Here is a 222,056-nt window from a genome sequence, read left to right on the forward strand (position 1 = left end):
AGTAGTTTTTGTTATACTTCAAGGTGATCAACAAAAGCGAATTATTTATAAACGTTATATTTTAAACTAAATTATATCGTGCCTCATGACTCTACTTTTCGGCACACAGAGTACCTAATACCATTTAACACAAATACAAAACGTCCGTATCTTTACGCGATACGGTAGTGTGAGTTTGATGTGGGAGTAGGATGACCAACTTACACTTACACGAATTACAATTATTTTTTACACTCATATTGTTTATGCGTAAATTTCTGATATGCATGTTGCTAAAAGATATATGAAAACCGAGATTAGAATTTAAAAAAAATAATAGTTCTCAGAATAACATAATATACAATTTTTAGTAAAAGTATATAAATTTAATAAATATAATGTTCTTATCTATAACTATGCTAAAAAGACTTATAAAGAGGAAATATTTGTGTGTATATTTGTAAACTGTGGAACCACTGAACCGATTTTAATAATACCTTCATTATTAAAAACTATTTGACCAGGAAGTAAAACAGGCCATACCTACTTTATTTAAGGAATAATAATAATAAGATTATAATCGCAGCGTTTGCCTATAAATAAATACTATTTTATGCATCTATTATTTACAAGACCTGTTCAATTATTTATTGTAATAAAATGTATGCTTTAAAAGTGCTTAGCTTGTAAGGAAATATTTGTTAGCACATCTTATATATATATTTCTATTGTGCGTGTGTATGTCACTGGACTCCTCCTAAACGACTGGACCGATTTGAATGAATTTTTTGGTACGCGTCTGGGTGGCACCCTGGATGGTTTAGATTCACAAATCAACGCGACAGCTGGCGCTGGGGTCCGTTTCATTCATTTAAATATTAAACTAACGTGATTTTGTATCAATACATTCGAGATGGAGTTTATACACAATCCCAATATTATTCACCATCATATAAATCCATTACCAGACCACTACAGGGCACAGGTCTCCTCCCACACTGTGAAGTGGTTAAGGCCGTAATCCACCACGCTGGCACAGTACCGATTGGTGGACTCCACACACCTTTTGAGAACATTATGGAGAACTCACATAACTTAGAAAAGTTACGAGGTGCATGCTTGAGTTTGAAATTACCCATTCGAAAGTGAAGTCGAAGTCCTACCCATAGGGCTATCACCGCTTGTCGTATCACCGTAGATTTATCGAGAATAGACAATTTTACTCTCGATAAATCTTAAGAATCTACATTCCTCGGAGAAAGTTGGAACAGTTTCAACGAGGAGGTCAATATGAGAATACAGCTAAGCAGCGATTGGACTCAATTCACCGAATTTCGTTGCCACAATGCCTGAAGAATATTCGTTGATCAATACCTAATGGCCTAATAATGCAGGTACATAATAATAGAGGTAAAAGCACTGAAACTCCCTAATGGCCTAAAATGTGACGGGGAACTTGTGCTTATTTATTTTGTTAAAATGAATACATCTTATTACATCTGATAAAGAAATTCTTAATGATGGAAGTGAACTACCATACATTAATGAGTGACTTATTCTACATCATCAGTTATCACCAGATGAGATTGTAGTCAACCTTGTAGTGGAATAAAAAGAGGTTTCGCCTTTACTCTCTTTATTTTTTGACGTGACAACGTCTTATAATTCGATGGAGCCGGCTGCACGCACGAAAAAACATGACGTATGCGGCGTTACCTCGCTCTGAGGCGTTCCATTCAAGGCTTGAAGTGCAAGCGAGAGTGCGGAACGAGCGACAAAGAGGCACAGTCGGCCTCCGCGTACAACATCTGTCTCTCTCCTACTTGAGTGAGCGATGCGTCCGCGTGGACAGCTTCTATACAATAATACATTTACATGTTTTAGGCAAGGATGAAGTGCAGTGAAAAGTGAAAGTGATGTCAATTGTTTATAGCAACGATAATATCTATCAAACAAATAAAATTAAAATTTTCTTTTGAAAAATGCAACCATTCCATCAGTATTTTCTTACGACGTTATCACGTTCAACTATCGTCAGTAAGCCGACTTTACAGACAACCAATTTTTTTTATACATATTTGTGAGTCCTTTAAACGTTGCGGAAAAGGGTCGTTATTTTAGAGGGTCAGATTTTTATAAGTAAGGCTTTTTAAGAAAAAAAAAAAAACGAGAGCGACTTGTTTACTCTCGGCTTTGACGGTAGGAAAAAAAATTATTGTTCCAGGGAATAAATATTGAAATGCAATTGCATGCAGAATCCCGCCTATACTAAGTAAGTGATTACTGTGATAATTATGTACTACCATCGACCTACCACGAGCATGGGGTCCTTAGGTCTCCGTGTTTCAAGTACGTTGGTGACCCTACGCAGAGGAGAGTGGAGGACAAATGCGCTGGCTGTACATAGCAGCGAGCTGCGAGCCGCGGATTCCGCATTCAGCCGTGGACGGTCTTTGAGCGCGCGTGTACCGGCCGCGACCAGCGCCACTCGCGACTCACAACCTACACCAACACTGACGCCATTGAACCGCCTACGAATAAATCATCATCATCCAATATGATAGGTAAGTGCTTTATGTGAATCTACCGTGTGTGTAAATAGAATGATTAGTTAAGTTTATTTTTTATAAATTAAAATTAGAGATGGTGTATTTTATGAAAACTGTGATCACTGACAATTTAAAATTTTTCGCACTAGCGACTTTTTAAATGACATTTTGTTCATGTACCTAGGTATCTGCTTCAATTTTGTACTCGTTATAATCATACAATGTTTATAGGTTAAAAAACTGTTATGTTAATTTCTTAACCAAAACTAGATTATAACGTCATTTTTAATGTTAAAAGTGAAATAAAATGTAATATTTCTGTACATACAACGGGCGAGGATATAACGAAAGTGGGGGCAGGGTGAGCGGGCGAGCGGGGGGTGCGGTAAAGTGCGGATACGGGGTCGCTGGCCCAAACACGTGGAGGCCCACCGCGGCACTATCTGTTCGAAACCGCGGTGGGGCCTCCACGTGCTGTCGGAGGACATTCACTTTGCCTCGTTCCGCGCTCCCCCCTTCCTATCCGCACCCCTATGTGGTCGTTGTATGTGCATCCTGATATTCCTGATCGCCGCATACCATCCACAACAGACATTGTACTGTGGTCGGTCGTCGCGATACGTTGGCTTCCGGGACCTACCACTACCACTAATTATTACGATAAGCCTGTTAATAAAGAAACATGAACAAATTGTTGACAACGTTTGAACTCGGCTCTTCTTATCCCACAGGTGACGAGGAACGCGAACACCAGTGCAAGGAGTGTGGGTTGAGGCTCTCAACTCGAAGCGCGTTGACTGCTCACACGCGCTCGCACCGGGTTGCTGCCGACGCTCATCGTTGTGACGTTTGTCACAAGACGTTCGCGGTTCCGGCGCGCCTGGTGCGTCACTACCGGACACACACGGGCGAGAGGCCCTTCGAGTGCGAATACTGCCACAAGATGTTCAGTGTAAAGGAGAACTTGCAGGTGCATCGGCGAATCCACACCAAAGAGCGACCGTACCGATGCGGAGTTTGCGGAGCTGCCTTCGAGCATTCCGGTAAATTGCACCGCCACGCTAGAATACATACGGGGGAGAGGCCGCACGCGTGCCCGCATTGCCAAAAGACGTTCATACAGTCGGGACAATTAGTTATTCATCTCCGGACGCACACGGGAGAAAAACCCTACCGATGCCCGGTTCCCGGCTGCGGAAAGGGTTTCACTTGCTCGAAGCAATTAAAAGTGCACTCACGCACGCATACCGGCGAACGACCCTACACCTGCGAAATATGCCTTCGAGATTTTGGGTACAACCACGTACTGAAACTGCACAGATTCCAACATTTCGGTGAGCGCTGTTATCGTTGCACGGTGTGCGACGGTACCTTCAACACTAAGAAGCAAATGGAGGCTCACATATATAAGGAGCATGGAGCGGAGACGCCTAGGGCTCCACCGACCCCGGCGCAGTACACAGTGCCGTTGGTGGTGAACGGAAACGTCATGTGTGACATCGTTGAGGCAGCTCTGCAGCAGTTACCGCCCACGCCCCCAAGCTCTCCGCCGTCGCCCCCCTGCCCAGCACCTTGCACCGCACCTTATCTCCCACCAAATCCTGTTCAGACCATATTGGCACCTGTCACGCTTCCTTCTCTAACGCCGTCCCCATCGCCACCAGCGATAAACACCTCCATAACGATGATGACTCTCGCACCTTCCTCCCTACCTCCGCGAAAACGCAAACTCATTCCTCATATAGAATCAGTTCCAGCAGAACCAACTGTTCGTCACACATCTGTTATACAGTTCGCCCCTGCCGCCGCAGATTCCTCGTAGCAGTTAGTTAGTTTATAATTAAATTTGTTTGGTAAGGCTTTATTGTAATCGAAGGCTCTAAGATGACTGTCAGAGTCTTTAGCGATATAGTTTAGTGAAGCGTAGAATGATAAAGTGCTAATTCTGGTGTACCTATTAACTTAAAACGAAATTGACTGGTCTAATAGTAGTAGACTTTTCGCAATACCCCGTGTACTAAAAATATCTATATTATTAAAACTGTCAATTTAGTTTACTTTAGATTTTTTGTTCAACTGAATTAGCACTTGTGACTTAAGTTGGCATAAAACATGAGCTAGGTTTGAGGTTTATTTGTATACTGCTGCAATGATGTTTTGTTTTATTCTTGAAAAAAAGACTAATTAGATGTTTAATGTATTTGTGCTGTCAATATTAATAGAAATAAGTTTTGTATTTATCTACTATGAGTGTAATAATTATCTCATTAAAAAAATGTAAACTATACATTCAACTGCAGTTTTTATTAATTGCCTTATTTTATTCCCTCGCAAACAGTTAATCATTTAAAACTAAAGTAAACATTGCTTGAAAAATTGTGCTTTTTACTTCTTCGTAAAACTTGTCTATTCAGTTCTAATTGGCCTTCTGGCTCCAGTCCAGTAATCTTTTTGATAAGGAGGCATAACCTTTTTGCGAGAAATTTTTGTGTGACGCAGAGAGACATACAAGACAAGTCGCAAGTAGGACATAAATAGATACCTACCTATCTAGGTACGTATATAAGCACTACGTTGTCTGTTACTTTTAATGTATTTTGTTTCCATAAAATTTTTTATCCCATATGCTACAGGAACGCAATAGTTTATCGCGATACAAATAATCTTTAATTATATATCATAGTACTAGTTTTATATAGGTACAACGTATAAATAAAAACCGAAATAATACTTCAGAGGCTTTAGAGTCCTACTTAAATTTATAGGCCCTAACCATTGCCAGGTCGGTCGTCAAATTCCACAAAACAGAATTTTTAAAATGAATTTACCTAGTATGTACCTAGTTATTTTTAAAATCGAAATCCAATTATTTCATAAAGGAATACACAACTTAAAATATGGATTAAAAACAAAAACAAAAGCAGACCAAGTCGCAGGCAGCAGCTAGTTTTGATAAATAGCTCCTACCTAAGACTGAAACTATTTATAGATGGAAGGTATAGGTACGCCTTTCGGCGTTTTCCGCACCTGTATAAGAATTGGCGTAGTTATTAAACAAAAGCATTCTCAAGTGCTACATTCTCGTCCCATCCGTAACTGCAAGCGCTATTTTATAATATTGTAACGTTTTATACAATGTACCTATGATTATTCTAATTTTTGTTCGTCTATTTATTGGAGGCAGCGAATTGGTGGTACCTATATTGCGTTTGAAAAGAGTATGGATATATTTTGAGACTATGTTAGAAAGAACCCTGTTTCTATGAACCACACAATATCTTTAAATTACTTACTTAATAATATAGGTATGACAACCCGAAAGAGAATATAACCACTAAATTTCAGCCAACGCTGTTATGTTCCTTAAAAAAATATTAGGTATATACCTAGGTAGGTACCTACTTGCGAATAAAAGTAATAGACTTTGAATTCAAGTTGTTGCCACACACATTCTTCGTTATGAAGTCGAACACGCTAATTTTCAGCTAATTTCTTTTTATTTTACATTAAACTATTAGAAATTAACCTCTTTATTCGGATGTTTCAAACAATAACCTTGATTCCGAGCTCGGAAGTAGGACCCCTTTGTCTAAGATTTATAGTCTCTTGAATTGCATGTGTACAAATCTTATACTTTAGGGTGTAGGAGGTAAAATAGGTAGAACTACTTAGGTACCTACTAAAGTTTATTTGGATGACTTTCCTTATCTATGCATGCGGCCATTGATATGCTTGGTTTATTGGGATGCGTCGGAGCTCGATCAAACCTTTCGTAGGTAACTACCTACTTATTTTACCTCCGTTGAGAGGTAATAAGTCTGAGCCTTGCACTATAGACGTAACTTCATTTACTTTGTCTAAGATTTATAGTCTCTTGAATTGCATGTGTACAAATCTTATACTTTAGGGTGTAGGAGGTAAAATAGGTAGAACTACTTAGGTACCTACTAAAGTTTATTTGGATGACTTTCCTTATCTATGCATGCGGCCATTGATATGCTTGGTTTATTGGGATGCGTCGGAGCTCGATCAAACCTTTCGTAGGTAACTACCTACTTATTTTACCTCCGTTGAGAGGTAATAAGTCTGAGCCTTGCACTATAGACGTAACTTCATTTACTTCATTTACTTCGTCTTGTCCACGTCGCGTAGATCACGAAACAAAAACAAGAATTCTCTATATATCTCTAAGTAAATTTGACCATTTAATTTTTTTATTTTTTTTCCAAATTCTAATTTCTAAATCACTGACATCGACCAAGAAGAACATAATCACTCCGACCAAAGACGTCCAACCTCCACCTTTTTGAAGTCGGTTAAAAAACTAATTCTATACCGTTTATAGCGGAAGTCTTATATGCTTATATACATACATATATATATATATATATATATATATAGATATATATAGATATATATATATATATGTATGTATATATACTCGTATATATATACATATATATATAAACTAATACCAGTCCATCGTATTCAGTGCATTCTCCCAAAAAAAGAAGAATTTATTAAAATATTTTTATTCTTCTGACTATAGAACTATGACTACACTGACCCCTATTATAATATAGATAGACTGACCTCTATTATATATTGGGCCGCTAAAATGTATAATTTTATTGACGGCCGACTGGCGCAGTCGGCAGCGACCCTGCTTTCCGAGTCCGAGGCCGTAGGTTCGATTCCCATATAGGCAATAGGATCGCTTTTTCATACCAATGTTAAATAAACTTGTTATTTTCTCAATTTGTGTGCAATAAACCTATCATCTATCTATGTATGAAGATGTACGTTATGAAGTGACACACATTCGCAACCAAAAATAGTATAACCTCAGTAAGACGATTATAAAAACCTGACGACTGAGATGACGGAGCTTCTTAGTTGTTTATATAAGTTTTGTACATTCCATATTCATTCATCTTCATCGGCCCCTAGTTCGCTACGCAAAATGGAGCAACATTATAAAAAACTCTCAGGCATGAAGGTTTCCTCACGATATTTTCCCCAAAATTAAAAGAAAGTTATAATTTCATTACTAAAAACGTATATAGAAAAGTTAGATTAGGACTCGGCCCTCCAAAAGTGAAGCTTAAGTCCTATCCACTACCAGCGGCTATCACCGCTTACAACAATATTCATTAGTCATTGAATATTTATAGGCATCAACGCCTGTGTGTTTTAAAACCTAGAGCCCAAACCTGAAAAAGCAGTTATTATTTTTTTTTACATTGACAGCTGAAAAGCTCTAAATGGCTGTACGATGATACACCATTGCCTTTTCTCCATTGGATGGAAAAGAAAAAAAAATGACAGCTCTTGACAGTTGACAATTGACATTGAAGTTTGTTTGGACGCCGGCTTAATGGCGTCTTTCCTGTGATTGTGTTGATCCCGTTCCCGCTTTCCGCCAAATTGAAATTTATTTCGCTAATTATAAAGCAAATCATAATATCAAAATGGTAAGATTTATTTTTTTCATATATTTGAAGATGTTCTAAACCAAAGTTACTTTATATTTTTCGAACCAAAGTCAAAACTAAAACAATTTCCATAAAGTTTGATGTCCTAACCAAAATAATGTTTTTTCAGACGATCGGAAAAAATAATAAGATGCAACAGCATCTAAACTATCGCGTAAGGGTGATTTTACAAGATTCTCGTACTTTCATCGGGACCTTCAAAGCATTTGATAAACATATGAATTTAATTTTGGGAGATTGCGAGGAATTCAGAAAGATCAAGTCTAAAAACAGTAAGACTGTCGACAGAGAAGAGAAAAGAACTCTCGGTTTTGTATTGCTGCGTGGTGAGAATATTGTTTCTCTCACAATTGAGGGGCCACCACCACCGGAAGAAGGCTTGCCCCGTGTGCCACTACCTGGGGCAATGGGCGGTCCGGGTGCCGGTAGATCAGCCGGCCGCGGGTCCGGTATGGGAGGTGCTCCTCCAGGTCTGCAAGGACCCGCTAGAGGCGTCGGAGGACCTTCGCATCAACATATGGCGCCTGGCAGAGGACAATTATCAGCACCACCACAAATGCGCGGTGGCCCTATGATGGGAGGACCACCCCCAGGAATGATGGGCGCACCTCCTGGAATGGGGAGAGGAGGCCCTGGTGGGCGTGGACCACCAGGTATGCGCCGATACTAGTGTTAGTGACAGTGATACATTCTAATAATGTACAATGTGTATATGTAAAAGTAAACCTTCAAATTGGCTTTGAAGCCAGAAGTTGTGTACATCAGCTTCCAGCAATTGTGAATTTACAATAATTATTGTCAGCTGTTTCAGACAGAAGTACCTATACCTAAGAACCATTTTGAAAAATGATTACAGTTAAGTAAATTAATACCAGTAGTTTTTATATTATTTGCTTAAGTATTACATAGTGATGATTTAAATAGAAATTAACTACAAAAAATTTATATGCAGATCTTTGGAAGGTCAATAAAGACATGGCATGGCAAAACTATACACTATGTTAAGGTTATCTTGAAAATAGTAACAGAGATGTCTTTATAACATGCATTGGAAAAATATGACTAAATATTTACAAAGTATGGAAATCATATGTCTATAATTCATTTGTATGAATGGTGCAGCAACAAGTGCTGTGGTTTGAAGAGAGGTTCTGAGTTTGATCCCTGGCAGAGCAATTTGGGAATTTATATATATTTTTTTTCTGGTCTTGGACAAAGACCTGAGCTTAGAAACTGATTAAGGGTATGGGTTTATTATAACTGCCCAGTTAGACCATTACCATCTTGCCTGAATCATCACTCACCACCAGGTGGGATTTCAGTAAAGGGCTTCTATATGTAGAAATGCTTACTAGGCTATAGAAAAGGATAGCACTACTGTTTGAATTTAATTTAGTATTATTTAGTGTACAACATAATTGGTGTTACTTGTAATTCTGCTCGATGTTTTATCTTTGGTGCTACAATGCCTGCTTTAACTCTCTATACATAGCTCCCTACGACACCTCTCCACCACTTTAACTTCAATATTGTTTCTGAACTTTTTGGTTGTAGGTAATAGTGGATATAGAACTCGCTACTACATGCTACACTGATTACATTCAGTGTTATCATTGTTGTAGCCATGTGCATCAAAAACTTATCCTGGTGTACCATATTATGGACCATAAGAAGCATGTCCCTATGTTTAATTCATTAGACAATACCAATTGATTTGTACACAAGTCTGTAAAAAAAAAAAAATTGACTGGTCTTATAATTGTGATTTCCTATTCTGTAAGAAACTAGTGCACATTCTTTGGCAAACAAATCTCTTGAACTAAAATGACAGGAATGACAGGGTACATTGTGAAAGGATATCAGTACTTTTGGACATGTCTATTTAATCTAGTTAAACAGAATTGGCATCCTTGTGGGAGAAAGTAGATGCATGAATTTGTTGTCATCGACTAAGAAAACTATCAACCGTTTAGGTTGGTGTATTTTATCAGCTTCTGTAGCTATTTCTATTAATTATCCATAGTTACTTAGAGACAGCATATCCAGACACATCTATAGTGAAACATTGTACATCTTTCAGTATAGATATAGCAAGTGTGAAAAAATTTTCTGCTTACTAAAACTAACAAAAACAATGTATCTGCCAATAAAATTTATTTACTATTTTAATTTTACTTAAGTTAATAAAAAATAGTATTACAGTTGACTACAATGGTAACATTTCCAGTTCATAATATGATCGCTCATAGTGTACATTTCTCCATCTCTTCTTCTGTACTTGGGCCTGTGTTGTTTATTAGCCAAAACCACAGTTTGCAGTGTACATAGTAACAGAAATTTACGAATTTAATAGCATAATAATATTATATACACACAAAAAAATCGGCTAATACAATATAAATAGCAATTCTGTTTTAGACACATAAAAAGGTCTCAAAATAGGTACATATTTAAATAATCTCACTAACTTAACTTGCATGATGAGACTTATTTTTACCTGTGTATGGACTGGACAGACAAAAATGGCACCAACAATAGTGCTATTTACTGTTCTTTGTATAAAAGGACAGCATTGTTTTAAGGCTGTGCTAATTTAGTTTTTTTTAATTTGTGTGAAATGGACCTGCACTATTATCAGTTCATTTGTGTCAATGACCTAGACTAGAATGAAAGCAAAAATGAGTATGTTTGTGAACTCTGGATGTTTATAGTTTTATGGTGTGCAATGATGTGCTTTATGAACTTAGATATATATTTAATGAGGGGACATCTTCCATTGCCAGGGTGGGTAATCAGTCCTCTGTAAGGACTATTCCACCCTATTCCCCATATTATAAACTTAGTTATTAATAAAATAATCTAATGGCAGTAGCCGCAGGAGGGATGGCAACGTTTTCCATCCACACCGCATCTACATCCACCGCTTGTGTCCCCTTTTCCGCCTGGGCCCCACCGACGCCCCCTGGTTACCCAGCATATCTCCGTTTTACAAGCAGAACATTTGATCCAGTCACAACCCCATTTCTTAGTAATAATAGCACTGCATTCAGGACACTCGAGAGCCTCGCCTCGAGATATAAGCGATTTTAGTAAAGCCTGAGTGCCCTCATCGTTTTGATTTGACTCTGCATCCGACACAGCGTTGCGCAATTTTACTTGATATTGTTCACAGGTTTCGCCTTCGTGGACAGCCTAAAAAGCAAAAAAAATACTGAAGGGGTAACTGGTGGTGTCAACATTATTGTACGAAAATCTCTTAACTAAACTATATATCAAAAGTATCCTATATATCCTATTTCAAAAGATTTGCACTACTGTTAGTAATGTAATTTTAGTTCAGAGATTTGCATACAACAAAATGAACACCATCAGAGAGTTATTCTCTATTATTACAATCTAATCTTGACACTTATCCACAATAATGTTTGGTGTATAGTTTGACTGTCTTCATATGAGGAGGTAGCATATTCTGCGCAAGATTTCTGGTCTCCCTTTAATTTAAGGAATATGTATATGTTTATTGAAATTTTTTTTTGAATGCAAATTGAGAGTGAAATTCCAAGGTTGCTTTTTTTCCTTCGCATATAGCTAAGGTAGCTTAAGACAGAATTATTTTAATTGCACTCTTTAGTAGGTAGAACTAATAAATTTAGTGTTTTGTCTTTTTCTATGAACAGAAAGCGAAATGGTATTATCACTTATATTTTAGTTTAATTTTTCTAATGTGAAAAAGAAATGAAATACCTGGCATGGTACACAATTTGTGTATTTGCAGACTGGACATGGGAATCTTCGAGCTCCAGGCTCACAAAAAGCCCAGCCCTTACAATCATGCGTGCGACAGTGAAATGTGTTTCTAGTCCCGCTCTCCGCAGCGGCCAAGCCTCGTGCCAACCAGCGCTCATACTCTTCAGTAGTGAGGATGGCACGTATTTCCCGTTCTTGCAACGCCCCAGGGCACTGGATGGCGGGGCAAGCTACAACCGGCTCTTCACAGTGCCGGATCACATCGACAAGACATTCTCTACAAAACGTGTGTATGCATTCACGCAACACGACACCAGCACCCACAGCGCATTTCTCGATACAAACACCACATTCGAATTGTTCAGCATTTGGCACGAAAGCTTGCTGTTCCAATTTAATTAATTCTGTGTAAAATTCCCCTGATGTAGTGTTATTTATTTCGTTCAACTCCACTTTAGTGTCTTTGAGCGGTGAGTTGTCCTTATTTGTTTCTAAAAATAAAGAAATTGCTTTCAATTCAACCTCTACATAATATATTATACTAATAAATAAAATAAGAGTATGTCTGTGGTTTGGAAATAAGTGCCTTATTTTAACTTAACACATTCTCAATATTTTTAGTAGCTATAGGCACGAAAAATGTTTGTCCAGGCTAATCTTTAGGATGGCTGAACCGTTTTGGTGAGAATGTTATAGGCAGGTAAAGTTATAACTCAATTTATTCCGAAAAAATATCCCTAAAAGAGTGAAATGGTGGTTGTATGATTATATGAGTTGAGTTACATGTTAAAAAGAGTTTTAAAAAACTGACCGTGTAGGAGATGTGGAACATCGAACCGAAGTAAGTATAACTTATAAAAATATCTACTACAAAAATAAAAAACATGTTAGTTAAATAAATTCGTGACATCCTGTACAGTACGGATAAGGGATAATTTTATCCTGGGTTCTTTCAGCATTTAACAATGTAGTTCCTACTTTTTGGAGACAGGTATAGGTAACTGAGCTGTGAGCTCTTTTATTTCGTTGGAAATCAGAATTTTAACGCCTGCGAATGCTGGATGACAAGGCATCCAAAATGCTTAGGTATATAATATAATGTTTAGTGTGAACGTGGACAAATAAAAAGAATCTTATAGGATACCATGTGGCACACTTACCAGATTCAACCAAACATAAATAAAATGGCGCTTTAAGATCGGGTCCAGCCAAAGCAACCAGTGGTGTATTATCATCAATGCAAAGAGTTCTTCCAACAATCCAACGTTGCAAGGGAATTGCTAAACCCAACGAAGTTTCAACTTGCCGTTTAAGTTTTCCCATTCTCGCTTTTCTTGAAATATACAATGGTATCGGACCTCTCGCTGCTTCTATGTCCTCAATCCATACTTCTATTCTGAAATTAAATAATGTTTTTTATTTAAAAATTATTATTTCGCTATTTACTTTTTGAATTACTCAGTTGATAAAACCGCAGGAAAATCACACGAATCTAATAGACGCGAAGACTACCATTTAAAACTCGGCAGGGCTTGAGAGCTCGTGTGCAGTGCAAAATCGGGTACAGCCACTCTTCACACTTTTTTTCTCAAGCTTTATAGTACAGTAGGCATGAAAAAAATTTTGTGCTGTTTGCTTATTTAGAAAGATAAGTTAAGGATATAGAAGATGTTTTAGTTTATATAATATTACTCACGGAATTTCGTCATTTGCGATTTGGCTAGATGTTGACGTGCTAGCCTCGGACGAGATATTTATTTCTTTACGGACTGTACTTGTAGGCTTTTGGTTTACTTGTTTCTCTTTATCTTTTATAACTTTTTCTTGCACCTCCAATGAATCAACTCTTATATTTGACGCAGAATTTTGATGCACGTTATTTTCTTCACTTGCGATGTCATCTTCTAAGATTTCCGTCTTGTTTAAGATAGCCTCTGCAATGATTTGTGAAGAAAACGATAAGACAGAGCATGCCAATTTAAGTTTAGCTAGTTTAGCAGCAGCGTCCGCTGCTAATTGTTCATCTCCTTTTGATATTGCTTGTTCCAGTTGGTTGATCAAATTCCTACGCCTATCATGGTGGTCTAAAATTTTTACACGAGGTGTTTTCTCTGTTGAAGCGTCTGATTTTTGAATAGCTTCATGCAAAAGTTTTGTATTCGATGTACTTGGAGACTGCACGTTTATTGTTGTAGACACTGTATTAGTCTGTTGTATTTTTGGTTGATTCACTGAGGTTTTCTCTTTTTTGTTACTTTCCATTTTTGTAGCTGGCGTTATTAAAACATTGCCTAAATTGCAGTCGGCAACTTTATCATTCGTTGCTTTATATTTAGGAGAATACAGCGGATTCAGTAACGATGATATTTTTAAAGGCGTGTTCCTGGTGTTGTTCGAAGTTATAGCATGTTCTGTATCATTAATATTCGCTACTTTTGACGAAAATACATTACCTAACTGAATTCTTTCAATATTATCTTTGGTCCCGGAAGCAGCAGTATCACATTTTTTAAATTGCAATACAGTTGTCTGATTACTATTTCTTTGATCAGATATTTTTGAAGCATTTATATATTCATCCTTTTTTGGAAGTTCCGCTTCTTTTTCGAAAATGGTGCAATTAATCGCCAGTGGTATTAAATTTACAGTAGATATTTCTTTGCTATCTTTAAAAGTTTGCTTTGCTACTCCATTAAAACCACTTGATGTATCCTCTTTTTTTTCATGTATATTTTTATCATTCTTAGGTGTAGACGAATCGCATTTGTTAATATTTCCTAAGTCAGGAATTGCGTTGGTTACTTTCAAATTAGCGTTTAAAAACTCCCCCGGTTTCTTATTATTTACCGCTGAATTAATTTTAGGATTGTTTGATTTTAAAAGCTTTTTACCTTCGAGCGATTCCTTTATTGATTGTACTTGAACTTGCGATGTGGATATGTTATGAGACGTATTACCAGAGGCAATGAAATACGGCGGGTATGCAACTTTACTGGTATCACTTATAGGAAAATCTTTTGATGATGAAGGTTGTGACGTGAGAAAGGATTCTTTGGCTTTATTTTTGAAGTCCAAAAGCCCGCGTTTGTCTTCAAGAGTATTAGTATTTATAAAACTACCTTTAACTTTATCATCGATAGTGGAACCTATCCGAAGAGTTGGCGTTTCTGTTGGTTTAACGATAGCAACTCTATCATCGCCGGGATATTTTTTATTGTGTTTTGGCCTTTTAGGTAAAGAATCTTTCATTTCTTTAAGCATTTCTCTCAGTTTCTTCTTATCATCATTTCCGTTCTCTCGATTTGACTTAAGACCATTTTCGTCTGTTTGTGTACATGTATTCGATGCATTGTTAGGGACGCTTTTCCTATTTTTGTTGTTGTTCGAGCTCTCTTGAATTACACAATATATACAACATGTAACAACAGGTTTATATTTTCTCAAACAAGTGGTGCAAATCCAAGTTTCCTCAGTGGATCTGGAGCCATTGCCCATGAAACTGTCACTTTGTTCAGAAGCTCGTAATGCCTTATTCGCCTCTATTATTTCGGCTGCTTGCTTATCCAACTCACTGATGCTCGGTAGATATTTAATTCGGCTTGAATCTATAGCGGAATTCCTTTTCTTACTCTCGAAAATTTGTTTAAGAAAGCTCTTATCTGTTCGCAACTTAATTTCTTTTATTTCAAGTTTTGAATGTTTTTCAGTTTTATTTGCTGTTGTTATTGTTATATCTTTGCTACGCGCGTTTTTACTAATTTCAGCTGTCGAGTTCATTTGCATTATATTACTAATTTGCACGTTTTCTTTGTTTTCTTCAGATACTTTGGCCGGCGGTTTTGGTGCAGGTCTCTTTCTTTTATAGGTTCTAGGTAAAGTAGCAGAAATAACGACTGTAGGTGGTAATGGAGCACGACGTTTTCCAGGGACGTATGCAGATCGGCGAGTACTCTCACTCGTTGCGCGTCGCCCCCTGTCTTGCCTTAAAACAGTATCTTTCTGTATCCTACGTGCTGCTGGCAGACTGAAAGCGTCGTATCCCAATCCTTCCTCCCTGAAAAGTCCGTATTTTCGACGTAAAGTAATGTCACGGTCGTGTTGTCTTCGCAAGTTACGCTCGTGCAATCTTTGTTTATAAGTATCTGTTAAAGGACACGAAGGGAGCACAAGAGGCGTGTTGGTGTTTTTATAGTTAAGCGGCGCTAAGAAGTCGAAACTGGCGACAGTGCGGTCTGATCCTACACTAGAGACGCTCTCGCTTGAAGAAGATCGGTCTGTACGTCGCAACCATGAAAAGAGCGTCCAAATCCCTGCAGAGAGTGGGCGAGGGCGCGGCGCCTCTCCCTGCACGTCGCCGTTCATTACCCCTGAAAGACCGAGAAGAAATAACATTACAAACCCAAATTTTCTTTCTATAAAATTGAATCGATATAACCAGTTTTAGTAAAATACCTACTCATATCTTCATATTGTTTTTATTCGAGTATCCTTTGTTTAGATTTATAAATAGGTCAACACAAACATGTCCCTCGCGACAATCTGACAAAGCTAAAGCATCTTCTAAAATGAAGTGTCGTAAGTATGTATTGTACGTTAGGAATATAATCCTTTATTAATATTATTCCAATCGTAGCGGCTGAGTAGAGAATCACACCAACTAACATACTCTAGTAAGACAAATATTTATAACACTTACGGACTGTCGTAACGATGAGTAAACTGCAAGGGTCGCAATCCACAACTAGTTCACGTCAAACCGTACACCATAGTGGCCGAAAGCTGTTATTTTCAATCACTTGATCGTAACATAAAGCTCCATTTTTTTAATTCTGTAGTAAATCTAAGTAAATTGTATAGTTTCAGGCATGTATTGTCAACTCGCGCGCCGTACATTCGAGGTCGCGCGCGTCTCGAGTGGAGCGGCACGCCGAACACTGGCCGCCCATCTAAATTTAGCAGAACTTTGCGATACGGTTTTTGCTATTTCTATTCATTCTCGCGCCTGACCTCACTTAAATTAGGATACCTACCTCTTAAACAGCGCCATCGTTTACAAATCTAGTAGTAATCACTTCATCTATTGACTTTATTCGAAATATTTAGGCTAATGCCATAAGTATTATTGACAATTAACTCAACAATGTCGGCATTGTCTCGTCGTTGACCTGTCCTTCTAGGTCGTCTGTTACCAATTGCACAAAATGATGACTTCCTTTACCCAGCCATATACACACGTATAGCTATATAAGGTAATTACAATAAGTGCAATCTATGGTGGCTGGATGGAAGTAGGTGAAAGATATATTTTTCGGGTTGCAAAACACACGTAGGTAGGTAAATGTCTCTGAGAGTCAACTTTAGGCTACACAAGTCTAAGGCTGCCAGTCCACCGTAGCGGAGCGAGCCAGCGGAGCCGAGAGACAGAGAAATATTAACCAATGGAATTGCACAAAATCTACGCTCCTCTTAAGGTTGTGAGATAGTTTAAAAATTCATATAAAACCAGTAAGCGGAGCGGGGAAACGGGGCGGAGCTCGAAATCACTCGTCGCAACACAGTAAAAACACAGCAACTCCGCTCCGTATTACTCTCTCACTTCGCTCCGCAGCCTCGCTCCACTCCGGTGGACAAACACAGTACGCAACTCCACTCCGTATTAGTCAGTTTTTCGGCTCCGCTGCTTCACTCCGCTCCGGTGGACTGGCAGCCTAAATGTGGTATCAGTAGATAGGTACCTACAGAAGTTTTATGTAAACAACGAAAACTATATTTAAAACAATATAACATTTATTTCTATGTACAAAATCGGACACAATTTCCTGTGTCAATATTGTTCGACATAACTAAACTTAATGCACGTAAGCAAATCTCAGTGGTAATTCATTTTAATTAGATATCTATGTACCTACACAAACAACTTAGGTCATTTTAAATATTGTAAACAAGCTAAAAACTGCAACCAATGACTTTCTAAACATACCTACGATCTTAGTCTGCGACAAATTACATTTACCGAATAAGTTGAAGTATTCCATAAAGTGCATATCACTCGAGTTATTAATGCTTTATCAATGTCCCACAGCTAGACACAAGCCAGGTTGTGCAATAAGCATTTAAACGCTTTTTTCCGATGTTTTTTTTGCCGAAGCCGAATGCCTTTCGGTTGAGCTATGTATGACCAGGAGGGCAGCAGCCACTCGTGCCGACAGCTCTGCCTGGTTGAGCTCGTGCGCCCACGGGACCCGCCCCCAGTGCGCCAACTGGATCAAACAAATAATCCTTTATGGCAACGAAATCACGCGCGCACGGTTTCGCAACAATAGTTCTTAAGGTAGGATGAGCTACTGAGAATCGTGAGGCCTGACATGATTTAAAATATTATTTATATTAGGAAAAACAGTTTCTTATTCCTTAGTTAATACCTTCTGATTAGGTATAGATTAAATTTTATATCAAGTTAGTTTTTTTAGGTCGTGGAATAAATAATTACAAAATAGATACCTCATATCCCAAAAACCAGTATCGCTCCTGTGTTTCTTTCATTTTTGTGTTTCTTACCCTAAGCTCTTACCTATGTACGAAAGACATAGAGATAGACATTTCATAATGGCGTCAGACATAGGTCTCTTTTTAACTCGAAATATTAAATTTTTAATATCGAAGATGTACCTAATGGATGCATCAAATTATAACTCCCTTAATTATTTTTAAGGTGGTGGTGAAGTAAGTACAAGTAACATTTATTTCACTGGCCGTTTCTATTTCATCGTCCTTTAAAGGGGGAGAGTTAAAACATTCCAATGTCCGAACAAATATACAAAGTTACTTGGAAAGTAGAATGTTTCATTTATGTAACTATCTACAGGTACTACCCAGCCATTGTATTCAGAGCAATGAATAAGAGTTCAAAAGGTCTGATTCAACACTATAACCTCCGGTTTAAAACTTATTACCATCCAGTTTTATAATTACGATTACGGAGGTGCAATCTGGTTATCGTACAAACTAGAGCTGACCTAATTCCGGCCGCGCTCTTGTTGCGCGCACATGTTATTACGATTTCTTTTTTGATTGTGAACAGCTAACCTTATTATGGAATTCAAATCTTAACTGCATGAGAAAATCATTATAAGGAAAATGCATTTTTAGGTGACAAACACAAACACACGTTTTTACCTGACCGATTTCAGCCACGGTGAATAATCTTCGAAGATATTTTCGGACTACGCGGGAGATATCAGAGTACACAAGTTTGTACGGAAACTATTGCTAACACAGGTTCACCCTCATGACCGGCAAGATATCAGGCGCAGGATAGACAGCTTCGTACGTTCACCAGCAATTTCCAAAGTCCATGCTGATACGAAGAATTTCTAATACTAATAAACTTAAGTTGTGCAGTAAACGTCTAAATTTATGGTGACCTTCGATTCTAAAGTAGCGATTTTTTAAAAATCTAACAGCAAAAAACAGACGAAGCAGATGGCCAAACTGTTGCTTAGTGCAAAACTATCGTCTATAAACAGAGCTACATTGCCATGCAAGGAACACGACCTGCAAGTTGCCAACCTGTGTCCATTAACCTGAGGCGTAGTAGTAGTAGTTAAAATTAGGTAGTAGTAGCACAGAGGAAGCTGCTGCCCGCTCTCCGCTTTATTCCCTTAGTGGCCTCGTACGACACCCGCGGGGAGAGGAGGGGTGGTGACAACTGTGTTATGATCTGTCGTCACCACACAGCACGGCCGTTAAGATTCATATTACACGGAGTACCATGCCCTTCAGAACCGAACACACCATCAACAATGCTACTTGGCGGCAGAAATAAGCATGGCCGTGGTGCTTCCCGGACGAGCTCTGTCACAAAAAGCTCACACCAGCTCAAAAGCATTGCCTTACATTTTTTGTATTCATCCATTTTATATCTTACTGTTTTAAAGCCTATCTAGTCAAACTATGCCACTGGCTCCTATAACATTCACGTCTTTGTAGGTATGGTCGTTACTAGCCATGGCGGAAGCCTCCCACCAGTGATGAGACAGCTACCGGGCCCAGATACTATCAAAATGAAAACGTGATAAAGAAGTGATGTGACATACTTGGTACTCCTCCTCTAATCTAGCCAACAGGACAGCATCCTTTGCTTCCAAGTATCTGTCCACACAGGCCAACATAAGTATGGGAGACTTTAGGGCTTCCGCACCAAAGCACATAGCTAAAACAGAAAAATAGTAATTACTCAATCATTATTTAATGTGTGTATATGGGATTATACACTGGTAAGATTCAATGAATTTTGTGTATAGAAAGGCTTTAATAAAATAAAAAGAACACTTATTTTTGCTTTTTGCATTAAAAAAAATTGTGGTATATTAATTGTGATTTTTAAACATACAATATTATGTATCTAAAAAATATATATCACTTATTCACAATTTTAAATTACTCTTATCCAGGGCATATCTAAATAGCTTAATGAAAATATAACATTTTATTGGTAAAATAATAATAATAAATATACTACGACAATACACACATCGCCATCTAGCCCCAAAGTAAGCGTAGCTTGTGTTATGGGTACTAAGATGACTGATGAATATTTTTATGAATAATTTACATAAATACTTAGAATATACTTATAAACACCCAGACACTGAAAAACATTAATGCTCATCACACAAACATTTTCCAGTAGTGGGCATCAAACCCACCTTGGACACAAAAAGCAAACTGCGCCAATAAACTGTCTTAATAGTTTATCTTACCACAATAAAGTCGTTCAGACATATATACTAACCATTTAAAGCAGGGAAATCAAAGGACAAGAAATGCCTTGCCAAAACTGCTCTGGTCTCTGTAGTGATTGGTGGGGGCTCCAAATTGTTAGACACTTCCTGTTCAACTCCAAACCTCTTACAAAACCATTCCAACACAGGATCCCATTTTTTCTCTTGAAGTGCTCTTAACTCTTCTTCCTACATAGAAAAGTTATTTCATTATTCAATTATTGTAAGAGATAATAATAAATATACTACAACAATACACACATCACCATCTAGCGCTAAAGTAAGCATAGCTTGTGTTATGGGTACTAAGATGACTGATGAATACTTTATTAGAATATTTTTGTTTTATTTATAATATTTTATCTCAGTGGAGTTTCAGGATATCAAGTCACCTATTGTCAGAACTGATTGTCAGAAATAAAATAAAATGAATTATATACATATATATTAATATATAATATACACCCAGACACTGAAAAAACATTCATGTCCATCACACAAACATTTTCTAGTTCTTGGACTCTGAAAAAGCTGGGTTGCTAGCAGCCCTCTGTTTCAATCAGCCTTTAAATAAAGATGGGTTTGGCATTCTAGCTGAAGGTGTCAATTGAACAACGTATTTTGTGCATTGCACAGTTGAACAGTAAAGCCATACATATTATAAACTATGCAATTGCTTTTCTAAACATCCAATTGTTTCACATACACAACTATGTGTATGTGAAACAATTGGATGTTTTTGTCTATTTTGAATCTACAGGTTCGTAATGCTTATAAATCAATAAATTATCTCTGAATTCAAGTTTCCAAGCAAATAAGATATTTGTTAAAAATTGTTATGGTTAAACTACTATTTTGAAATTCAGCATAATTATAGGTGTATCTTGGAGACAAGATACTTTATATCTTGTCTCCAAGATAACTTGATAACTTGTCTTGACAAAAAATAATTCTAACCTCAGAATAAAATAGCAAGGTGTCTGTTGCTATGAAATCAAGTAAGTAGCTTGCTATGTCATGCAAGTTGATTTTTCCTGGATTGTCTATTGCTGTATTACATAATGCTGTCTGTAACAAAAATAATCAATCATTATCATCACACTTCTCAGATAAAGGCCATCAGATAGGGATTTTTATTTTGATTAACATGATGGTGCTGAACTACTATCTAAGATGGAAACACATTATAACTTAGATTTAGTTGGACAGTTGAATCCATACTCCATACTAAGTTGATTCAATTAATATTTCAAAGACAGCATTTGCATTTGCTTTGGTTATTAAGCCTCACCTAAACAAACAAACATCTGTACTAACTAATAAGTGTGTTTGCACAAACACACGTATACTCTTATCTTTGGAACACCAGTCAATTTAGTTAGTGGAATTTTAGGAAGGGAAGGAAAGGAATTTTTTATCTTAGAAAATAGTACATATCTCCAGCGAAGGTGGTAAAGGGAGCTAGCATAGCTTTGCCCTGAATATTACTAAACAACAAATGCCAGAAATTTTGCTACATGTTTACCTACCAAATGCATTGTAGGCTGTGTTATATATTCACTTTGGGCGTCCCATTCAGCAGCTATTGCCCGCGCTAATGGCTCTGTGTTGACCGTTAGTACACTACCGTTCGGAGTCTTCAGTCGACGATGATCTAAGGTAACCTCCCATTTCTTTTCATTTTGCACAATGTCAGTCCGCCGGTAGAATCGTTTATGCGTAGCTGAAACCGTTATACTTGTGTCTGTTACTCAGCCCATTAAAGAATAAATATAAGAATATGAATTTCTCACCATATCGCTGCAATCTAAGCCAATTTGGACATTGATTTGGGAGGTTAAATTTTGAAAGAGAGTTAAACATTTTTCTGTTCAAATTCATAGTTACTGTCGCAATATATTAATTCATGTAGTAGGGCATGTAATAAATTATTTGAATTATTTAGTAATACTATGTTCAAAACTACGGAGGGTAGAGGTAAGGAGAGTCATCTTATATGGGAGAAAAGTTGAAAAAGTGTCCAGTTGTTGCGCTAAATAACAGTTCAAAAATCCTCCACAATGGCGCTGGTGGATGCACAGGGTATGGTATGAATGTAGCAATCGTAGATGAATTGAAGTATGCCGAGTTAAAAAATTTAATGTCATTATCGACTAAAGTAGTTCATTATTGAGAATTTCAACAACTTACGTTGTACAAAATATTGTGGTAAATATAACCTTACTTCCTTGTATCTCCATACTTCCTTGTTTATTTTTCAAGCCTACTCTAACAATATTTATATTTGGCGCTTCTTTTAAGAGTTACCCTGATGCAAATGTGGCGCCATCCTAATTTAATACATTTTGACGACACTTTTTCATATACACAGATGACTCTCCTTACCTCTACCCTCCATATTCAAAACAAACTTGAAAATAGATTACAAAAACATCTAGAGGAATGTCATTGTCAATTTAACGTCACCGAAAAAAAAGTTTATTACGGCTTTTGATTCTAGCTCTTTTTAAAGTATCTTTGTGAACCACAGACGAATTACCTTTTTGATCTCAAAAACAAGCTATGACACATCTATGACTTCATATTTGTTTATGGTACATTTATATCTTGCTTGTTTTTGTGTGCTATTCGTAGATACCTTAGTAAATATCGAATAACTTCTGTTACTGTGTTTAATTTATGTTAAAATACCGTTTTTCAGTGATATTTGTGTGCTTTTGATTGTTTTCAACGATGTCTTCTATGGATTCTGACTTCTAGCAGTAAAATAAAGTGTTTCTGTGCCCTTTCTAGGACGACCAGTGAAGTGACGCGCCATTGTTGTGCTTAAGCCAAATACAAGCTAAAAATAAACTCTAAGCTTTTACAGCAATTTATAAACACACCTTCTTTTTCTTATTTGTGATGTACCCGCATCCCACCAGCGCGGAAGAAGAACAGAGGACAAACTTGATACCGAGTGTGAAGCTTCTTCATTCAAAAAGGAAAGGGATATTTATACACCCCTCTGCTATGTACAGAAGTAGTGCACCGTGCTCGAATATATGCGCAACGTTAACAACAAACAATTTGAGAGGCTAAATATTTTCGTTAAAAGTTTGTAAAAATGAAACTCTTAGAAAGCGGAAACCTTGAGGCGCTGAGCAGTGCCTTGTCCATCCTGAATGGAGACAGCGCTGTTCAAGGCCGAATAGAGAGCTACAGCTGCAAAATGGCAGGTGGAGAAAAAGCTTTCTACAAGCGCTTCACGGCTGATGGAGAAACCACTCACAATCTTCAGGCTTTATCACCTCCAGAAGGTGTTTTGTATAGGTAAGATTAAACACCATTTGCTGCATCTTCTTCTTGCCACACTAGTCTTGAAGAAGGCTTATGGGAGGCAGGTGGTCCATTGCATAAAAACCATTTTCTGTTATAACTTATTAGTATTCTTGGAAACTACCATTGTTGCCAGTATTGTAAAAATTATGTCTGTCTGTTTCACAGCATATTTGATGGTAATCCATCAACCCATTTTTAGTTTGAGTACACTTAGAAAAATATAAGATTATAATTTTTTTTTTTTACAAAAATAAGACAATCAAGTCTAAGAGAAATGTAGAATTAGCACAGTACTGTGATATTGTATCATATTATAAATTCAAATTCAAATTCAAAATTTCTTTATTCATGTAAGCCTATCACAGGTACTTATGAAGCGTTCATACAAATTTGTTTACATAATTGTAAGGGGATGGTGATAACTTCGTTCACCAACTTAAATCTAAAGCTACGAGGGTTCCAAACGCGCCCTGGTCTAAGAAGAGTCAACAACAAACTTAGCCGGGTAATTTTTTTTTTTTGTTACCATCTTCCTGTAAATTTATATTAAGCTATGAAGCTAGAGCAATTCACACCCAAGCTTTTTTATTGTTTAAGTAATCCTTAATATTATAATAGGATTTTTTTTTATGTATTTTAATATTCATATTCAATGGGTTGGTTAGTTTTTTTTTTCTTACACTGTGTTCGTGCAATAGATCAATGTAATCTATTGCTTTGAGATAGTTAAAAAAACAAGTAAGTGGTGAAAAACCTGCCAAATGCTAGTTGATCATAAAAAGCTTTTAGTGTCCTGTCTGGTACAATCTGCGGCAGGAGCAATATGGCAATTATTATTTCTCTCTCTCTTAGTTATCTCTGGGAAGGTCTGGTGGTAGACTGCTTGCTTAAACTTAAAAATTTAGTAATAATTGTCATTCAGACAACAATTTTTAATATTGTAATACATTTAAATACATAAATTGTTTTCAGCCGAAGTCTGTCGGGTGATGAGGAGGGAGTACTCTGTGATACAATATCTCGAAAAACTTTATTCTATTTGATTGCCACACTGAATGCTGCCTTTCCAGATTATGACTTTTCAATGGCTAAGGTAATTATCCTCTATCAAAAAATATAAAATGATATTAGTAATTAAGTTTACAAATAATTGATAAAATTTGTTCAATACTTTATCACTATAGGTTGTATTGTGATATATAAATAAATCATGAAACCAATGCTACTGGACATAATAAAAAAATAAATAATTGTTAGATATTGTAAATTGAAATTGCTCATTTGCATTGAGGATGACAAAACTAATCATGACTTTTAGACAAATTATAAACCTTGGTACAGAATAAAAATCTAGTTTTCGCTACAATAAAAACATTTCTCGACATTTACCGCATAACTATACATTTATTTGAAAAACCCCTTTGAAGCCCTGCATATGGGCCACTGGCCACAGCCACAATGCTGCCACACGCAAATTTTCTCCCATGAGCAGCAGAGACGATTTGTAAAGTGTGGCGGCCACCGGCTTCAACCGTTTGCGGCAAATCCACATGTATAAAATCTACAGAAAATATGCTGGTGGTGCAGAAACTGGTTGTGGTCACTTACTTCAATGTTTAACTATATCTGATTTGATAGAAAATGAAGTAGTATTTCAAAATCAGGGTTTTTTCCTTTTTACAGCTTCCGCCGTGTGCTTAAACGGTTTAAAGGTTAAAGTTTCAGTTTAGATAAAATTTGTCTATGACAAAGTTGTTCTTCTTTAAAAGTAAAAAAAAAGTCTTAATGTTGACTTATACGTTTATAAAGCCGCTAGGTAGAAGGGGCTAGTTAAAAATAAGGCTAATACATTTACATTTAATTGTATACAGTTTGAAGAAAGATTAAAAGATAAAAAGTTAGGGTGTTCATTTATTCATCCTTTTTAAATTTTTACATTAACTGTTTTACTGAATTTTACATTCTCATTTAATTTATACAGAGCAGTGAGTTCAGTGCAGAACCATCTCTGAGTTGGGTGCAAGGTGCTGTGGATGCAGCGCTGTCTGCTGTGGGAGGGATGCGTTGGCGACAACTCAGACCAGCTTTATGGGCTGCCATTGATGAGGAGGTACTCCTACCAGAGTGCCGTATATACAGCTATAACCCTGATTTGGCCAGCGATCCATTTGGGGAGCCTGGCTGTCTGTGGACATTTAATTATTTCTTTTACAACAAGAAGCTGAAACGAATTGTTTTCTTCACATGTAGAGCAATGAGGTAAGTTGAATATTTCTATTGAAATGATAATGATTAGCTATTTAAAAGCTACAAAATCATCATATAAAAAAAATTGTTCCAATTAGAAAGGCAAAAATTTTAAGGTAAACAGAAATAAAGTTTGAAAATTGTAAATTTTTTTACCTTTAACTTTGTTAAAACCTAACTACATACTAAAAATAAAAATAGTAATATTTGATATAAAGTAAACATAATATGTATTGACACAATATCCCACCAATTCATACCAATTCAGAACTGGATAGTTTTTCTTACAATAAAAAAAAATCATAATCAAGTTCAATAACTTTGTAGTAAAAAAATAATGTACAATCCATCCATACATAGTAATATTATCTTTAAATAGGTAAATTTATTTACTTGTATTTTTACTTGTTTGTTAACTACTATATTCAACTCTAATACTGCGCCGATCTTTGCAAAGAGATTGAGGCTCCATTGAATGCTTTCATTCCGAAAAAGTACTGGAATGGTTCCCACAGAGTAAAAAAAAACAGTAGGCCTAGTTTATAAGCACTTTTGAAACGTCAAGTAGCATACTCCACCGAGAAAAGCGGAATTTTCTATCTGGTGAGAGATGAGAGCATTGCTTCCAATCATTATATCATTATTATTATTATTATTATTAGTACGTCTCGTATAAAGGGCGCAAGCGTCTTTTATACAAGTTAGTGGGTCTTGTATACAGATCGCTAGTGATTTCATGCAAGTTTAGTATGTCTCTTATACAGGTCGAAAGTGTCTATTATGTAAGTTAAGTACGTCTCGTATACAGGTCTTTTTTGCAAGTTTAGAGCGTCTCATCTACAGATCGCTAGTATTTATTATGCAAGTTAAGTACGTTTCGTATACAGGTCGCAAGTGTCTTTTTTGTAAGTTTAGTACGTATGGTGTACATGTCGCAATTGTCTTTTATGCAACTTTAGTACGTCTCTTATAAAGATGGCAAGTGTCTTTCATGCAAGTTAAGTAAGTCTCGTATACAGGACGCTAGTGTCTTTTATGCAAGTTTAGTACGTCTCATCTACAGATCGCTAGTATCTTTTATGCAAGTTTAGTGCGTCTCATCTACAGATCGCTAGTATCTTTTTTACAAGTTTAGTATGTCTCGTATACAGGTCGAAAGTGTCTTTTATGCAAGTTAAGTACGTGTGGTATATAGGTCGCAAGTGTCTTTTATGCAAGTTTAGTGCGTCTCGTATAAAGATCGCAAGTGGCTTATTAATGCATGTTTAGTACATCTCGTATGCAGAAGGCATGTGTCGTTTATGCAAGTTTAGTGCGTGTGGTATATGGGTTGCAAGTTAAGTAAAGGTATTAATTAGGTCGTAAGTTTTTAATAAATATCTTCTATGCAAGTTAAGTAAGTCTCGTATACAGGTCGCAAGTGTCTTTTATGCAAGTTTAGTGCGTTTCGTATGTAGGTGGGAAGTGTATTTTATTCTAGTTAAGTACGTGTGGTATAAAGGTTGCAAGTTTCTCTTATGGAAGTTTAGTACATCTCATATACAAAAGTCATGTGTCTTTTACACAAGTTTAGTACATGTGGTATATAGGTCGCAAGTATATTTTATGCAAGTTAAGTATGTTAGTCTCGTACAAATATGAAATACTTGTTTTGTGCCTAGCTATAAATAACAAGGTTCATAAGTTAAGTTGATTTGATTTAAATCACTCATTCATTCTAGACGTAGGAATAAGGTAAATATACTAAAATATTGGCTACTTGTTTTATGTAATAGTCTTTTAATTTATTGCAGCCCTGTTTGTGCTGATTCTGGAGTTGATTTCGCTATGGACGAAGATGAGGAGTATAACTAAAGATTTTTATTCATTTTTCTTTATTCGGATTATAATTTAATTCATATTTTCTTGTAATGCTAATAATAGATTTTAGATACAACTCATAACTCAAGAAAATAAATTAACAAAAAACTAAAAAAAAAAGTCTAAGATAGAAGATCAATTAAAAAATGATTAAGATGTTATTGGAAGAAGTGAAGGTCAGTTTAGATTATATTTGTTTTATATCTGCTGACCCACATGAAATTACAATTATTTGTTATGGAGTTTGTGTAGGTTCTAATTATAATAAGCACTTGTGTTATTGTTTTTGTAATAGATATAAGAAAACCATAATTGAACTGTTCTCACTTAACTCACATAATTATTATTAAGATAATACACACTACACTCAGAATTCAACTAAATATCTGTATGAGTAATATTATTTTCAATATAATATTGTATTAAAAATATGAAAATGCAAAAGAATTAATTTGCAGAAGAATTTATTAATGTGATAAATAATGTTTCCTCTTTATTTTCTTTTGACTGACCTAAAATAAAAAATCCAGTTTTTATTTTTGATTATTTATTTATATTTCTTGTGTATAAGAATAACGAGAAGCTCAATATATTTGTCACAAAATTAAAATCTATTTTTTTTATTTTTTCATTGCAAAAACGAGATATGTTATTTCATTTCTCTACGATTTAGGTCGGAAGATCACTAATTTGGGAATTTTCATATTGTAAACTGTTAATAATCATAAAAATGCATTGGTATTATTTGTTCCGCCTTAAACATTTTTGTTCAATAACCGATATCATTGCTTTGTATTTAGTATTATTTTTGACGTCTTGACGTTAAGCTGCCTATATTTTTAGTTTATTTTTGTAATTGACGAACCAATTCGATGGCCAACCTAATGGTACGAGTAAAACCATTGCCTACAAACAAGCAACTAACTATTCGCAGCGCATGCAAAGTGTCGCCTTGTCCACAAACCTCAGGTGTAGGTATTAAGATTTATGTGTCTATAATTACACCGGCAAGCAATGCTATTTGGCGGAAAAAAACGTTACGGTAGTACTTTTCCGGACGAGCTGTCACAAAAAGGTCTTATATTACTGAACGTATCTTACTCGTTTTTTTTTCTTTTTTGAAAACGGAAACGTAAGCTTCTTTTGCAGAACAGGAAAGTCCGAGACACAGTTTTGGCAAAATGTCAAAAAGTCTTCTTTTTCAGAACGGCAGTATAATTAAAATAACTTTTAACAATTATATGTATATTTTTTCTTGTATATTATAACACTTTGCGAACAAACTTTATATTGAAGGATCTCTGCACAATTTTTTAATATCTTAAATATTAAGTGACATCTACGACAAACGTCAACAATATTAAATTAATACTGTTGTAAGGGAAGGTAGTAACGCCCTTGGTATTTATCCCTGTTATTTATAAATTGACGATACTCGAAACCAAATTGAAACAAACTGTCTTCTGAAAATGGCTTGTGTTTTATGTTAAAGCAATTAATATTTACAGAAGGTGCAAAATAATAATTCCCGCCCTGCTACAATGCGCTACATTGGCTATTTTAAAAGCAGATATTTACCACAAACTCACCTAATGGCCTGCAGAGTTATTCTGTAGCTCAGTTGACATCAACTTTAGCTTGCCACTGTGGAAAGTTTCCACCGAATAACGCAGATACCATTATTATACATTACATACCTAATTGTATCTGCCAACCAAATTGAAACAAACTCGTTGGAAACATAGGTTAAGAATTCAAATTATGGATTTGTATTGAATCTAAGGTTATTTGGTGTCAAGTTTCCAGAGTAGTGAATTTGGTGTCAACTTTTGATGGAAAGATTAGCTGTAGCCCAAGAGAGAACGCGTTTGCCTAGAGGCACATAGATAGACTCAGTATAGTCTTTGAGCTGGGAACAATAAAAAATATAGATAGAACCAGAAGTATGCAACGATCATTAGGTTGAGAAATGATAATTTTTATTAAATTATCAATTTGAGTGAGAGTACCAAAGATACAGCCAATAAAATCTTATAAGAAAATGGCATGGTATTTGCATGTTTCACAATCTACTGACAGCTTAACGTAACTCTCGCGTTACATTACTCGACTTGAAAACTTATATAATTGCTATCACTACATATATATCGTAAAATTGTATTCGATACGTTTAAAATACCTTAAAGTGAAGGTTTTTATATTTCACTACAATTATTATTGATACTACGTTAATTAGCAAATTATTTGTGTTTCGTAAATAAGTAAGTATATATAAATCGTAAATAGATAAGTATAACTCTTATTGACTACTGTCTGTTAGTTATTTACTAATAACTGGTGGTTGTATGAAATTGTTGTCATTATATAAAATCCGTTTCTAGCGGAACCTTTATCTATATTAATTGTCCTAGCTTTAATGGATAATTCAATAAAGTTTTCTTCATTTACAGATGTTTTTTTTATTTTTTAACTTTACACTGGCATCTATAGTTAATTAACTCTCACTGACGGTGGGCGTGTGTGATGTTTGTTAATTTATGGGTAATCGCTGTTTATAATATTGTTGGATATAATATTTTCTTTTTATTCCTTTAGAAGTTAGCCTTTGACTGCGTCTAATCCTACCTGGTGGCAAGGATGGTATTTAAGATTGTCTTCATGGTAAAAAATACTTTTTAAGTATTAATATTACTTGCCTAATAATAACGATTGAAAACTAATTTGATATTTTCAATATAAAATTCGTTATTGATGCTCATCATAAAAGTCAGCCTATCATTCCTTCGCATGGAATATGGATCGCGATTTCCTCACTAAATGGCATTTTTTTTCAAACGGAGAGTTAGCTCGATACATACAAACGGTTATTCATAATATCAATTACAGATAGATAGCAATGCAACTTTTTAATCGACCAAGATGTGTGGAATTAATTCATATAAAGTCGATGGTAGTTTTAATGAACGTCCTAAGAATTTTTATATCTACGGTTTTACCTGACCTGATACCTCAAAATTATGGGAATAATTGATTTTCTATTAGCAGCACCAAATACGTACACCAGCGAGTAACGTTGACTAACTCAGTAAATGGATGGGTGACCACTTTTGTGGGAAAATGGGCATCCATCGGTCCAACTTTCTATAACAACTAATAAGTAGTAATCGTGAAACTAAGAATTGAACTCTTTTAAATTCCTAGATAACTTGTATTTTTGAGACTACAACCATTTTTTATTAAGATATTGTATATATTGCTACCGTTCGCCGTCCAGATAGTCACGAAATTTGGCCAAAAATAAACTCTTCCTTCTCGTCGAGCGACCAACTCGTTCCACAATGAGAAGGAATCTAAACTGATGCCTTCCCAATAAAAGCGTATTTAAATCGGTCTAGGTAAGACAGTTAAATTTAAAAATCTACAAAAACTTCAACACACCTAAGAGCAGTATTTAAGTATGACGTAGGTACCATTTAGTCGGCGCAAGCGGTTAAATCACCTGGCTTGCTCTAGAAATAACTTTCATTCAGGCTGAAATCTTATTACTGAAATAGAATATAACCTATGTTACTTATTGATAAAATAGCTTTCTAATAGTGAACGAATGACCAAAAATAAAATAGTGTTTCCTCTCTATAATATAGGTAGGTACCTACCTGAAGATAAATTTTGTTAGATAAATCTATAAATTACATTTTATTAAATAGGAAGATTCATTCCACCAAAAGTGTATCATTCGCGCACGCTCGTAGAATGCTAAAACAAAAAATGTATTGAAAAGTAGTAACATATTAAATCCATAGTTGAAAACCACTATTAAATACATTATAAAGCTAAAGTGCGCACTAATCTAAGGATCAACCCCACAGTCCGATGTTTATTTTTCCTTTAGGGGCTTTTAATATTTTTAGTTTTTGTTGTTAGCGTATATAGTATTAAGAAAGTGGATCGGGCTCGCAAATAAAATGCCTTTTTTTTTTTTTTTTTTTTCAGAAAAATATAATAATTAAACAATCAAAATATAATCTTTATCGAACTATACAACAGTATAAAGGGATTCTTAAAAAGAACTTACATTAAGTAAATAACCAAAAAATTTTCAAAATCTATTTACATTACGCGCACCATTTATATACAATTCTACAAATCGCAAACTCGCACATACTATGTCAACATGATATTAGAAAACAAAGTTTTTCATTCAATATTGCTTCAAGAAACTGCAACTGTCGAAAGTAACCAAAATATTGGCTCGATTTGTCTAGCATATGATCTCTTTAACAACTTTTGTATGATAACAGCAATTTTGGCTATTATTCCACGAATAAAATATTAAATACATTATTAACTATTGTATAAATAACCAGGACATTAAATTTTTGTTTAAAAATAACAGTATGTGAACACGCTCATAAATTGAAGGCGGTCGGTTCTCTTCGCGTCGTGGTTTTTGTACACACTGTACCAAAAAATATATAATTTTTAAATTTTTATTGCATCAAATCATGTAGTTCGATTAGATATTGTTGTTCCAACATCTTTTCTGTAAAATAGAACGCAAAAAAGTAAGATAGTTATGATCAAATAAAAAAATATAGGACAGTTTTTATGGAAAAATAATCGCTGCAATTTTCTTAGCAAATTTTTCTCGAAGGATTTAATAGGATTTTATTTTGGGAACATTAAAATTAGAGATATATGCCAGATAATTAAAAACTAATTTTGTCCTTTGAGACAAGGCAACTTCCACTTACTTTTGTATTTTAATTGTGTAACTGGGAACCATAATATATAATTTTTTATTCTTATTTGACGAAGATGAAATGTAAAAATTGTGAACTGAATTTAAACATCATATTATTATCTCTCAATGTTACAATATAACATAAATAACACTATTATTTGGTTTCATAGTTGATTTTCTTCATTATTTAAGGTCAAATTGAATTACAATCAAAAAAGTTACTTTCTCTAGACAGTTACATACTTAGATTTCATAAAAATCTATTTGAAATTAACTTTTCGTGTCATGTTATGTATTGTAGGTACTATTAAAGCATATTCCATTCACATCTAGTGGCATTGGAAATTTATATAAGATATTCATCGATGCGAAGTTTTCACAGCATTTACTCACGGCCCTGAAAATACTTGCTCAAGAACAAACTATAGACATTGTTTTGAGGTGACCAGACACATTAGTATTATCACTAAAAACATTTTAAGCAACTTCCGGGTGAAATTTGACAGGTACAAAGGTGAAAGCCAATACTAATGGTGAAATTACCAAAACATTGTCATGAAATTGAGCAGCTTATTAACAGGACCTACCTAAGAGCACAATAGGGTATTTGACTTATATTTTCATCAACTCCAATCCACCTAAACGTTGATTTAGGGTCACGTGTCTAATGACGTCACAAGGTAATAAAAATATATTAAAAATAGTTAACTGAAGTAATGTCCGATGATATCTAATTTTAAGGGTTAATTTATGAGGAATAATGGCTTAAAAACTTTTTGAATATTTCAGGAATATTCTCATAAGACGGTTTCGAGAATCCTTTTGGTTATATGTACTTTGTCATGAGCGAATATGAAATTCAAGTTTCTAGACATTTACTATCTACCAACTGGTGACGTCATAAGAGATTCAACCAATCACAGAGCGTTTGGGATTACCTGAGCTGGGCCCGGAAAAAAATATTTTATAAAACATAAAATAAAATTATACTTAATTTTCTAGTTTAATTTAACGAAATAATATTTAAAAATAATTATCTTTAAAGATTACACCACCAGCACAAGTGATATGTTTTACGCAGTGAAATACCCTATTGCTGACTCAACTATATTATGTACAGATTAGATTCTAATTGTACGAGTACTTATAACATAAAGTTTAAACGCACCTAGCAAACAGAGCAAATAAGCGAGATGGTCGAAAGACGGGCGTATATTTTATTCATCTGTTTTCTGTTTTACTATACCGAGTTAACTGTAGCTACATGTGTTTACTTCAAGAAATCACTTGTTTTTCGCTTTTGCAATCCTAAATTGGATAACCCCAAATTTTGGTGCAAGAAAATAAAAATATTTCAATTGTCTATAAAAGAAAACTGAGAGCAGTGTAAAGTTAATAATATTTTTATCTAATAAATTACTAATTTGGAACTTGTAAACGAGAAAGTTTATCAAGTTCTTGGCCCAATGAGGGATGGGAGATTCGGAGAGGCTATTTCACCTGACATTATGTCATAAGCATAACTTCCACTACCTATAATAAACTACTATTCTGAGATGAAAACATTCCACCTTTAAGGGCTAATACATTCAAATAAGTATGGTTTCGGATTAAAAGTGAAATGAATACTTAAGAACTAAAGGCAGTTAATATGATAATTGACCTAGTAAACTCACGTCAAAACTTTTACCTCCCATTTATGAACCCAAAATCAAGCTTATTTAAATCATTAGATGGATTTATCTTATCACTTACCTATCATCAACCGTGCCTAATCTCAATATAGATCACCGAGAAATTTGACACTTGGTTTTAATGCAGCTGTGAGTCGGACTTGGGACAAATAAAAAAACACATCTGCACCTTTCCACAGCGTCACCAAAAAGAATCAAGCTTGATTTTTTTTTTACTGAAAATGACAGTTTGACGTAAGATAATATGACGTGATAGTATAAGATTTTTAATGTTTTAACGCTATTGAGAAAATAACCCAAAACTGAGTATGAAGTCCCTTATGCATTTAATTATCTCACTAACACACCCGTTTGACGATTTGTCCACAACGGACCACCGAAATCCTTTCGTTGCCGCTAGTAAACGCGTGTGCGTTAAAAAAATACTATATATTATTGTTATCATAACGGTTTAGTTTTATAACTTAATGAAAGTATGCGTAATGTCGGAATAAAATTACAGTTTTATCACACTTGAACGACAGCACCTTTTATATGTCTACTAATATTCCGTCGTTACGCCACGTTAATAAAAAAAAGCCCCGAGTTACGACATATTACTATTTGCTCTGATGCTAAAATTAAAATATTTTATGTATAAAATTACAAATAGTAAATAAAATAAATATCCATAAGTACTGTATAAAAAATGTCCACCATTCACCATAATCTGCGCTATATAATTTGTTATTTCAAGAAATACACTATTTTATTTAATCTTAGATTTATACAGTTTGGTTTTAACTTGTTTCACTTGTATCACGGTTTCCATAGACTTATAATATTCCTGCATATAACGATGACGGTTTCATTGTTTGTTCGTAAGAGAGTAGCTAATAAGTTTTTGCTATATTTTTGTGTGGCTCAAAAAGTATTCTCTTTTCCCAATCTCTACGGTATGCACGTAACGTGTTAAGAAAGTCTTAAATGCGTTAGTCAAAAATTTTAGGTTTAATAAGACGATTTCGACCTTTCAAACGTAATGACATATCATTATTTGTCAATTCGTGTGACAAAACGTATATATTTCTGCACGAACTTGTAAAATCTTTGTTTTGACATTCTTATATGCTATAGGTTGTATAGAATGTCGAGTACACGGTTGTCACTTTTTTGTTTTTATTGACCTTTGTACAGCATAAAATTCTTTGCAAAACTAACGAGATCACACAATGTTAGTATAATTATTTTAAGATAATTAATAAAACATTAATTTCTAGCATATGAAACAAAGTATTTGTTAAAAACAGATTTTGGCTAAATTTGACCCTGAAAGACTGTGTACATTACAGTTTATTAAACATAAAGGAAGAATGTAAGAATAAAGATTTATGATTTAAGGTCGTATCTTTAGTATCTTTCATTTAGACGTTGAATTCCTTTCTGCCTAAACTATAAAGAGTTTTAAATAGTGCTTTGCTATGAACGCAAAAATGGGAATTACCGAAGTTAACAATTCCTGTCCAGATTTTTCCCTTTGTGGAAAATAGAATGGATATGTATGGTTTCTCATAATAAGCACCACCAAAAGATAGTTAGAGATAAGAACTTTGACTGTAAATGTTGAGAGCTGCAGAAAATTTGTACTTATCTATCTTGTCAATAACAAATTTCGGTGCTACATAACTTCTGTCTAAATAAATTTTACAAGATTTCCGAGTAAAGACGGTTGATGAACTAGGGTTTCTAATCTAATCCACTTTCTAAAATAGCCGAAGAGTTTTGAAACCTCATTCTTCAAGAACTACTCTAGAAGAAGAAAAGTGATGTATAGCAGATTGTTCAACATGGGGTTATGCAAACTCTTATTTTTTAGTAACGGAGGATTTTGGAGTCCCTTCCGAAAGTAGCGGGGGTGTAGCATTTAGAATTCGAAGTGGGAGCTTGGGGTACAGGAGCTCCCAAGATTAGCACAACCCTTGCGTTGAATACTATACTAATCACCCCGTAATTAATAATTTGGGAATAAGTTTTGGAGGGGTTTTTTGATAATTCTATACACAATGGTTCAGGCTTGTCCAGTGAAATTAATTTATGATTAGCATTCATCAAAGCGAGATATTAAAATACGAATCACGCGAGAGAGGCAACGCCATCATTGGCAAAAGAGAGATAGCAATATAAGACAGAAGAATTGTCATTTCTTTGCACAAATCACTTCATAACGTAATGGTAATGGATTTTGAGTACAACATTACAACTTTTTACATCAAAACAGTGGGCTGACTTCCATGGCATAAAGGAGTATTATTTAAAATGTCGGCTAACTTGCCTAGTGTTCTAAAACATTCTAAATTAACGCTTCGACAAAATTAACATAATACTTCTTTAAGCTATAGTAGGCGAAATAGGAAGTAGGAAGAAATAGGTCTTGTTATACAGTATTGGTGTTAAAAATATATGATCAGACATTTAATCAGTGAATCAGTATTCAGTATACAACTCTCAGATGGTTAGGTTTTTTGTGGTTTCAAAAGAATTCGCCCAGACGAAATCACTTTCCCCTTCGAGTCGGAGCAATCTTTACGCCTTAGGGTGGGTTCTTACAGGGCACTGTACGAACTAATCTACTTATCTCTCTAAGCTACCCGCTTATCAATATGACAACTCTATCTGCGTAGACGTGAGACCGCGTGAGAAAAGTTTCGTCTTCAACTAGGTAGTTTATCGCACAAGAAATGTCAAATTTTACTTCGATAACCCGAGATCAAAGGAGACAAAACTCTTGGCGTTAAAAATTCACCTAAGCTAAAAAGAGGCGAGCACAGGTTGTCGACCAGGGTGGGTATGAGGCAGATAATCAGAATGCTTTTGTACATCTATGAAGTGTAACCACACCACTGTTACGGTCAGACGTGTTCCTCAAAAAGATGACACCGTTTATTTTAACTACCTTAATTTTAGATAATATATATATGCGGGTCATAATATATAAAATAATGAATTCTGAAACATAAACACTGAAATATACACGGTACAGTAGACTAACTGTGCGAAGCTACTCTCGTTTAATTCCGCGACCACATAAAGTTTGAATCAGACTGTATAAAAGATACATTTTTATCAGTTAGCTCGGAGAACCCATGGACGTTAAGAGTCCCAAGGTGCTGGATTGGCGACCCCGCACCCGTTAAACCCAGCTTTGGTCGGGTCCTAACGAGCTTGATAGACGACATCAAACGACGCATTGGGTGCCAGCACCCGGGACTGTGTATTTTAGAACTCGCTACAAAATACCCAGACTATGGCCAGAAAGCCGATTCACCATCTCATTTGACACCAAAATTAGCTAGCCACTTTGCCAATATACCATCATATAACCTGTTAAATTCATATATTAAAACCTAAGGTCAAACTTAGTTTATTTCATTACAATATTAAAATGGTTTGGGGGTTATTTGATGGTAAATTTCTACAGTAGCTAGTCAAATTCGTTAACTGAGCTACTGAGGCAGCAGTGGACGTCTACCCGTTGAGGTGATGATATAATGCCTACCCAGCAGGGCTAGCGTAGGCAGGTGATAAAAATTATATCCCTTGACAGGGATATAATTAACGTGTCCATCTGCTAAAGTACTGGAACGTTGAAAACGAGAAGTTTACCCTCATTTCTTATTACAAATAAATTATTTAGATGTTACTTCCACTTGTGCGGTAATGCTCTGAAATTTGATAAAGTTTTATCCTTTTCCCGGGGAGATAATTGTCTCCTGCCCATGTTAGCCGTGCAGGTGGGTATTGCGCACGCCGCTGTAGCTAGTGTGCGCTTAGCTGCGCTTGTCGGCGGGCGTGTGCGGCGTGTGCGGCGTGTGCGGCGTGTGCGGCGTGTGCGGCGCGTGCGGTGCGTGTGGCCCGGGCGGCGGATGCGCGGCGTCGTCTGCGGGCGCGGGCGTGGCGGGCGGGGCGTTTGCGGGCGCAGGGGGCGGGGTCCGCAACTTGGCGCGCGGCCGCCACGCGTCCAGCAACGCCTCCACGCGCTCGTCGGTCGGCCCCCACCGCGCGAACCCCGCGGCGTTCTGCAGCCATACGACCACGGTGCCACCGCCCCAGCGGAAGTACACCTCGTTCCTGCAACACACACGAAACCGCAATTAGCGTTGATATACAAAACCACCGGCCTTTATTGTTAATTAAATAAAAAAGCCTTTTATTTCCTGTAACTTACATTTACATACCTAAGATAGCTTTACGTTAGTATTTTATTTTTAAATTTATTTATTTATACACTTTATTTGTACACCACAAATAGGAAAAAAAAAACAATGGACACAACAAAAATAAATTTAAAAAGTAGGATACAAAGGGCGGCCTTATCGCTTAATAGCGATCTCTTCCAGGCAACGTTAGTATTAGGAAAACCAAGGGAAACCGATTGGTGGGGTGTATTATTATTATATACATACTTACGAACAATTACAAACTAATACTTATCAAGATTACACAAATAAAATACTAATAATAATAAATATATTTTAGTTTTCATTTACGGAATATATATGAAATTAAGCTTAATTTTCTACACTCCGAGAAAAGCAGGAGAATCTTTATGGTATTTATTTATTAGGTTCACCAACAGATTATACACTGAAACAAGCTTAGGAACTACAAAATTGAGAAACATAAAGTTGTAGTATAAACCAAATTACTGGCAAACCGGCATGCGTATCTAAAAAAAAGTGCGGGTTCGCAATTTTACAATGATATTATTGTTGTAACGAAGGAAACACTGTATAATGTAGTTGAAAACAGAAACAAAAACATAACATAACTTAAATTAAAACAAAACAAATATACGTGGATAATCAAATAGCTGTACTAATACATTGTTGCAGATTTTTTTTGTATTTCTGAAGAGAACATGAGTGGATGTCGGCACGAGTAGCTTGGAATAGCTTATTGTGCTCCCGGTAGGTCCTAGCCAGGCTACTGTGAGCGCCTAAGTTCGTTCTATACAGCTTGCCAACAAACAGTTCGAAGTTACAGAGGTGTAGTTGGAATGAATAATTGTTAAGATAACAGTTATTGTGTCTTAACAATTATTCATTATAAAGTCAACATCTCCTGAGGATTCTCAGGTTTCGGAGTGAAACATACGTAGAGGGTACATTGCCGAACATCTGTTCGGTGTGGAGTATAAGGATTGAAGAAATTATAAATTACAACATACAGATTCTCCTTTTCATAATATATCATGGAATGTCGAAAAGTAACGCTTGCTTCTGTCCTGCTTCTATCCAATATTCATTACGTTTAATGAATGACAGCTTTGTACCTATACGAAGCGCCAAATGACATACGAGTGTTTCTGGAACTAGTATTATTAGGTAACCTAGCAGAGATCGCTACTTTGCGATAATGTAGCCTTTTGTATCCTATTACTTTAAGTTGATTTCTTTTGATGTTGTTAACATTTTGTGGTGAGCAAAAAAGAGTATAAAAAAATTTAAGAAATTATAGTGTTTTTAGTCATTCAAAGAGGAAGCATGGGTCAGATGTCCATCGGGAAGGTTAGAGTGATATTTGTAATATAAAATCACCACTTTAAGATAAACATTTTACGAAGGGAAATTAAAAAAAAATTAAAACTTTTTACTTTGAACTTTAATTTTTAACTGGGACAAAAAGGCTGCTCAAGAAGTGAAATTTAGAAATCTCTTCATACATTAGTTAATCTACAAAAATATAGAAAAGCTCACTTTGGAAGGACATGTTGGAAACCGTGCCTGTACTCATGTTCGAATGCTGGTATCACAACCTGTAAAATAATATTATTAATTAAAAAATCATTTAACAACTTTAACGCCGCCGCAACAAATCGTATTAGTATAAAAATCTAAGTTGACTACTTGACTAAAGCGGTTTTAGTCAGTAATAATATATCGTATTTTATATGTTTTCGATACCTTGACATCGATGTGTTAAAATAATATTATACCGCCCAAATAATATATCAATTTATTTTTTAATATTATATTAAAAAAATATATAATACTAGCGGACCCCAGCGCCATCTGACGGGCTGATTTGTAAATCTAAACCATCCAGAGTGCCCACCCAAACGTATACCAAAAAATTCATTCAAATCGGTCCAGTCGTCCAGGAGGAGTTCAGTGACATACACAAGCACACAAGAAATATATATATATAAAGATTATATTCTGATATTGTCTTCTGTTTTTTATAATTTTGTGTTCTACTGTTGTTTTGTAGAAGAAAAAAAAATCTGAATTTAAGGATACATATGGGATGTACGCGAGCCTACGATCTACTATAGGCTCTTACTTCGTATTATGTGAGCGTTTAACAAACCATTTAAATTTCAAGATATTGTAACTGCAGTTAACATAACTTAACTGTGCTACTTCACCGGATAACCTTTACCGATTGATTAACTCACTTTTTGCTCAGAAGCAAGTTATATTTTAATTGCTTAAAACGCACATAGCTAAGAATAAATAGAGGTGTGTAGTGTTAGAGGACTCGAACTCGGCCCCCAAAAGTGAAGTCGTAATACTACCCCCCTTTGGGCTATCACCGCGTCAATAATTACAACAAAAAAAAAGACTATCCACACAGAATTAAGAACACACACAACCCTCATTTAGCCGTGATTGCAGGCAGTGCATTCTGTCCAAAAACAGTGAAAACGCCCCGCGCTCATTAGAGGTAAAATAATTACTATCAACTGCTAAATGGCATGAAGTGTCTGTTAGAGAAACTCTACTAAAGTGGAGTGGTTTTTGATGCTTAAATATCAGTCGTGTATACGGTTTCTGTGTGTTCTTAATTCTGTGACTATCTTATTTATTACAACTTGATACATTTTTTAGTCAGCAGCATTGTATTTCTCGCAGGGTATAGTAAGCGTTTAGAACATTACAGATAAAATAATCACTATCGACTGCTAAATGGCATGAAGTGCCTGTTAGAAAAACACTACTAAAGTGGAGTGGTTTTTTATGCTTCAATATTAGTCGTGTTTACGGTTTCTGTGTATTCTTCATTCTGTGATTATCTTATACATATAAAAGTATTATGACTTGATACATTTTTAAGTCGGCAGCATTGTATTACTCGCTGGGACTAAGGGTGATAAACGAGTGCTTGCTAGCGTCGCTACCTGTTTCCGCTTGAAGTGGCTGGCCTGCAGCTTGTGAAGCGCGTGCGCGTGGCGGTCGGCCCACTCGGGCAGCACCACGACGAAGCTGAGAGGCTCGGCGGAGTCCTGTAGCAAGCGCTCCATGTGCCGGAGCGCCGCCTCCAGGAGCTCCTCGCAGTATGGCGGGTGCGCCACCAGCGACCCCGCCACCGGCCGCAACTCCAGGAACGGCCTGGCGCATACACACGTTACCAATGCCCATTTTCACTAACTTCCATCAAGGCAATACCTGAATGAATAACGCCCAATCAAAGAACATTCCTACGCCTGCATTTACCATTCACCAATTTCACTATGCAACTCATATAACCTAACACGTTCTAATGGTTCTTGCCACACAATGAGGTATATTGTATTTGACGGCCGATTGGCGCAGTTTGCAGCGACCCTGCTTTCTGAGTCCAAGGCCGTAGGTTCGATTCCCACTGATGGAAAATGTTTGTGTTATGAGCATGAATGTTTTTCAGTGTCTGGGTGTTTATATGTATATTGCTGTTTATTTATGTATATTATTCATAAAAATATTCGTCAGTCATCTTAGTACCTATAACACAAGCTACGCTTACTTTGGGGCTAGGTGGCGTGTGTATTGTCGTAGTATTATTTATTTTATTCTCATATTTTTCATTTTCATCATTTCATTACGGTGAACAAAAATCACCAACTGTTAGGTGATATCTATTGGTCAAAGGTGAATGTATCAGTATGCCTAGGAATAGCCTAATATTTACGCGCGACTTATTAAGGCATTGCATTGGACGTCGTTAGTGAAAACGGGCATAAGACGTGTAAGGAAAAAATAAAAAAAGGAAGTGTAGATTTATAATGAAAAAAATAAGTTTTTGGAATGCTATGCTATGCAGGAAAAACCTCCACTGTAAAATACTACCATTGGTAGTTTGAACATACCTATAAGCATATTGTTCGATTCCCACAACTGAAAAATGTTTGCGTGATATTAAATGTTTCGCAGTGTCTGGGTGTTTATATATTATTCTTAAAAATATTCGGCAGTCATCCGTACCCATAACATAGCTTACGTTGGGGCTAGATAACGATGTGTTTATTGTCGTAGTATATTTATTAAGGCGACTGTATGTCGACCTCACCGGCACAGTCGTGAGCACTGTCACCGTGTCTTATATCTACGGCAGGGGTAATTGTGGAATTTATAATTTCTGGTTTTTTTCTGGTCTGGTGTAATCTATTTTTAAAAGCGCGGGTTAAACATTCCATTCGACAGCCATTTAGACGATCTCATTGGTGCGGGGGTGAGCGCTGTTGTTTTAAGTGGGATGTGTCGGGTTTAATGCCCGGCGGGGTTATTTTGGAATTTATAATATAATTTTTTTCTCAGATCTGGTCTACAAAGACAAGCCGCCAAGCGATTTTTGCGTATCTGTATGATGTCGCGTTGAAATTGATTAGCGGTGTAGATTTAATGTAACTGCCATACCCCTAAACTAACCATTAGGCGAGATTGTAGTAAATAATAAAGTTATGAATAAAACACCTGTGTGTTTTTCCGATAGGCAGTCAAGTTTGCCGCCTTTTTCTCCCCCGGCCCGATGAGTTCCGCTGGTGGGAGGTCAAGCTAACTTAGACAAAACATCTGCCTGGTTCCACAGGCTAATCTTGTGAAGTCTCTTGTGGTATTGCAACAGTGAAGTTAATTGCACTAACAGTACCAATATATTTATGACTTGAACGCGCCTCTAAGTCATAAGATCGGCGTGAAATTCATGCGATATATTTGTCGTCATGTCAACATAATAATTATGTTTAGAAATTTTCAACTAAGTAATTTCGCTAAATCGTTAATTATAGATCTTTTTGTGGGAAATAAATATTTATACTTTTTACTGTGAAGTCAGCGCAGTCAAATATTTTTGATAAAAAAAAAATCTGCCGAGTAGTTTTGTTCAGCTAAAGCTTAGCTTTGCTATGCTATGCTATGCTGCTTAGCTTAACTTAGCATTGAATTTCCTTAAAGTGTCTTATCTAGCTATAGTGCAGTTGCGTCCAGCCAGTGACGTTTCTAGGGTCTTGAATTTGTGAAAGCCCAGTTACCTACCGGACTAATTTGACATGACGAGTCAAATTAGTCCCGTATTTAACCGGGCCTCCCAACCTCTAAAAGTTACCGTTCTTGTTGTGCCAAATGACAAACAGTATCAACTTATCCTTGAAAAACATTATGGTCAACACGCGAATTACGATTACAAAATTTCGATTGATAATTGGTAGAATAAAGAAGTTTCTATGCGCTGTTTGCCTAAAATAAAAATATAACAATAAAAGCCGGCCAATCGGCCGTCGATATTAAATCAATGCCACTGAGTCTACCTGCCAGAGTACGTAGTGCTATGCAATACTCTTTGTTTGTTGTACATTATTGAGCAAACATTTTGTTCGTTTCCTCATTGCTATCAAGTATGAATTATTTTATGAATTGCATTTCGAAATAAGTAGTTAAAAAAATGTAAGAGATATTTATTGTATTTTTCGGCTTCTATGGTAGTACCGCCACTGCGTCCAGAGTGGTGTTTACTGAAAGAATTTATTGGAACCACTCAAATTCAAATTCAAATTAAAAATTGTTTTATTCATTGAGACCTTATTACAGGCACTTTTAGTCAGGATTTTCTTTTTTTATCACCATCTCACAGTCTAGTTAATGTTGAGCGATGCAGTTAGAGCAATTCATACCCAAGCTTTTTTATCATACATGTAATCAATCCTTAATATTATAATAGGCACTATATAGCTCACCCTCGGGATCCAAAGTAGGAGTCTGTGTCTGCGAAGGCCGAGCAGTACTGGCGGAAGTAGCAGTCGAGCGGGCTCGCGAAGCACTCGAAGGTGACGCCGAAGCATCTGTGCAGGCACTCGAGCACGGGCACGGGCAGCGCCATCTGCGCCAGGTGCGCGTCCGGCGCCTGCGCCTGCGCGTGCGCAGTGCCCACCCACGCCGCGTAGCGCCGCAGCACGCACCACACGCGCGAGAGGAACTGCTCGAACTTCTTGTCGTCGAAGCAGCTGTACCGGTACAGGTGTTCCTGGACATCGATAGCCTATAACAGTCTACTGCCGGACTAAAAACCTCTCCCAAGGACAGGGTTTGACCATTATCAGACGGGTTGGTGATCAGTGGGCCGATTCTGTATCACACGATGTCGCGTAGAAACTGATTAAAGAATTAAACCGATGCGGTTTAGCATAACTGACATACCAGGTCAGATCGCAGACAAGGGCTAAAATTTAGTGTAATAAAAAAAATCCTAACTAATATCATTAATGCTAAAGTGTGTTTGTTTGTCCTTCTTCTCAATCTTTCATAATTATTGTCATAGAGTTAGGTGAAAGGACGGAGAGTATTTGTGTATGAGCTACCGCGTAATGCAATTCGGCGGAACTGCGGTGCGTTTTAAAATCCGCATAAGAAGAAACCCGTTCAAAAATCTGATCCGCGCATTGAGGTAGAAATTCCGCATGTTTTGCCATACGTCTCGCAACCTTCGTAGAAATGGCACGACCGGCGAAAACATGGACAACGCCACGAGAGTACGCATTTGCATTTATCTGCAGAAACGCGGAACAAGTCTGTACCAAATCACAGAATCGGCAAGTTTTTTTTCCTCTGCACTTCATCTGTGATCTAGGCCTCGCAGATTTCGTTAACTTTGTTTTTGTTAAATAGTTGTGGTGATATTTAGTTTTCATTGTAAGATTCTTCAAAGGGTCGAATCTAGTAATTTAAGTTTTAATAAAGTTCTATTCACCCATACATCTGATATGTGAGTATCTAAATTCAGTTTAATCGAACAGTCCGTTTTTAATAACGTTATTTATAAAGTTTACATAATCTAGATACAGTAGTGGACCTAGGACAGTACCCTGAGCCGTACCAACTGCTATTTCGGCGTTATCACTGAGCGCATTTCTAGCTTACACAAAGTATATTTCGTTCTAAAGGTAATTCTGCACAACTTCAGTATTGGGTCTCTAACTCTTGAATCATCAAATTATTAAATCTGTGTGGTGGCGCAGTGTATCGAACGCCTTCGTGAAGTCTAGAAATACAACAAAATTATATTTATTATCAAACTTCACATATATAAAACTTCGAGAGTAACTGTGCAGTGATTTTATTTGTTTTTAGTCTGAATTGGGTTTTTGTTTGAATTTTATTTTCAGTTTTTGTTGTAAGTTATATGTGCGTCTACCAGTTTGGCTGGAAGTTAAATACTTACTTGGCCCTTTTTGTTTATTGGCCTGAATATACCAGTTTTTAATTTGTATGGTATTTAAAAAGCCTGTCGGGTTTCCAGACGCGAATAGAATTTACTTACTAATTTCTGCAAATAGGTGGCATTGAGGATCTGGGTGTCTCCCAAATAGCGTAACAGGGCCTGGTCGCGGTCGAGGAAGTGCTCAACCAGCGGAGAGCGTGGTGCGGGCAACGCAAACTGCACCGGGTAGCACCACACTTTGCGCAGAGCCGCCTGCTGTAGTGGCGCCAGAAGCTCCTACAGTAAATTTAAATCACTTAGCCATACCAACCATCATCTCCAAATATCTTTATACCCTTCAACAAATATAAATGGGGCGGCCTCGTGATATTGAACTATATATGGGGTATTCCATGCCAAATCGACCACTTTTGAACCTTACTTTAGATTTCGCAGAATTTTTTGATCTTTTTCTACTCGATGAAAGACGTTTTTCAGAATTTTTCAATTTTTTTTATCCAACCCAAAAAAAGTTAAGAAACTTTCAAAAAAATGGCTGTTTTATTTTCAAATAGCCATAACTCTTTCAAAAGTTGACCTTTCGGGACGTTTTTTTTTTTCAAAATTTTTGTTTTTAATTGAATTTTTTGAAAAAATAAATAAAAAAAATTTAACATGATCGCTTCTATTAAATAATCGCGTTTTTTGTATAAAATCGTTATTTTTTCGAAGTTCGTCGTTCTAAATAGTTTTTTTTTTCTCAAAAAAAACTTCAATCAATTCTACAATTATCCCCGTGTATCCCAGAGGGCCAATTTTTGTTTCTATTTTTTTTATTACGTTGAAAAAAAATTTTCAACATTTTAAAAATGCAGATTTTTTTTTTTTCATAAATATTATTTATATAACATAATAAATGTAATTATATGATTTTAAGGTATTATATTCTCCATATATTGTCCGAATTTACCATTATAATGACTAGGATTAATGATTGATGCAGTTAAAATTTAATGACTCAAAAATAATGCAACAAATTATTTATTGATTTCATCTTTGGCGTTTAAATATTTTACAAATTCTGCATTTATTCGAGTTCGAAATTTTTTTAACGCACAAACAACCATTTTTTAGAAACAAAAAAAAATTCTGCATTTTTACTACTAAATAAAAAAATAGAAAAAAAAATCGGCCTGTAATCCTAACTGTATATTATTATTAAACATTTTTTATTTATTTTATCTTCTGTATGTTTTGTATTTCACAGAATTACATAATATAGAATCTTATCATTGGATCTGACAGACTACAAGGTACTCTTTGGAATAAAATTCTGAACTAAGATGGTCTTTAAGCAGAACTCCATAATCTGACAAATTTAATAGTTCTTCACTACCATGCAAAACATTTGTCAAATTACCAAGGGTGCACTCTACTTCCTTTCTGACTGGACTTGTATATAATCAGTTGCAGCTTAGGATTATCCTGTAAAATATTATAAGTGGTAGTAACTGCAAATCTACCAGCATTAGATCAACATGGCGAATGTAAGCTTTCAGAAACAACTTTCACTCCTAGGAGAGTCCTTATTTAGGTCTCTGAGCACAGATCCACGACTTTCAGTAGTTCTTAAATATGTGAAAGAAATTATATAATTCTCATAGGAATTTGAAGTAAACCTAAAAATTTTGTATGTGTTTCTTATTTGAATCTAGTAAGACAAATATGTTATTTACCTGTATCCCATTCTCTTTTAGTAGTATGCTATGTTTTTCTCTTATCTTGCGAGCATATTCTGCTGATAAATGATAGATCTTAAGACAGATTCCTTCAACTGAAGCTTTTGCTGTTTCTGCCAAATGAGGCTGACACTGTCTCTATAGAAAAAAAAATACACACTGTTATTTCTTAAATTTATACTGTTCTTCCAAAGCCAAAAACAAATTACATTGAAGGATATAAGCTGCCAATTAAATTGTGCTTATTTTTTTTTTGTACTTTATTTGAGAGTACCATTATTTTCTTTTATAACTTAGTAAAAGTACCCTTTTTTTATAACTTAGTAAAAGTACTACTTTTACTAAGTTATAAAAAAAGGCAATATAAGTTAAATAATATTAATATAAATTAAATAAATAAATATTCTCAGATTTACTCTCAAATGTGCCAGTCTATCTTGGAAATCATCATAAGTAGCTCCCACTGTACGCCGCAACCATTGAAATGTGTCCTCAGCATTCCACTTCACTACTTTACGGCTTTCTGGTGAGGCATTCCTTGATTCTATCATTTTCTTAGCTGCTTCAGCATATCTGGACAACTGCTTTCTGGCATCTCCAGTGAATTTTGGATGGGTTAATTTTATTGGTATATCATTCATTATTTCTTCATACATTGAGTGAGATATCTCTGGAAAGCAGTGGCTGGGGAGAAGTGGATCAGAACCTCCTTGGTCATTCACTTTTCTTTCCATTAACCATCTATTGAAAGAATCTTTGGGGGCATCTATACTTTCTCTGGTGTGGCACAGCTCCTGATAACACTGCCTTAACTTATTGGCTAGAGTAAATCGAAATCCCTCAATTTCAGGATGGGGATGAGGGCAAATAGTTGGGGGACGTTCATATATCACAACATTTGTGGGTACTTCAATGTCCCATGGACCTGCAAGGACAAACTTTTTAGGTGGGGGACCATTATCTTCCGATGGCCGTCGCTTAGTGGCACTGGGAGTTACATTGCCGGCATTTGGGGGCCCTGTGTGGCATATTCCAAGTGGATCTGTTATGGGATCGAAATCCCTTTTAACAGCAGGCAGTTCCCACATTGACTCGCCGGAAATTTTGTTCCAAAAATACGGTCTGTTTTCTCGCCTGGACCAGTATTTCCGCCACCCTTGTTGCAGCAGATCAGGGTGCAATTCGGAGGAGAGATGAGGAGCGAGAGGAGCTGGGGCGCCCGGTGTCTGCGGGGTCTCGCCACTGCCGCCGGGCGACGACTGGATTTCCGGAGACGAATCGCTGAGGGTTGGTGCCGTCTCCCACGATGAGGATCCAGCGACAACTTTATCCCGAACATCATTCATATCGAAGAACTATTTACGGCCTAAAACTTTTCAATTTGATCACGAATTAACTTATAAGGAAGCTTGTAAACGAAAATTTTCCTATTTAAGCTTAGCTTACAAGTTTTCTATAAGCACAATTAATTTGTTGTTAATCATGATATTGTTACCGCCAAGAAATTTTCTAAGGCAGAATTCTATAATGTCACAGAAACACATGACGAATATTGTCAAGGAACATATTTAAAAAGGATTATCGATGGGAAGTAATAACAAAACCATCAAAATAACACAAAAATACTTAAACAATCGTATGATTTACGAAATAAATAGGCTGGCGTAGCTCCCCAAGCACCGCCATCCACAGATATACTAAAACATACTCAGACCAAAAACTTACAACTAAACAAAGATAAGATTTTTGTTTATAATCAGTATGTAAAACTTTGTAATCTAGTATTTTGAGCCTGCAAAGACAAAAGAGAATATAATCGCTACGTTAAATAAAAATTAAATAATACAAATCCATCCCGTATTTACGTCAAATAAGCCTATAGATATCTCAAAGCCATGAAATAGAAAATGAATCCTTCAAGTAACTAGGTCTCAATAAAGTATTTTTGTTAATAATTAATTGATCCATTTATAATACATTAAATAAAAATTTAATAATTCAAATTCTTCTCGTTAAATTTTCAAGTAAGCCTATAGATACCTCAAAGCCATGAAATAGAAAAAGAAGCCTAGGTCTCGATTAGGTATTTTAGTTAATAATTAATTGATTTCAATTAATAATGAATCATTATCAAAGTCCATTCAGACCTCTGAATCCATTCCATAACTTAAGTTTACCCTCAAACCAATTTTATGACGTTCGGATGTCTTGTGCCGACTACTTTCATGATATCTGTGGTCTAGGGGGTTTTATAAGGACTAGAACCTAGAGCCGTTAAAAAGAACCTTGGTTTAAAAAAAAAATGAAATAATAGTTTCAGGTCTGTGGTGTCTACTGCCGTGTTTTCTATATATTTGCTATTTTCATCATTTTCAATTTGAATTGGGTATAGTGAGTTTAGATGAGATGGTACCTAGAGCAGCTGAATAGGTACAGATATACAGCAGTTATAAAGAAGAAGCCTAGTTATCAACTAGGAATTTGTACAAAGTAAAGAAATCTGTATTTCATCTGAAATTGCTTTGTGTATTATACAAAACTGCCAACAATTGGTTTTGTTTTGAAGTAATGGTTTAAATGTTCTCTTCAGTAAAAGCCTTTTCCACAACTCAGGCTTTTCAACAAAAACAATATGGAGTATACATAAAGTTTAAATTTTTTCAATCACTTTGAGATAATGAAATAATGAGCAAAGAAATACCAATTGAAATTGATATCGTTAATCAGATAAACCATGATAGTAACTATTTCCAAACCAAAATAGATTGTCTAAATGCTTCTGATATCAATTATGCGCATTTTTATGCTACCTATATGTTACACAACATACCCTGTATCATTAAAAATGTTTCTAATGATTGGAAATGTTCGAAAGAGTGGGTTTTAGATGGTCAAATAAATTATGAATATTTTACACAAGAGTATGGAGACTTAGATGCACCTGTTGCTGATTGCAACCAAATAAACTTTAATGCTCAATGCAAATGTAGTATGAAAGTTAAAGATTACATGAGTTACCTCAAAAACCCACACAAAGAAAAATTGTTGTATCTAAAAGATTGGCATCTGAGAAGACTAACAAATGGTTTGTTTTATGAGGTTCCAATTTTATTTGCATCAGATTGGCTAAATGAATATGCTTTGGATATGCAAGAGGATGATTTAATGTTTGTTTATATTGGACCCAAAGATACATGGTATGTTCTCAATATGTGACAATGCTGCTAATGTTTGATTTTAAAAATTGAAACACCTACTATTTTACTAATATTTATTTCTAACACCATGTTTCGTACCGTTTTTAAATATAAATATTATAAATAGATTTCCCATAAATAACTTTACTTGCACATTCATTAAGCTAACTTAATTTATTCTTTCAGGACACCTTTTCATGCTGATGTTTATTCATCATACAGCTGGTCAGTTAACATTTTTGGCAGGAAGAAATGGATAATTCTTCCCCCAGGGGAAGAAGCAAAAATAAAGGATTCATTTGGAAATCTGCCACTTCTGTTTGATCCAAACATACATAAAAATGTAAAACACTTTGAAATCATCCAAGAAACAGGGGATGGCATTTTTGTTCCGTCCGGATGGCATCATCAAGTTTTTAACATACTGGACACTATTTCTATAAATCATAATTTTATTAATGCTTGTAATGTGGAGTTTGTGTGGAGAGCACTTGAAGATAATTTAGTTTCGGTTGAAAAAGAAATTCAGGAATTTAAAGACACTCCTGAATTTATAACTCAGTGCCAATTAATACTAAAATCGTTATTTGGTATGGATTTTGAAGAATTTATTAAATTCATTATCCATATAGCTCAAAAAAGAATAAATTATTTTAATAAAAAAACCACATGTAAACTCTTTAACACTTACATTTTACAAAACAATCACATTACTTTTGATCTTAAAAAAATATTAAAAATTATCAGTTTTATAGAAAACCACCCTTTAGTATCAAAAATTATTTCATTACATGAAACAGTTCCTCAAATCATACATATAAAAAAATCTATCAATAAAGCATTAAAATAGTTTATGAATAGTTTATACTATATGTTTATGAATATATCACAATATTTATATATATAACCATAACCATAAAAACCATATAAAATATTACAGTATTAAGTACTTTAACAGATTACAAATTTGATTTTGCTTTGGTATTTACAACATTTTTCTTAATTAAGTCACAAATTTCAGATTTACTATAACCTAACTCCTGTAATATTTTAACTGTATGATATCCTAATTCTGGTGCCTCCTGTTTACCACTTGATATTCCAGGAGTGGAAGAAAGCCTAGGTGCAGGTTCAGGCACTATCAAATTGTCATGGTCTTTATAAAAAGACTTGCGTGAAGAATTACAGGCATGACCATAAACTGATCTAAGGTCAAGAACAGGTGTGACACAAGCATCCAAGTTCTCAAAAATGTCAGACCACTCCTGCTGGGTTTTAGTCAAAAATATTTCTTTGAATTTATTTTTACATTCAGTATCAAATTGAGAATATGTCTCTTCACATAACTCTAATCCTTTCAAGAAGTTAGAGTAAAACTGAGGTTCAAGAGCTCCAACGGCCATAAATTTACTGTCCTTAGTTTTATAAGTGGCATAAGATGGAAGTCCACCATCCAAAGTATTTGTGCCAGGTTGACCACTCCATATAGGCAAATTTTGTGACTTAAATAACCATGTTCCTAAATAAGCTGCACCTTCTGTCATACTTGCATCAATAATTTGCCCTTTGCCAGATTTCATCCTTTCAAACAAAGCTAACAAAATGCCAAGCGTGCATAAAAGACTGCCACCTGCAAAATCTGCAACCAAGTTGATTGGCGGAGTGGGTGGCTGTTGGTTTTTACTAAGCATAGAAAGTATACCTGACAACGCAATGTAATTAATATCATGACCTGCTTTATCTTTGTAGTCACCATTTTGCCCATAACCTGTCAATCTTGCATATATAAGTCTTGAGTTCAGGGCCATAAGGGGTTCAGGACCAAGACCCAATTTTTCTAACACACCTGGTCTGAAAGTATCTATAAGGACATCTGATTCAGCAGATAACTTTTTAAATATCTCAACACCATCCTTACATTTTAAATTTATTGAAAGTGTTCGTTTTCCATTTGACAACACATCTACAGGTGAAGATTCTATCTGTAAAAATAATTGGATTAAGAATTTACAATACTAGTGTTTTAAGTTTTTATTACATGGATTATAAATACCTTTTGGACTACAGTAACTGACGCGCCGAAATCTGCTAATATCGCTCCACAGAATGGGCCTGGAGCTAATCCCATCATTTCTAAAACTTTTATACCTCTTAAAGCCATTGAAACTCAAATTAGAGTATCTTTGTCTTCAAAATGTTTTGGTTTAGTGTTAACTTAAGTTACAACACTGGTGCTGATTGTCTAAAAGTTAACTGTTTCAAACATAATGTAGCTCATAATGTTTAATTAGGAAGTTGGAAGTTAATTGCAAGATTGTATTTAAAGTTAAGTTTTTGAAAACACTGCAGGTTGGAAAGAAAGGTGAAAGAGTGACGAAAGTACTTGAGTGTCATAAGATTAATTGTGTAAGATTAATTATGTAATCTTATCATACTATTTATTTAAAAATTTCATGTTATTCTAGTGAACAAATTTATTCAGCTTATAAGCACTATGTAGGTATAGCTCCCTCAGACTTTGAACCAAGGTTTGAAGTTTGAACCTATATAGGAGTCTAGGATCAAAAAGTGTGTGTTGCCAGTGACAGATAGTCAATCAAATATGATATGACAGCCCAAAAAGCATTTTTACGAGAAATTTAATGAGAAATAAGAATGTAACACAGACAGCACAATGACCACTAAAAAAAAAACTTAAGGTTTTCATATTCAAGTCTAGAAACGGAGAAACCCACATTTTCCATTTTCAAAAGTTGAAAATACTATTGAAAGTTGAAAATACCATTCCAAAAACCACATAGGTAGGCAGTTTATCGGCAGCACTGAATACCCCAGTACTGCTAATCATTACATGCGTCTAGTTAAAATGAACGAGCTACACTAAGTAATAATTTCTCTGGTTACATAAAGATACTTCATTTATTTTGTGGTTCATGTAGATGCTGTGTGGTTAGGAGTCTGTGGTTTAAACGACTGACGCTTCCAATTTTTCTAATTTCGCCTGCATCTGAAAAAATTGATTTCTCTTCTTACTGTTCAGTGAATTGTGATGCCAATGTTATTTAGAACATAATTACAAATGAGAAAGTCAACTTAGTTGTTTAGTAATATTATAAAAAATGTCGGTTGCATTCGCCCCTCGGGGCAACCGGCCTCCATTGAGTCCAGCACAAATACAAAAGATGTTGGACGAGAATGCACATTTGATACAAACAATACAGGAATACCAAGCTAAAGGCCAGCTTATGGAGTGTCATCAGTACCAGCAGGTGTTACACAGAAATTTAGTATACCTGGCTTCTGTCGCTGACGCTAATCAAAATATTCAGTTGCTGCTCCCAGTAAGTTTAAATGAAGTCTCTTTACGAAAGGATTTACAAATCGAAATATTTTCTCGAACTGAAAATTGAAGATGTTCCTACTGCACACACAGCACACATTGAAAAAGTTCCTTAAAAATAATTTGTATGAGAAATCTAACAATACCTTTAGACCTAATTAATGAGTCTTTGTAAAACAAGTAGGATAAATTTTAATTGCGTATTTTATTTTGAATTATATACTAGCCCTTAAACTAATTTAGCTTTCTTGACATGTAATTGAAAAGGTTTGGAAGAGACTTAATTATTTATTCTTTTTGAAGAACAAACAAAGAAAAAGAAGCGGATATGTAAGATAAATTCATAAACCATCATTATGATATAAGCTGATTGAAATCTTCTGGGATTTCTGAATTTCATTATCATGTTTCACCTGTGTGCAGTTGCTTCTTGTGACTTTTTTGTGACTTGCTTAATGTTGTAAAGCCATGAATACAAGCCCACTAATCCTTATTGGTGTTTCTTAATGGAGGTCTGTATCCAGCAGTGGTACATGAACACAATGAGAATGATTGTGACACTCCACTCTTACTAGCTAGAAGTTGACATCTTTTGACAAGTCAGAATCTTTCACCTGCTTAGATGAGAACACTTGGCTGTTGGATAACATTATGATACTTTTCTTCTTCTTCTCTCTCTGGGCTTGTCTCCGTACTGTGTTGGCCGGAACCTCCCTTTGTACGTAATTATGATACTTATGATGCCTTTGTAAAATTATGAATATATATAAATTCCTCTTACTCACTAAGGTTGGCTGGATGATATCTCTTATAGAGTTAAGCTTTCCTTTGTTTACTTCATATACTATGTATCTCTCTCTGTATTATCTTTGGTATTTATCAATACCTTACCCAGAGTATACAAGCACTATGTCAGACCATGTTTCTGTTTATTTGTATCCTGGTATCCTTTGGGTCCCTACTAAAAATCAGCATTGCAGTATACCTTAGCAGGTATCTACTACCATGTTACTGCAACACAGACTACCCATTCACAACTACTATGCAATATACTTTTTAGTTGTTATTTTTTTATATGTATGTTGTAAAAATTTATTGTAGTCATTAAAGCTTATTATTGTTGTTATCACAATTTCTGGTATACAAATAAAATTAAATATATTTCTATAAAAATTGTTTCAGCCTCCACATCAATTGGCTGCAGGCAACGTGCAACAACTGAACCCACCTACCACTGGAGCTGAAGGCCCAGGCTCACCACAGCAACCATACCGTCCACCTACAGGAGTGTCGACTACTCCCACAAGGCCCACACAGTCATATGGGCAAAGACCTTACCCACAAAATCAATACCAAGGACAGTACCAAGGAGCACCTGGTGTTTATCCACCACAAAGTGGTTATGGCCCTCCAGGACAAGGATATGGTCCCCCAAATCCTTCCCAACAACCACAAGGATATCCTCCAAATTCTACATATGGACCACCTATCACTACAGCTCCCAGTAACTATCCGCCGGCTACACACCCAGGACCTGGAGGATACCCACCCTCCTCAAATCAGCAACCTTATGCTCCCCCGCCGGGTAGCCCTGCTGCTGCAGGTTCACCTTACCCAGTCCGTGGCTCTAGTCAACCAGCATATACTGGAAATTCTGGATATCCGCCTACACAATCTGGTCCAAACTATCCTAATGTAGGTGTCAGCTCATACAATTCAACAACATCTCAACCACAACCTTATCAATCTCAACCTTTCCCAAACACTACACCTACATCTGCATATAGCTCCACACCAGTGTCTCAGCCAAACCGGTCCCCACAACCTCCACCTAGCGGTTATACTTCCCAAAATCCAAGCTCAGGATATGGGTCTCCATCTGCACAATCACCAACATATAACTCTAGTTCTCACGGAAACAATGTTCCACCATCCAGCGGGACATCTGGGGCTCCACCTCAAAATGCACCCCCTGGACAGCAATATCCTCCTGCTGGACAACCATCTCCTTATCCACCAGCAACTCAGCCACCTTATTCCAATCCTTCATCCCAGCCAGGAAGTCCGGCCCCTTCAGTGTCAACTGCACCCCCTCCTCAGTCATCCTATCCACAAAATCCACAGAATTATCCTCCTGCTGGAGGAGCATATCCACCTCATGCTTACCAACAAGGCTATCCACCTGCTCAATATCCGCCTTCGCCTTACCCTTATGCTAGGGCGCCCGCACCGGGAGCTCCGCCACCAGGTGCTCCGCAACCTTACCCTGGTTACGGTTTTCAACCTCCCAACCAACAGTAAACAAAACATAAGGCTTATTTTTTGCTTTAATCAAAGTAGCCCTAAGTTAATTAATTCAGCAATGATAATGAATTTTATTTAACTACTAATTAAGAAACTGTTTGAAGTGAAATCTTCAGTCAGTGTAAGTTTCTTTTTAATAGTACAAGCTAGGACAACTATCCTCAAAGATCTTACAATGAATGATCAAGTTCATATGGTAGGCTGATGCCTAAGCAACTTGCCATGGACTGTGAATAAACCTTAAGTTCGGGATAAGCAGGCGAGAGAATGAAAAAAACCTTAGAAGTTTAACCTTTTTTCACGTGTACATGCGGATATACGCAGCTTTTTATTTTTATTAGTAGGTAATTAATTATAATTATGTTTGTATTGTATATAATGATAATGTTAACTTGAAACTTAAATCAAATGTAATACAAATAAATAGCTTTTTTTGTTATAAGTAATATTATGAACAAATATTATACCAGTTTTGGTATTAATGAGATTAAAGAATAGATAAAATTATTTTTAAGTCCATGGGATTTGCAGTTTTAAGTATTTAGTATTTGACATTAAATGAATTTCGAAATAACTGGGTTTTATTTTCGTAAATTAAACAATGCACACCTATTTCAGCATTACCACCTAAAACCGAAAAATGTCTTGGTACTAATGTATGAGGAAAAAAAATTTTGCCACTTTTTGTCTAGTCTACAAACATACATAAAGTACGTAGAAAATCTTTCTTTGATAAAAAACAAAAAAGTTGCTTTAAATGGTTTTAGCCATGTTGGTCAATACACAAGTACACTCTCTTTCTCCCTCACTCTATTAGTCTGATGGGATTGCAGCTCCAACACAACCGGAATAGATAAGGCCACAGCTTAAACTGCTTTCCGAGGCACGGGGGTTAATCACCGCCAATTTCCAAACTCTGGGCTGGTCCTAAGAATTTTGATGAGAGAAACCCAACATTCGTTAGTCCAATCTGGAAACCCAGGACCTGGTTACCTACAGTCGACATGACATCTAACCATTAGAACAAGGAGGCAGTTTAAATAAAATTACTAGTTCCGAATGTCTTCTTTATATTTACCTTTATTAACGATTCGTACATCTATAATACACAGTTTATCTTAAATAATCAAATGTATTGCAACTAAGACTCTTCAAAAGTTATTGTAGGTCCTTCAAACCTATGTATCGATTCATCATAATATTCCAAAGGTAAATCTTCAACAAACGGTTGTGTGGGGAAAGGAGGAGGGGTTTTCAATTTCCTTAATGGTAAAATTGTATCAAATAAATAACACATAGCACCAGTTTCCCCAGGTATTCCAACTCCCAACATCCAAAGAATATTATGCTTTGTATTCATGCGAAGAATTTGTACTCCTCTTAATGTTTTCCACCTAAAAATGAAATAAATCCTAGTATAGGTATAACAATATTGTTAAGGATTTAGTATTCTTAGCTAATATAACAAATTGCTAATTCTTTACAATACAAATCACTGAACTGAACATATCTATGCAGTGCTATCCTATTCTTTACACTATTTTTTTTCTATCTTGTCTTAATATGTAAAAAAAAAATACTTTTCAGTGTACCTAAGTTGTTTAAAAAAAGTAGTTACTGCTAAAATAAATAAATTAAACGTTAAAGTTTTGGTTTGTCACAACAGTGTTTTGTAAAAGATTAAACAATTATTCAGATGAGCATCTTCCATCAATTAAGATAGGTACTTATTTGTTAAGTATTTTTTAGTTTTACAATTTACCTGTTGCCCATGTGACCTGGCATCTTAGTGCCAGGCCATACTCTGGCTTTCTGACCACCGGCACCAATATTTCCTGGTCGTCTGTGAGTTTTAGTTACACCATGAGAAGCTGGCATTCCCTTAAAACCCCAACGTTTCATTACTCCTTGAAATCCACGATCAATTCTGAAATAATCAATATGTAATTTTTATAGTGTCTTAATGGAAGCAGTTGTAACCTAGTGGTTAAGACTTCTAGCTTGTGGTAGAGTCCTATCCCAGTGCAGTGTGAGCCAGCAATAATAAAATATACAGCAGTTGTTGCAACTGCTAAGAAACTACAAGGTTGCTTGTAAAACTTTAAATAAAAGTAAAATTGCTAATTTTATCGTAGAATTTTAAAAAGTTTATCCATACTAACGTTTTGGCTCTGACATCAACATAGTCACCAACTCTAAAATGTGTAGCAAACAGTGGTGTTCCTGTGGGCATTTTGGCATGTGGTGAAATCATGAAGCGAAAAAGATGTCTTTTTGGTAACATGCCCACACTGCTGAATAACCCACAATAGTCTTTTGTAACTGTGCTGGGGTCAATAGTCTCTGAACCAATTAAAAGACAACCAAGTTTCCGTTTTTCTCTCCAATTAAGTTTGGTAGTTTTCATTGGCTTAAATTCTTCAGGTGGTGTATATTTAATTACATGATTGTCCACTACCTATAAAAGAAAATGTTAATCAGTATGAAGTTAACCAAAAATTGAAAATTCATTTATTTCAAGTAGGCCTAGTTTATAAGCACTTTTGAAACGTCAAGTCAGTCTGTTTCTAGTGACTCTACTACCGGTTCGGAAGGCAGATTTCACCGAGAAGTGCCGAAAAGCAACTCAGCACATTGATGTTTTTCAACATCATGTTACAGTTTACAATCTTTTAAATTTTCGAGTTCTTGTGAGAGACGAGAGCGTAGTCTGCTTACATGCAGCTTTGTCGCTAAGTAATTCATCAATCCTATAGTAACCACGATTTATTAAATTTGTTTTAACACATTGTTTAAACTTATGCATTGGTAGGTCCAATATTATTTCCAAGGTAATTTACCTTTAAATTACCTTGGAAATAATATTTTAAAGCATTTACTCAATCTTACAAATGACTTCAGCACCTTTTGCAAACGATATGCAGATGTCACTAACTTATGTCCATTTGTAGTAAGGCGGTTTATTTCCACTTTTCGTTTATAAAGAGTTACGATTTGTCTTTCTAAATTCTTTATTGCTATAAATATATTGTGATGCTGCCGTAAGTACACCTATTACTAAGTTTTTTACGGAGTGATTTAAGTTTATATATTGACCGTACAGCTCTTATCTGCAATATGAATATAGTTTCAATATCAGCAGCTTTGCCCCAAAATAAGATCAAGTAAGACAAACTATGAAAGTAAGCAACAAGCCTAGCTGTTTGTACGTCAGTAATCTGGCTAAATTTTCTGACGGCATAGGCAGCCCAGCTTAGTTTTACCTGCAAGTGTATCTACATGGGTACCCCACTGAAGATTCAATCAAGCCCAGAAAAACTGTGGGATCTTAAATTTTTAGGTATTCTCCATGTATTATTATATTTTTATTAACTTTCTTTACATCTGCTAGAATAAATTCCACACAACTAGTTCTTTTTGCATTTAAAAGTATTGTCAGTAAACCAGTGGTACACATGCAACATAGCACAGTTTACATGGTCAGTTATAATTTATATTATACACCAAAATAGAAAGGGACCCAGAATTGTGCCTTGTGGGACACCCATTGACAAAGATGACCCCTACAATTTAATATCATTTATGCATACCCTTTGGGTTTCATCACTAAGATAAGAGGCAACCAAATTAAGTGCATAGTTATTGATATCATATTACGCTAGTTTAAGAAGCAAGGTTATTTTTATCATGACAATCAAATGCTTTGGATAGAACACCAAAAACACCAATGGCATTCTAACGTTCCCAGGCATCATAAACATGTTTTAAACATTTAGTACCTGCATCCATAGTTCAGGCACTAAACTTAACGTTGTACCTTTAGTGAAACCTCACTGCTCCAGATGTGGTAAGTTATTTACTAGTTCATTTAATATAACTTTTAAAAGATGTTATGACAATAATGACGTCTTGTTGATTCACTCTTAGTTATTGGTTTATACTTGACAATTTGTTCATTTTAATATATATTATTCAAAACAGTTATTTGTTGGCCACAATGATCTCATTAATCGGAGCGGTGATAGTCCAGTGGGTAGGAGCTCGACTTCACTGTTGGGGGCGGAGTTTGAATCCCAGCATGCACCTACAACTTCTCTTAATTATGTGCATGTTAAGTAATAACAATATCACTTGCTTTGATGGTAAACATTGTACAGAGACCTGCACTGCAAAACCTTTTGTTATAGAATGAAATAAATCAATGAGCACTTGCTTCTGTCTAATAAAGTGATCATGTACCTGTAATAATGTTGTCTGGAATTTTTTGCCATCTTTGGACCATAGTGGATAGTTTCCTATTTTACGTGCTATCAGACCTGCCCGTCGGGTGGTTGGATCCCATTCCGCCACTTCTTGCGCTTCAACTTTTGCTAAGGGGGATTCCATAGCAATTTGCAAATTTAGTTTATCTTGTCTTACTTCCTCTATAAAATCTCTGTTTTCTTGTGTGAGCATATCTTCACTCATCTGTAAAGAAGAGTTTAAGTTTTATTTTTGCAATATTTACTTGTTTGTAATAATTAAGTGTTATAACAATATTAAATTACATACAACTCTCTCTTTAGGTGCATACCAATACGGTGGACGAAACTTAGGTTGAAAATGGCACGATCTTGCTGTCACGCAGGAAACCCTAAAAGAAATATAAGTTTATTGAGTATGAATAATATAATAGGGATGATATTCCAGTGACGACGGCCGACTGGCGCAGTGGGCAGCGACCCTTCTTTCTCAGTCCAAGGCCGTGGGTTCGATTCCCACTACTGGAAAATGTTTGTGTGATGAGTTGTTTTTCAGTGGCTGGAGGTTTATATGTGTATTCTAAGTATTTATGTATATTATTTATAAAACTATTCATCAGTCATCTCAGTACCCATAACACAAGCTTTACGCTTACTTTGGGGCTAGATGGCGATGTGTGTCGTAGTAAATTTAGTTATAAAATATATTTTTTTGTATGTTGGGGGAAATGGAGTGGTTATATAGGGTTACGTACAAAACCTGTAAAACATAATGGATCTCGGGCTAATGGATATGGGCTGCACTTTCATATTCAACGAAATAACCTGGGTTAGGGTTAGGAAAAACAAACCTCATTTTGTTTAGAGCGGAACATATTAACTTCAAATTAGAATTCGACATTATTTCTGTATTAATTTATCTTCTTCGGTAAAGTAATAACTAACTAAATGTAAATAATGAATTTAGAGTTCCCGATTTACGAATTTCATTTTAAATTTAGGTAATCTGTCACTTGTCAGTTGCCTCAGTTGGGTCGGAAGGCTTGTAAAAATATATCGACTTATCGATATTATTCGTTCGTTAAATCGATATTTTTTTGTGACCTTTATATACAATAGCAAATTAGTCCCCACTAGTCTTAGCCTTAAGTTTAAGCAATTAAGAATCCATTGACTCTCGAGTGAAGCAATGCCTAATTCACTTAGACTGCACTTGGTCGGGAAAAAAACTAAGGTAAGGTATCAGTTGTTAGTCTAAGCGTCTACTTTCACTGATATATATATTTTAAATGTCGATCGTTCTGCCCTTCATCCTAACTGTCACTTGTAAGTGGATAATCTGTGGTCGGTGCTACTGCCTGCTGCTTTTTATTTGTAAACAAACAACAACTGCTAACTGCAGACATTACTAAAGAATTTATTGATTAAGATTGCAAGAAATTCGAACCCAGCTGCGGTTAAAATCGATAAAACAAAAATACGATGTCTTATTTATATATCTTAACATTCCTGTTTATTATCATATTCCACAAGTGTATAGGTTATGAAATAAAAGTTTTCGGTCCTGGATTACAGCCTGAAAAGATTGTAATGCCGGCTCGATATTTTTTCGTTAATTTTACGGCAGTTAATGAAAACTCGTAAGATAATTATAATATCTTTGGAATATGTAACTTAAAATATTAAATTTAAATAATTACCTACTTCTACTAATATTTGCATTCATCATAATATACGTAATGTATACTTTGCAGAGATGTTGATGATCAAGTAACTAACATGTTGCAGATATTCGCGTGATTTAGCATTAAATTTTGCAGTAGAAATTAATGGAAAATCTTTTAAAAGAGATCATTGTAGACTATGGATAAACACATTAGATAGAAAAGATGGGACTTTCATTGTTCGATATAAATTATACGAAACGTGTGACGAATTATCAATAAGCATTTATTATAAAAACAAGCACATTCAAGATTCTCCTTTTACATATAAAGGTATAAAAAAAATGCTATATACATCCATTCTACTCCAATGTTAGTTAACAAGCTTATGTTGCACTCATCCTGTTTTATTATTTACAGGTCTTATCCAGGCAGATCAATGTGACTGTCCAGAGAAAGATTTACAATCTTGGTTAAAACAGTATCAATGCCCATTATCCTATAGTCAAATTGAAAATGATCTCAAGCCATTTGAACAGATAAATATGAAAGATCAAATATCTAAAATTATCGAGAAGTACCATAGACCCGAGAGCACAAGTTTTTGTCATTATGTTATTAAAGATAACCAGATTTATAGAGATTGTTATGGCAAGCATATTGGGTTTAATATGTTTGCAGATAATGTTTTGTTATCATTAACTAGAAAGGTTGTAATGCCTGATATGGAAATGGTGATAAATCTGGGAGACTGGCCCTTGCTCTTTAAGGGAACTGATCCTCTACCTATTTTCTCCTGGTGTGGTAGCAGTGAAACAATAGACATTGTCATGCCCACTTATGATATTACTGAATCTGCACTAGAAAATATGGGAAGGTAAGTTAAAAATGTTTATTTAACCATCTTTAAAAAAAAAGAGGTTATCAAATTCACATGCAAGCATGCATTATTACTAGAAATAAAGAATATTCACATTTGATAATTTTTTGGGGTTCCATACCCTTTTTTTATATTATATATGTTAGTCCATGTATTTCTCCAAATCTGTCAATAGGATTGTGATCATTCCTGGTTTATTGGCTAACTAAATGTAGTTCAACTTGAAAATTGGTTCAGTAGTTTCCTGTAAAATTTAGTACCTCATTTCTAGCAGCAGAACTTGTTAGTGTTAATATATAGTTATAATAGACTATAGTTTGATGTATGTTCTTTGGATAATTTTCTTCTTTTCATTTCATTTATTTTCCCCAAAAAATTCTACAATAAGGATGTATTAAAATAAACTACTATAATATACTGTGCAAAAATGAAGTAGCTTTGTAAAATTCATCATGCACAGCTTTTCTGTGGTAAATCTAATAATTACAGGCAATATCACATAATAATATTTAGTATAGTGAGTGAAATGTATAAATCCAGGTTGCCAATGTAAATAAATTGAAAACAAAACAAAAAAAAAATAAAACAGCTTGAAGATCAATTCAACAAAATGATTTTAAACACATGATATTTTGTTTTAGAGTTACGTTAGACACCCTGTCAGTACAAGGCAATATAGAGCGCAGGTGGGAAGAAAGAGAGCCTCGAGCATTCTGGCGTGGTCGCGACTCCCGGGCAGAGAGGCTTAAACTTATTGACATAGCTCGCGCTCATCCAGACCTTTTTAATGCTTCTCTTACAAACTTCTTCTTTTTCCGCGAAAAAGAATCGCAATATGGACCAAAGTTACCACATATATCTTTTTTTAAATTCTTTGATGTAAGTCTGAATTTTAAAAATCAAAATAACAGGGGTGCCAAATTCTGTTGTATATAAATCTCTAGACTAAATAATTTCACATGATATATCTGTATGGAAAAGATGGCACTTAATCTATCAATTAAGTTTTAGAGATTTGTATACAACAGAAGTTGCACCACTGTCTTAGTAAACATAACTCTCATGAACTTCGACTAGTGCATTATATCTTTCCTATCTATCATATGGCAAAATTTTATTAACTGATTGGTTCAATTTCGAATCTTGTCCGAAATTCTCGATCCGAAGTTTCACTACAATAATGGAGATATATTTTTATGTTTATTAAAATTGTTTGTTTTTAGTATAAATATCAAATAAATGTCGATGGAACAGTTGCAGCATACAGACTACCATATCTCTTGGCTGGAGGAGGATTAGTGTTAAAACAGGATTCACCATACTATGAACATTTCTATGAACAACTACAGCCCTACGAACACTATGTACCAGTCAAGAGAGATCTTTCAGACTTGACTGATCAACTCCTCTGGGCGATAAAACACGATGATAAGGCAAAAAACATTGCAAAAAATGCAAGGCAATTTGCTAATGATAATTTATTACCACAACATATAATCTGCTATCATGCTGTTTTGTTTTCAGTAAGTTACCTTAATATATATTTTTTTTATGGTTAATTCCATTATCAATATTACTGATTCCAAATGACTTGTGCAAATGACGACAGGCCGCATCGCTGCACATGAAAGTCTCTATATAACTTTCATGAGTACACTTTTGGACACTCAGTGGACACCATAAGTGGGAACTACTTATTATTATTTGAGGATTTTGCAAAGCATAATCATTATTATGTCGACAAAAAGAAGTCCACTGTGGGACATAGGTTTCAGTATTTTGTAGGGAATACAGATTTCACGGTGTTCGGAGTCTCCCTCAGACTTGTTTGATGTTTTCTGTCTACTACTGTACTGTTTTCGTAATTCTAGCAACTTGGGACTCCAGAATCCATTGAGGTCAGATATATATCATGCCTTGGGACTTTAGCTATTGTATTACACACAATAATTCCATTGAATACCTTTTGGGTTTCAGGAGTGGAGTAAAAAAATATCTGGGAAAGTAAGTGTGAAGGAAGGAATGACGCACGTTCCGCAAGATAAATTTGCGTGCCACTGTGGCAACAACGACAATGCTAGTCACGAGGAGCTATAAATAAAGTAATAAAACTATACATCTCAACTATATATTCTCATTGTATAATTTGTATGTAGTAATGTAAGTAGGTAACGTTTTTTTGTGTTCAGTAGATATACTTTTTTAACAATATTAACTGTTGTAATATTTTAGAGTAGATTTGTTTCATACATACTATGTAATGTAGTATATACTAGAATTAAGGATATTTTTATTGGGAACAATTAGTTATACTACAATTAATCTAATTTTTTTACGTTATTATTTATAGTACACAGAAAAATGCTTCATTTTATTTACAGAATAATTTAACATTATATAGATATTATAAGTTATTTAAAAGGAATTATAAATAAATTAATACATTAATTCAATATGTTTTCATTTTATTTCACCAGTAAAAATTATTATAAAACGTTTATCGCTAATAATCTGTCTATTAGGAATGCTATTATTAGGTAGGTCCAATAAACGTGACCTATCCTAGAAACCTAGTACAGGTCACGTTACTATGATGACTGAAGAAAATTTTTATGAATGATAAACATAAATACTTATAATATACAAATAAACTCCCACAACCTGAAAAACATTCATGTTTATCACACAAACATTTGCCAGTTGTGGGAATCGAATCCACAGCCTTGGACTCGGAAAGCAGGGTCGCTGCCCACTGCGCCAATAAGCCGTCGGTTTGTTTACATTCTTTAGGTGGTTCTGGTGTGGTGCTATCGGTACATGGCTAGATCGGGACTACGGTAGAAGCACATATAGGCGTCGGCCAATAGTCGCTTGGCGGGCGCCGGAAGGTGGCGATCGAGTGGCGCTGAGTCGTGCAATGCCCGTCCGCCCTCTTCGCTAAGCCAGGCGCCGAGTTCTGCGATCTCAACGATCTCCGGAATGTTATAACCGTTGCGCTCCCCTGCAATAATACACAGTAGTAGAGATTCTTGTGACAGAGCTCGTTCGGGAAAGTTAAGTTTAACACCATAGAATTAAGAACATACAGAATCCTCTTTCAAAAATTCAAAATTCAAAATTCATTTATTTCAAGTAGGCCTAATACAAGCACTTTTGAAACGTCAAGTCTGTCCGTGTGTAGTGACTCTACCACCGGTTCGGAAGGCAGATTCTACCGAGAAGAAGCCGGCAAGAAACTCAGCAGTTGCTCTTTTCCAACATCAATAATTTACATTTTATATTTTAACATTCATTTTTCTATCTTGTGAGAGATGAAAGCGGAGCCGGATGCTTCCAAGCAACCTTGTCATTAAGAAACTCATCAATTGTATAATAACCTCGCTGTAATAAATGTGTTTTAACACATTCTTTAAACTTATGCATTGGTAGGTCCAAAATTACCTTAGGAATCATATTATAAAAGCGTATACTCAATCCCACAAATGACTTCTGCACCTTTCGCAGACGATATGCAGATGTCACTAATTTATGACCATTTCTTGTAAGTCGACTGTTTATATCCACTTTTTGTTTATAAAGACTAATATGTTGTCTTACAAATACTATATTGTTATAAATGTATTGTGAGGCTACCGTAAGTATACCAATTTCTTTAAATTTTTCACGGAGGGATTCACGTGATTTAAGTTTATATATTGACCGTACAGCTCTTTTCTGCAATATGAATATAGTTTCAATATCAGCAGCTTTGCCCCATTTCAGCCATTATTGTATGTATTGTGTCCAAAACCGGTGAAAACGCCCCGCGCTCGTCATACTATTCCCCCTCGGAGTGTTGCTAGGTCACAATTTTTTCACAAAAAGTAATGAAAAGATTGCGCACATTATATATAAGACAAGTTAATTGGTGGTGATATTGATAATAATAAGATTTATTGACCACAATTCTTGAAGCAACATACAGATAATTATAAAAGAACAGAGAAAAAGGAAAAAAAAACTAAGTAACTTAGTTAGTTAACAATGAATAATTGTTAAGTTGACTTATTATTATTTTTACTTTTTGTAGAGGGCCGAAGCCGAAGAATTGTTTGGTAAGGAATATAAGGATTGAAGAAATTATGAATTACACCATACAGCTTCTCCTGCTTTTCGCGGAGTATAGCAAATTAAGCTTAATTTTCATAATATATAATGAATTTCCGCAAAGAAACGCCTGCTTCTATCAAAAATATTTGTAAATATAAATATATATACTTTTGTATATACTCATATATATATGAATAAATACTTATATTATAAAATAAACTTATACACAATATTATATATATATATATATGGGGTATTCCATGCCAAATCGACCACTTTTGAACCTTTAGACCCCTTTAGATTTCGCTGAATTTTTTTTATCTTTTTCTACTCGATGAAAGACGTTTTTCAGAATGTTTTAATTTTTTTTTATCTAACCTAAAAAAAGTTATGAAGCTTTCAAAAAAATGGCTCTTTTATTTTCAAATAGCCATAAAAATTGACCTTTCGGGAAGTTATTTTTTTCTAAATTTTTGTTTTAAATTGAATTTTTTGAAAAATAAATGAAAAAAATTTAACATGATCGCTTTTATGAAATAATCGCGTTTTTTGTATGAAATCGTTATTTTTTCGAAGTTCGGCATTATAATTTTTTATTTTTCTCAAAAAAAACTTCAATCAATTCTACAATTATCCCCGTGTATCCCAGAGACGGCCGATATTTTTTCTATTTTTTTTTATTTAGTTGAAAAAACAACAACATTTTCAACATTTTGTTGAAAATTATTGTCCGAATTTAGCATTATAATAACTAGGATTAATGATTGATGCAGTTAACATTTAATGATTCAAAAATAATGCAACAAATAATTTATTAATTTCTTCTTTAGCGTTTAAATATTTTACAAATTCTGAATTCAGTCGAGTTAGAAAAGTTTTTAACGCACAAACAACCATTTTTAAGAAAAAAAAAAATTCTGTATTTCTGTATAAAATGGTGAAATTTTTTTTTCAACTAAATAAAAAAAATAGAAAAAAAAATCGCCCTCTCTTAGATACACGGGGATAATTGTAGAATTGATTGAAGTTTTTTATGAATAAAAAAAAATAAATTTATAACGACGAACTTCGAAAAAATAAGGATTTTATACAAAAAACGCTATTATTTCATAGAAGCGATAACTTTTTTTTGGTTGGATAAAAAACCTTTTTTTGGGTTGGATAAAAAAATTTTAAAAAATTAAAAAAAAAAACAGCGAAGTCTAAAGGGGGCAGGTTCAAAAGTGGTCGATTTGGCATGGAATACCCCATAAACATACTGAAAATAATTAAAATAAAAATTTTCTGTAGGGATTATATTTAAGCTTATATTTAAGAAGATTATGCTGAACTATTACCCTTTCTGTCGGCCATGGAGTCGAAGAAGCACCACGGTGCGTCTTGGCCGGCGCCTGTCTTGACGAACGCGACGTAGTGGCTGGTCTCAATGCAGAGCACAGCGAATAGCTCCATGTAGACGCGCGGCACTGGGCACGATTCCAGTATGTTTGCGTATTCCTCGCAGATTGATAGCGGGGTCGCCTAGAATTATATAAAAAAAAATCTTTTTTAATTCTACTTGGTTGGTCCTTGACAAAAATACAACCTGTTGCTATGTATAAAATGTTAACGGGCTAACCTGTAAGGGGTATGGCAGTGCCCATTGTTTCAATAAAAACACTTAAAGCTGCGATTCTATCTAAATTTATATAAATGCGAAAGTATGTTTATTTTTATCAATGTTTCGTGGTGTGTACAGACGTTTTAGATTTTATTTAGTTTTGCATAGTTTATTTTAGCTTGTAGTATATCGTAAATTATTTATTGTGGTTAATAAAAATGTTTATTATTATTATTATTTTATGTTCATCACACAATCAGTTTCCAGTTGTGGGACCGGCGCCCACGGCTTGAGACACGGAAAGCAGTCGTTGTCCACTTCGCCATTCGGCTGTCGCCATTTAAGAATCCCGAGAACCTATAAAATGTGATTACACTAGTCACCTTGTGGTGCGGCCTGGAGGAGTGAGCGAGGCGCAGGCACGCCGCACACAGAGCGCCCGCGTCCAGCGCACCCGCCACTGCGCACGCGCCGCACTCCCAACGCGCAAGCCCGCCGCACACCGTACACTGCCGCGGCACTGCAACCACAATGCACTGCAGCTGTGTGTCGCGTCACGCTCAAGAGCGTTACACGAGCATGGGTAGGATACAATTGTCTCCCCGGGGACAGGATAAAAATTTAACTTCTCCCACAGTCCACACTTTGTCAACTCTCGGAGCATTGGCGCACGAGTGGAAATAATATCAAAATAATAAATGTGTATTTATAAACGGTGGTAAACTTCTCCTATTACATGTTCCCGTACTTGAACAGGTAGACACGTTAATTATTATTATTTCTCTTACTCTTTATTTGTACACCACCATATCGCTTAGTAGCGATCTCTGCAAGGCAACCTTACCAAAATATAAAATACATAAATACGAATAACTAAATACTACATAAACTATTATACACAAATACATCTTATCATATAATAAATATTTAAAAAAAACTTAATAATATATTATTTACCGTATAATAAAGACTTAGATAAGGGTAAATAAATACTATTAAACATTGCCTTCAGTTGGCAATATAATAACACTTGGCGGCTTTTTTAAATAACGCCACTGACTTTGAATTACGTATGTTCTCAGCGCATCCCTATCCCTTGTCAGGGGATATAATCGGGGGATATAAAGTCAAAGTCAAAGTCAAATATTTCTTTATTCAAATAGGCACATAGTTAAGTATAATTTTTGTCTCCCGCCTGTGCTAGCCCTACAGTAGGGAGAGTTATATCTACACATTATGTCTTCAATCTCTATAGCACAATTACGAGTGACGTGTAGAGATAATTATCTCGTGGTGCGAATGCACTCTACATGCCTTATAACATAGTACAAGATTTGCTCGGTCGCAATCTAGGAACCCTTGAAGAGTATCAAACTCTGTATCGTCAAACTAAAATGGACCTAATACCGCTTTTTTTAGAGTTGCAAATCCTGTAATTTGGATTTTTGTCTATTCTCTCTTCTGATAGTTGGAATTAGAAAACAATATTTATTAGAAAATTTATGCGGATACAGTTTTATATTAGTCCACTGCTTCCGTAAGTTACATGCATCGGACTACGTCAAGGAAATATGATCAATCAATAAAATACTCATAGTCGATGACTATGAACTGGAAGGCTGGTTTTGAGAAGGCATAAGTAATATATAGATACACTTACAGCCTTCAATGAGATCAGTAACATCTAACAACGGAGATGGTTGCACACGCTGGTACAGTTTGTATTGTTTCCCGAAACGAGGCATCTGAATTATAAACGCAGCTGGTACCTGAAATATTGAAAAAATGTCAACTTGAATCTCTTTATTGCTAAAATTGTAATTAGAAAAAAATTTATCATTATCGGCCTACTACAGGGCAAGGGTCTCCTCCTACAAACCACCCTGGACAGTGGAGATTGGTGGACATAAAAAAATATATACATATATATCTAAAGGTTAATTAATATTACCTCGCTAAGTTTGACCCCCGATGTAGCGAAAGACTGTTCCAAAAGTTGCTGAACACTAGGCAAAGTGACGTGCTCATCTTTCTCCACAAAGAGTTGATAACAATATGCTTCTTGGCCCGAGGATAGTTTCAGGAATGGTTCCGCCCGTAGCAGTTGTGCTACTAAACCATTCAAGAATTCTTCTGGATCCTGGGAAATAAACATGATGCAAGAATTAAATTTAAAATTAATAAAATTAGACATAAGGCTACATCAACATAACCAATGTTCTGACTTCTGACCAACTTTGTTGTTGTATACTTTCTCATTTATGATTTTCACTAACGACGGACAATGTAATGCCTAAGTAAAGAAGATTCCTAGCCATACATTTACCTTTCACCAATCGATTTTCACTAGGCAACTCCTATTACCTAAGTTGTCCATGGTTGCTGAATCGGTGTCGTAACTTTAGACGGCGCCTAACGTCGTTAGACATCATATAAGAGCTCGAGAAAAGTTTTTTTCTCTAGAAATCACTAGGCAAAAAATTATGGCGATTCCTAGATTTAGTGAAATCGGCTATTAGTTTGTCTTCCAATAAAGTACATCGGTTAGGTAGTTAGGTAAGTTACGGTCTCGCCCTAATTTAGCAATAAATAGCGATCAACTTGATTATTGGCATAGAGTAAGTTAAAATAACGAACATTACCATAGCTTACTTTTTATTCCCGAGGACCAAATAGCCCACGGGATTTGAAAAAAACCGTAATAAACGCAGGCAACAGCACTGTTGTATTGGTATCGCGATAAATAAAAGATACATAGGTCATAAAAGTTACATATGTAACAAAGTTACAGATCGAACACAAACGGCCAATCAACCCGGTAAGCGCTTACAAAAGGAAACCACCGACTAATCCAATCCCAGGACGATATTGAATGGATCTTTGAGCAGCGAGCGCATATTCATTTGTTTCACAATATGGCGATCATTGAATAGGGATGCGTAAAGCAAGCACTTATTGATTTTAGTTATCTAAAACGTAAAAGATGTACAGGTATTTTTATAGCTAACTCACCTTTTCCTCAGAAGTGAGGCCAGGTACATCAGAGAGGCGTTCGAGAAGCGTTCTTAGTTTCATGACGCGATCTGCGCGCACGTAGCCGTGTTTGCGAAGCGGATTTACCACCTCTTCGCGGAGTACACGTTGTACTTCTGTGTAGTGAGGAGAGTCCTGTATGACAAAAAAACAACTTAACATTAATGGAGAAATATTTTAATTTTAATTTGGTATTTATGTTCATTTTTAAATTAGATTTAAACAGTAGGTGCTACTATATATTTACAAAATTTGCTGTGTTTCTTATGAACGCATCTTAGAACTATAGCTCCCTATTTCTTCGGCGTTAATTCATTTATTTCAAGTAAGTTTCTCTATAAGCTTTTTTGAAACGTCGAATCTGTTAACATAGCCAGTCCTCAAGTTATATACTATAATATCATCTTCAGGACAAGGTTTGTACCACCTTCATACTCTTATGCGTCGAGTGTATTTGCGGACAACAGAGATGGTGGCTTCTTCGAAATAATAAGAGAAAAATATCGCCTTTGGATAGAAGCAGGCTTTTCGGCAGGAAATACTTATTCCATGATATACTTATTATGAATAATTAATTAGCTATAGACCGCAAAAAGCAGGAAAATATGTATGATAAATTTATAATTTCTTCAATCTTTATACTCCACACCAAACAGATCAATAGAAAATTTCGGCGTACACCATACTCGAGTTATAAGTTATAATATCATCTTCATGACAAGGCTTGGACCACCTTCATATTGTTATGCGTCGACTGCATTTGCGGACAAACGAGTTGCTTCTTGGATTCTTCAAAATAATAAGAGAAAAATATCGCTTAAGGATAGAAGCAGGCGTTACTTTGCGGAATTGATGAACGCCGTTTAACAGACTCTCTTTATAAAAGGAAGTCTGTTAAAAACAAATAGTCACCTCAGGTTCCGGCGGTCGGTAGAGCAGCGCGTCGAACACGCTGGTGAAGGTGAACATAGCGAAGAGCGTGGCGTCCAGGTAGCACGAGTTGTGGTGGCCCTGGATGCCGCGGCTCTTGCCCGCCAGCGAGCCCAGCGCGCTCAGCGGTGGTACCACGCCGCGCACCACGGGGCAGTCCGGCTGTAACAACTTGCAGTTATAGCACAGAGTAAGGATAGTAAGAAGAATGCAACCCGCATCAAAACCGATCCATACAGAAAAAAACAAACATCCGAATCCCATAACCTTTTTGAAACTATCGGTTAATCCGGAGATAGAACCCTGCACCTTAAAATCACAGCGCTCACCGCTGCACCAGGGATGTCGCCACTGTCTGTATTGGATTATAATATATATATTCCTTTAAATAAATGCCCTACGACAATACACACATCGCCATCTAGCCCCAAAGTAAGCGTAGCTTGTGTTATGGGTGCTAAGAAGACTGATGAATATTTTTATGTATAAAATACATTAATACTCATAATGGACATGTAAAGGAAATCTCTTTCATAAGTGACATTAAAAAATATATGTAAGAGTTCGCTTTAACTAGAAATTATTTTGTTTAAAGACCTGGAAGTAAAGAAGTAGAGAAGCTTAAAATGTCGTTTTATTATAATTATTATAATTTATAATATTCCCTTCAATGGGTAATCGAAATAAAGAGGAAATTGCGTCTCTGTGAAAATACAAGAAACAACATTCAACGCCTTCAGGTATTTAAATAAAATGATTTCTCGTTAAAGCAAACTCTTAGGGCATAAACTGCGTTAAGCGTGTGCACGCACGTGAGCACGTCGCGGGCCACGCTTCTGGTGCACGCACGTGAGCACGTTCGCGTGCTTATGCGCGGGCATCGGCGCGTGCATCCGCGTACGCAGTTTTCTCAGTACAATTTTGACGTTGGAGGTGTACAGTCGAATAAGTAATAATGGATAAATTAATGTTGTATTATTTATCAAGACGACGGCGACGACGAATTGCCAAAAAAAGACGCCAGCCAGTAAGCCCGTTCGTTTAATCTAGGTTACTGTGCGGGGAATTCGTGGTGAAGTTTGGTATATTAAGAAAAAATGAAAGGTTTTTTTTCAAATATTTTAAAGTTTCATTACAAGTCTATGATGAATTATATTCAAAACTGGAGCCCTATTTGAAGACTAACAATCTACGATTGAAATCTACGTCAATCGTATCACCAATGGAACGATTTGCAATGACATTGCGGTAAGTAAAGACATTTCGATATTAATAATCATCTTTATTCATGTAAAAAAACAGTCATTATTTAACAAAAGTTTAGAACACTCATATTTTTTGCCAATTTATGTAAGTCACATTACTGTTTAGCCACATCAAGCAAGAAAGAAGAAGAAGTTCTTATTGTTTCGGCAGTGACACCTGAATATGGCTTAAAATGTTTTTCTTGATGTGGTTCACGGACCGAAACACATAACCGCACACTTATTAATCATCATATTAATCACAGTTTCTTATATTTATTAATTATATTTTGTTATTTCTAAATTACACAGTTTTATCTTTTTCGTTTTTTTTTATCTATACCTACTTATTCACTTATTTTTTTATATACTTAATCACAACAGTCATCACAGTGTCTTGCATAAACGCTACGTTACAATTAGTCATTGATTATTCATTTGAAATACACTAATAAAATCACAGGTTCAAGTTTAAAATAAAAAAACACAATAACAGTTAAAACAGTACAATAAGTCTAAATGTCTTAATTATAATAATATACCTACCTTACAAAGTATTAATTATAATGACGCATATTGATTGCAAGTTTTTACATATGAATATTTCCCTTATTAATTATTCCCTTCTATTACTAGATCGGGTACTAATATTATTTTAAATTCTTATTTATCATCACAATCATAATCACAGTTTACTACATAAAAGATTAAATTTAAGAAGAGGACATATGAAGGAGCAATGTTATGAGTAGGTTCAAAAAAAAGGTCCATTAAGTAAAAAAGGGGTCTATTGATACACTTTTTTATTTGACCCCAAAATAGGGTTTAAGATAAAAGTGTCCGAATCGACCCCGTTTCTTTCCTTATGAACATGACACCTCAAGGCTTGTAAACTTTTGGCGAATGCCCTTGTATATCATAATAATTGCACATGAGACCAGAAAAATATAAATATAAAATTGCGCTTTTTACTAACTTAAATAGTTCTTCATGTTCTTCTCTTTCTTTTGTTCTTAATAATTAAACAGTCTTAATCAAATCTTCAAAGTCTTTCTTGTTACCTATTTATTCATTGTTCGTATCTGATCTTACATTTAAGGATTCTAAATCATTCGTTACCGTATTTTGCGTTAATGAAAGGTCATCAATGGTAATAATCATTTCTTTTTCAATATCAATTAAAGCTTGTAATACTTTCGTACGAAATAATAATTTTTTAAAGCAACTCAATTTTTTTACAGTTGGTAATAATGACTTAAAAAAATTCAAGTCTTCGTCCATATTATCTGCAGTGTTATTCTTCACGTAATTTAACAACTCTAATTCGAAATCAGTTGGCGATTCGCACTTACGTTTCTTGGAAGATCGTGTTTCTTTGGTAACGCTGGAGCTGGTGCTAGGTACATTAATCAAATCTTCTTCAATAATCGTATTATTTTGTGAAGTTCTCGGTGACGCGTTTTGCTCTACTGACTGATTAAAATTGTCTGCCGATTCTTCTCCTTGAGTATTCGAGTTTGAATCTAAAAATGACAGCATGTTATAGTAAACGTATGTTTTATTTGCCCTGGAACCGGAGCCTGATTTAAGTTTTTTTTTAGTAGACCTCACTCTTATATAAGTGTCTCTTGCAGTTTTCCATCTTTGCTGCAGCTTTTTCACTGAAACAATAACACAGGTATTTTATTTTATTACAGATATTTAGTTAGTGGACATACCTTCGTCGATATTCATCTGGCGTATCAGACAGGACTAACCACGGTCAGAAAAATAGTAACAGAAGTTTGTCAAATTATAATTGAAAGGTTAAAGGAAGAATGTATACCAAAATTTTCCCGTGCGCTATGGGTAGAGACTGAAAAAGGTTTTTTAACGCAAGCCCAGTTTCCTAACTGCATAGGTGCAATAGACGGAAAACATATACGCATTATAAGACCTCCACATAGTGGTTCCCTCTATTACAACTATAAGCATTACTATTCTATTGTACTGCTTGCAATGTGTAACGCCAACTATGAGTTTACCTATATAAACGTGGGAGTGCAGGGTAAAGAATCTGACTCCGCAATTTTCACACAAAGCCGATTGTACGAACAAATCAACAATGACTTAATAGATATTCCTCCTGCCAAAGCATTGCCCGTAATACACAATGATAAACCAACCAACATTGCTGCAACCGCAGCTTTGCCCTATATTATTGTAGGAGATGAAGCATTTGGGTTATCTAGCCATGTCATGCGGCCATATGCTCGAGCTCTCGATTTAAACTACAAAAAAAAAATATTCAATTATAGGTTAACGAGAGCGCGACGTTATATTGAGTGTACATTTGGTATCATGGCTAATAAATTTCGCATACTCCATCGTCCATTGAACGTTGGAAAAGACAAAGCAATTTGTTTTCTTAAAACAATTTGTATTTTGCATAATTTTATAAGATCAAGAAGTCAAATTAATGACTTTCATGATATTGTCATTATACCAGACCATATACGTTCAGTTCGGGGGTTAATTGGAAATACCCACAGAGATTCGTATACATTACGCGATAGCTTCGCAGATTATTTCGTTGCAGACGGACAGCTGTCATGGCAAGATCGCAGTATTTATTGAAGGCTTTTTTATAATTTATGTACATTCAATAATTGAATTTTCACGGTTTTTTACCACACATTTTTTATTAACATAGCAGGCATATTTTGACAGCAGCATAGCAGACATTTTATACCTAATGATTTTATTTGTTAAATTCATCGGATGTAACCAGTTGCGCCGCCATGACAGTCGAAAATTATAAGAAATTCAGTATTCTTACATTAAATAGGTAAAATGTTATGTAATTACGCATAAAATGAAACTTTTTTTCTTTCATTACACATCCAGTGATGTGTAGTTTGTACAGTGTCTAAAAACACAAGTAGGCATCTTTTTTACTAAAATATTATTGGTACTCAAACACATGTAGACGCGACACCGATTGGAGCGTGACTAACTGCATGGTAGGCAATTACCTTCCATTGCTCTTGCCTTTGAAAGCGGGCGTATAACTAATCTAGTTATATAAAATCATAGGATGTAACCAAATAACTTAGATTGTTGTAAACTAAAGTTGAGAGATGTCAAAGAAAAACCTACAAAACTACAAAACGCACGCTTATTTTACAAAGTTACTAGCCCAATTCTAAAACCAATATAATAAATATTTTAGTTGATAATTGTTTTATTTATTTACCTACCGATCCACTGTTTCTGCCCTAAAATGATTTTGAACCCTAAATACACCGATAGTGTGAAGTAGTGTGAAGCTCGCAGTCGTGAACATACTGGTTGTCTCGTGACGCGCAAAATGGCGGCGACCGCGTGGCCGAAAGAAAGAACTTTGGAATTTATCGAGCAATAATTATATAAAACCATACCAATATTATGGGACATTGTTCACACGAATTTCACAATGTTCAGAAATACGCAGTATCTCTGCACTAGTTTTGAATATAAGCATGATTTTATATTTACATAGGTAAATTATTGTAAATATTCCGAGTTTTAATTTTATAGTTGGATTAATTGTTGAAAACATTTAATTGACACAAATACAATTGAAATAACTAATTATATATAACTAATTGCATAGATTATTAAAAATAAAAATTAGGCGCAAAGAATAGTTTACCTAACCTACGTTATTATAAAATAAAAAAAGAGTGTAGGTACTTACCTTGTATGTTTTTTTCTGCTTCACTCCAGTCATCAAAATTTTCAAACAGTACTTTACAAATGTCTAGCCATGCTTTTGATTTAGCGTCCCGGTCTTTAAATATTTCGCTTGATTGGTCCCATATGGCAGGACGACACTGAACTTCAACAATTACCCTTTCTGTATCAAAATTTGTCATTTTTTGTTATGGGCCGGGCACGCGCGTGCGGTCGGTTCGAGATAGCGCTGTCAACTGAACAAGCACGCGCGTGCACCCGCTAGCGGGCTTCGCGCGTGGACCCGTCCAACGTGATGCGTGATCACGTCGCGTGCATGCGTGCCCCATTGCACGGAAGTATCACGCGACGGGCTCACGAGCGTGTGCACGCGCATGGGCACGCGCGGGTCGTTTTTGTATGGACACGCGAGAGGCACGCTTAACGCAGTTTATACCCTTATACTTAATACAACGTGTAAAGGAATTACGAATTAATCTTGAAGGATGCATAAGTATATTTCATAAGGAACCTGTAATAATATTAAATAAAAGAAGGATATTTATTTTTCCATACAAACTAATTCAAAACATTCGTATATTATTGAAGATAAAAGACCGACACACGCATAGTACCTAAGCTCCGCGACGTGTGCCTAATAAAGTGGCAGGAGTCACAGGATCTTAACTTTGCATGTGATGTTAGCTGTATCTGATTTCTTTCAGTAAAAACTATGGCAGTGGTTTACTCAAAAACTATAAGGTTTTCGGTTTCACAGGTAAATCTCAGAGACGGTAAATAATGTACCTCTAAAGCTTGTGAAGCATTATTTCGGTTTTCATTTATATGTTGTATATATTTTTAAATGTCACTCATGACTGTATATATCACTGGTGACTTTAAAAAAGGTTTGTTATATTTCAACTACCCATTGAAAGAATAGTATAATCATTATAATATAGATACATATTAAAAAGGTGGCTGGAAGCGGCTGGATGAGAAAGGCGGAGGACCGTGTGTGGTGGCGCGCTCTTGGAAAGGCCTTTGTTCAGTAGTGGACGCTTGTGGGCTGTTGATGATAGTACCTGGTCGTATTGTTCGTTGTTATGGGGCTCGGGCGGCGGTGTGTCCCGGAAACGCGCATCGCGGCGGCATAGCGGCAGCGGCACGAAAAGCGCGCGTCCCGGCCCGCACGAGAACAGCCGCTGTCCGCGGTGGCTACCGTCCCCCAGCCCACATACGCTCTGCTCGAGCTCAACGCCTGCTGTTGCTATGTCTATTGTACACCAAACAAAAAAGAGCAGAGCATAAACATAGATACAGAGCTACGAGTATAAGCATAGAGCTTATTTTCTATAGTCCTTCGAAGTACGTGAAACCTCTAACTTCTTTAAAGTTCTATTTGTATAAAGTTTTGATTGGCATTGCTATATTCTACTATTTAACTTGTTCGTGTATCTTCTGTATAAGCTTTAATTTTTCTAACCAATAAAAATAAGTTTTAGTTGTAGCGGAGCTTTTGAGACAGAGCTCGTCCGGGGAAGTACTAACGCCTTGCAGTCTGTTCTCCTCTTTATTTTTCCTAATCCTACGATTGCCTAGCAGAGATGGTTTTTTTTTTATTCCACTACAAGTTAGCCCATGACTGCAGTCACACCTGGTGGTAAGTGATTATGTAGTCTAAGATGGTAGCGGGCTAACCTGTTAAGGACTACGGTACTAAATCGCTTAGCGGTACGTCTTTGTCGGTAGGGTGGTAACTAGTCACGGCCAAAGCCTCCGACTAGACCAGACCAGAGAAAATTTAGAAATTATAACTTCCCAGTTTGCCCCTGCCGGAAATCGAACCCGGGGCTTCCCACTTAAATTCACAGCGCTCAACGGTGAGCGCCAGGGAGGTCGTCAAAATCAATTAAGTGAAAAGGCCGACTTTTGTAATCTACTTCTTTCTTTATTTTTCTTGTATATATTCTTGATGTGGTTTGCTAATAATTACTGCATTCTAGTCTGAAGGATTTGCGGGCGTAAAATACAGGCTTAACACACAGGATAGCAATTTGTAGGACTTCTGGAACAAGCATGAACTGCTGAAATGTTTCTGCTAGCTGGGCCATTTGCTCCATCCATCAATTATGACAGCCCCGGACGAGTAGAACGTAGTCAGAATACCATGAACAAATACAAAGCTATTTTCTTTACTTTTTACACATCGCAAAGATCTGGAATTCCCATTAAGCTTCCGTTTTCCCCATAGGCCGCATCACCACGTATCATCGGGTGTGATTGCAGTCCAGCGTTATATTTAAAAGAAAAGAATCCCATGGTTAACGCTGATCTTATCTACTGGACTCTATCTCATCTATGGACGCCCATAACTGTAAATCTGAGACCAATATATAAATGAATTGCGTTGCTGAGGTAAAAATGGGGTGCAATGGACGCCGGAGTTCCGAGGTGCGGGAGTTTAATAGTAAAATTACAATATAAATTGCCTCTTATCAACTGAGGTAAAAATGGCGTGCAATGGATACAGGAGTCCCGAGGTGCGGGAGTTTAATAGTAAAATTACACTATAAATTGCCTCTTAATAAAAAGTTGGATTATTTCTGCTTTGGTAATTTACTGATAATTCTTAGAACATCTGCCAGAGTTGACGACCAGTTGTTTTAACCAGTTTTTACAATTGTGTGACGCTTAACGAAATTATGTGTACAATAATATCTGTGGTTTCAATTTAGAAGACACGGGTGCGATCCCCCGCAATCAATTTTGGAATGTATAATTTCTCAATTTTCTCTGGTCTGGTCTGGCGGGAGACTTCTGCCAGTTACCAACCTACCATGACGTGCCGATAAGCTATTTAGCATGTTGGTACGACGTCAAAACCCTAAAAGGTTAGTCCGTTACTAGTTAACTTGTAAATAAATAAAAAAAACAATATGCTAACTTACCCTCAATCAGACCTATCCACCTTACAACGCCATAGTAATTCTGGTCAACGTCTGTGGCGACTTCTACGAGTGATCCCACGCCGATATCGTCTTGGAGACTTTGTGGCGACTGGTTCCCCTTTGCGTGCACCGCTCGCGGCGATCCCAGAGACGGCGAGTCGTAAAACTCCTCTTGAACCTCACCACTGCACACATCTGTGACCAATATAAGAGTTAAAGTTTATTACGTTTGATGTTACCTTTTTATTACTAAACTACATACTCTGCTCATATTGTAGTACACATAGTGGTATTTCATCGATAGACAGTTCGCGTAGATAATAAGCGTGAGACATGTCGATGGAAACTACGCTATAGCGGCCGATCACCTCCCGCTACCGTACGCCTAAAATTAGAAAATAGGAAACCTAAAATAGGACGCATATGCAGTCTGTGTTCTACATTGAATTTGTTTGTGCGTGCTTATTAAAATGTGACTGTATTTAGATCATTAGTGATAGTGATAAAACATGAACGACGAAAGTGATAACTGTACAAATAGAAATATGGTAAACAATAAATTTTTACTACTACTATTGCACTGTTTATATTTTTGTATGGGTGACATTTAGAAGTCAACATAGAGGGCATGAAGTCCATAGCAAAAATATGAATGCTTATCAGGTTTGCCTTGCTTGAGATTCTAGTGCACCGAGTTTTAAGTGTTGGAACAATGTTAACATTTGAAAATAATCTTATTCCTACCAATCTGCACTGGACCAGTTTTGTGGGTCTAAGCTAAGAAGGTGTATGTCTGTGTACATCAGTGGGGCATTATATAGGCTGATATAATTATGATGAACATTATAAAATATATTATTTGCCATGTAATAAAATCTCATTTTAATATTAAGTACCTACCTTCGAAAGAGATACCGAATCTGCAATGTATCCTGCCAGATGGTTCTATCTGTCACTAAAAGACTGTTTTAAAGGCATATAAAAAGTTTGCTATCAGCGGTATGACGACACTGGTTTACAGTAGTATCCAAAACTGTTTGGCCACCTTGAAGTGAGCTTGTGCTTAGTTTAGTTCAGAAATATGATAAGCTTATGACATCTGAACTGTGAAAGTTTTGTCATAATCTGTGTAGTAGCTTTTGCATGATGAGTGCAACCAAAATTAACAAAATATTGCACTATCATAATTTTACTATTAATTATTATTGCGATATTATACATACCTACCAAGAGGCCAGTTTCAATTTTTTTAGGTTCATGAACCATTTTAGCACTGTTAACAAATTCTTCAGAGTTGATATTTGAGCCTGATGAAGTAGGTTTATTTCTCCGTCTTTCCAAATGGTTAATGAGATTTATAGACTTGATCCGTTCATGGTTAGACCGCTGCATAGTTCGTTTTGGACTGTGCGGCTGTGACCCATACTCAGGATGTTCAGGTTCCTTTGGTGCTGGTGGCCAACTTCCTCCAATTAAATTAAATAAGTCGAGCTATAGAGAAACAACCAATTGTTTAATCTTGATTTAAAATTCAAATTGTTGATACCTTGAATTTTATCCATACTAATATAATAAATACAAAAGTGAGTCTGTTTGTTTGTATATTTGTTTCCTTTTCAGTTCAATCATTGCACCGCACCTATCTTGATGAAATTTGGGAAATTCATAAAAACATAGCTTGTATTCTAACTATTTTAGCTCAGAAACAATCCCTCAAGATTAAACAAATGCTGCAGATTCCTCAGAGTTATTGTCTTAGTGGACAACAGATAGTTTTAGACAATGTGTATGTAGTTATGTGTATACTCTAAAGTATATAATATGAAAAATTACACACATAAATAAAATATCAAAAGTAATGGCAAAGCCCCATAACCTCCACCTTCCTATTAGCACAATGTAAAAAATATGGAAAATATAGATAAATTCACCTTAATGTAAGTTTTAAAAAAATATGTTGATAATAAACCAGATGAGACCACTTAGTACAAAGTTAAGTGTTTCAAAATTAGGATATTTAAAATGTTATAAAAACATAAATGTAAGTAACTAAAGTAAGTTAACTTATTACATAATTTCACTTCTTCTACCATAAATTTAATGAAAAAACAGTACCATAATTGAGAGATAAATCATGATTATTATAATGAAGCCTATCATATTATATAACCACACTCAAATACACACAATCACAAATTTATTAAAAGCAATCCTTAGAGTCACTAAACATTTAATAAATACATACATTTAAAGAACAATATCCATTTTGTTAAATGTAGGCATGCATGGAGGGATACTTTTGTATGTAGTCACATTTAAAATTACACAAACTTTCTCAAAAAGCGGGACTGCTTTTTAGTGGAGAGCAGAGGTTCAGATTCCAATATAAAATTTTCAAATTAGTTTAGGTCTATTCTGGGCAATAAATGGTTACCAACTGGCCAGCAAAGATTTTCCACCAATTGACTGCACCATTTCTAAGTAATGTGTGTAATGTTTGCTATGTTAAAAGCATACAAAATAACAAGGAGTATGAGAGATTGCTCCAAAGTAAAATTAATCATAGAAAACCAAAATGTACTCTTCAAAGTAGTACTTTCTGCAGTTGATACACTTTTGGAAATGAGAATGAGAATATGCATTTGTGGAATCACTTATACAGTTTCGCATGTAATTACATGAGCATGCTTTTAAATATAATTTTTAGAATATGAGTATTGCAATTAACCATTCCTGTGTGGTTAGTAAACGGTTATGGAAACATATCTATATATCTCATAAACCTGTTCATCTCTGCTGCTCGTGTTCTGATACTCCTGGTCCTGGTGAATGTCATCATTCATCGTAATACGTATTGCTTCTGCGATAATTATACGTATGGAAATATTCTAAAAACTACTGGTACCTTATTTCATTTCATTGTGTTGAAGATGTTTTGTTTTTGTTAATGCACAATAATCTTTGGAAGCCTGAATTGTGGTAATTAACTCACAAAACACTATCTTCTATTGCAAAGAAAACACTTATTTGATAAGAGTAATCAATAATATTTTTTCAAGATTTCATAAATTGCAAATCTTTTACAGTAGCTAGAAATTAACCAGTTTATTTTTAGTGCTTGTTTATAGAAACTTCCTGGGGTTTTATTTCTGAGTATATAATTTATTGACAATAAACACAACAGTCAACGCAAAACAAAGTGCCAGATGGCAAATACCTTATTGTATTTTGTGTTTATGCTATCTTTGGTCCTCTGCCATTCATGGTTATGCTTCTGAGTCCAGTCACAACTTTACAAGAAATTGAAAAACATTTTACGTGTCTGACATTCATCATTGGTTCATGTTCAATTCTTCGCTCAATAGAGGAAACCCACTCGTCCGTTCATTTTAAGTTGACGCGTGAACTGGATGGTAAATCTGGATGTAATTCATTCAAAAATGAATTATTTTTTTATTTATGCTGCTAATTATATTCACCTCCAGCAATAAAAAAGGTGCAACGGCTTAAATAGCAATAGTTAGTACTAGTTAGTAGTAGTTTTAGTTAGTTATTTACTATCACTGTGATATTTACAGCCCACCTATTATTGTTAATAATAAAAGTTGAATACTCGACCTACAGAATTAATTTTTATTTTTGACCAAAGAGTGTTGTGTACTCTGAGTCTGTGATAAGCGGTAATTGACCTTCGTTCTACGACCTTCACCCCAAATTTCACCTTGTTTAGGTTTTAAATGTTTTTAGTTGAAACACAATTCTTGATTCGTTCTATTAATTGTGTTTGGTTAAGTAAAGAAATTATTTCATTTCTGAATGCTGAATGAAAATTAAACATGAAATAAATAAAGTGTCTTTTCTCTTTTTATGCATTGAATGAGGTAATAACAAATTGTAATTTTACTCTAAAAAAACCTGTTGCACTGCGTTTGTGATGGACTACAGCCTAAATCCTCACTCTGAGGGGTGACCTGTGCCCTATAGTGGACTGGAAATGGGTTTAAAATAATGAATTTCTACTCTTTCTAGGCTTTTCCTGATAATATGATCCGTCAAGGAAGTATTGATGACATCAATGCACAGCAGTTCCTAAAAATCTCTAATTATGAGGATACAGTGAGACAGCTGGACATATACTATGCTATAGGTTTGATATTGTTTGTAAATTAAAACAGCATATAATATTTTAGTAATGACTATAAATCATCTTATCTTATCATGGTCTTTGGTTTTTTGCCAAGTAATTCATAGTATCAGCCGGAGTTTAACCTAACATATCCACTGACTGTGTAAGCTCTGAATCCTCCCTATCCCTTGATGAGTTAATCAAGATGTCAGTCCCAGTAATTATAACAATTAACATGTGATGAAACACATTCAAAGTTTTCTAACCCACATTGATGAAGTGTCACTGGTTTAAAAAGGGAGAAGCAGTGATAGCGAGTTGGGTTCCTACCCACTTGACAAGCTTGTAAGCTTCACTTTCCGGAGACCGAGTTTGAATCCCACCACCCACCATGCTTGCAATTGGGGCCTGTTAGCCTGATGGTAGTTATGTATATAAGTGGCTAGCTAAAATTTTGTTTCCATAGGCCATGCTTGTAATTTAAACATAATATAATGAACTTTGGGGATAGGTATATATGCTTTTATAATATGATACCAAGGGTAATATATGATCTATCTTCAATCAAACATGGCCTATAGAAACAACATTTTAGTTACTTATATATTTAACTATCTTCAGGCTAAAAGGTAGACCATGTAATCAATTGTGGCTACTACACAATTGATGAATTCCTTAACAACAAGATTTGGAAGCAGGCCACTTCACTCTCTTCTCTCACATGATCTAAAGATTGTTAAACTACAAAATGATGTTGAACTATAAAATGATGTTGGAAATGTAGAATCTGCCTTTTAAACCTTAAAATAAATGAATTTTTTTATTGACTAAATTGGTTTTAAAAATAAACTGTGAGAAACACATCTCTTTGAAGTTGCTACTGTTGCTGATTGGAACAAAATTAAAAAGGATAAACTAAAATTAGCAATGTGTCATCATTTCACCCTGAATCAATAGTGATGGATTTGTTTGCTTCCAGTTAAGAGACAACTACTAAGATTTCAAAGTCCAATAACTGGATTATTCCCAGTGTTGTCTTCTGATCTGCACATTGGCAGTGTAAGAGACAGTGTATATTGTGCAGCAGCAGTATGGGGCTTATATCAAGCATACAGGTAAACAAAGCAGTGAGCTAGATCAAATCTAGGCTACAAAACTATTTGACTTAGCTCCTATTTTAAGAAACAGATCTTTATTCAACAAAGTGCTTTGCAAGTTGCACAAGTGCTTACTTGACCTATGAAAATAAAAGGTAATTTTTGGTGGATCTAATACAAATCCTTTACCTACACAGCTTGTCATATCGAAAAGCAGCCTTAATTCTTACTACTCTCTGCTGCCAGAAGCAATAAACTAATGAACCATATTTTCTTTTAAATAAATTTGATAATTTGGTACTTATTAATCTAGGTAAGCTTTAGAATATACCAAATTCAAATTCATTTTCTGGTAATATTAGTATAGTTTATTAGGTAAATGGTATTAATTTTTTTTGACATTATGAGACAGGTAACCAAAAATACTATTGCTATTTATATACTAATATAAAAATGTTGATCTTTTCAGGCGTATTGATGACGACAGAGGCAAGTCGCACGAACTTGGTCAGAGCACTGTAAAATGCATGCGCGGTATACTCGAATGCTGGATAAAGCAAGCATCCACAGTGGAGGCCTTCAAAACCCGACAAAGTGCAGCGCATGCTCTACATGTCAAATTTCACCTCACTACAGGCGAGCCTGTGTTGAGTGATGAACAGTACCACCACTTGCAGATAGATGTGATATCACTGTACCTGTTGTTCTTAGTTCAAATGATAACATCTGGGCTTCAAATTATCTACACACAGGTAGTAACTATTTATTATTTGTTGCCCGCGACTTCGTCTGCGTTTGATTTTGTTTTTTCATGTGGCATTAAATATAGTTGCAGTTCTAAAAAAAATTAAAGTATTCAGTATCGCTAAGCCTTAAATGAGGGGTTTGCTGCTGTCCGCTGAGGAGTTCTGTTCTCTATCTCCAACCACAGTTTTGGCAAAATTAAACACATATTATAACCTCTATAGTACAAAAATAATTATTTAAATCGGTTATAATTTGTCTGAGTTATGGTGTTAAATCTGCAAGCACTTTAATCCCCTCTCCCAAAGGAACCGAGCTTAATGTCGGGATCAAATGTATCCTATATTACTTCTAACACTTCCAAGAATATGTGTACAAAGTTTCATGAGAATCGATTAAGTAGTTTTTGCGTGAAAGCGTAACAAACAAACTTACATTGACATTTATAATATTAGTACGGATTATCTGTATAAAAACGGTTTTGAACATTAAAAACACAGTGGAATTAATTATGCTGTAATAAATTTAGCTCTGACCCCTAATAACTAAAATGCAGTTTTTGTAACATGTTTCTTCATTTTTCCAATAGATAAAGTATAGATCGAAATATTAACGGAAACAAGTTAAAAAACAGCCACTATTCTTTTATTATTTATTAAAAGAATTAAGGGCTTACATATGGGTCCCAGAATTTGGTATATTTTGATATACCATAGTTATGCAATTTAATTTTCAGGATGAAGTTGCGTTTGTACAAAATTTAGTGTACTATGTAGAAAGAGCATACCGGACCCCCGACTATGGAATGTGGGAGAGAGGCTCCAAGTACAATGATGGAAAACCAGAGATCCATGCCTCATCCATAGGTAATTTTTTGAAATAAAAAAATATATATACTACGACAATACACACATCGCCATCTAGCCCTAAAGTAAGCGTAGCTTGGTTTATGAGTACTAAGATGACTGATGAATATTTTTATTAATAATATACGTAAATACTTACAATATACATATAAACACCCAGACACTGAAAAACATTCATGTTCATCACACAAACATTTTCCAGTCGTGGGAATTGAACCCACGGCCTTGGACTCAGAAAGCAGGGTCGCTGCCCACTGCGCCAGTCGGCCGTCGAAAAACTATTTCATTAATAAACAAAAATGTATTTTCAAATATATTTGCCATGCATGCAAATGCACTAAGACTGCCTTTGCTTACCAAAGCTTTTAAAATTTAACTTAGTTGTCAAATCATCATTATTTATTTATTTTTATTACATGTTTGTGTGATGAACATGAATGTTTTTCAGTGTCTGGATGTTTATTTGTATTTTATTAATATTCATGTATATTAATCATAAAAATATTTATCAGTCATCTTAGTACCCATAAGACAAGCTACGCTAACTTTGGGGCTAGGTGGCGTTGTGTGGTTTTTCGTAGTATATTTATTTATTTATTTTGTGTAATAAAATGTAATACAGGTATATTTTGTGTAAAAGTAATAATTATAATTTTTAGGTATGGCCAAGGCGGCCTTAGAAGCCATTAATGGGTGCAATCTGTTTGGCGATAAGGGTGCGTCGTGGAGCGTTGTGTATGTCGATATCGATGCGCACAACCGAAACAGGAGCATCTTCGAGACGATGCTGCCTCGGGAGTCTAGTTCTAAGGTATTTATTATGTTCTAGCTCCTTTGGTCTCTTTAGATACTATGTATTATAGTAAACAAGTACAATAAGTAAAAGGAATTATGGAGAGAGTATCCAGCAATAAATAAAGCTGTATATATATGTTTTTTGTATACAAAATATTATATTCCCAAAATATTATGACTAAAATAAAACACCTTTAAAGTTTTATATTTTTTAAATACTAAAGGTAAATTATACCAAATAACTTGTTATAACAGTTCCAAGGTTAATAATCATTGTAAATGACAAAATATGTCTAGTACTCGAAATATTCCCTATGCTCTATTTATTAAATTATTATAATTTCAAGTTTATCATGTATTTTAGTTCCCAGAAGTAAATAAGGAAAATTAAAAAGACAACTCTAGTGGTCATGATTTGTAATTACCTTTTCCACTTATCTACTACATAATAAATGGAAAACTAAAAGACAAATGAATAAAAGATGACACTGAACATTCTATAGTGATACTCTGCCAATATTGAAGTAAAGGTCATTTAATATTCTCAGAGTAACTCAACAATTCACGGAACAATGCTGTCCTCCCGTTATGGAATAGATCCCATGCATGTTGCTGTGTGAGAGAATTATTGTTTTAATTCTTTAAGGGACATTAATGTGTTTTTCTGTGTCCATAGTAAACTGTGACCGAATTTCACCTTAAATGTAAATAAAGCTAATGTTATTTATGATTGTCAAAGTGTATTTTTTATGGAAACTGTAATGAGTAAAGTTAATTTATATATTACCATAAATACTCCTTCAAATAGCATCCGATTTCCAAACAGCCTTGTTTAACAAGTGGCTTGGGAGTCATATATAGTTTTTTTTCCACTACAAGTTAGCCCTAGACTGCACTCCTACTATGGCAGCGGGCTAACATGTTTGGGGTATGCAGTGGCGTGCATAGAGGGTATGCACAGGGTATGCAGATGATATAAAATTTAAAAAAATCTCCAGTAAGAGTTATAAACAACTTAAGGATAGGCATTGTAAGAGTTATAAAAAGCCTACCCTTAAGCATTTATAACTATAGTCGTAAAAATGTAATAGGCCCGTTTTTACATTTGTGCAAGACCATAGAATGTAACTTGGAACGAAACTGAAAGAAACAATAAAATAAAAATCAATTACATACAGTGTTTTAAAAAATACGTAAATTTTTTTGGGACGTTAAATAATATGAAAGAATATATCGCGAGTATTCTTTTTGCGCTTACTTTATAGTAGCATGCAATTTATAATTCTTGCGAAACGTTCCGAAAACAGTTACGTTCTGTCTTTTTTTAGAGCTGTAACCATTTTTTACTGAATATCAAAATTAAATATTGTGTAGTTATCTTTACTGCAAAGAATCAGCTTGGTGTACAATGAATAGCTCAAAATGGGTTCTAAATAATGAGTCTGAGTTGATGTATCTGACCAAGCGGCACATGACTGAAGCGTCCCCGCGCGCGCTGCGCAGTTTTTCGTTCCTCATCTTGTAAAGTTGACTGTGCGCTCGTTTAAGTTTGATATATATTGTTTACTATTACGTTAACTGACGTTATGGCTCTTCTATTTTGGACATTAATTTAAACATAGTGATTTGACTCGATTTTTGTGTTTGTTGTTATATAGTACTAACTCTGTTTCAACATGTTGAAAAGTGGACGTATAATCAACAGCCAGTCATGCGTATTGGTTGTGAAGTTAAAGGAATACTTTGAACGAACGAACACTTTACAATACATAATAATATCAATCAAGTACTGATACAAACTTGAATTGATTTATCGTGAGTATCGAGTCCCGAGTCTTATGGTTCCATAACTAGTTACGTCACGATGACAAATGTCAAAACGGGCCTATTACATTTTTATGACTATAGTACGGATGATTTTCTTCATTTTATATCATCTGCATACCCTGGGCATACCCTCTATGCACGCCACTAGGGGTATGGCACCACAATCGCAATTTGGAAATTATTTATTCCCAATAAGTCCCCGCCGGGGATTGGAACCGGGGCCTCCACTAATAAGAACACAACGCTTACCACTGGGCCAGGAAGATCGTAAAAATGGTATGATATGGTATAGTTAACTTCTATTTATATCTCTTACAGGGAGTGGACGCTGCACTTTTACCTACTATATCGTTCCCGGCGTTTGCTACACACGAAGAGCTACTCGTTCAGTTAACCAAGAATAACATCCTTAATCGATTGCAAGGAAAATATGGGTTTAAACGATTTAGTCGAGATGGCTACAAATGTGTTTTAGAAGATACTAATAGAAGGTACTTTCTAATTCTTTTAATTAATTATTTCATCTCTTACTAGATGTGCACTGCGGCATCGCCCGCTTAAATTTGGGATTTTGAGATTTTTTCACAAAAATGTTTTTATCTTACGTATTTTTTTTTCAATGAAAAGTATACCTACTATGTTATTTATAATACCTCCAAGAATATGTATAAAAAGTTTCATGAAGATCGGTTGAGTAGTTTTCGCGTGAAAGCGTAACAAACAAACTTGCATTCATATTTATAATATTAGTAGGCATAAGCGGTGATAACCTAGTGGGTACAGCTTTCCTTTCGTAGAGATAGAGTCCGAGCCCCGGCACGCAGCTCTGACTTTTCGGAGCTATTTGCGTTTTTAATTTAAGATTTTAAATATCACTGGCTGTAAACGGTGAAGGAAGACATGAGGAAACCTGCATGCCTGAGACATCTTCATAACATTGTCAAGGGCCTGTGAAATCTACCAATCCGCACCTGGCCAGCGTGGTAGACAGAATTGAGTTCTTTTTAATGGAATAATAAATATAAGAAAAAAAATTAAAAATAAATAAATATACTACGACAAAACACACATCACCATCCAGCCTCAACAAAGTAAGCGTAGCTTGTGTTATGGATACTAAAATGATTAATGAATATTTTTATAAATAAGATGTATACATAAATACTTATAGTATACACCGAGACACTGAAAACGTTTCATGTTCATCACACAAATATTTTCCAGTTGGGGGAATCAAACCCACGGCCTTGGACTCAGAAAGCGGGGTTGAAAGCTGCTGCCCAGTGCGCCAATCGGTCGTCAATATGCTTCTTTTGATTAATTATTTTTACAGGGTTTTTGCACCCTTCAACAGTATTTCGTAATTCCGTTACAAGTTGTATAACAGCTCAGAACCTTCTCTATCATGTCAGCTTTAAAGGGAAAAATCGCATTAAAATCGGTTGGGAGATTTCAGTAGTCTTGGGAAGTATTAACGCCATGCTAATTTCTGCTGCCAAGCAGTATTGTTTTTTTATCTGAAGGTCCTGGTTGCCAGTGTAATTACAGGCAAATGAAGTTTTCCACCTACACCTCAGGTACAGGCATAGATCGACACTTAGTTGGAAATATTCCACGCATGCCCTCCGAAGTATTGCCCTGTTTATAGACGATGGCTTTCCACGTAAAATCAAGTGTTATTATGAAAAATAATGCCACCGACTGACACACAGATACACACGTTAAACTTATTACTGCTTATTGCTAGCAGCAATAAGGCCGCTTATACATGCCTACAGTTTTTGTATTCTTTTATTTTGTTTACTATTTATTTTATGTATATTTTGATGTTTGTGTGCAATAAAGTATTTTCTTACTTATTCTCTGCCTAGTGCATAAAGGAGTGGAAGAAGATTCCATTCCTTTATGCACTAGGGGTTAAAAAGAACTGTAAAAAAAAAAAAAAGGTATAACTAATAGGTATTACAATGAAGGAGAGTTGAAAGAGTTCGACGGCATGGAGTCGGAGTGGCCGCTGTTCTACGTGATGATGATCATCGATGGCGTTTTCCGAACGCTGCCCGACCAAGTTGAGGAGTACCAGAAACTGCTCAAATCTCGGATCTATATGGACGAATATGGCGGTAAATCGAACTAATGTAATTCTTTTCTTAGCCGTTACAGTCTTGACAGACTGACCGTGGTCTTGACCTAAGTGTTGGGACTCGATTTAAAATCCGTCGCCACTCTTCCCTAAAGGTTGCTTGTCTCTTTTTCCTAATTTTTTTGTTGGAACGTCGATGTCAATCTTCACTTGATGTTGTCCATCTCGACGGTGATCCACCGCGTGCTCTAGTAACTTATATTTTCCGGCTCAATAGGATTAATTTAATCGGTACCCGGCATTAACTATGCCTTAGTACAAGTGGAATAGTTTTTGCATATCAAGCTCTGTATCGTCAGAGTACAATAGACCTAATTGTACTAGATTTAGAGTCGCAAATCGTATGCTCCTGATTTTTGTTTTACAAAGGTGCTGTCAAAAGTTCGAGCTTAAAAATTGTAGTCGAATTGGAGCTTTAATACAATTAGAATAAGATTAAATTTACTTCGATGTCCAAGTATTTCCACACTCGAAAATGACTCCTCGATTGCGAACGAGAAAATCTATTATGCTACTTTTGTGGATTAAAGCAAAAATAACATGATTAGGTTACTTTATTCAAATACCACCGCTTTCGAAAGCGGCGATAGCCCAGTGGGTAGGACTTCGTCTTTTGGGACTGAATTCGAACCCCATCACGCAACTCGGGACCCCAACGTCCACCGGTTCTCCGAGCTATGCGCCCCGCAAATTGCCGCTTCAGCTTTGCGACTGGCTGATCTATGTCGGTTACCCTAGTTCTTCGACGGATCGCCTCATTTCTGATTTGATCACATGGAGTTACTCCCAACATGGCTCTCATTATCGCCCGCTGTGTGGCTCTGAGCCTTCTTATGGGGCCCATAGTGAGCAACACAATTTGTACTAATACAATTATAATATTTCAGACCCGGTAATCCCTTGGTACTACTACGTACCGCGCGAAGGAATCGAGGCTGAACGGGCAGAACCTTATTCTGTACGCAGAATACCAGCCAGTGAGTATTTCTGAGGTTATCTCCTAATGTACAGGGTTAAATAAAATATACCAGGAAGCTCTCGGACTTGTAGTTCCTATTATTAAAACTAAAAACTTTTGTTCTAAGACTTTTAAAAATTCGGTATTAATTTAAATAAATAATAAATCATGTTATTTCTCTAAAGTGACATTACACTGTGCGAACCAAACCGCAGCGAGCGTGCGAGTCGTCGTTAGCGCGCCGTTGCCGATGTCACATTACAGAGTAGTAACAAGTAGAGTATCTATGTAAAATATAAAATATCGAATATTTCACATATTCAATCAAGTTACAAAAAAAAGTAGCAAAAAAATTTGTTACTTTTAATGCAAACAACTATAGGCCGAGAGTTTTCTGGTATTTTTTATTAATAAACGCGGCATAGTGATAGAATAATTACGTAGTTTTTTCACGCTCTGACATTTAAAAAGTTGCTGTTAGTCGAAGTATGACAAATAATTCCGACGTTATGCCACGTTTATTAATAAGGGTCATGAGTATCCAAAGATAAAGAGCACATATTTGTATGGGTGTTTTGAAGCCTTGGCCCTGACGTATGTTTTGGTATCATTAGGGTGTGATTATCTTAAATAATTTGTTGGTAATTATGAATTCATGTGAATGTAAAAGCACTGGCTAATTTTATTAATGAATGACTGAAATAAAAGTTCTTATAATTTTAAATAAGTTTCATCATATCATACAGGGCACGAGGCTCCTCCCACAATGAGAAGGGAATGGTAAATAAGGGGAAAATAAGTTTACAAGACATAATTCACTTTAAAAGTTCTCATTTAAATGACAATCAACCTAAAACATAACAGTTCGATCCTAGACTCATCTTGTATTGAATGAAGATTTTATTTGTGTTTAGTTGAAATAATTCAAAATTCTTGAAAATGACAACGATGTACACTAAAACTCCCCAGTTAGGTTAACCATGTCTGATATTGAAAGGAACTGTTTCGGTATAATATTATTTATAAAGACCAAGCGATCAAAATTACCGCGAGAAAAGAGCAGCTTCGCTTTAAGACACTAAATCGATTGTAAAAAGTATAATATGATTGCAGACCATCAAGGAGAAGGCGATAATAAAGGTAACACTAGTGGTTTTGAGAATGAACTGTCTGCTGTGCTAACTTTCTGTGCCTTTCCTAGCATTTAACTCTATTGTTTATGCGAAATAAACTAAAATTTCTAAGCTACAGCATTTCATATTTTCATTTTTGACTGTCTTCTTCTATAAAGCAAAGCCAGCTAGACAAGATAAATAATGTACATCAACTTTTTCATCATCCTGAGTCTATTGTTTTATTCTATTAAATTCCACTACTGGGAAAAGGCCTTTCAAGGAGGTGTGAAGTTGTTCTAATTCGTTAGTAATTTTGTTAACTTTTACTTAACCTTGAATAAATAATGGAAACCAACGGCTTAACGCATTCTCTACAGCACAAGACCAATTTCTTAATTCTGGTATAATACTGAGAATTTCCTCGATGACGATTCCAATACTAAATCGACTGTTGTCGAGAATGTCAACAACAGTCGATGTAGTATGTCGGTCGAATGTCGGTTTAATGAGGTTGAATCAAACTTATTTTCTTGTCTCGCTGGCATTGCTGTATTTTTATTTCTTCCTAGTAATTAATCTAGCTGTCTCTGCGTATAAAGTAAAATATAATCTATTTTGCTTAGCTATTTGCATCCTAAGTTAGTACATCTTAAAGCTTCAGGTGATGGTAGTTAAATAATATTTTTCATGGAAGTGTTAAATTCAATATTTTTTTTTGACAAACGCAGCGTATTCGGCAATAATTATACTTAAATATTCCAAGTTTCACTGTTAACAGTGTCCTAATGAAGAGAGCAGCCTCGCGATGAAATTTCTCACTGATGTCGATGTGTAGTTTTGACGCTCACAATTCCTCCTCACAATATTTATAAACGGCTAAACAATCTATAAATATTGGCTTGGTGCCCCCGAATGCGTCCGCGTTTGTTTCGGTATATAAAATTTTTGCAGGAACCGTTTTTTTCCCGGGTTGACTGTTAATGTACTATGGTGGAAACCAAGATGCAAGGCATTTCTCGATCTCTAATGGAAGGCTCAAGTGTCGTAGGGCGCGCTGAAGTTTGTGCAATTTAACCCCACAAAGACACCAATTTGGGCATTCACGGCAGTAGCTGCCTCGAATAATCTCCTGTTCCACTTTTCTCTCCACTTTCCACTCCAGTACTACTTTTAATAGCTTTGTGATGGAGTCAACATCTCGAACAAAGTGCAATTTCGCACTCAGTTGCAAGGAAAATTCGAAACAACCAGTAGTTTTTAACAAAGCTAAAAAACACTATGGTGCTCCAACACTTATACAGAATTAAATAAAAAATATCAGAAAGCTCTCGGCCTGTTGTTCACATTAAAACTTTAATATCTCTTACGCAGGAATAAAACACCATGCACTTTATTTTCGAGCGCCCGCCGCGTGGCGGGATCGCCGGTATGACATATTTTATGTAACAGATTTTGTTCTACTACTTTTTGTTAACTCGATAGTTTGTGAAATGTTTAATATTCAACAATTTATATAGATAGTGTACCTATTAGTTACTACCTACTCCGTAATGAAAATTGCAGCTTTTTTGTGCGCATAGTCTAATGTCACCTTACAAAAATAACATGTTTTTTTTCTATTTTGTATATAATAAATTATATTTATTACTGAATTTTAAAAGTCATAGGGCAAAAGTTGTTAGTTTCAATGATAGTATTTATAAGGCCGACATTTTTTTTGTATTTTATTTAACCCTGTATAGCAAAAGACCCTCATGGAGTGTTTGTCACATCATGGGCTGGTACTCCTCCTGTTTGACAGGTTACAAAACAGGCAATTCAGTGGTTAGCTCTATTTTTGTGTTCTATAGAGTTTATACACCTTTTGCGAAGAGGATTTGTGTGCTTGCTGCTTGGTGTGGAACTAGTAATTTTGTAGACATTAATTTATATTTTTTCTGTTATTAACGGATTAATAAAAGTCATATCAACCTATGACTGGCTCATCACAGGACACAGGCCTCCTTCCACAATGAGAAAGGTTAAGACCGTAGTCCACCACGCTGGCCTAGTGCGGATTGGTGCACTTCACACGCCTTTGAGAACATTATGGAGAACTTTCAGGCCAGCAGGTTTCCTCACGATGTTTTCTTCACCGGTTCAGCAAGTTATTGCTAACATAGAAAAATTTAAAGGTGCGTGCCGAAGTTGGATAGAGATGTCCAATTCCTAACCACTAGCCGCCCTGGCTTAGCACGGGTTTAAAGTAGATACCACTGTAGAGCAGTTTAGAGCGATTAATACTACTTATTATGATTATGATGTATTCGACAAATTAACTATCCACTTAAATCACTCTATCTAATGCTGAAACTGCATTATAATCTGTTGTTTAGTTTAAAAGATCTAAGCGTACAAACAGCTAGAGCTACTTTTTTCATCAATACTTATATTATAAACGCGTACGTGTGTTTGTTTGTTTTTCATTACTTCACGCCCTAATTAAGCATTCAATAGACCAGAATTTTGGAATAGAGTTAGTTGTAATGATGGAGAGTGACGTAGGCTACTTCTGATCCTGGAGAAACATCAAATTCCTAAGATTAGTTTTCAGGTACATTCATATGTTTACATCGAATGTCTTCCTTCCGTCCTGTCCTTATTTATTTATTTATAATGGACAACCAACAGTAGATACTATAATGTATTATTATATTGTATGTATAATAAAAACTAGCTCTTTTTTTTGGAATGACACATTCACACATTTCACAGCATGCATTAAAATGTAAAAAGTCATTCCTATAAATTATTTACAGTTAATTATTAGTCTGTTAATATAAACCTATAAAATTATAAATATTTAAAGCTAAGTTACAATTAATAGTTTAACTTAATCAATCATTAGGAAACAAAACAAAAATGAATTAAATCGGATTAAAATAATTAATATTGATGTCTTCAAAATAATAAATAAAATTAAAATTAAACTTAACTAACTAAAATTTAAATCAGATTAATCAGTAGAAAAAATATCTATAACTTTTCGTCTAAATTCAACATAACTGTCATGAAAAATGTCTAAAAGTCATTATGCTTAATCACACACTTATTATAGCTACACTTACAAGCTTACAAAGCAACCGAATAAACTCGTCACCGTCGGTACCATCGCGATGCGCTGCCAGTAGTATGTAAAGATACAGTAAGCTGTCTGACGCAGACACAGGCGGGCTGTTCCTCTGGGCGCAGTCGCTTTTCGTGCTGGCGCAGTTACTGACGGGCGGACTACTGCATGTTAACGAGTTGGACCCCATCCGGCGATATCTGCCTTCGTACAACAGGCCAAGACGCGCCGGACGGTACTCCGCCTTCCAGGTGGGTTTATTTTTTATTCCGCTACAAGTTGGCCCCTGATTGCCTAGCCTTGCCTGACTTGCTAGCCTGTTAGCCTGTTAGGGGTATGGCGGCAGTATTAAGCCCATACCTCGAATCGGTAACCTATAATAATAATAATCTTATTCATAATCTTTTTGAGATTAGATCAACTAAGTATATCTCCTATCTTAATTCAGATATTGGAATTCGGACTCATTTCGGATTTTACGGTTATTTCTGGATGGTTCATAAAATCTGAATTTATGTACGATATCTTTTACAGTGCTATATCGCTTGGCGGCTCTTTCTTTCGATAGGTTGTAAACTTGCCTCGACCTAAGCGTACCACTAGATTAACTAAAATATTCTCACATTGTCCCTCTCCAGCCTTCCATTCCAAAATTCGATTGTTAAAAGTGGGCTGGTGCCAATTCAACGCTCGAAAATACCTAAAGGTTAGCTCAAACTAAGACGCAACGCGACGTGACGTGTATTATAATACCTACAGAATTTTTCACTAGATTAAAATGCAAAAAAAAATAGTAAGAGCGCGAAAGAGATCAAGATACGTGTCTAAGCATGGTTATGTCGCCCTACTGACCTTACTGATGTGAGATTACTGGATTGGAATAATAACATACTGCTATAGTGTTCATCCAGCATTTTTCAAATTCGATAGTGTGAACAGCGGCCAGGGGGCCTAGTAGATTTTCTACGCATGTCTACTTCTTCGATCGCGTGAAAGTAAACTGCGATTTGTATGGAATCCAAAGAGCCATCTATTTACAATACTGAGAAACACTAGATGGGGCTCTTTTGCCATTTCGGCACCATGATGCCAGTCTAGCGTTCGAATTAACTTACTGGAATACTGCGTACGTAAAGTAATTATTTTCTGATATCAATGATTCATTAGCATTTCTCTCAGGCTTTATTTTATATTATAAAACTCTTTTCTGTTTCAATGCAGGCCAAACCTACATATGTAAGTATAATATCAGTTAGAGGCGAAGCGTATAGTATGTACTATAATTGTAATATTGGCATATCGACATACTATAAGAAAACTCTTTTAATAACCCCTTCGTGAATACTACGAATAATTTTCGAGGCGTGCCATGTGATCTCAATGCATTTTCGTTATTTTTAATTTAAGTCTCGGTTGACCTACGCTTAAGGCCGTACTGTAGAACTGTTGCTGAAATACCTGCTCTTAACTCGATGTTGGTTTATTAATACGGGCCAACGTTTCCGAGTATCAAAACATTATAGGATTACAGTAAAACAGCCCTAATGCAGTGCATATTAAAGTCGTGTATTCTATACAATAATTTTTTAGACAACAATTCGTAAGAGCTATTGAAGAGTGGACGGACTTAAAGATTTTAAACTAAGATTTTCGTGGTTAATCAACATTTCTTGAGTCCCGTCGTGACCACGATCCATGCAACTGGGTCGAAATATCGACTATTCCAAAATATTATCGTGGTATGTACCCGTTGAACTATACTTAAGAAGTGGACGGACTCTTATATATATAAAGTATTGCACTAGATAGCATTAATCGTTACAACATATAAAAAGTTGAAGGCGTGTTAATAAAACAATAATATACAGGGTATAGCAACTGACCTCGTCGTGCAAGTGGTTCTGATCGCCGAGTCGATGCGTTTGCAAGCCATGATGGGCACATACGGGATCCAGACGCAGACTCCTCACGAAGTTGAGCCTGTGCAGGTCAGTTAAAGTAAACCCATAATAATGAATAAATAAATAAATATACCACGACAATACACACATCGCCGTCTAGCCCCAAAGTAAGCGTAGCTTGTGTTATGGGCACTAAGACCACTGATAAATATTTTTTATGAATAATACACATAAATACTTATAATATACATATAAACATTAAACACCCAGACACTAAAAAAATTCATGTTCATCACACAAACATTTTCCAGTAGTGGGAATCGAACCCACGGCCTTGGACTCAGAAAGCAGGGTCGCTGCCTACTGGACCAGTCGGCCGTCAAACCAAAAAAGCTTGAAAAATCTAAGTATTTCTATAGCAGATAATGATAAGGGACACCTTATTATTCTCTGCTGTAGAATTTAGGCTGAGAGTTTTCAAGTTGCTATATAAAAGCTCATGAAATCAAGAACAGTTGCAGTCATCGGTTTTAATTCACCGTTAGCAAACAAAGTTTAATATACACATTTCTATGCCTACAGTTTAAATTCAAATTCAAATTCAATTCAAATCTTGAGCGCGTTTCGTTTTGAATTCAGAAAGATAAGACAACGACGGCCTCTGTAGACTAAACTTACGGATACATACGCCTTAAGAAGTCGATTCTGTACACCTGTACCTGTAAATTAAAATAAAACACACTACAATAAAACAGAACTACGAAGTCATGTCATTTAACTAAGCTGTACTTAATGTTTTTTTCGATTATCTTCAATTCATAGCGACTCTTCCTTAAAACCTTTTATTCTTTACTAGTAGCAGAGTCGGACATTTTATTGTTCGAAGCCAATTTTTTAAGATAGTATTTTCTTGTTCTATTTCTGTAGATATGCAGTTCCACGCAACTAGTCCATGTGTACAGAGAGTTAGGCGTGTGCGGGAAGCTGAAACTGACTGGAAGACCCATAAGACCTGTCGGTTCGCTTGGTACAAGTAAGGTACAAAATATTATAGCCCAGCATTACTTCCACGTGAAAATTAATAAAGAAAATTAGTAAGGGTCATGCTACTTGGCAAATTCAAGGTTTCGAAATGAATTCCTGTACTTAGAAAGAAAAGAAAGAAAATATCTACTAATATTCTTTGTATTTGCAGATCTATAGAGTGTGTGGTATGACGGTGTTGTGCTATCCGTTGATATTCGAGGTATCGGAATTTTACCTGTATCGAGATATGGCTTTGCTAATCGACGATATTAAGACAGAATTGCAATTTGTTGGAAAGTAAGTAGTAAAAGTTGGTCTTACCTATTACAACTTCAGAAAATCTAATAGCCTGAAACACACTCACATCACATGAGTGTGACACACTCAAACCTTTGTATGGGATAAACACAATATTAATACACGTTAACATTCACTTTTTATATGCCTCAATAATCAGCCTATTCGGCTTATATTTTTGCAAATGATTGCGTTGTTTCTAATCCACTGTAGAAACCTTCTTCTTAAAATAGCCTAGCCTTATATACTGTTAAGGTGTGAAATCACGGATTTGTACCGACTGAAAAATTTAAACTCGTTATTTTCTCAGAAGTAACATTATTATTGACCAATATATTTACCGTAATTTTCTTTACATTGCTGCTTTATTATTTATACCGATAGTTAGTTTATCCCTTTGCGATAGAACTCTGGGGATCTACATTCGATAAATTGTAAGAAACAAACATTTTTTAAACTATTCAGGCTGGAAAAAAGGATTAAAAAAACATTGTAATAATTGACGGAACAAGCAGATGGCATCCTGATCAACCAAATTTCTGGACAACCTTAAAACAGAGCAACACGTTCAACAAAGTACCACTCTGTGTCCATCAACCTGAGTCGTAGGTTAAGACTCATGACTGTAAAACAACGCCCTACAGACTGACTGACACAGCAAGAGTTTTTCTGCTTCGTGGCAGAAATAAGCATGGCGGTAGGGTACTTTCCCAGACGAGTTCTATCACGAAAAGGTCTACAACTTCTAAAAATTTATGTGTTCTGATCAACTTTTACAAATAAAATATTGGCTCGCAGATATTGGCGTCTGTCTGGTCGCCCAACAGTTTGTTTGTTGGTCCGTGAGGAGCACATGCGTGACCCGCACTTCAAGCAGATGCTGGACCTATTCGCCATGCTCAAGAAGGGCCATTGCGACGGCGTCAAAGTACGCCTCGGTAGACTGCAGAATTTGATATCCAGCTCTTGTATTGGTGAGCCTTTAAGATTTTTTTTTTTCAAGGATATCGCACTACCAGGCCATGGCGGAGCCCGGATTTTGGCTTGCAATAGGCTTAACTAATTTTTTTTTTTAAATTTTTTTTAATGTTGCGACCCTTAAAACATCCTCTCACCTCAAAACATAAATCTAACAAAGTCAAATATTTCTATATTCAAATAGATGGCACTTTTGTGGCATACATTACATGTAAAATATGACATAGCAGTGAGTTAATGGCGATAACAAAATGTCTACGCTCAAAACTAAAGCTATGAGGGTTCCAAATGCGCCTTGGTCTAAGAAGAAGCTCACAAAAAACTTAGCCGGTTGTTTTTTTGGTTATCGCCATCTCACATTTAAAACTATTAAAGAAGCAACCTGGTTAGAGCAATAATTTACACCCAAGCATTTTCATCGTTGACGTAGTTTAGGTTTAATACAAACTTTGAACTTTTTAAGAGACATCTCCAAGATATCAACTGGTAGTTATTGTAAAATTGTATACAATTTCCCTTAAATGAATTACTTATTTTATGTAGTCTAGTATATAAACTTAACAGTATAACTAGGTTTCAACTTTAATCTACATCTATGCTAATAATAAACCTTTCAGCTTTAAATTAAATAGAGTTCTTCTGTTAGCTTGGAGTATTTGCTCTGAATTTGGAAGATAGAAAACCTAAAATGATATAGGTGACTATTAACATTGGTGACCGTTATAAGAAATAAAGTCTGTCTATTAAAAAGTTCTGTGATAGCGCATAGGTTGCGTTCTGGGCACACTCCAGATTTACAATAAGGGATTCGAAATTAAACCTTAATGATATAGGTGTGTTTCATACTATCTTGTTATCCCCAAGGTCTGGCCAAGCCTATGATATATCATCTTTATCGAATAGGGACGATAGGGCTGAGATATGTTTGTAGAATGAGCCCCCCTTATTGATTAAATTAGAATAAAAAATAAAATAATGTCTAAAGAATCCTCGAGCGAAACTGACTAGCACGGTGGGCGACGTTGTAGATTATAGAATAGAAGATCAAAAAAATTTGCATTTTTAGGTAGTGTGGAAAAAAATTACTTATCAGAAGTTGTCTGCAGGCCAAGTGATGAGAACCGTTAGAAAACTATGAATAGGTTTCTAAAAATTTTTATGATCAGTTAAAGTTTATAGTACGTTTTACCCTATTATTTACAACTAAGTGTTGATATCTGTAGCTAAAACGATCTTGTCCCATCCCATCAACGACATTCAACGTACTACTACATGCTTGAAACCATTTTTTTTAGAGCATCTTGACTTTATGAGTCAAGGCGATTTCCCATCGGAAATGTTCACGCAGTTCAAGCAACTGCAGCACGACTACATCGGCTACCAGTCGCTTACTGACGTCCCTCGAACCCTCACCTATAAAGAAGAGGCCCTCGACTACGAGGCGTATAAACACCGATCTACACCCGATGTTGTTTCCACTTTACGCACCACTACTAACATATTCGCGCAGTGTCAACTGTGGGGGATACTGATGCAGCGAGAAGGACCCATGTATGAGGTAATTTCTTTTTTCTTATACGTCATTATACATGCTGGTTTGCGTAATGGTAAGTATGTTTAACTTCGGATTGCGAGTTCCTGGGTCGGGTCAAATTTTGTATGGAATTTTTCAGGTAACGTTTTTTTACCTGAAAGTTAGAAAAATTGCGGATTCTAACCCAGTCCCTCGGACAGAACGTTAAATTGTCGATGACGATTTATTACGCCGCTTGTATGCAGCGAATACGTACGAATCGTTTTATATTGTCTAACCATCTCCTGGGGGATCTAGGGGTCTACCAATACTGCGCTTTCCAATGAGGGCTTGCCACTCCAGCATCTCAGGATTCCAACGTCCATCGGTTCATAAATAAAATTTATCATACCTTCAGTACAGTAGCAGAGAAGGAGGAAAAGGCTCCTGCTACGGAGACATTTTATCAACAGTGAAAGGACAAAATGTTTATCTTTCCCACAGTTTATCTAGGAACTCTCCGAGCAAGGCCGCTGTTGGAAATAACATATATTTAATGTCAAACGGGGGTAATCTCCTTTTTCCTGATACTATGGCAGTTGGAGAAGTAGTTGTCACAGCATAAACTTTTTGTCCCTCGTCTATGCTACCCGTGCAGAATAGATGCCTAAGTGGGCAAAATTCAAATCCTTTGACCAAGCTTAGTAAATCAAGGTTATTGTGGGCATTGTATTTAAATAATTACCTGCTAGATAAACGGGACGAGTGCTCTGGACGCTCTAAAGGGTCTGTACGGCAGTGCCGGCGTGCTACGGCATTGGCGCGCTGTCCGCTACTGCTCGTCGCTTCTGAGCCACACCGTGGATTCTATAAGCCCTTTCATCACCACAGTACTCGTCAGCGGCAAACAGGTATAAATTCAAAAATGTTTTATTCATGTAGACCTTATCACAGGCACTTTTGGAGCGTTCATACATTTAACATTTAAAACCAATTGAATGATGATGCTAACTGCATTCGTTAACTCAAAACTAAAGCTAGGAGGGTTCAAATCGCGTGTTTACCTCATATTGGTCTAAGAAGAGCGTAAAAAACTTAGTCAGGTATACAGGTATACAGTTTATTACCCCTAATAAGAGTTGTGATGATGGGTACTGTCCGATTCTACTATGCGATTCATACGCAGATTATTCGGTATGAGCCTATCAGCAGATCGGAACAGTTGACTTCAATGAATCTGACTGTAACTTGGCAACAATACTTGAGTTAACGCAAACACTCACTGCGGTGGCTCAATGAGTTAATTAAATTTGCGCAAGGACACTGGGCCTTCTGGCGGCGTTGACTTGAACGCGCTGGCTCGAAATGGACGGCGCAGCGATGTTAAATTTCAGGTGCGGTGCGATGCAAGAACACAGCGCTACATAGTAGTAACTTAACTGTCACTCGCTCCGAACGCTACCAACTAAGTGTTATCGGCGCCGACCCTTAAAAATCAGTTGACGTATCCTTAAGTGTGTCACCTCAATTGAAATTGTTCGGCGGAATTTGTATTCATTATCGACATCGCTAGGTAATTCTGGACACATGTCTCCTCTTGAAAAACAAAGGTATTTAGAGCTTAAAAATTTATTTATTTCAAGTAGGCTTATTCAATAGGCACTTTTGATACGTCAAGTCTGTCTGTTTGTGGTCTACCACCGGTTCGGAAGACAGATTACAAGTGATATGATGATATTGACGAATTCTGCCACCAATTTCTTCCACTTCACCTTTATGGTATATGGCATTTCCAGCTGACTGTCGGCGTGATCGGACGCAAAGAGACGGTGTTCGATAAGCCCATGACTCCCGGGGAGATCCAATCTGTGATGTACTCAACCATACAGCCATACGACATCATTGGCGCTGTGCTGCAACAGGTACGTTTTTGCGTTCTCAGATGACTATTCGACACGTACAAAGCTTTTTGCATCTCCGTTTCTTGTACACATTCTTCCTTGAAGATTCCTTATATTTTTTGTGATAGCGCTCGTCCGATGAAGTACTACCACTGTGATCATTACCGCCGACGAAGTTCGGAGCCAAGCCCAGAAGAATGAAGAAGCTATCAATTTTAAATAGTTTTTTAATCTATTCTGACCGAAATAATAATAATAGTTTCTCACTCTTACATAATAAAGTGCGTAACCAAAGTACTTATTTTACATAATATGTTGGTTTCAGGAGATAGTTCTCTATTGTGGCCGTCTAATCGGAACCAATCCAGATATGTTCCGCGGTATTCTCAAAATCCGCGTTGGTTGGGTGCTCGAGGCCATCCGTATATATTTAGATCTTTTCCCGCAAGAGAAGCGAGCTGACGCCACATTAGAGAGCTTGTCCCCATACAAGCTCCGCACTTTGCTACAGAGAGTGCTTACTGTATCCGACTGGGCTGAGGAAAAAGGGTATGTTTTATTATATTCTGTTAATATTTCCTAATTAAACTGAAGTCAAATACTTAGTTAACAAAGTCCGGCTCGAAGGACCAACATTTACGGTCTATTCCCATATAATAAATAATACAAATGCTGGAGGTATGGTATATTATTGTGAATTGATTATGCATAATATTGAGCCAATGAATGAATATAAGAAAAGTAAGTTAGTGATGCTAATGCAAGTACAACCTACATCCAAGACTTGCTCAAACGGGCGCGTCTTGCACGCAGATTTCATCAATGTTTTTTATTTAAATCCGCATGAATAGTCTCTGTATGCATAAACTATCCGTGTGTCAAATTTCGTTATGATCGATTCAGTGGCTAAGCTGAACAGAGGAAAAAAACAAATAGACACACTGATATAGACCTCAAATCGTGAGCCGCGATCGGTTCAGGTGGCCGTATGCTAAATTTGGTGCCAATCAGCCGCGTACGACCTAGTATGTTTATGAAGCATGTTAACTTATCAATAAGCAATTGAGAATAATGTTCCTTCTTCTTTCTTAGATTAACACCCTTAGAGCGACGTAGATTAGAGGGCTGCCTGTGTCGTGTGCCAAAACATTTTTATATGCAAGTTTGGGACATTCTTTTGCGAACGCCTAAAGGAATCGTTGTAGAGGTAAGTTAACTTGTATCTAGACATTTAATACATTATTTTATCACTACTTAAATAAATTTGACATTATCTATATAAATTGATTACATATGTAAAGTACTTTATAGAAGTTGAGCTTCTATTTTATAGGGTCACGCAATCCCCGCGCAACCAACGCTAGTGAACATGTCGCGCTCGGAGTTATCGTTCGCCCTACTAGTTGAAGAGGCACTAGTGCGTGTTCCTTCTGCTGAGAGACGTCAACTGTGTGTCGAGCTTTTGTGCGTACTGGCCACTATACTGCGCCGCAACCCGGAGCTTTATCTACAGCAGCCGTTGCACCTTGACAGACTTTTGGACGACGCGGAGCTCACGTATGCTAAGGTTGGTGTTACCTTAACTAACCTAAGTAGGTTGGAAACTAGTGAGCATATTGTATTCGTAGTAACATACGCCCTACCAGGTAAAGAGACTAATGCGTGTTTCTTCTGCTGAGAGGTGTCAACTTTGAGTTTAGCTTCTGAACTTTTTTCTGAATTCTGTGGCTATGCGTAATGGTCACCTTTGCGCCGGGGCCTTGACCTTGTCTACACCAGCCGTCGCACCTCGAACAACTGTTGGACTCACTTATGCTAAGGTAAGTTAAAAGGAGCACGAGTGTGCGCTCCTTCTTATAACACTGGTCTGCTTTTGGCGACTTATGATGACGTCCGTATACCTAGATGCGGTTCTATCAACGCTACGTTTACCGGTGAGTGGTCTCTATTCCAGCACCTTGGACACGTCCATTATTGGTTCGTCAAACTAAATTCTTCGCCTATTGCCAGTTCGGTTTCGACCATTTGAGGATGTCCGTTACTCTGGTTCTGCTGCGGATCTCCTAATTTAGGATTTAATTAAGTAGAAATACTTTGAGTGTGTCTCTCATCGACCGCTGAGTGACTTTTATAAGGTCTACCTCATTTCGGAGCCATAATTCGTTACTGGCTTCGCTAATTAAAGACTTTGTCTTCGTTATGCACAAAATATGAAATGGAGTTTCCCGAACTCTTGCTTGGAGTTGGATTCGGCAGTTTACTTTTTTCAAAAAAGATATATTTACCTACCTAATTGGATTGTGTGTCCTTGTTATACCTACATACTCATATACAATATCGAGTGAATTCCTCAATGATTTTTTCTAGCTCCTATCCTAAATTATTGGGGTTGGCACAACATGTCTACTTTAAACTAAAAAGACAGACCAGACCTCTCTCGGTTTTATCATAGATAATATTTACAAGCGTTCGCCGTGGCTGCGTGGATTAAGCGAAAAGGCCCCGAATCTGAATCTGTGCTCCTTTTTATCGCAGAGTCTATCAGTATTTTTGAGCATCTGCGTAGTATAATTCCGGTTCCTTTCGCATCAGACTCATTTTAAGAAGAATGGAATTAAATCTTATTCGCTGTGGTAATTTGTTAACAATAAATTTCCATTTGAAATTCTTGATGCTGTTTTGGTTCTTATACTGCGTGTAAATGAAATGCTCTGAAAAATTACGGACGCTAAACGTTTTGATATAGGACAGTGGCGTGGCAGAGGCCGGTGCGCTGAGTGCGGCGATGCCGGGCGTATCGCTGGGGTACCTGGCGCGAGCGGTGGTCAACAGCGTGCTCCAAACTGCGGCCGCGCCGCATTCGGAACGTGCGGCGCATTCACACGACGCATGCCTAGTCGGTTAGACTGAAGTCTATATACATACCAGTCCATTCACTATAACTTGTCTTCTGTATAAAATCGGGGACAAGTAATTAGTCAATGGACTGTAGTCTTCATTCACCCAACTTCTTATACGCGTGGATATATTTTAGGGATGAATAAAAAGTTATATTATCCGAATGGCGTTCAAATCCGTAGCTAAGCTAAAGAGCATGGTATGCCGCAAATAATAAAGTTAAAGTTTAGTACTAAAGACAACATTATACGCTCGTGGAGTGAATATTGCGACCAGGTGCTTAGTCTGGGTACATTAGCGCGGTAATACTTATTGGAAGCTGCGAAGTATACATGGGTTTTGTTTTTCATAGTTTTTTTTACAAATTGATATTAATAATACAAGAGGTATTATCAATCTGCCAATTAAAAAAATCATCTGGCAAAATCATGGAACAATTGAATCCTATATAATTTTATATTAGTTTATAAGAGTATTTTATTATGACTAAATCATTGATTACGTATGCATAATTGTGTATATCGATCTAGTAGGGAAGCAATGTTGTAATCGTTGTTAAAGAACTTTTAATTAAACACTATGAAAGAAAAAAAGACAGATTTTAGATATTATCGCTATAATCGCCCATCGCCATCCATGTCAATGAATCTGTACTGATATTTTTTGTAAATTAAAAGAATAATTTTATAAAAGATTTACTATATTATATTGTTATGACTACAGTTCTCTGTAAGTTCCAATTTCTTCTTACCTGTCTTAAAATGTAATGAATGTATTAATAACTATTTATTAGAAAACTTCTAAAAATATTTAAAAAATAATAGAAAGATACATAGATAAATTGGTTCTTTCCTGTTTTTAACACATACATTGCACTATAAAGTATTGGAAAGATTACATTTTAAGACATGTAAAACGAAATGAATTTTAAGTACACATACCTAAATCAATGACATGTATTATTTTTTTATAAAATATTTATAATACTAGGTACCTGCATACCTATGTTTATATTTAACCATCATTAGATAAGTAGTAAGGAGAGATATAAAATAAATAACCTATTATTATTTGTAAATTATAATTGAAAGGCTGTTTCTCTATTGTAAGATCACAGAATTATTTCAAATTATACAGATGTTGTAACAAAAATCAAATGTTTTATTTTAATATTTATGCATTGGTACGAATTATACAATAACATTTATTATTATAGTAATAAGTGCATTTTATTCCGTTTCACGAAATTTGATATATCGCAAACAACTCAAATCATTACCACATACAATTTGTTCACACTGAAACACTCAATTCACTACTTAAATAAATAACTGGCTGTCAGTACCACTGACTATAGTCCATTATATACCTTATTATTTGGTGACTGTTCTAATATTTTCTTCAATGCTGGAACAAAAATAGATTGTTTAACATATTGATAGTAGCTGCATAGTTTATAGTAATGAAATTCTTTGTTAATGCATAAATTGGCTCTTGTCATGAGTGAGTGTATCAGTCCCGGTTATTATCAGGGTCTAAGTTAAAAATTCACTTACCTTTGAGATAGGTAACCAGTGACCAGCAGTGGGATGCTTACAGGCAAAGCATGATAGCAATGAGGACAGTCCATTTTTACAATCTGCTCATAAAATTAATATTCAATTTAAAAGTGAAAGCTTTTTACCTTCTTTTTCATCATCACTGAACTCTTTCTTTGGGAACTCAATGTCAAAAGTTACATAGAGATTTCCATGCAGATTGTTGTTCTCAAAGTTGGGCATGCCTTCACCCTTCTTGCGAACTCTGGCTCCCGCCCACGTCACCTTGTCGCGAGATACTGTTACCTTGTGCCCATCGAGATGCACTAACTCCAGTGTGAAACCAATCAACGCATCCTGTGGAATGATCAAAGAATTGTAGGTCAAACTTGAATAAAGAATAAGTTCACATATAGCATGACGTGACGTACGTAACTTTGAAGCTTGATTTTTCAGCTTTTATTATCATTTTAAGATGATTCTTGATAGCAGTGTGAGCAGCTGATAAAAATAATAATAGTAAAAATCACACATTATTGTTTTGGTACACACTTCTAAAGTTGTAAGTCTGAACTGTGTGAATACAAAAGACAGTTCAAATTATTTAAAAAATCTTACACAACTCTGGATTATTCTTATTAAGTGTTAAACTAACTAAAAAATTTACTTATACAAAAATTAATTTAAAAATATTCAAATCAAGAAACCTGTAATGAGATTGTAACATTTGTGTATAAATCATCTCCTTTTCGAGTGTATTGAGGGTGCCTCTCAGTTTTGAACACAAACACCAAGTCACCAGGGTCTCCGTCCATGTGGGGTTCACCTTCACCTCTTAATCTAAATTTGTGATTATCTGGAGCACCAACTTCAACCTTAAATTTAGTAAAAATGTATATTAATGTAAATAATCTTTAAAATATGCATTATTAAATATCTTATCAACACAGTTAACAGTTTATGGATACTTGAAAAAATGAATATTATATACAGAAAATTACAATAAACAAAAATAACATAGTCAATCATATATTAAATATACATAGATAAAATTTTTATTATTTTATTAATAAAGGATTCAAAGCTTCCGTATTATCATTATATCAACACTTATTATGACAATCATAATAGATTTAGATATCCATGATATTTGATATGTTCTGCCAGAGGGTATTTCTATCAGATCCCACTGACCCAAGTATATTGGTTATGATGATTAATCAGATTAAGTAAAAAATATAGTTTAAGACTAGCTATATGTCTTTATAATCTAACTGGTCTTTCACTAGTATGCTCACTGAAATTTTTTCATAAAGGTTGTGAAACATGTAGAATAAGTATTGAAAAACCTCACAAACAGATCATAATTTATTTATTATTAGTAAGTAAGAATAAAAGTAAGAATTACATTTCATTAAATATTTAAAATTATTTAATTAATGTTAAATTAATTAGGGCTTTCAATTGCATTGATATACTTCACACTATGGCAAAAGACTCACTAGTCTAGTAGTTGGAAATCCCCCTAAAAGATTCTAAGCATAATCTTAAATTAGCTAAATATCTATTTTAATAAATGTTTGTGTTACATACCTCTATCTCAAGCAGCCTCTCTTCATTGACTAGTTTTACATTAGGACACTCATCACACACAGTTTGTTGCATCATTTGAAAGCGACCTGGGCCAAGGTTCCGGGTTACCATCTCTTGTCTGCAGTTACACTTACGTGTGCCAGGTGCAGGTTTGATGACAGGTTTGTTGCGTGTCATCTAATAAAAAAAATCATAACTTTCAATTTATTATAAATCTCATTGCAATAAATGCTTTAGACATCAACTTTACTAATGCTAACTTTTATTTTTGTGAATGAATAATTTAAGAGTGGAATGAAATATAAAATGTCTTAATTCCACATGATGTGGTTATCAGATTCCCACTCTTAGCACAATCCTGATGAGCCAGATGAATATTTATGTAAAAAGAAGATTACTATTAGAAAATAATACAGAACATTTAAAATATTTAGTGACTTTTATCGTAAGTTCATTGCTAATAATAAGTATTTCAGAATAATATGTGAGTTAATTGAACTTACTTCAATAAAGTTTCCATTGTATAATTCTTCTAACGAAACAACAACTTCCATAACGATATCCGCCCCTCGCGGGGTCTCGTGGTGCTGCGGCTCACCGCCGAATTGGAAGCCAAAGTCACCAAAGAAGCTCGCGAAAGGATCATTATTATTCATCATGCCATCTTTCTTCAGGCAATCTTCGCCGCACCTGTCGTAAAGTTCTCTCTTCTCGGAATCCGCCAAAGCTTCGTACGCTGCTCCGAGGTCTTGGAACTTCTGAGATGCATCGGGATCGCCTTGATTCTTATCAGGATGCAATTCCTTTGCTAACTTTCTGTAAGCTTTTTTGATTTCATTGGTGGTAGCTGAACGTGACACACCAAGAATTTGGTAATAATCGCGACCGGCAAGAACTAATAGCACTAAAGAAAATACTAACATTAAACACAAACTCGCCGAGTAGGTTATCATTTTGAATTATTTGTCTTAGGAACTATTTATTAAACTAAAACAAAAGTTTCATGCTTTCCGTAACAAATCTGCAATACACGCGATACATTTTCGATTTCGTCGTTTGACATAATACGTGTTTTGACAAGCCTAAAAAGACAATTCGTCCTACTTTCATTGGTTATAATTTTGTTAAGTTTCGTAAGGTCGCATTTCAAATTTAAATATAAAATATTTTAGTCTTTATTTTCCGAACATTAAGATATATATTTGAAATAACAATTTTGTTTAAAAAACGACCAATCACGTGTAGCCTCGTACTAGGCCATATTGCCATTACTAAAATATATTTTAACATTTATTCATTTTGTATACATCCACTATAGAGAAGAGGATGTAAACTATCTATATGGAGTGCGACACAGTTTTTCTATCTAATCTGTGTTTCTAATGTTATGTTATTTCCGAACTGTGACACCGACAAAGAGTATCTACAATCTTTTGGAATTTGCTTCTGTCAGATACAAATTCTGTAATCTCACGCAAGTTTGAATTAATTCTAAAGTTTATTTGATACCTACCGAATTTACTAAATACTAAATAAATTCCGCCATGGCTTCCGTTCTTGCACCCGAGATACCCGCACCTGGGTTTTCTTTCGAAAATTGCCAACGGTATGTACTGTACCAAACCAGATTCTTTCGTGATAATCCTTTGTATATCGCATTTTACTAACTCTGTATTGTTTTTAGCAACGCTTTTCTTGATCAAAAAGGCTTCCCCGCACCCAAAGCGACAAAGACCGGTACCACCATCGTGGGTATAATTTATGCTGATGGAGTCATACTGGGCGCTGATACACGGGCCACCGAAAACACCGTGGTGTCTGATAAAAACTGCCAGAAGATACATTATTTGGCGGGCAATATGTACTGTTGCGGGGCAGGAACAGCTGCTGATACAGAAATGACTACTCAAACGGTTGCATCTCAGTTGGAACTTCAACGTCTGCATACAGGTCAGACATACAAATCTTGAATAAACAACACATACTAACAACCTCTGGCATATTATAAAGGTGAATGATATCAATATTTAATCATCTCACTAGCTGGCACATGCCAGCAACTGTTGGTGTGTAGTTTCTGATATCATGTGGGTTTACAAAATTTTTCCCACTGTGCTTTATTGACTGTGTGGATGAACTTGTGATGTTTCTTTTACCCTTATTTAATGCTCAAAGATGAGTGGAATTCTGAAATCTGCAAAAACTACTTCATTTTTAATAAAATCCATCATACACCTGGAAAATATCTTGATAACTTGAATCGTGAATTTTATGGTAGTATTTCCAAAAACTGAAACACATGCTACAAATTTTAAACCAAAGGGGTTTATAATGATCATCATCATCATTATAAACCTGTATTGAGTCAATTTTGGGCAGATCATAGAGATTGCATGTATGTATTTTAAAACATTTGTACCACCAGCAGTCGAATCTCCTCTTCTTTTTTTCCTAATTCAAAGGTTGCCTGGCAGAGATCTCTATTAAGTGTTAAGGCCGCCCCCTGTTTTCTACTTCTCTCTTTATGTTTCTGTTTTTATTATATTTTGTATATGTTGATGTTGTGGTATATAAATAAAGAGTTTAATAATAATAATAATAAAGAGGTCTGGACAGTTTGGGAAACAAACTTGATATTATACAGAGTAATCTGAAACAGGATCACCATTGAGATACAAAGCTTGATATTGTATAATTAAACATATGGAATAAAGATACAGTAATTAGATCAGGCAATATAAAAAAAAAAAAAAATGTTAAATGACCCATGTTAACTGTGGAATGTAGCATGCTTATTAGTATAATTATCCACAAAAACAGTGTTGCAAATCAATTGCAAAAGGAAATAATCTCTTCACCTTTTTAATACTAGTCTACATCTTTTTATTTGGAATATTATATGGAAACATGTTTATAGCTTAATTAAGGTGCAAGTTTGGTAATATCAGACAAGAGCATTGTTACATGATATGTATCATTTTAATTGGTTGAAACTCGTCCCGTATTGGCAATTTGCAAAAAAGTATCTAACAAATGTTTTGCATCATTGCTCAATGCAACAAGCAACCCATTGTGTAGAAATTGTTGGCTAGTGAAAAAATAACTTCAACAATAAATAAATTTAAATAAATAACAATATAATAATTACAGGTCGCACAGTGCCAGTAGAAACGGCTGCAACATTATTGAAGCGCATGTTATTCCGGTACCAAGGTCATATTGGTGCTGCTCTAGTACTGGGCGGTGTGGATCGTTCTGGACCCCATATTTACTGCATTTACCCTCATGGATCAGTTGATAAACTACCTTATGCAACAATGGGTTTGTAAATTGATTTAGTTTGCTTGTAATAATGCATACAGTAACATTTCATTAGCCTCTTTAGCATGTGGCATCATGATAAGCTGAATTTGAAGAGATTGTCTTTGATCTACCTGTTAAGAATAACTACCAACAGACAGACTTGACAGGATCTCAGTTTTGATCTCAAATATTTAGGCAAATTTTTTGATTGAGGTGAATGATGTTTTAGGATGTTGACAGGTTGTTTTCAATTTCAATACAAAAAAATATCGACAAACATACATGCTTGGGAACGAAAACAATGCTTACATAAAAAAACTCTAAACATGTTTTCCATTTTTAGGTTCTGGTTCTCTTGCTGCAATGGCAGTTTTTGAAGCACGTTGGAAACCAGATATGAGTGAGGAAGAGGGCAAGAAACTTGTGCGTGATGCCATAGCTGCTGGTATCTTCAATGACCTGGGATCTGGTTCCAATGTGGATTTATGTGTTATCCGTACCACTGGCCCAGCCCAGTATCTTAGGACATATGAAGAAGCTAATGTTAAGGTAAGTGTTATATTATTAATAATCTGTAGGTGTAATATACATATAGGTGTTATTGTACACTAACCTTAACCAATAGGTTAAGGTTAGTGTACAATAACTACTACACCTTATACTAGTATAACTATACACTGGGTGATGCAGTATAGGACTATCATAAATAGTTTATACAAGCAAGTGGTAACTACACTAGACAGGTACAGGTTTGTGCACGTACAACATTAAAAGTTATGATGGTTTAAAGCTTTTACTTATCTCTCTTAGATGTAATTCAGTGGTTAATGTTAAAATGCAAGTCATTGTTGTTGCAATCTATCAGCGTAAGTTGTAAGAACATTGTTCTATTAATTTCATTATCTCTACCAACTGTGTTGCTCGATATCGTTTATTCCTACCAACTGTGTAGCGCGTCATTGTTTGCTGGCTTAAGAGAAAAGCTGTCAATACAAAATTTCTCATATTCGGTTTACCTGCCTAACCATCAATAGTAGTGTTATTTAATAATCATAGAGGCATGCATTCATAGAGGTATATCTAACGCATCTCTAGAATGAAAGACTACACTTGCATTTTTATATACAACGTGCAAATGAAAACTGAAGTAAATCTGAAGCCTCCAAGGCTTTAGAGGTACATTATTTACTGACTTGTCTGCCTTATCTGAGACACCAAAATGCCAATATGTTATATGTTTTTGCTGAAAGAATCGATCGAGTCGCTGTATCACTTTGACGCCTTAAAATGACTCCTGTCACTTTAAGAACGCGTTGCGTAGCGTAGTTACTATGCACGTGTCGGTCTTATATCTTCAACAGGGTTGTCATAAGTAAACTTAAACTTAAGAAAGATACATTTTCTTCGTTTGATTTAGTATTTTTACAGGGTGAAATATACTTATGCACCCACCCACAGTATTTCGTAATACCGTTACACGTTAGATAGACTGCAGATTAGAATACAGTTGTCACCAACCCCCGTCATCCCGCGGCCGTCGTATGAAGATACTAAGGCAATATGTCATATAACGGGAACAGTCCTCTATGCTTCTACTGGGTGATTATGGGCAAACGCTTCTGTTAGAAGAGGCCCTTTGTCCAGCAGTGGACTGTTATATGCTGTCGATAATGATGTTAAATTAGCACAGATTAAAAAAATGGTGCTTCTTTTTTACAGGGCAAGAAACAAGGCTCATACAGATATCCCTTAGGAACCACTGCAGTGTTGAGACAGCGTATCATTCCACTGGAAGTTGAGGCGGTGTCAGTGAGACAGGTGCAGCCAATGGATGAATAAGAGTCCACCTTAAGCCGCTGATGTTTTGTTCCACTATGTATTAATAAAAAGTTTTATTAAATGAATGAACACTTTTTGCTATAAAATTGTTTCTTTGAACATGATATTGGAATATTTGTTATAATATGAAAAGAGTCTGTTACTCTACTTCCTTCTACCTCTTTGTCCTACTAACGGAACGTTTGCTTTGAAAAATTTTCGTTTGAAAAATTAAACAAAATAATTTAATTGGTATACAAAATAACGTACGAAATGTATAAATTTTTAATCATCATCCATGGACGGAATCAATATTCAGTCAATAAAATACAACATTATAAAAAAACTTATTTCAAACATAAAAAATAGTATTTATAAATGTATCTGTAAGTATTTATTTCGTTGATGTTGTTGTTTTATTATCGTTGTACTCAAAACAAACATGACTTTAGAAAATATTTTAGCAAAGCACTGGTGGAATCCCGAAGCTATATTTTCTGTACACAGTGTACAGTTTAAAACTTTAGAGCTTTATAATATAACGATAAGCTAGTGGATACTAATAATAGTTTTTAATACTCTCCGAAATATATCTTGAAGTATACCGATTTGCTAAGTGTGAGTGTGATCTGTATTCAGCAGTGCCGAGTACCTCGGTCGATAATCCAAAGTTTTGTTTTTTGTCTAATTTATTTTGCGCACAACTGGTAAATTGAAATACAACATACACATATATAACATTTTACTCTTACATACTATACTTACTAAAAATTGTGACATAAGAACTTTAAGAGATTTAAAATAAATTAAAATGTAACAATTGTGATAGATTATGGCAGTAGCACCGTTTTAAAATTAAACAGTTTTAAATATACATTTAATTATAATAATATGTAAAGCTATACTGTGATATTGCCTTATAAGTTTAAGCTCTCTATATTTACCTAATTTATAACGAAAATCTACCTAAAGGTACTCGTCGACTGGCCCGTATGTAAATTACTAGCTCAACAATGCCTAACTGCATAGCCTAGTATTGAAAGGTCAAGTACGTCAATATATCCTATAGGGTTAGGGGGTAGGTAAAGTTGTACTGGAGTCCCTAGGGAAGGATTATTATGATTTGAATAAGGAACATCGCGCACGGCGTATCCTAATATATCTGTATATTCTAATATTGCTTTAACGCTTAATCCCTGACAATCAACAATCAGAGCCTATGAAGCCGAACCATAGAGTAAATATTGAAACAAAATGCCTCCAAACTTGATTGTATTGCCTCGCGAGGTGTGAAAAGTGGAGTACTTATTCAACTTAGGGGAAAAGCTGCCTTCGTTTTGGGCGTCTTTAAAATCCTCGCTTTACTAAGGATTCTGATACAACACCCTTGCTACGCTCAGGAGTTACTCTAAAATCCTTCGTTTTCTTATAACGTTAAACATTTCTTTACCCCCTCGTTGAACGATCTACTATTACATACAATTTGTACAACTGTAAAATTTCAAGACATACTTCAATATATGTTTGTCCTGACTCTTAGGTTGCATGGCAGATATCTTTAAAAGCAGATAAAACAGATTTTTCCTCTACTTTTATCTATATGTTCCTGTTCTTTTATTTTCTTAACTTGTAGATGTGTGTAAATAGTGAGCATGTTTTAATACATAACATTATTTTTTGACTTGACATCTGTAATATTGATGAAATATAATATGAGATTGATGAATATCTCATGCGTCCAATGCGGGTCAGTCAACGCCAACCTTAACATAGGTATTTCATAATTTCCGCTGGTTTAAAAAAACTATTTTTAACAAACAACCATGCTATATAAAGAACCAATTTTGTTTGTACTGATTTAGTTTGTTTGTAGGTGTTTGTGCAAAAAAAATCTACTCGTCAAATAAAGAAGACCATCTTCTCTTTTAATTAACGTTTAAACTATTGGTCCCTCACATAAAATTATACTTTACACCACATATTCTATAATGTAAAAGTCAGCAATAGAGCGGTGAAATGTGTGCGTAGTTAAATATCTTCTCATCAAATAAAGAAGACTTTGTCTATATTGGATAGAAGCAGGCGTTACTTTGCGGAAAACCATGATATATTATGAAAATTAAGCTTAATTTGCTACAGTCCGCGAAAAGCAGGAGAATTTGTATGGTGTAATTTATAATTTCTTTAATCCTTATACTCCACACCAAACAGATCTTCGGCAATGTAGCCTCTACTCACGTTTCACTCCGAAACCGGAGCATTCTTAGATGTTGAATTAACCATGAATAATTGTTAAGATTAAGTCTTACTTAACGTTAAAACTATTGGTCCCTCACAAAAAAAATTACTTTACACCACATATCCTATCTATATGAAACAACCGAGTCAAAAACAGCGATAGAGCCGTGAAATGTGAGTATTATCTATGTTTCATTTAAAACAAGTCAATAAAAGAATTACCAAAACAGTCTTATTATATTACTGTAGTTGAAAATTTACTTTTTCTTGTGCAGTATAAAGTCCCAAGTATCTTTCCATCTCAGATTGAGAAGGTCAGTTTCCGTCAAATCTGTATTCCCATAGCTCAGTACACTGAACTTTTGGAATGTGATTATTACATACGCTAACCAAATGGCGATGCACAGTATAAAAATATTAGTAAACGACCGTTTACTTTCATGAACACAAATAGTGAAGTAGATATGATCTATAACAAAGGCCAGGAGTAGGATTTTGAAGATATAAGCAGGTAGATAGTGGTGAAGAAAAAGTGTTCTATCCATAAAGAAATAAGGGAGATAATGTAGCCAGTAACCTAAAAAGAGTACGCAGCCTGCGTCGTAGAACTTTTGTGAGGCGCGTGGCGTTAGGTCGAAGTAAGCTCTTCTCTGGCGGATTGCGTATAGACCGAGTAAGCCTCCGTAGAGCAGCACGGATAAAGTGCCCGCGTACCATGTTATCATATTACCAATGAGATGCACTTGAGCCTGAAATTAAAATCTATAATATACAAAAAAAAATCAAGTTGCCACTTCGAACTAACATTATTTGCTTCCGCGTATATTACCACCATCATCGTCATCTTACCATCGTATGAAGAAACCAAAAAAAAAAAAAGTATATCCTTAACATAAGAGGAACATAAAAAAGGCGTGTAATTATCACATCATCACCTTTACTGTTTTCCTTGTATTTTTCCTATTGTGTTGTGTTGCAATAAAGTTTTTCTATTCTATTCTATTCTATCCTCGAATGGACCTCCACATAGGTTTTTACAGGGAGATCCGAATACCACGGTCTTGTATCGCTTGCGTCCAGCGGCTACCTGCGACTTTACCGGGGGGGATGTCAGGGAGAGGCTAGTCACAGTCAGTCAGTATTTTAAATTGGCAACCTCACCTACCCGTGTTCTGCTGTCTAACCGACGAGGCTCTGGTGGCCCGTGAGTGATGGTATAACCTGTTTGAATTGGTTAGCCTAGACGAATAGCTCAGACCGTTGTCGGACAGCAGCGACATAGATGCGATCAGACTACCCAGCGTGGTCAATATTAGGCATTTAATGGGATATTCGCTCCCAAAGGTGCACTCATTTATGGGATTGAATTTATTGGTAATTTTGCACACGTTTAAACAATATGATAACAACTTTTGACTGATGAAAATTAAAAACTGATCTATTACTTTCAAAGAGAAAAAAAAACAAAATCCAAATCGGTTTAAACGCCTGTCTGTGGCATCGTATTTCCAGTACACACACATTAACATAGACACGTCAAACTTACAACACCATGTCATTTTAGCGTGGGGGGGGGGGGGGGGGTTTAAAAACAATTATGATATGCGAAAACTTACATTGGAGTTGGGAGAGAGCCAGTAAGCAATGGATCGTACTAGCAGCGGCCACTCGACCGGCTCGCTCGCGAACATGTGGCCCTGCGGCGCGTCGGCCGCGTGGGTAACCATCTTGTACTGCAACTCCATGAACTTATCCCAGAACGACAGCTGTGTCGCCGCGGTGGGTATCATCTCTGCGCTTACGAGTTCACGCTCGCGTTCCTTCCTATCTTCCGCTGGTACAAGTAAAATGGCCTATTATTACACTATTCATGATTTAAAAAGCAGACACTTCATGCGTCTGAAGGCCCCGCAAGAGTAATAATTATATATTACGACAATACACACACCGCCATCTAGCCCCAAAGTAAGCGTAGCTTGTGATATGGGTACTAAGACGACTGATCAATATTTTTATGAATAATATACATAAATACTTAGAATATACATATAAACACCCAGACACTGAACAACATTAATGCTCATCACACAAACATTTTTCAGTTGTGGGAATCGAACCCACGGCCTTGGGCTCAGAAAGCAGGGTTGCGGCAAACTGCGTCAATCGATCAAAGAAGACACTTCATCATCATCATCAACCTTTTACCGACCCCCTACAGGACACGGGTCTCCTCTCAGAATTAGAAGGATTTAATAATAATAATAATAATACTAATAAATGCTTGAATTCAGGCCAAATACCCATATGACAAAAATTAAAAAAAAATACTGTGAAGACAAGCAAATATGTACAGACTACGTTCTTAACTCAATTAACTAACCTAAATCAAATTAAAATTGCAAATAATACAAAAAAAATTAAAAACAATATTTTAAAATTTTAATTTTTAATAAATATCAAACTATAATTACAAAAAATAAAATAATTCGCCGCTATACATAGGCCGTAGGTACTCGGTTCAAGGAGTCTTCCAAGGTTGCATCATACGCGTACGAAGTTGCGGGGAACCGCTAATACTTACTAATAGATATTATAAATTCGAAAGTGTTTGTTTGTCCTTCCAAATTCTGTTATCCGTAATACGTCCAAAATGAGCAATCGATCAATTAATTTTTGACTTAGAGTCACTTAAAAGGGTAGAGAGTAACAAAAGCTATTTTTTATCCCAGGAAACGAACGGTTCTCACGGGATTCGGAAAGAAACTGTAATAAACTCGAACAAAGAACGCAGGCAAAAGTTAGTATTTTTACAAGAAGGAATTACCTTTAGTATATCGATGCTCCTCTACATTCCATATGGTGTCCTGGTGGGTGACGGCCTTGTCCGCCACAACTTCATGTTGATTGAAACCCCAAGAGGGCAGCTGGCGGCTGCTGAACCTCAACGCAGATCCAGAATCCAAATGCACAAGTCTGACTAGAGAACGAATGCTGTCCCAAGTCGCGTCCTCACTCTCGCGGTTCACGATCTCAACCCGCCAAATGTTCTGTGCCGTCATCGACACGTTATAGTCGATGTAGCAAGATACCTCCTATAACAACAAAAATAGTTACTAAAGAGTTGAACACACTAAATGTAGGTCGAGAAACTGTGATTTTCTTGTCTCCAGAGGGAAAAACAAACAAAATACGTTTAAGCCCAGCTTCCAGTTGGAAGCTTGGTTGTAGCAGAGTTCAAGTACCTCGGCCACATGGTAACCGAACGCCTTGCTGTCGACATAGATATTGAACGGGAGCGTCGTGCGCTGACAGTTCGAAGTAATATGTTGGCTTGCAGATTTTCACTGTGTACCACGCAAGTAAAGCTTGCGTTGTTGTAGCTTACTGCCAATAATTTTACACGTGCAGTCTGTATCCCCCCGATGTCATCAAGCCCTGGGGCTCTTCTTATGGCGCGCTCTCGCGCTCGCCCCACTCCCCCGGTGACGCCGTAGCAACATCTCACGTGGTTATCGGCAAGTGTCCATCCGTAAAAGAAAAAGGTACGTGCAGTCTGTGGACGCCCTGCGAGTTCAGTGAAAAATGTGCTGAGGGAGGTGTTGAACTGCGACGCTCTAGTGCTTCAGAGATGTTTGCGGATGCGCGGGTAGATGATTTCTTAGCGATGCGGCGTCAATGAGGAGCAGGCTCTTGAGAAGCAAAACCCTCCTCAGTACACAGCACTCTCTGGAGGTGCTGGGATGGTGTGCACATATGCTTCAGGAGGCTCGAGTAGATTGTAAGGCATCCTTTGTGTATAATAAGGCTGTTTCTAGCTGTTAAGTACTAACATAGGTTTAAGTCCTTTGTATGATTAACACGGTATGGACAAATGTCCGAAATAAAGAATTATTTATATTACTATCACATGCAGCTAACGCGAGGAATACAGAAGCAAAACACACCTGTGACTGTGGAGACACGGGCGCAGCGACGTCGTGTGAGTTGAGCGCTCGGCTCGTGATGCCATGCAGCAACTGCACCACCTCGCCGTGGCGGATGACGTCGGGCGGACTCGACACGGCCAGAGAAGGCTGGTCTGGACGCTTCACGATCCACCAGTTGTTGACATCCTTGAAGCTATAGCACGTCACTTGTTGCTGGTGGGAGGAGCCTCGCCCATCTGTATAGCGCACTGGGTATACGTGCGCGTGGGAGTGCAACCAGCAAGTACGGCCGTGGGAATGTCTGGAAGTAAGTTATTCTTTATATACGAATATAGATTCTTATAGATTCTTTATAGACGTTATCACGGCGCCATTGTAGAAGATGCCATTTTAAATGTAATTATCATTAAACGTTTGATAGCCAACAACTCCGGAGATTCTTCGGTATGGGAGCGTAATAAGCATAATTTGGGAGATCTGTACCAATACTGATGCATATAGAGAATTGATACAATATTCTATCCAACAGCCTCTGGCTCGAGCCTAGAGTATTTAGGAATTCAATGGTGACACTACAGGCGCTGTTCCCAGATCCAGCTTTAGGCCAGCCTTTCGATTAACTTTTTTTTTTTTAAACCGCAAATGGTGTATGAAACTTCTTATTCTTGTTTTTTCGGAACTGAAAAATCCGATGCATATACAAACATTAAGTTAAATTACGATCACATAAATCCAACTTTATGTTCCATATTTTGTATGAATAGATATTAAAATCATTAATTCCTCAGCTTTATTAAAAAGTTAGTTAGTTACCATATAATTTCAGATTTTTGCATGCTGTTTGATAAAGGCCTCTTTCCTCTGCCAGTGCACTTCACAGAGTATATGGTACGTGGCCACTCTTGTCAAAAAAGGTCCAAAACTTTGATTATTCCTCCTCTCATCTTTTTCGCTATGTTTGCCAATTAAGTGTTAAATTGCAATGAAAAAGTACACTAACATACCTTAGTGTTATTTGCGAGCCATGCGAAACATGCAACGGTTGTCCTCTTGTTATACTAGCGAGGCCCCCTTTAAGGGAAGCTTGGAAGGCGCTGGTCATAGCACTATCGTGCGGCCCCGCTTTAGGCAGCATCGCCAAATGAGCGTAGAACACACTTATGTATACAGCGAGTGGTATACAAACTAAAACCACTAGTCTCCATAATGCAGATAGGGCAAGTCTTAGTACGGATTCTGTATTGCTTATACGTCGCCACATTTGACGACCGACTAGGAATATTGCCAAGTAGTATGTATATAGTCCTGAATATTTAACTCTGCAATAAAAAAAAAATGTAGTTGTATTGACCACCAACCCGCATTTGTGCGTGGTGGTTCTATTCTCTAAAACCGTCTCTCTATGAGATGCGAAGCGCAGCCCCAGCAGTGGGACGTTAAAAGGCTGGCGTATGACGATGATTATGAAACTAGCAAATTAATTTGAACTAGCATTTCAAGTTATAGGAAGTCGTGAAATAGTCCCACTAAATAGACATAACTTTACTAAGCTATGTGCGTTTTAAACAATTAAAATAACACTTGCTTCAACGGTGAAGGAAAACATCGTGAGGAAACCTGCCTGAGAGCTGAGAGAACCTGCGTACCATACCTATAATGTTCTTAAATGTGTGTGAAGTCCACCACTCCGCACTGGGCCAGCGTGGTGGGCTATGGCTTTAACCCCTTCTCATGATAAGATGATGATGGTACAATGACAATGATATACATTGTCATTATATATATACAGAGAAATTTATAGTAGAGCCGCACGGCTGGCCGCATTAATAACTGTAGCACTGATATCGGCCGTGGCCGCTCTAGTGCGCTTGCGCTCGTAGCTTCCCTCAGCAAGCATTTGAAGTGCACTTAATGCCGTTGCATCCCGCCATGGCATTAAGTGCACTTCAAAGTTACAATATCGTTTCTATCTCAGCCTGCCATGAACATATTCTTTCGCTGCCCGAACTATACATTGAACTACAGTGACCTTCTATAAATTGTTGAAACTTTCTCTTGACCAATTCATAATGGACAATAAAGGTCAATGTACAGAACAGTATTGCTGTATCTAATACAATGACAATGATCTACAATATTTTAAAATGGCTAGTATATTGGGGTTTTGGAAACTGATTATGATGATAAATAGGTGTTGCATATAAGGAACGTAACAACAAAAATTTGTGTCTAATATCTGTCTTATGTAACAAAGACAGACATAACATTTCTTAGTAACAGGATAGTAGACTTTCTTCTCAAAAAACATACAAATTACAATCTCCTTATTTAGGTCTAACAACTTAGCTGAAATGTGAATAATAAAATTTATATAAAAACTTACGAAAAACAGCACCCAAGAGAAAATGCACCAATGCATAACCATATAATTGAGCCAGGACCACTTATGCGTGTGCTTTTGATGACACACAATATGCCCCATAAACCAAATAATATCTGTATGCTTTCAAGCAACATAAACCTAGATTGTGCTAGGAATGAATTTTCTGAAACATAATTTATGATTTGCAGAAAAAAATGATGATACTGTACCCTTAACCATAGCTTCTGAACCGTTCAGTTAAAATAAATTAAATATGCTATTATATATATTTATTATATATAATAAATTAAATGGACTATCTCTAAACCTTGAAGGTAGGTCTAAATCCTTGTGCATAATGAACACAATTAAAGGTCATTAAAAAGAAATTAAATTGATATATTAAAATAAAGGAAAATCCTTCTTAAATATAGGGAAAGTCTGATCTTTAATAAACTTACCAAATAATACTAAGACTGCAGCAAGTATAGCAGTTGATTGATAAGTAGATATTTCTAGCATAAGTTGATATGAAATTGCAACAAGTAAACTACCACTGACAGCTGGAACAAATCGCAAGGCTTTCACAGGCACAGATTCTGGGTAAGCTGAGCCAATTCTGTCAAATGTAAAGTTGCCATCATATCCTGCTAGGTATCCAGCAAAATAAAGCATCTGTTTGCCCAGAGGAGGATGAGCATCAAAAAAGAAAACACCCTTTGTGTATAGTGTCACATATCTTCCATAATGTAATTCATCAAACCTAAAAATGATATATAATTTATTATTATTATTTTTATATATGAGATGGAATAGGCTTGCAAAACATGTGATAATAGTCAACTACTGCTTTACGGAGAGAAATCAATGAGGTCAGTGGGGTGCACTTCATACATGCACAAAAGCTCTGCATACCCTAAAATTTTTATATAACCCATTAATGCAAAGGATTGTTCCATTTTATGGCATCTGCATTCTGTATGCATACCCTGGTCAATAACCCTGTGCACGCCTCAGAATGAGGTCTAATTTGTGTGTGTGTGTCTGTCTCTCCTAGAGAAAGAGTATTAACTTGCCTATACAGTACTCAAGTTAAGGGCATTCCACACCACATTAATACAAATGTAACCATTTTTTTCAGTTACTGGGAATAAAAATAAAGGGATCAAACGTAAACCAGTTGTAAAACATTTAACATTTAATAAAAAATTAGGACTGAATACAAACACAATGTATCTGGGGTTGTGTAAATTGTAGAGTCTTGTGCCAAGTGCTGCTAGCAGCAATGTTATAAAAACTAGATCTATTTTGAAATGTATATATAAACTCTGGATTGGCTTGTCCACATCTTCCTTTAATTTTGTTGTATTTTTTGTCTCCAATTCATTTTCTGCTGGGGCTCCGTCACCCTAAAATAGAGACGGACTTTAATAACTAACGGTAGTTTCAAGAAACTTAAATTTTGCCTATTATTGATTAGAACCACTTACCACTTCCCTTTTGTTATTTAATGAGCTTTCGTAGAAACTTTTTTCCGAATCAGAAAGTTCGATGACCTCTTTTGAGGCTTTTGCAGCCTTACGACTTTTAACTGTTTTTTTTGTATCCATTTTATTAGTGATTCACATTAAAACTAAGTTTGAGGTACTTATTTAAAAAGCATAGAACAAAATTATTTTCATTTTTAATTTTATAATTTGAAATTGGTTTATTTTTTAATTCTGACGTAGGTACAGAGAATCACAGATCGCAGGACTAGGACACAGAGTACAGCACAGATTAATTTGATCATAGCATAGAAGCCCAACCCGCGTGTTCTAGTTCTAGTTTTTCTCACTCGAACCGTCCGAGTCGGGTGCTGCCAGAAAATCTCATGTCCTTATTTTGACGGTTAAAAATAAATCTTGTCGAACGTTTTATAAAATAAAAAATTAATATAGCGCTAAATTAAAAACAATATAGCGGACACAAGAACCGGGTTCAAAAATATATTTTTTAAAATGCTGCTTTTAAACGGTCTCATTCGTAGACAGAGAAGTAAACTTACTTTTACTTCTCTGTCTAAGGTCTCATTAATTAAACCGCGTGACGTCTTGACGACAGACGCTTTCTAAAATCTTTTATATGAAGAAAATGATTGACAATCAAAGCCCTGGTGTTTAGTAGGTACCACATTATACAAATACTTCTGTTATTACTGCAAATAAAATATTATTTATTTATTTATTTATACTCTTTATTTGTACACCACTCAAACAAAGAAACAAGACAAAAAAGAACAAACACATGAAGAATGAAGCAGGATACAAAAGGCGGCCTTATCGCTAAGTAGCGATCTCTGCCAGGCAACCTTAGGATTAGGAAAACTAAAAAGAACAGATAGGTGGGGTACACTATTTAGTACATACATACAAATATCTACATACTAATACATAAACCAGACTACACAAATAAAAAAAAAAATTAAAAATACTATTGATAAATATAAAAAAAAAAAATATACTAATACATATGACGGCGCGTCAAAGTTTAGAGTGAATACGGCCTGTCAAAGTCACTCTAGCGGAGCGTCGCGTTTATGGTAGCGGGGAAAAGGATCGCCATCTTGTTTTTCTCGAGAGGCGGGAAGAACCAGCGCGCCGTTTTTGCGACGAATCGCTGTTTGTTAACTTAAACAAATTATTTTATGATAGTCTTTATTGAAATACTGATAATTAGTAATATAGATTGAAATAATTATTATTGTGATATAATACATACTAGAGGAATATAATAATTTTGTGTTTGTACTGACTTGTGTTGTTATTTTAAAAGAAGAGTTGTTAATTTACAATAAGTTAAGAAATGAGTTTAGAAGAAGGCCCTTCTGCGCTTTTACATATCTTAATATACCATAAATACTTAAATATGAGTTTGAGTAGATAAATAAATAATAATAGTCGTCTTTACTGAGCGAGATAATGAGCCTTAACAGCATTTTTAAATATGCCCAATGACTTTGACTGCCTTATGATCAATGGGAGTGCATTCCACAATTCAGTAGCTTTGACAGTGAACGAATGCTTATAAAACTTCGTTTTGTGGAACGGCATGCTCAAAGTCATATTAATTAAAGTTTAAAGTAAGAAAAAAATTTGGAAAGATGAAATAGTGAAGAAATGTCCGCAACTTCCCCGATTTACTTTTGTGAGCCTTAAGTGTTTAATACCTTTCAATTATTTTTGTCTGCTTTTGTTTAGTTAAAAAGAAAATGATGTAGTAAAAGTCACTCTCTTGTCTCTTGGTTTTCTTAATAATGATCTTATTTTTTTTCACTAACTTTAAAATTGGCAATGAAGAAAACAATTAGGTATATTCAAGAAAATATAATGACTAAATGTTTACCTGACATTTACATTACCTGAACTGGCACTGCAGTTGGTATAATTTGCTAAGCATCATGACTGCAAGTGAATCTATCAATAATTTTTATTTATCCCCCACTACAATCCTCTACTGCCAAATTTTAAAGTCTGTAGAAGAATAGTAGCTCCTTCATTTGAGAAGACGAAGAGAAAAGAGCACAGAACTTAATCTGTGGCACAGATTACATTAATAAACGTCAAGAATTGGTGTTTATGACAGTTCGCGGCGCCAATTTGTAAACATTCTTGTATTTTGGTATTTCTCAAGTCTGAAAAATAGCAGTGAAATAATTAATTAAAATGTTATTTAATCCGAGATAGATAGTAAACACATTTGGCACTATACAACCCACGTTCGCACTTAGTTTTGCCGAAATTAAGACCTTGCGCCGTTAAGAAAATAATTCCAGGTGAAATAACGCAGGGAGGAACTCACGACTACCGTACGGACAAATCATTGTGGGTCAATCAATATATCTTAATTTGTTTTGTAAAGTTCGCTCTAAAAAAAATATACAAAAGTTACAGCCGTTATTAAAACAAAGCCCAGGACAAAATCTAAAAACAGCCAACTTTGACACCCCAAAAATTCATACAATGCGAAATATAATAGATTTTTTTTATTTAAAAGGAGAGAAATCTTTTACAAAATACAAGCATTTTAATGAGCTATGTTTATTAATCCTCAAGTTATAGTCCAATTGATTGGGTATTTAGTTTAGCAGTGCAATATTAAACTTAAAATCAAGGCCCTTCAAGGTTTTAAAATTATAGAATTATGTTTTTATCATCTTATACGAAGATTTAACCTACATATTGAGTGTAAAATATATACTTAAATTAACAATAAAATTTAATAAAATCCGTTATTATGAGAAAGTTGATAGAGTTTTTAAACTTTTTCTGTATCACTAGATCAGAACCACGCAAAACCTGCAACACATCATGAGTACCAAAGATAAATATTCCAGTGATAAGATATTATGCCCAGTGTGTAATAAAGAATTTGACAAAGAGATAATAGAGATACATGTTAATAAATGCATATTTTTACATAGTTTAACCTTAGACAAACTATCCAAAAGAAATGGGTCAGATTTTGAGGAAATTGGTTCTCAACAGAAGAGGATTAAAATGGATGTTAGCCCTGTCAGTAGAACTTCTTTAGAGCAGGCAGAATTGTCTAAGACATCATCAAAGGTACGTAACAAGAGTTCTCAGTTCTATATAATTGCTATTATGAAGTATGATAGTAATATTATGTTTTGTTATAAGGGACTTTTAATGGAATCACCTAAGTCTGCAGTAACACAAGAAACCAGCAAACAATCTTCAAGTACAACACTTAATAACGCTTGTAAAAATATTCCATTAGCAGAGGAAATGAGGCCCATGTTGCTAGAAGATATAATTGGACAGGTTGAATCTTTTGGTGCTGAGTCAATGTTATATGCTATGCTTTTGAAGAAAAAAATACCAAATATGATACTTTGGGGTCCTCCAGGATGTGGAAAGGTATTATATGTCACTGGAACAAGCTCATTTGCTAAAATCTTTTACATTTGCTTTGCTACAGTAGCAGTACAAAAATTACTTGATTTTGATCAGAGAGCTTGTGGTAGTAGTAGAGCTTATTTATGACAGAGCTTGTTCAGGGAAGTACTACAGCCATGCTTATATCTGCCAGCATTGTTGCAATGCTGTAGTCTGGTCTGAAGGGCACAGGCCCAGGAAGCTTTATTAGTTACGTCTCAGGTTGATAGACACAGTGTGGAACATTGCAGGACATTGTAGTACATGGTCCTAGTATGCCTTGCAAAGTGTTGTGTTCATTTATAAGAGATGATTTCCCACTGATGGTCAGCAAGGAGATGCTTGGTCTAAATTATAACTATAAAAAAAAGACATTGATGATTACAAAGTTTCAATGTTGTATTTCCATTCTACCACACCATACTTTTCTATGCCCCTTCAAGAGAAAGCATACTCAGTTTTTATCAGTAAATTGGTGATGATCAGTGATAGAAATAAGCAGTACAATTTTGTCGATTTTCATGGTTCAGAACTCATTTATTACATGTAGGTCTACTTAAAAAGCACTTATGAAATGTCTGTCTGTTTGTAGTTCCTATGCACTATGTATAGTAATGTACTTATAATTTTGTCCTGCCCGGTAAAACATTGAACACCAAAAAGAATAAAAAGCCTTTGAGGAGGAGTTACTTGGCAAACACATACTGAAGAATGATATACAATAAGAAAACTAGTCCCAAGTTTGGTGTTAGAAGAACAAGCCAATATCAATTCAGTAGTATGATTTATGTCAGCCTCAGTTTAGTATATTAATGTCCCACTTTTGTCCCATTGTGGCATGGTGTTAACTACAAATGTACACTTAGTACATTTGTAGTGTAATACATTGTTAAGCTTGAGCTATGAGGGTTCTAAACGCGCTATGTAGGGCTAGCATGTACCTAAACTTATAATTCTGTCAACCAATTTTCTCTTATCTCTAAAAAATAATAGTAATAAAGATTTTTGTGATGGAGAATTGGTAGTTCCACCAAGCTCGTTTCTTCCGGTAACAGCATTGCTGTGTTCCGAACTGGAAGGCGTGGTGGTAGGTGTAAATACAGGCTCATCTACACCTCAGGTTGATGGACAAGCGCCACACTTGTAGGACCTTGCATACCCTGCTTAGTGTTGCTCTATATATTGCCAATGGTTTTTTTTTTACCATCACTCAATTATTACTATAAAAAATCTGGATAAATGAAACAAGAAAATTAAAACCACATTAAAGTACCATTTGAACCCTATAGATCTAAGAAGTACACAACTAACTTAGCTGGAGCCATATGGGATACTGCCAATTTCCTAACTGGGTGGTTACTGAGAATTACTTAGCATATTAGCTATATACGTTTTTGTAGACTTTGTTAATTACAGAATATGTAAAACAAACTTGCAGACATCTGTGGCAAATATTATTGCCAACATTTGTAAGGACGAAAATAGCATGAGGTTTGTCAAGCTATCAGCAACAATGTGTGGTATAAATGATGTCAAAGAAGTAGTGAAGGTCGCTAAGAATGAAATAAAATTTAAGAGGCAAACTGTTCTATTTATGGATGAGATACATAGGTAAATGATATGCATACATTTCGCGTACATATAAGTTTAGTTGCTAATTGCGTAACAATTGTTTTAGGTTACGCTAATAATCCATTTTACTCGACTTATAAACCGGGACGTAATGAGTATATCAGCTGTATGTATGTTCGTTTCTTTGTTACGCTCTAGAGATTAAACGCGTAGTCTAATTTTGATGATTCAATAGTATTGTCTTAATTATCGCTATATGTATTTAGCAATAGCACAACAAAGCTTACTATTTTGATGTCTGTATCGAGAAATCACACACTCGCAATATATTTGAAAGACTACTCCCTGACATGACAAGTTTGTTTGTTATTCTTTCACGCAAAAACTACTTAACCGATCCTCATGAAACTTTGTACACATATTCTTGGAAGTAATAGTAAGTAATATAGGATACTTTTTATCCCGACATTAAGCTCGGTTCCTTTGGGAGAGGGGATGAGTGTTTGACGTTTTTACACCAGAACTCCGACAAATTATAACCGATTTAAATAATTATTTTTGTACTATAGGGGGTATAATATGTGTTTAATTTTGCCCAAACTGTGGTTGGAGATAGAGGACAGAACTCAGCGGACAGCGGCAAACCCCTCATTTATAGCTTAGCGATACTGAATACTTAAGATCTACAACTAAATTTAATGCCACATCAAAAAACAAAATCAAACGCAGATGAAGTCGCGGGCAACAGCTAGTAACACATATATTGCTAGTAAAATTAAGTCTGATTAGAGTTGTCACTATCTCTCCTATATGGATGTCCTCGGATGTCGTACGAGGCGACTTAGGGTATAAAGCGGAGAACGGGAGAGGACTTTATTCTAGCAGCGGACTATTCTAAGCTACGGATGAGTACTAAGCCGCGGATGGACAGACAGATGGACGGACATGGTGAAACATGGGTTCCTTGTTGATTACAAAATTCTAAAAAAACAATTTCCCCGCGTGTGTCTCACTTTACCTCGAGAAAGCATGGACCGATGTAAATATTTTTTGTTTTGTATGCAGGGTAGGTCTAAAAAGATTCAACAATAGGCAAATAAACAGGCTAAGACGGCCGATTGGTGCAGTTTGCAGCGACCCTGTTTTCTGAGTCCAAGGCCGTGGCTTCGATTCCCACAACTGGAAAATGTTTGTGTGATGTACATGAATGTTTTTCAGTGTCTGGGTTTTTATATGTATATTCTAAGTTTTAATGTATATTATTCATAAAAATATTCATCAGTCATCTTAGTACCCATAACACAAGCTACGCTTATTTTGTATATTTAGTATTTTTATTTTTTGTATAGTTAGTTAGTATATTTATTTAATAATAGAATTTGGTATTTTGTATAATAATTGCCATCCGATCACTTTCAATGCATAACATTCTATCTTACCTATCTATCTTATTCTATCTACCGGATAATCTCGTTTTATAATAAACTTTGTTATAGGTTTAACAAACTACAACAAGATAGTTTTCTGCCTCACGTTGAAAATGGCACAATAACACTAGTGGGCGCAACTACAGAGAATCCTTCCTTCAGTTTAAACAATGCACTTTTGAGTCGCTGCAGAGTAGTAGTACTCAGCAAACTGACTGTTCATGACGTGCTGTTGATATTAGAGAGAGCTGTCGTGAGAAAAGAACTAGCTGTGGTAGTTGATAGAATTACCGATAAACTAAGCCTTGAAGAGGAACATAAGTAAGTATTTAATCAGTAATCCCCTTTCTGATATGAATTGTAGTGTAGTATTCTATTTGTTAATATTTTAGAATGATTGTGTTTTTAATTTATGTGAAAATGCTGGCCTAGAAATAAACCTCGGGGCACAAAAACTTATCATTTTATCTATATAAATAGATAATAGGTACAATCTAGAAGAAAGGTGTGAAAGTTAAAATTGCCATTTAAATAGTTAAAGAGATGGGATAAAATAATAATGTGTAGGTACTTGTCAGGCCCTAAAAATCTCTTATTAGAAGGTAAAAAAATAGTATGCTATTGTCTTTAGTTCTACCTACCACCTTGGAATTTAAAATACTTTAAATTGGTAGAAAGAACTAAAATACAATCGTTTATTTTGTATAAGAATGCCTATTAATGAAGATAAACATAATACACCTCATTTTCGGTGCCTGTGACAGGATTAATATATATATTTTTTTAATTTGAATGAGTTGTTGTTCATTTGATGTTCAGATGTTGTTCAAAATGTTTGTTTTTCTATAATGCCCTTGTGAAGTCCACCAATCTCAAGCAGGGCACAGACAGGAGACAAGAATAATATCCCTTGACAAGGGATAAAATTAACGTGTCCACCTGCTAAAGCACGGGAAAATGGAATAGGAAAACTTTAGTCCCGTTTATTATTACACATATATTATTTGGATATTATTTCCACTTGTACGCAAAAGCTCTGAGAGTTTATAAAGCTGTGGGAGAAGATAAGCTTTTATCCTTTCCCCGGGGAGATATTGGTCTCCTGCCCATGCAGTGCTAGACTACGGCCTAAACCCTTCTCATTGTGGAAGGAGAACCGTGCCCTAGTGGTCCGTTAATGGCTTTATGATGGTATGTATACAGAAAAGTAAGTTATAATCTAACACTTAACTGTAAAGGTGCATAATAGAACGTCAGTCGCTGCAGTGGCTTGCAGAGGTATGTGACGGGGACGCGCGGGTCGCTCTCGGCGCACTCGAGCTGGCACTGGGATCAGCTTCAGGTCTTGGCTGTCATGTCATCGGACTGGAACACTTGAAGAAAGGGATCAAGGTGAGAAGAAAAGGGAGACCTTCCGTTTGCTACCAATGCGCATTACCCAATCATCTTCTAGATTATTGTTAAATGATAATCGGAACCGGTGATAGTCTGATGGTCGGTTGAGATTTCGGCTTCACGTTCAATGCAATTGGATAGAAGCAGGCGTTACTTTGCGGAAATCCATAATATATTATGAATATTAAGCTTAATTTGCTATAGGTACTCCGCGAACAGCAGGAGAATCTGTATGGTGTAATTTATAATAACTTCAATCCGTATACTCCACACCAAACAGATCTTCGGCAATGTACCCTCTACGCACGTTTCGCTCCGAAACCGGAGCATCCTCAGAAGATGTTGACTTTACAATGACAATTATTCATTGTAAAGTCAATGGACGAGTTCGAACCCCGGCAAGCACCCCTTTACTCAGTTTTAATTAAAGTTAGTTATAGTTAAATATCACTTGCTTTAACGGTAAATGAAACCATCGTGAAGAAATCTGCTTGCAAAAGAGGCTACCAAACCCCACTTGGCCAGCTTGGTGGACTACGTTCTTCAGCCTTCTCAGTCTGAGAGATTTTCCCCAAAGTTTAAAAGTTGTGTATTGTCGTAGAAAAATAAACCTTCCGAAAATCAAGTTGATTGTTTGCTTAGTTAGGGTAAACAAACACACTTACGCATTAATAATATCAGTATGGATAAAAATCATTTGAAAAAATCTGTATACCAGCGCTCGCACATGCTATACGACAGACAAGGTGAAGAGCATTACAACATCGCGTCAGCGATACAGAAATCGATACGCGCCAGCGACGACAACGCCGCTCTGTACTGGACGACGCGCGCTCTTCACGGCGGAGAAGATCCCTTGTTCATAGCTAGGAGACTTGTTAGGACCGCCGCTGAAGATATCGGTAAGATGGCAATTTCCTATAAGCGACTATGCGAGAGAGATTGACTATAAGCTTTTGATAGACTATTGAGCGGGCAGGGAGTGGGCAATAGGGTGTGAGGTGTGCTTGAGATGAGCTTGGAAAATACGACTATTCACTCTACCTTCACGATACCAATACTTTTTTAAATAAAAGTGTTTTAGTTTCACAGCGGTGAACGCTGTGGATTTAAGCGGGAGGTTCCGGGTCAATCGCGGGCAGAAAAAAATGGGAATTAATAATTTTTGAATTTCTGGTCTGGTCTGGTTACCCGCCTTACTGACAATACCGTGCGATTTAGTGTTCTGGTACGTAAGAACCGGTATGGTAAATAGGTACCCCTTACAAGTTAGCCCGTTACTATCTTAGACTGCATTATCAGTTACCAGCAGGTGAATTACAGTCAAGGGCTTACTTGTAATAAAAAAAACCTCCTACTACTACATTGCAGGAAATTCCAAACTATGCCGGAAGTTGTTAATAGGTTACCAGAAATGTTGATGAATCTGTATGGTGTAATTTCATGATTTCTTCAATCTTTATACTCCACACCAAACATATCTTTGGCAATGTACCCTCTAAACAAGTTTCCCTCCGACACCGGAGCATCCTGAGATGTTGAAATACAATGAATAATTGTTAAGCGATAAATTCGCCAAATGTGTCACCTTTTCTACCTTTTTTTACCCCCTATCTATCTTAAAATCTTCTCACATTATAAGTACCTCTGAATGGGTTTAATAAAGGTGAAGTTGATAAATTTATTTGTTCTAAAGTGTAAAGCCGGTGCAGTAAACTTATTTTGTACCTAGAATGAAACTCGCAATCTTTGCCAGGGCTGGGCGATCCAAACGCATTAGTGGAAGCTGTGGCTTGCATGCAGGGCTGCCAACAAATAGGCATGCCAGAGTGCGATGTGCTACTGGCTCAATGTGCGGTGAGGTTGGCTCGAGCTGACAAGAGCACAGAGGTGTACCGCGCAATGAAGAGCGTGCAGAACTCGCTGAGACAAGCGAAGGGACCTCTGCCGCCAGTACCGCTTCACTTGCGTAACGCGCCAACAAAACTTATGAAAGATTTGGGTGCGTACTTCTCGACATTGATATTTTAATACTTCTTCATATAGACATTTTTTTTTAAGTAATTATTTGGCGTTGGAACAATGCTGCTTTACGTCAGAAATAAGCATGGTGTTAATAGGTACTTCCCCGGACGAGCTCGTGTCACTAAAATATCAATTACTACTAAAACACGTTGGTTATAAAATATTTTTAGCAAGTAGCAAGAAGAATATTGGTAGAAACATTGTCACCAACATAGTTGAATGAAATCATTAAGCACATGTATATTATAAGTATTTATGTATATTATTCATAAAAATATTCATCAGTCATCTACCCATAACACAAGCTATGCTTACTTTGGGGCTAGATGGCGATGTGTGTATTGTCGTAGTATATTTATTTATTTATTTTATATTTTATCTGTACCGTACTTTCACGGTACCTACGACAGAAGTTTTATGTCTGCTCTTTCAGATGTAGGATCTATTTATCTAAGTCCGCTCTTTAGTTAGAAATTGTAGCTTCTATAGCTACAATTTTGCCCTATCAGTATTACTTCAGTCAATTGTCGATTACTCAGTGACGTGTCTGTGAGCTTTATATTTCTCCACAGCGATTTGACTGCAAAGTAAATATTTTTGAGCGAGCTATCCTATTAGGCTATCATGCGCGCCACGAGATTATGTCTACCAATTTCTCGTACTATTTGTATGAGATAAAATGGTTGGAGTGGATGTTCGACAGACTTCTTAGCTCTGCCGAACGTTCACTCGCGCATTGTATTGTGTGTCCGTACCGGCTAGTATCACTATTTCAAGAGGTCATTTATTAAGAAATACTTATGTCCTTTTTATGTTTTAGGGTATGGCAAAGGTTACAACACGAGACATCGAGATGCGTCCGGCCTAACTTATATGCCAGAGGGACTAGAACATGTGAATTTTTTTGATGAAGAAAACGGCGGGTAGTCTTTATACGACATCTACGAATCTCGGTTGTAAAACTAGTTTTTTTTTTTGTGTATTAAATTTATCGTGAAAACCGCCTTTACAATGTGATAAAACTTTAATGTTAGTTATAATCGTACCTCCCCGAGACGTCATGGCAACGTCGCTGACAACGTAGCCACAATTAATATATTATCCACGGTGTATGTGGAATTCTAGATTCTGGTGCGTTGGTGACGTAGCCAAAATTTCTGATTTTAATCGTGTTGCCATCACTTCAGTGGCCGTGTTAAATACCTACTAAATGTAAGAAAGAAAGAAAGAAAAACTTTATTTGGATATACACACACTAGAATTAAAATACAACTTAATAGTCTACACAACAATTATTATAGGAACGGTGTGATCCCAAAATGGTCTTCACTCAGCATGTTTGCAGTGCCTGTTAAGACACAGCGCTGATCTTCCGTGAAGCCAGACGTGACGTTTGGACGGTAGGCACTGTCAGAGCGACGCTTAAAAACTATGGGTACAATAATACAATTTAAAAGTAATATAAAATTAAAAAATAAGAAGTGTAATAATAAATAAAAATTAATATAAAAGATTTGTATACATATATAATATTTTGTTACGATCGAACCGATAAAAAAAATAAAAAATAATAATAATAAAAAATAAAAATAAAAATAATAAACACACTTAGGCACCCTTGTTCAAATATTTTGTTGTTGGAAAAGATATTCTCTTAATTTCTTTTTAAAAGAGAGTTTAGACATGCTAATATCTCTTAATGGCGGAGGTAGGTCGTTCCAACATTTAGTAGCCGCGAATTTAAAACTACCACGAAAAGCAGCCTTAAAATGTCGCGGCGTTTTAAGGGTCCATGTGCGATTTGACCTTGTATCCAAACTTTTCAGCCACGCGAGTTTATCATATAAATAGACAGGCTGCTGAAACTTTAATACTCCGAAAAGTAATGAAGCTAAATGCAAATCCCTCCTTGTTTTCATATTAAGTAATTTGGCGTCGTTAATAAACGGTGAGGTATGCGTTCTAGGTGGAATATGAAAACAGAACCGAGCACAGGCGTTCTGAACGCGTTGTATCAGACGCTGAGTGCAAACAAGCAGTCTTGGTCCGTACAGTGCATCAGCATAGTTAAGCTTCGAGAGTATTAAAATCTCACATACCTTAACACGCACATCTACGCTTAGGTATTTCCGCACCCGGTATAGTGTTCTTAACCTGTAGAAGCAGCTGCGCGCATTTTCAAGGATGTGGTTCTCAAAACGAAGTTCACTATCCATTAGTACTCCCAGATTTCTGGCCTCATTAGTGTACTGTAATGTTTCATTTTTAACACGTACTGCATAATCGTTGGGCGATACTTTTGCTATTGCTTGGCGTGATCCAAGCAACATATATTTGGTTTTGGTAGGATTTAGGACTAACTGGTTCATATGAGCCCAATCTGCTATACTGGTGAGATCAATATTTAATTTATTAATTGCTTCACTGTGAAGACCTGGTTTAAAAGAGATATACAATTGGATGTCGTCTGCGTACATATGATAATTACAATTTTTTATGCTATTTACTATATCTGCAGTGTATAATATAAAAAGGATAGGACCTAGGATTGAGCCTTGTGGTACTCCTCTGGACAGGAACTTCTGCTCCGAAGAAACTGTCCATCCTGTAGAATCACGCAGTTCTACGTGCTGGCTCCGCTTACTGAGGTAACTCGTGAACCACTTAATCGAATTTGGGGAAAACCCGTAAAACGTGAGTTTTGCAATTAAGAGGGCAATATTAATTGTATCAAATGCACGTGAAAAATGTAATAAGGTTAGCACTGTAACTTCACTCAAATCCTGTGAAGCCAACATATTATCCACAACGTCAATTAGAGCGGTGGTTGTACTTCGAAACTTTCTGAAACCGGATTGCTTATCTGGTAGAAAATTATTGCTTTCGAGGTAAAATGATAATTGAGCACATACGACTTTTTCAAGAATCTTTGAGAGGCACGGGAGAATACTAATTGGTCGTAAGTCTTTTAGTTCTTGAACATTTGATTTTTTAGGTAGTGGTTTGACCACTGCTGACTTCCATATCTGTGGGAAAGTCCCTGTGCTGATAGAACGATTTATGATTTGTGTTATTATACCTAGTGTGGATGGCAGCGTTAACAGAATCATATCCAAAGAGATGCCATCCACTCCCGTAGCATTACTCTTGATAGATTTAATAATCTTAGCAACTTCAATTTCTGTAACCGGTTTTAATTCAAAGATTAAATCACATCGATTATTTGGATAGTATAAAAAAAGGGATTCAGGCACATCGTCGCAGACAGGCACGTTAAGGAAGTGGTCATTAATAACGTTAGGGTCCCTAAAAACTTCAGCAACCTCAAAGTCTTTTGTATTGTTGTTGGCCAGAACATGGGTTTTCATATTTTTCCACAACATCTTAGAGTCATGTAAGTGTTTATTTATGTATTGGTTATGAAAGGCTTTTTTTTCATTATGAAGCGCAGATGTGACCATATGTTTTAAATCTTTGTAGTATTTTTTCTGGCAATCCAAATATCTATTTTTTTTATCATTATTTACCGGGTGTCGAGATTTACTTTCTAAATATTTTGTGTAAGCTGAATTCCGAGTGTTCATCATTTCAATAATCGTTGGCGTAATCCATGGTGAATGCTGTTCTGTAATAAAAACGGTCCTAAGTGGGGCATGTACATCAAATAATAAAATTATATAGGCGTTTAAAGCAGCAACCATTTTGTCGACATCTTGCAAGGCGCTTATCTCTGTCCAGTCGATAACGTTAAGATGTTCCGTAAGCAAATCCATTTCGATGTCTTTTATAGGTCTATAGGTTACTACCTTCTGTACCATCTTTTTCTTAGGTATATTAACTTGGCATTTTATAAACGCATGACTGCTTAGTTGAGGAATAAAAATTATATTAACATCAGATACACGTATGTCAGCGCAAATAATGTCGATAAGTGTACTACTATGGTCAGTGAAATGGGTAGGCCCTGTAATGTGTTGAGTAAGATTCATATAAATAAGAAATTCCTTTAGTTTTTTAGTTTTTGGATCATCCTTGTTTAGCAAATTAATATTAAAATAACCCAAGATCAGAATGTAGTCATATGTAGAAAAAGAGCTTACTGAGGCAGTGATCGCATCGAGAAAAACATCTGTGTCAAGCCATGGAGGCTTATACGCGGTTCCAGTAGCTAGCTTTATGCCTCTAGAATGATAGGCAAGCCACATTTGTTCGACGGTAGGCGCTTCGGGGTGAGCAACAGTCTTTACTTTTAATCCTTGTCGAATATAAAAACCTACACCGCCTCCTCGCGAGCGTATGCTAGACGGGCGCGGTATATGCCTTAATTTATACCCCGGAACTGAAGGAGCACGCCCATCTTCACCCTGCCGTAACCAGGTTTCATTTATTGCCATAATATCAACCGGATAAAGATGCATAGCTGCAAGAAATTCATCGTGCGCTGTACCGAGAGACCCAGCGTTAAGGAATCCGACTAACAGTTTTTTATTTTTATTTAGCTCTTTTAATATTACTTATACATAATAAACACTCACTTTCACACAAATATAATAATAAGTAATAAAAGAAAAAAAATAAACAAAAATATGTGCTATATAAGCTGTATGGCCAACCAATTAAATCTACCATTAATAAATAGTCACTGTAAGCTATAATAGATACTGTAGGCTTCGTGAAAACCCATTTCGAGAACTCATCACGTTTAGTATTACTTATACATATTTTTTCCAAAAGGTTATTACAGAAAAATATCATAATTATCAAAAACTTGTGTAAACTTGTGTATTTAAATATCTTATATACACAATATTCCATAACTGTAATATAACTTGTGTAATAAAATGTATCACTTGACTCACTTCGCAATAGTAAGTCTATCAATATCGTCCTCGCAACTGAGTTGTATTGCTGATGACCCCTGTTCGCGGCGCGCGTATGTACGCCCCCGCCTGGTCCACACGAATTTCCAGTTGCGCTCCTTAGCTGCTTCCCGAGTCTTGCGAAATAAGTACCGGTTATGTTTTGTTAACCTTTCATTAACATAGAACCTGCGGGGCTCATTCGACATTCCGAGGTCAGCAGTGGTGACCTCTCGCCGCACACGGGCACTCCGCAGCATGTCGTTACGTAGTTCCCAACGTGCAAGCCTAACAACTAATGGTCGCGGACGCACCTGGGTGGGCCCGCTGGCATTGTCCGCGCGAAGGTGGTACGCACCCATGCGAGATGCACTGATGACGTCATGCTCTTAACACTGAGTTTAGTGGCAATTGATAATATCAGATGTAAAAGGTTTTCTCCTGGGTTTTCGGGTAAATTAGTAATCTCAACATCATTTGATAACAAATCCTGCGTTCATTTATATCCTTTTTAAGCTGAGACAGGGTAGCTTCTAGCTCGGAGATATTGGTAGCAGATTGATTTTGAGAGGAACCATTTTCAAGGTGTTCCAGTCTCGATTCCAGCTGATTTAGTGCGTAACTGACGATTTAATATCAGCCATTTCGGTACGAAAACCACGAATATCGGCACGGATGGCACGCAGCTCCTCAAGAAATTCGGTGCGTGTAAGGTTTAATTCTTCCCTGAAAAGCCGCAACTCCTGCCCCAGATCCATTTCAATAGTAGCATTCAGAGATGTAGTATTGAGGTATTCCTCTTGTGGCGTATTAATATCAGTTTTAGGCACTGAGGTATTCAAACCCTTTATAGGTGTTTCACATTTATTGTCCCGTGGAAGTTTACATTTACATTCAGGACAACACCAAGCTGCAATCAGTTGTCCCGTGGCAGGCAGCGCGACGCATGCGCGGTGATACACCAGCAAACACGATGTACATTTGCTGGTACCAGGGTCGGTTGACGATAAAAACTTCCCACAGGCACTGCACTTTGGCATTTTTGGAAATAGTAAACAAAATTATTACACAGCAAAGTCTAACAATATGCACAGTACAATCTAACAATATACAAATGTCCGTTAACTTCTCAACGATAGCTGCTAGTGATGTGGCGTTCGGCTGTTGGTGAGCAGTTCGGATACTTCGGTTGTCGTCTACGCCTTCGCCGGCAAGCAGAGTAGCAATAAGCTTTTGAAAAAATAAATCTAAGATTGTATGTAAGAAACGAAATAAACGATTTTTATTGTATGGTAGTAATTAACCCTTTTTCTATTTATATAATTTTTATTAGTGTTTTTGCCTACACTTGGGAGGAATAATCAATTTTATAAATTTAAAATGCATTTATATGCACAGTCGCTATAAGACTGATGTAAAAAGCATATAAGTACTAATTTCGGCATCGAAGCTAGGAGAGCCGTAGCTTAATTGGAGAAAGCGCTTAGGCCGCGATTGCCAGTCGCAGGTTCAAATCCTGTCGGTTCCGAAAATTTTTAATATGCATTTTAAATATATAAAACCCTATTTCTTTAGAAAATATCTTGTGGTGGCCCCAAAAAGATTTGCTCGCATTAGGAAACGTACAGAATGTGCTGCGGTGTTACTCTGAGCAGCATATTGTAAAATCGATCCTTAAAAAAATGTTAGATGTTGATGAAAACCACAGTTTTATTGTGATTCAGGGCAAATACAGTTATTTTTATAAAATAAAAAATGCAAAACTCTAGTGTCATTGTTTTTTTTTTATTTGGATAATCTCATTTCACAATTTGTATGACATGGTAAAAATTTACTATTTACAAGACTCACACATCACTGTAATATTACAAATTTTACCTATATTGTACCTCCGTAACACGGTCTGTTTTGTAATTGCCACGATTTTCGGTCCTATAGTTATAAAAATAAAATAACTTCGTATCTTAATTTACAACATTAGCTATTGCACATTGTGCACAAAAATACATTTTAAATTTACACTATTACAGTTGCAGCCTGTAACGCGACTCGCAACTCATACTATTGCTTCACTATTCAATAGAGTAGTTTCCTGTTTGATTGGCGACATTGTTGTGTATTTTTAAAGAAATAATTTGAAAACATCAAAATTGGTATTGGTATATCCACAATTTCGTTCCCGAAACTCTAGCTCCTGAAACTAAAATGGAAACTTTGTCTGAGAACCAAATCCAACCAAGTTTTCTAAAGCGCTAACGATTACAGATAGTCAACTTGGCTGGACATGTAACCACAGCAGGAGTTTTGCAGATGTGCGGAGCATATTGGTTCGCAAACGTGGATTCCCCACCTGAAGGTGGTAGTATCTTCGTCGCACGCACCTTGCGTAGCTGATATCAGACTGTTTACTTGTAGTTCATACCAATCCAACGATCCGATGCGATGGCATTATGCATACTATTACTATTTGTGTAAACTTCTTATATATGTATAATTTTATACTTGGGATGAGAAAGAAATATATACCAGTCAACTACCCCATTGATGCACAGATGCAATGACAGCCTCGCTCCTTGCCTTTATATACAAATATTAATTTGTATACTCCGATTTGAAACTCAATATTGCTACTTTTGAATTTTGTCACTTTAACATAAAATTAACAAAATCTGTATATGTTAGTAGCATGTATAAAAAAAAGTTTCCAGTTATGCTACTGCTTGTAAGTTTCCACTGAGGCGGCGTGTAGCTTAGCTTAGCAGACAGAAACCGTGAAGAAATGGTACAATCAAATTATCATTTTATGGCGTGATAATTTTATTATACCGCGCTTTACATCTGATTTGTCTGCACTTTGCACTGCATGGCTTCGCTCCGCTCGTCGCCGCGTCTGTGGAAACGAACCCTAGACAATGGGTTCTCTTACATTTTTTACACATCTCTGTATTGAAATGTGACAATACCATACACTGAACGATTGCAAAAATTTGTACAATCTTAAACTAGTTTCAAATAGCACTAACTTAGCTACTAAACCATAAGCAAAAAATATAGTAGTAAAATAAATTAGAATCAGACTTCTAATTTAGATCCTAAAGGTGTAAGGAACATAATACAGAAAACACATATAATTTTATCATTTCCTCAAAATTATCCATTAATTTGAAAACGCAGGTCAAAACTTGATAAAACAATAAATAATGAACTAATATATAATGTAGTATGTATAATGTGGAACGTCTGCAGATTTTAAAACATGTATAAAGAATATAGCTAATGCTAAAGTTTAACTTAGAAAACGTAGTCGGGTCCGGCCATATCGATCGCCCAACGAAATTTATCACGCTGTGTTTTATTGTAAATCTTTTCTATGGGCACACCATGCTTTTTACACCTGCAACAGAAGAAAAGCAATTACTATAGATGCAAACAATTACATAGCAGTCAAAGAAATTAATTAGCATTTTTACAGAAGTACAGAATTTGCGAGTCACATCAGGTCCATTTTACTTCGGCGAGAAATTTTACATAATATGAGTGTGAATTGATATAATATGCTCATTATACATATGGCAATTTTGGCTAATCTGCCTGTATAATAACTCTAACCACAGATTTCACAGAATAGACATGGAGCTAGTCCCATAATAAAATATAATTGATTTGCGCAGCAGATCTAATCTAGTATAATAATAATTGCAGGTATAGTATTAGAAAATCAATGGTCAGTATCAAATGTGTTTCTGGTAACAATCTCAGAAAAAACTCTTAAGAACACTCCATTGGGTCAATTAAAGGACCAAGACCAGTTATGTATCTGGGTCAAAATTTAGTCTGCATAAAGGTAGAAAGTACCAAAAAATAATAAAAATTAAATGAAATAACTCACCAGGAGACTGAGATACGTGGATCAAGATAATTGAGTTTGGAAGTGCCAAGAGCGATTGTTTTGTTTTCATCACGATCTGTTTCTTGTAGTTCCAATTTCATCAACTGTTCCTTGAGGCGCTCAAGTGCTTTCTTCTTTTTATCGCAAGCTAACTTCTCTTTAACTGAACCTCTCTTAGCAGCTTTGGCTGCATCATGAAGGTCTGATTCAGCTTCATCTATTTGATCACGTTTAACTTGAATTTTTTCCTTGAGAGCTTCCATTGATTTGGAGTGACCTTTTAACAAACAAGAAATATAAAATCTAAAACTTGTTCAAGTTAGAATTGTACATATATTTTATGCCAAAACATTTGAATCAAATTAACTTGGAATTAAAGCTAAATATTTTTCTTATAAAGTATCTTTTTGAGCAAAATTATGCAGTGTCAAAAAAGGTAGTACACCAAAACTTTTTATTGAATGTTTTCACATAACAATTTTCAAATTTATTATTGTTTACCTTTTGGTACAGCACGCTGATGGTTACAAAGTATAGCTACTGCACGATTTGCTCTGTTGTAGGCTAAGATTTTTTCTGGTAGCGTGGCATCTGGATCAGTAAGCTCATCCAATTGCCTTTGCAACGTTATGGAAGCGTTATACGTACGGAAGACCTTAGCGGTCAATCCAGGCATTAATTCTTTTAAGTGTTCATTCAATGTTTGTGTGGTTAATCGGTCAAAGAGATCATCACTATCTTTTTTATTTTCCATAAAGTGTTCAAGATTCTTAAAAACACGTTTCTCCACTGGCACCTCATTGTAATATCTAATAGAATCTTTACCCAAAAAGTCAAAGACAACAACATATTCTTTTCCATCTTTTTCTTTGTGCAATTCTATGTGCTCTACACGCAGAGAACAGCAGCCCACAGTGTCAGCCTGATCATCATCTTTTTCATTACCAGCTCTTAAGGCTAAACGATCGATAAAATACAGAGCGACAGCACGTTGCCGTATACGCATTTCTTTCGCTTTCCAGTCTGCTCTGTATGTATCTCGTATTTTATCAATACATTTATGCAGTTTTCTTGCAGTCTCATATTTCTGCCAATCTTTTTCTCCCTTTAATTTAGAGCTAGGGTTCAACATGACATATTTTGCTTGTCCCTGAACATTTTCTGTCCAAGATGCCAACCAGGTAACTGTATTATCATGCCTTACTTCCCTCCATTTGTGACCTGGTGGTGGTTTAGGTATTTTACTATCTTTAGAGCAGTTTATTAGTACATCTTCAGGCATTACACGCTTTTTTAACATACCCATTTTAGGATGTTCTCCACGTCCTCTAAATAGACCTGGAGGTTCTATTCTAAAGTTACCAATTTTCTCCTTGTGTCCATCTATCGTGCAAAAACCATACTCTTTTTGGATTTCCTCATTTTTTGCTTTAAGGGCAGCTTTCTCTTCTTTTGAACGATTCTTATTTTTTTCTGATACACTTAAAAAATATTGTTGCATCTCTTTAAAATCACATTTTGCAAGATCCTTAATAACCTTAGCTTCATCATGTGTCATAACTTTCCGCCAGTCAGTTAGAAAGTTGCTATTAAATGTCGACTTGGTGGTGTAGTCATGGTCTAACATTCGTGCATAGAATCCTGCTACTTCTTCTGTGTCTTGGGAAAGTTTCATAATTTTACCATCATAGCGGAACTTAACATTTTCAGGTAACAATTCATATGGAGGAGCAAAAAGTGGTCCTTTATGTTCAAGGTAATGCCATTTAGTACCATCCTCCTTTTTCGATTCTTCCCACCTGAGGAATAAAATAGAAAAATGCTAACAATACAGCCAAGAGAAAAAGTGATCATGCTTAGAATTTGACTACTAATTTGTGGCAATAACCCTTTCAGTTTAGCATCTTAGACTGCATTACTAACTAACAAGTTAGTTCATAATTATAAAAGAACTAACTTGAGTTAAAATAAAATATGATTAAGGGATTTCTGGTACACCTCCAAAACAATAAATTACTATTTATTTGGTCATTGCTTTGAGTGTAGAATAATAGCACTTTTGTTGTTTACACAGTGATCCATTTATATTTTTAATAAACATTATAACTTAAACTTAATAATTATAAGTATCACAGCCTAATTCAGAAGATTGTCATGAATTATTTTAAAATCCTGTATGAATATATACTTTTTTCTTGGAAATCGTAGACGTCTTATAATGAAAATACTGTCATATGCTTTTTGAATCGGTTTGAATTGAATTAATTTGACTCCAACCATGACAAACATGGTATGTTTAGGAAAAACCTAACCTAAAATGTTATGTCATATTAATAGTTGACATTTTATCACCTTGACATCTAACTTCAGGTAAAAGTAGCGCCATCTTTTATTGGATTCACCAACTGATGAAGTTGCCAGTGTGAAAATATCAAATGATACTATTTTGATATTTGACAGTGAAAAATTTTACTTGTTTCTTAAAAATTATAATAATCAAATATAACAAATTTAGCATCTGGGTTTGCCTGTATTCCTACCTGAGCTTTGATATACCTGTGCATCAAAAATAGTTAAATATGTTTTCTAATATCTTTTATCACATTATATTCCATCATTCTTCATTTGAGTTTCATTCAAATATGAATAATTGGTATTCATCAGTTATCCTTGGCCTTTACCCAAAAGACAATACCCTTTTGGGAAAAAAATAAAACCATTCATTCTCTTACCACTTCCAAACTTCTTGTTCTTCCTCCTCTCCTTTTTTCTTACGTTTTGTGGGACTGGTATTTTCATGTGGTTCAGTCTTGATACTTTTCATAGCTTTATTTTTTTCTGGTTTCTTCTTTTTCTTTCTAGGGGCTTCTTCTTCCTCTTCTTCTTCATCAAAAACATCTTTTAAAAAATTGAAATTAGTACTGAAACTATCAAATAAGTTGCAATCATAAAGTACTGATTCTGCTTACAAGACAAAGAAATTGTGATGTCCGAGCATATGGAAAATATTTCATGTACAAAACAAAGAACATCTTTAAACCTAGTAAAAACAGTTTATACCATGATATGAGACCAAAGCACTATTTTTTATTTAATTGAAACTTACCTTTCTTGACCTTTTTCTTTGTTTTCTTACGCTGAAGCAGAGGTGTATCTTCTTCACTTTCACTAGCAGCTCTCTTTTTCGGGGTTATGCGTCTAGACTGAAAACAAAGAAATTTGTTAATTTGTATCATCTAATGACTCCCCAATACATTTATGAGGAGAGTTCTTCCATCAAAATTCATGTCAGAAATGCATTTTATGGGCAGCGTCAATTTCACTGCTATATACAATAACATAATTTAGTCTTTGAATAAATGAACCTTAGTCTTTATTAATAAGCATGGCATAACATCAATATAAGTTTTATTTTAGTCCACCAACAACTCCTTTCAAATATTAGTATGAAAAAAACACAGCATAACCAACTATTGCCATGCCACATTTATTAACAAGGCCTAAAACAAACTAAGAAAATTTGATATAAACAAAAATGGGAAATCCTTTTACATATAAAGGTTAAAAGTTACCTACCAGAGGTTTATCTTCCTCTTCTCTAGCTTCTTCACCAGAAGCACTATCATCTTCTAGTGGCAGTTCTGCAAGTGGATCATCTTTGAACTGTGACATTGAAAAGTCGTAAGACGATGCTGTGGTATTCACACCTATGTAACCATCATCTTCTATTTCATTTTTGACTTTTTCGTGTCTTTTAACTTCCTGATCTGATTTGAATTGATCTACCTGAGGGCAATTGTTAACATTTTAACCTTAACTATACCATGTGAAGTGCCTTATTTTTTAAGAACAGAAATGCTACCACTAAATGGTCATTGTGTGCTGTTGTGGCGATTGTGCTGGCGCACTATACCCAGGACAAAGATTGTCGCGCCAGTCAGTTGCCAGCATTATATTTGGGTATCGATCATGCTTATATAAAGCCATGTTTAAAATATTTACAATCAATCTTTATAATGGGTTTCTAAGAGCTTTAGTTTATATATTGTTTATACCATATAGTTTTTTGAGCTCTAATAATGTTCCTTTAGCTAGATACAAAAAGGTTTTTATTTACTTTTTGTATCTCGTGAGAATAATGTATCAATAGTTATAATAAAAATCCTAGACCTTTAGACACCTTTGACACATTAGGGCATACTGTGCGCGATTATGTGTTGCACTATTTGATACTAGGTATAAATAGGATAAATTAATTTAATTTTTTTGGCTAGTTTCGTCAAAACCAGAAAAAAATTAATCATACTAATACCTCCATAGGTTCCTGTTTTATGGAAGAACTATCATCTGGCTCTGATTTAACTTTTTCTTGCTTTTCACTGCTGCTTTTCTCTTTGTGCCTGCTTGAACTAAACAAAATTATTTACATACAAATTTGAGAATGAATTATCTTGTGATATTTTTCAATCTATTTCAAAAATGCATTCAATTGCATGGAGCAATTTATTTGTCTGATATTTGTTTTTTTATTTATTTATTGGTATTCATAAATCAATAACTAAACAAATAAACAACAAATATTTCACTTTACAGTACACTTTACATAAAATGTTTATATTGAAGAAACAATCACTAACATAGCAATCTTTTTTATCTAGTGGTAAAAAATCTAGCAGTATAAAAACCCTGTCTGATAATGTATGTACCAATCCACCAACATTATTCAAAAATTAATATGCAGTAAAATTGTTTCTTATTATTGTGTTCTGTAATGGAAAGTCTTGGTCCTTTTGCATTAACTTTGTATATAATTTAGGCAATCAAATATTTCATACAATAATGTGTAGGTAAAATTTACTTTGGCAATAAGTTTAACTTAATGACACACATATAAAACTATAAAACTGTAGCTAAAAACATAATAAACTTTTTTTTACTCAATTAACTACTGTTAAGGTTGCTGGATTGCAAGATATAAGTATGTTTCTACCTTTACTGGCTATATTTTTGATAGCATACTTATTTAAAATTACTGTTTAAAAACACACATATAAAACATCTCTGAAAGTTAATTATGTGTGTATATTTTTAGTAGCCTTTAATTTTAATTTAATTTTAATTTTATTTATTTGGTTTGTTACAAACACTTACACTAATACAACCGTTTTTAAAATTTTAATATCATTTTTACCTGTGTTTGTCTTTAGAACTGGAGTGCCTATCTTTTTCACTGCGGCGTTTGTCCTTATCACTCCTGTGACGGTCCTTATCATGATCTCTGTCCTTAGATTTGTGTTCCTTGTCTTTTGATGATGAGGACTTTTTTTCTCCATCACTGGATCTGTGCTTTTCTTTGTCGCTTCTCTCTTTGTCTTTATGTTTGTCCTTGTCACTCCTGTGCCTGTCCTTATCTTTATCACTCCGTTCTTTATCCTTCTCTGAGCGGTCCTTCTCTTTATGTTTGTCACGGTCTTTGTGCTCCCTATCACGTTCTTTGTCTTTGCTTGAGGACTTGTGAGAGCTGCTATGATTTTTGCTGCTAGAACTTTTATCCTTGTCCTTATCTCTAAAACCACAAGGGATTTTTAAAAACTCACCCAATGTAATAAGGTTATTTGATTAACATCATCATACTAACTGATAGATGCCAACTGGTAGTCTTTTGTGGAGGTCTCTAAATCACTGTCTTATGCTATTTATGCCCACTGGCTCCCTGTGACACATTTGATGTTGTCCTAGTGAGAAGTGTATCTTCCGGAAATGCTCAGTACACCTTTTTATGTCAGTTACTACAGCCCCAGGAAAAGCAGAGCAGGCTGGGAATAGGTACTTAGTGTGCATTCTAAATAATCCCTGTCTAACAATTCAATGTGTGAATTTACCAAAATATATCGCTGGGACAGAGTGGATGAATGTTGCCCAAGACAGAAAAGTACGGAAAGATATTGAGAAGGCGTTCACCCATCCTATGGGATCCAACTAACATAAGGACTAATACTAACTTAAGAATTTATTCAAAAGAATAAATAAATCACAAGAACCAAGAACTAACATGAATAGTTGGTAAGGATTGAAACCTTTAAATTTAAATGGAATAAATAAAGCTTTATTATTGTTATTATTATTATTATAACAATTCATTGCTAGTCTAGTGGTCAAGATATCTTAGAACATTCGGAGGGGGGTCTAGTGTCATAAGTTTAAAAAAAAAGGGAAAAAAATGTCAGGAAACCTGCATGGTTGAGAGTTGCATAATGTATCAAAGGGGCATGAAAATACAAATCTGCACATGGCCACTATAGAGAATGATGATCACTTCTCGTTCTGAGAGGAGTCCTGTACCCTTGTGGTAGTGGGCCAGTAATGGGTTAATAATAATTAAAAAGTATAAAAATTAAATCTGAATTTGTTACTTTCAGTGGTTACTTACATACCTTACGAGTTTACCAAAAAGAATACAGGCGAAAAAACTAGTAATAATATCTTGAAGTTTCAACCTAAACTGAACTAAGGAAATCCAATTATGTATTAAATACATTTTATCTACTTCAAAGATGTATATGTCAAAATAGTATTCTCGAGATTGCTAACCTGCTAGAACTGCTGTGTTTTGAAGAGCTCTTGTGGTCTCTTTCTTTATCTCTGTGTTTATCCTTGCTTGACGATTTGTGGCTACTTTTGTGCTTTTCTGAGCTGTTATAGCCATTGTGGATACCATTCACGTGTTCACTTTTATTACCATTTACCTTTCCCTGTGAATAATTAAATACATTGTCATTAATAGTAAAATATGTCTATAAAATTTTCGATTCAAAATTATCAGATAAAGTCTTTAGTTTATGAATGGTCTTTACAATTTTCATAAATTTTAAATTTATATTGCCTTGCGGACGCTTTAGCTTCTTTCAGCGAAATCTTTAGGAGACGCCATATTGGGACTTAGAAAATTTTCGCTTTGTAGGACCAATGAACACGAGTAAACAGAAAATTCTGCGCATTGAATCAATAAAATGGATGAATAAAATGAATCATCTGGTTATTCGGAGTTAAGATAAGTACTTACTGTATCACAATCATTATCGCAAGCTGGATTTTCAACACTCATTTTGCCTACGTATACGCCGTTTATTCGAGACCCGTTTGAGATAGCATGAGGCCGGCCGACCGAACGCAATTTGCTAAGTGCTGCGATGTGACGAATGCGCATGCGCTATTCGCAACTAGCGACAACTTCAGGTGAACTAATTGAATCAAAGTTCAATGATCTTGAAAAACTTCAAACTCAAAGAAAGTGAAAGATGTGGTCTACGGAAAACAGACTATAATTCATTATTTTTCAAGTTCATTCAAAATATATTTAAAAAAGTGATGTATTTGTGTTCCTAATATTATTGTTTTATTACTTATTACCAAATCTTTAAAAATGTCTAAATTAAATTATATAATTTTTATTTGTGTTTTTACCTACACTTGGAGGAATTATCAATTTTCCTGTCGGTTCCGAATTTTTTTTTTTTTTGCATTTCAAATTTATAAATTATATAAGTTAAGCTGTACAAATATATTGATGAAATTTCAAAGTAGATGATTATTAAAAAAAGTCTTTTTGATTGACTACCTTGACCGACTAGGCTCCGAAATAACTGGATCGATCTTAACCATTTTTTACCAAAAGAAAGGTAAATGATTGCTTTGCAATAATGTATTATTACATTTAGTACTTATCACGAGTACAAAAAACAAAGTTCACCTACATCTTATTATAGTAGTATCCATACTGTTTAGTTGCGTAACCAAACAGTATGATACTACTATCTATTTTTTTAGATCACCTTATCCAAAGAATTTAAATGTGTCGATTAATCCATACAGAAAAAAAACAACCAAATTTACCGATATCGATACCAAATATATTTTTTGTAACTATAATAATAATATAATAATAATTTTAAACTATTTTAATAATAATTTTTGTTCCACTCACACTACAGTGAGCGTGACACTACTTGAAAATTTTGAGATATAAGTCAACTTCGTTTAATTTTAATTCTGATATTATGTATTATTCATTATTCTTATGGCTAGACTTAATTTCTGGGCCTTTCTAGCCTAGTAGTTTTAAAGTAAAGCTAAGAACAATGAATAAGAGTAAAGTAAATTATTTTGACCACAGACAGTAGACACCTCTGATACAAGATACAAGACACAGATATAAGTCAATCACAGTGGCCAGTACGACTACGTAGCTATCATATTAATCTGAGACAGTGACAGACCAGTATGGAATTGATACAACAAAACTCCAGACTCAATTCTTTAGCGTCATCTCAATTTTCAATCTCATATTTATCATAAACCTAAAGTCCTCGTCACAAATTTGAATTAATAACTATGGTATTTAGCTCTTAAAAAATTTGAATCAAAAGCAATTCGAATTTGTTAGCTAACGTGGACCATTCAAAACTAATCATCTGAACAAAATAACCTAGAAACCCAACTTTTATCAGAACGTAAGTAATTATTTAGTTGAAAAGTATTTCGTATTTCAGTATTCAGTTATTATTCCACTATGGCTGAAAATTCACAAAACAGTGATGCTGTGTTTTATAAAGAAAACACCAGTAATGCACACGAAACAAAAATTAGAGATGATGAAGAAATGCCTGCAAAATGCTCCAGTTCTCATGCTAACGTCGTCGCTGCTCATTACAACCATATTGAGGAAAAAGGTTTAAATGAAAGATGTAATTCACCAATATTTTATCTCAGAAACTTCAATAATTGGGTTAAAAGTGTTCTCATACAAGAGTATACGACAAAAATAAGAGAAAAAGACTACCATAGAGCGTTACGGGTTCTCGACATTTGTTGCGGTAAAGGCGGGGATTTGAGTAAATGGCAAAAAGCACGCGCAGAGCATGTAGTTTTTGCAGATATTGCAGACGTTTCAATAGACCAATGTAGAAGTCGTTATGACGACTTGCATCGGCGTTCTGGCCGTTTGTTTTCAGCTGAATTTATTGCTGCTGACTGCACTAAGGATGTACTACGACATAAGTACAAAGATCCATCAGTAAAATTTGATTTAACAAGCTGCCAGTTTGGTTTGCACTATAGCTTTGAGAGTCTTGCTCAGGCCCGACGTATGCTTGCCAATATATCAGAGTGCCTTAAACCAGATGGTTATTTCTTTGGCACAGTACCTGATGCATATGAAATTGTTGCACGCTGTCAAAAATCTGGAAATGGAACATTTGGCAATCGCATTTTTAATATAAAATTGTTATTTGATCCTGAGAATGGTTTTCCTCTGTTTGGGGCAAAATATGATTTCCACTTAGAAGGAGTGGTAAATTGTCCTGAGTTTTTAGTAAATTTTGAGCTTTTTGTTAAGTTGGCTGCAGAATATGGCTTAGAGTTAATATATAAAGCAGGATTTGAAGACTTTTACAAAAAATATGCTGATAGGTACAAATTTTTATTGCAAAGGATTAAATGTTTTGAAGTTTACCCTTCAGTATCGGGTAAGGAGTTGCTAGGAAATGAATCTGAATACAGCCATGCAAAAGAATTTTCAGAAAATATGACAAATAATGGTAACACAAATCCCCTTGGTACCATGAGTTCATGTGAATGGGAAGTGGCTAGTGAGTTATTTATTTTTTCATATGACTTTATTTATAACTAATTAATAGAACTAAAAAATACTAATCTAGCTTTAATTTATTATATGAATCGATTATGTGTAAAAAAGGTCCTTGGTTTGATTCCTTGTTGGACCAAATTTGGGTGTTGGGTTTTTCTGTTTAGAAATTCTCAGTACAAACTAAGAAATGGTATACAGAGAGCATTTTAACTCGTAAGTCTTGGTTATTATCACTAACATGAGAATAATTTCATTGTTATAGACTGACTTCATGAAATGATGCAGTGTGGTGGATCTGATATCTAAACTTTCTCTACGATGACAGAGGTCTAGGCCTAAGCCCAGCAGTGGGTCAATACTATCGATAATATCTGAGGATGATGATGATGAATGAGAGAGACTTCTAGAAAACCAAATCAATTTTAATTTGCTTGTATATAAAGATATATCTTTGAATTTTCTTCTGTTTACTAATTGAAATTACATTGTTTAAGAAAACAACTTATTTTATAATTTTATATATACTTTGTATTTTTTTTTCAGCAATATATTTGGCATTTGTGTTCAAAAAGTGCAAGAATACATGGGATTCAAATGGAAAACCTTTGTATATAACTTCCAATAACCAACAAACATCAAGCAACAAATAGTATACCCAAAAAAGTTAGCAATACTATCTTATTGAGGGGTGGTAATGAACTAAAATATACAAATATTTGTATGCTTTATGAATTCTATGTTCTAACCTATTCAGTGCCTAGCATAATTTTTGTAGTTATAAGATTTAATTTATAATTTTTTTTAATGCATATAAAAATTTGGACAAACAGGATTTGAACCTGCAACCTGTGTGTCATTGGTCCATATGACAATGAGACACTTTGTAAATTATAAAAAATCAATTTGGTTTTATAATTTAATTTTTTTTTAATAATTTTTACCTACACCAAGCGTAGGAAAAAAGGAGGTAAAGAAATATCAAATTTAATTTTTAAATGCATATGAGAATTTTGGAACGAACAGGATTTGAATCTGCAACTCTGAGGCAATTGTGGCCTGAATGCTTTACCACTCAGCTAAGGCTCTCATTTTACCAGTGCGGAAATTAATATGTGCCCTCTTTATCAGTCTTAAAGTGACTGTAGTGCGTGTACTACGGTTGCTATAAGACTAAAGCCCATATTCACTATTATATATATTCAAACCTAGGCATCGCCTAAATCAAATGCCTGATGATTCAGGCAATGTCTAATTCTCTTGCACTGGTCAACCAAGTCAGCATCTGATGAAAATCACATGCAAGTGAGAGAATTTCTGTTTTATACCCATGTGCTGTGTGCTCAAATTTAATGAAATATATTATATGGGCATATATGAATCATTGAAATCTGCTTTTAAAGTTTGCTTATGCATATCTTTAATGGGTGATATTTTTTATGCACTTGTAAGATTGCCAACTTTTCGGCGGCGAGTCGAGTCGGCGCTTTATTTTGTTTATTTGTGTGCGAAGAATTAGAAAGTTATACACTGAATAATGATTATATTAACACACTACTTTGATTCTTTATTCTAATAACAATAAATTGATTAATTGTCTCGTTAATTCCATTTTTAAATTGCACTATTTATGACAGTAGTAACCTTTTTAGTTTGAAATTATTTCTAATTAGATTGAGATTATATTTAGTAAAATTATGGTAAAGTAACACAACTTTATTGAAATTGATACACATAATAATCTCAAGTAAAGTATTGTTATATTGACTATGATTACAAAGTAATATATATTTAATTTTAAATTTTGTACAGTTACTGTGTTGAAGTTCTTTTCTATTCATGCATGGCTAAATAAATAAATTGCAAAAAGTTAAAAAAGCAGTGTGATATAAGTTAGGAAGTGTTGGATCCTGTTGTAAACATAGATCCTAACTCTAATTAAGAAAATAGTAATATTTGAACTATTAATTATTTAGAACAATTAATGGTACTATTTTGTACTTATATCTCATAAATTTATTTGCATACAAAGCTTAAGGTTGTTTTAAGAACAATGAATTAAAAGTCACTTCAAGTAGATAGGAATATATTACAAAGTGCCAAGATTTTCTACCACGTTTACTTATTCAATCACGTGAAAGTTTACATTTTATGGTATCGAGCGCCATCTAGTGACGACCGTACTGTCACTAGATGTCGCTCTTTCCATACCATATATATCCTAGTTAACTTTTACGCGAACGAATAAGTAAACGTAGGTAGAAAATCTCACACTTGGCACTCAGGCGTTATTTCGTCTATGCTGTGTAGATAATACTGCCATGTGTGTTCCAACATTGTACTCTTACTCAAGGTGGCGCTGGCTATATCCATACAAATTTAGTAGGCATTTTCCTACTGTTAACTATTACACTAAGTACATTCTACTGTTAATTATGATAACTATATCAAAATTAAGGATATGAAATAATTAATAGTAAAATAATTCTTATTTTGATAATGAATAGTTTTCAAGAAATAGTAATATTTTATTCACAGCCATGTTCATGATATTGTATCGGCGGATATTTTGATATAGGTATTGTACAGTATAATAAGCGACTCAATTCTTTGTTCTAAATCATTCGATCGCTCATAGAAATAGATTTATTTTGATTAGTTCCGTGATGGATTTTCAGATTGAATGCAAATTTTAATGAAATAGGTACTATGTTTCTAGGCAATCGTTTCAAATGATAAAACAATCGTTTACTTCCTGGAAAAAAATACGCCATCATCATCGTCATATTTTCATACTTAAGTTGAGTAATTTTTGCATGTATTTACCATGCAATATGCCATTTTGTAAGTGTAATCTTTTAATGGATCAAATGAACAGGCGCGAAATTCATACCGTTTTTGCATTTGAATGCCTTTTAGTTCGGACGTTTTTGAGCGCTGACCCGAAGTCCATTTTTTATGGCGTCAGTGGTTACAAGACAAACATTAGGGCAATATAAGAAAGTAATGTTTATTTTTCCATTGTTGAGTTTTGGTGTTAATAATACGAAGATAAAAATCCTTTTTTGTTTAAGTAGGCTTACCTAATCTTTAAGCACTTTTGAAAAAGCGATATTAATAGGCCAATAAAAATTTGCCGACAACTTCTGTATGGAGATGCGGACTGCTAAGCCCACCTTAAGCAACGAATACTTTGGTGTCACGCCATTGCAAGCGACGACACAGGTGTTGAGTCAAAGAAATACTTCGTATTATGCATGGCCGATATACGATGGACGCCATGTCAAGTTGCGGGTTGTAAAAATTGAGTTTAATTTGACTCCACTCGCGTGGCGCCATTTGCGTAATGCATAATTATGTTGTCCATCTCATGATGCAGTCGATATTGTGCAACTGAGAAATAAATACATGTATGCACTGGGTGCCTAGTGTAAGAAGCTATAACATTTAGCAATTCGATCGCATGAAAGTAAACTACAATTTGTATGGACTCGAAAGAGCGCTATATAGTTACAAGACTGAAAAACAGTATTGCCACTAACTTAAAAATAGGGAGACACGAGTTCACTATATTGTTATCTTTGGAAAAGTCTGTAGTCAATTTATTTTTGTCCAATTGACTGATGCCATTTCGGCGCTGTTAGTAATAAAGCTTAATACGATCAAGGACCTAAAATTTGAGACAAAATACTAATTTTAGTTTCAGAGTACTCTCTATGCCAAAGGTGGCGTTTCAGATGGGGACAAGATTTCGACTGTCTTCTAATATCATATAGAATAGTCAGTCCAGTTTTATTAATGATGGAGGAGAGTGCATGTAAACGTGTAATAGAGATAGACTGTCTAAAAATTAAGATCTCAGCAAACTCATCACACCCCCTCGACCCAAATGACATCGTAGTATTTACTACGTACCAACACCGCATAAGCCCGTAGCGTAGGGTGTTTGTATTTTCTGGTATTAGAAAACACTACGGTTTCAATGATTTGACTTAACCTGCGTCGGGTGGCGTGTGGTTTTAAAAAAGTATAATTTAAAATCTTCAAAATATCTGTTACACCCAAAGCAGTTTTTTTTTTCTTGTCTTTAGTGTACATCTTGAGTAATTGTGAAATATTTTAGTTTAGTAATAATGTTATTATAATTATAACGTGTTTGTTGATGATTTAACGACTAATTAGATATAATTTATATTAGCTATGTATAACTTCTACACTAAAAAACAATAATTGATTTTATCATTATTATATTATGAAAACTATTTTGAGTTTATTATGAACTGTAAATCTTTATTATAATATTAATTCTTTTGTACGTTTTAATGTCACTAATGGACCGATCTTAATTTTTTTTACGTTTGTGATACCTGATTTTTGGATATCAGTAAGCTCATCATTGTGGATGGATTAAGCTATAGCGGCTCTTTGAGTGTCTGTGCCCATTTGTAGAACATTCATTGGCTGGCTGTTATAACCGAACAATAATAATAAAATTGTTGCTATTGGGGCCAATCTAAGAAATAATGAAGAAAAGTTAACTTGATGTTATGTTGTAATTAAGTATTATATATAATACAATAAATAATGGGGTGAAAATAAATAAAAAAATGAGTTTCCCTAAAAATTATTTATTATTTTTCTTGGTAAAGTACTAATTACATAAAATTATTAACATAATTATTACAGAATATAAATACGAGAGAAGTTATACTAACTTATATCGCATAAGTGTGTGGCAGGATTGTTGTCTATTGTTCATAATCTTAGAAACCGATCCACTGCTGGGCATGTAGGTCTTTTTAGGAAGTACCCATGGTCGTATGCCGCTTGCGTCCAACGGCTCCATGCGACTCTTGTGATCTGTCCACCTAGTTAGGGGTCTATTAGTCGCTGCGTTTATCTGGTTGGGGTCGCTATACAAGTACTTCGAGACCAAACAAACCAGGTTTGATTGCAATTCTGTTTTACAGTTCCGGCTCTCCAGGTTTTTGGATATGAGCACGGGTAGGTAGGACAATTGAATGACTTAATTAAAAAGTCGAAAAATGTACAAAGTAATTAAATCTGTTCTCAGTTTTAGTTAAAGGAATGTGCAGAATCTTTTTATGTCTAGGTAATCGTAAGTGTACAATAAAGTCTAGCTTTGTCTAGCAATGGTAAGAAACAAACATCTGCAATGTTTCTACGTAACTTGATATTACGTAAGAAGTTTTACGAAGGTGAAATTTGTGCTTAAGGAAACTGATAAATTTCATTTTAATTATCTCTATTTTATTGATATAAACGTGATTCGCAGGATTCCATATTTGGCAAGCATACTCTAAAGGACTTAGGAGTAGGTACGGACTAATGAACGCACGAACAGTAGCGGATTTTTATGGTTTTCATTTTTTACTAACACGGATAAGAAAACCTAAAGGTTTTAAATACTTTGGTCACAATAGAATCCAAATGATATTAAAAAAATAGTTTTGTGTCGAGGAGTACCCCAGGATCCCTTATAATATAAGGACTGGTAAGGATTTGATGTTTTAATGTGTAGTCATAAAGAAAAGGTTTTTTTCCTAGTAAAAGATATAGAATTGCACTTGGAAACATTAAGATAAAGTTTATTTTAAATGCAGTTATCCAATCTAAACAAGGGAGCTTGTAGAAGTTCCGCATCTTTTATGTTATTGACCTTACGAAATACCTTCAAGCCATCAGCAAAAAATAGTGTAACTGAAAGATCTCTAAACATTGAATATTTTGAAAATTTTGACCGGGGGATGCTTTATAATCGAAACTGAGTCTAAAACAGATTTTTATTTCATTTTTGTTTGTCTGTCTGTTCGGGTATCACGTGAAAACTACTGATCCAATTTAAACAAAATTTTGTAAAGTGGTAGCTGATATTCCGGGTCTACGTATAGTATACGTTTTATCCCGATAAATAACAAGTTTCCTCCAAAATGAATGGTGGAAATGGGTTGAAATTTTTTATAAATTTTACTTCATAGCTCCTTTTAATTTAAAAACGATTTTAATAATTCTTTGTTTATTTCAAAGTGAAGAATGCATGCGTACCATCCTACTAATATTATAAATAAGAAGATTTGTGTGGATGGATGTCTATATGTATGTATCAATTAAAATAATGAAAACTTATTAACTCAGTATACCACGTAAAATAACAGTAGGTACATAGCTAGCCACGATGATTCAAAAAAATTCAAAATTCAAAAAAATTCAAAATTCATTTATTTCAAGTAGGCCTAATATAAGCACTTTTGAAACGTCAAGTCTGTCTGTTTGTAGTGATTCTACCACCGGTTCGGAAGGCAGATTCTACCGAGAAGAAGCCGGCAAGAAACTCAGCAGTTGCTCTTTTCAAACATCAACAATTTATGATGTTAGCATCAGGTCTACTATAGCTTCTCGATTGACTCATACGCGGATGAAGTCTCGAGGGTTTGCTAGTCATTTCAATAGTAGTAGAAGGACCCCTGGGGCACACCCGAGGGTACTGATGTTCAATTTGAAGTCTATTATTAATAAGTATAAAGAGAAAACCAGCGAAACAAATCCCGTCTAGAAGCAAGTTTTGCTAAAGTCAGTAGGTACCTATATACAGCATCATCTTGGCCGCAACTATGTAATTTATGAGTCAGAAAATCATAGAATAGTGCCAAGTTTGTGATCATACATTTTTTTAGGAAACCGTGTTGGTGCTGACTAAATTGCGACTTCAGGACATTATAGCATTTATTATAAGTTCAAAAACTTTTCCTACATGTCAAAATTAAGAGAATGGGCGATAACTCTCTGACATATTTCTCGGGCCATTATAAATAGCGGTAATACAAGCAGATTTCCACAGTGACGGCATATATCCTTTACGAAAAAAAATAATAGAAAGAGAAACTGATAAATTTTGCGCGTAACTAATCAGAAAAATTGCAGGAATTTCATCAGGGCTAGCTGATCTTTAAAACCTATTAAGGGTGTTTAATGTTTGAGGGCTTTTTCTATTACTTAGGGAACACATTCAAATTTATAAATGTCAGTTGTATAAGAAATTACTTTATTTAATAACATAGAGAGAATATATATAGACACAATAAGATTGGTTTGATGAGACTCTCATCTCGCATATGACACACTCACATAACAGCAGATTCAAATGCTCCATCAAATACGTTCAAATCCACAACACAGTTGCTGAAATAGAGGGTTGGAAGGCTGTATGGAAGCCCTACGTTTTTAGGGAAGGAGCATTTGCATCTTCTGTTAAGTGAGGGTGTAACATATGAGATGAAAGTTTTTATTAGAAAAATCTATATATTAGTGTCAAGCTGAGAATTTGCCTTTGTCAGTTCCTTGTCTTGTCTATCATTCTTCTTGATTTCTCAACAAGACCAAAGTTTATAAAAAGTGTAAGGAGCGCCTGTGCGAGATTATTCTTTAACATCTTATTACGCTCTCACGTTTATCAACGAAGCCAACGTGTGGAGGCTACATTTAACCGCATTGTATTTTCGAATACCTGCGTAATAAATCAATATGGCTAGGTAATAAATCAATATCGGCTTTTTTTTTATTATAATTATTTATTTATTAAATTTTGCTTGAACATGGTACAAAAAAAATAGATGTTATGCGTAATTCATGATCCACATATTCAGCCACAATTGGCATGCAAAAATCATTATCATTATTTTAAAACTAATAATAATTATAATATTACGATGATAACGCAATTAATTTTAAATACGATTTGGTTCCCAAAGTTATAACTACATTTAATATCGTAATATTAAAGCATGTCCCTTTAGGTATTTCAACTGCCGGCTTTCACAGCACGAATTTACCGACAACGGGTTTCAAGCGAAGTTCATATCACTTTGTCTATATTTTTTAGTATACCTAAAATGTAGTACCTAGTAGAAAATAATAAAAAAAATATTTATATTTTTAGTTTATTTTTTTGTCAAGTTCTAAGTATGCTGGAATGCAACGTCCGTAAAGACACCACGACTTAGATCATGTTCAGTCGGTTATAGTTCATTTAAAATACAGTAAGTAGGTAAGGGCTAATTTGTAGTAGAATAAATAAAAAAACAAGCTTAATAAGAGGCCGATGAGACAGTTACCTACATATTAGGTAATCAATAATAATTAGTTTTAACCAGTATTAATTGTTGCATAAACTTTATCTAAGTACCGTATGGTAATTAGTTCAAACTGCCCAGTCTCACTCTCACGGTTCCACAAGAAATTTAGTTTTCGGCGATCTCACTATTGTTGTAAAAACAATAGCCCTCAAAAGAAGGAATCATCGAAGCATTGAAAAGTTTGTACATAACCATGTGTGCAGTGGGTAGCTATGCGTGGTTAGTTTCGTGAGGTGGGTCGCAAGCGCAAGTGGCTGGACAGCCGAGTGCGGACACGCGTGAGGCGATGTTGAACCGTGAGACAGGGCAGGCAGGTTCGGAGGTCTGGCGGTACGGGGGCGGAGCGGCGGGGGCCTCCGGGCCGTTACGTGTGCACGCGCGACGGCGGCGCTGCCACGAAGCGGACGTGCTTCACTCAGTTCGTGCGCGAAAGTCTTTACCTGCGTCACACGATCGCATTTACTTCACACGAGAACACTATTTGGTACGATTGGGTGAATCGAATCGGTTCACGAAGCGAAGAAGATCAGTGTTGGGTGATAAGTGCGCGACTATAAAATAAGCTGTTGTACAGATGCGATACAACCTTGCGAGGTGCTAGAAAGCGCGTGACGTCATAAGGACCGGCCGGAGCGATCATATGTTGAACACGGATGCAGTGATGGAATGTGGCGTATTGTGGTGACGTGCGATGGTGCAGTGGCTTTATTTACCTGGTCTGCTGTAGCGCCGCCGGGGCGCGAATACTTCACGGGAACCATGCGTAGAAAAAGATGAGCCAGGATGCCGAGAGCTTGGTAATATCATTTTTATATTACTCATATTTTCAGGCGATTTATAAACTGAATTGCAAGATATTTTTTTGCGTTTCGAACCACACATCGTGTAGGTTAGACGAATGTTGAATCACTATTAGCAAATGTATAAAGTCGAAGGCGTTTTCAGTTTATGCTATTTATAATGATGATATTGTTGAATGTAAACGGTGTCCATGTATTCAAGAACAACAGTGATTTCAAGGTTGCTCGTATAGACGCTTTCAATTTTTTCGATAACAGTTACCAAATTATTCGATTTGAATGCCTAGTGTCCTTAATAATATAATAAATACGAAAGTGTGTTGGTTTGTTTGGTTGTATGTTCTTACTGCACAACCTAACTAAGCAACTAATAAACTGGATTTTGGGCATAGAGTTACCTAGACTAAAGGGCGGACAGTGACAACTACAAGTACTTTGTATGCCAGCAAAACAAACAGTTTCCACGGGAAAGTAAAAAAACGTAATAAACGCGGCCGAAGAACGCGGGAAACAGCTAGTTGGAAATAAAATTATCCTGTTACAGCCAAATATTTATATTATTTCCTCGTAAGAATACCGTATAATAATATTTATTAACAATATTTTGGTATTAAGTAGCAACATAAGTATTTCATTTAACAAAATATCTTCCACTCCGGTTTATGTAATTCTGCTAGCTGGATCCACTGAATTAGTTTAATAATACGTTCTGTGTTAACTTGTCAGGGTAGGGAACCTAATTAAAATCTGTTAGTAGGAAATAATGCGCTAAATGAAGCAGAAGCCTCAGACAATTTGTAAAAAATTTACCTTGGGACGCCTGGCATGGCATATGTTAATACACAAAGCTGTTTTTTTAATTTATTTGTATACCTTCTTAGAATATGCTCGAAAGGTTATGGGATAGTCTGAAACAAAATATTCAGGAAGAAAAATTAGTCAGTTACCTGTTAGTAGATATTTACTGTAACCGTAATATTTGATCGCATAGGCCAATGTGTTCTAATATAATCTCGCACAGGCGCTCCTTACACATTTTATAAACTTTCGTCTTGTTGAGAAATCAAGAAGAATGAAAGACAATACAAGGAACTGACAAAGGCAAATTCTCAGCTAGAGAAAAAAGGTAGTATAGACCTATAGGTCTAGTTGCTTACTAGGTGGTATAGTTTAAACATGCCTACAATATTTCTTCTACAAGGATTACTACTAGGATTCGTGTTTATTAATCTAGGTATAAATAAATTACAAAAAAAAAACTTATAAGTAAACTAAAGTTATAATATATTGTGTTGTTTTGTTGTACTTATAATTAGACCTATTCCGTCTCATATGATTTTTCACACCAACATATGGGATTTTTTAAAAACAAATAATTCAATATTTGAACAGCTGTGAGCTGCATTCTAAACAGGGTTGTAACAGCGGTAAAAAGTTTGCATGAGTAAAAATTAATTTATCAGAAGTACGCAGGAGTCGCGGGAAACTTCTAGTCTAGTATATTATTGAACAAAGGCTCATTGAGTGCAACAAATAAATTCTTACTTAGTAAGTAATTCCAGACTATCTATTAACCCTCTAACAATGTTAGAGGGTAAGACGAGCGCGAAGCAGCAATACATTTTACATATAATCATCCTATAATGGATCAAAGGCTCAAAGGAGTGTAACAATCTAAGTAACCACAGCACAGATGTAAGCAATATCAAAGCCAAACAATTTAGCTGACCGTTAACTACGGCACTGATGACAGCCAAATAGTTCAGCTAACCATTAAAAACAGAACTGATGTCAGTAAAACAGTTCAGTTGACCGCCACTGGTAATTTAAACTGACTACCTACTTAGCTGCAATCCACTTGCTAAAACAAACGAAATCAAGTTGTTTCAAAAACCTCAGCAGAACTAAATGTAACCGAGTACATAAAAATAGTTTTAGCGATTAGGTACAATGAATGCAGATTGCAAATGAATACAACGGTCAACAATCAACAGGATTTAAATTGGAGCATTATGCTGACTACTGATACCTACTAGTTACATTCGCTTTGGCTGGGAAAAAATAGATTAGTTCTTTACAAAACTAGTCTATTGCACTTACATTGCATAAGTTTTTCAAGCGATACCAATGTTGTAATTGTTCGTGGGACCTTCGTCTTGCTTCATGGTAGCCGATACTGAACCACAATCGGTATACATTTGTAACCTCATCAAAATAGTTACGTTTAATTGTAGCCTTTATTGCATAAAGCTGTTGCCCCCATTCTTCATCCGTGTTACTTACAAATTCCGTGGGAACCGTTTGTTTTCTTGTGCCAAAAGGAACCTATTTTAATCTCCTTTCAACTAACTCTATGTTCGAAGTCAAGATGATTGGTTGCTTGAATCTTAGTACGTAACGTAACGTAAGGACAAACAAACACAATTTCTCATTTATATTATTTGTATGGATAATAAAAATGTTGGTACGTAAATGTAATTTCAGTTAGTTTGAATTCCCTGAGATAAGTAGGTAATCGACTACTAGAAACGAAAAGAAATTAGTGACATTTTATTTATTAATTTGTTTAAACAACTTTATTGCATAATATAGGTATAAAACCGGAACATTTACTTAAATATAATTATTGCAAAAGGCGGCCTTATCACTAAAAGTGATCTCTTCCAGGCTACCTCAACAAATGGAATAAGGCAATGAGAGACGGGAAATCGCAATTCTATACATATAAATACATATATCAGCATATTGTCTGCGAAAGGTCGTAGGTAGGTACAGCAATACTTTGTGGGATTGGAATATGCTTTTTTAATATGATGCCTAAGCTAAATTTGGACATTTGTTACTTTAAGATAACTATACAATTGATGAATTTCTTAATGATAAAATTTCCAAACATCTCTTTGGTATGTTTATTGTATGCAAAAGTAACGTTTGGCAGCAAGGATCGCGAGAATTATGCCTATCGAAAGCCTGTTGTGAGACCCCCTGCCGGTTGATTTAATTGATAGAAAGATTTTTTTTTATTCTCTGTCTTGATGGTTTCAGCTGTACCTACCCAAGTTAATGTGACCATAGCCTTCTATATAGAGTTGCGAAGCCAAGCTAGTATAAAAACGCCTATTATTTCGTCCTATTTTAGCAATTGTATTGTTAATAAATTATTTACTTTCCTAGGGAATTCTGGTCACGTTTGTAAAATGTCTGGAATTATGTAAAACGCGGCGACCGTTGCAATCCAGAGTTTAAATAAATTTATAATATTACTCGGTTGGAACTACATAATTTAGGTATTTTGACGGCCGATTGGCGCAGTTTGCAGCGACCCGGCTTTCTGAGTCCAAGGCCGTGGGTTCGATTCCCACTACTGGAAGATGTTTGTGTGATGAGCATGAATGTTTTTCAGTATCGTGGTGTTTATATGTATATTATAATAACTTACAAACATGTATATTATTTATAAAAAATATTCATCAGCCATCTGAGTACACAAGCTACGCTTAAATTGGGGCTACGTACGATGTGTGTATTGTCGTAGTATATTTATTTATTATTATATAATTACAGTGAACAAGGAAAACCTAAAAAGGCATATAGGTTAGTTGTAGCTAGTTGGTGTTAGGTGTAGCTAGTTAGATTTCGTCGTTTGGAATCAGAATAGTAATCCGTACCTAATAGGTAGTTAGGCATAACGGGCTGTAAATGGCTGTCCTGATGTCCGACGCGTATGGGCAGCGTTCGGAAACTTCGTGATATCTCACGTCCTAAATCCCAAAATCCCTCAGCTGATCTGATACCTTAGCTGAAGGCCAAAGTCTTCGAACAGTGCACGTTGCCAGTGATGACTCATGGATCGGAAACGTGGTCGCTTTATGGGCCTTATAAGAAGGCTCAGAGTCACTTAGCGTGCGATGAAGAGAGCTATGCTAGGAGTGTCTCTATGTGATCAAATCAGAAATGAGATCTGTGGGAGAACTAGATTTACCGATGTAGCTAAGCGAGTCGCGAAGCTGAATTGAATGAACCGATGGACGTTGGAGCCTTAAGGTGCTTGAATGGTGACCCCACACTGGTAAATGCAGCGTAGGTTGGGCCCCCAACGAGGTGGACAGACGACATAATACTGGGAGCCGTTGGAAACAAGCGGCCCGGAACCGTGGATCTCCCAACAAGAGTGCTATGTCCAGCAGTGGACGTCAAACGTTTGAATTGATGATGATGATGAAACTTTGGTCAACATAAACACTATAGGAATTGGCGGTTTTGTGACTTATCTCCTGTGATTGGGATTTGTACTGCGTTTTTCTTCCAATTTTGTTATTGACTTATGTGATCAAAAATATATAGCCTGCACTAAAGATTTAGTATCATTATTAAGTCCAAAAGTTTATACCTACTCAATCTAATCCAAAATCTTTAGATGGCTGATAGAATATGGTAGAATCGAAGAGTAGGAAAAAAAATAAACATTTTATGAAATAAAATGTTTTATTTATTTAACACAAAATAAATATAAGACAGATTTTAAAAATAAATAAATAAAGAAAACTATAATTGATTAAAATCTAGAATTCAAAATTACAATCAATTAAATTTCAATTAAAAAAAAAATTAAATTTCAATTAAAATTAAAATCAAACTATTTTATATTATTCCGTGTTTGGAATCTGGTGCACTTTTCGCCAATGTTTAATAAATACGCTGTCAGGGGATGCCTGAGCGACGACTCTAAGGAGCTTATTGTTGGAATTTACAACGACTTCCCAGAAACTCGCAATTCTCTTACGGAGCACAGTCAGTCGGGGACTACGGCATGATAGCACTACTAAATTCAATCCAACTAAAGATTTGAATAAGATTATTATAAATTAAGAGCGTTAGGGCATTTTTTTAAATCGTTAGATAACCTGCATGGAGAGCAATTTTATAATATTTTCCCTATTTAAACAAAAAAATATCCTCAGCTAAAAATTATTTGGCGTTCACAAAATTGGTCCCAAGGCTGCATGTACACAGTCAATACTTTTAAACAATATTTTAAGTTTTCAATACGCCCCGCACACAGGCAAATCATTGTTAATATGCAGAATATTGTCAATAATATTGTCGTGGGTGCTGGCAGCCTAAGGCTTAAGTACCTACCTATAAAACAGATTTCGCAGTAAGGAATACAAACCTTACTCCGTAATCGGTTGCTAGCAGCAACTGGCTGGCCAATTGTGTAATTCGACAACGCATTTTTCTGTAGAAAGTATGAGTGAATGGAATAGGTAGATGGACCTTCAACACTCTCGTTGCACGCACTGTGGCACGAATCTAATGTTTATTTAGCAGTACATGGAATATTTTTATCTTATTAATTGCTGGATTAAGAATCGACTAAGTAGCTATTGCACGCGACTTACTAAAAGGGTTATTCCGTGGTACTTACCTAATATTTTACGGTGGATTAAAAAAAAAACGGTTGGATTAAAAAAAAAGTCAGTAACCAGAGAGGTTATACCAGATTATCATAATATCAGATTCTCAGCATAAAAGAAATACTAGAATAACTTTTCAGTCCTATATTATAAGCTTATAAAGTTATAAGTACATTGAATTTAAAACGAACATGACCAAAAACAGTGAAATTGCCCCGTGCACGTCTCACTTTACACCCGCGGAATGTTGCTAGCTCACAACCTTTTGCCATTGTCACATTTTGTGATGAACGCTTAGAACATTTACATTAGAAGTAAATTAATTAATGCTGCGTTTGTTTGAGAAACCATTCTAAAGTGGAGTGGTTTTTTATAATTAGTCGTGTACAGGGTCTCAGCATGTTCTTAATTCTGTGCTTTTAAGTATGAGATTCATACAAAAAACGAGACGTTGCCTCCTTGCTTCGTCCGCGTTTATCACAGTTTTTTTTACATATTCCTTGGGGACTGCTTGTTTTCCTGAGATAAAAATTAAGTAAATATTATGGTATCCTATGCTACTCTCCTTCCTTTCAACAAACTCTATGCTAAAAATCAAGTTGATTGGTTGCTTAGGTAGGATGGGAATGACACACAAGCTCACTTTTGCATTTATAATATTAGTAAGTATTATCAAAATTTGCTAGTGAGTGTGAAGTGATTTATGTTTCAAATCTTCTCGTTTTCCTTTGGAATAAAGTTTTTTCCTTAATTAAAATGTGTCATTTGCTCGTTTAGAAAAATTACGAGCTACCTGCATCAAATTTCATTAATATCGGTTTTGCAGTTAAACAGTTGTATTATGAAGATAACAATCAATCTTGAGATGTTAGATTAAATCAAGAAGTGCTTTCCTTATCTAACAGGAAGTTGAAGAAAAGGATAGCACTACTTAGTTTATAGATTAGCTTAATTATTCACATCGGGGTTTTACCCCCGGTAATGAACGCAGAGAAAGACACGCTTTTGTATGTATGATTATGATATATTATGTATATAATAAGAACTAATTCCACACTGTGTGTTACGTATAAGTGTTTTAATTAGAATTACATTATCATAACTTAAATGTTCAATGTATCTTTCTATACTAGGTTATATTATGAAAAGGAAAGATTTGTTTGTAATTGATAAACTGTGAAGATACTGAATTGATTTTGATAATTATTTTACTATTATTTATTCATAAGATCACCAGTAATGCATTGTAATATTACTTATACCAAACAATTAAATAGAGTAAGAATTGAATATTCTGTCTTGAATGCTATTACAACCATAAATTATCATTAGCATATAGTATACAACTATTGTCTCTGGTTAAAAACTAAAAATCGGACTATAATCTTTAATATTATGGTATGGTAATATTTGGTACCTACAGGGAAGGTAAATTAATATATACATCTAATAATAAATATTTCCTAATGATTAACATATTTAATTATTTTATTTATTTATTAAATATTTGAATTTTTTTAACGAAAAGTAACATAGGTACGCTATACAGTAATATTAAATAGAGGTCAAGACGGTAAGAGAACGACCAAAGCTGATTAAGTTAAGGAAGTATATTAAGATATCAACTTGAAATAATTATATTTGTATAGCAAGCCAGAAGAAAGCAAACAAGTTGCTTTATCCGTTTGCGCTCATTAAATGCTACCTATATGTCGTAACTCGTACGTAGATTTACTATGAAGTAACTACAAAGACTCTTCTTTTGCTGTACTGCGAAAAAAACAATATACTTATTTCTTATAAAAAGCGATCATAACATAACATAAAGAACTGGTTTCTTTAACCGACTTTGAAAAAGGAAAAGGTTCCGAGTACTTAATATACATGTGCAGAGATTTTCTAATTTCAAGTGGTACAAAATTATGTTTATATAGCCGTGACGTCATAATTTCTAATTCTGCGATTTACCTGTCATGGGGGATTGGTAGATTTTGTAGTTTTATTTATTGTAAAATAAGTACCAATCTCACTTTGTATATAAATAAAATTCTTTTTTAATAATACATGAATATATCATTAGATAAATACGATATCGAAGCGATTATTTGTTTCTGCCATGATACCGATTATAACAGAAATAAAGATTTCTGTAACTAACACTAGTTTATTAGAAATCGTTGTTCTTCCAAGATACTAAATCCTTAGTTAATTATTGTGCTTAAATAATCACGTGAGCCAGATTTTCGCGCGTTGAACTCTTTTTTTTTATGGGCGTAATTCACTTCAAATTTCTGTCTCTTTTAATAAACAAACTTTATTATGAGCTGCATCTCGTGATCAATGGATTTTATTGAAGTTTAAAAAGTAAGTTACGTCTTTTGGAAAAGGTTCCCAATTTACATATTAAAAAAATATAGAATATATTATAATAATATGAACGTCCTAATGATCAACATTTTAACCATAGGATTTCCACCAATAGTTGGAATCTAAGAAAGGTTTATTGTAAGTTTGCTACTAAAATCTGATGTTAGGTCAGGTTAATTTGGAACACTAGTTTATTTGGATACTCAGGTTGTATTGGGTAACTGATTCCTATATAATACCATTTCCTAGATTGTAGCTGAATGAATGCGCATTGCAATTAACTGTTTTATTTTTGGAACTTTATGTATATTATTATGTATTATACTATTTACTTAATGGAACGCATATTTAAATCGTCTAAGGTTTTGCGGAAAAACTCGTCGTCGTTATAATAAAACTGTAACGGGTCAAAGTCTGTACATTGGAGATTTGCAAAAACACTCGTGTGGACACACGAATGAAAAAAACGTGTGCGTGTACTAGTGTACACACGTAAAAAGTGAAACTTCTTAAAGACCTTATTTTTCGAAAAATGATCTACTGCAACTTTACAGAAACTGGTTAAATAAAGTTAAATTAGATAAAGTTTAACAAAAGGCTTTTATTATCATGGACATGAATACAAATAATACAATTATGTCATTTTACTTTATTACTACTAAGATTATTACAGCTTTAATTTAATTGTAATATTATTATTATGGCTTATGGTAACTGAAATATGAAATATAAATATAAATAAATAAATATACTAAGACAATACACACATCGCCATCTAGCCCTAAAGAATATTTTTATGAATAGGTAATATAAATAAAATACTTATAATATACATATAAACACGCAGACACTGAAAAATACTTATGTTTATCACACAAACATTTTCCCGTTGTGGGAATCGAACCCACGGCCTTGGACTCAGAAAGAAGGGTCGCTGCCCACTGCGCCAGTCGGCCGTCAAATATTGTTTACATTCCATAAAAACTCCAGCAATTTTAGTGCCGGATCTTGTTGTTAATGTTTGAGGACTTTTTTTTAATAATATATAAAATTCAAATAATCTTTCAGAAATTCAACTAGCTTCAAAGATTTTTCTGATGCAGATCGGTTTTTTATCATTATTGCAACCGAGTAAAGAGGCACGAAGAGGGAGGAGGAAGAAAAAAATTAATAATATCGTCCAACTTCTGATTTTTGAATTGTTGCACTTATAAAGTGCAACAATCAAAATATTCATCCTATTTTCCATTTGGCATTGAGCCATACATAAGTCAGGAGAAAGAACAGAAAAATCTATCGATGAAGTTACAATGTTAACAACATCATTAGTATTATGATATATGCTTACGTCTTCAGCCGTTTAAATTTTTGCAATGCATTTGAAGTTCGAATAAACTCAAATCAACCGTGGTTGGGGCAAGAAAAAGACGGCGCGTAACGAAAAAATGTGACGCGTAACTGAAAAATGTTACACTATTTTTTTTTCCAACCCCGATAAAGAAGTTTCACTTCAAAAAGTCTGTCAGTCAGTCAGTCTGTCTGTCTGTATCTGGGCCGTGGATCACGCTGAAACTACTGAATAAATTCAATTGAAACTTCACACGATTTGAGGTCATACTACGAGATAAGACATAGGATACCTTTTATCCCAAAATAAATAAAAAATGTTAGAAATTTTATAGATTGACCTTAACGAACGAACCTTGAACGAATTAACTATGAGATTATTATTCTTTCTTTTACGATTACTATTCATTATTCATTATTAGTGATAGGAGCTAAGACTGATAGATACCAAATTACTTTCAAATTTCCAAAAACGGACACCCATCCATTTACTAACTTGGCTCAACGTTGCTTACCACGCGCTATCGACTAATATGTAGAGTTTGTGTTAAGCCACATAATGCAGCCCATTGTTATCAGGAATTTAAAGAATTTTAAGAAAAAGACGGGCACTCAACATTTATTGACTTCGGTCAACGTTGCATGCTTAACGCTATCGACTAATATGTGCAGTGCTATTAGGCCACAGATTATATTTAAGAGTATTTTTTTATAAGAATTTTTAGTAAGGCAAGCTTGTCTGGGGCGGTCATCTGTGATTATTAATGTTTACTGACGGTTTAAAATAAAGAATGATTAGCTTAGCTCTAATAGCAAGAAAAGCCCACACCTCAGTCGTTTGTTGAAAGAAATTGCAACGTTATCTTTTATAACTGTAGGTTTGTTTATTCGTCACTACCAGTACGATTAAAAAAAAAATTTACTTTACGTATCGGATTATTTGCGGAATGTTGTACACAGGCGAAGCCACAGGCCATCTAGTCTAGTAATATAATATATTGCATATTGTGATTTCTGCGGACCTATTTCTAGCCTTCTACTAACGTTGCGTTATATTCAACAAAGACAAATCAGTTATTTGAAAAGCAGGCATTAAAGTGAATACCATAAAAATATACTGTGGGAAATCTCGGACTTCGGAATCTCTCGACTGTTGTGATTCAGCTGCAAGGAAATTCTTCTCGCTTAATATGATCTGCTTGTCCTCGCGTGTATGTAGCTAACAAATAAGATACAATAAGACTAGAAATGGCCTAAGCACAATCGAAATATTGAGATTGGATAAGAGCAAACTAATAAACACCCTCTTTGCATCTTCATTTCACATAAGCTTTTTAAGAAGCCGTAGCAGAAAACTTCTTCCCAACTTAACTTCCTAAACCAGTCATTAAAAATAATTCTACTTAAAGTCACTCATGTTGTCGAAGACATCCGGAAATGATGCAGTGTCGGTCTGGTATACCTACCAATGGCCATGCACTACAGCAATACGTTATGGTTTTTTGGTGTTTATAGCCTGTCTACCAAGTACAGCAATGACAATGTAGGTATAGTTTATTGTCCTTATTGTAAGTAATGCCATCATACATTTTACCATGGGCCTTCTTTGTACTGAGGTCAGCCCGGATTAGGGCTTGGTTTAAAGGACACATTGTGGTAAGGTTACCTGGCAGAGATCACTTTTAGTGATAAGGTCGCCTTTTGCTTTTAATTTTTTGTTTAACTATATTTGTAATTTCTCCTTTATTACGCAATAAAGATGTTTAAATAAATAAAATTGTTGATTTGAAAAATGCGTTGGTCTTTGCAACTCTTTCAAGTATTTTTTAGTCAACTATTTATAAACAAAGTATATTTAATAACATCACATAGTATTTAGTTAAAATATTTGGGCACCAATATTATATTAGCATTTCCTTGTCCATAAGCGTTCCTCTTATGGCCGGCGCTTATCGTTTCCCATCCCTCACGATGCCGCGTAGAAAACAATTAGGTTTAACGATCAGGATTAGTATTGGTTTAGTGTAACTGCCATACCGCCCATTCCTCTAACCGGTTAGCCCGCTAACATTTTAGACTGCATCCTCACTAACAATTAAAAGAGATTGGAGCCAAGAGTTTACTTGTAGTGGAGTAAAAAAAAAATTCTATGTAATTAAACATCTCAGCTGCCAATCACACTTAATTATCACAACATTCTACCCAAAGTTAACTAGTTCAGCATTTTTGCTCTTGAACTAAATACGAAAGACTAATGCCGATTTTAAACCCATTTAAATTCCAGCATTCCAATTTATTATAACACTTCAAGCGCTTGGGGAACAGCCTTGATTGAATCTAAAAATAGATCGCAAATATCGAGCGTTTTATAGCTACGTCACAATTTATCAGGAAATATGTATGTCTCATACACACCTCGTAGTATAGTTGAGTTCTGACGTAGTGATGTGACATCATTACTGTGATGATTCGGAAAACCTCGTCCCGCACATGCGTACAATATTCCTTGTCGATGTTTTTACTCGTTTTACTTTGCTCTTGCCATGTGCGACGACTGCGACGAGTCCAAGCTCAGACGACGCGCGCCGGGCGTTCGGTACGGACTGTAAAAAGGGCTTGATATATTTCATGTACGGTTGTTAAAAATATTCGAATTCAGCGCGCGTTCTCGTATAAACAAGTCAAATATGTTAACGTAGTAACTTTTTTTTTGGTTGTTGACAAAAAATCGTAGTGATATTTTATAAGTGATCAGTTCGGTTTTGTTACGTTATGTGTTGTGTTTTATGTGAAGTGCCGGTTTTTGTGTTGGGAGTAATTTACACGGTAATGATGTTCTGTAATGAGGTCTAAATTATCACAGGATGAATTCAATGCCAAGTGTATAACCTATGTTTGATGGGCTAAACAATACATTGATATTAATATTTTATGTAGCCTCAAATACAATGGTTATACGGGATGTTCTAAAAATGAAATGCAACATCTAAACTTCTAAGTAGGTAGTAGGTAATTAAAGTGTACTTTTATAGGTACAGGTACGTACTTAGTTCTGTTGAGAAGTGTGGTGGATCACGTGGTTATCTTTCAAATATGCAGCTTCAGCCGGCTTTTTTTTCAGTAGATAGTCAGTCCTACATTTCCTTAACTACCTATATTTACTACAAAAGTTACCATGAAAACTAGAAAAATAGCAGGAATAAGTTACTTACTCACCCACTTAAGAACAAAAAGAGTGTTTTATCCATTTCGATTTAGCTTTTAAGCAAAGAACTATTGTGAAAGAAATATGTATTCGATGAAATAAATATCAAGGTCATTAAATAATTGTATCATTGAGAATGAATGTATCGAAATTCGAAACGGCATAGGTATAAGACTTTGTACTACAGTTCGTCTTACAATAAAAGAATGTTCTACCTACAGCAATAAAAACCTATAAAGCTGCTACTCAGGTAATAAGACACCCATAGATAAAGTTCCAGCCAAATTTTATGGTACTTTTTAAAAGAATTCTCCGGCATTTAATTTACAAAATGTTACCCCAATGTTTATCGAGCGCACCCCATGTTGCTTTCTGGGGGACCGTCTGCAGTTGCATAGACAAAATACAACATCACCATTTTTAAATGCATCCGTGCGTTAATGTAGCTTGTATGTAGTGTTACTTTTTAACTCAGAGCTTAGAAACTTTATATGACTGCTTTTGAAATACTTAGTTATCCTTTCTTTCAATTTTGTTACCTATATAATTAATAAAAACAAGAAACGACTGTTTGTTCTTAAAATCTATCGTGTATTAATGGACGGGACGTACACAAGGACAACTTATCTCTAAATCGAGATCTTTCAGGAGCCTCTGAATTCTGTGAATAAATAAACCATAATAATGCTGATTAAGCCTCTAGATCATCTATCCTATAAATAATTATTTATTAAAAATAATACCCATACAAAAAATAGATCGAGTTTATAACACCTATAATAAATGCGTGTATCTTCTCATAGCATATATAATAAGCACCTATATTATAAAAATTATATAGGTAGATACTTATATAAACGAATCATGTAGGATAATAGATATTGCTGCATCAGTCTAGCCTTAGGAAAGCATCCTCTTTGAAACTGAAAGAGATTCCAGAGATTGCAAGTTGGTAGATACTGAGAAACGCGAATGATTTCACTCAACCATAATTTTTGGTATTTATTGATTAAACAGTAGAATATCTAAGCACTAGTCAACAGGCAGATAGGTTTGCTGATTATTTTTGTAAGGTTAATCCAGGTACCTACCTAGGTATTTAATCGAATGAATATTTAATTGCGAAGAACATTGTCATTATGTTAATTTGTCAAGTACCTATATAAACAAGGTCAACATCGTGACATTACAAAAAGTATAGGTAGCAAGGGCATATTAATTTTTTACATTTACCTAGTTTACTCAAATATCGGTAATTTTTGCTACTCTGTTAGATGGAATGTAACCCCTCGAAAGGATTCTATAGGCATCTCGGGCCTTAAAAGGGGGCGTTTCTGTAATGAGCGTCTATGTCATTCAATAATTTCGAAATATCTAACGATTTCTATATTCGATAACACTTATTCGATATGCACAGGAGTTTGTACCTATTTAATATTCAAAAATATTAAAAATAAACTCCTGTGCAATATCTGTTGTTTTCATCGGTTAGTTCACGTGTTATCACTCAAAAGTCCGCCTGTAAGAATGAAAGATCGAGCTGTATATTCAGTCGTCTAGTATTTATTAACATAGGAATAAATTTGTCATTTATGCCTGCCATTGCTTTTGGTAGCTTATCCTCTAAAATGTAAGCTCTACTTCGACTTTTGAACGACCAAGTATCTTGTCCTTTGTAGATCACAAAGGTGCATTCTAAAACAGCTCTACCTGTATTAGATTAAAGTTTTCTCATAAAACTCAGGATGAGGGCTGTATTTCAGGAGTTCAACTTTAAACCAACCAACAATTATTATTCAACCTAGGGATACCTAGGCCGCCTTTTACTATCTGCTGCTGTTGTTTTTCTTTTCTTCTTTTATTTCTTCGACTTGTAGTGCTTTGCAAATTCAAAGTATAAATATATGATATGTATCGTATCAATATTAACATAATATATTATTATTGATTTCGATATATCTTAGACCGCACACACTATCTGTGCAGATTGTAGTCAAGGGCTATGTTGTAATCATAGGTATAAACAAAATCGATTTTGTTTTTATCTATTCTCAAGTAGCCCAGTTTGCATTCACAAGTGCAGGTAGGTAGGTGTAGCCAAGTTAAAAAAACACCTGACAAATGCATTCGTGCCACCTGTCCGACCAATTTTTGCCGAAAAACCCTATTCACAGCTTTACATGGCTCAATATTGCCTAACCGTTTTGGAACAGTTAAACACTATGCATCTGGCACGCCAGGTGCGTATTATCTTGTTTAAAATGTTCAACTCGAATTCCGGTTATGACTTTTTCTGTTTGGTAAAATATACCTGCACCAAGTGCGTTATTGTGACCTTATTGTGACCGAAAATGACGGGCCGTTAAGCGATCTGTTACGATGTCACGTAGAAACCAATTAGGGGTATGGGTTTAATAAACTTAAACTGCATCATCAAACTCGTAGTGAAATAAAAAAAAAACGTTATTCAACAGATATCAATATAGGTTTATACCTATGGGGTATCAGTTACTAAATAATGGCTATGTATGAACCGGTTATAATGGTGATAGCACTGGGTAGGACTTCCGGGACGTACTTCATAATTTTCTAAGTTATGTGCTTTTAAAGCAATCAAAATATCACTTACATCAACGGTGAAGGAAAACATCGTGAGGAAACCTGCATGCAGTTCTCACAAATGTCAAAGGTGTGTGGTGTCCACCAATCCGCACTAGTCCAGCGTGGCGGATTATGGCCTTAACCCCTTCTCATTGTAGGTGGGAGCCTGTGCCCTGTAGTGGGCCGGTAATGGGTTGATATGATAATACACCGGTTTATCTCAGTCTATAGGTATGGATCTATGAACCATACCTATAATTTAATCTATACTTTTTGGCAGTGGCGTGCATCCAGGGCATGCACAGGGTACGCAGATGATATAAAGTAGAGGAAATCCACAGTACAAGTTATAAAATCTTAGGGGTATTTATATCTCGTACAATACCTACCCTGAAGTTTTAATCAATCTGTGCTGCAGATTTTCTCCATTTTATATCATCTGCATACCCTGTGCATACCCTCTTTTCACGCCACTGCTTATGGGCCGCAAAAAACCTAATGAAAAAAAAAACAAAGACGAAACTTATTATTGGAGCTTTTAAAGTAAAAGCACCTATATTTAACACCTTTGAACTCTTTAAACATATTTATATTTTTTCATATATTTGTGGAACCGACAGGGTTTGAACCTGCGACTCTCAGGTAATGAGCGTTTAACGACTAAACTACGGCTCTCATTCCACCAGTGCCGCAATTAATATACTTATGTTTCTTTACCAGTCTTATAGCGACTGCAGTCTAGTATTTACACATTACTTTTAAACCCTCTTACATTGTCCTAAGAGCCCAGCATTCTATTGTATAGGTACATTTTTTGTGGCACTGAGCGTTACAAGTTCGATACACTACGTACTAGTTATAGTATCAATAAAAAGCTTAACTTCAAACAGTTAATTGAATTGAATACAAGGTATATACTAACTTTAATAGGTGTAGGTTTAATATAAAAGCAAATTTAGCAATCTATTAGCTTGTTATAATTTTGCACAGTTTTTAGGTTTAAATTAGAATGTAGCCTATTTCCAGTGGCGTGCACTTCATACATGCACAAAAGCACTGCATACCCTACAATTTTTGTATAACTCATAAATGCGAAGGATTTATCCATTTTATGGCACCTTCCTTCTTTATGCATACCCTGGTCAAAAACCCTGTGCACGCCACTGCCTATTTCGTAATAGAAATATTTTCTGTACTTGCTTGAGTCTAGTTTGCGAGGAATTTATATTTGAAAATTGATTGGAACTTTCAACAGACCCACAAGTAGGTTGGTTTGTCACTTTGTAGGTATCATGCGGCGGACCATATAAGAGGCAAGGTAGCTTGTAGGCCGCTCCCTTCCTCTATTACCCAATATCCTCATCAGACGTCGACCTAGTTGCTACTACTATTTGGACATTTCTTTTTATAGTCAATCCTTCAAGAGTAACACAATTTTTGCAGTAATGATAAATATAAAGATATGAAAAAAAAATAGTTTATATATATAATTCGTATTTTATGATATTATTATTCTGTTTTTTTTCTTATTTTTTACATGTCCATTTATAAAATGTTTATATGTTGTTTATTGCAAAACCTAACTCACATGCACATCTATGGTTGTTTCCTTTGCTCACTTTGGTTGTCTGGAAGATATCGGTATGTAGCGATAAGGCCACCAAATTTTACCTTTTGCTCTCATTCTTATAACTCTGTAATAATTTTTTCTGTGGTGTACAATAAAAGTGTATTCATTCATTTATTAAAATAACTGCTTTTTAAAAAACTTTCTTATGGTCTGTTTATGTGCCTTAATTTAAAGCCCTTGACTTCAATCTCATCTGGCATCATATCAGTGGCATCATATAATCTCAGTGACAATGCAGTCTAAGATGGTAACGGGCTAACGTGATATGGGTATGGCAATGCCCTTAATCGGTTTCTAATCAAACGCTAACGAACGCTAAATTGCTTGGCGGCACGACTTTGTCGGTAGGGTGATAACCAGCAAACCTCCCACCAGACCAGACTAGAGAAAGTACAGAAATAATAAATTCCCAAATAATCCGGACCTCCCTCTTAAAAGCACAGTTGTTTCCGCTGCGCCCGGGAGGTCATCTTTATTATATTATATTTTCATATTAATATACACACATTACACGCAAGATGCGTGTAATGTGTGTATAAATGTAACAGGATATCAAAGTCACATAGCGGGCATTTGCAGGTATCTGCTAAATAAATGATAAATTGCTTGCTTATTAATTTTTCTGTTAGATTCTATGAACTCTGTTATGTTAATTTATTTAAAAATATTATATCAATACATAGTTTTAGTAGGTACATGGACTCATAAGTATTTATCCTATTAGGAAACTTATCTTATCGCAGGAAAACACCTTCAACTGGTGTTTTACCAAAATTTAGTATTTTATGCATCCAATACTATTGTATTTGTATTGATACAGGGTGAATTCCATATAACGAACCAGGTCTATTTAAATACCATTTTAAAATTTTATAATTAACATAAAAAGAAACACCATCTTAAAATGCTCATGTTTCTTTTTGATGTTAATTATGATGTGGATATCCTCTCTAAAGCAGGATGTTTAAATGGGTATATATTGGTGGTAGTTTAAATGAACACCAAAGAGTAATGTCGCGAATAACTTTTCATTTAACCTTTACTACAGTAGCCATAGTTCAAGATTTGCTAGCTCGCAATCTAGGAGTCGTTTTCGAGTATGGAATAAGTATTCCATACCCAAAAACGACTCCTCGTTTATAAAACAAAAATAAGAAGTGCAAGATTTGCGACTCTAATACGAGTGAAATTAAATCCTAAAATTGACTTAATATTACTCCGACGATGCAGTTTACAATTCGAAAACGTCTCTTCGATTGCGAGCAAGAAAATCTTGTCCTAAGGTTACAGAATAGATAATAGTACAATGTGCCTTAGCATAGTGACGCGGGAATCGGGTTATTTGTGAGCGTTATCAGACCAATTGCAAAGTTATAAATAGCCGCGAACCATAGTCATCTTTATCACGAGCTCTTGACCTAGACCTCGGTCAGTGACGTGAAAAGACACATTATTACACTTATGTTCTTTGGAGTTGGTTTACTATTCACCGCATCATTAATTACCTGCCTATTTACTAATTATTGTCGATTAGGTACTTGATAGTTTTAATTTTGACTATGTATTTTTAGGTAAATTTAAACTCGGGTAGCAAACCACACTGATATCATCAGATCTTATAAAAAAAATAAGTTTTTTTTCTCAATAAAGGTTTTTGAAGTGAAAACTTCTTTAGACGCGTTGAGCACATGGAATCATCGTTACTGCACACTTCCCATGAGTTATTTGTATACTGATTTAGTTTACACTTTTATTCTGGCAGTCACCAAAGACTGCCAGCATGTTATTTTTTTTTAAATATTTTATCCATGCTGTAGATTCGAAGACTACAGTATAAAGGCAAAACGGCCTCAAAGTCTTGCTCAATAATTATTATGGCAATACAAAGCAATTCGTAATAGGACAATCCACTGAGTTGTAAAATAGCGTTTATAAATAAAAATATCTTTTTGTTTAGAATTGTATATCACTTGGCATTGACTACATTGCAACCTAAATAGTTAGTTATCGATTAAACGGATCTCAAGGTAGACTGTAGAGTTCGTACTTTAAACCATGAGTGAATGTATTGGGAGGCATAGTGCACGTGAAAGCAAAGGAGGTTAAACGATGTTGGTGCGGGGTTGTGCGGGGGCTGGCGGGGAGCTTCGGCACTCCTTGGCGGAACGCACCAAGGCTCTGGCGGCCAAGTGCCACGCACTGCGTTCCCCTGCGTTACCGCGAGAATCCAGAAGCGCGGATCGCCGTCGCATCAAGTGTCGCAAGTCGCAGACGCGTTGGTATGTCAAGGTTAGTTGATATCCTTGGTTATCTTGGTATAGTATATTTCGATACAAATGTGAAAAGTGTGTAATTTTTTTGGGGGAAACAAAAAGCAATAGCGTAGAAAATAATAACTTTCTATACGCTAAACATAAATGGAAAAGTGTACTTTCAAGTGTACGTATGATGGTCGTCGTTCGAATAGTTTGTGATTTGATAATGAAGAGGTAATTCGAACTAGTTTCAATTTACCATGAAGTTTACCTATAGTTAAATACCATGTTTCAGAGAATGTTGTTTGCATGTTGAAATTAAAAATACTTACATAATATTAAGATTCATAACGTGAAATCAAGAGTTTCGTAGATACTTTAGCATCTGCTGATGCCTTATCTTATCTGTTACAGTTCTAGGTTTGGAATTCAATTTTGCTGAAATACTTAAATTTACATATCTACGAATTATTCATATTTACATAGATATTGTCCGCGATCTTCGTCCACGTTTACTAAGGTTTTTCACAAAAATATATAAAAAGTACTCAGTGTTACTCTCCGTCCTTTCCAGTACGCCAAAAAACAAGTTCATTGGTTGCTTTATTACGAACGTAAAGTAAGAACATACAAACAAACAAACTAACAAACAAGCATTCGTTTTTATAATATTAAGTAAGCAGTGCCTGATTAAGCAAGCGCGGGGCCCGTAGCAAAATCTTTAAAAGAGCCCTTGATCTGCTATCTTCTGGTTTGGGTTCTTAAGTATAAAGTGATAAAAATACAATTCAATACTCGATAGTCAATACGTATCTTAAATACAATACGTATTTGCTATCTATAGGTTACAATTTTGTGGGTAATTAATAGTGTAGTAAATTATTATTGGCGATGTCTGTCTGTCCAGTAATTATTGGATATCTGAAACAGACACGCACACGCAGTGCGTGTCTGATTGTCATTTAGTCAGGCAGAGATGAGCGGTATTTAATATGCGGAGCCCCTTTCGCGCGGGGCCCATAGCAATTGCTACTCTTTCTACTTGGTTAATCCGGAACTGTAAGTAAGGGTGAGCTGTCTCTCTCTCAGTCGCTTTTCATTGTAAATTTTATTTATTTTCATAAATTAGCACTGGGTAACCAAGTAACGGAAATCGGTGTTTCACTCACTTGATGAATCATTCCGCACGTAGGTAGTTTTACGAGAATGACGAACTGTTTAACGATTGATTTATTATTCACTCGAGTCTCAAATGAATGTGGAATTCAAATAAAAATATGAATAAGTGCGGTAATTTTGTTTACCCCGAAACTAAACTACGTGCTTTATGTCTTTGATGCGCTCTAATAAGTGTTGTCATAATTTGCATTTTTAAACGATAATCACCGGCGGGCTTAAACTTTTATCATCATAATATGTTAGTGATAATTAACGGACCGACGCGCGACGACGGCAGAACATGTTCAGAGATTTGCTGTCTCAGCTTGAGCTGGTGTGGGGCTGGTAATGAGAATTCCTAAAAAAAAAACTCACACAAAATTTCTTCTAACGTAAAGACTTGTTGCGGTGGTTTGAGCATATTTTTACGGACACCCAGCCAACTGAAGTAAACTCTTCGTGGGATTGCTTCATAATCCCCTGTCAATTGTTGAAGTTAGAAAATATCCATGAGCAAACCTACCTAAAAGGTTTTCGACCCGGGAATAAAACCTAGGGTATTATATTTATTTATTTTATTCATCAATTAGATTCTAGAAAATGTCCTAGACCTTTATGGTATTCTAGGCTTTTTTTATTTATTTACAAGCTACTGCAATGTGTTAATGATGAGTTCTAAGTAATTGAAACGCATACGCATACTATAAGGCTTCGTTAACAATGCAGGCCAAGGCTTTAGACAAGCGAACACATAACGCTTGTCTGCGCCTACGTTAAGGAATGCATAGTTGAATTCCAGTACAGTTCCGTATATGTTATCGGGAATAGTAAACAGCTTTGTAAATAGTTTGAGTTGCAGAAGGAATTTTCATTAAGCCTTATTTGTAGAAACTTTGTAGCTGAGTTGCCTACATAATAAAATGAATGAGCTTATAATACTTTATAAAATACATGATTCTGATTCTGTGGTTATGCTACACGGGTGGATCTTCAGCCACAGACATCCGCTCGCAAACCGCTTGTAAACAGTTGTACCTACATAGCATAATATGTTTATCGTAGTTTAATTTCAGTGTGATACAGGTTCCGTTTTAATGGTGTCTGATGGTTTATATAGATTCCTGGAGCACGAGAACACCTGAGTGGCTACAATACAAAAAAATTAATATACATATTAACAACATATCATCTAGAACCCACAGCTTTTAGAAAAAAACTCACCGAACACTTATCGGTGAGTTAAATTTTGTGTTAAGTTTTTTGCAAATTAAGTTTATATGACGCTTTGTCAATGCTATGTGCACTTGTCATTGACGTGCATATCAGTCTATGTGTTAGTGTGTGTGTTATGTTTAAAAAACATGTAATATGCATGTTGTTAGTGCTCTTAAATAAATAAATAGAATTCCCTGACAAAGGCATTGTATTCAAACTGTCCATATGAGAACTTACCGGAACGGAACGGATTTGTTTGGAATTCGTTTATTTTGAATAAATATTGATTAAATGGCTTTATTTAATCGAAAACAGTCTTTATTAAATTTAAACTGGTTTAATCGCTTTGGTTTCGTCATAAAGCTACGATACTAACAAACTATGACTTGAGGACCATTAATCAAACTGCGCTTTTAGTAGAAATAACGCTTCATGTATGGCTACAAAATAAAAAATATTACCTAGAACTCATAGGTTTGTTTTCCAGCGGTCCATTTTTTTTTTTTCTGGAAATCGTTTCCAAACGACATTTATTAGTCTGTTTCATTTAACCGAAAACAGTTTTTTTATATAACTTTAACTGGTTTTATCATTTCGTTTTTGTTTAGAAAAGCTACAATACTCATTAACCGCTGAACGCAGTTCATAAACGAGCGAAAAATGTGGAAAATACAGTAACCTTTAGTATAAAGTTAACCTCTATATGAATTTGTCCCCTTGATATCGAGCGCTGGATACGAGTATATGAGAAAGTCTGCATCAATTTAGCAAATTGTCGGGGAACGGTCAAGTGGGATAGGTCGGCACTTGAAACTGTCGTGCTCAAGGGTCGCCCGTGTACGCCGATCCTAGTAGGTACAAGTGGTTTTCTGCCTTGCCGACCCACGTCTTTTTTTATTGAAATCCTTTTACAACGCTTTCCCTGACGCGATTAAAATTTTACGCATCCGTGAACAAGGGAGAAAATTGTAGCGCTCTTACGTGTGCGATTATTTTTTACAAAGGAAGTAAGGTATTTTTAAAGCTTATAGACGCAACCTTTAGAACCTTTTGACTATAAACATTAACAAACTGTGAAGTAAAAGTACTAAAGGTTAGAACGAATAAAACCACGGACTTATCTATTAGTAAATAAATTTGCCCGTTTTCACTAACAATGAACAATGGCAACGCCTAATCAGCCTTTTTCGACCACATTGGTGCATTCCTTCAGCATCATCCACTTCTCGCGACATTGAGCTGTGTGGATCCAATTCGGACCGGCTACCTTCTTCACGTCGTCCTTCCAGCGAATTTGTGGCCGTCCTTGAGGGCGATTTTCTCCCCATGACTTCGATGCAAAGAGACGTTTGCAAGAGTTTTCCTTCCGATGTTTGGCCCACGTCCATTTAAAATGCGCTACTTGTCTTGCTATTTCTGCAACTTTGCTTTGATCTCAAAGCCATTCATTTGTCGTATGGTCCCTCAGTGAATTAAAAAGGAAGGCCCACCAGTTTTCGCTGCACTGCTGAGAAGAGTTCTATAGTGATGTTGATAATGGTTATATTAATGTTGTTCCTGTCCAAGTTAGTCATTATTTTTGTTTTATCTAAATTCATTTCCAAACCAACTTGTAATGAGGCGACGTTTAGTATCTGAATCATAATTCCCAATTCTTCAGGGTTGTTCGTAAGAAGAATGTCTATGTCGTCCGCGAATCTCAGGTTATTGAGTGTTACTTCCGCTAACACCGTTTTTAAAAACATCTTACATAACCAGATTGTAACGTGTGTAGAGGGTACATTGCCGAGGATCTGCTTGGTGTGGAGTATACGAATTGCAATAATTATAAATTACACCATACACCATAGCTTAATTTTCATAATATATTATGGTTTTCCGCGAAGTAACGTCTGCTTCTATCCAATATTCTTAGGTTTAATGAAAACGGGCATTAGTCAATTCTACTCAGAAGCAACTGACAATTTCTGCTTAATGTTACAAACATTGTACAAATCTTAATCTACATGAGATGAAATCATCTTGTTATTAGCTATAACTGTTGTTGAATACAAGATATCGGCCAGCTCTTATTTAAGAGATAACAATACTGAGTAGGTAGTATGATATGATACATTTGTTGTTCTTTATTTTGTTATGAATCACTGGATGTGGACTGTCATCCGTGAAACAAAGTGGGTAATAGGTATAGCTATAAGTATAATTCTCGCTAATTACCAACGTATCGCAACTGCTCACCGCTGCGTTACGAGTTACAAATGGTATCTAACAATGCTGCATGTCGATTTGTATCCGTTTTATTTGTATTCTACGGGGCCTAAGGTTTCTTTTATTTAAGGTTTCTTTGCCTTTAGGGAGGTTCTTTTGGGTTTTAGAGTTGCTTAATTGCAAAAAATTTGAGCACGGCATTATTAGATACACTATACAGAGTGTCTTGGCTTATACGCTCTACTTATAAAAGAATAAACGAACGTATGCTAAGATAGGTGAAAAGAAACTACTACACCTATAACAAATACTATACAAGATGAAGATAGGTTTAACATTCTATACTAATGTAGATTATCGCGTTAAGCTGAATCTCTGTTTGTGATGACTTATCGCGGACGATGGTACCTCGCCTCCCACTACGCAGTTTTGATAACAAACTCTTGCAGCATAACATCTAGTCATCTATAAGTGCTTGTCACTTTAAAACACACAAGATGTGCCTAACGATTTCAATGACACTATTTTCTTTGAATTTAAAATAAATGACCCCGGCTATATAATGAATAATTTATACGCAACGCGACGAATCAAATCGGCTGGGTATGGAGGAATTTACTATGAATAGAAACACCCGCTGCGACTTGGTGCCTGAAAGTCTGGAGCGTCGCGTCCGTTCGGATGGCATCCTAAAGGCACGCATCACATTTCCCTCCTTTATATTATTTAGTAGGGATTACGTACGTTTATAGCCGCACGCTGGCTTTCCTTAACCAATCCATCAAGTGAACATTAAATCGAATTAAATTCCGGTCTAAATAATTAATTACCCCATTTCGTTATATTTAATGAAAGTAGGATAAAAGCCGTTAACTGCATCATTAGGTTACCGTTTCTATTTCAACTGATTAAATATAAATTGTGTATATCGTCATATGTATATAATTGTGTTTGACGGCCGACTGGCGCAGTGGGCAGCGACCCTGCTTTCTGAGTCCAAGGCCCCACGGCCTTGGACTCAGAAAGCATCTGGAAATTGTTTGTGTGATGAGCATTAAGTGTTTTTCAGTGTCTGGGTGAATATATGTATTTTCTAAGTATTTATGTATATATAATTCATAAAAATATTTATCAGTCATCTTAGTACCCATAACACAACAATATATTTATTTATTTATTTATTTATATTCGTCTTATGACCCACTACAGGGCACGTGTCATCCCCCAGAAAAAGAGGTTTTGGCCATAGTTTACCCCATTGTCCAATCTCCAGGTTTAGCTATTTAGAAGAGATAACAGAGGCTATTTTGGAATCTCGCCAGAACTATTCCTGTTTCGAACCACATATTCGTACGTGCCAAATTTCAACAAATTCAGTGCAATAAACATTAAGCTTAATTTATTTTATTTTCCGAAAACCAAGAAAATTTGTAAGGAGCAATTTATAATTTCTTTTTTCCTATGGCGGTGTGAAACGTGGTAGAGGGTATCTGTTTGATGTGGAGTATAAAGATTCAAGAATTTATTTCTAGGATTTAGGTTACTAGGCAAAGCTTATGTTGTTTTTATATCATCGATTTCCGATATCCAATAAGATCTGGTTCGGACATAATATAAAAAATAACAAACAAATTAATTAAAAATATCGCTTCCTTCTTGGGGACAGTCTGTCATTAGTGTGGTTGTTAGTTACGCGTTAGCCTTCCTATTAAAAGCTACATTTTTAAAGTGAGCTCTCGTCTAACTTACCGGGACGATGCTCTCGTACTATCGATTGCGCGGAGAGGGCGACGACCCTCCGGCCTCGGCTCAGCTGTTTTCGTTGTTAGTCTTCTACACTTTAAACATAATACTTTAAGCCCAACGTTTTTATTTATACCTCAACTTTGATGTATATTTATAAGATTAACTGGTTATCCTCGCATTGCCACTTCAAAGATTTTTGGATTTTCGGTTTTCTTAAGTTTTTTTTTTGTGTCAGGTTCACATCATTATTCTTTGACATACATTAAACATATTTTGACTCAGTATTATTTAAGTATGAGTAATGCGAAAATTTTCCAGTTTCATTGTTTGATGATAAACGTTTAATCATACCTACCACATTGCATATAGGTAATGGTTATACCTTGCATTAAGGTATAAAATCGGTCCAAGATAGCCGTCGCCATAATATGACGGATTATATGTTTCACAAATCCCTATCCCTATCCCTATCCCTACTAATATTATAAATGTTAACGTAAGTTTGTTTGTTACGCTTCACGCAAAAACTACTTAACCGATCCTCATGAAACTTTGTACACATATTCTTGGAAGTGTTAGAAGTAATATATGATACTTGTTATCCCGACATTAAGGTCGGATCCTTTGGGAGAGGGGATGAGTGTTTGACGATTTTACACCATAACTCCGACAAATTAAAACCGATTTAAATAATTATTTTTGTACTATAGAGGGTATAAAATGTGTTTAATTTTGTCCAAACTGTGGTTGGAGATAGAGGGCAGAACTCCTCAGCAGATAGCAGCAAACCCCTCATTTAAGGCGATTTAGCGATACTGAATACTTAAATTTTTTTTAGATCTACAACTAAATTTAATGCCACTAAATCAAACGCAGACGAAGTCGCGGGCTACTGCTCGTTGCTTAATATGGGTATCAAATAAAAGGGCTTTTTTAATTAATTAATTTTTTAATTAATAGTAGATGATGTGTATTGAAAGTCAAAGACTTTCTAATTTTTAATTTAAATTAAATTCGGGCTGACAACTACTACTGCGACTTTCTTAAAAGGAAGACCCAGCATACAACATTTTATACCAACTTTTGATCTTACCCGGAAACAAAAATGACATGACGTGCTCATGATTAAAAGTGAGTGTATAATAAGTATTGATAAAATGAAAAAAAAAAATTGAAAGCTGAAAATCATTTTTTGATTGCTTTACCGTCGAAAACTACTAAACTGTACCATGAAGGTTGGCCAATTTTGGCAGTCATTCGTTCTAAAACTTCGAACGTATCCCAAAATTGGTTCTACACACTTAGCTAACCACTGCGTATGAACTTGGTTGGATCCAATTTAGAGGCCATTTTGGAATTCATACTTTCAGATTTTTTTCTGGTTTGGATTGCTACCATACTACCAAAAAGACGTGACATTACCGAAAAAGACGCAACTCCAACGTATTTAGCGATTTAGCGGGGAGCGGGGGTTAGCCAGCTGCTATCTTTGACTGCATAATCATTTACCACCAGATGAGTTGCACTCAAAGGCTGAATTTTAGTAGTATAAAAAGATGCATTGGTGAAAACCGAATGCACAATTACTAGATTTGATACTCAGATTTTCGCGCACAGATAAAAACTTGGCATAGAAACTGTTCTATGTTTCTATTATGTAGTTAATGGTTATTTCGTACGCAGCCAGTGTTGGTGCCGTGAAAGTTGGAAACGTGAAGTTTGTGTTTCAAATAAGGTAATCACTTTACTTGGTTCAGTTGGTGAAATCATGTCAACGCTCGCGTACATACGAACTGACTAGTTACGCGACGATCATCAGAGAATCACATTACCATATTATATCTACGAGTATAACAATTTTGTTGTACACCAATCTCTAACAAAACTAAATTGACAAGTCTAAAAGTGAACACAATATTATAATGCCATAAATAATATTCTTCTTCTTTTGATTTATGGCTTCTCGTTGTGCCGAAATAGATATGTACTTTGCCAGTGTCAAGTAGCTTGGCACTGGCACGAAGTAAAGTGGTCAGTAAACAAAAAAAGTTAACATTTTTTAACTTAGTTTTGCAATAGTTAAAATGAACTAAAAATGATGACATAATGGTCCCTGTGAAAACGATAGCACTATTTTAGTCTGATCAATTTAGTGTTGAGACGTGATGATCAATTTATGTGTAGGCACCTGAGCCACTGATCCTTATAGAGCTGTGAAATACTTATTTTTACGCGTAACAAATACAGCCTATAGGAGGTACCAGTAGGTGCATAGCAACAATGCAGGCAGGCAGTTTTTTTTTCTAACGCCTTTTTAGAAATCCTGTGGGAACCGTTTGTTTTGCTGGGATAAAAGTAGCCTATGTTACTCTACGTCCTTACAACTGTATGTTAATTAAGAAAATCAAATTGATTGCTTCTTAGTTAGGGTGTTAAGGCAGGACAAGAAAACAAAGAAACTTTCGCATTTATAATAGGATTTGTCAATTCTTCATCTAGTGCTTTTGGCAGAATGTTAGTGAAATAAGTTTGCTGGTTTGCATTTTAAGTAAATGTACAGATAGTCGATGTTCGTAATGTTGTGGCAAAGGGCCCGTCGTCAACCACCCGAATCGGTTACGGTTATCGCTTCTACTGTGTTCTGTCTCTAGCTGTCTTTTGATGTACCTACAACCACTGTTTAATAAGAAGATGATACGTATTATTATGAGTGTTATATTCTCTTTTTTTAGGGTTGTAAACTGTTAAGAGGAATACTTCGAATTATGTTTCTCTGTCACTGTGTGTAACTTACAACAAATATTAGTCTTTCGTTAGGAAAAACCTTGTATTTTCCTATGAAAAGTCTGTCTAATCTAATTTTGGATCTATTTGTTAATTTTACTTCAACTGTTTGAAATGTATTAATATTATGCTGGTCGCCATAAGTGCATAATTGTAGCGATTCTGTTATAGGTACCATACTACTGAACTCAAAAATAGTGCTATCCTTATCCACGAGAAAGGATATGAAAAGGGCAGCACTACTTTTGGATCAGTCAATTTAGTTAAGTGTAGAGTTTAGACAATCAGCACTAATATACAAATATTTTTTGCTAGAGGGAGCAGTCGGAGTATTAAAAGCTAATGCAGACGCAAAGCATCACTTACACTCAATAAAAAGTGTTCTTTAATAGTTTTTAGTATAAATTTTTCTCGAATGCAAAAAAAGCTCTAGTACTACTGATCTACAATATTTACGAATAGTAGACAGTGTCTTTCTTGGATCGTCGTAAAACGGAACAATTTTCAGCATGTAGGTAGTATAATTTACGACGTTACTTAGACGACTTGTATTGTGTACTTATTCCATTTATGTAAGTAACTTCAAGAGAGAAAGTGGGAGCAATCATGTTTAGGGTACAGTGCTCAAAGGGTCGCGTGGGGCTCTATTACTAAGCTTCAGCGGTCCTTTTATCCGTCAAGTCTGTCTGTCAGCGGGCAGTATGTCGTGAACCGGGGTAGGCAAAAAATTTTTCAAAGTACAAACTCATTGGTGTTTTGAGGTGTTTTTTACTCGATCTTAATAATATTAATATTGTGTCGTGCACCTTGCACGAAACCCTTTGTATCCAGTTAGACTCGTACTTAGCCGTTTTAATTACTTAATAACATTTTATGATTTTCATAGTGCTAATAAACTCGGGAAAGGTTTCTTTCTGCAAGTAGTCAATGTGTTGTGTAACCGTGCCGTAGCGAATGGATTGCTCATGCTTTCTTTGCGGAAATTCGTATCTATTTATTGGGTGCAAAACTACGGAAACCGGATTCAATAATATTACGACTTTCAATAAAATGATTGTAAGAAATCTGGGGGCCCGAGTCTGCTATAACAATTATGTGCCCGAGTCATGCCCGAGTCGATCAATGAGAAAAAGTACTGATGAAAAAAAATATTAACATAAGTTTACCTACCTACCTGTATTAATTAACATTATACAATTTGGCGACAAATAAAATAGACGGTCTCGTTTTTGCTGTTTGGATATATGTTACAAATAAACTTCATTGAATATTTGCGAAGTGGTGACACTTTTGATGTGCCGAGTTCGAATCCCAGCGCGCACCGCAAACTTTTCTAAAGTATGCATTTTAAGATATTCAAATATGACTTCCTTCAACGGTGAAGAAAACATCGTGCGGAAACCTGCTTGCCTGAGAGTTCTCCATAATGTTCTCAAAGGCGTGTGGAGTCCACCAACACCACAGCAGCGTGATGGACAACGGCCTAAACCTTTCTAAATGTGGGAGGAGACAGGTGCTCTGTGGCTGGTACTGATTTTATATGATGATGATGACGAAACCTTTTTTTTTCTCATTAGTACTTTTTGTCTTTTATCGATTATAATTACAATAACAGACTTTGGGCCCCGTTGAATAGCACTCAGGGATAAGTTTTTGTACCTACTCGAGCGTATATTAAAACTAGCAAACCAAAAGTGCAACTATAACCACTCGAATGACACGTATAAATATAGGTCTAACTTACTAACACGTTTCTATTGGTTATAAACTTTAATCGCTGATGATTACGTTCCATACAACCATTTTTAAAATAGAGTTTCATTTATTTAAAATACAGACGGCAATGTCCGTAACATTTCTGGCAAAAACCCAAGAAATAGAAAAATCAATGTGGGAAATCTTTCTTACTTTCCAAATTATCTCCACCTTCGCAACCTGCCTAGGTTTTCTACAAAGACTTGACTTTACATAGTCTCGTGTGACATAATTATTTATCTTATAGTGTAGTGTGTAGGGTCATAGATACCAAATGAATAAATGAAATAAATAAATAAATAAAATATTTAAGTAAGCTTAGTTTTATAATCATAGTAAGAAAATACTCATATCGTTATCAAATAAAATAAAACAACCGCGAAGACTTTAAGGTTTAGATTAATTTGTTAAGTGCCATTTACTATCTTTGATCTGCTAACAGTAGAGGAAATTATCATTCAACCTTGACAATAACCTTCTTTCTAGGGTCACGTTTCAACAGCTTTCTTAATTAAAATCTCAGAAAATTCATTGTTACAATTTAACGCAGTACTATACATTAATTAGCGTTTTTATTTTTTTTATTTTACTACAAGTTAGCTCTACCAGCTGAGACTGCAGCCAATCTCAGCTGGTTGTGACTGAGGATGCAGTCTAAGATTGTAGAGTTTTATATTTTTATAATTTTTTATTAGTGTTATTACCTACACTTGGAGGAATTATCAATTTTATAAAGTTAAAATGCATATAAACATTTTCGGAAACGACAGCGTTTGAACCTGCGACTCTCGGGCAATCGCGGCCTGAGCGCTTTCACCAATTAAGCTACGGCTCTCCTACCGTCGCTGCCGAAAATTAGTATATATGCCTCTCACCAGTCTTATAGCGACTATATCGTCATCTAGTAGGAAACGTTGCAGTTTCGATCTACTTTTTCAAAGGTCCAATTGTGACACGTTCCGAAAATTTTTATATGCATTTTAAATTTATAAAATTGTAGCGTTTTAACCGTTTAGGGTTATGGTAGTTATTTTAAACCCCTTACCCCGGATAGGTTTTTACGCGTAATCGTACCGGAACGCTCAATATCTTGGCGGCACGTATTTGGTGGTAACTAGCGACGATGGAAGCCTCTGCCAGATCACATTAGAGAGAATTCAGAAATTATAAATTGCACCTGCTAGGGATCGAATCCGGGACTTACTTACAAGTACATTACGTAATTCCGTCGACAAACAGAAACATAGATTATATCTATGTCTTGTTATGTGTGACAGTCACGATGGAGGTGCATGGTACCACGGGCGGTGAAAAGTTCTCGTAGAAAGCTTTAAATAGAACACGGTACCTGCCGCAGCCCGTAATCGCTGCCGATCGATATTTTGCATGATATAAAATTTCCAACTCTACGTGTACAGTTATGGTGGCCTAGCCTTCCCGGTAGATTAGGCCATTATGTTTCTGGTGACATTGTTAGTCGTTTGCACGCAGCACCATCAAAGATAAAGTGATCTTTCAGTAAAATGTTGATAACGTTTGAAGTATGAGGAATTTATAAGAAAACCACGCGGTTGCAGTTACGCTCAACTCACAATGGCGCAGACGATAATCCTTACTAATATTATAAATGCGAAAGTGTGTTTCTTTGTGTGTTTGTCCTTACTAAGTAACCAATCGACTTAATATTTGACACAGAGTTAGTTGAAAGTTAACGGAAAAGTTGACGGAGAGAAAAATAGGCTACTTTTTATATCAGGAATACAAACGGTTGCCACGGGAATTGTGATAAACGCGGACGATAGTATCAAATAAATACAATCAACTAAAATAACAACTATGTACCTAATTAGCTAAGTATTATTATTACATATTCCTTATTACGAATTTCGGATGGACACTTGCCGATAACCACCTGAGGGGTTGCTACGGCGTCACCGGGGGAGTGGGGAGTGAGATGAGAAGAGCCCCAGGGCTCGACGACATCGGGGGGGAGAGTGGGAGATGTCGACCCGAGGGTGCCTCCTGCGAGGGCTCGGACCTTGGCTCGGTTCGACGTTAATCTGAGTGTTGGTGGACTTTTGGACTAATCATTGTTTAGTCCGAACGCCCCCGTGACCGTGGTAAGGATCCACGTCCGGATGACGTCAGAAATCGGGGCCCTCGTCCTCGCCGGTGAAGACGTTGTGTTGGTTGTGTGTTTGTGTGCTGTTGGGACACATTGTCGGTAGTTATCTTTATTAACCGCACCACCACCTAGTATAAGTAGATAAAGTAGATAAATAAAAATAATGTAAAAAAGGAATTGGCTTACTTAAAATAACGTAGTAATAAGTAAGTAGTAACATGAAATATTAAATTTATTTAAATTATTAAAAAGATAGATAAATTAAGTTTTATATGCAAATTACTTCGCAGTAAAGTACATACTCGTTACTTATAAATGCGTAATATCTGGCTTTTATGTACATTATTATAATTATTGCCTACGTATTAAATGATTCATAGGTCTAGGAGTTGGCATAGCACAGCACCATCGAACCGCGAGGCTCTTAACTTATTATGATGTACAATTATAGAATAGAAATAAAATAAATAAGTGAACATATAATAATTACGTATGCGTATATAACGCGCGAGGAAGTATGAGAATTCCGAATAACTAAATAAAACCCTTATATGTTTTAGTCGTAAAGTACTCAATGCTTTACGACTAAAACAGCTGACAAATATACATTTTACCGAAGCAATACTGGCGCAATCAAGGCTGTATCGACCATAATATATCGACTACCGACCTATTGCCCTTCAGGTCACGGCTTCATAAAGTGCATTAAAGGCAAATTGTTATGCAATTAACGGTATTCAATGTCCACCAAAGTTTATTTGAATTGCCTACTACTGAGACTACTATTTCCTTGCCTTGAAATAAAGGGCCAGTTTTAGTAATGTTGCAGGAAATAGAAATTATATTGTACCCCGATTGTATCCCGTGACAGGGGCTAAAAGTTACTTGTCCATCTTCCAAAGCCCAGCAACGGGGAATAGGTGAAGTTTACCCCTTTTATTACCCCTTTAATTATATTATTCGGATATTATTTCCACATTTGTACCAATGCTCGGAGAGTTAATAAAGCTGGGGTTGTGTGTGTTTGTAATATGTTGTCCTTTCCCCGGGGAGAAAAATACTCACGCTATAAGAGTGCTTAGGAATAACATTGCCATTGTACGTTGTATGAGTAATATCTTAATATATATAAATCTCCTGTCACGATGTTTGTCCGCGATGGACTCCTAAACTACTTAACCGATTTTAAATTAAATTGGCACACCGTGAGCAGTCTGGTCCAACTTAAGAGATAGGATAGCTTAGATATTTCATTATAGTCGCAATTTTATTTTATTGCAAATTATTTATCTATAATTAATTGACAGTCACATGTACTCATTTAAGGCTTAGCGATACTAAATACGATAAAAACAAAATCAAACGCAGACGAAGTCGCGGGTAACAGCTAGTTTATTTTATGTTTAATGTAGTTTCCATTGCCTACCGGGTTACCTATTACAACTATTCAAAATAAATTAACAAAATAAAGTGTCCCACTTGCTTCAAATGCGTTTAAAATCAATAAATCAACACAAATCCGTTATCGTGATAAATTGAAGATTGAAGACCTCTGAGTTTACAAGCATTTGACTACAATTTGGCCGATTGGCGCAGTGGGCGCGACCCTGCTTTCTGAGGCCAAGGCCGTGGGTTCGATTCCCACAGCTGGACAATGTTTGTGCGGTGAACATGAAGGTTTTTAGTGTCTGGGGGTTTATCTGTATATTATAAGTATTTATGTTTATTATACAAAAAATATTCCCCTGTCACTCTCGAACCTATAACACAAGCTATACGCTTACTTTGGGGCTAGATGGCGATGTGTGTATTGCCATGGTATTTTTATTTATTTATCTGCACCTGGAAATGATGCAATCTAAGCATCACAAGCGATGATACAGTCTATGATTATAACGACTAACCGGTTAAGGGTATGGTTATATTAAGCCCATATCAGTAACGCATAGTATTTGTAATCTCTATATATGGAAGGGGATACCCACAAGGTTTGGATGTATCGAAATTATCTCTCTCATTTCATCTCTATTCTTATATGAGATGAGACCTTATTTAATTCATTAACCTATTATATGCGCCGAACACAGGCTTTCTGTTATAAAAGCTAAGAATGGTGCTTTGACACGCTGATCCAATGTGGCGCACTCTTTAAGCCTCGTTAAAATGTGAGGGTTTTAAAAGTCACAGATGATTCTTAGTTTTTGCAGTGAATTTCGAGTGCAGAGTGCATCAAAAGAAATGTAAAAATAATATTACCAAATAAACGTTGTATTCGGATAATAATCTCATTAGTATTATTTTGTGAATCCGTTTAAAGGGGCTCTACTGAGGAGCTCGTTAACTCGCTTCGTTTATACTTTATGTTAATGTCTAAATGTCGTAGACCGATCGTAGAATTATCTGCTACATGAAGCGCCCTTCTATTTAAAGAAATGGTGGTAAGGTCAACTGATTTGGGCCTTATCATTTAGTCGTCCTTTCTGATTTGGCCATCCATGTTTGCGCTTTCCGGTGAAGGATCGCCACCCCAGCATCTGGAGACCGCAACTTTCATCGGTTTTCCAAACTACCAGTATGTGCCCCGTCTATTGCCACTTTGACTTCACAACTCCGATGGTAACTCTAGTTCTTTAACGAATCTTCTCATTTCAGATTGGATCACGTAGTGATAAACTATCAACGCCCGCTAAGTGGCTCTGAGCTTTCTTTTTCTCAAGAAAGAAAGTGTCTTGTTTAAAACAAAGTAAACAGTTCATTTAAAATACACTATGTAACTTCATACGTTAATTGTATAAGAAGTGTTAACTTGTTCATATTTACTCGTACAGTTATATTATGCATAGCTAACTAACCGAAACGTATTTCTTTTCCAAGAAAGATACACAAACCTGTTTGTGTTTATTACGATTTCCCTCCAAATATTGTACCGATTTTGTGTTTTTTGCATCTTGATCACACATATATAGGTCGTCTGGATAAGCTTTAGACAAAAAATACATTAAAATTTAAAGTTATTCACTTTTCTGAAATAAAACAGGTCAAAATATTTTAAATTCAAAACACAAACGCAGCTTTACCGAATACAGCGATTGTACATTAAATTGTTATCATATTATTCCTCAATAGCCTAAAATAGTCCACTGTTGGACTAAAGGCCTCTACCAATGGGAGGGTTTTGTCCATAATAACTACGCCGCGCTGGCGGGTCGGTTGTAAACGTTATAGCTTTGTTATTAATTTGAGTATAGTTTACGAGTTTTTCGGTCATATTATGAGGAACAATAAATATGAACTCCTTCAGCCTCATTATTCAGCGGAAAAAAGCCGGCAAAAAACCAAAGAAGTACATCCTGGCTTAAAAATTTACGGCAATGGTTCGGAAAAAGTATCTACCCGATCGTTGTTCCGTGCAGCTACGTCCAAAGTCCAGATAGCCTTAATGGTTGCCAACCTCCAATAAGAGTCGGCACTGCAAGAAGAAGAAGATAGTTTACGAAGCACATCGTAGTACCTACTTGATTAGCGCGACCGCATTTCTGATAGCAATTTAGTTTTTACGAGTACGTAGGTAGGTTCATCTAGTGATCTAAACGTTCGTTTGGCGAACAATTAGCGCTCAATCAATCGAGTTGTAATTGGTTTCGATCCACCAAAAAGGTATTACAATTTCATGCGATCATTTTATATTTCTTTACATTTTTTAGGTCGTGCGTCGAAAAAATGTATACCAAATAACTACCACAATCCACCTATAAATGAATCAATAATTCTTAATTTAGGGACATGACTTGACTGAATATTATTATTATCTAAATATTATGATAAAACTGTAACTGGAAGATTTCTATACATTTAATATATTTTGAAAATTTTGATCTGGGATGCTTTACTGATACGATACTGAGTCCAAAACAGATTTTTATTTAATTTTTGTCTGTCTGTCTGTCTGTCCGACTACTGAACAGATTTAAATACAATTTGTCCCTTTTAATCTTGAAATGGGAAGTTTTTATATCCATAGAGAACTTATAACAGATTTTCAATATTTTTTTTGGCTAACCGCATATTTAATAGAACATTGTGCCTAGTTATAATTTGTCCAAGATTATTAATGATCTCAGGGAAAAGTTTTCCTTTAGCACTTTACTGCATGACTAAGACTAAAGGCCTCTCCTAAGCCATATAAATAACCACGCTGGGTAGAGGAATTAGTGGTTTCACTAATAGTAGTAGTGCAGAGGTGCCCGTTCTCTGTTACATTCTCATAGTTTACTCGTACGACATCCGCGACAATGCAGACCTACAGCATTCTTCTGCCGTCAACATGAGGCCAACATAATATATCTCAAACAACCTGCTATTAACGCTTTCAAACATAAAAGCTTTCAACTTTATACGTAATTGTATGTTAAAATGTCATGATTGCCCCTTTACGTTTTTGTTGATCTGTAACTTTTAATGTGGGTGGTTCGTATGTATTTCTATTCATACAGATACTATAAATAGAATGACCCACGTATTCGCTTTGATACCGTCGGAAATGGGAAGCAAATTCTATGCTTACGCAGGGACGCTACATCAGTTGCGACCTCGGTTCACACTCGACCTGTTCCCATTTCTCCAAAGTGCGTACCAATTTATATTTACCTGTTTTGCTAAGGTTTTTTGGGTTTTCCTATAACCAGAACGACTACTAGGGATTTTGAAAGAGCCAAATCCTAAAAATACATAGATTTGATTACATAATATATATCGATATCGAGAGCGTTCTAATAATGAAAAAAAATTGCGATATATTACCTAGTTTAAGGTAAAAAGATTTTTCTTATAATATATTTAAATTTAGATAATAAAACACATAAAGAGAACATATTTTTAATTCCTATCGCTTTGATTTTATGTGTGAATTGTAGAACTGCAAATTATTATGTTACAAAGATTTGGGATTACGTAATTCAAACAAAAAAATCGCTTCAGTATGTGAATCAATTGTTGATTGTAAATGTATTGATTGTAAGCAAGTTGGTACTTATGTAAATGTTTGCAGCTTAAACTATCGGATGTTATGTAAATATCTATTACCACTAAGTGGTTTAAAATTATAGGTATGGTAATTATGAAATATATCGACGTTATATGGTTGGTTTACCCGGGAAGTAGTCTTTAGATTTCCAAATAAAATGTGGGAAAATACTATATTCAATTGGGAATGTAAAGGCTCGCTCATACAGATTACATCGCAAAAATCCTACCATTATCTCGCTAATTTTAATTGTGTCTAACTCAGGCATTATTAAGGTCTGTTATTGTCTATTTACTGGAATGTAGTCTGTTTGTATAAGCAACAGCAAAAGCAGTGTTATTTCAAATGGTTGACATTGTTTTAGAATTATTATCCTAATTTTGAGGTGGTCAAGGTATTTCATATAAAACGGTCGTTTTGGCATAATTCTGCTTCAAGTCATAGAATTTAAGTCTGCATATGATTCACATTTAACTATATAAAGACTAACGTTTGTATTGTATTAATATGTCGGGATATGAGTTCATACTATCTTAGGTGTATATCTAATTAAAATCGCTTTAATATCGTTTATAGGCAGCGTATTTTGGCGGCTTTAGGTTTCCGCTCTACACCGTTACACAACCTTAAAAACTTAAATTTATTATAGTACTAGCTGATGCCTGCTTTCTTAAGACGTCCGTCCACGTAAAACCCGTGGAAACCGGTTTGTTTTCCTGGAATAAAAAAGTTATTCCAGTTAAACTAAATACCTGAAATCAAGTTGATAGGCTTCTGAGTTAGGACGTGAAGGAATGACGATCAAACACACACACTTTCAGATTTATAATATAAGTTAGGAAGATAGGTACGGATAAATATCTTTTTATTGGATCTGCTGTTGAAAGTAAAAACTGACCGCTCGACCACCTTATCTAACGTCGTGTTTGCGACTAAAACCTCGCTTTATATCTGTGTTACAACAACTTAATTACTGTGATTAGCAGATGAGCGGTGATTCACACGCGCACACCAGCAAAGTTTCCTTGTGTTGTGAATTGTGATTTCGAAGCTAAAGTTCCGAGAGAGTGTAGACAGTTTTGTGTAGGCGCTTGATAAAGTCATCGAGTTTGCAAAATAGCACCTCTATCTTGCGCGTGTATAGTAATATATATTAGATAATTACCAGATGTCCGCTGTAATTACGGTTTTATGATAATATTACACATTGATTTATGTATGTTACTGTGTTGTAACATCACAGTACGATTGACAAGTGTACGCTTGGTTTAAGGTTTCACATATCTGATTAAAATAATGCGTCATTTTACGATATTTTAATTTAAGAAAATAGGTAAATAATAAAATGAAGATACATCATGAAATAGGAAAGTGATTTGGATAGGACCAGCAGGAATGTTTCGGATTTTTTTAAGCAACTTCAAATAAAGCTGGATTTAGGTTAAACGTATGTTAACATTTGTAGATAAAATGGCAAGTGAATGAAGATGTCAAAAATATTTTGCAGTTCTACGTAAGAATACGATTTAATGCCACGAATATGTAATTCATGGTTATAAATGAAAAACCTGACAATGTTAAAGCAAGCATCCCGTCAAAAAAACGCACGCCCTCTCGGAACATATTACAAGCGTCATTCATGTGCTCTATTGAAGTTTTTCACGCGATCTCTCCTCGCCGCTACGAGAGAGCCAGTTGCTGCGTCCAACCCGTCCGCGCCGCGCCATAGTCACGATCTTTTTACTATTAATAATAAATTAATAAAATCATAATTTACAGATAATATTCGGAATGAAATAAATTGTATCTTCATCTATCGAGTAAAATAACTGCGTCAGGAGTGTACTTGTGTAACATCAGTTTTGTTTAAACATAATATTATTATGATTTTTTTGCACCATTTGTTTCACGTCGTCCGTGTAGCATGCAAATCATGATTTCATAACGTTCAGTGAAAATGTGTTGATAAACCAGACAATAGACATTGAAATAAAATTCCAAAGTTTTTAGATTGTTAATGAGAGAGAGTTTTATAAATTTGTATAACGTTATAGTTGCGTTGATGTAAAAATGTGATAAAGTTGATAGTGGGTTAAATTTTTGATGGTAAATTTAATCGTGGAAACAAGTCGTGCCGGATAGCTACAACAAGTGTGCCGTGCGACTGCGATTTCACCCGCGTCACGCACGTTCGTGTACTCGTCCATGGTAGTTCGCGAGTGTTTGCTTAGATTACAATAAGATTTATTTACGCATCCTGTGTCATTGAGAACACGTGAAACTGCCAGTCCCGCCTATAATACCTTGTGATAATAATCGTTATAGCCCATTTGGGCAGCGTTGCTTGAAATCCTAATCTGAGGATTTCAAGCAAGTTCTTACTTGCTTGAAATCTGAAAAGTTCTTAGTCCATTTTTATTATCTGAGGCAATCTGTGCATGTTACTGAGGCACTAATATGGTGGGGATAACAACGATAAATGATAATAAACATATCTTCGCGTGGTTACTCTTAAAATTAAATTCAGCTTGTTTTTTAGCTACGTTTCACATTGCAATACAAGATAACAAACGAATGTAAATGAATGGCGATTTTACGAACGTCAAGTTGGCTAACAAAACGTTAAATAATGAAGATCGTAACCTAATAAAATCCTTATGCGAAAAATAAGTAACATAAAGCTTTCTGGCTTTATGTTACTTATTTTTCGCATATTTCGCAAATATTTAACACGTTAACCTTTTCCTAGATACATAGTGATGTTTTGGTGAAGACAGCTTGAGGCGTTGAGATTAGCGATTTAAAATAGACGAGATGTGCCGGATTTATGTAATTTAATGCAATTAGGCAAAGGTGGCGAAGTAACTTTGCTTAGCACTATGTAGTGATGCTGATAAGTAGCTCTACCGGATTGTACGTGATAGTGAAAGTGCGCGTAGTCCGCGATCAGCTGAGCGGGAGGTTGACGTCTCGCTCGCGTGCCGGCGACGACATGGACCATGTGGAGAATTTGCGGCGTCAGTAAGGCCCAGCCAGTACTGTTCTGTAGAGGCATCGATGACGACTTTGTAAGCCTTATTAATAGTCTTTGGCGATGACCAAATAAAGGCGTCGAACCTGAGTCCCGTAGAGGCGTACAAACTTGCGCCTAAACTATGGATCTAATAGTGGCAGCCGTTAGGTCTGCGGAGGAGTCTTGTGACCAGCGGACGCAGGTTGTACGTCTTTGTTTGGTTTCGCCTTCTTCTCTCATCCGATTGAGGCATCTCGTAGAAGCGGTGATAGCCCAGTGGGTGGGAGCTCGACTTCACTTTCAGTGGCCGAGTTCGAATCCCAGCACGCACCTCTAACTTTTCTAAGTTATTTTCGGTTTAAGTAATTAAAATATCACTTGTCAACGGTGAAGGAAAACATCGTGAGGAAACCTGCATGCCTGAGACTTCTACATAATGTTCTCAAAGGTGTGTGGAGTCCACCAATCCGTACTGGGCCAACGTGGAGATCCGTGCCCTATTGTGGGCCGGTAATGGGTGCATATGATGAAACATTGACAACATTTTTTTACCAATACTTCAATTAATACAAAGGAATATTGTTAATAGTATTGCCCAATACATTTTTACGTCTGGTCTTCTATGGCTAATTGATTTTAATAAACCGACATATATAGCGTTACCTGATATGCGTAAATTAGTTGCTGACGTTGGTTGTTGACGTTCTGGGCTACTAATTATGAGGATGTTTTAATTTGCGCTATATAATTGCTCTGTATGGGAGTTAAATTACAAAGCTTTATTTAATTCATTGAAACATGGCCTTAACTGAACTATCTAGAAGTATTAATATTATAGTTGTGTACCTGCGTCATCATAAATAATGTAGAGTAGATTGCAATGATAATAATCAATGTTTTGAGAAGTAGGTTCTACGTTATTGAAATTCATAAACATTAACAAAAATATACTTACCTGCCATTAATGCCTATTTATCAGAATTTATTTAATTGTATGTAGTATGTTGTGTCTAGTCGTATATCAATTTAAATAACATAGTAAGTAAATACACGCTTATTCAAATTTTTAGCATCTTTTTTTTGTGCATATATGACGTGCACGCCATATATGCACAAAAGCATTAAACATTTGTAATGTGGTATTGATCAACTGGTGGTATGTTCCAGCAGCCGACATGGCGGTTGTGGGGCGAGGAGCGCGTGGACGGCGCCATCTACACGGTCTATCTCAAGAAGGTGCGCTACCACCGCCCGACGCGTTGCGCTTCCAGTGTAAGTAACCGTTGTCTGACATATCTTCTCCTTCTTCTTTTAGTGCCCTCTCCTATTAGAGGCTATCAACTATTATTTCAAGTGAACTTTATTAACCACTTCTCTAAATAGTGACTTTGTATTCATATTAAACCACTGACCCAGATCTTTCAGCCAGGAGTCGCTTGCCCTTTATCATGCTTTGACTTTTGAGCAAGAGTAATTTGTACCTTGGATAGCGCAATATATAATGTATTTTCCAGATATCCGAGCTTTTTCCTATGCACATCGATCATCAGCAATAACATGCAATCATCTCCCAACGGGAAGGTTTTCCCTTAACCACGCAGCGTGGTGGGTCTATGTTTAAAAGGTCTCTCGTCAATGAGGGTTGGGGTCTGCGGACAATTGTTTAGGAAATGATTTAGGTTGACTTATTACTGGCCAATATTCAGAATGAGAAAGCCTACACGCTCGCCAAGTGCCAATTGGTAGACCTCACATAGCTTTGAGAACTTTATGGAGAACTCTCACTCACGCAGGTTTCCTCACCTTGAAGCAAGTGATATTTTGATTACTTAAATTAAAAAGGCACATAACTCCAAAAATTTGGTGGTGTGTGTAAAGAAGTCAAACTCGGCCCCTGAAAGAGATACTAAACCCCTTACTACTAGGCTTATGACGATGATGACATACGTTGTTTTATTATTATTTTGTTACTAAAGGAAAAACGTACGTAAAATTCAGTATTAAAAAATTTTTGACAGTTTTTTAAGACTGTTGGGTACTTAAACTAAAACAATTTACGGCGATCGGGAAAAACAGTGGCATAAAAAAATATTTTATGCGTAATACAGTTTAGTAGTATACCTAACTCAATTGATGAATCACCATTCACAATGTTTGATAACATTGTTTATTTGTTGCATTCATGACTTACAACTAGTAGTGGGTAGGTGTGGTTTTTCTGAGTAGGTATAGGAGTCGTCAAATAAAAAGAACGAAGACCCTTATTGAATGCGACTGTATTCATTCATCTATTCATTTATTTACTTAGATACATCCGCAATGTATTTTTACATCATTAATCGATACTAATATTTTAAATGCGAAAGTGTGTTTGTTTGTGCTTACTTTACTCTCTAACTCAGCAACTAATCAACTTGATTTTTGGCATAAAGGTAATTTAAAGGACCGACTTTAACATAGGCTATAGGCGAAAAACCAACGCTTCCCACGGGATTTGTAAATAACCGTAATAAAAACTGTCGAAGAGCACAAGTAACAGCTAGTAACTTAAAAATGTTCTGTCTAGTGCCTTTACACCATCAATTCATCATCATCATCCTTCACCCTCAGCCTATGAAAGGTCAGCTGCTGGGCTCAGTAAAGGGGCGTATTTATTCCAATAGGTCATTAACGATTTCTCCTCCCACGTGTTAGTAATAATAACTGGGATCAAGCGACGGCATAAGGACGTCTTTGGTATATAGTATTTATCACGATTAAACTCACGGGTCAGGTCAAATATTGTCAAGTATAAAATATAATAAATAAATATACTACGAAAATACACACATCGTCATCTAGCCCCAAAGTAAGCGAAGCTTGTGTTTTGGGTACTAATAGCTGATGAATACTTTTATGAATATAATAAAAACAAATACTTATAATATACAGATACAGATAAACACCCAGACACTGAAAAACATTCACGTTTTTCTCAACACAAAAACACAGACATTTTTCCCGTTGTGGGAATCGAACCCACGGCCTTGGTCGCGGAAAGCAGGGTCACTGCTCACTGCGCTAACCGGCTGTCAAAGAGTATATATTTTCTTTGTTTAATTTTATTCTTAGAACAAGCCCGGAATCAGAAAATCGGTGCGACTGTATGAGTTCATGAATATTGAATTTTATGACAATAAACTAGGGAACGATATCTAAATAAAGCCATGACAACGACGCACTGTTTATTATTATTGTAACTCCATAAAATAGGCAATGTTCATTTTGCGAGACAGCTGCAATACAAGCTGTATTTCTCTTATCTCAGTAACTAATTGTATTTTTAGAACAATAGGAGCGCTATATCATTGGAATTTTTTGCTTTTACCTATTGGAAACAATACAACACACGTCCTTGCAAATGTATAAAAGTTAACATACATGTTTATATTTACCATGGCCTAAGGTACCTAGGTATAAGAGGGAAAATCACTGTTGTGTCAAATCAAATGGTGGCTTGGATAGGTGCGGATTCTTATAAATTTTATCAAGCAGATAGACTGCATCTAGAAAAGGGTAAAGAATACTTAGTCCGGGAAAACAGACGGTTCCTGCGGGATATAAAAAACTAAACGTTTACTGACGTAGGTATGTACGTATTAGAGCACCGACCTTTCACAGGACAGCGGAGGAAATCCCGCGTCATATTCATTGATTTCATAGTATTGATCACTCATCGAATGCCTCGAGATTAATTCATTTGAAAAAAAGGCCAATTTACGTTGTTCGTTTCAATAACTATGACTAAATATCATATTATAAGTATTTGAGTAGGCACTCTTATTTTGCATCTTCTACGGCTCTTGCGCCTATTCTTAATCTTGGAGTAACCTGACTGACAGAAAGACTGAATGACTGATCTCATCAAACTGACCAGCCCCGTTAGTTGGGCCAGTCAGGATTCACTAAGTAATTTCAGGTCGTTGCTAATCGGATCTTTCATCTCCATAAAATTGCTGTCACAATTAGTGGTTTTGTATGAAGAAGACTGGTTGGTAACCGATAAGAAAATGTAGATTGATTAACTTAATGATGAGATGATGGTGGTAACAAAAAGCCATTTTGCTATGGGTTTCTTCTTAGACCAGGGCGCGTTTTGAACCCTCGTTGCTTCAGTTTTAAGTTTATGAATGCAGTTATCGCCATCACTACTTGTTTATATGTAATGAACTCACGAAAAGTGCCATAAACGAGTCTATTTGATAAAGAAATATTTGACTTTGACTTTTATATGGCTTATCTGATTAATCTAATCTGAATTGTCTGAGAGTGATTTATCTTTAACATTTTCGCAAACGTTATGCTACAGAAGGTAACTAGTATCACTTGTAACTTGTACACATGTTTTATTAGGTCATAAACCTATACAGGTATATATGTGCTAGCCTACTATGGCATTTTAAACTCATAAAAACGGATAGTGGGACAAAGTTGTTTATCTAGCAGTGCACGCGAGTCATTATACGAGCCATTACACTCCCAGCCATGTTCCAAAGACTCTTGAAGGCCATAATGCACTTAGGCTCCAGATACCTTATGCATACCTACTAAGATATATATATATTTTTTATAAATTTAAAAAGCACATAAAAAATATCGGAACCGACAGGATTTGAATTTTGATTTTTCCAATTAAGCTACGGCTCTCCTACCATCGATACCGAAATTAGTATATGCTGTACAGTCTTACAGCGACTGTAAAGTCCTACACCAAGTGTACAGTCCTACAGCGACTGTACAGTCGCTATAAGACTGATGTCTTAATAATTATTATTGTAGTAAGTTGTGATAGCTAAGTAGTAAGGGCTTTGGGCTCCCTTTCGTCGGGACCGAGTTCGATCCCTGGCACGCAATTATGACTTTTTGCATTTTGGGCAATTAAAATATAACTTGTTTTAACGTTAAAGGAAAATTTCGTGAGAAAACCTGCTTGCCTGAGGGTACTCTATAACGTTTTCAAAGGTGTGTAAATTCTACCAATCCGCACAGCGTGGTGGACTACGCTCTAAACTCTTCTCATTCTGACCTGAGACCCGTGCTCTGTAGTCGGCTGGTAATTTATTGATAATGGTGTTGTTGACGCAGAACGTAAAGATTTATAGAAAATTAGAAATGGTACATTGTAAAGTCAACATTTCCTGAGGAAGCTATTTTATTCTGTATATGTATGTAAAATCTTGTTAATATTTAGATATATTGCATATTTTTAGTAGTTATCATTTAGTATTTTGTACAATTATTTGATCTATACCACAATAAAATCATCTTACTCACATCCTGGGGTAGCTGGTAGAGATCTCTAATAGAGATAAGATGCTATTTTTATTCTGCATTAGTATGTAGAATCTTGTTAATATTTAGATTCATTGCATATTTTTAGTAGATATTATTTAGTATATTGTACCTTTATTTGAAATATACCACAGTACAATCATCTTACTCACATCCTTGCGTAGCTGGAAGATTTCTCTTATATAGATAAGCTTTCCTATGTACACTTCATGTATCATATGTTCTCCATCACAATGTTCATAAATAATAAATAAATAAATGCTCTGGTGTTAGAGCTTAAAGTTTGTTCTCTACAAACTTTTACACATTGCAGGAAGATCTGTTTGGTTATTTTTTTATTTTGGTGTGGTGTTTATAGATTAAATAAATTCTAATCTACACTGTACATAATTGCCTGGTTTTCGCAGATTATATATAGCACACTAGCTTAATGTTCATTGTATGTCATTGAATCTGCAAAGTAACGCCTGCTTTTATTCTAATGCAGTATTTATCATAATATAAAAATTTATGAATGAATGTTTCAAAACAGACTCTTAAGCCTCTTTTAAAGGTCAATCCTGGCCCCAGAGTTCCATACCTGGACGCACCACAAACCTTCCTATAGGGATGACCAGCTAAGAAACCCCTAGTTCTGGAGCCAAAGCTCGCTGTCCAACTCCGTCCACCAGTCCCATACCTGGACGTACTTAACACCTCTCAGAGTAAGTTAATTCCTAGGTCCATCCACTATGACCTCAGCCCGACCTAGAAGCGGCCCTCTATAGGACTCTGGTCTTAATTTATGATTATAATACATTATTAGCTGACTACTAATTGGCTTATGATTTTATCAGTCACACGAACGTTTTTTTTCACCATTATCGTCTTGTGCCCCTTATAGTGCCCCTAGTCGGGGGACATTATTGGATCAGAGATAATAAGTAGAATTTAATGATACTTTTGATTTAGTACATCCGGTACCTCGTGCCGAAAAACATGGAATCCAATTTTCATATCGATAAACCGACATAAAACTTACAATACAACTTCGAATACAACCGTTTGTTGGGTGCATTCCACCACAATGCTCCAATGCAGTGCCTCATTAGATTTTAATAAATTATATAGGTGTACCTATTGGGCGTGTACGGTACACTAGGTACACCTGTGTCCAAAAAAAAAGTCAACACGTAAAGTATGTTTTTTTGTACACCAGGTTCTGATGTCATGAATACAGTTATTTCGATGATTTCTACTTTCTGACTTTAGTCTATAGTTTTGCTTTCTATTCTTTATTTAAATACCTAACGATAATTTATATGTAGACATTTGGTATAAGTATAGTTGGTATTAATGCTATCCAATCTGAATATCTATGAATGTTTTACATAGACTAACGACTTCTTTATAATTCTCACTAGCATAATATCACTCTAAGCTTATGCGTGGAAGCCCGCTCGCTTTCCCCTGCGGTAAATCGAAATTACCTATGTTTTAAACTTGAGTATCTAAACCAGTTTCTAAAAACTTGCCGCACGTTCATAATTCAGTTTCCATTCTTCAACTTCCAGGTATTGATGAGGTAAAGACACTAAAACTTAATTTACATACCTATAGAATATAGAGTTCTCGTGCTCGTTTAATTTTATTTTTTATCTGAATTCATACTTAATTCGTATGGTTATAATTAACCTTTATTGTTTGATTGATAAATGATAACTGCCGTATTTGTCTAGTCATTAGTTCAACTGTGGATACGGGGTCATGGACTCGATTCTCAGGTTGGATCAAAAATTATGAGGAAAAAATTGACCTTGTTTCGTCGGAGATTAGGCAACTAAATAATATTTAAACAGAAATATTTATTTGAATTTGAATATTTTTAATTTTTTTTTATTATATCTGTATGAAACAAAATATCTAAGTCATCATCATATCACCAAATCATAATATCAACCCATTACCGGCCCACTACAGCACTGGTCCCCTCCAACAGTGAGTAAGGTTTACCACGCTAGCCCAGTGCGAATTAATGGGCTTCACACGCTTTTGAGAGTATTATGGACAATTCTCTGGCATGCAGGTTTCCTCACAATGTTTTCCTTCACAGTTAAAGCAAGTGATATTTAAATTGTTTAAGACACACATAATTGGAAAGATAGAGGTGTAGAGGAGCTGGGTTTCGAACTCAGCCAATCAAAAGTTAAGTCGTACAAACCACTACGTTATCAGCGCTCTACTTATATTTCATCTGAAAATTACAGGAGTAAATAACTGGTTACATTACAGGAGTCAGACGACGAGATCTCACACCTCGAGTGGGAGACGGTGCGCGTGCGCTTCGTGAAGGCTGGTACGGTCGAACGGCTAGTTGAGGCGTTGGCCACCGACGATGGCGAGCTCGAGTGCACTTACGTCAACGTCTTCCTTGCCACATACCGGTAACTATCAGAATCTTTAATACCAGATTTTTAATACTTAAGACTTTACTGAAGACGTTTAAACTCTGTTTCTGTTTTACTATTCTTATTATGTAAACAGTTAACGCCACTACATAAAGTGGGCTTTCGATCCGCTAATCTTTACTAATGTTATAAATGCGAAAAAAAACGGTTCCCAACGGGATTTGACGGGATTTTTAATATTATTTTTTAGTTCATTTGCGGAGTGCAGCCGAGTGCTGGACCTGCTCTTGCGGCGGTATGAGGCCCTGGCGGCGGAAGATGTGCTCCCCGCGACAATCGACACATCGCAGCAACATCGAAAGTTAGTTTCTTCATATCAATGCACTTTTAACTGTCTTACACTCCTTCAAAACTCCGCTGTTGCTTGTACATTCAAATTTTTATAATAAGGATATTAAGATTAGGACAAGGCTTACCTACTACCATCTCGTAAAGCAGCAGTATTTTTATATTGAAGTAGTATTATATAACACAATTTTAACATCTATTCATTGATTAGAGATGTCATTTAAAAATAATACTGATTATGCGATGGTAGTAAACTTCCAGATAGATCGGCATTTTAGAAAGGATAAAAAAAATGTATTTCTGGAAATGGTGATTTTTACTATTCGACAAGTAGGTACTGGAGGTGATTTTTTTTATGTATTTGTTACATTACATAATTGAAGTGGTCACCGTAAGTGTAGCCTGAATAAGCAGTAAGAAAGGATCTATTTATGAGCATTTCAAATAATACATTTTCCGCGGGTAGCTACATAGACGCTGAAGTTGGTTCTGCAAGTTTTGAATCGTTCGCGCCAAATAATATCGCGCGCATTGTGTTTCAAATGAAATTGATTTGCCCTGAGCAATTGCGACAGGTTCTTCAGCAGGGTAAGGCATTAAGCGAGGTACATGTAAAATGGAAAGTCCTTCTCGATTACGAATTATAAAGAACTTAACAACACTCCATTTTTGTTACATGTCTTATTATGTAAACAATCTTGACGGCCGATTGGCGCAGTTTGCAGCGACCCTGCTTTCTAAGTCCAAAGCCGTGGGTTCGATTCCCACAACTGCAAAATGTTTGTGTGATGAGCATGAATGTTTTTCAGAGTCTGGGTGTTTATATGTATATTATTCATAAAAATATTCATCAGTCATCTTAGTACCCATAACACAAGCTACGCTTACTTTGGGGCTAGGTGGCGAGGTGTGTTTTGTCGTAGTATATTTATTTATTTATAATCTATCAATTACTTTTAAGTGTAAAGATGATTTTAGAAATATTAAAAAAAAAAAAAAGTGTACATTCCTCACCTATTTTTATTTGATTTGTTTTTATTTTTTTTATGGTAGTTGATTAGCTATCATTTTTAAAGACTACTGTAGTCTGTCTCCGAAACTCTTTAGCAGATCTATTTCAAATGACAAAGTTATGCTCGAACGTACATAAAACAAAATATAAACATCAAAATTGATAACCTCCTACAGGAAGGAAGACGGTTAGAAAGGATTGTTTACACAATAAGACAAGTTAGAAAAAATAGTTGTACTTTTATGCATGTGTGAAGTGCACTGTTTCCGAGTACTAAAGATCATTGGTTACGGATTTTGTAGGACTCTGGTGGCATGTCTCCACGTTTGGCTGGACACCTACCCGGAGGACTTTCGGCAGCCCCCCCACCACCCCGCACTGCAGCAGCTTCTCGCCTTCACACAGCTCCACCTGCCTGGCTCTGAGCTACACTCGAAGGTTGCTTTACTTTCTCTTTTATGCTGGACTTAGTTAAGGAAAAACGATCGAATCCATTGTGATACTAATTTTCTTAAGCTTTTTTTTTATAGTAATAATTGAAGGACTAAGTCGATGGCCCACCTGATGGTAAATATAAAACTATCTTCTCTTAACCGAACAACATGTTGCAGGGCATACAATGCGTCCTGCAACGTGCCGCCCTGTGTCCATCAATTTGAGGCATAGGTGTTAAGCCTCATGTGACTGGAACGCGAAAATCTTTACCGCTTGGCAGCAGTACTAAGCATGGCGGTACTTCCCGGAAGAGTTCTGTCAAAAAACTGCTACTGCTGAACATAAAACACAATCGAATTCAATTCAAAGAGGAGAAGGACACGGTGACTTTATTTTCAAGGCGCCAAAAGTGTCAGACGAGTATCTCTGGAACTAATACTAAGTCATTAAAATTTTAGTTTTTTGGACGCTCAAATTATAGTTCCACTTATAGTTTACAACAGCCCGTCCGGTGGTTATAGGTTATAGAAGTCAGTGGCCACTTAGGTCTAAAGCAAATTTGGCAACGAATCACGAGTTTAAGGTTGGGTTAGGTTAGGTTAGTTAAAGTCTTATTAATATCAGCCCCGGTCTAGGTAATTGGCTGCACAGCTCAAGTTTCAATATAATATTGGGAATATTAGGATATATACAAATACAAAGTGTAATGAAAACCGAAATATACAACCGAATAACATGCTTTAGAGGTACATTATTCACTGACTTAAGACTTATATATAGACTGTGAAAGCGAAACTTTAATTGTTTTTGAGTAAACCACTGCTATAGTTTTTACTGAAAGAAATCAAATACAGCACAACATGACATGCAAAATTAAAATAAAGTGCTTCTATCACTCTATTAGCGGCGCGTCGCGTAGCGTAGGTAGATATAGGTAGATTTAATACTTTTACAGTGGGATATTCATATGAAATATCCTTATGTACCCATCAAAAGTATTTCGTTATTCGGTTTCACATTGTAAGAAGTAATATAATTATTCTTAAAATATTCATAATATTTTAAGAAGTTTTTACATATATTGCAGGTATTGCAGAAGTTAGCGATATTCAGTGCGGAACGAAATGGCAGTGGCGGCGGTGGTGGCGTGTGCCTCGCGCCCGGCATGCGCGTGCCGGCGCACCACACCAGCGCGTACCGCCTGCCGCACGTGCCGCACCGGCACTTCGCCGAGCAACTCACGCGCATGGACATGGAACTGTTCAAGAAACTCGTGCCGCACCAGTGCCTCGGTGCCATCTGGTCGAGGAGGGATAAGGACCGCTCCCATGATGCCGCTACCGTCTTAGCTACAGTTAACCAGTTCAACGCGGTCTCCTTTCGAGTCATTTCCACGGTGCTCGTCGAACCCAACTTGAGGCCCATCGACCGATCCGACATACTCGCAGCGTGGCTCGACATAGCCCGTGAATTGAGAGTTTTGAAAAACTTCTCGTCATTGAAAGCCATAATTTCCGGATTACAGAGTAATCCTGTGTATAGGTTAAGGAAAACGTGGGCGTTGCTGTCTAAGGAAAAATCCGAATTGTTTGAAGAATTAGCGAGAATATTTAGCGAGGACAACAACCGCTGGGCACAACGAGAGCTTCTGATGAGGGAAGGGACTGCGAAGTTTGCTGATACGGTCGGTGAAAATGACCGGCAGTTGCAGAAGTTGCTTCACGAGCGCGGCTCACCGGGCGTCAGCCACGGTACTATTCCTTATCTAGGCACGTTTTTAACAGATCTCACGATGATAGATACTGCCATTCCCGACACAGTTGCCGATGGACTGATTAACTTCGACAAGAGAAGAAAGGAGTTCGAAGTACTAGCTCAAATAAAGTTACTACAGGGTGCTGCAAACGCTTATCACTTGCCAACCGACCCGATGTTCGACAGATGGTTCGATTCAGTGATAGTGCTAGACGACAGAGAGGCGTACCAATTGTCCTGTCAAATTGAACCACCAACAAATCCACCGAAAGAACGGCGCGCCAAGAAAATCAATGAGAACAACAACCACTGCCATCGAAAGAATGATTCTATCGCAAGCACGAGTTCTAGTAGTAGTTCACAGTTTTACTGCGAGACTGACGGCGCCGCGAACGCCTGGAAAAGAGACAGCTTAGAACGACGAACGTCACCCACTAGATTATCCCATGGTTCCTCCTCATCATCGTTGCCATCATTAGATATATCGGTTTCAAGCGCGAACAGTGGTCAGAAGCAGCCGAACGGCAAATTGCCAGCCACGAGTCCCGCTCATGCGAATAATCGGTCAGGGCCAGACTTCTACATTATTAGAGTGACGTACGAATCAGATTGTGTGGAAACGGAAGGCGTAGTGCTATACAAGTCCATAATGCTAAGTAACAACGAGCGGACGCCGCAGGTGGTTCGCAACGCCATGCTCAAATTGAATCTCGACGGCGATCCTGACGCCTACACTTTGGCACAAGTTCTGCCTGACAAAGGTATGTAACTCTTGATTTTTTGCTTGACTTTTTTTACTCTTTCCACTCATTACATCTCTTTAATTTTTATTTGAGACAACTCGAGACTAGTTGACATCTGACCCGACCGAATGCCAAGACTACTTGAATTGAAAAATTTTTTTTTTGTTATTAAAATACCCCATGTTTTTGAATGTAAAGTATAACCCGATAATTACGCATGCTAACATTAAGATCTACTCTTAGATATTCTATTTCTTTTTTTCCCCTCTAACAGTAATCCCACCTGATGGTAAGCGAATATGCATTCTAAGATGGTAGCGAGCTTAACTTGTAAGGGGTATATTAAACGTTTACAGCATATATTAAACGTATACTCATAATCGGTTTCTAAAGAAGCATCTTAACGTAACATTTACTAGCTTGATGCCAAATCTTTGTCGGTAGGGTAACACTTATAAGATCAAAAGCTTGACAAACGTACGTACGTACGTACGTAAACGATGTGCGGGTGTGTACGATCACAAGCTGCCAGTGAGGATGAAGACCTGCAGCAAATGTGTTTGTATTTCGAACGTTGCAGTAAAATTTTTGACTTCTCAAAAACATAGCAACTCTAACCCGAACCTTGCCAAGACTTGGAGTAATGTCTCCTTTGCCCCGCTTAGTCTAGAACTTTAAGGTTTGGTTATGCTCACACTAGTTAATTAGTTAATGGTGCAGTTTAAGATTAATTGTTGGGTATGGCATTATATTCAATTCATATATAGGGGGTATATCAGTTTTTATGCCCATAATTTATTTATAAATAAATTAGGTAGGTGGGTAGATTCTACCGAGAAGTCCCGCAATAAAGTCAACGGTTGCTCACTTCTAACAAAATATTACAATTTAACAATCACTTTTCTATTTAGTGTGAAATGAAGCGAAGCGGCTTTAAGCAATCATGTCATGTTAAATAAAAGCTTGTTACAATATCTTTCTTTTTTTTCAGAAATGTTGTTGCCAGCGAACGCTAATGTTTATTATGCAGTCAACACGGCGTATAACTTAAATTTCATACTAAGGCCACGAAAGAATCAGCAGGATGAGCCTATTGTGAACGGAAAAGCCAGGAATAAACGAACTTGATTAAACCTCACCATGCAATCGTTATGTTGCTGTTCGTTTAATGTGTAAATACATCCCCTTGAAGAAAAGAATACTTTAGGACAACGTTAGACAAAAGACATTTTCATTATTTGTAAAAATATATTCATTACTTCCATTAGGGCTACAGTATTTGCTCGTGCCTCATATTTATTTAATATTTGATTAAATGATGCTTGAAAGCTGCGCTTGGAATGTGTCATGTTCGAACGCGTTATGTCCAGTTTGTGAAGCACTATAAATGACTGTAACGTATCTAATAATCTCTTAAATACCTCTCTATAATGTATACTTAAAACGTGGAGTTCCAAGCGTAAGTAATAAATATTTAATAAGTAAAAAAAGACTTTAGAAGAAGCAAACAACAATTTGGTTGGGTTTCTGTACATATATAAATATCTACATATGAATGTTTTTTTTTGTTTGCCTCAATACACTGAGATTGAGGTTTGGTTTAAAAAAAAAATTAGCAAAAACCCAATGAAAAAATCCAAGAAACCTTTACTTGACAAAAACCGATATCAAGCTAATAACAGGTTCTTGAGAATCGGTCAACCAATGTTTGGGAAAGAACTTGAGAACCTGTTCTTAGCAGGTTGTCGTTTAATTGATACGGGCTTAAGACTTCATGGTAAAAACTTTGCACAACCATTCAAAACCTCACCATCCGCGATAGTCATGCTGTATTAATATTTTTGTTCAAACTTGTAATGTTAAAGTACAAAAGCCTCTATTCAGTAACTTTTCTCTTCAGTAATACAGATTTCCAACCAACAGTTTTCTAAGAAACTCAATAGCTATATATATCGCTGTCTTCATCTTCACCGAAAAGTTTGTACGGAGCTGACGGATCATTAGTTCGAAACTGTCAGAAAATTTACTGAATACGGGGCCAGTACTTATACTGTTATTTTTAAATTAACAAACGTATTAAGAGTTAAATTTTTATGAAGTCGTCAATTATTAACTTTTGGCCATAAGTATATTTTTTAAACATTGATACCGACGCTGACTACTAATATATTGTCAATTTTTTCTCACCAGTCTTATGAATAGACATTAAGAAATAATAAAAGGTACCAATAATAAAATTATCTTTTTAATTACACAATTTTGTATTCAAACTGGTGAGACAAAATGAACTTTATTAAGTATGCATGAATTGTGTATTTGCTGTTAATACTTTTTAATACTAATAATATTTGTATAATATGTACGTGTGTGTGTAAATAACATGCTCTCAATGCCACCTGTAAATTAAGTGTTATATATTTTGAATTACCTTTTATGTGATCGTTTATCCGTATTTGTATATATTGATTAAGAAATAATATCTATAAATAAGAATCTCTTAAACTAGGATTCCTGTAGTAATAATACTAAGCCAAAGGCGATATATTTGTATGTAAAGGCAAGGTGCTGTTTACCTTTTGTATTATAAATTTAGAAGCTTTAAAATTTAATACGTTTATAAACCGAATTTCAACTTACTTCTTATAATAATTATAATATAATGTTTTCTACCTGCTAAATAACACATACAAAGCATTGGCAAATTAATAAAAAAAAGTAGATGATCTAGAAGTATGTATAGTAAATATATGAAATAAAAGACTTACTAGCTAATTCATTTTTACACAATTTATGTATTTAACCTAAACACAATTTAAACTGCATTTGTAATAATATATGGTACGTGCCTATATGATATTGTATTCTATTTATATTCTTGTTTTGGGGCATTTAATACTAACTGTTTAATACTCTATTATATCATTAAAAAAAAACGTGTCCATGTTACCCACAATTGTAAACCATACTCTGAATCATATAATACATAACCCTGTTTGTAAATTATGTAGATTTGTAATCTGTAGCAGTGAACCAATGTAGCTCTCACCAGTGGCCCCGTGTAACGTGTTATATATTTTTATGTAATAAAAACTATTAATAATTTAATTTGTTTCGCTTTCATACCTAACTTTTCCTCTGAAATCTTATATCAATAATTAATAGACTAGAAAACTACAGAGTGCGACAGATTTCTGATTTCCAATGATATTAAGATATTTTGCTGCGTGACTAGACCTGTGTCTCGAAAGCAAGAAGGCAAATGTCAGATTTACCTATGATCAGTTTAATAGTTTATACGTAAGATGCCACAAATAAGCAGAAATACACGTTTAAGTTTTTGTAGCACACTCATGCGTATTTCGATATAAATTCAAAGAAACTCACTGAGACTTTCCTATAAATTTATTTTTGCCAAAAAATTAACGACTTTGTTATATAATAACTAAAAAGAAAATATTAAATATTTTCTACAAGATTTTAGTGTCTGGTGCCAAGTTAAATGTAGAAAATGACTAGTATATATCATATACTTTGTATTCCATTTTATATAGAAACAAGGAAAGTACCATTAATTACATATTTTACTTGGCACCGAGAATAAAACCTATACGAACCTGTATCCTACCGTAACGCTTGGCGGTATGCCTTGATGGTACGGTAGTAATTAGACGCAACCGGAAATTGCTTGCAGAGCATTTGAACTAATTAAAAAAATATAAATTAGCTACTTATTAACCCTAGCTTGGAATATAACACGAAACTTTCACATCGATCACTCTATGGTATCGATATTGTTTTAATTCTTTTTTTTAAGGATTTTAAATTTTTCTACCATACTTGAGAAGCACGCCTTATGCCATCGTCAGCCTATAAAGTCTTAGTACTCAATGGCGTGCATAGAGGGTATGCAGTCTGCAGATTATATAAAATGAAGAAAATCCCTAGTACGAGTTATAAATACTTAAGGGTAGGCCATCCTAATGCCTATCCTTAAGTTTTTTATGACTCGTACTGAAGATTTTCTTCATTTTATATCATCTGCATACCCTGTGCATACCCCCTATTCACGCCACTGGACATTGCTGGGAACAGAACTTAATTTTTTGGTACCTATTGAAATTTTCCAAGTAGAATTTATTAAAATAAATGTATTATTACAAAGCTTTAAAGAGATTAGACCATAATGCCCCAATACAGATTAGCAGCCTTATATAATGAATTGTGATATTTAGTACTAGCCGTTTCCCGCCCGCTTCGCTGGGCGAATTGAAAAAGGAAATAAATTACATTTTATGTTTCATTTTTATTTATTTTTTTCATATTTTTATTATTCTCCTTTTTTTTTATTTTTGTATGAACATAAATAGGCCCCGCGGATAGAACTGTAAGCATCGATATTGTTTAGACTTACTCAAATTCCAAATTCCATCGATTTAGCCTGTATCTTTCATCCAGGGGATTTTTCTCACTGATATTCATTGTAACTTTCAATGTGCAATCATTATAACATTTCCGTGCCTTTCTTCCAAAAAATAATAATAATTGACATGAAGAAAAAAATTTGAAATGAGCATTGAAAGTTAAAGTAAAATCATTGCAAGTCTCATATGTGAAATCTGTCTAGGTTCAAGTGCGCCGAATTTTCTGTTAACTAAAATTTTCTCCGTGACATCAATTTTTTATAGAAAATTAATTGTGCATGTTTTTTATGAATTCTATTGGAATAAGTAACTAAATTTCTTTTCCACATCTCATGTGCTTGGAAAATGCATTCATTTTAATCTGTTATATTTCCGCGATCCCGCAATAAAAGAATTCGTCGGTTATGTAGTCTGCAAAAGTAAAATGAATGTAAAATTCTTAGTCCGTTGATTGGATAGCTACATGTAAAGTTAAGTTTTTGAAACCTCTCAATGACTTTTTCTCCGCTGCCAAAAAGACGATTGTTGTAAGGAAATACACGAATATCCCTACATACACGAAGATCCCCACCAAATTTGGAGTCTGTAGAAGTTACAGGTTAGAAATAAAAATTTTAGATTTTAACACCCACCCCCGCAATTCCTGTCGGAAGTAGACTTTATTGAAATCCATTTTGAGATGTTCTTTATGTGAATAATAAAAGATTCCTACCATATTTAGAATTTTTAGAAGCTATATTTCGAAATTGAAATTTTTTATTGTTAACACCCACCCCCGCGAACCTTATTGGAGGTGATTCATTGTAAAATCCGCTCGAAGATCATTTTTATATTACATATAGAACACTCTCACTAAATTTGGAGTCTATAGGAGCTATCGCTTGGAAATTGAAAATTTTCATTTTTCACGCCCCCGCAATCTTCTTTGGGGTGGGATATCGTAAAATTTGTTCATAAATCATTTTTACATCACTTATAGAAAATTCCTACAAAATTTGGAGCTTGTAGGAGCTTTAGCTGGAAAATTAAAAATATTAATTGTTAATACCCACTCCCGCAACCCCCTGTGGGATGAGCTATCGTAAAATTCGTTCATAGCCTATTTCTACACCTCTTACAGAAGATTCCTACCAAATTTGAAGTCTATAGGAGCTATAGTTTAAAAACGGGAATTGTTCATTGTTAACGCCCCCGCAATCCCCTTTGGGGAATGAATTTCTTAATATCTAATCATAGCTGACCTCTACATAGCAAAAGTAATATTCCTACCAAGTTTCACGTTTCTAAGTCTTATGGTTCCCGAGATTTCGTGGTGAGTGACTATATAGATGGGAATTCTTCGATTATCATCGAAATTTTTAACTTTTTATCGGGCTTTTTTAAAATTTTCTTACATACAAAACTTTCTCCTGACAATTCTGAAGATAAAAGAAAAGCCCAATTGGTCCAGCCGTTCTCCACTACCGTGAGTAGATTCTTAGCTGAATGTAAAAAACCATAATCCGTTTAATACACTCTGTTGAAATCCATGAAAACAAAAGAATCAAGAGAAAATGCTTATCTTTTGTTTTTATTAGCGGGATAAATGTTCATAAAAGTAAAACAGCAATAAAAAAATGAAGGAATGTTGGAATTCAAAAAATAGATAGCCATAAACCATCTAGGAAAAATTTCGCATCGAATGGTGGTAGTTTCATGTCGATACGATCAGTGGTTTAGGCGTGATTGAGCCTCAAACGAAGACCATTTTCATTATATATATATAGATTAACTACCGGAGGAAAAGAAAATGTCAAACTTGGTCACAATGAGTAACCAAACAAAGGTTCAGGTTTAGTAGTAGTATTTTTTTTGTGAAACAGCTAGGCTTATTTCTGCCGCGAAGCAGCATTTTTGTGATCCAGTCCGAAGGGCGTGGTTGTCTGTGTACTTAGGCACATTAGCCTTAACAACTACGGCTACACCTCACTTTGCAAGCCCTGTGAAGTGTTGTTCTGTATATAGATGACTTTCTACTTACCATCAATCTGATTTGTCCGTCAATTATTACTATACATAAAGACGTTAGGTAACTAGAGCAATCGTGATATTTGATCTATCATTAATAACAAGGCCACATAACCCTCAAATATACAGAAGCAAAGGTAAACATTCAGCATTGTGTACGCAGACGGAATTAGATGCAGCGTCATTTCATATTCACTGCTCCAATTAGGCACGGAGCGTCAATGTCACGGTGTAGTGCCAGGCAG

The 222,056-nt window shown here is 35.6% G+C and overlaps 23 protein-coding genes and 1 pseudogene across 38 annotated transcripts; 12 read left to right on the forward strand and 12 right to left on the reverse strand.

Annotated features, from left to right (window-relative positions):
• Window positions 1-2,376: 2,376 nt before the first annotated feature.
• Window positions 2,377-4,815, forward strand: LOC120637221 (Krueppel homolog 1-like). The gene is made up of 2 exons (XM_039908940.1): window positions 2,377-2,543; window positions 3,260-4,815. Exons 1-2 carry the CDS (start codon window positions 2,537-2,539, stop codon window positions 4,348-4,350), a joined length of 1,098 nt encoding a protein of 365 aa, XP_039764874.1. The 5' UTR covers window positions 2,377-2,536; the 3' UTR covers window positions 4,351-4,815.
• Window positions 4,816-7,859: 3,044 nt separating this feature from the next.
• Window positions 7,860-8,894, forward strand: LOC120637444 (small nuclear ribonucleoprotein-associated protein B). The gene is made up of 2 exons (XM_039909290.1): window positions 7,860-8,002; window positions 8,133-8,894. The coding sequence occupies exons 1-2, from the start codon at window positions 8,000-8,002 to the stop codon at window positions 8,691-8,693; spliced, it is 564 nt and encodes a 187-aa protein (XP_039765224.1). The 5' UTR covers window positions 7,860-7,999; the 3' UTR covers window positions 8,694-8,894.
• A 1,268-nt stretch (window positions 8,895-10,162) lies between these two features.
• Window positions 10,163-17,486, reverse strand: LOC120637442. Of its 2 annotated transcripts, none has more exons than XM_039909288.1 (5): window positions 16,467-17,486; window positions 13,467-16,137; window positions 12,931-13,166; window positions 11,768-12,261; window positions 10,163-11,215 (listed from the first exon to the last, which is right to left on the reverse strand). In XM_039909288.1, exons 2-5 carry the CDS (start codon window positions 16,130-16,132, stop codon window positions 10,883-10,885), a joined length of 3,729 nt encoding a protein of 1,242 aa, XP_039765222.1. In that variant the 5' UTR covers window positions 16,133-16,137; window positions 16,467-17,486; the 3' UTR covers window positions 10,163-10,882. The 2 variants fall into 2 exon arrangements, with proteins under 2 accessions (XP_039765222.1, XP_039765221.1); XM_039909287.1 differs by lacking the exon at window positions 16,467-17,486 and adding an exon at window positions 16,227-16,458.
• A 53-nt stretch (window positions 17,487-17,539) lies between these two features.
• LOC120637443 (ATP synthase mitochondrial F1 complex assembly factor 2) lies at window positions 17,540-22,516 on the reverse strand. The gene is made up of 6 exons (XM_039909289.1): window positions 22,347-22,516; window positions 22,083-22,276; window positions 21,511-21,621; window positions 20,565-20,742; window positions 19,867-19,982; window positions 17,540-18,030 (listed from the first exon to the last, which is right to left on the reverse strand). The coding sequence occupies exons 1-6, from the start codon at window positions 22,432-22,434 to the stop codon at window positions 17,884-17,886; spliced, it is 834 nt and encodes a 277-aa protein (XP_039765223.1). The 5' UTR covers window positions 22,435-22,516; the 3' UTR covers window positions 17,540-17,883.
• A 648-nt stretch (window positions 22,517-23,164) lies between these two features.
• LOC120637117 (repressor of RNA polymerase III transcription MAF1 homolog) lies at window positions 23,165-28,509 on the forward strand. Its single transcript, XM_039908772.1, has 4 exons — window positions 23,165-23,865; window positions 24,847-24,967; window positions 25,856-26,133; window positions 27,915-28,509. Exons 1-4 carry the CDS (start codon window positions 23,660-23,662, stop codon window positions 27,973-27,975), a joined length of 666 nt encoding a protein of 221 aa, XP_039764706.1. The 5' UTR covers window positions 23,165-23,659; the 3' UTR covers window positions 27,976-28,509.
• A 9,716-nt stretch (window positions 28,510-38,225) lies between these two features.
• On the reverse strand, window positions 38,226-39,869 carry LOC120636960 (predicted GPI-anchored protein 58). The gene is made up of 2 exons (XM_039908538.1): window positions 39,838-39,869; window positions 38,226-38,526 (listed from the first exon to the last, which is right to left on the reverse strand). The coding sequence occupies exons 1-2, from the start codon at window positions 39,867-39,869 to the stop codon at window positions 38,226-38,228; spliced, it is 333 nt and encodes a 110-aa protein (XP_039764472.1).
• Window positions 39,870-40,150: 281 nt separating this feature from the next.
• LOC120637347 (mRNA (2'-O-methyladenosine-N(6)-)-methyltransferase) lies at window positions 40,151-49,264 on the reverse strand. Its single transcript, XM_039909159.1, has 6 exons — window positions 48,005-49,264; window positions 47,586-47,726; window positions 45,970-46,146; window positions 44,390-44,676; window positions 41,579-41,789; window positions 40,151-40,213 (listed from the first exon to the last, which is right to left on the reverse strand). Exons 1-6 carry the CDS (start codon window positions 48,932-48,934, stop codon window positions 40,151-40,153), a joined length of 1,809 nt encoding a protein of 602 aa, XP_039765093.1. The 5' UTR covers window positions 48,935-49,264.
• A 661-nt stretch (window positions 49,265-49,925) lies between these two features.
• LOC120637353 (2-oxoglutarate and iron-dependent oxygenase JMJD4) lies at window positions 49,926-51,635 on the forward strand. Its single transcript, XM_039909164.1, has 2 exons — window positions 49,926-50,785; window positions 50,972-51,635. Exons 1-2 carry the CDS (start codon window positions 50,274-50,276, stop codon window positions 51,633-51,635), a joined length of 1,176 nt encoding a protein of 391 aa, XP_039765098.1. The 5' UTR covers window positions 49,926-50,273.
• Window positions 51,636-51,692: 57 nt separating this feature from the next.
• Window positions 51,693-53,452, reverse strand: LOC120637354 (alpha-methylacyl-CoA racemase). The gene is made up of 2 exons (XM_039909165.1): window positions 52,839-53,452; window positions 51,693-52,767 (listed from the first exon to the last, which is right to left on the reverse strand). Exons 1-2 carry the CDS (start codon window positions 52,944-52,946, stop codon window positions 51,745-51,747), a joined length of 1,131 nt encoding a protein of 376 aa, XP_039765099.1. The 5' UTR covers window positions 52,947-53,452; the 3' UTR covers window positions 51,693-51,744.
• A 273-nt stretch (window positions 53,453-53,725) lies between these two features.
• Window positions 53,726-56,942, forward strand: LOC120637350 (proline-rich protein 2-like). The gene is made up of 2 exons (XM_039909162.1): window positions 53,726-54,126; window positions 55,308-56,942. Exons 1-2 carry the CDS (start codon window positions 53,905-53,907, stop codon window positions 56,424-56,426), a joined length of 1,341 nt encoding a protein of 446 aa, XP_039765096.1. The 5' UTR covers window positions 53,726-53,904; the 3' UTR covers window positions 56,427-56,942.
• A 540-nt stretch (window positions 56,943-57,482) lies between these two features.
• Window positions 57,483-61,765, reverse strand: LOC120637355 (39S ribosomal protein L3, mitochondrial). The gene is made up of 6 exons (XM_039909166.1): window positions 61,522-61,765; window positions 60,981-61,062; window positions 60,669-60,896; window positions 58,592-58,887; window positions 58,192-58,356; window positions 57,483-57,823 (listed from the first exon to the last, which is right to left on the reverse strand). Exons 1-6 carry the CDS (start codon window positions 61,569-61,571, stop codon window positions 57,571-57,573), a joined length of 1,074 nt encoding a protein of 357 aa, XP_039765100.1. The 5' UTR covers window positions 61,572-61,765; the 3' UTR covers window positions 57,483-57,570.
• Window positions 61,766-62,016: 251 nt separating this feature from the next.
• LOC120637349 (protein O-glucosyltransferase 2-like) lies at window positions 62,017-65,579 on the forward strand. The gene is made up of 6 exons (XM_039909161.1): window positions 62,017-62,310; window positions 62,459-62,667; window positions 62,755-63,211; window positions 63,856-64,093; window positions 64,438-64,737; window positions 65,192-65,579. The coding sequence occupies exons 1-6, from the start codon at window positions 62,153-62,155 to the stop codon at window positions 65,309-65,311; spliced, it is 1,482 nt and encodes a 493-aa protein (XP_039765095.1). The 5' UTR covers window positions 62,017-62,152; the 3' UTR covers window positions 65,312-65,579.
• An 83-nt stretch (window positions 65,580-65,662) lies between these two features.
• Window positions 65,663-83,989, reverse strand: LOC120637346 (ubiquitin carboxyl-terminal hydrolase CYLD). 4 transcript variants are annotated; one of them, XM_039909158.1, is made up of 11 exons: window positions 83,972-83,989; window positions 81,978-82,245; window positions 80,755-80,949; window positions 78,889-79,079; window positions 72,849-73,028; window positions 71,916-72,071; window positions 70,855-71,043; window positions 70,564-70,672; window positions 69,287-69,423; window positions 68,641-68,824; window positions 65,663-66,215 (listed from the first exon to the last, which is right to left on the reverse strand). In XM_039909158.1, exons 2-11 carry the CDS (start codon window positions 82,144-82,146, stop codon window positions 66,022-66,024), a joined length of 1,704 nt encoding a protein of 567 aa, XP_039765092.1. In that variant the 5' UTR covers window positions 82,147-82,245; window positions 83,972-83,989; the 3' UTR covers window positions 65,663-66,021. The 4 variants fall into 4 exon arrangements, with proteins under 4 accessions (XP_039765092.1, XP_039765090.1, XP_039765088.1 ...); XM_039909156.1 differs by lacking the exon at window positions 83,972-83,989 and adding an exon at window positions 83,660-83,953; XM_039909154.1 differs by lacking the exon at window positions 83,972-83,989 and adding an exon at window positions 83,538-83,953.
• On the reverse strand, window positions 73,986-78,254 carry LOC120637359. The gene is made up of 2 exons (XM_039909171.1): window positions 77,829-78,254; window positions 73,986-75,771 (listed from the first exon to the last, which is right to left on the reverse strand). Exons 1-2 carry the CDS (start codon window positions 78,004-78,006, stop codon window positions 75,176-75,178), a joined length of 774 nt encoding a protein of 257 aa, XP_039765105.1. The 5' UTR covers window positions 78,007-78,254; the 3' UTR covers window positions 73,986-75,175.
• Window positions 73,999-77,328, forward strand: LOC120637357. Of its 2 annotated transcripts, none has more exons than XM_039909169.1 (2): window positions 73,999-74,114; window positions 75,808-77,328. In XM_039909169.1, the coding sequence occupies exons 1-2, from the start codon at window positions 74,089-74,091 to the stop codon at window positions 76,724-76,726; spliced, it is 945 nt and encodes a 314-aa protein (XP_039765103.1). In that variant the 5' UTR covers window positions 73,999-74,088; the 3' UTR covers window positions 76,727-77,328. The 2 variants fall into 2 exon arrangements, 1 of the variants encoding a protein (XP_039765103.1); XR_005659428.1 differs by having other exon boundaries at window positions 74,049-74,114; window positions 75,352-77,328.
• On the forward strand, window positions 81,173-109,084 carry LOC120637341 (probable phosphorylase b kinase regulatory subunit beta). Of its 4 annotated transcripts, none has more exons than XM_039909139.1 (22): window positions 81,173-81,302; window positions 84,784-84,901; window positions 85,860-85,995; window positions 86,447-86,729; window positions 87,458-87,587; window positions 88,247-88,398; window positions 90,528-90,700; window positions 92,169-92,332; window positions 93,240-93,329; window positions 94,424-94,450; window positions 97,628-97,782; window positions 99,400-99,519; window positions 100,360-100,470; window positions 100,628-100,755; window positions 101,554-101,729; window positions 103,029-103,291; window positions 103,999-104,157; window positions 105,043-105,168; window positions 105,473-105,696; window positions 106,240-106,354; window positions 106,481-106,714; window positions 107,894-109,084. In XM_039909139.1, the coding sequence occupies exons 1-22, from the start codon at window positions 81,264-81,266 to the stop codon at window positions 108,050-108,052; spliced, it is 3,282 nt and encodes a 1,093-aa protein (XP_039765073.1). In that variant the 5' UTR covers window positions 81,173-81,263; the 3' UTR covers window positions 108,053-109,084. The 4 variants fall into 4 exon arrangements, with proteins under 4 accessions (XP_039765073.1, XP_039765074.1, XP_039765076.1 ...); XM_039909142.1 differs by lacking the exon at window positions 81,173-81,302 and adding an exon at window positions 84,376-84,434; XM_039909141.1 differs by lacking the exon at window positions 81,173-81,302 and adding an exon at window positions 84,457-84,635.
• Window positions 109,085-109,109: 25 nt separating this feature from the next.
• Window positions 109,110-112,248, reverse strand: LOC120637356 (dnaJ homolog shv). Its single transcript, XM_039909168.1, has 5 exons — window positions 111,680-112,248; window positions 111,177-111,353; window positions 110,291-110,458; window positions 109,730-109,940; window positions 109,110-109,452 (listed from the first exon to the last, which is right to left on the reverse strand). Exons 1-5 carry the CDS (start codon window positions 112,127-112,129, stop codon window positions 109,397-109,399), a joined length of 1,062 nt encoding a protein of 353 aa, XP_039765102.1. The 5' UTR covers window positions 112,130-112,248; the 3' UTR covers window positions 109,110-109,396.
• A 334-nt stretch (window positions 112,249-112,582) lies between these two features.
• LOC120637358 (proteasome subunit beta type-7) lies at window positions 112,583-116,392 on the forward strand. The gene is made up of 5 exons (XM_039909170.1): window positions 112,583-112,782; window positions 112,861-113,126; window positions 114,327-114,497; window positions 114,823-115,028; window positions 116,199-116,392. The coding sequence occupies exons 1-5, from the start codon at window positions 112,721-112,723 to the stop codon at window positions 116,316-116,318; spliced, it is 825 nt and encodes a 274-aa protein (XP_039765104.1). The 5' UTR covers window positions 112,583-112,720; the 3' UTR covers window positions 116,319-116,392.
• Window positions 116,393-116,568: 176 nt separating this feature from the next.
• LOC120637344 (protein O-mannosyltransferase 1) lies at window positions 116,569-126,562 on the reverse strand. The gene is made up of 9 exons (XM_039909146.1): window positions 126,314-126,562; window positions 126,051-126,232; window positions 125,285-125,586; window positions 124,845-125,007; window positions 123,466-123,780; window positions 122,480-122,762; window positions 121,360-121,627; window positions 120,152-120,369; window positions 116,569-119,284 (listed from the first exon to the last, which is right to left on the reverse strand). Exons 1-9 carry the CDS (start codon window positions 126,431-126,433, stop codon window positions 118,793-118,795), a joined length of 2,343 nt encoding a protein of 780 aa, XP_039765080.1. The 5' UTR covers window positions 126,434-126,562; the 3' UTR covers window positions 116,569-118,792.
• A 1,899-nt stretch (window positions 126,563-128,461) lies between these two features.
• Window positions 128,462-137,387, forward strand: LOC120637348 (ATPase WRNIP1-like). Its single transcript, XM_039909160.1, has 9 exons — window positions 128,462-128,686; window positions 129,143-129,427; window positions 129,503-129,742; window positions 131,199-131,371; window positions 132,829-133,080; window positions 133,998-134,151; window positions 134,873-135,056; window positions 135,911-136,156; window positions 137,000-137,387. The coding sequence occupies exons 2-9, from the start codon at window positions 129,173-129,175 to the stop codon at window positions 137,104-137,106; spliced, it is 1,611 nt and encodes a 536-aa protein (XP_039765094.1). The 5' UTR covers window positions 128,462-128,686; window positions 129,143-129,172; the 3' UTR covers window positions 137,107-137,387.
• Window positions 137,388-140,989: 3,602 nt separating this feature from the next.
• On the reverse strand, window positions 140,990-142,078 carry LOC120636961 (annotated as a pseudogene).
• A 724-nt stretch (window positions 142,079-142,802) lies between these two features.
• Window positions 142,803-152,139, reverse strand: LOC120637343 (DNA topoisomerase I, mitochondrial). Of its 2 annotated transcripts, none has more exons than XM_039909144.1 (10): window positions 151,991-152,139; window positions 151,519-151,679; window positions 150,119-150,493; window positions 149,240-149,336; window positions 148,504-148,713; window positions 148,034-148,130; window positions 147,660-147,807; window positions 145,429-146,726; window positions 144,928-145,204; window positions 142,803-144,432 (listed from the first exon to the last, which is right to left on the reverse strand). In XM_039909144.1, the coding sequence occupies exons 1-10, from the start codon at window positions 152,132-152,134 to the stop codon at window positions 144,330-144,332; spliced, it is 2,910 nt and encodes a 969-aa protein (XP_039765078.1). In that variant the 5' UTR covers window positions 152,135-152,139; the 3' UTR covers window positions 142,803-144,329. The 2 variants fall into 2 exon arrangements, with proteins under 2 accessions (XP_039765078.1, XP_039765077.1); XM_039909143.1 differs by having other exon boundaries at window positions 147,660-147,825.
• Window positions 152,140-153,156: 1,017 nt separating this feature from the next.
• LOC120637351 (mRNA cap guanine-N7 methyltransferase) lies at window positions 153,157-155,301 on the forward strand. The gene is made up of 2 exons (XM_039909163.1): window positions 153,157-154,574; window positions 155,117-155,301. The coding sequence occupies exons 1-2, from the start codon at window positions 153,497-153,499 to the stop codon at window positions 155,221-155,223; spliced, it is 1,185 nt and encodes a 394-aa protein (XP_039765097.1). The 5' UTR covers window positions 153,157-153,496; the 3' UTR covers window positions 155,224-155,301.
• Window positions 155,302-163,313: 8,012 nt separating this feature from the next.
• LOC120637345 (ral guanine nucleotide dissociation stimulator) lies at window positions 163,314-218,485 on the forward strand. 7 transcript variants are annotated; one of them, XM_039909147.1, is made up of 8 exons: window positions 175,199-175,480; window positions 182,048-182,379; window positions 204,540-204,644; window positions 210,975-211,126; window positions 211,341-211,451; window positions 212,753-212,888; window positions 213,973-215,401; window positions 216,375-218,485. In XM_039909147.1, exons 2-8 carry the CDS (start codon window positions 182,200-182,202, stop codon window positions 216,509-216,511), a joined length of 2,250 nt encoding a protein of 749 aa, XP_039765081.1. In that variant the 5' UTR covers window positions 175,199-175,480; window positions 182,048-182,199; the 3' UTR covers window positions 216,512-218,485. The 7 variants fall into 7 exon arrangements, with proteins under 7 accessions (XP_039765086.1, XP_039765087.1, XP_039765081.1 ...); XM_039909149.1 differs by having other exon boundaries at window positions 204,543-204,644; XM_039909148.1 differs by having other exon boundaries at window positions 182,091-182,379.
• Window positions 218,486-222,056: the final 3,571 nt, after the last annotated feature.

This window comes from Pararge aegeria, chromosome 3, assembly GCF_905163445.1.
Source record: "Pararge aegeria chromosome 3, ilParAegt1.1, whole genome shotgun sequence".
Taxonomy (NCBI): Eukaryota; Metazoa; Arthropoda; class Insecta; order Lepidoptera; family Nymphalidae; genus Pararge; species Pararge aegeria.

Excerpts from the sequence above, each read along its gene's own strand:
- LOC120637353 (XM_039909164.1), top strand. The coding sequence starts at position 50,274 with ATGAGCAAAGAAATACCAATTGAAATTGATATCGTTAATCAGATAAAC. Across the intron at positions 50,786-50,971 it reads ATTGGACCCAAAGATACATG|GACACCTTTTCATGCTGATG; the intron begins GTATGTTCTCAA and ends TTATTCTTTCAG.
- LOC120636960 (XM_039908538.1), bottom strand. The coding sequence starts at position 39,869 with ATGTTAACAACATCAAAAGAAATCAACTTAAA. Across the intron at positions 38,527-39,837 it reads TCAAAAGAAATCAACTTAAA|GAACGAGGTGTACTTCCGCT; the intron begins GTAATAGGATAC and ends TGTGTGTTGCAG.
- LOC120637354 (XM_039909165.1), bottom strand. The coding sequence starts at position 52,946 with ATGGCTTTAAGAGGTATAAAAGTTTTAGAAATGATGGGATTAGCTCCA. Across the intron at positions 52,768-52,838 it reads CAGTTACTGTAGTCCAAAAG|ATAGAATCTTCACCTGTAGA; the intron begins GTATTTATAATC and ends TTATTTTTACAG.
- LOC120637358 (XM_039909170.1), top strand. The coding sequence starts at position 112,721 with ATGGCTTCCGTTCTTGCACCCGAGATACCCGCACCTGGGTTTTCTTTC. Across the intron at positions 113,127-114,326 it reads ACTTCAACGTCTGCATACAG|GTCGCACAGTGCCAGTAGAA; the intron begins GTCAGACATACA and ends TAATAATTACAG. Across the intron at positions 115,029-116,198 it reads ATGAAGAAGCTAATGTTAAG|GGCAAGAAACAAGGCTCATA; the intron begins GTAAGTGTTATA and ends TCTTTTTTACAG.
- LOC120637348 (XM_039909160.1), top strand. The coding sequence starts at position 129,173 with ATGAGTACCAAAGATAAATATTCCAGTGATAAGATATTATGCCCAGTG. Across the intron at positions 129,428-129,502 it reads TGTCTAAGACATCATCAAAG|GGACTTTTAATGGAATCACC; the intron begins GTACGTAACAAG and ends TTTTGTTATAAG. Across the intron at positions 136,157-136,999 it reads AAAACTTATGAAAGATTTGG|GGTATGGCAAAGGTTACAAC; the intron begins GTGCGTACTTCT and ends TTTATGTTTTAG.
- LOC120637359 (XM_039909171.1), bottom strand. The coding sequence starts at position 78,006 with ATGACAAATTTTGATACAGAAAGGGTAATTGTTGAAGTTCAGTGTCGT. Across the intron at positions 75,772-77,828 it reads AGCAGAAAAAAACATACAAG|TGAAAAAGCTGCAGCAAAGA; the intron begins GTAAGTACCTAC and ends TTATTGTTTCAG.
- LOC120637343 (XM_039909143.1), bottom strand. The coding sequence starts at position 152,134 with ATGCGCATTCGTCACATCGCAGCACTTAGCAAATTGCGTTCGGTCGGC. Across the intron at positions 151,680-151,990 it reads GCGATAATGATTGTGATACA|GGAAAGGTAAATGGTAATAA; the intron begins GTAAGTACTTAT and ends AATTATTCACAG. Across the intron at positions 145,205-145,428 it reads TCAGCGTGCTGTACCAAAAG|GTCACTCCAAATCAATGGAA; the intron begins GTAAACAATAAT and ends GTTTGTTAAAAG.
- LOC120637349 (XM_039909161.1), top strand. The coding sequence starts at position 62,153 with ATGTCTTATTTATATATCTTAACATTCCTGTTTATTATCATATTCCAC. Across the intron at positions 62,668-62,754 it reads TTCTCCTTTTACATATAAAG|GTCTTATCCAGGCAGATCAA; the intron begins GTATAAAAAAAA and ends TATTATTTACAG. Across the intron at positions 63,212-63,855 it reads GCACTAGAAAATATGGGAAG|AGTTACGTTAGACACCCTGT; the intron begins GTAAGTTAAAAA and ends ATTTTGTTTTAG.
- LOC120637443 (XM_039909289.1), bottom strand. The coding sequence starts at position 22,434 with ATGAATTTGAACAGAAAAATGTTTAACTCTCTTTCAAAATTTAACCTC. Across the intron at positions 21,622-22,082 it reads CACAGCCTACAATGCATTTG|ACAGCATTATGTAATACAGC; the intron begins GTAGGTAAACAT and ends TTTTTGTTACAG. Across the intron at positions 20,743-21,510 it reads CCTTGCTATTTTATTCTGAG|GAAGAAGAGTTAAGAGCACT; the intron begins GTTAGAATTATT and ends TTTTCTATGTAG.
- LOC120637355 (XM_039909166.1), bottom strand. The coding sequence starts at position 61,571 with ATGTCGAATTCTAATTTGAAGTTAATATGTTCCGCTCTAAACAAAATG. Across the intron at positions 60,897-60,980 it reads ATGCACCTAAAGAGAGAGTT|ATGAGTGAAGATATGCTCAC; the intron begins GTATGTAATTTA and ends TCTTCTTTACAG. Across the intron at positions 58,888-60,668 it reads TCCAGACAACATTATTACAG|GTAGTGGACAATCATGTAAT; the intron begins GTACATGATCAC and ends TTTCTTTTATAG.
- LOC120637350 (XM_039909162.1), top strand. The coding sequence starts at position 53,905 with ATGTCGGTTGCATTCGCCCCTCGGGGCAACCGGCCTCCATTGAGTCCA. Across the intron at positions 54,127-55,307 it reads ATATTCAGTTGCTGCTCCCA|CCTCCACATCAATTGGCTGC; the intron begins GTAAGTTTAAAT and ends AAATTGTTTCAG.
- LOC120637356 (XM_039909168.1), bottom strand. The coding sequence starts at position 112,129 with ATGATAACCTACTCGGCGAGTTTGTGTTTAATGTTAGTATTTTCTTTA. Across the intron at positions 111,354-111,679 it reads ACAATGGAAACTTTATTGAA|ATGACACGCAACAAACCTGT; the intron begins GTAAGTTCAATT and ends TTTTTTTATTAG. Across the intron at positions 109,453-109,729 it reads CAGTGATGATGAAAAAGAAG|CATTGAAGAAAATATTAGAA; the intron begins GTAAAAAGCTTT and ends TTTTTGTTCCAG.
- LOC120637347 (XM_039909159.1), bottom strand. The coding sequence starts at position 48,934 with ATGAATGATGTTCGGGATAAAGTTGTCGCTGGATCCTCATCGTGGGAG. Across the intron at positions 47,727-48,004 it reads ATAGACTGGCACATTTGAGA|AGACAGTGTCAGCCTCATTT; the intron begins GTAAATCTGAGA and ends TTTTTTCTATAG. Across the intron at positions 41,790-44,389 it reads TCCTACTTTGGATCCCGAGG|GCCGTTCCTGGAGTTGCGGC; the intron begins GTGAGCTATATA and ends TGTATGCGCCAG.
- LOC120637345 (XM_039909147.1), top strand. The coding sequence starts at position 182,200 with ATGTTGGTGCGGGGTTGTGCGGGGGCTGGCGGGGAGCTTCGGCACTCC. Across the intron at positions 211,452-212,752 it reads ACATCGCAGCAACATCGAAA|GACTCTGGTGGCATGTCTCC; the intron begins GTTAGTTTCTTC and ends CGGATTTTGTAG. Across the intron at positions 212,889-213,972 it reads GCTCTGAGCTACACTCGAAG|GTATTGCAGAAGTTAGCGAT; the intron begins GTTGCTTTACTT and ends CATATATTGCAG.
- LOC120637117 (XM_039908772.1), top strand. The coding sequence starts at position 23,660 with ATGAAACTCTTAGAAAGCGGAAACCTTGAGGCGCTGAGCAGTGCCTTG. Across the intron at positions 23,866-24,846 it reads CCAGAAGGTGTTTTGTATAG|CCGAAGTCTGTCGGGTGATG; the intron begins GTAAGATTAAAC and ends AATTGTTTTCAG. Across the intron at positions 26,134-27,914 it reads TTCACATGTAGAGCAATGAG|CCCTGTTTGTGCTGATTCTG; the intron begins GTAAGTTGAATA and ends AATTTATTGCAG.
- LOC120637442 (XM_039909287.1), bottom strand. Across the intron at positions 13,167-13,466 it reads ATCGCAAATGACGAAATTCC|AATAGAAGTATGGATTGAGG; the intron begins GTGAGTAATATT and ends ATTTAATTTCAG. Across the intron at positions 11,216-11,767 it reads CAAATTGTGTACCATGCCAG|GCTGTCCACGAAGGCGAAAC; the intron begins GTATTTCATTTC and ends TTTGCTTTTTAG.
- LOC120637341 (XM_039909139.1), top strand. The coding sequence starts at position 81,264 with ATGAACGACGAAAGTGATAACTGTACAAATAGAAATATG. Across the intron at positions 100,756-101,553 it reads GAATTGCAATTTGTTGGAAA|ATATTGGCGTCTGTCTGGTC; the intron begins GTAAGTAGTAAA and ends ATTGGCTCGCAG. Across the intron at positions 106,715-107,893 it reads CGGAGCTCACGTATGCTAAG|GACAGTGGCGTGGCAGAGGC; the intron begins GTTGGTGTTACC and ends GTTTTGATATAG.
- LOC120637346 (XM_039909154.1), bottom strand. The coding sequence starts at position 83,597 with ATGAATGATGACATTCACCAGGACCAGGAGTATCAGAACACGAGCAGC. Across the intron at positions 79,080-80,754 it reads GTGGATAGGTCTGATTGAGG|ACATAGCAACAGCAGGCGTT; the intron begins GTAAGTTAGCAT and ends GGTGTACAATAG. Across the intron at positions 73,029-78,888 it reads ACAACGAACAATACGACCAG|CCGGACTGCCCCGTGGTGCG; the intron begins GTACTATCATCA and ends AAGTTGTTACAG.
- LOC120637351 (XM_039909163.1), top strand. The coding sequence starts at position 153,497 with ATGGCTGAAAATTCACAAAACAGTGATGCTGTGTTTTATAAAGAAAAC. Across the intron at positions 154,575-155,116 it reads ATGTGAATGGGAAGTGGCTA|CAATATATTTGGCATTTGTG; the intron begins GTGAGTTATTTA and ends TTTTTTTTTCAG.
- LOC120637344 (XM_039909146.1), bottom strand. The coding sequence starts at position 126,433 with ATGGATACAAAAAAAACAGTTAAAAGTCGTAAGGCTGCAAAAGCCTCA. Across the intron at positions 122,763-123,465 it reads GGCTCGCAAATAACACTAAG|ACATTCCCACGGCCGTACTT; the intron begins GTATGTTAGTGT and ends ACTTACTTCCAG. Across the intron at positions 121,628-122,479 it reads CCGTGTCTCCACAGTCACAG|GAGGTATCTTGCTACATCGA; the intron begins GTGTGTTTTGCT and ends TTGTTGTTATAG.
- LOC120637357 (XM_039909169.1), top strand. The coding sequence starts at position 74,089 with ATGGAACGATTTGCAATGACATTGCG. Across the intron at positions 74,115-75,807 it reads CGATTTGCAATGACATTGCG|ATATTTAGTTAGTGGACATA; the intron begins GTAAGTAAAGAC and ends ATTTTATTACAG.